General features: G+C 47.3%; 87 protein-coding genes across 87 annotated transcripts; 51 read left to right on the top strand and 36 right to left on the bottom strand.

Annotated features, from left to right (window-relative positions):
* Window positions 1–1,195: 1,195 nt before the first annotated feature.
* On the top strand, window positions 1,196–5,763 carry I302_103220 (uncharacterized protein; the record flags this gene model as incomplete). Its single annotated transcript, XM_019188592.1, has 3 exons — window positions 1,196–3,076; window positions 3,131–3,827; window positions 3,899–5,763. The coding sequence occupies 3 exons, from the start codon at window positions 1,196–1,198 to the stop codon at window positions 5,761–5,763; spliced, it is 4,443 nt and encodes a 1,480-aa protein (XP_019048154.1).
* A 326-nt stretch (window positions 5,764–6,089) lies between these two features.
* Window positions 6,090–7,691, bottom strand: I302_103219 (uncharacterized protein; the record flags this gene model as incomplete). Its single annotated transcript, XM_019188591.1, has 6 exons — window positions 6,090–6,280; window positions 6,397–6,495; window positions 6,596–6,681; window positions 6,762–6,808; window positions 6,891–7,267; window positions 7,349–7,691. The coding sequence occupies 6 exons, from the start codon at window positions 7,689–7,691 to the stop codon at window positions 6,090–6,092; spliced, it is 1,143 nt and encodes a 380-aa protein (XP_019048153.1).
* Window positions 7,692–8,241: 550 nt separating this feature from the next.
* Window positions 8,242–12,254, top strand: I302_103218 (uncharacterized protein; the record flags this gene model as incomplete). Its single annotated transcript, XM_065869634.1, has 19 exons — window positions 8,242–8,418; window positions 8,478–8,765; window positions 8,820–9,009; window positions 9,067–9,375; window positions 9,441–9,492; window positions 9,573–9,882; window positions 9,947–9,963; window positions 10,018–10,124; window positions 10,187–10,278; window positions 10,361–10,381; window positions 10,438–10,572; window positions 10,634–10,852; window positions 10,910–11,085; window positions 11,160–11,286; window positions 11,385–11,441; window positions 11,499–11,518; window positions 11,576–11,648; window positions 11,715–11,832; window positions 11,908–12,254. The coding sequence occupies 19 exons, from the start codon at window positions 8,242–8,244 to the stop codon at window positions 12,252–12,254; spliced, it is 2,835 nt and encodes a 944-aa protein (XP_065725706.1).
* Window positions 12,255–13,071: 817 nt separating this feature from the next.
* On the top strand, window positions 13,072–14,779 carry I302_103217 (uncharacterized protein; the record flags this gene model as incomplete). Its single annotated transcript, XM_019188589.2, has 7 exons — window positions 13,072–13,243; window positions 13,305–13,436; window positions 13,573–13,836; window positions 13,941–14,008; window positions 14,093–14,190; window positions 14,310–14,553; window positions 14,645–14,779. 7 exons carry the CDS (start codon window positions 13,072–13,074, stop codon window positions 14,777–14,779), a joined length of 1,113 nt encoding a protein of 370 aa, XP_019048151.2.
* A 337-nt stretch (window positions 14,780–15,116) lies between these two features.
* On the bottom strand, window positions 15,117–15,464 carry I302_103216 (uncharacterized protein; the record flags this gene model as incomplete). Its single annotated transcript, XM_019188588.1, has 1 exon — window positions 15,117–15,464. The coding sequence occupies one exon, from the start codon at window positions 15,462–15,464 to the stop codon at window positions 15,117–15,119; it is 348 nt and encodes a 115-aa protein (XP_019048150.1).
* Window positions 15,465–16,638: 1,174 nt separating this feature from the next.
* On the top strand, window positions 16,639–17,041 carry I302_103215 (uncharacterized protein; the record flags this gene model as incomplete). Its single annotated transcript, XM_019188587.1, has 2 exons — window positions 16,639–16,836; window positions 16,907–17,041. 2 exons carry the CDS (start codon window positions 16,639–16,641, stop codon window positions 17,039–17,041), a joined length of 333 nt encoding a protein of 110 aa, XP_019048149.1.
* Window positions 17,042–18,034: 993 nt separating this feature from the next.
* Window positions 18,035–18,757, top strand: I302_103214 (uncharacterized protein; the record flags this gene model as incomplete). Its single annotated transcript, XM_019188586.1, has 1 exon — window positions 18,035–18,757. The coding sequence occupies one exon, from the start codon at window positions 18,035–18,037 to the stop codon at window positions 18,755–18,757; it is 723 nt and encodes a 240-aa protein (XP_019048148.1).
* A 1,973-nt stretch (window positions 18,758–20,730) lies between these two features.
* On the top strand, window positions 20,731–21,821 carry I302_103213 (uncharacterized protein; the record flags this gene model as incomplete). The annotated part of the gene is made up of 2 exons (XM_019188585.1): window positions 20,731–20,966; window positions 21,068–21,821. 2 exons carry the CDS (start codon window positions 20,731–20,733, stop codon window positions 21,819–21,821), a joined length of 990 nt encoding a protein of 329 aa, XP_019048147.1.
* A 1,177-nt stretch (window positions 21,822–22,998) lies between these two features.
* On the top strand, window positions 22,999–23,591 carry I302_103212 (uncharacterized protein; the record flags this gene model as incomplete). Its single annotated transcript, XM_019188584.1, has 2 exons — window positions 22,999–23,421; window positions 23,508–23,591. The coding sequence occupies 2 exons, from the start codon at window positions 22,999–23,001 to the stop codon at window positions 23,589–23,591; spliced, it is 507 nt and encodes a 168-aa protein (XP_019048146.1).
* A 364-nt stretch (window positions 23,592–23,955) lies between these two features.
* Window positions 23,956–25,541, bottom strand: I302_103211 (uncharacterized protein; the record flags this gene model as incomplete). The annotated part of the gene is made up of 6 exons (XM_019188583.1): window positions 23,956–24,114; window positions 24,181–24,266; window positions 24,341–24,809; window positions 24,901–25,023; window positions 25,102–25,227; window positions 25,296–25,541. The coding sequence occupies 6 exons, from the start codon at window positions 25,539–25,541 to the stop codon at window positions 23,956–23,958; spliced, it is 1,209 nt and encodes a 402-aa protein (XP_019048145.1).
* Window positions 25,542–26,253: 712 nt separating this feature from the next.
* Window positions 26,254–26,753, top strand: I302_103210 (uncharacterized protein; the record flags this gene model as incomplete). The annotated part of the gene is made up of 3 exons (XM_019188582.1): window positions 26,254–26,382; window positions 26,459–26,587; window positions 26,652–26,753. 3 exons carry the CDS (start codon window positions 26,254–26,256, stop codon window positions 26,751–26,753), a joined length of 360 nt encoding a protein of 119 aa, XP_019048144.1.
* Window positions 26,754–27,614: 861 nt separating this feature from the next.
* On the top strand, window positions 27,615–30,067 carry I302_103209 (uncharacterized protein; the record flags this gene model as incomplete). Its single annotated transcript, XM_065869633.1, has 7 exons — window positions 27,615–27,764; window positions 27,840–28,296; window positions 28,361–28,842; window positions 28,912–29,018; window positions 29,091–29,439; window positions 29,494–29,672; window positions 29,740–30,067. The coding sequence occupies 7 exons, from the start codon at window positions 27,615–27,617 to the stop codon at window positions 30,065–30,067; spliced, it is 2,052 nt and encodes a 683-aa protein (XP_065725705.1).
* Window positions 30,068–30,294: 227 nt separating this feature from the next.
* Window positions 30,295–31,843, bottom strand: I302_103208 (uncharacterized protein; the record flags this gene model as incomplete). The annotated part of the gene is made up of 2 exons (XM_019188580.1): window positions 30,295–30,480; window positions 30,560–31,843. The coding sequence occupies 2 exons, from the start codon at window positions 31,841–31,843 to the stop codon at window positions 30,295–30,297; spliced, it is 1,470 nt and encodes a 489-aa protein (XP_019048142.1).
* Window positions 31,844–32,653: 810 nt separating this feature from the next.
* Window positions 32,654–33,663, bottom strand: I302_103207 (uncharacterized protein; the record flags this gene model as incomplete). The annotated part of the gene is made up of 4 exons (XM_019188579.1): window positions 32,654–33,063; window positions 33,187–33,328; window positions 33,429–33,526; window positions 33,594–33,663. The coding sequence occupies 4 exons, from the start codon at window positions 33,661–33,663 to the stop codon at window positions 32,654–32,656; spliced, it is 720 nt and encodes a 239-aa protein (XP_019048141.1).
* A 1,078-nt stretch (window positions 33,664–34,741) lies between these two features.
* On the top strand, window positions 34,742–35,881 carry I302_103206 (uncharacterized protein; the record flags this gene model as incomplete). The annotated part of the gene is made up of 4 exons (XM_019188578.1): window positions 34,742–34,979; window positions 35,042–35,149; window positions 35,257–35,396; window positions 35,507–35,881. 4 exons carry the CDS (start codon window positions 34,742–34,744, stop codon window positions 35,879–35,881), a joined length of 861 nt encoding a protein of 286 aa, XP_019048140.1.
* Window positions 35,882–36,157: 276 nt separating this feature from the next.
* On the bottom strand, window positions 36,158–37,259 carry I302_103205 (uncharacterized protein; the record flags this gene model as incomplete). The annotated part of the gene is made up of 6 exons (XM_019188577.1): window positions 36,158–36,238; window positions 36,363–36,413; window positions 36,550–36,626; window positions 36,733–36,796; window positions 37,005–37,102; window positions 37,247–37,259. 6 exons carry the CDS (start codon window positions 37,257–37,259, stop codon window positions 36,158–36,160), a joined length of 384 nt encoding a protein of 127 aa, XP_019048139.1.
* Window positions 37,260–37,830: 571 nt separating this feature from the next.
* Window positions 37,831–38,889, bottom strand: I302_103204 (vacuolar transporter chaperone 1; the record flags this gene model as incomplete). Its single annotated transcript, XM_019188576.1, has 7 exons — window positions 37,831–37,874; window positions 37,939–37,963; window positions 38,027–38,124; window positions 38,226–38,262; window positions 38,373–38,451; window positions 38,584–38,633; window positions 38,851–38,889. 7 exons carry the CDS (start codon window positions 38,887–38,889, stop codon window positions 37,831–37,833), a joined length of 372 nt encoding a protein of 123 aa, XP_019048138.1.
* A 1,790-nt stretch (window positions 38,890–40,679) lies between these two features.
* Window positions 40,680–43,175, top strand: I302_103203 (uncharacterized protein; the record flags this gene model as incomplete). Its single annotated transcript, XM_019188575.1, has 2 exons — window positions 40,680–42,029; window positions 42,129–43,175. 2 exons carry the CDS (start codon window positions 40,680–40,682, stop codon window positions 43,173–43,175), a joined length of 2,397 nt encoding a protein of 798 aa, XP_019048137.1.
* A 901-nt stretch (window positions 43,176–44,076) lies between these two features.
* I302_103202 (malate synthase A) lies at window positions 44,077–46,796 on the top strand (the record flags this gene model as incomplete). The annotated part of the gene is made up of 11 exons (XM_019188574.1): window positions 44,077–44,247; window positions 44,456–44,550; window positions 44,644–44,729; window positions 44,868–44,931; window positions 44,998–45,069; window positions 45,215–45,565; window positions 45,704–45,817; window positions 45,914–46,118; window positions 46,188–46,291; window positions 46,360–46,423; window positions 46,494–46,796. 11 exons carry the CDS (start codon window positions 44,077–44,079, stop codon window positions 46,794–46,796), a joined length of 1,629 nt encoding a protein of 542 aa, XP_019048136.1.
* Window positions 46,797–47,248: 452 nt separating this feature from the next.
* I302_103201 (uncharacterized protein) lies at window positions 47,249–48,177 on the bottom strand (the record flags this gene model as incomplete). Its single annotated transcript, XM_019188573.1, has 3 exons — window positions 47,249–47,336; window positions 47,536–47,683; window positions 47,838–48,177. The coding sequence occupies 3 exons, from the start codon at window positions 48,175–48,177 to the stop codon at window positions 47,249–47,251; spliced, it is 576 nt and encodes a 191-aa protein (XP_019048135.1).
* A 491-nt stretch (window positions 48,178–48,668) lies between these two features.
* I302_103200 (uncharacterized protein) lies at window positions 48,669–50,325 on the top strand (the record flags this gene model as incomplete). Its single annotated transcript, XM_019188572.1, has 2 exons — window positions 48,669–49,145; window positions 49,318–50,325. 2 exons carry the CDS (start codon window positions 48,669–48,671, stop codon window positions 50,323–50,325), a joined length of 1,485 nt encoding a protein of 494 aa, XP_019048134.1.
* A 1,066-nt stretch (window positions 50,326–51,391) lies between these two features.
* On the bottom strand, window positions 51,392–55,983 carry I302_103199 (uncharacterized protein; the record flags this gene model as incomplete). The annotated part of the gene is made up of 6 exons (XM_019188571.1): window positions 51,392–52,266; window positions 52,333–52,699; window positions 52,759–54,578; window positions 54,636–55,028; window positions 55,090–55,131; window positions 55,194–55,983. 6 exons carry the CDS (start codon window positions 55,981–55,983, stop codon window positions 51,392–51,394), a joined length of 4,287 nt encoding a protein of 1,428 aa, XP_019048133.1.
* A 2,166-nt stretch (window positions 55,984–58,149) lies between these two features.
* On the bottom strand, window positions 58,150–60,724 carry I302_103198 (uncharacterized protein; the record flags this gene model as incomplete). The annotated part of the gene is made up of 7 exons (XM_019188569.1): window positions 58,150–58,328; window positions 58,499–58,976; window positions 59,057–59,277; window positions 59,390–59,630; window positions 59,833–60,064; window positions 60,136–60,198; window positions 60,297–60,724. 7 exons carry the CDS (start codon window positions 60,722–60,724, stop codon window positions 58,150–58,152), a joined length of 1,842 nt encoding a protein of 613 aa, XP_019048131.1.
* A 1,859-nt stretch (window positions 60,725–62,583) lies between these two features.
* On the top strand, window positions 62,584–67,690 carry I302_103197 (uncharacterized protein; the record flags this gene model as incomplete). The annotated part of the gene is made up of 14 exons (XM_065869632.1): window positions 62,584–63,363; window positions 63,596–63,948; window positions 64,116–64,456; window positions 64,518–64,872; window positions 64,977–65,196; window positions 65,265–65,387; window positions 65,441–65,890; window positions 65,955–65,978; window positions 66,039–66,128; window positions 66,183–66,247; window positions 66,308–66,382; window positions 66,450–66,541; window positions 66,610–67,402; window positions 67,579–67,690. 14 exons carry the CDS (start codon window positions 62,584–62,586, stop codon window positions 67,688–67,690), a joined length of 3,873 nt encoding a protein of 1,290 aa, XP_065725704.1.
* A 795-nt stretch (window positions 67,691–68,485) lies between these two features.
* I302_103196 (uncharacterized protein) lies at window positions 68,486–69,083 on the bottom strand (the record flags this gene model as incomplete). Its single annotated transcript, XM_019188567.1, has 3 exons — window positions 68,486–68,665; window positions 68,751–68,866; window positions 68,972–69,083. The coding sequence occupies 3 exons, from the start codon at window positions 69,081–69,083 to the stop codon at window positions 68,486–68,488; spliced, it is 408 nt and encodes a 135-aa protein (XP_019048129.1).
* Window positions 69,084–70,279: 1,196 nt separating this feature from the next.
* On the top strand, window positions 70,280–70,820 carry I302_103195 (uncharacterized protein; the record flags this gene model as incomplete). The annotated part of the gene is made up of 4 exons (XM_019188566.1): window positions 70,280–70,407; window positions 70,480–70,568; window positions 70,645–70,664; window positions 70,740–70,820. 4 exons carry the CDS (start codon window positions 70,280–70,282, stop codon window positions 70,818–70,820), a joined length of 318 nt encoding a protein of 105 aa, XP_019048128.1.
* A 693-nt stretch (window positions 70,821–71,513) lies between these two features.
* On the top strand, window positions 71,514–71,960 carry I302_103194 (uncharacterized protein; the record flags this gene model as incomplete). Its single annotated transcript, XM_019188565.1, has 4 exons — window positions 71,514–71,533; window positions 71,597–71,706; window positions 71,783–71,802; window positions 71,874–71,960. 4 exons carry the CDS (start codon window positions 71,514–71,516, stop codon window positions 71,958–71,960), a joined length of 237 nt encoding a protein of 78 aa, XP_019048127.1.
* Window positions 71,961–72,544: 584 nt separating this feature from the next.
* On the top strand, window positions 72,545–73,184 carry I302_103193 (uncharacterized protein; the record flags this gene model as incomplete). The annotated part of the gene is made up of 4 exons (XM_019188564.1): window positions 72,545–72,684; window positions 72,835–72,944; window positions 73,007–73,026; window positions 73,098–73,184. 4 exons carry the CDS (start codon window positions 72,545–72,547, stop codon window positions 73,182–73,184), a joined length of 357 nt encoding a protein of 118 aa, XP_019048126.1.
* Window positions 73,185–73,982: 798 nt separating this feature from the next.
* On the top strand, window positions 73,983–74,628 carry I302_103192 (uncharacterized protein; the record flags this gene model as incomplete). Its single annotated transcript, XM_019188563.1, has 4 exons — window positions 73,983–74,119; window positions 74,238–74,347; window positions 74,431–74,450; window positions 74,512–74,628. 4 exons carry the CDS (start codon window positions 73,983–73,985, stop codon window positions 74,626–74,628), a joined length of 384 nt encoding a protein of 127 aa, XP_019048125.1.
* Window positions 74,629–75,446: 818 nt separating this feature from the next.
* Window positions 75,447–76,098, top strand: I302_103191 (uncharacterized protein; the record flags this gene model as incomplete). The annotated part of the gene is made up of 4 exons (XM_019188562.1): window positions 75,447–75,595; window positions 75,693–75,802; window positions 75,882–75,901; window positions 75,964–76,098. 4 exons carry the CDS (start codon window positions 75,447–75,449, stop codon window positions 76,096–76,098), a joined length of 414 nt encoding a protein of 137 aa, XP_019048124.1.
* Window positions 76,099–76,925: 827 nt separating this feature from the next.
* I302_103190 (uncharacterized protein) lies at window positions 76,926–77,667 on the top strand (the record flags this gene model as incomplete). The annotated part of the gene is made up of 4 exons (XM_019188561.1): window positions 76,926–77,095; window positions 77,211–77,320; window positions 77,384–77,403; window positions 77,488–77,667. 4 exons carry the CDS (start codon window positions 76,926–76,928, stop codon window positions 77,665–77,667), a joined length of 480 nt encoding a protein of 159 aa, XP_019048123.1.
* A 330-nt stretch (window positions 77,668–77,997) lies between these two features.
* Window positions 77,998–78,907, top strand: I302_103189 (uncharacterized protein; the record flags this gene model as incomplete). The annotated part of the gene is made up of 4 exons (XM_019188560.1): window positions 77,998–78,117; window positions 78,172–78,227; window positions 78,302–78,617; window positions 78,767–78,907. The coding sequence occupies 4 exons, from the start codon at window positions 77,998–78,000 to the stop codon at window positions 78,905–78,907; spliced, it is 633 nt and encodes a 210-aa protein (XP_019048122.1).
* A 959-nt stretch (window positions 78,908–79,866) lies between these two features.
* On the top strand, window positions 79,867–80,589 carry I302_103188 (uncharacterized protein; the record flags this gene model as incomplete). The annotated part of the gene is made up of 3 exons (XM_019188559.1): window positions 79,867–80,006; window positions 80,156–80,336; window positions 80,446–80,589. 3 exons carry the CDS (start codon window positions 79,867–79,869, stop codon window positions 80,587–80,589), a joined length of 465 nt encoding a protein of 154 aa, XP_019048121.1.
* Window positions 80,590–81,173: 584 nt separating this feature from the next.
* I302_103187 (uncharacterized protein) lies at window positions 81,174–82,081 on the top strand (the record flags this gene model as incomplete). The annotated part of the gene is made up of 4 exons (XM_019188558.1): window positions 81,174–81,293; window positions 81,365–81,420; window positions 81,493–81,826; window positions 81,926–82,081. The coding sequence occupies 4 exons, from the start codon at window positions 81,174–81,176 to the stop codon at window positions 82,079–82,081; spliced, it is 666 nt and encodes a 221-aa protein (XP_019048120.1).
* A 210-nt stretch (window positions 82,082–82,291) lies between these two features.
* Window positions 82,292–84,209, bottom strand: I302_103186 (uncharacterized protein; the record flags this gene model as incomplete). The annotated part of the gene is made up of 4 exons (XM_019188557.1): window positions 82,292–82,891; window positions 82,998–83,084; window positions 83,165–83,243; window positions 83,311–84,209. 4 exons carry the CDS (start codon window positions 84,207–84,209, stop codon window positions 82,292–82,294), a joined length of 1,665 nt encoding a protein of 554 aa, XP_019048119.1.
* A 371-nt stretch (window positions 84,210–84,580) lies between these two features.
* I302_103185 (uncharacterized protein) lies at window positions 84,581–85,728 on the top strand (the record flags this gene model as incomplete). Its single annotated transcript, XM_065869631.1, has 4 exons — window positions 84,581–84,762; window positions 84,831–84,934; window positions 85,032–85,347; window positions 85,434–85,728. The coding sequence occupies 4 exons, from the start codon at window positions 84,581–84,583 to the stop codon at window positions 85,726–85,728; spliced, it is 897 nt and encodes a 298-aa protein (XP_065725703.1).
* Window positions 85,729–86,010: 282 nt separating this feature from the next.
* Window positions 86,011–87,743, bottom strand: I302_103184 (uncharacterized protein; the record flags this gene model as incomplete). The annotated part of the gene is made up of 7 exons (XM_019188555.1): window positions 86,011–86,130; window positions 86,230–86,426; window positions 86,505–86,629; window positions 86,703–86,835; window positions 86,899–87,126; window positions 87,236–87,323; window positions 87,408–87,743. 7 exons carry the CDS (start codon window positions 87,741–87,743, stop codon window positions 86,011–86,013), a joined length of 1,227 nt encoding a protein of 408 aa, XP_019048117.1.
* Window positions 87,744–88,828: 1,085 nt separating this feature from the next.
* On the top strand, window positions 88,829–91,441 carry I302_103183 (uncharacterized protein; the record flags this gene model as incomplete). Its single annotated transcript, XM_019188554.1, has 15 exons — window positions 88,829–89,008; window positions 89,091–89,098; window positions 89,274–89,310; window positions 89,373–89,519; window positions 89,584–89,678; window positions 89,738–89,914; window positions 89,974–90,085; window positions 90,145–90,256; window positions 90,341–90,354; window positions 90,428–90,539; window positions 90,607–90,722; window positions 90,782–90,904; window positions 90,966–91,046; window positions 91,100–91,184; window positions 91,245–91,441. The coding sequence occupies 15 exons, from the start codon at window positions 88,829–88,831 to the stop codon at window positions 91,439–91,441; spliced, it is 1,596 nt and encodes a 531-aa protein (XP_019048116.1).
* An 864-nt stretch (window positions 91,442–92,305) lies between these two features.
* On the top strand, window positions 92,306–94,823 carry I302_103182 (uncharacterized protein; the record flags this gene model as incomplete). Its single annotated transcript, XM_019188553.1, has 12 exons — window positions 92,306–92,488; window positions 92,783–92,818; window positions 92,891–93,037; window positions 93,101–93,195; window positions 93,251–93,427; window positions 93,494–93,605; window positions 93,683–93,794; window positions 93,855–93,983; window positions 94,045–94,160; window positions 94,219–94,422; window positions 94,486–94,570; window positions 94,630–94,823. The coding sequence occupies 12 exons, from the start codon at window positions 92,306–92,308 to the stop codon at window positions 94,821–94,823; spliced, it is 1,590 nt and encodes a 529-aa protein (XP_019048115.1).
* Window positions 94,824–95,271: 448 nt separating this feature from the next.
* I302_103181 (uncharacterized protein) lies at window positions 95,272–97,141 on the bottom strand (the record flags this gene model as incomplete). The annotated part of the gene is made up of 5 exons (XM_019188552.1): window positions 95,272–95,908; window positions 95,962–96,248; window positions 96,303–96,449; window positions 96,505–96,726; window positions 96,779–97,141. The coding sequence occupies 5 exons, from the start codon at window positions 97,139–97,141 to the stop codon at window positions 95,272–95,274; spliced, it is 1,656 nt and encodes a 551-aa protein (XP_019048114.1).
* Window positions 97,142–97,750: 609 nt separating this feature from the next.
* On the top strand, window positions 97,751–99,516 carry I302_103180 (uncharacterized protein; the record flags this gene model as incomplete). The annotated part of the gene is made up of 8 exons (XM_019188551.1): window positions 97,751–97,906; window positions 97,957–98,113; window positions 98,179–98,384; window positions 98,431–98,703; window positions 98,777–98,909; window positions 98,976–99,130; window positions 99,188–99,325; window positions 99,391–99,516. The coding sequence occupies 8 exons, from the start codon at window positions 97,751–97,753 to the stop codon at window positions 99,514–99,516; spliced, it is 1,344 nt and encodes a 447-aa protein (XP_019048113.1).
* A 206-nt stretch (window positions 99,517–99,722) lies between these two features.
* Window positions 99,723–101,648, bottom strand: I302_103179 (uncharacterized protein; the record flags this gene model as incomplete). Its single annotated transcript, XM_019188550.1, has 7 exons — window positions 99,723–99,948; window positions 100,034–100,388; window positions 100,456–100,488; window positions 100,564–100,793; window positions 100,898–101,070; window positions 101,145–101,280; window positions 101,350–101,648. The coding sequence occupies 7 exons, from the start codon at window positions 101,646–101,648 to the stop codon at window positions 99,723–99,725; spliced, it is 1,452 nt and encodes a 483-aa protein (XP_019048112.1).
* A 490-nt stretch (window positions 101,649–102,138) lies between these two features.
* I302_103178 (uncharacterized protein) lies at window positions 102,139–102,933 on the bottom strand (the record flags this gene model as incomplete). Its single annotated transcript, XM_065869630.1, has 3 exons — window positions 102,139–102,450; window positions 102,516–102,695; window positions 102,772–102,933. The coding sequence occupies 3 exons, from the start codon at window positions 102,931–102,933 to the stop codon at window positions 102,139–102,141; spliced, it is 654 nt and encodes a 217-aa protein (XP_065725702.1).
* Window positions 102,934–103,401: 468 nt separating this feature from the next.
* On the top strand, window positions 103,402–104,368 carry I302_103177 (uncharacterized protein; the record flags this gene model as incomplete). Its single annotated transcript, XM_019188548.1, has 3 exons — window positions 103,402–103,560; window positions 103,684–103,830; window positions 103,913–104,368. The coding sequence occupies 3 exons, from the start codon at window positions 103,402–103,404 to the stop codon at window positions 104,366–104,368; spliced, it is 762 nt and encodes a 253-aa protein (XP_019048110.1).
* A 669-nt stretch (window positions 104,369–105,037) lies between these two features.
* On the top strand, window positions 105,038–107,562 carry I302_103176 (FACT complex subunit POB3; the record flags this gene model as incomplete). The annotated part of the gene is made up of 10 exons (XM_019188547.1): window positions 105,038–105,062; window positions 105,157–105,186; window positions 105,273–105,375; window positions 105,439–105,520; window positions 105,588–105,693; window positions 105,755–106,136; window positions 106,269–106,508; window positions 106,580–106,843; window positions 106,925–107,238; window positions 107,354–107,562. 10 exons carry the CDS (start codon window positions 105,038–105,040, stop codon window positions 107,560–107,562), a joined length of 1,755 nt encoding a protein of 584 aa, XP_019048109.1.
* A 331-nt stretch (window positions 107,563–107,893) lies between these two features.
* Window positions 107,894–110,359, bottom strand: I302_103175 (uncharacterized protein; the record flags this gene model as incomplete). Its single annotated transcript, XM_019188546.1, has 5 exons — window positions 107,894–108,543; window positions 108,634–108,800; window positions 108,913–109,266; window positions 109,406–109,553; window positions 109,798–110,359. The coding sequence occupies 5 exons, from the start codon at window positions 110,357–110,359 to the stop codon at window positions 107,894–107,896; spliced, it is 1,881 nt and encodes a 626-aa protein (XP_019048108.1).
* Window positions 110,360–111,469: 1,110 nt separating this feature from the next.
* Window positions 111,470–112,205, top strand: I302_103174 (uncharacterized protein; the record flags this gene model as incomplete). Its single annotated transcript, XM_019188545.1, has 2 exons — window positions 111,470–111,588; window positions 111,779–112,205. 2 exons carry the CDS (start codon window positions 111,470–111,472, stop codon window positions 112,203–112,205), a joined length of 546 nt encoding a protein of 181 aa, XP_019048107.1.
* A 657-nt stretch (window positions 112,206–112,862) lies between these two features.
* On the top strand, window positions 112,863–113,447 carry I302_103173 (uncharacterized protein; the record flags this gene model as incomplete). Its single annotated transcript, XM_019188544.1, has 1 exon — window positions 112,863–113,447. One exon carries the CDS (start codon window positions 112,863–112,865, stop codon window positions 113,445–113,447), a length of 585 nt encoding a protein of 194 aa, XP_019048106.1.
* A 378-nt stretch (window positions 113,448–113,825) lies between these two features.
* Window positions 113,826–114,497, top strand: I302_103172 (uncharacterized protein; the record flags this gene model as incomplete). The annotated part of the gene is made up of 1 exon (XM_019188543.1): window positions 113,826–114,497. The coding sequence occupies one exon, from the start codon at window positions 113,826–113,828 to the stop codon at window positions 114,495–114,497; it is 672 nt and encodes a 223-aa protein (XP_019048105.1).
* A 976-nt stretch (window positions 114,498–115,473) lies between these two features.
* On the top strand, window positions 115,474–116,907 carry I302_103171 (uncharacterized protein; the record flags this gene model as incomplete). The annotated part of the gene is made up of 3 exons (XM_019188542.1): window positions 115,474–116,125; window positions 116,186–116,453; window positions 116,517–116,907. The coding sequence occupies 3 exons, from the start codon at window positions 115,474–115,476 to the stop codon at window positions 116,905–116,907; spliced, it is 1,311 nt and encodes a 436-aa protein (XP_019048104.1).
* A 293-nt stretch (window positions 116,908–117,200) lies between these two features.
* On the bottom strand, window positions 117,201–118,061 carry I302_103170 (uncharacterized protein; the record flags this gene model as incomplete). Its single annotated transcript, XM_019188541.1, has 1 exon — window positions 117,201–118,061. The coding sequence occupies one exon, from the start codon at window positions 118,059–118,061 to the stop codon at window positions 117,201–117,203; it is 861 nt and encodes a 286-aa protein (XP_019048103.1).
* Window positions 118,062–118,881: 820 nt separating this feature from the next.
* Window positions 118,882–120,298, top strand: I302_103169 (uncharacterized protein; the record flags this gene model as incomplete). The annotated part of the gene is made up of 2 exons (XM_019188540.1): window positions 118,882–119,728; window positions 119,868–120,298. 2 exons carry the CDS (start codon window positions 118,882–118,884, stop codon window positions 120,296–120,298), a joined length of 1,278 nt encoding a protein of 425 aa, XP_019048102.1.
* A 339-nt stretch (window positions 120,299–120,637) lies between these two features.
* Window positions 120,638–121,670, bottom strand: I302_103168 (uncharacterized protein; the record flags this gene model as incomplete). The annotated part of the gene is made up of 5 exons (XM_019188539.1): window positions 120,638–120,908; window positions 120,997–121,101; window positions 121,225–121,310; window positions 121,427–121,556; window positions 121,630–121,670. 5 exons carry the CDS (start codon window positions 121,668–121,670, stop codon window positions 120,638–120,640), a joined length of 633 nt encoding a protein of 210 aa, XP_019048101.1.
* Window positions 121,671–122,089: 419 nt separating this feature from the next.
* I302_103167 (uncharacterized protein) lies at window positions 122,090–123,005 on the top strand (the record flags this gene model as incomplete). The annotated part of the gene is made up of 5 exons (XM_019188538.1): window positions 122,090–122,180; window positions 122,240–122,273; window positions 122,411–122,533; window positions 122,765–122,814; window positions 122,896–123,005. 5 exons carry the CDS (start codon window positions 122,090–122,092, stop codon window positions 123,003–123,005), a joined length of 408 nt encoding a protein of 135 aa, XP_019048100.1.
* Window positions 123,006–123,219: 214 nt separating this feature from the next.
* Window positions 123,220–128,293, bottom strand: I302_103166 (uncharacterized protein; the record flags this gene model as incomplete). Its single annotated transcript, XM_065869629.1, has 24 exons — window positions 123,220–123,631; window positions 123,700–123,795; window positions 123,874–123,975; window positions 124,041–124,137; window positions 124,200–124,296; window positions 124,360–124,397; window positions 124,464–124,542; window positions 124,611–124,661; window positions 124,721–124,898; window positions 124,979–125,075; window positions 125,144–125,231; window positions 125,295–125,444; window positions 125,487–125,503; window positions 125,574–125,664; window positions 125,723–125,779; window positions 125,827–125,904; window positions 125,955–126,202; window positions 126,275–126,351; window positions 126,408–126,443; window positions 126,509–126,624; window positions 126,706–126,986; window positions 127,086–127,166; window positions 127,234–127,360; window positions 127,487–128,293. 24 exons carry the CDS (start codon window positions 128,291–128,293, stop codon window positions 123,220–123,222), a joined length of 3,501 nt encoding a protein of 1,166 aa, XP_065725701.1.
* A 692-nt stretch (window positions 128,294–128,985) lies between these two features.
* I302_103165 (uncharacterized protein) lies at window positions 128,986–132,935 on the bottom strand (the record flags this gene model as incomplete). The annotated part of the gene is made up of 15 exons (XM_019188536.2): window positions 128,986–129,316; window positions 129,401–129,468; window positions 129,546–129,621; window positions 129,778–129,901; window positions 130,174–130,451; window positions 130,565–130,706; window positions 130,792–130,912; window positions 130,997–131,075; window positions 131,140–131,278; window positions 131,337–131,426; window positions 131,693–131,858; window positions 131,992–132,121; window positions 132,318–132,446; window positions 132,572–132,632; window positions 132,842–132,935. 15 exons carry the CDS (start codon window positions 132,933–132,935, stop codon window positions 128,986–128,988), a joined length of 2,028 nt encoding a protein of 675 aa, XP_019048098.2.
* Window positions 132,936–133,646: 711 nt separating this feature from the next.
* I302_103164 (uncharacterized protein) lies at window positions 133,647–136,323 on the bottom strand (the record flags this gene model as incomplete). The annotated part of the gene is made up of 13 exons (XM_065869628.1): window positions 133,647–133,685; window positions 133,792–133,946; window positions 134,023–134,426; window positions 134,553–134,650; window positions 134,722–134,788; window positions 134,852–134,956; window positions 135,090–135,193; window positions 135,262–135,391; window positions 135,483–135,583; window positions 135,665–135,863; window positions 135,972–136,032; window positions 136,109–136,145; window positions 136,210–136,323. The coding sequence occupies 13 exons, from the start codon at window positions 136,321–136,323 to the stop codon at window positions 133,647–133,649; spliced, it is 1,614 nt and encodes a 537-aa protein (XP_065725700.1).
* A 1,197-nt stretch (window positions 136,324–137,520) lies between these two features.
* On the top strand, window positions 137,521–138,432 carry I302_103163 (uncharacterized protein; the record flags this gene model as incomplete). The annotated part of the gene is made up of 7 exons (XM_019188534.1): window positions 137,521–137,602; window positions 137,680–137,696; window positions 137,753–137,781; window positions 137,854–137,944; window positions 138,026–138,145; window positions 138,222–138,315; window positions 138,395–138,432. 7 exons carry the CDS (start codon window positions 137,521–137,523, stop codon window positions 138,430–138,432), a joined length of 471 nt encoding a protein of 156 aa, XP_019048096.1.
* Window positions 138,433–138,637: 205 nt separating this feature from the next.
* I302_103162 (uncharacterized protein) lies at window positions 138,638–139,138 on the bottom strand (the record flags this gene model as incomplete). Its single annotated transcript, XM_019188533.1, has 1 exon — window positions 138,638–139,138. The coding sequence occupies one exon, from the start codon at window positions 139,136–139,138 to the stop codon at window positions 138,638–138,640; it is 501 nt and encodes a 166-aa protein (XP_019048095.1).
* Window positions 139,139–139,582: 444 nt separating this feature from the next.
* Window positions 139,583–140,970, bottom strand: I302_103161 (uncharacterized protein; the record flags this gene model as incomplete). Its single annotated transcript, XM_019188532.1, has 4 exons — window positions 139,583–140,109; window positions 140,343–140,677; window positions 140,765–140,860; window positions 140,930–140,970. 4 exons carry the CDS (start codon window positions 140,968–140,970, stop codon window positions 139,583–139,585), a joined length of 999 nt encoding a protein of 332 aa, XP_019048094.1.
* Window positions 140,971–142,766: 1,796 nt separating this feature from the next.
* Window positions 142,767–146,033, top strand: I302_103160 (uncharacterized protein; the record flags this gene model as incomplete). Its single annotated transcript, XM_065869627.1, has 13 exons — window positions 142,767–142,836; window positions 142,927–143,309; window positions 143,433–143,577; window positions 143,666–143,720; window positions 143,781–144,156; window positions 144,260–144,362; window positions 144,464–144,598; window positions 144,673–144,692; window positions 144,759–144,821; window positions 144,932–145,513; window positions 145,577–145,643; window positions 145,716–145,729; window positions 145,797–146,033. 13 exons carry the CDS (start codon window positions 142,767–142,769, stop codon window positions 146,031–146,033), a joined length of 2,250 nt encoding a protein of 749 aa, XP_065725699.1.
* Window positions 146,034–146,370: 337 nt separating this feature from the next.
* I302_103159 (uncharacterized protein) lies at window positions 146,371–149,186 on the bottom strand (the record flags this gene model as incomplete). The annotated part of the gene is made up of 15 exons (XM_019188530.2): window positions 146,371–146,395; window positions 146,472–146,602; window positions 146,691–146,811; window positions 146,881–146,952; window positions 147,047–147,452; window positions 147,532–147,648; window positions 147,718–147,746; window positions 147,813–147,888; window positions 147,955–148,040; window positions 148,103–148,129; window positions 148,200–148,310; window positions 148,382–148,452; window positions 148,510–148,617; window positions 148,694–148,855; window positions 148,923–149,186. 15 exons carry the CDS (start codon window positions 149,184–149,186, stop codon window positions 146,371–146,373), a joined length of 1,806 nt encoding a protein of 601 aa, XP_019048092.2.
* Window positions 149,187–150,182: 996 nt separating this feature from the next.
* On the top strand, window positions 150,183–151,577 carry I302_103158 (uncharacterized protein; the record flags this gene model as incomplete). The annotated part of the gene is made up of 5 exons (XM_019188529.1): window positions 150,183–150,529; window positions 150,604–150,944; window positions 151,006–151,267; window positions 151,336–151,409; window positions 151,474–151,577. 5 exons carry the CDS (start codon window positions 150,183–150,185, stop codon window positions 151,575–151,577), a joined length of 1,128 nt encoding a protein of 375 aa, XP_019048091.1.
* An 800-nt stretch (window positions 151,578–152,377) lies between these two features.
* On the top strand, window positions 152,378–154,666 carry I302_103157 (uncharacterized protein; the record flags this gene model as incomplete). Its single annotated transcript, XM_019188528.1, has 8 exons — window positions 152,378–152,651; window positions 152,747–152,986; window positions 153,045–153,140; window positions 153,230–153,586; window positions 153,654–153,825; window positions 153,905–154,041; window positions 154,110–154,362; window positions 154,459–154,666. The coding sequence occupies 8 exons, from the start codon at window positions 152,378–152,380 to the stop codon at window positions 154,664–154,666; spliced, it is 1,737 nt and encodes a 578-aa protein (XP_019048090.1).
* Window positions 154,667–154,893: 227 nt separating this feature from the next.
* I302_103156 (uncharacterized protein) lies at window positions 154,894–156,266 on the bottom strand (the record flags this gene model as incomplete). Its single annotated transcript, XM_065869626.1, has 2 exons — window positions 154,894–155,396; window positions 155,477–156,266. The coding sequence occupies 2 exons, from the start codon at window positions 156,264–156,266 to the stop codon at window positions 154,894–154,896; spliced, it is 1,293 nt and encodes a 430-aa protein (XP_065725698.1).
* Window positions 156,267–156,696: 430 nt separating this feature from the next.
* Window positions 156,697–157,679, bottom strand: I302_103155 (5-formyltetrahydrofolate cyclo-ligase; the record flags this gene model as incomplete). The annotated part of the gene is made up of 6 exons (XM_019188526.1): window positions 156,697–156,824; window positions 156,881–156,953; window positions 157,013–157,086; window positions 157,147–157,344; window positions 157,396–157,524; window positions 157,583–157,679. 6 exons carry the CDS (start codon window positions 157,677–157,679, stop codon window positions 156,697–156,699), a joined length of 699 nt encoding a protein of 232 aa, XP_019048088.1.
* Window positions 157,680–158,008: 329 nt separating this feature from the next.
* On the top strand, window positions 158,009–161,227 carry I302_103154 (uncharacterized protein; the record flags this gene model as incomplete). Its single annotated transcript, XM_065869625.1, has 13 exons — window positions 158,009–158,060; window positions 158,121–158,214; window positions 158,309–158,390; window positions 158,452–158,550; window positions 158,611–158,767; window positions 158,827–158,945; window positions 158,999–159,373; window positions 159,429–160,347; window positions 160,414–160,484; window positions 160,584–160,758; window positions 160,837–160,920; window positions 160,977–161,054; window positions 161,115–161,227. The coding sequence occupies 13 exons, from the start codon at window positions 158,009–158,011 to the stop codon at window positions 161,225–161,227; spliced, it is 2,418 nt and encodes an 805-aa protein (XP_065725697.1).
* A 462-nt stretch (window positions 161,228–161,689) lies between these two features.
* I302_103153 (uncharacterized protein) lies at window positions 161,690–163,675 on the top strand (the record flags this gene model as incomplete). The annotated part of the gene is made up of 7 exons (XM_019188524.1): window positions 161,690–161,927; window positions 162,021–162,822; window positions 162,883–163,050; window positions 163,204–163,267; window positions 163,379–163,409; window positions 163,514–163,577; window positions 163,633–163,675. The coding sequence occupies 7 exons, from the start codon at window positions 161,690–161,692 to the stop codon at window positions 163,673–163,675; spliced, it is 1,410 nt and encodes a 469-aa protein (XP_019048086.1).
* A 435-nt stretch (window positions 163,676–164,110) lies between these two features.
* Window positions 164,111–165,613, top strand: I302_103152 (uncharacterized protein; the record flags this gene model as incomplete). Its single annotated transcript, XM_019188523.1, has 8 exons — window positions 164,111–164,210; window positions 164,283–164,389; window positions 164,453–164,487; window positions 164,552–164,664; window positions 164,737–164,931; window positions 164,996–165,065; window positions 165,163–165,392; window positions 165,483–165,613. 8 exons carry the CDS (start codon window positions 164,111–164,113, stop codon window positions 165,611–165,613), a joined length of 981 nt encoding a protein of 326 aa, XP_019048085.1.
* Window positions 165,614–166,137: 524 nt separating this feature from the next.
* Window positions 166,138–167,538, top strand: I302_103151 (uncharacterized protein; the record flags this gene model as incomplete). Its single annotated transcript, XM_019188522.1, has 7 exons — window positions 166,138–166,434; window positions 166,517–166,551; window positions 166,619–166,731; window positions 166,786–166,893; window positions 166,954–167,023; window positions 167,080–167,303; window positions 167,372–167,538. 7 exons carry the CDS (start codon window positions 166,138–166,140, stop codon window positions 167,536–167,538), a joined length of 1,014 nt encoding a protein of 337 aa, XP_019048084.1.
* A 1,525-nt stretch (window positions 167,539–169,063) lies between these two features.
* On the top strand, window positions 169,064–170,347 carry I302_103150 (uncharacterized protein; the record flags this gene model as incomplete). Its single annotated transcript, XM_019188521.1, has 5 exons — window positions 169,064–169,357; window positions 169,421–169,574; window positions 169,631–169,798; window positions 169,856–170,152; window positions 170,220–170,347. The coding sequence occupies 5 exons, from the start codon at window positions 169,064–169,066 to the stop codon at window positions 170,345–170,347; spliced, it is 1,041 nt and encodes a 346-aa protein (XP_019048083.1).
* A 913-nt stretch (window positions 170,348–171,260) lies between these two features.
* Window positions 171,261–172,505, top strand: I302_103149 (uncharacterized protein; the record flags this gene model as incomplete). The annotated part of the gene is made up of 1 exon (XM_019188520.1): window positions 171,261–172,505. The coding sequence occupies one exon, from the start codon at window positions 171,261–171,263 to the stop codon at window positions 172,503–172,505; it is 1,245 nt and encodes a 414-aa protein (XP_019048082.1).
* Window positions 172,506–172,668: 163 nt separating this feature from the next.
* I302_103148 (uncharacterized protein) lies at window positions 172,669–174,618 on the bottom strand (the record flags this gene model as incomplete). The annotated part of the gene is made up of 12 exons (XM_065869624.1): window positions 172,669–172,896; window positions 172,962–173,114; window positions 173,199–173,212; window positions 173,274–173,295; window positions 173,372–173,414; window positions 173,476–173,511; window positions 173,607–173,728; window positions 173,794–173,820; window positions 173,899–173,980; window positions 174,040–174,113; window positions 174,174–174,332; window positions 174,403–174,618. The coding sequence occupies 12 exons, from the start codon at window positions 174,616–174,618 to the stop codon at window positions 172,669–172,671; spliced, it is 1,176 nt and encodes a 391-aa protein (XP_065725696.1).
* Window positions 174,619–175,281: 663 nt separating this feature from the next.
* Window positions 175,282–176,034, bottom strand: I302_103147 (uncharacterized protein; the record flags this gene model as incomplete). The annotated part of the gene is made up of 4 exons (XM_065869623.1): window positions 175,282–175,356; window positions 175,483–175,714; window positions 175,816–175,893; window positions 175,982–176,034. 4 exons carry the CDS (start codon window positions 176,032–176,034, stop codon window positions 175,282–175,284), a joined length of 438 nt encoding a protein of 145 aa, XP_065725695.1.
* Window positions 176,035–176,119: 85 nt separating this feature from the next.
* On the bottom strand, window positions 176,120–176,430 carry I302_103146 (uncharacterized protein; the record flags this gene model as incomplete). The annotated part of the gene is made up of 2 exons (XM_065869622.1): window positions 176,120–176,167; window positions 176,254–176,430. The coding sequence occupies 2 exons, from the start codon at window positions 176,428–176,430 to the stop codon at window positions 176,120–176,122; spliced, it is 225 nt and encodes a 74-aa protein (XP_065725694.1).
* Window positions 176,431–177,060: 630 nt separating this feature from the next.
* I302_103145 (uncharacterized protein) lies at window positions 177,061–177,972 on the bottom strand (the record flags this gene model as incomplete). The annotated part of the gene is made up of 3 exons (XM_019188517.1): window positions 177,061–177,399; window positions 177,500–177,682; window positions 177,793–177,972. The coding sequence occupies 3 exons, from the start codon at window positions 177,970–177,972 to the stop codon at window positions 177,061–177,063; spliced, it is 702 nt and encodes a 233-aa protein (XP_019048079.1).
* A 556-nt stretch (window positions 177,973–178,528) lies between these two features.
* On the bottom strand, window positions 178,529–180,427 carry I302_103144 (uncharacterized protein; the record flags this gene model as incomplete). The annotated part of the gene is made up of 7 exons (XM_019188516.1): window positions 178,529–178,757; window positions 178,894–179,098; window positions 179,225–179,347; window positions 179,502–179,759; window positions 179,847–179,901; window positions 179,975–180,067; window positions 180,164–180,427. The coding sequence occupies 7 exons, from the start codon at window positions 180,425–180,427 to the stop codon at window positions 178,529–178,531; spliced, it is 1,227 nt and encodes a 408-aa protein (XP_019048078.1).
* A 1,951-nt stretch (window positions 180,428–182,378) lies between these two features.
* Window positions 182,379–185,684, top strand: I302_103143 (uncharacterized protein; the record flags this gene model as incomplete). Its single annotated transcript, XM_019188515.1, has 4 exons — window positions 182,379–183,185; window positions 183,254–184,438; window positions 184,612–184,827; window positions 184,938–185,684. 4 exons carry the CDS (start codon window positions 182,379–182,381, stop codon window positions 185,682–185,684), a joined length of 2,955 nt encoding a protein of 984 aa, XP_019048077.1.
* Window positions 185,685–186,672: 988 nt separating this feature from the next.
* I302_103142 (uncharacterized protein) lies at window positions 186,673–187,943 on the top strand (the record flags this gene model as incomplete). Its single annotated transcript, XM_019188514.1, has 6 exons — window positions 186,673–186,822; window positions 186,918–187,202; window positions 187,341–187,418; window positions 187,486–187,629; window positions 187,685–187,770; window positions 187,829–187,943. The coding sequence occupies 6 exons, from the start codon at window positions 186,673–186,675 to the stop codon at window positions 187,941–187,943; spliced, it is 858 nt and encodes a 285-aa protein (XP_019048076.1).
* Window positions 187,944–188,127: 184 nt separating this feature from the next.
* Window positions 188,128–190,116, bottom strand: I302_103141 (uncharacterized protein; the record flags this gene model as incomplete). The annotated part of the gene is made up of 8 exons (XM_065869621.1): window positions 188,128–188,257; window positions 188,320–188,662; window positions 188,725–188,778; window positions 188,855–189,143; window positions 189,198–189,674; window positions 189,738–189,808; window positions 189,861–190,028; window positions 190,080–190,116. The coding sequence occupies 8 exons, from the start codon at window positions 190,114–190,116 to the stop codon at window positions 188,128–188,130; spliced, it is 1,569 nt and encodes a 522-aa protein (XP_065725693.1).
* A 2,154-nt stretch (window positions 190,117–192,270) lies between these two features.
* Window positions 192,271–193,985, top strand: I302_103140 (uncharacterized protein; the record flags this gene model as incomplete). Its single annotated transcript, XM_019188512.1, has 3 exons — window positions 192,271–192,609; window positions 192,659–192,883; window positions 192,945–193,985. 3 exons carry the CDS (start codon window positions 192,271–192,273, stop codon window positions 193,983–193,985), a joined length of 1,605 nt encoding a protein of 534 aa, XP_019048074.1.
* A 1,244-nt stretch (window positions 193,986–195,229) lies between these two features.
* On the top strand, window positions 195,230–197,230 carry I302_103139 (uncharacterized protein; the record flags this gene model as incomplete). Its single annotated transcript, XM_019188511.1, has 4 exons — window positions 195,230–195,528; window positions 195,583–195,853; window positions 195,906–196,248; window positions 196,299–197,230. 4 exons carry the CDS (start codon window positions 195,230–195,232, stop codon window positions 197,228–197,230), a joined length of 1,845 nt encoding a protein of 614 aa, XP_019048073.1.
* Window positions 197,231–197,494: 264 nt separating this feature from the next.
* I302_103138 (uncharacterized protein) lies at window positions 197,495–198,312 on the bottom strand (the record flags this gene model as incomplete). Its single annotated transcript, XM_019188510.1, has 3 exons — window positions 197,495–197,849; window positions 197,911–198,096; window positions 198,158–198,312. 3 exons carry the CDS (start codon window positions 198,310–198,312, stop codon window positions 197,495–197,497), a joined length of 696 nt encoding a protein of 231 aa, XP_019048072.1.
* Window positions 198,313–198,646: 334 nt separating this feature from the next.
* On the top strand, window positions 198,647–200,738 carry I302_103137 (uncharacterized protein; the record flags this gene model as incomplete). The annotated part of the gene is made up of 9 exons (XM_019188509.2): window positions 198,647–198,816; window positions 198,876–199,078; window positions 199,138–199,322; window positions 199,379–199,425; window positions 199,480–199,630; window positions 199,687–200,030; window positions 200,096–200,253; window positions 200,310–200,488; window positions 200,547–200,738. The coding sequence occupies 9 exons, from the start codon at window positions 198,647–198,649 to the stop codon at window positions 200,736–200,738; spliced, it is 1,629 nt and encodes a 542-aa protein (XP_019048071.2).
* A 113-nt stretch (window positions 200,739–200,851) lies between these two features.
* On the bottom strand, window positions 200,852–202,237 carry I302_103136 (uncharacterized protein; the record flags this gene model as incomplete). Its single annotated transcript, XM_019188508.1, has 3 exons — window positions 200,852–201,153; window positions 202,102–202,128; window positions 202,195–202,237. 3 exons carry the CDS (start codon window positions 202,235–202,237, stop codon window positions 200,852–200,854), a joined length of 372 nt encoding a protein of 123 aa, XP_019048070.1.
* Window positions 202,238–203,642: 1,405 nt separating this feature from the next.
* On the bottom strand, window positions 203,643–207,190 carry I302_103135 (uncharacterized protein; the record flags this gene model as incomplete). The annotated part of the gene is made up of 13 exons (XM_019188507.1): window positions 203,643–203,900; window positions 203,954–204,122; window positions 204,180–204,750; window positions 204,813–205,270; window positions 205,324–205,394; window positions 205,446–205,535; window positions 205,595–205,762; window positions 205,822–206,093; window positions 206,151–206,178; window positions 206,232–206,442; window positions 206,495–206,600; window positions 206,656–206,668; window positions 206,732–207,190. 13 exons carry the CDS (start codon window positions 207,188–207,190, stop codon window positions 203,643–203,645), a joined length of 2,874 nt encoding a protein of 957 aa, XP_019048069.1.
* Window positions 207,191–207,624: 434 nt separating this feature from the next.
* I302_103134 (uncharacterized protein) lies at window positions 207,625–209,625 on the top strand (the record flags this gene model as incomplete). Its single annotated transcript, XM_019188506.1, has 9 exons — window positions 207,625–207,744; window positions 207,804–207,901; window positions 207,959–208,073; window positions 208,130–208,209; window positions 208,263–208,462; window positions 208,525–208,541; window positions 208,599–208,894; window positions 208,959–209,399; window positions 209,463–209,625. The coding sequence occupies 9 exons, from the start codon at window positions 207,625–207,627 to the stop codon at window positions 209,623–209,625; spliced, it is 1,530 nt and encodes a 509-aa protein (XP_019048068.1).
* Window positions 209,626–218,797: the final 9,172 nt, after the last annotated feature.

Below are 218,797 nucleotides of genomic sequence, written 5' to 3'. Positions count from 1 at the left end.
TCGATCGGGATATCAAAGTTGAAGAGAAGGGAAGGAAAAGGAGAAGCTTAACGGAAAACGGGAAAGGCGTTTGTTATTTGTTGCTTGTGCTTGTGCTTTTGCTTTGTGCGCTTGTGCTCAACCTGAGGGTGAACGTGAGTGATACATAAACGTTGTTTGGTGTACTTTGCATCCCTTCTCCCAACCTGACAATCATCCAGGTGTGCTATCGTATCCTGTCGATCCTATCCTATCCAATCCTTTCCTATCCTCCCATCGCAATCGGTGCGATCCTGATGGTACAAGCAGATCAATCTTTCCACGGATAGTTTTAGCTTCTTCCTCAATCAAACACACACACACACGCACACATTGCATTCCTTTCTCCTATCTGTCTCGTTGGGCCTTGGCTATCGGTTCTGTTCCAAATGCAAGCTAACTCAAGTGTGATATTAGTGTGATCATACCAGAATATTAGCGGATACCAATCGGGGTCATGAGTGTATCAGTATCGGGTGGGGATCAATGATGAATCGGTGAGTATCATCTCAATCATCGTCATAACCATCAGATGGGCCATCTGCAGCGTTTCATGTCAATCCATCGCGTCCATTGTCGTTTAATGCTCACAATGCCATTCAATACCTCATTGCAGATAAAGTGTATACCTCAGAAACATCGCGCCTACTGGTACCATCCATTGTAAATCACTCGCCATCTCAAAAACATCTTTTTTTGGGTCAAGGCATCTCCGTCCATATCTGGGTAAGTTCATTGTACTTTCATTCCCTCTACAATAGTATCACATCACTGACGCTGGTCGTACATCTCTCACTCCCCTTCTATCCGGTTCCGCATCCCTCGTATGTGCTGGTCATACCCATACATCCTTTCATAAACGCTCCACCCTCGCCATTTCATCCCCTACTTCTTTCTTCCTCCGACACGGCTGTTTTCAACCCGCGATTTTCCATCTCCTTTGTTCTACTTCTTACCATCTTGCGGATCTGGGAACGAAAACATCACTCCAATCCTTTCATCCCGTAAAATCAACTTGGACCTTCTCTCATCATCATCCTCGAGATCCCTCATCAATTCTCGTTCTTCGCAATCATTGGACCCTTGTATCACTTCGATAAGTTCTTTTAGAGTGACAGGAACTGTCAAGCTAGCGGGAGGGCGGACGTCAAAAGATCAGCTAAGATAGGTTATCAAGATGGATCCATTGATTATCGTCCACCCATCGACGTTGGCTATACTTACACTCGAACCCATCCCACAATCTGAAGCTCCAACTCCCTCTCAACGAGAATCACCGCCCAACGAAGCTGGACCTTCTGGTTCAGCCCCGACGCTCGATCAAGAGCAACCCCTCCCTTCACCAAGCGATTTTGCAGGATCCAGTCGGCGATCGTCCGTATCGTCCTATTATCCTATACCCGGCTCCTACTTTCCTGCCGCTGGCACCTCTCGCCGCACCTATGCGACTTCTTCGGGCACCAACACCCCATCCGAACGCCCACGACCTTCACCTATAAACATTCCAGCAGCGACTCCCGATGAGCCTCTCTTCTCCGCTTACCCAGATACGGGCTCTTCCAAACCTGATATCAAGGGTAAAGGAAGAGCCTTAAATCTCCCCCTAGGACCCGCTCTTGACCTTAGCAGTGGTACTATATCCAGGAGACGCAGAAATGAGGAAGCGGAAGAGAGTTCAGCAGACGAATGGAAAATGCCTGTTGCGTCTTCTACGAGACATCCTCAACCGCATCATCATCTTCGTCAAACCCATCATCACCACCATTCTCAGCAGCATTCGCACTCCTATCGCAATTCTCCTGCTCGTCCGAGATCACCTGCAAGAGACAGGCATACTCGCAAACGTGCTGCCACGATTTCAAGCAGCACAGAGATGGAAGGTATAGGACATGTAAAGTCGGCATCACCTTCGGCTGCAGAAGACCAACGACAAACCCAAGCATCTAGTAAATCGGCCTTACGGCTATCTTCCGTGCCCGGGCCAAAATCCCTAGGTGGATTTAGGAGGAGAAGGGCATCTGTGGGCACCGTATCGGCTCCCATAGAAGTGGAGTTTGAGCCGGCCGGATCGACCAATCAATGGAAAAATATGCCTGAAGAAGTGGCTCAAAAATTCGATTCTCCACCTATACCATTCTCGTATCAGCAGCCTACACGGTCGGACTACACCTTACAGTCCATATCGACTGCCGCTACTGTCAGGCCGATTGGTTCCCCGTCTGGTGGAGAAACAGGAGCAGACATGATTCCGGTCATTGCACCTAGGAGGTCGAGTTTATCAGGCTTGGACCCACCTATATTGCTCGGTCTTACCAACATCTCTCGACCTCTCCCTGAAGGAAATATCGAGCTCATCATACCGGAGGATATGGTCATGCCTCACAACCCACCGCCACGTCGAAGCTCTTTGGAATACGATGAAGCAGTCGTGGTAGAGATAAAATCCAAGGTTGATCCAGAGATCTCAGCTTCTGCTTCAGCAATCATCGTGGACGATCACGAACAATCTGTACTATCCGCTTCTCTCACCAATACGGATACTTCGACTTCTGCATCTGCAGCGGCCTTCTCACCATCAACGTCCTCGAAAGAACACCCCTTATCATCTGCTACTACGTCTTTATCTCGAAGCGCTAAGAGCGGTAAAGAAGGTGAACAAGAGGATAAGAAGGAAGCTTCACTTTCCGCAGTGAGGTTGCAAAGGTCGTTAGAATGGGAAGCTAAGCAGAACCGATTGAAGAGAAAGTTGGAGAAGAGGATCATGATTATACTGGAACTGGCTGAGACTGAGGTAGCGTACACCGAGGATCTAAGGACTTTATGCCATGTCTACCTGCCCCAACTCGCAGCCCTCCCGTCGGTAAATGAGAGGAACGCCAAGATGATCGCTAGGAATACGGAAGAGCTCTTGGTGTTTCATGCGGCCTTTGCTGGCAAGATGGTGGAAACGCTCAAAGAAGAAGGACTGGGATACCATTCCCCAAGAGAACTCGAAGTTGGCTCTGCGGGACAGGTTGACAGAGTGTCAAGGAAGTTGGCGGCGTTATTCGTTGATGATGTGAGTGTAATCCTGAGCACGGATGAAATCGGTATGCTGACCTTTCTCAAAAAGATCACACAATTTAGCCTGTATAAGGACTTCTGTGCAGAATCTATCATCGCTACTACCCTTGTCAAGCACATATCCGAAAGGGTAGATTACGAAGGCTTTGAAAAACGTTGTCAGATCATCGGCGCCGCTCAACCTTTCTTTACTCTACGGGATCTGCTTGACGACTCTAATCCGTCAAAAACCGCTCATCGATCGAGACTCCATTTCAAAGATTACCTCATCACGCCTATTCAACGTATCTGTCGATATCCTCTTCTCCTTGGTCAACTGCTTGACGCAGCCGGAACGACCAGTCCAGACTCTAGATCCGAACATTCTGATGAAGGGTTTGACGTCGGTGTAGATCTGGAAAGGGCATTAGGAGCCATGAGGGGAGTAGCTGAAGAGGCCGATGAGGCTAGGAGGTTGAAAGATGCAGAAGTCAAGTCCGCCACTGTGTTGGATCGACTGGAACCCCATCCCAACCTTACGCCAACATTCATTAAATCGCTAGGTACATGTCGACTAATAGGCTCATTGGACGTACTTCACCATCATCCTACCTTAGCGCCTCTCGTCCCGCCCGTCAAGGTCAAATATCTGGCTGCCTTTCTGTATCGGGGGTATCTGATATTGGCTAAAGTGAAGAAAGGGAAAGCCTACGAGGCAAAACATTTCTTGCCGTTAGAGGTTTTCGAGTTGATCGATATCACTGAGGGTAAGTCTTGAATTATCTGAACTAATTCTATTAATCCAGTCTGGTGAAAATGCTAATAGTGCGCGTCTTAGGCTTCCTTCCTCACTCGATCAGACTCACTCTTCGAGAACACAATTTCGACCTAGCGGCCTCCTGCGAAGCAGAAAAGGAAGTGTGGTCAGCCGCGATTTGCCAAGCTCGAGATGAGAGTGTTATCCCTCCATTCGAACTACCGGCCAGTGTCTCGCCTTTCCCTGTGCGAGCTAGACGATCTTCTACAGCTTTCAGTGGGGATTTCGACGTTTACGCTACCCCTCACACAGTACCGAAACGACATACACTGGTAGGAGCTCCGGCGGAATTGGACGAGTTCTCGTCTCGAGCGGCGACACCAAGTACTAAGCCAGTTAACACAGCTGGCTCGAAACCATCTACGCCCTTGATCTCTCCCATCAAGTCGACATTTGGCTTTACCCCTGAACGAAAATCCAGCCATAATGCAACGATCCTCTTAAGACGAGCATCGAACAGCCAGAGGATGTTGGTTGAAAGAGGATTGAACGATCTGTTTTCGGATATATGTTCGACAATCAGATCGAAGGCCCAATTACAGCATCATACGTTGTTCTTGCCTGACGTACCTTCATTCCCTCATTCCGAAAATGGTCATGGCGATGGAATGTCGACGAAAGAATCTACAATGCTTAGAAGGAGAAAGAGTTTCTTGGATCATCGAGCGAGAAGGGAATCTATCGATATTGCCATCACTGGGGAGATCAAGGGGTCGGTCATCGAATTGAGACCTTCAAGATCTCATGGTGGGAGATTCCGGACGCTACCTTCTTCCACCTCGAGGCGAAGGGCAGGATCGATCAGTTCGACAACGAGAGGGAATAACGACAATGAGGAGGGAGACGACGAATCTGCTTCAGTCACTGCTACGGCTATATCTGATTTCGGTACACTGGGTAGAACTGCTGGGAATATCGCGTACTCAAGGAATAACTCCGTCTCTTCTCTTCAATCTTACGGATCACCTATGATCACTCCCAGAAGATCGCTATCTTCCCTCAGGGGTCTAAGCAGTGTATCCCAACCCGGAGGCATCGAGGAAGAAACTCTGATGATCAAGTCGAAAGACCGACAGAGACATCACTCTCAACCGCCCCAAGCTCCGCGAAGTAAGTCGTACAAGATGGAGACCCCCAATCGAAAGAACAAGCAGAACCTCTCTTTGAGCTCTATGCCCTATTCCTTCAGAGCGAGAAGTACGCCGGTATCACCTATCTTATCGCCAACTCATGAGATCCCACCGGTGCCGAAAATGCCACCTTTGATCCAGAAGTCTAAATCTGACGAATCTCCCAGAAAGTTCTCTCAATTACCTCAATCTTCTACTAAAGCTCGAGGATCAAATGATTCGGAATCAACATCACAATCAGGTTCAGCGTCGGCTTCAGCTTCTGCTTTGGGAACGGGAGTGATGGAATACTTCATTCCGCCCCCTCATGGTTTGGCATTAGACTCTATCGGCTCGAGCGGGGCTTTCCCCACCTCAAGTTCTGGTACGGGAGGATTTGGATCGACGAGTAAAGTGGGTACTGTCGATCCTGATAAGCCGCTAGCGACTACCTGGGGAACATTGAGGAGATCGATGTCTTTCTTACCCCTCCGAAGGGGGAACAGCATCACTTCGATGGCTGATGAGTTTGGCGGTGGAGGAGGGATGGAACATTCAAACTCGAATTCGAATTCGAATTCTAGTGGGACGACTAGTGCAGAGGGGTCTGAAGAGTCTCATGGGTACTTATCTAACGAGAAGACCTCAACAACCAACGAGGACCCTGCTGGCGAGGAGAGGGAGATGGGCACTAGGGGATGGAGGTCTGCACCTAATACGCCGAAGAGGAAGAAGAGCTTGAGGTTATTTGGGCTGAAAGGATTTACTCCTATGTAGGCAGTCGAGGAGGGGTGGATGAGCGGGAAGAGGGATGCCCAGGATATGGACGGTTTGTTGAACGGACTGGGTTTCGTTTCTAGGATTAGGTTATTCGTCATCTACTGGTACTGGTATCATTTATCATAACACACGCATTCATCATTTCATTAGTATCATCTCTCAACAGTATCCTACTTATAATCCTTGTATGCTTATTGCTTATCATAGCGTTTTGTATATCCTTCTCATGCCATTAATATGATGTATTGTAGTGTATTCTAAGGTTACAACAACAACACTTGAATGGATCCTTGTATCATCACAGACAGCCGTCCTGGGCCATTCTACGAGTCCTTCTCGCTTGGTTCTCTCCAGATCACCTCCCATACCTGACAGAAACTACCTAACAAGAACGCCCAACTTCCCCAGAAAGTCGATAAGCCAGATTGATATTCCGCTTTGGAACTTGATGAGGCGTAGCCTAAAGCTCCACAGAGCGTGAATCCGATGGCACCGATCAGGTTCCATACGCCGACTATGGTACGATGGGGAGTATGGATTAGCGATTATCCCGGGTTGTACACCTGCCAAAGCATTGCAGGGCGAGCGGAGGGATGAAGGGGAGATACGACGAAGACGAGAGCAGCTCACCCCACCATCCTATTTCCATTACATTTGGTTGCCACCATTTCTTCTGAACTTCTATCATGATTATCAACGAGGAAATTATGAACCCTGTGCCTCCGACGACTAGGAGGGAGATGTGGGGACTTGTCAGCGGTCTTCTCACTCGGCCAGATAGCTGCACAGCCCCTGTGGGGGATTTTCATGATAGCTCAAGGGGACTTACCTTGCGGTGTCCAAAAGAAAATGTCTATTATAGCTTGAGAGCCTCCGCCATCTGCAAAGCCCGGTATCACTCCTGGTAGACCGGTCCTGCGTATGTGATGTTAGCAAGGGATATCTCAACATGGCTGAGCAAGGAGACAGAGCTTGTGTCAGATTCAACCACTTACAACGTCGATACCCAGAATATCGTAGCAGCAAAGAACTGAACGATCGCCTAGATCACGATACATCCCATCAATCAGCTCAAACTATTCACTGAAGAAGGAGACATTGGTATTCCGCGACGTTCAACTTACAGCTAAGTAACCCAAATCATGCCACATAGGTTTCCCCCACCATACGAACCCCTTCTTATCGCTTAACCAATCTTGTCCATCATCTCCTGCCCCTCCTTCATCACTGGTCGAAGTGGATGTAGATATCGTTCCGATATGGGATTTGATTTCGTCCAATTTCAAGCCCGTCTTTCTCGGTACGGATCTTCGATGATTCAGCAATTTGCCCAAGGCAGTCCCAAAGTTTATCTCCCTCCCTCTATCTAGGACCTCTACTACACCGAGATACGCTCCAATTTCGAAAATGGATCCCCCCATGAAGGCTGTAGCTGCTGCTGTTTTGGAGTATGGTTCGGTATCTAAGGCTGGTCGGATGATGGGGAACCAAACTAGGTAGCCTGGATTCAAATCGACCTGTTAGTACAGAGTTCACATCCCTCACCTGACAACACCAAGGGCAGAAGAGAAAGATCACTAACCATTCACAACCCAAACCATCGATCCCAGCGTAAAACTGATTGCTAACCAGAATGAGATATCCGCCTTCAAATGAGGCTTCAATTTACTTTCTTCCCTCTTGACCCTGCCAACCGTAACATTCTCTATCCTCTGTACCTCCTTGTCTTTCTCTGATGGACCAGCGTAATGGATAGTATGCGACTTAGGCGCATACCTACCCTTCCTTGCTCTTCTAGAGGACCAACTTCCCTTTCTCTCGCCCGTGTGGGGATCGACGAACGTCAGATGAGTAGGAGTAAAGAAGGGGTGCGGGGATCGATGTTTGTGCAGGACGAGGGTATCGTGGTTCTTGATAGGCGCCATCTCGGGTGGGATGTGGTCGGTGAGGTAGCCCTAAAACAGATCGTAATCTATAGCAACGAACATAATTCAACAAGATTGTTTTCTACCTGTACATCCTCAAGTAGGAGGATGATGAGGATCTCTCGTCAATTTTTTGAGGATGACGCGCAGGTTCGATCCGGAATAGGTAGCTTGAGCTATAAATAGACTTTATATGCTGATTTTCCGTTATATCAGAGCGTTGCTCAATGCAGTAGGGTTGTTATACAGCATCATAAGATGAAGTACCAAATTGACACTCATATATACAACTTGTGAGTCCTGCCAACCTTTCATCTATCATTCCATTGACGCCACATCAACATCTTTTGAGCTACACCAACATGTTGTTTGAGCAGATATAAATTATCTGCATGGTATGAGAGCTGAACTGTTTATGCTGGTTTCACAGTCCATCTCTGTTTGCCCATCTTGAAAAGTAATGATAGCTTGGGGATTGTGAAACAAAAAAAAATGATTACAAAGCCCAGCTATTAACCTCAAAACACTACACAAGAGCAAAAATAGTACCATGTTCTTACCAAGACAGCTACCTTCCACCACATCAGCAAGATCATCAAACCCTACCACCTCAGAAGCTAGTATAGGTGGAGTGTCAGCAGCAGACCTGATCCAACAAGCAGAGAACCATTGGGATGTCTCAGCCACTAGTATATTAGCAGCATGGGTAGCAACTATGATTGGGATTGTGAGTGACTACACCATTCTCTGCTTCTCCTGTTTTTTCTTACTGATTGTTCATCTTAGCTCTTGATCCTTCTTTTATACTCCACTGTGAGGCTGAAGTGGTGCAGGATCTACCTTCCAAGATGGAAGTTAAGGAAACCCTCTCAAACCAAGGAAGAAAAACAGCAAGATAAGCTCAAACTAGCTCAACTGAGTAAGAAAGGGCAGAAGGAATACCTATTGAAGAAGTTCAAGGAGGAACCTGATTATTATCCTGGTTTTGACAAGATCAAAGATCCAGATGATGAGAAGGGATATAAGTGGGTCGAAGCAGAAGATGATGGTATATGGTATGGGAAAGTGCCCAAAGTGAGCTCATGTGACTGCTAGTGTTATGAGCCTAAACTAATCTGAGATGTATAGGCATCTATTACTTTCTTTGGGTGGATGAGAGCTAGTTGGGAAGACACAAAGGTTGAGCTCATGGCTGTGATACCCAAATGGTTCTGTTGCTGCTGGAGTGTACTGGGGTTGAGGTTCTGTGTCAGGAAAAGAGGACAGAGAAAGAGGAAAACCATTTTGGAACAGGATATTCAAGGATTGAAAATGCTTGGTGAGTCTGCCTCAACTTTCCACTCTTTCAGCTTTGCCATGCTGAGTGCAGCTGTAGGGCTAGATGCAGTGATCTACTTGATGTTCCTGCGCCTGCTCAAATACCTCTTTGCTACCATATCCATCCTGGCAGTCTTCCTGGCATTTGCCAATTACTACATCAACACTGAAACCACCTATGGAAGTACAAATTCTATATCAAGTTTGAAAACAAACAACTCAACTGATGAGAATATAAAGCTCAAAGGCAATATGACTAATATCATTGATAATCCCAATCTTCTCACCGCAGCCAATATCACAAGTAATGGGCTGTTGGTTCATGTGAGCTTTGAGATCATTGTGACTATGCTGGTCATCATATATGGTAAGTGCAGACATGAATCCTTTGACAAGGAATGTATTAGCTGATAGATAGAGCTTCATGTATAGTATTGAAAGCTTGTACCCATCATGCAAGGTTGGTCAAAGAGTGGGCCAAAATGTGAGTGCTGCTCCTTCCAGAACTGACCAGTCAGTATTGCTGAGTGCCTCAATGCTAATGTGATTGTTTATGATATACAGGAATAGGAATGAGATATCTTTCAAGTCACTATTCATTACCAACCTCTCTATCTTGAACACCAGCACAGCAGGAGCTAAAAAGCAGATCAAAGATATAGTTCTTGGGGAGAACTTGAAGAACATACATTGTGAGATATGGTTTGCTGTGCATAAGCTGAACCCTCTGGAAAAGAGGATAGAGAAGTTCAAGAAAGAGGCATTCTCAAAAGCCATTGAAGCTGTTGCTATGGAGACTTTTTATGAGGGTCAAGAAGGGCAGAGGAATCATATGTATGATACTTGCTGGGATAGAGTGATGGGTAGGACCAAGGTGAGCAGAGGTTTCCAGTCTAGGAGCTCTTGCCATTGCTGATGTATAAATTCATAATACCAAGAATGCTAAAACAAAAGTGTGAGTACTTTACATGATCTTGTGCAGATCTGGTTGATTGACCTCTTCAAATAGAGATGAAGCTTTGAAAGAGAAATATGAGATTGAAGAGGTGCAGGAGTTGATAAGGTATGAACAGAATGGATCAAATTGGAAGGACCTCAATGGGACTGTAACAGCAGGTATGTCCAGCAATAAAAATCCCTTTGCAGAAGTTGTTACTGATTTGGACATAATGAGTTAGCATTTGTGACATTACCCACTGCCAGTCAGGCAAGAACAATCTTATTTGAGAGAAGGACAGAACTGGCCAAAGCTGGGTATGAACTACAAAAAGTGAGTGAACATGACCTTTGGGCAATTATCATATCAATTCCCAGTTGGCTGATGTGACTGATGTGAATATGTCGTGTGGTAGGCTCCAAGAACACATAATGTGGTAAGTAGAGCAGAATCTCAAGACATCCTTCGCCAAATGAACTGAATTTTGCGTAGCTATGGAAAAACCTGGAGAAAGATGCAAAAGCCAAACACTCTTCAGCAGTATTTGGAAAACTAGCCTTGCTTTTTGTCTGTTTCCTCAACACCTTCCCAGTGATGGGTATTGTGTTCTTGACAAACATTGGAATCGTGAGTCTGTGTCCATAATCACACATGCAAAAGCAGCTGACAAACAACCAATACCAATCAGGCCATTGATAGGTACCCCAAATTGGCACAAATGCAGGAAGAATCCCAATTCTGGAAGATAGTGTTTATGATACTTGAGGGTGTCCTACCTGCAACAGTAGCTGCAATTTTTGCTTACTTTTTGCCTTACATCATGAGAGAGCTGAACAGGTGGTCTGGGTCAATCACCAGGGGTCAGCTGGATAAAGATCAGATAAGACAGGTATTCATCTTTTTGCTGGTGAGTTCTTTTCTGGCAACATCCTTGGTGGGGGTATGCTGAAATTGTCATATCTAGGTATCCAACTTTGTGGTTTTTGGTCTTATTGGAGTGTTATATGAGACCATATCAGGAATATACTCCAAGATAGGTGAAGAGTCCATTGAGGATATATATAAGAGCATTGGGGATCTGCCTGCAAAGATCACCGGAGCTTATATCTCTCAAAGCTTGTACTGGTTCTCTTGGTACCCGTAAGTGCTTGACTGACCTTACTCTGAATGATGACCCTCTTTCTATTCCGCTGATATGTTACTACCTGTAACAGGATCAGGTCCATTGTTATGTGGTTACAACTTCTCCAAGTACCAAGACTGATACTGAAGACACCACAACTATTGAAATTTAAGACTCCTCAAGATTTGGCTGAAGTGACATTGGCAATTCACTTTGAGGTGAGTATGGCCAGGTTCTTCAAAGAACAAGCTGAATTGCTGAAGTATTTTTTTACTGCAGCTTGGTAGGTCTAATGATGACCCTTGTATGTGTTCAGCTGATGGAACTCTTATTCCTTGCATTGATATTGATAGCTTTGGAGTACTCCTTCATTGTGAGTCTGTTCTTATTTTTGGAAATGTTCAGAGGCTGAGACTTCTTTGTTATTCAGATCTTTGCCATGTGTGTAGGGTAAGTCTGACATCGTGATCCTAACAACACTATCATCAAAGCTAATAGGCCTCATAGCCTGATATATGCTCCTTTGGCTCCAGTGGTAGTCATAGGTGCAACAATACATTTCTGGTCTGCTCACATTGTAGTGAGTTTCTCTTTTTCCACTGGCTGTTTGGGATCACTGATAAGGTCTCATGCCATTTGTGATCAGCATTCACAATCCCTCAAATTTGTCAATGATACCAAAGAAACAGATGGAGAGTGTTGGTGGGTAATCATCAACAGGTTACTAGTTGGCACTGTATTTATGCAGTGTTTGATGGTTCTGAGTGAGTTCAGTCACCCTCTTTTCTTTTTCTTACTCTGGTGATGAATCAGGGGTAGCTGACTGATGGGATGAATAGCTGTCACACTCAAAACCCAGTCACCTCCCATGGCAGTAGCTGCTGCTCTCCCCATCTTCCTCATTGTGCTATTCAAGCTGTACCTCAACAAACATTACAAGGATGATAATTTGAATATCCTCTACAATGGAGAAGATTTCAAAGAGGGCAAGGTACTGGAAAAATATGTTCCAGATGTGTTGAGGTATGACTGGATGCCTAAAGGGAAGACTGTCAAGAATAGGAAATTGATGGATAGGGCTAAGCAGAGAATACCTGCTTTAGAGCAGTTGATGAAGATTGATAGGAAATCTGGAGACGATAAGCCACCGCAGAATAGGCAAAAAGTGCGTAGAAAAAAGAGTTGAGGTCTTGAATCATGAGACAGATATACCATGGTTGTATGATAGATGATTGTACAAGAGATAACATATATGCATTTTGAATTTATCTAGGGTCCGGCTGTACTTTTACAGAGTAGTTTGGTAAATAAACGCACTGATCGTCGTTGTCAGGGAAACAAGCGAAGAATTACGGCTTGGCACGGAGGATCAACGCGTTTGTTTTCGTTGTTCTCGTTGTTTTGGTTGTCGTTTCGACTTTGTGTTGTGATCTTTGTTCTTGTCTCTTTGTGTTTCTTTGCATGTGCATCTTTCTCCCCATTCGCATTCTCATCTTCGATTTTGTTCATCCAGCTTACCTTCTCTTCGCTTTCGCTACACACCATCCATCATACCGATCCTGGCGATCAAAGCTCATTCCACCAACACAATCTTTCAAACATCACGTTCGATCTGCGACGCTACAACACGTCTCTTGCACGCTTCTTAAACGCTCAACACGCTTCTTGGCTATCCTCTCTTGGTGATTCCGCTCGGACACTCACCTTGAACACGAGGTACGTGCTCATACTTGGAATCCATCAACGATGACACACTGCGTATATAACGGAGAACATGCCCTCCTCTTTTCATCTACATTCCAACTTTCCTTTCTACTGACTTCATCGTTTCGTGTTCAGATATTATAATCACTCATCCTTCCACGGTGATCTTTCCGACTGCAGGTTACTGTCCGCTCACCTTGACGCTCTCTTCATCCGACGACCCAATTGTACAACAATTATATTACTTGCCTGATCTTTTGCTCATTCACTCAACGAAATACAGTACGAATATATATACAATGACCAGATCAACTCTTTTCCTTCTCGCTACGACGCTCTTCTCACTCCTACCCCTGATCAGCGCGCAGGGGTGTAATTCGACTGTCTCATGTCCATCTACTGCCCCATGTTGCTCAGAATATGGATTCTGCGGTACCGGCTCGTACTGCTTGGGTGGATGTGAACCATTATGTGAGTTGTATTTCATCTACCATCCACCCGACGATGGCTGACACAGCTCGAACCGAAACAGATTCATTCAAGTCTACTTCTTGTCGACCTAATCCCATTTGCGAGTCTCAAGAGACCAATTTCACAGATTTGAGTAAAGTGCAGATGAATGGAACGAAGTATGATGGGAATGCTACGGCGTATGATTGGGTTGGTGAGTGCATTGGCTTGTTTCTTCCGTCGTCAGCCCTTGTCTTCGCTATACTGCCTATCTTTGATCCCAAGGTACATGCTCTCACGCTCCCCCACGAGGACCAATAATATGCTGACCGTCCTGTATCACCTCGCAGTCAACACAGGAACTCTCGTCCCCACACCCTCAGGCGACGGTGTCCGACTCACACTCCGAGAATCCGACCAGGGTACCAAGATCTCATCTACCAGATACGTCCATTATGGTACCATCGACTTTGTCCTCCAGTCCTCCAAGTGGAACGGCGTGGTCACCGCTGCTATCACCATGTCAGATGTGAAGGATGAGATTGATTGGGAGTTCCCTGGTGCGGTGACTGATAAGGTTCAGACCAATTACTGGTTCCTGGGTGTCGCGAATTGTGAGTTCGATTGCTCCCATACTATGGTACCCTTCTTGAGCATCTCTGCAAGATACGGATATTTACTGCAAGGATCGCCGTGCTGACTTTCTTTGTTTATGCAGACTCCGCTACTCAAGGAGCTTCCTCAGATATCTCCTCTGACGCATCTTCCAACTTCCACACTTACACTGTGAGTGGTCGTGTATCCTCTTGTCAAAAGCTGCCAGTCTCAGGCCGTCCAAAAAACACAGCTGAATAATAATGAATTTCTCAGTTCGACTGGCAGGAAGACTACATGAACTGGTCAATCGATGGACAAGTCGTTAGAACGGTATTGAAGACCGATACGTTGAGCGACGATGGTAGTCAATAGTAAGTCTTATTCGCTCGTACGCCATAAGGAAGGAATCACCTCGCATACCCTCACCTATCACCCTCCTAATACATAACCATAACCAGAGGGATTATGTTGATATGTCTCTCTTAAATAGCAAATACCCCTCAACCCCTTCTCGTATCCAACTATCAATCTGGCCAGCAGGCATCTCATCTTCCGCTCAAGGTACCATCGACTGGGCTGGGGGAATGATCGACTGGTCAGATCCCGACTACGTCTCCAATGGCTACTTCTGGAACACCCTCCAAAGCGTTAAGATTTCATGTGCCAATGAAGATCAACAATCGCAATCTACTACTGGTTGGGCTTATCAGGGGAATGATACGCAAGGAATTCCTGTGAGTGCATCTTTCACTGGTTGTTGCTCTTAAATGCCCCTCCGCATCTGCCATTCAGTATGCTAATAATCATTCGTATTCTCCCGTGCAGATCGTCGACGTTACCAACGCCTCGACCCTTCTATCCAAAAGTGAACTTACCAGCGTCCCAGTACAGAATCACAGAGTGGTAGCTTTAGTAGGTATCTTATCGGTTCTTGTGTTATCGGGTATAACACTTTTCTAAACTTAAGCTGCTATCGCTTTCTGTCTTCGCCATTTTATTTACTTATTCGTTCGTTTTCCTTTTTTGACCTGTGTAGCGTGACAACCTTTAACTTCTCTACGTGACCCTCTTGAAGCTTTACTTTCAAATTCTTCGCCAACAAGTTCGTTGTCTAGAATGACCGTTTCTTGCAGCCATTTTTCAATTTGAACAACCCAGAAGGCGTATACTTGCCTTCCTGACGGTCATATACAAATTCATGACTACATTCTTATTCCCATTGTACAACCAGATGCATAATGATAATCACCGGAGACTCGACGCATCCTGCTATATCAGGAGGTTTGGGACCCGTTGATCAAGTCTCACCTAGACCGAACGACGTTGCTTTATACTGTCCAAATCGCAGACAACTCTGGAAGATATCCCACCTTTCCTGCAGATCCTCTTGTATACCCCCTCCAATTTCTCTCAAGACATTCCTCGTCTCCTCCCCATCCTCGTGATTTACAAAATGAAAGATGACCTTCCGCCCACTTTGACTATCCCCATTCTCAGCCAAACCAAATTCCTCCAACCTGCTGTCCGACAATGTACCAATCCTATCCCATATCCTTTCGATATCCCTTCTCAGTCCCTCGCTTCCCTCATCTTGGGAAGATACCAAGCCTAAAGTGATCTTAGGATGGGTATCCCTCAAGATCATCTTCCCCAACAGGATCTCCACCGTCCCTATCGGCACGTTCGGGAGGACGAAATCCTCTGGGGACTTGCAGCTGACAGTCTGAGGGAAGCTCCCAATATTGTACGTATGAGATCATACTCCGTCGTTTCATTGGGGTTCTTACGAGGAGGGTATTCCAGTATTATCCTTTCGACCGAGGTGAGTCTGAGGAAATGGCAGGGGACGGAGATTTTGGCATTTCGATATGCCCTCCGTGAACCCTGTCTGATTCGAGAGCCGGGATGAGCGGGGAGACAAGATGAGAGGACGTGCTGGCTTAGATGGATGGTACGTAGGTTTGGAAATGGGAGAGGTGCAGGTCCGTTGTCGTCGCCGTTGTGGTCATCTGTGGTCTGGATCTGGAAGTGCTGAATCGCCGCGGTCTGATTGTCCACGTAGTTATCGATATCATCCACCCGAAGGGTGGTGATATACCTTGATGTATCGATATGATGTACTCGTCCCGTTAATCTTGCGGACTTTCTTCCCCGACCATCTAATAATTGGACTAGTTGGGCACTGTTAACTCGTATATCTTGCAATCGGAACGACTTCGCTGTATAGTTTCTTATTGAGTTTGAGAGCGATAAAGGGATGATCGATTTTGAGATGATGTAGAATAAGTGGGAATACAGGTTCAAGCTTCTTCATGGAGGTCAGTTCAGTCTGATCATATAGATGCTCGTGAGGTGGGACTGGGTGGTCTGGCGGTGTAGACAAGATGGCATTGCGGAGGAGTTTAAACCTCTTGTTGAAGAAGTTACGAATGTTGCCGGACACCATGATTCTCGTTTATCGTCCTGCTGTCGGCTTGTCGTATCTGTCGCTGATCTGTCCTTCGATCCTTCAACCTTGTTGATGTTTGGTTCGAATATGAACGAATGAATGGATGGATGAACAAGGAGGATGAGTGAGATCAAAACGAGCGAGATCCGTTGAGTTGAGCGGTCATGAGGCTAGGCGATGCACTTTGACCGAGGTCCGAGCAGTGATGTGATCTCAAGTGCTTTGACCAATGAGTGCAATGGTACTATACGCATGGACCGTTTTACGCCCTACGCCCTGTGTCTGGTCATTCAATAATAATCAGACATACATTACATGCAGGAGTCATCCCCTCTCTGGATTCTGGAAGAAGGTCCAAAGAATCCGCAGAATGGGTGTACACGCCGCTCCCGCCCAATTCCTCGAAGCCTTGATCCAGTCAATGAGGTTTAGCGCCATACGTATCAACATCAACAACATTAGAGATATCATTGGTATTCCCATGGACTTCACAGCGAATTCAAGAGCCGAATCCTCACGGTCCAAAAAGAAGATTGAACGTTTCATACCTCCTACCCAAGACGAGAGGGTTAATGGATGAATTTGAAAGTAGGATGACTGTGAGAGGGAATAATCAAGATTATTCAGTCAAGGTACAGGGTAAAACGGTCTCTCTCTATGCCAATGTCATTGACCATGCAGAGAATGCCGAGGACGAGGAGGATGAAGATTGGGAGACGGAAGACGATCAAGGATCGGATTCGGTAGGGGATGAAGCTGGGGATAGCGATTAGAATTTGGTGGGCTGGCAAAGCAGAGTCCTCTCGCTGGAGACTCGGGTAAGAATGAAATGTAGAGTAGTATAATTTTCATAGGTCATCCTTTGTACAATGCATATACATGAAGACGATATCGACCATCAGCTCGAGCGTATATGTACGCAGTGATCGCGGCCTAGAAGACTTGGTACACCCATCATACCATCACTGACACCGTCGGACACTTCAGGAAAGGCTTGATCCTTATGACGATAGAGGGACGAAAAGTGCACGTGAAGGCAATCGAGGCAAGAAGAAGCTTTATAATCTGACCATTTTCTGAAATTGGAGTGCGATCCTTCCATGAAAACAGTACCAACAGAAATGAGGCACCTGAGTTCAGTGGCGATCGAAGGTTTCTCCACCCGTTTCTCTACCTTGAAGATACCAGTATTATGCATTGTATATTGATATGAACAGATATATACCGTCGTCTTTAATGAGTGAATAGCAGTCCTCTCCAGATAATTCCTTGCTAGATTCTCTGAATGATATCTACTTCGTTCCTTCTAACGCCCCTATCTAGACTCCCTATCCCACTCCAGCTGTATTGACTGTTTCTTTCGCCTCATCTTATAAGTCTTCATCAGATTCCTCAAGCCGACAAATTGGGATTCGGTCGTTCGACTTAGAGCCCTTCCCAGAGAGAGACCGTTTGACCCAAGATCTTGATTGATAGCTCCCTGGGATCGTCCGTCCCATCGCTCTCCATCCTCCTCTTAAAGTCCTCTACCAGTCCTTTGGTCCTGGGTAAGGAGTAGGAGACTGACAAACCGGGGATGTGACTCCATTTGCCGATGTGTCCCTCTATGGTTTTGAAGTAATTCGACACATCATCATTTCTGTCGCTGAAATGGTAAACTGACACACGAAAAACGATCACCTTCTCCACCTACTCCATGGTCACTGACCGATATTCATGCCCTATCGCATACCAAATATCTCACCTTCTCCGACCATACATCTGCCATGCGCTTTGTCAAGGATACGAGCGCTTGCGAGTGGTGCAAAGACTGTCCAGTCGAAGACTTTTTGAAGAAGGACATATTTCCAAACGTTACGGATATCCACCTTCGAGCGCGCTTGGTATCCCAAATGGCTGTGATGGACACCAAATGGTCGTGCTCCTTTGACCCTCCCAAGAAGACCCATAGATTAGGTGACTTTGTGGAAAGTCTATGGTGTCACTCACAGCCTATTCGTATCTCACTAGAATGGCCCGGATTTTGGAAACCGGACCGATGGATGATCAACAGTTTTCAAGATTCATATTTCTACCTAAACGAGGGCCTGAGTTTCGTACTTCTCACCTTGGTCGAACAAGCTCACTTGAAGAAGATCGAGCTGCAAGTCGAAGTGAACGATCTCACAAACGTCTATATAGACCCCAGCAGACCCTTCGAGGCAGCAGAACATGCCGAATTCTCCTATCACGTCCATCCTGGTACGGAGATCGATACAACCGCTTGTTTGAGAAAAGTGTGGCTTCACTATGCCAAGAATTATTATTGGAAACAATATTCCAAAGTTCCGTCTAAATACTGTTTACCACCCTTACGCGACTATGAAGAAGGGATAGAACAGCTTTGTATGGAAGTTGAAGCTGACGATATGGAGCGTTTCGAAAGTTTTAAGAAGAAATTGGGGATCAACAATAAGACCGAGGAAGACACTCAAACGAGTAGGGTATGATAAGAGGGTGGTGGTAATCCTCGGATTTGCAAGCATTTGTTAGTAGGTTTCTCGATACAGTTTTGGGATCTCGACGTAATTGTCCCTACGAAGTAAGATGTATCATTGTACATAGCTAGCACGATGCACTACTTTGAACGACTGTAGATACCTGTCTTTGTGGATTCCCAAAATCAAACAGTCCCTTCGTACATCCTTTCTTCGAGATATGTAGATATGAGTATGCATGAATCTCATGTACATATAGGAAACAGGTACGAGTCATCGATAGCATGCACTTCTATGCATAATACTATATACATGCTTTACTTCTAATCCTGCGGAGATGACGCGTCGAAAGGTAAGGAGGATCCAAGCGTTGAGGTGACAAGATCACAGTGTATGTGTACCGTACTGGCTGACAGTATATACTGTACCTATTCACTTACCCATCAATCAATTCAGTTCTTTCTTCTTGACCTCTTCCCTATTGACATTCAATCCACTTAAGCCTTTCCTTCCCTCTCACAAGTCAAATCACGATCGTCATCGACACTACTGTATAATAAGTTATTCACTCCCACAACATCCTGTACTCAAATCCACAGGCCATTCGGACACACCCCGGACTCAGACAAAATGGCATTTTTCTGCCTTTCTGCCCATTTTGTCATGCATTCACCTTGATGTGATGCTTTACAACCTCATCAAGGGTGTGCAGAGTCTCGATGAGAATTGAGCTATACAACTTTCATCTCTCACAATGCATACACACACATATAGATGGCAATCCCCTTACAGTGCCTTCCTTCCAATTTTGACCGCTTTCTGGAGCGTATTATGTAAGATCAGGGCTGATGCTCGGCTACCAAGGGGTAAATAGCATACTGATAAGTCCATGGCTACCATCTCATGTCTTTGGATGAGCTCTAAAAGGGTTTGAGTGAGATTGGGGCCTAAAATCGCTTAAAATCACCCTAAAATCGCCCCTCATCTCCAGATACAGCATAAACCAGTCATAAAATGCCTGCTCCAAAACCTGGATGACGTAGCGAGATCAATGAAAACCTACTTCATGGAAAGAAGGGGCAAGATACTTGTGAGACTGGGGCTGTGAAGGCTGTGATTGACAGGAATCCTGAAAACCGTCTACTTATCTGGTTCATTCAGTCATGAATATTGCAAAACACTCCCAAAGGCCATCAAACTTCTGGTAGTATGCGTCAAGATAGTGATCAAGCTGATCACAAGCCAGAGCTGAGCTCGGCGCAGTGAAGATGGAACAACAAGCGATCATATTGACAGACCAAACTCTTGGAAATAGAGGCAGCAGTACACACGGTCCTGAAGCAACATCATGATCATCTTTCATCGATATGAGAGGCTGAGATGTCTTGTAGGGGGGTATTCGTCTAATGACAGCTACCACAGCCCAATCATTTACATCAATTGTGTGTGATCAAGACAATTCAAGTGGGCAGGGTCAAATTGAGAGCGCCCAGAAGGAATGGTGGGGGGCGGTGCCATCTTGCCTTCTTCTCCCCTGGAATTGAGCGTGCATGCATATCACAGTATGATCGACAACCTCACCAGTTGGATTGGATGTAGCATGCATGTTACCTGAGATATTAGTGATAATACATGCTCAAACATGACAAGGAAGCATGTCCGAGCGCCCCGTGTGTCCGAGTGCCACATTCATCTGAGTACTGTTTCCGCCAATCTGAGCTGACGAGATACCGACAATTCTTCTCCTCGGTGCACCGAGGGTTATAAAGTGAGCAAGAAATCAATTTTCTCAATATCAACGAGATGCTTAGGCATCATCTACATGCATGGCTGATATCCCGCTTTGCCCCATCTAATGGTACATAGTGGCTGCCCTACATCGACCGAGGAAGTTCTTTCCCATCGACCCCGCCGTACCTTTCTGACGATCTTCCTTATCCATCATACCAGAAACCTACCATCCTCACCACCCCACACACATCGACATGTCGTCCGACACAGCCTCCCACAACTTCGATATCATCCCAGCAGACTTCCAAAAGCTCCATCCAGTCCATTACCACATCTTCGATATTCTCAAGAAAGAAGTTCCTATCACACTCATTCAAACTTGTCGTGAAGTATATGACGAACTTATCCCCAAGATATACGAAAGGCTCACTATTACCGGAAACAACTACGATTCAATCACTGGGGGAGTCAACATAGAACTCGAAGATTGGTATCTAATAGAGCAAGAGGAGGAAGCCGAAACAAGGAATATTGGGATGAGGATCTACCTGATCTGAAGGATACCGCTTTGACACATACTCGTTTCCTCAGCTTCACCAATCCATCCGGTGCTGTCCAATTCATCTGCGATACCCATTTCTGCGATGGAGGATGCTGCGACGACAACCCATATTTGCTTAAAAGAAATATTTTCCCCAATATCCAACAGCTCCATCTAGGCAAGAAGATCGTGCATCTTCTAGCCGAGGTATTTGTATATGAAAGGGAAGGATGGGATCCATCCGATATATCATATCATAGAATCGACGAATTACTGGACATTATCTTCGCTGGAAGGGAGCCTCATACCATCTGTATCGACTGGCCGGACGATTGGTCGAAGGACGGTTGGGGAGAAGATGATGAAACTGATGATGGGGATAGCGAAGATTGGGCTTTGGAGCGAGGTATGAAGAATTTGCTTCTGGAATTCGCAAATTTCGATTGCGTCAAACATATCATTGTGCATCTCCAATCATCCAAGCTTCAACACGTACAATCGAAGCTCAATCGAATCACCAATAATGCAGATCTCATCTTGTATGTTGAGGACTCAACGATCACCAACAAGGACTCAAGCAAATCGGCTATGATTGAAGAAGTGTGGGATCACTTCGAGTCACTTTGCGAACAGTACGATATCGATTATATACCTGTACGATACTCTATTCCACATTCACCGTGGCTACCATCTTCGATCGAAAGTCTGCACGAAGGTCTTGGAGAGGAGGACGTTGAGCTGTTCCACACTCTTAAGGAAAGGTTGGAGATTAGGGATAGAGACTGTGGCTGTAAGTTGAAGTGAGCTAGGTAGGATGATACTGGGGATATATGAACTAGAATGTACAGCGTTAGATGTCTATGTCTGATTTCCCTCGATTGAGAACCTGTATTGTAAGTGGTAAGATGATAGTCGGTGGAATATGTTTGAGGTGATTTCTATGATATGTGACTTGTGATGACTTGTCCATTTGTGCCGACGGAACAATGGGTACAGTAGCTTGGCACATCCTTGACTGCCCGTGTTGTATATTGTACATCCCATTCTTGGAGAGCAGTGCCAAGTCAACTAAAAGGGAAGAAACCTCGATCATAATATACTGGTACAGTCAGTTAGTCACCGCACAGGTCCTCAAAAAGGATGTCTCACTCGACTCGCTTTCAATGATCGATAGCTTGTCGAGGCTGCGCACATTCCAGCTGAGAATGACATCATCCGCTCGCGTCGCCTCTTCTACGATACAGTACGAGTGCACAAGAAAGCATTAGTTGTTGTAAATCTGAAACAGCCACGTCATGTCGATCAATCAGCTGTCAGGCACCAACCTACGGTACGACCAAGAACAAATTAATGTTGGTGACTAAACTTTTGATCTTTTTGAGAAAGGTATATAAAGGGTGGAATGTTATCCCGTATCCTGAATTTGAATTTATTCAACAAATATCAACTAAAACATATACCTCCAGTCCCAGTATCGATCGTCTGCTATCAAAACTAACGATCCAACGATATCCGATACGAAACACTCCCGACTCGATCCATGCTAACATCATTGACAAAACATCACTACCTTCTACTAACTCAACACCACAACTTCTAACCGCTCGACTTCGAGATCTCGACCGAAGAGAACATAACTGATTATAATACAGGTTAGTCCCGCTCTTTTCTCTTCTCTCGTCATGATCTACTGTAGGTGTCACATGCGCTAAAACCGTTATTAGTTTCTCTTCAACCCCTAAGACCAAGATGGTTGTTCACCATTGATACCCCACCAAGGCAAGCTCACCTCCACATTCACGTGAATCGGAGTCTGAGTTTGTCAAACCGGTTCGAATACGCTTGCGAATCAACCACCGATCCTGGAAGTCCACCAAGCGAGATCACCTGTCCGAACCTTCAGATCAAGCTATAAATACGGCCTGTGCAATTGAAAGAAAACAAGTATGTATAATTCTATATATGTCGTACTTCGACAGTAATGCTCACAGACTTTATCTCTCTCCAGTCTACCACGACTACCCCACCCAGACAATCAAAGAGAACATCCGCTATCGAGACGAAGCCCACAGCCTCTCCACCGGCATCGACCGAAGTCTTCGAAAAGAACACCTCCAAAAGAACGTCCTCACAACTGCAGGCCGAACTTCTCCGAAAAGAGAAAGCTTACACCCATCTTGAACGAACCAATCGGATCTTGAGAAGAGCGAATTACGAGCAGCAATGCGAGATAGAAAAACTCAAGGTCAAAACTGTCGAGCTAAAAAACAGGGATATTGAGATGAAGTACTACGATGCTGAGTATGGCGAGGAAGGTAAGACGGTCCATGCGGTCCCTCATCATCGTTCCGGGAACGACCTGAGGGGAGCTGCAAATGGTGTTTGTGTCACGGCGAATCGTAACGTAAGTTTGTCACCGTATGAAATACACAAGAGATGGTTTTGTTGATGCTATGGGTTCTGTTTTCATCTAAACCCTTCCTCCTGCAGAGGACCCTATCATCTCGATCAATGATGAAACCTTCAGTGAAAGGGACTTTGCAGATATCGATCGCGGTACTGCTCCTCGGTTGAGCAGGAAGTAGAAGGGGTAAGAAGATGATACTTTAGGTTGCAGGAAGGAGTAGATACAGTAAACCGATCAAATCATCTTTCGAAATCACTATGACCACGTAGTTTGCGTTGAGTTGTATCTACACTTCATTAGTTCGTATTTGTTAGTACCCGTTGTAGAGTAAATTGTACCATGCATTTCATGCCATGTAGCGCTGTCGTGTGCAGTCTAAAAGTCTGCCAAGCAATTGCCACATGCTGCACGTCGAACAGAATACACAATGACTGCATAAGACCAAAGGACAAAACATCTCTTGGACAACTCATTACCTAGAATACCTACAACCTTCCCTCAGAGGGGATCAAGCACGACCTGAGAATACACTTATACAGGAAGAACAGTCCTAACACCATGGAATTCTCTGACCTGGTAGACTTTCCCATTGATGATCTCGAAATCTTTTCCAACCTTGTTTCGCTCCGTATCGGTCGGATCGACGGTCTGGGAGATCTGGATCTCTCGCCATTGACCGTTGGTGGGGATCTACAAGTGTGCATTTCTATCAGCTTCCGCTCTCTTCTGGAAAAGTCGCAACGAGGTGTAACTCACGGGAAGACCGGCATCGACGAGTCTCTTGAACTCGTGGTATACACCTTGATAGTCTAATGTACCTTCTCGTTGGATCAAGCCAGATTCTGCGTACAGCAAGGTTCACCATCAGCACATACTCTCCAGTATACGTGAGATGGATGGAGCCTAGAGGACTCACCTTTGATAGGCTGTAATCTCAAATCCCCAATACCAGAATTAAACTGTACAATCGACAGCCTCTCAAAAGTCATCTGATCGGCTGGAGGTCGATTGACCTTATGCAATGTAGCCTTGAAATGACCCCCCGAAAGGATCTCAAGCAACTCTCCGATATTAATCACCAACGCACCGGGCTGGTACGGTACATAATGCCATTCCTCGTCTTTACCGTAGATTTGAAGACAGGAGATGGGGACCGAGAAGAGTAAAGTGGTGGTACCGTAATCTGTGTGACCTTGCATCCTCACTCCCCTGGAGGATTTATCAGTATTTTCATCGACTGGTCTGAAGATGGCGTGTCGGAAGTATCCTTCACCCGAAGGAGAACCTTTGGATTGGACGTTATCGAATAACCAGTCGTCGTAGGGGAGCTCGAGGACTCGCGAGAAGAGGGTGAGGAGTCGTTTGTTGACTGAGTAACTTAGGTACTGTTCATATCCATCGAATCAGTGATCATCCCTCGTAATACGTTGAGACCCTCGACCAGGAATAGGGTAAGGTAAACGGAGGTCGACTCACGTTGGAGAAAGCCTCGATCTCATCCATGAATGGTAGCACACATTTAGGTACGAGGTCCCAGTTCTCCCATTGTTTCTTGTACCAATTGAACTGCTCAATACCGTCCCATGCTCCTCTGTGTCTCTATTGGGATGAAAGGATATATACACAGTCAGCTTATAGGATCCCTGTATATAACAGAAGAAGTGGCAAAATACTCACGCTGAAGCCGTATGGGTGTTTGTACCCGGCCCAAAGACCCGTATCGGGATGGAACAAGAGTCGTTCCTTATCCTCATCAGATAAGTGAGTGTGCAAGTGATTGGCGATGGAGAATTGTCTTTGCAGCTTTTATTTCATATTACAATCGTTAGATCCGACAATTCTTCCATAATGAATATAGAAGCTTCGCTCACCTGTTCAAGTGATACACCGTAGTTCTCCAAGAACAAGAACCCATCTTCCCTTATCGCCCTCTTAACTTGCTCGATCAAGTCCTGTACCACAGCAGGATCATCAGAGTCAAGCAAGGACAAATCGAGGGAAGTGAGCTTCGCAAAGTTGTGTGTCTCCTTCGTGGCTGGTGGGGGGACCCAATCTGCGATTTGGGGTTTACCGGGAGCGTTGGCTGAAGGAGGGTTGAAAGGTTCTGATTTGACCATTGTGTAGATCTAGTTCTGTTGTGTTGGGCGATATAGCTTATCGGGATGTGGGAAGAGGTGTAATGCGGAGTTTACGACATTCCTTCGTATTTCTTATATACCATGCACGTCGACATCGCCAAGAGACATATCACATGAGCACCGTGGTATACTGTACTGGTGGACTTGATAGATACGAATAGCCGTGAGAATGATGGCTTGCGTTGTCGATGTACTTCCATGTGGAGCTCTAGGTATCTCGGGACTCCATCTATCATGCATGTTTATCTATATGTCGGTGTGATGAATGCCACTTCGTGTTCGCGGATGACCGATAAAGTCACTTGGCCCATGACTGGTGGAGGGTATAAAGGCTTGACAACCTATGCGTCACTAACTAAAGTAGACAAACACGCGAGGTCTCGATAACATAACCGGACTCGGGCCAAAATCCCAAAGGTTACAGTCGGTCTCTTATCGTCTCGTGACGCCTTACGTTATTTCCCCTATTGTCCTCATTTAGGGAGGAGCTCCTCGATTGTCCTCCCAACATCCGAAGGTGCTCTCCCGAATACCCATTTTATCGGTAGGTCCACATAATCTTCTTCAAGGTATATATATCATGCATTACCACAAGATGTAGAACGTTCTTGTTCTTTCATCAACAAAGTTCTCAACGTCTACTTGTCTCTTGTCTTTATCAATCAGCCCAAGCAAAAACCACTTAAACAAAATGTCCATCGAACGATTACAAAACGACGAGTTCCCCCCTAAGCCATGGAACGTCCCTGCCATCAAGGCTTCCGGACCTATCATCTTCCTTGCTGGTCAGACCGCTAAGGGTGACATCAAGACTGCTACTGTGAGTTAATCCCGCCATTCATATTTGTCACTCTAGGGCTCGTTATACTGATACGAGTACATGTTTCGCTCTATAGCAAACCTCTTTGACCAACTTGGCCAAGGTTGCCGCCATCGGTGGATCCGGTCCCGAGAAGTTCGTCAAGGTCAACGTATGGCTTAAGGACATGAACGACTTCAACGCCATGAACGAAGTCTACATCAAAGTGAGTACTGCACCATAGCATCTACTATTGCCTGAGACGTCCAACTGACAACCAACCAATCCAGTTCTTCGGTGACAAACCCCCTCCCAGATCATGCATGCAAGTCGGCAAACTCCCAGGTGGTGATGAAGTTGTCATTGAGATCGAAGCTATCGCTCAAGCTTAATTAGTCTGAGTAGGGGTAGTTGAGAAGTCTTGTACATACATTCCACATGCATAAAACTGAAATCACACGTATTCATATCTCGGCAGTCCATTTCGTTCGACTGCTTATTGACTGAGACCCCTTGTGACGCTCAGGTACCCATTGAGAGAACTGATAGCACCTATACATCATCGTTTTCAGCATCTCTGGCCCATGATCAAAATGTTGAAAGTCAGATAGAGCCCAGCACTCCCTATGTTTGAGTGAGGTTATGTCGAAATACGTCTTGCCTATACAGTAAGACCTCTCATATTGCGTGCCCTTCAGGAATTTGATATGTACATGCACCAAAGTCTGTTGATATTGTCGCAATATTATCGGTTATATCGTTTGAGAGGTACGCAACATCAGACTGTATTTCCACCCTTCCCACCCCTAAATCTACAGTTCAAATCACGAGTGTTACCTCAGAAGTCCTGCAAATGCTCGCAATCCATCGGCAGGCAGCAATGCGATAAGCACACCGTCATGGACAGAAGGATTCAGGGTATTCAGGGCGAATGAGATAAGAGGTAACTCGGACCGAGCTACACCGGGAGGAGTTTTTTAGAGTTAAATCATCTGACTTATGGGAACTCGGGAGGACAACATAAGGGTCCATAACCCAATTGGGTCTAGTTATTCGGATTTACCAAGATACCAAGATAGCGGCGTTGGGTGAAATGCAAAGTGGACAACATGATAGGACACACCTCGATAGATCAGGATAAGTCCACACCCAGTATGTATGTATTTGCAGCTCCTCCCATCGTTATTATCGTGATCCTATCGCATCGTACAGGTACAGAACACCGCTGCAACACTCGATAGGTCCTTTGCACCATGGCTGAAGCAAGCTCAAGCCTGTCACCCATCCAACAACAACAGCAGCAGGTATCACCCATAGCTGCTCAGGCTCAGATATCACCTCAACCACCCACACCGCTACATCCCTTTCAGTGTACAGTCTGTTTGAGGAGGTTCACCAGACATGTGAGTATGCATCCAACTGCAGCTGAAGTCATACGGGCGCAGAGGTTCCGAGGCTGATTCGAAGAACGCATTTAGGAGAACCTCAAACGACATGCACATCGACATCGTAAACCCGACGAGGAGGTCAAGTACGCCTGTACCCATTGTAACAAGGTCTTCGCACGGAGTGACCTGCGCAGAAGACACATAAGGAAACAGCATCCCGAATTCGCTCCTAGTCCCCTACCGTCCAAGAAGTCCAGTAGTAATGTCAATATAGAAATCACCCCGACACCCATAACCCACAGCAACGTACCTCTACCATCGGCCAGTAGCGATGACTTCAACGGGGGATTTCATCATCCCGCGCAGCCGTTCAGCTTTGACTTCAACACACTAGAATCTGGCTTCAGCGCGAGCACTTCAGGGCACGTTGAGAAGCCAAACTCGGAAAAGGCGTATCAAGTTCCGCCCTCTTTCGATATAGAGTCGCTCTTGACTTCCAGGTTATCAGAAGCGACGGCAAATGCAGCCAACAGTGGTATCAATCTAAGTAAGCTATCTGTCATCATGCTGTCCTCTGTGATAACCGATCTGACCATAAAGAACAATTCTAGGTGGTCTATCCCCAGACTTCACATACGATCGTCGACCAAGTACCGTCGGCCCCCGCCCATCCCCTCCCACATCATTCAACACCGAGATATTACTATCGCAATCTACGATCGAAAGGGGTATATCCCTCTACTTCGAGAAGATAGCTGGATTCTTCCCCTTCATCCATCAGCCGACCTTCCAGATAGCAACCACACCAGAGTACCTGTTGATGGCGATGTTATGCGTCAGCTTGCAGTTCATCCAGCCCACCCCTTCTTCACCTACCGAGGCGGTTGAGGAAAGCGGACATAAATTGGCGAAATACTGCTTCTATAGGAGTCTAAGGTTGCTGGATGCGGTGGAGCAGAACGAGGATGATAGTAGGGGTGGATTGAAGCTGTTCATGATTCAGGCGTATCTGATGTTGGAGGTTCACGCGCTGTGCTTCGCGAGGGGCTCGGAGAGTTCCTGGGGATTGAGATTTCATCATAGGTTGACTGAGGTGAGTGACGTTTTGATCGATCACCCCGTTGCCATCCTGGACGAGCTAACTCAGGGTGGAATCTGATAGCTGGCTCGAGTCGGTGGATTGGGCGATCCATATCCCCCTCAACAGGTGGATAAGGGAGATCTCAACGCGTTATGGAGACAGTTTATCAAGGCTGAGAGCCATAAGCGGTAAGCTCAAATCCTCTATCATACATCATCAGCAACCACAGATATTAACGCCATAGCGTACAACTATCGTAGTACCCTCTACGCAGCATACCATCTCGACACATTATGGTATCACACTCTATCCGTCCCACGGGGTATATCCCATCTCGAGATCAAGTTGGACTTGCCGTGTCCCGAAGCAGCTTGGACTGTCGACTCAGCCGCGGAATGGGCATTCTACGGATTGGTAAACGATCAGATGCAGAATCCTACTAGATATCTGAACGCCATAAGGATCTGCCTTAGTCCAGACGCGGCGGAGAAGGTGTCATGTCTGGATACGTATGGGTGTTTGGCCCTGATACTATATATGCTTAGTGGTGTAAGGGAGATGTCGGGTTGGTCAACTGTTACGGGTAAAGTGCCAATCGAAAGGTTCGAGGTGAGTGAAAGCCTATATAGGCATGATAGTATGCTGATAAGACCGAGAATATAGACGCTGTACGCATCACTGGTCGCCTTCGAATCGATCATTCAGAAAGAAGATGATACTTCACCGTTGTTCATTCTGATGAAAGCTACCTGGCATATAGCCATGATAGATCTACTGCTATGGTCGCCATCTCATACGAACGGAGTGGTCGAGATCAACCTGGAAGCCGCTCTAGCTGCAGTGTAAGTGTCCACATACACCATCCCTCGTTCACGATATCATACTGACTTGCATCACCGGTCAATACAGTGCACGTCTCAGTAATTCAGCCATAACATTCTCCTCATCCAGCGTAGCAGCCACGGTAGACCATCACTTACGGTGGTTCCTGCTCTACCTTGACAAAACCCAAGACGTCACGATGGAAGCGCCGTGGATTGCGATATACTCTTTCAAAGCTGTTCTGATAGCTTATCAACAGGTTTTATCGGGGAACAACGATCCGCTGGATACGCTGGGGCTGTCAGACTCGGATCAGATGTTAGATTGGATTAAAGGGATCTTCGAGAAGAGGTCTTATTGGTCTGTTGGAAAGATCGTGCTGGATAGTCTGGGTGAGCTGGACCATGATACCTAGGCGGAGAATGATGAAGGAGTGGGGAAGCCAAGTGTAATCTGATTTGTGAAGATCATCAGGATTATGGGTTCGGGTGTAGCAATTAGGATGATTTAACGCAACAGGTTGTAAAACTATGTATACAATTGATGTGCGGTACAGCACGATTTCAGTCAAGTCACACACAATAGCATAAAAAGTCCAGCGATGTTGATGTTGATCTACAACACCTCTAGCCCTCAAACTGCTTAAAATCGAAATCTCAGCTCATCGTTAATATCACTGGTGTAAGAATGACCATCCAAATCATCCTCGTCACTTGAACCCTCAAACTCTTCCGCCCCATCCCACCCTCCCATCTCATGAGCCCATCCTTCCAAATCCGATCCGGAATCGGAATCCGAATCATGTAAATCATTCACCTGTTCTGGCACCTAACGAGAGTTCCACATCAGTATATATTAACCAATACAATTTACTGGTAAAAGTGCAACATGTGAGACAAGTACTTACCGTGAAACTTGGTCTAGCCCATTTAGGCTTCTTCCACCTCCAGTGATTGTCCGCAGCTTCTCTGTGAAACATCCCTTCACCACATCCACACGAAAGATCATCCTCACCACGACCCGCATCAGAGGCAGAAGGGAACTTCCAACACTTCCTAAAGTCTTCAAACCTCTTTACCCTCCTTTCCGTATATTCAGCGACCCTCCCAAAGTCCGTGAGGAGATTCCTGTACGGGATTTGATCCTGCATCTTCTCAGCCTTCTTCAGATTCCTCATGATCGTTTCCCTTGTGAAATGCTTCATCATAAAACTAAATTGTTGTCTTTTGGTGTTGAACATCCACAAATCATCGTACAACCTCCAAACATCGTACATCTTCCATTTCAAGACGTTACGACCTGCTTCATCCTTCTCTTCAAACTCTATCAATTGGAATTGTACCTTTATGCTGTTACGCAGGTCTTCGGGTAAATTGAAGAAATCTAATTTACAGTACTCGTGTATATCCTTCGTATCCGCATGCACGACGATCGTCTTGAGATGAGGTGATTTCTTGATAAGGGAACGTAAGAGATGAGAACTGATTTTCGCAACCTCGCCACCGAGGGGGGTATGCTCCCAATCATATCCGTATCCATAGTCTATACAGAAAGTCTTGATGTTCCCAACATACTTGATTATGGTATTGACAAAAGGACCATTGGGGATCGAATCATCTTTATCATCTTCAAACGCTGCAAAGGCAGGACCAGACCGTTCTGAATAGTATGAATCGAAATCTTCCGATCCCATCCCCAGCTGAGCGATCATATATCCTTTGAGAACGCTCTGATCGATCCGAAGATGAATGACATTCTCAAAGGGGGAGACACCTTTCAAGGGAGATCTCGCTCTACCGAACTTCTTACATTCTTCTAAGAAGACCAACGCAGATTTGGTATCGAATATTTGTAAGATCTTGATTTGCTTAATTGCATGTAGTTTCCCTTCACCCCTTGTGAAGCGGTCGCTTTTGGTGTCCAGCATCCCATAGAAGAATTTGTCTACCATGCGCGAGTCAAGCAGGACCTTCCGGTAGACGAGTGGAATGAGTGCGTTGTAGTGTTTTCTCGATACGCGAAGGAGAGTGATTGGGTCGACATATTGGTAGTGGTGGAGGATGAGGGTATGGACGGGTCCGAGCTGATCAAGATCGTCAATCTCGAAGCAGGGAGGGGTGTAAGGATGAATAGGTGCGCGGACATCGTTGTGAAGTGCGATGTGCGGTGAAGCGGAGTGTGGGTTCGGCATCTTGAAATTCTAGTTGAAAATGGTTCTACTGTGACAAATGATATTGCCTTGATTTACATTCATGGAACATCGAGTAACGATCATCTTTGCATTCATCGTACAATCAGACCAATCCAAATTAGAAATGCAAAAAAAAGAGGTTCGTGTTCTTCCCACGAACAATGCGTTCCAGACTTATGCGCATTCGCCGACTGGTGGCAGTATGATCAGTGCACAGAGCCAATGCATCTTGTGAAATGGCCTCGGGTGGGTCTTACATGAACGATGCTCAGTGCAAGGTGTCCCCCTGACTGCAAAAGTTGATGAGTGAAATGAGAAGAGAGAATAATCTGGATTGAGGTTTTGATCCTCAGTGGTTAGTGGATTTACGATAAGGTGAAAGGGAAGGTAAATCAACAAGGACGATGTTGATCGTTCGTTGTACTTCATCGTTGACTTGACTACGAGCAGCCAACCGATCCGTTGCGTAAGCACAGCAGTTTCTCTCTCTCAGCGTTGTGGAATTACCCCTTGTCCGAGGCCATCTAAATATGGCCATTTAAGATAAAAGCGCTCCGTCAATATGGCTGTATAGGATATGGGTTAAAATCTGGGTATGGGAGAAAATGATTTTTCACGCGGATAAGGCATGCTTCCGAAAGTGAGATGGCCTACTCTGTCATTCCGGATAAAAGATCCATCTCGGTTTATCTGGTATACACCAACATGGACTGTTAATCGCTACATGTGTCTGACGTGTATCTATGACTATGAACTATAGACAATAGGTTCGATTATATGGGCATCAAGCCACCGTCCAATCTCAGACCTCTAATACCTCTTCCTCTGCCAGAAATGTCTCTTAGGCGCCGCGGTATACCCCCCATTCTGAGCCATCATCGGAGCTTGGTTCCCTACATACCCGCCATTACCAGCGTACGGCTCGCTATAACCCCTGTCCTTGGATCGTCGTCGTCGCTGTGTACAGGTTTCGAAGCAGACTACGAAAGTCGAGAAGAATAAGATGATGGTAGCAGCGAGGGTGAGCCAGATAGCATTATCGAAAGAGGCGGTTGAGGATGTGTTGTCGTTGATTTCGTGGCGGATTATACCGAACATTACGAAATCTATGACCATCGCTGCGAGTGATACGAGGAAGGCCAGAAAGGCTATGAGAGCGGCGAAGAGGAAGCCTAGGTGGTCTGAGAAGAAGGCTACGATGAATGCTATGAATGTGAGACCTGGGTGTGGAACGGAGCGTCAGCTTAAACGCAATTGACGGGCAGGTTGGAGGATGGGTGATGGTTGAACATGGAATGAAAGTTTGGGGGTAGGAAGGGGTACAGAGGTGCGACTTGACTCACCTGCAGCGATAGGATGGAGGACCAGAGCTTTCGTGACGTGTTCAAGATTCTCGTTGACATAGGTGAAGTCGCTAACTGAGCCAGAGACAGAGGCGATATCATAGCCTAGCTGTCGAGATGAACAGCCGTGGTTACCATTTCCCTATAAACGTGATCCGATGGCATTAGCATTTCGGGACAGACTAGGAAGCTGAGGCCGTCTATGATCATGTAGAAGTTGAAGCAGAAGAAGAAGCACTCACATTGACATTCGTGCAATACCCGAATACACCAAATGCCAGATGTTGACTTCCAGTTCGTACATCGAGGAAAGATAGTTGCCTAAACACTGGAGCTGAGACTGAATCCATATCGAAAGATGGTTAGCCAAGTATATAACCGGAGGTTGAGATTGAAGGGTAACTCACGTGTAGCTACCAACAGCAGAGCGAACGCGGCGAAAAGGAAGAACGAACCGCACTGGATTCCAGCTGCCATCTCGAGTTATATGAGTTATGTGTAATGTGTCGTACAGATGATGTCGGTGTGATATACAAGAGAAAAGAGGATGTTCAATTACGATGAGGAGTGATGCTCTTATATATTCTGGAGGGCGGCAAATATCAGTTCTACTAGCAACTCCGAAACAAGAAGCGGTGCACTGCGACTTACAGCTTATCCTATACTTCTTGTAAGACTGAATAAAGGAAGGAAAAGTACTTCTCGCTCTTCTCCATGCATCCTCCTCCTTATATATGCAGCTTGTGGGACATTCTCTTGGCCACCCACTTGAACATGTCAATTACACCGCATCTCACCTCATCCCGTAGTTCTCGCAACTAATCGTAGACTACGAGCGGTGCAAACAATACGTCATACCTTTAAACCGAGATATTCAGGCACCGTTCTGCTTTTCTGGTGATTCTTGCGAGATATTTCCCGAAAGCAGCGACAAGTGATATCCTTCCACTCTTTGATGCAAAGAGCAGGTGATCAAGTTGATTGGTGCTGTGGCTTTTGCAGTCATGATGGAGCAAGAGGATGATGTTTGTATCGAAGACGTCATTACAATCAGGTTGAAGTCTTTGACAGACTAGATTATGCTCCCGGTTCAGACAAATCAATAAAAAAAAAAAAAACAGTTTCAGCCGTCACGGAGCTGGTATACCTCGCCATACACTCTACACGCAGTTTACAATGCCGCAGCAGCTCATCTCACTCAGATATATTGGGAGTCGATATGCTCAAACTCGAATGGCAGACTTCAATGCGATGCATCTGCTGCTCATATGGATATGCCCAGTCCCTTCCTTTTTAGGCTGTTCTTGGCAATATTCTAGGTAAAAAGGGAAGGCGGCCATCACCGCTTCTGTACATGGGTATTGCGTTACGTACTGATCGATTTTTGATGTTTTATCTGAAATTTCAAGATTGAAGTGGTACGGTGAACCTACCTACGTCTAGTTGAACAGCCAACAGCATACATCGCATCAACAGATACTCAAACCTACTGCATCCTCAAGCTCGATCGAACGATAGTCTCTCAAATTCAAAAACACGTTGATACCATCTGACAATGCCATTATACAAGCTCACCGAGAGACGTATGAAGAAGAAAGCGAGGGAGGACGAAGATGGGATCACGCGGATCAAGGAGGCTATGAGGGAGATGGGGGAGGATGTGGATAGTGCCAGTGGGAGTGGGAGTGAGAGTGAGGGGTGGAGCGAGAGTGAGAGTGATAGTGATGATGACGAGGAAGACGAGGAGGAGGAGGAGGATGATGAAGATGTGGAGGAGGACGAGGAAGATGGAGGTGAGTATACTATATTTCCTCTCGTAGATATATAGTGCTTATCTGCTTATTGATGAATGTAGATCTCGAGGTAGATATGGAAGGTCTTGAATCCGGATCAGGCTCAGGGTCGGACGGAGAAGATGAGGAGGAAGAAGAGAATGATGATGATGCAAGCTCATCTTCGTCAGGTAAGTCCAGTTTCTCATCGACGCCTCTTGTCGATAAGCTTCACCAGTCATATCGCTCTGCTCGAAAAAGAATGACGGTGGATTAACTCTCGATATGATGCACGCAGTATTCCCCATATCTCTCGAATCAGCACTCACCCAACCAATCTACCCATCCCCTCATAACCCCCATGAACAACTCTGCGTCCTATGTCCAGACAAATTACTGAAGAATCAGCAGATGATCAATGTGCATTTGGATAGTAAAGTGAGTGAACCGTGTCCCTCTCTCTCACACACAAACACACTCGAACAGGATGAAGGTATATGTCTATGTCTGAGCGTAGTTTTCTGAGTATACTAATCTTGACAACGCAGTTACACAAACGATCACTTAAGCGATACTCCCTTCGACTAACTACCAACCCTCCCGACGCAGGTGCAGATCCACGAGAGGTGGTCGATGAGATCCTAGCGGAGATGGATTCGGGCGAACAAGTCGACAGTACGAAGATAACGACGAAAAGGGCCGAAGAGAACAATGAGGAATCAAGGAAGCGGAAAAGATCAAATAAGAAGGAGAGGAAGGAGGCGAAAGCCCAACAGCTTATATCGGAACAGAAGCAGGATAGCTCAAGCGGGAAGGTGCAGAGCGAAAAGACAGAAGAGGGAGAGGTCAAGTTGAATAGGAAGGCGAGGAGGTTATTGGCTTTGCAGAAGGGCGAGATTGAGAAGAAGGATAGGCAGAAGTAGAAATGATGTTGGATAATAACATGATTCGAGTGAGAGGTATGTACGTTGTACGATGTAGATGATGCCTTACTCAGGCCCAATGGTGGGATTGCTGCTCGTGTTCCCTTCTGTTACATGTGATCTCCTTTCGAGCGTCCTGAATTTTTGTCTTTAAACTGTATCAGAGCGTGAACTCTTCAAACGCCAGAAAGATGAAAAATCTCATTAAATACATCTCATCCATCCCGTATTATTCATTATCTACTCCAAATTCAAAACTCCTCGATCAAGTACGCATTAATAGTTGACAGACTTCAGGTAATCGGCAAGTTTGGCAACTACCACGTTGGCCTCTCCTGCTGAGGTAGGTGCGTCGTACTGCGACGATTGCAAAGATTAGTATGTGTTCAGCATTCGGCTGCGAGTGGATTGGTTAATTGATGGTTTGGTGATGTATGGCACGGGACGTCATGTTTCTAAATGCAGCAGGAAGATAACTCACCTCAGCAACGAGGATAGCTTGGTTGGTGGGGATGATGAAGACTCCTCGGTCCTGCAAATATACATGGTCAGTCACCATCCCACTTAAACAGAAGGACAGTGGTCACTCCGAAGAGATAGGATGATGGTCCCAGCATCTAACACTTCGTGTCCACAGACCCGTTCCAGAAGATGGAAAATCCACTCACCCCCTTTCGTCCAATCACCTCATCAGCATCCGCTCGGAGAGTCATGAATTTGAATCCGTTGAGGGTGATTCCGTTGGCTGAAAGTACGTGAATAGTGAGTGACAGTCCAAATGAGACGATGGGCGAGTGATTGGTAATGCAGGATAGCAGGGGCACTTCGCTGTATGTAGGGGAGACACTCACCTCTCACTTGATCGGGTTGCGTGAAAGCTGTTCTGACGATGGCATCTTGTTCGTTTTGGGCGAGCTATAATACGTAGTGGTCAGTTGAATTTGCTTTCGGGGTAGATCTATGTGTAATGTGCGATGTAGGATGGGATTGAACATGTTCGATGAAAGACGAATAGACCGACAGAACTGTGAAGCCTGTTCAACCTATGAATCAAGGTAGAATCCATTGGCCTAATGAGGGATAGGGGGAGAGGCAGACATAGAATGATAAAGTCTCAACTCACATTATATCCACTCGACGCAGCCCATACACCACCCTGTTTACCCATGATAGCAGCTTTCGTCACTTTACCAGTGGCGACGAGGTGATCATCTACGTAAGCTATAGATTTAGGAAGATGGTATGTCAGCGAGGTGTCTGGACTGAGACGAGAGGTGAGAGAGAAGAAAGGGATATTTCAGTCCACTGCTGGGGATATCTTTCGATCAATGATGATGGGACTTGGTGTAGTATGGATCAACTTACATTGCCAGGACATGTTGCGAGAGTGAGGCTATGTGAGGATGAGATAGAAGTGGGACAAGTGGAAGATGATACGGAGTCGAATGGAAGAAAGATGTCTATGCTGAATTTGAGATTATTCACACATTCACATTCACATTCACATTCCTGCAATTCACCTCACACTCACGTCACTACTACTCACTTTCACGCTCTGATCCACGTTGTGGCACCACTATGGGATAAGCGGACATTGCGCACTACTCCACCATTACGATTTCATATAGTACTACTGACTGAGGAGTATCACCAACCTTGCTATCACTCTACCACCACTGAAGTGCATGGCAAGAAGCTCACAGCGAGAGACTATCAATGCATACAGATCTATGGAGATGAGATATTACTAAAGGGAACAAAGAAAGAAGTGCAGCAGTATCAGATATACTGTACTGTATTGGTATATAGCATGTCACCTTCCTCCTCTTGCACGACACGAGAGATATCTGTCATCACCCCTTAGCATCCATTCTGCGTCACAGCGAATACACTCCAAATCATCTCAGCACCCTATCCGTACCACACACCGGCCAAATCAAAAGGTACATCTACTCGTATACCGCCTTGAGGATGAAGTTGGTGACGATAGCGGCTATCACATCACGCATCAGTACGATAGTCCTTCCCCACCGTAGCGTATCATGTCAATGACTCACCAAGTAAACAAACACATAGAACGGTCTAATCAAAAAGAGAGATCAGCTAATACGTTCTCAATTTGAATGAGAAATGAGATAAGCTCACAGGACCGAGTCTATCATCGTACGGAGCACCCGTTCGAAGCCTAATTGATCGGGCTCGCATTTGATATATCACCAAAGCGTAGAGCATGACTGCCATGGCTATTACACGGAAACGGAAAGATCAGAGTTAGTATTGTCGCAAGTAGGAGAATTATGTGAAATGTGAGAACGACTGAGGGGGAGAAGGGGAATCGACTTACCGATTACTGTGTACATTGCAGCCGAGATCTTTCCGACCTATACATCGTTGCATTAGTTGTCAGCATGGTTGATGAGCATACAGCACTCGCATAGATGTCATAAATGTGATTTTGTATGTATAGTACAGAAAATTGCGATTGACCCACCTTATCACCAAAGTTCAAGAGACCGACTGCCAATCCACCCAACACCACTGCGAAATGGAGCCATGATAGGAATGTTCGTCTGATGTGACCACGATCAGTTGGTCAGCAATTCGAATCTCGATCTCCCCTAAGGTCAGAGAGAGAGAAATGGTACTCGGAGTATATATGTGAGGGAGGGTGTGAGACTGAATGGGGGAAACATATCACTCACTCATTCGCGAAGAATACTTTGGGTTCTACTCGGACAGGCAGGGCAATTCGCTATGATCGATACGATTGATACAGAGAGGGGATCGAAGGATATTCCGGACGTGATATCGTTAGTTGACCAGTGTATTCGGTTTGCAAGTTGTGTGTGATATTGACAAATCGATCGATAGCCAAGATAAGCGATAGAGTTGAGGTACAGGCAAATATCCTTGAATCAGCTACACAACCCATACTCTTTCCTGCTGCTTTGAGCTGAACAGTGACATACCTTCTTAGCGGTCCGTTGGAGTAATGGCTGAGTAGACATTTTGACGAAAACTAATCACACGAGCAGAGATGGGTAAGGGGAGAGTTTGACGAGTCGTTGGAGATGGAAGAATGATATGATATGTATGTCCTTAGTCGATCTGTTGTTGATGATTATCTGGCACCTGCTATGAGGATATATGTCATTCAAGGTAAGTAGAGTGATGAGGAGAAGAAATACTTCTACTACATTTTGATACAAGATTGTATAGTAGTACTACTCTACTCTATGTTACCATGACGCAGTGGGAATCAACAAATCTGAATACAAGATTATCGCACGTGCGCTCGGCCCTTCTTAGACTTGACCACGTTTTAAGGGAAACAATGAGTAATGAGTAATGGGATGTGGCACTTTCGGTTACCCGATTCAGCGTACAACTACAACGGTGTAATGAGGACTTGGTAGTACTTGTACTCGTAGGCGGTGATTGCCGAAAGAAGCATTATGCATTATACTGTACTCAGGTTACCAGTAGTAGCGCATTGACTGTCATCGTCACCATCACTGTCACCTCACTACCAAATACATCAATTGATTCTCGCCCTGCATTCCAATCTCCCATCCATCTCCCATCCATCCCCTTGTTCTTCTCTCTCCTGGTCAAAAGATCCAGCACAATCAACACAACTTATAGCGATACTATCCATCGTCACACCCAACTTCATCCTCATCCGGCAATCCCCGACCGGACAAAAGACAACGTTTATCCCATTTAACCTTTCTGTTGTCACTCCAAATCCACCATCGATACACAGCATTAACTACATATATACCCAAATAGCATTGCATTGGAATCTACAATCACCGACAGCAGGACAGCTCCTCAAGCATCGACAGAACCAAAAGGCAAGCTACCAAGCAAATCGTAAAAACACCCTCACTTGGCATGAATCATACTTTCTAATCCCCATTCAGTCAGATCCATCGTAGGGAAGAAAAGTGGTACGGGCATAGTATTGCATCACATTCATTTGAATAACTACATGCCTTCTATCATTGGCATCATCGACAGAGAAGAAACCCGTGGAAGATCTTTCAGATAGAGTTGATCATACATACTGTGATCGAGGTGAATCTGGACTTGGAATAGTTGCGGACAAAACGGACAATCCACCATCGTTCAAAGTGAGTACTTCTGATCTGATCTGCTTCCTCCTACACGTACTTGATGGTGTGCATATCCATACATGTACAATACCTTTCAAATTGCTTCTTCCCCTTATGATGTGTAAATCACATTGAAATATTAACTATCAACTGCCCCCATCTCTACTTGACCTCCTTTAATCTCGTTTGATCATTCACCTCTCTTTGCTGTGTGACGCATGTTACGTTTACGACATCATCCACCCTACTATACATATCAGATCATCACACCCATACCTTCCTTCTCTCTTGATTCGTATAAGCTGTGTGTCTCTGTTTTATTCGGCTCATCGGTCTTCGGATCTCTTTCTTACTTTCCTCCCATCGTCGATCTTTCTTTCATCGTTGTCATACTGTAGTGTTGGCTGTCTCGCTTAGAGTGAACCCTTCCTTTGGGTGACATTGCTATATATATATATACATTGTTACATCCTCGTGATCATACGCTGATTCATCTCTCCTCTTTCTTCTCTCCTCTTCCCATCATAGACCATCTTCTATCATCGGAACATCTCGCTATATCAACACCAACATCAACTCATGCTCACATCAAAGTAGATCAACCTCAAAGCATCACCACCACACTCGTTTCACCTTTCCCCCTCATTCTTCTTCCATCGCCTTCTTCCAACCACCACGCAATGTCTCAACCCCGTCGAGCACCAGGCAATATGAACCGACCACCCATCCCTCGTTACACACCTCCACCATCTCCCTTCCTATCCCATCAAACCATCACGTTCCTCGCATCATGGCGCGGTCAATTACTGGTCTGTACGGTAGTCCTCATCCTCGGAGCGATCTACTTCTTTGTCAGACCACCGATCGATCAGTGGCACCGAAGACGGAGAGAAGCATTATCGAGGAAAAGGGAATTGGAATTGATGAAGATGGCTGAGAAAGATGAGAAGGAAAAGTCCACGGATGAGAAAGAGGAATCGACTTTGAAAGGTGGTAATAACGGGTCGGTGAAGGAAAGAGGCAGGGAGAAGAACAAGAAGGACAATAACAGTAATAGGAAAAGAGTGAATTCACACCTAAAACCACCGACCGATACTGGTGGGAGTTCCATCGAGTCTTCTCCTGCTCCACCATCTTCAACCACTTCTAAAATCCTCACTTCTCCTACACCGACTAAGTCCAAAAGATCACTTTCCAACGCCAATACCACTCCTACTATAAACTCGTCAAACAAGCTACAACAAGCCACCAAATCCGCTTTAGCTACTCCCACTAGACATCGCCCACCACCCCCTATCATGGTACCTAAAGCATGTACCAACGTGAACGCCTCAAACCCCTGGGAGATTCCTTTACCCTCTTCACCTATTGCTGGACCGTCCAGACTCAACGGGGTTAACGGACTGGGATTTGAAGAGGTATCGGACGATAATGGTAGTACCAACGATCAACCCGAGGAAGGAGAGCAGGTGGCACCACCCATCCAAAAGAAGTTCGAAGGATTCTCGATATACCCCGATGAAGGGTATCTCCCACCCGCCCAAACTCCATCCAACAAGAGGAAGAAAAGGAAGAACAAGACTTCCAATGGTCTGGGTGTCGCTGCACCCTCATCAGCTGCAATGGAAGAAACTTCTTCTTCAGATAGGAACCAGCCTGAGATCATCGAAAATCACATTAATGGGAATTCCCTGGTTACTACCACGACAAGTATGACGACTGGGGGCAGACGAGTGAAACATCGACATACCCGCACATCATCTATTACCCTTCTGCCCAACCTTGATATCACGCAATTGCGGGAGATAGTGGAGAGTCGGGACGAGACGATCGACCAGCTCAGAGCGGAAATTGGAATGGCGAAAGCGGAGGAGTCGAAAGCTAAGGAAGAGGCTGTGAGGGCCAGGATGGGCGAGGAGAAGATTAGAGGAGAGCTCGAGAGGTCTAGGAGGGTTAGTTATGCGAGGAGCGAGAGTCAGGGGTCTGTACAAGGGATGACTGGTGGACAGGAGCGAAGAAGGGAAGCTGAGGTGAGTGTTGGGTTTTGGGCGGAGCAGATGATCCTACGATCATCACGCTACACTGATGGCTGGGAATCTTGCTAATTTGTTTTGCGCCACTACGCTCAGCTCCAAAACCGTCTCGCTCAAATGCAACAACTGTACACCACCGCGCTAACCCGCTTATCAACCTGCGAGACCGCCCTTCGAGACTCAGGTATAATGCTTCCACCCCTCCCCTCGCCTATACCAATGCATATCCCCCAATCGCCCCTTCCTCCTATACCGAATTCGCCCTACGCCCCCAGTCCAGGAAGGAACACGCCCATAATGGGTGGTTTCTTCCCATACCCTTCTCCGGGGATGTATCCATCCCCAATGTTACATCCACATTCCCACTCGTATCACTCGCCTAGTCCGTATAGACGACAGAGCAGTTATGCCGAGGAGCAGGGATATCCCATGGATATTGGATCGTCCACTATGCCTATTGGGCTGGGTCATCCGAATGGGAACGGTGAGGGTGAGCGGGATAGGGAGAGGAGAAGGCAGAGTATCGAGTCGAGCGTATTGAAGAGGAAGGTCCAGCAATTGTCTTCTACGGTGGATAGTGGCAATGGGGAGGTGATAGAGGAGGAGTCGGATAAGCAAAATTCGAATAGTAATTCGAGTAATAGTAATCAAGATGAGGGGTCTGTGATCAATGGGAGTGAGAGTGGAAGTGGAAGCATGCCTTCTGAGCTTGGTTCTGGGTCTAGAAATGGGAATGGGAGTACGGTGATTAAAGTGATGTTGGATTCTGAACGGGGCAACGTGTATTATCATGATGGTGTGATCTCGAGTACTGGGAGTGTTCAAGGGGACACTGTTACTGGAGATTCCAAGATCAATAGGGAGCTTGAAGGTGGTACCGAAGAAGAGAATGGAGAAGAAGATGAAGAAGAACATTCAAAGTCGGACTTCCAACCCATCTTTGCGTCCCTCGCACATACGCCTGAACAAGTAGAGGAGATGAGAAGGGTCAGTAGGAGACAACAGAGAGATAGAGGTACGAGCGTCAGCTCCAGCCTGAGTTCGACCGTTGGAGTGGGAGTCAGTGGGAAAGGTGCGGGGTTGGGCAATGGGGGATTGTTGACGCCTAGTCCTAGCAAGAGTCCTGTACCTCTGAGGGGGTAGATTCAGAACAAGTGGGATTAGTACTGGAGTTATTGCGATCGTGCGATGGAGGGGCATGCTGGACAATCAGGTTGAGAGGCAAGGAGAAGGGGTCAGTCCAGCAGGGAGGATGGAGAGGTAAACGGACATTGACAGAGATGGATCATGATACCCTGTATATGGACATTTGATCGTATTTTCTTTGGTCTGGTTTGGACAGTGCATAGTACGGTATGAGTATATTGGACATTATCGTTATATAGCATTACATACATGATTGAACTACCTTATGTGCTGAACTGAACATTCCTATGGTCGACCACATCTGAGCGCAGGGAGCAGGATATGCATGAAAGATGTAGATACATTCTCATACTTCATACTGATATTCTTTCCCTCATCACTCATCAGTTCGGGTGGCATGAGGTATGAACATAAGACAGGACTGGACTGAGGATGATCATTCAACTTTCTCAATATACCTCCAACATGCGGTCCAAGCGGCATCGTACTCGTATCCGACTAAATCCGTCCTCTGCATGTGATTGGTCGGCTATAACGTTATGTGATTTAACCGAGTATAGCTCCTATCTCACCGGGTATATCTTAGCCCCATTCTCATTCACACCGCATAGGCTACAAGGAGATAACAATTTCCAACAATCATTGACTCTTTCAACTGATATTTTCCAACATCCTTCTCTGGCATCGAGTCATCAGACGGGTCTATCGGATCTCCGTAAGTGTCTTCTCTACCTCACCAGAAGAAAGGTATATAAGAAGTAAGAAGACTCTCAACGGGTCTCATCAACAGCTTATCGTAATCATCCAATTTCCACTCCCAGTAGCTAACTACTGTAACATCTTCATCAGCATATCAAAAGACACATTCATCAACATCGCAACATCCCATACATTCAACATGACATCATTCCCAAAAGAGATCCACCTCACCGCTCCCATCCCCTCCGAGGCTCAGCACATCTTATCGAAAGAGGCTGTGGAGTTCTTGGCGATCCTTCATAGAACGTTCGATGGGAGACGGTTGGAGTTGTTGGAGAATAGGAAGAAGGTCCAGGCGGAGTTGGACAAGGTGAGTTGTTGTCTTCTGCTCTAGGAAATACCAAAACGAGAAGGATGGGGATCGCATATTTATTCTTGGGATATCGCAGAATGGGTGTATCGTTGTGCTGGATTGTAGAGACAATCTCTTTGTAGCAATACACTTCGAAATGGTCCAGCATGTTATACTCACTGTCTCGCCTAATGTCCAGGCAGCTGATATATCTTCTTCGACTCAGGGCAAACCCCTCACCTTCCTGCCCGAGACTCAACATATAAGAGATTCACCTTCATGGTCATGTGCTCCCCCTGCTCCAGGGTTGGAAGATCGAAGGTTAGTTATCACTCAGAATTATCCTTCCTCTTAACCATCAACATGTATACATCAATACAATAGCCAGATGCTAAATGTCCATTCTTCATTTAGAGTCGAGATCACCGGTCCCACCGATAGAAAGATGGTAATCAACGCTTTGAACTCTGGCTCCAAGACTTTCATGGCTGATTTCGAAGGTGAGTCGATCGAACCTCTTCTCGTTCCATGTCTAGACTCTCTGGGCTATATTTCATACTGCCTGTTTGAGATTCGCATATCCTACTCATTGTATGAGGTTCGGCATGGCTAATGCCCCGTTTCTTCTGGCACATCAGACTCAAACTCTCCTACCTGGTCAAACATGGTTTTGGGCCAAGTCAACTTGTACGATGCTATCAGGTAAGTGCATGGCAGTCGGTCAATCCTTCTCAACTTCTTGTCGACTGCTGACTACTGTGTCTATAGGCGTCAAATCGACTGTGAGATTGGTGGGAAACAATACAAACTCTCCGAAAATCCCGCCGTACTGCTAGTTAGGTGAGTGGCCCTGTCTTTACCTCTCTTTCGTCAATCATATCATCTCCTGTTCCCATTTATCATTTCACTTGATCACCTCGAGGACACGTCATACTTTACGCCCTGGTGTACAAGGGTTTCCCACTAACGAAGAAAAGTCATGCAGACCTCGAGGATGGCATCTCCCTGAACCCCGTCTCCTAATCGACGGTAAACCCATCTCCGGCTCCCTCTTCGACTTCGGTCTCTACTTCTTCAACAACGCCGCTGAACTTCTCAAACGAGGCTCGGGACCATACTTCTACTTGCCCAAGATGGAACATCACCTCGAAGCTAGATTATGGAACGATGTTTTCGCCTTGTCTACCTCTCACTTGGGATTGAAGCAGGGATGTATTCGAGGTACTGTGCTTATCGAGACTTTACCCGCTGCTTTCCAGATGGAGGAGATACTGTATGAGTTGAGGGAACATAGTTCGGGATTGAATTGTGGGAGATGGGATTATATCTTTAGTTTGTGAGTGCGAGCTCTGACATTGTCGAGATTAGATGAGGTCGTCCGATTCTGTGAGACGTGTTCGTACACAAAGATGGGCCGTGAGAGATGGAGGAGCTAAAGGGATTGAGCTGAACTACATATACTTTTTACCCGTAGCATTAAGAAACAAAGAGCTCACAAGGAATGTGTCTTTCCTGATCGATCGGAGGTATCTATGACTGTACCATTCATGGATGCCTATGTCAGGTTATTGATTCAAACCTGTCACAAGTAAGTCGTAGTGTCTATATTCCTGTACAGCTATACTACTTTTAGAGCAATTGAGAAAGCGCAATATGCTGATATCAGTCATGTTCATTCCCACAGACGGAAGGTAGCAGCAATGGGAGGAATGTCAGCTCAGATCCCCATCAAGAACGATGCCGATGCGAACGAACGAGCTATGGCAAAAGTCCGTGCGGACAAGTTGAGGGAAGTCACTGCTGGTCATGATGGTACTTGGGTGGCTCATCCTGCTTTGGTCAAGATCGCTATGGATATCTTCAATGAAAATATGAAGGGGCCTAATCAGGTGAGCGGGCATCATCGCCGGGAATTCAGGTCTTTTGGTTTAAATAGCTAATTCTTGTGGGATATGTAGTACCATATCAGAAGAGAAGATGTTACCGTTACGGATAAGCAAATTGCTGATCCGTCTGTTCCTGGTAAGATTACTGAGAAAGGTGTGAGGGATAATGTATCTGCGTGAGTGCCCCCTCCTCATCAGGACTATAGTGGGGCACGAGTGCTGACAGCTATGGTGATGGTTCCAGTGCCCTCTCCTACTGCGCAGCTTGGATCTCAGGAAACGGATGTGTTCCAATCAATTACCTGATGGTAAGTCATCTTTCACCCGCCGTGTCTCCTCTGTTCGAGACAGATGCTAACCTATCATACCCCCCAACAGGAAGACGCCGCCACCGCCGAGATAGCCCGAGTCCAACTCTGGCAATGGGTGAAATACTCCTCCAAGACCGACTCCGGCAAAACCATCACTCCAAGTTACCTCCAAACCATCTTCTCAGAGGAATCATCAAAGGTATCCAAGTTACCTGGGATCGACCCTTCGCACGTCAAAATCGCCTCAGAGTACATGAGCGGGCAAGTCAAGGCTGAGTGGCCTAGTGATTTCTTGACTTCGGATTTGTTGGTTCATTTGGAGGGGGTGGGAACTGTTGGTGGAGGGGGAAGTAAGAAGAGTAATTTGTAATCAGACCTAGGTAGAAGAGGTGGGAGTGGTGGTTAGGTTATCCTTAGTCTAGTAATTTAGTACGTAGTACATGTTGAGATAGGTGATCAGTCTGATTGAGTTGAGGAAAGAAGAAACAAGTAAAGTAATTTGTATAAGTATCATTATGTCTATGCAATAGTCTTTCAAGCTCGAAGCACCCTCAGGAGCTGTCAGTGTTAGAGGATTTGGTATTCGCCGTATGACTGATATCCACCGACGGTATAGTTAAATCCAAAATTAGGGAAGAATACATACAGAATCGTGTCGAATCGTTATACTCCTATCGCTCCAGCTGAATCGAGGTGATCTGTCTACTACGCTCCCCGCTGTCGAGCGGCAATACCATTCTCCTCCACCTGCCTGACCACTCAGATATCCTAATCACTCCCATGCCCAAACGCGCTGCTAGAACCAAACTCGTATTCAACCCACTACTCCCCGTCCAACATTATAGCCAGGAACTCATCAAGGTTGATCTCCCCGTCCTGATCCAGGTCAAACTCATCTATCATCGCTTGTCTGGTGGTATAGGTATAGATATTGACCAGATCGATGATGAGTTGTAGGAGGTTGAAGAGAGGGTTTGTTGGCATACGGTATATATTGCGGAGAGAAAGAGGATGAACAGACCATGGACAAAGACAAGAGTCAAGAGATATCAGCTAATCAGCAGTACATTGGGATTGCCCATTGGATAGATAGAATGAACAAAACATACAGTTCCTCCTCACCCAGATTCTCACCCAATTCCCTAGCTACCCTCTTCAAGTTTTTCAGGCTGATTCGGCCCGTGCGATCATCGTCGAATAGCTCGAATGCACGTCGAAGTTCTGTTTCGGGATTACGCGAGAGGATTTTGTCTGTCACTGTGGTGTGAGTATGTTAGCTTTCTGTCATTTGGAAGTGAGGAGATGGGATATCGGACTCAGGTTGAGAGAGAGTGGAGTGTATGTTCTGAAGGTAGACGAAATCGGTATGATGATATCTCTTGCTTCATTCGAAGACGAACACGAAACCCACTGATCCTCTCAAAAGCCCCAAAATCCATCAACCCATCCTCCCCTCCAAAATCCTTAAGCAACTTCATAACCTCCGATTTCTTCATATCGAACCCCAACGCCCGCATCGATACCTTCAGTTCATGATAATCTATCGCCCCGTCTTTATCTACGTCGAAAAGTTCGAAGGCCTCTTTGATCTCTCCTCTCTGGTCTTCTGTTAATCCTCCGCGATGGTGGTTGGCTGTTGACGACGAGGAGGAGGGATGTATCTGGTTGGGATTATTCTGAGCTGGGGATGGGGCGGAACTTGTGCCGGGGAGGGGGTTGCGGCGCGGTTTGGGTTTGGTGTAGTGTGACATCTGGTGTTGACTATGTATGTGGGGATTGATCCTGTAGAGGTTGAGGTGGGGACAATGACGAGATGAATCATATACTTCAATCACGTCGATTCATGTCCACTCGCAATGTTCATATCCATGTTCCCCCATCCTTCTCACCTTCACGCGTAGAATCAACAAACTGCGTTCAACGCGTCAGACGCGTGTCTACCACATGGCCAACTGACCCCTGCGTTTCAGATTCAGATCCAGCGAACCTAATTGAACTTGGTTACGTAAATACACATGGGATTAGATCTCCCGCTTAAACCTACCAATTGACCGCGCATGACTTTGACTTTTTCTACTTTTGCTTGTTTCGGTTCTTTTTCGAGTGACAACCTGTAACACCCACCCTCGGACCTGACATAAACTCACTCATACTGCAGACTCATAGCTAGTCCAGCTCAAGAAATAGTACATCTTCCTATCTGCCACCTCATTTGATCCAACAACCATCGCATCCACCCACCATGGCCCCTCCAACAGACTTCTTCGCCTCCCTCCGACCTAGATCCCGGCGCAAGCCCTCCGAACAGCTCAGACCAAGTGAGACAGGTTACACGTCGAATAATTGGGTAGAGCTCGATCACAGAGGCAATGGGAGTCATATCAACGTTAATGCGCCTGATCAACCGGACTCGTCAAAGAACTACCCTCAAAGTACTTTAGATAGAATATCGAACGACCGGTATAGGACCACTTCGAACGAGATGTATAGGAGCCGAATGACAAGGTTGAATGACAATGAGGAGAATATCGATCCGCAGAGAAAGATCAGTGGTGGGGGTAAGCTCAAGAGACGGAGTATGCAATTACTCAGGATGGTGGAGAGGAAGACTTCCAGTACCACCAAGAAGGAGAAGGACGAGTTGAAGATGTCTATTAGGCATCCTGCGTTTGACGAGGGGAGAGGGTCTTATGAATGTAGTATGGCTGGACCTTCCAAGGTGAGCGGTGGAGTTTTTGACAATTGCGCTATATCTACTACCTACTACACTACGACTTTCTGAACCGTCATATGCCCATATATCCTTCCTTATAATTATATCATCTTATCGTAGCTCTGATACTCCCAGCCCAGTTCTGTAATGGTAAAGCTAACCCCTTCATCTCACATAGTCAAACCTCACCCCAACCCCACCCCACACACCGCTCACCACTCCTTACCTCCCCTCCATCCCAAACCACCCCTCACCTCAGATCCACAACCCCCAATTCAACCACTCGTCTAAACACCTCACCCCGATCCCAGCGAACTATTCCCCCTCCACACCAGAATACGAATACCCCTCATGGATAGGCGACTCCGACTCATCAGGTCGACGCACTACGCTCAAACCACTTCGATCAAAGGTACCGTTCAATACGCCCAATGATAGTCCGCTGGGTATGTCTGATGTTAGTCGTGATTGTAATATCTCACCTAGACGTGAAGGGAGGAGAAGATCGACGTTCGAGGAATTGATCAATCTGCCGTTGCCTTGTCCTAACGGGGAGCCTAGTAGGTATAACATACCTCGTCTGAAAGATCATACTGGGCCCGATGTAGAGAATTCGAGATTTTCAAAATATCATACGACTAATGATCAAGTAAATTACCATCTCCGCTCAAGTCTAGATAAGATGAACTTCCAAGATGAAACATCCCCCATCCAAGATCAACCAATCTTCGAATCTTCCTCTGCCCTGGAGGCATTGTGGGAGTACGGTTCCACCTCGTCCTCCTCTTCGGCTCTTGCCTCTCAAGTTGGACGCACAACATTACGAGTGGAGGAGGAAACGCTAGACCTGGACATAGATATAGATGCAGAGGAATACCCTCTCCCACCAGGATTCGAGGGATTATCCAACTTGCCCACTCAAACTTCCCTATCCAATTTACCTACCCAAACTTCGCTATCAAGGTTACACAATAGCACTCAACCGAATCATTTTCCCTTACCTGATGATAGAGTACCCAATGATCGGGCATACTATCAATCATGTGGGAATCTGAATTTGGAAGTATCTTCACCACTTAGCGATACTTTCTCACTTGACGAGGAGGAGGAAGAGGAAGTACCAGAGATTAAAGCTGCTATCAAGTATAGGATACCGTTGAAGTATGAAGGTGGGATAACGAAGTGAGGATGGGACCATTATATTGAGGGAAGTGTAAGTGTATCAAGTCATTATGATCGAACATTCGCTCAACGGAATACCCCATGAAGGATGACTTGAGCTGACAGTTTCCCTTTTGTCGCCAGATTATACGTAGTTCCCCTCGATATTCATCATGTCTCTCAAGGGAACAGACATACTCGCATCGATCGGATTCAACGGTTGTATTATCATTCTCAGTACCACACCATAAGCTACCTACAACACCCCATTCTCACCATCAGTCGTCCTTACCCATTCAACATCCGTCATCTGTCATCGTGACATCAATGTACCCAAACATGCCGTATCATCTTGAAAACCATTAAGCCCCAACCGCATACATCCTATACTGTAGTTTGTTCATTCGCATCGTAATGTTCCATATATGAAACATACCAACCTATCATTGATCATTCATGTTTCCTGTATGTCAATGCATTGATTCATCAAGTATACATTTAGTTTGAAAACTTGTATCCGAACATAACACGAGTCTCATCCCGATCCTCGCCGCCCAAAAACCAATCAGAACAGGACAAGAATATCCCATTGGGCAACTATGAATTGACAGAAATATCAGAGTGAGAGATGTGGTCTATCCAGCGCGCAGATAGCTTACCTATACAACTCAATGAGACATGATGATTTGGACATGATACGACATACATGATGACATGGACATAAATATACTTTTACCTCTCGCGCTCTCCGGATCATACAAGTACTTTACTATACACATCAATAATAAAGAAGGGGAAATCGTAAAACCCGAATAACCTAATTAACTATACCGCCGCTATCTTTTCATTTCATTGGCTTTTCGAATTGTATGATCGTAGAGACGTAATGACATGATACTGTATCAACATTATAATCGTTATTTTGGGAATCATCGTTATTTTCTTGAATCGGGGATATCATTTCTTTTGGTCTTTTGGACGAGGATTGTGTGGGAGTACGATTCTCTACATCATTTGCAGGGGAACGTTAGCTTTGCCAGAAGTGTAACCCATACTTTCTCGATAAGACATGATCCGTACTCACGGATTACTTAGTGGAACGCCCTCTTCACCCTCCTCCACAATCTCTTATACCACTTCGTCTCCTTCGGCGCCACCTGTAAGACTCCGGAACTCTGAGAAATGTGGGCAGGAACCTCCGATGGCTCCTCTGGATTCGTTCCCGCCAAATCATCACCTGCAATTCCATTAGCCCTCCTTCTATACACCACCTCTTCTTCACTGTCGGTTATATATTCACTTCCACCTTGCACAGGTGAAGGTACCGCTTGTGGATGTGATTCAATCTCTGAAATTCCAGTCCCGGTGATATGGCTTTCGTCTCGCGGGGGAACATCAGGTGACTGTTGTCCAGATTCCGACTTGATATCGGATAAGTCTCGTATATCCTCAGGTTGAGGTTCGACGGTATATCCCTGTGGTGCATGGGTGACTGGTCCGATATCTTGTTCTTCGGTAAAGCTAGCTCGCTCATCGAATTGAGGATCTCTGGTAACGGGTGTAGGTGGTGTTGGTTCGATCTCTGCTGCTTGTCGTACTCTCGGCTCGTCTTCTTGTGGACGTTCGGTAGTGGGCATCGCTTCGGCAGCTTGCACAGCCTGACCCAAAGATCCCATAGGTTCAGCCACATGAGATGATTCGGCCGATACCGTCCCACTAGATTCCAATGAGGGTAAACCTTCTCCCGATCCCTCGGTGATATCTGAAAGACCACTTCCAGAAGGATACCCCCCAGGAGGAGTTTGAGGGTCGAAGACTGATCTCGACTCGGTCGAGGGTGGCTGTGGAGGTACTTCAAGTGGATGTGCAAGTTGAGTAGAAGTGAAGAGTGCGATGGGCGAAGTTCCGCCGGAAGATAGGGGTGAACCGCCTGGAGGACTGATCTCGCCTGGAGTGATGTTGCGTACTATCGGTGAGAAACGATCAGCTCACGTGTCTCTGTCTGTCTGCCTGAGATTATACTTAGACATACCATGTTCTGCGATCCATCTTCGTTGAGCTTCGTTTCTCGATAATTCGTCCAGCTGAGCTTGCGTGTAAGGTAAATGACTTCCCGGGGGATCATCCCGACTTGCAGTTAACAGGGATTTAGGGCTTTCAAGACCTGAAGGATGACCAATACCCAATGATGAGGGCGGGAGCGGAGTCGATGAGCCGATATCCGCTGTGGTAGCACCGAAGACGGTATGAGTGGGCTGTTGTGTCAGATATGATGGTGAAGGGGGGTTCAAAGCATGATTGTTGCCACTTTCGTCAATAATCGGTCGTAGTATCCCTTCATCTGACCTTTCCCGATCGGGTACTGGTGGTACTTCCTCACGAGTACCAGTCCCAGGAGTCTGGGCGTTTCTACCGAAAGTCTTGCCACTGGTACCGGACCCAGATTTGACCATCTCACCGGATGGAAGTCCAGGATGTGGGAGGAGAGGTTCATCTTCAGTGTCGGGTCTGAGAACAGTGTCCGGGGGAGTGGTCGTGGGGTCTGGTCGACCAGAGCTTGATGTAGGTCTGGATCTCGCACAGGTGGTTTGAGTGATTTGGTTGTTGTGAGTTCCGTTCCGCCTGTAGATGTTGAGATTGTGAAAGGTTTAGGCTCAGGTGAAGGACCAATCAATGGATCAATTTCGTTTGATAGTGTGTCGGAAGGATCTTGAGGTTTGGTACTTGTTGTAGTTGTATCTTGGCGAGGTCGAGGGGAACCGCCAGGAGAAGAAGGAGCATCGCTTGATCCACCATTACCACCTGCACCTCCAGGATCATCACCATTCTTGTCATCTGAAGAGCCTTCATGATTTCCACCTTGACCAGCATCACCCTCACCACCAGCTCCCGATCCTCCACCACTTGGACCAGCACTTCCACTTCCATCTCCACCTTCTCCACCACTCGGCCCACCAGCCCCAGATCCTTCCACTTCCTCGCCAAATCTTTTCTGTTTACCCTTCCCTTTTCCCTTTCCTTTACTCTTTCCCTTGCCCTTCCCTTTACCCTTACTACCATTACCATGTTGACTTCCTCCTTCTCCCGTGACAGTCTCCTCTACAGTCCTTTTAGCATTCTCAGCTCTAGGTCGGAGGCAAGGAAACAAGTAATCCGCCACAGCTATCAACCTATGATCCCGAACTCCTATCTCTGCAGTAGGACCTTGCCCAGCCGATCTTTCCATCGGCACGAATGGGACCTGTCGAACCCTCCTCACCCATGGGCAGCATTCTCCATCACCATCTTCTTGCCGAGACGCTTGAGTGCCTGCTCCAGACGAGGGACCAGCTGCAGCTGCAGGTGGAGAAGGAATAGTAGGAACGGGTTGAACTGATTTAGTGTTCCTTTTACCACGGTGATTTGTAGGCAGCTTCTTCTTTCCCTTATTTTCAGCTGAAGTCTCTTGAGTGAACGTGACATTGACGTGTTCACCTGGTGACCTCGTCGAGGATGTGTCGATCTCGGAGCGATTTCGAGGAAGTCTCAATATGCTTTTCAGCTTATCACGCCATTCATGATCGCTCGAAGATTTGACCAAATTTACAGATTGCGGTACAGGCAGCTCAGTGGTATGTGTCTGAGGCTGGGGAGTAGGTGGCGCAGGTGGTGCAGGTGTTGCTGTTGGAGCTGGGTCCGAAGGCCCTGGGGAAGGTGTATCACCTGATCCTTCGGTATCTACATTAAAGGGGTTACCGCCTGGACCGGGATCCGTCATAGCTGAAAAAAAGGGATTAGACAATGATCTTCGGGGAGCTTTTTGCCCAGTGGAAGGTGATGTGGCGGTTTCCCAAAAGCTCTCGACGGTATAGCCAGACGGTGTAGTGATGATCGTTTCTTGGAGTGAGCTGGGCGAAGCTGTGGGAGAGGTAACTTCTTCCTGAGGTGTTGGTGTAGGTGTAAGATGAGGATCATCGCCTCGGTCACTTTCGGTTCCAAACCTTCTATGTCTGTCAGGCGATTTAGGTTGTCTGGATAAGGCAGCGTCGGAGTCATTCCTGAGATGAGAAGGTATCAGGAGATGGACAGCTTGTTGACATGCTCGTTTGATTGCTGAAAGCGACTTCATATACCATTTGACCGGACTTCCCGTGTTTTGAACTTCCTTTGGAGCATCGCCAGAAGAAGTGGGATGTATGGGTCGTTGTAAATGGAGCAAGGTATCGTTTGGATAATGATGAGAGAGAGTTGGTACAGTCGCTTTGGTACCTCTGAAAGTCGTAGACGTTTCTTCCGGACCTATCACCAGCACGATATCAGTCAATGCTTCTTACATATGAGTAATGTAATACATACCATGTGTTGACAAAGGTCCAAACAATGCCCTAAATCGTTGAGGGGAAACTTCTCTGCTGTTGGGCGAACCCGAAGAACCAGATTCAGAACAATCGAGATGACCACCACCTCTCAATCTGAGTTCTTCTTCCGATTTAGATTTCGTTTTCCCCTCTTCCGAGTTGACTGAGATAGGTGGATCCAGCGAGTATGGCTTAATATCGGGATCTTCTGTTGTTTCGGCAGGATTTTTACGTCCTGGTGCTGGCTCCTCTGCCGGTGTATTACCATTCTCATGTTTTGCTTTTGCTTGTTCTTCAGCAATAGCTTTTTGAGCAGCGAGGTGTTCGGCTCGTTTTTGAGCAAAGTTGGGAAATACGATAGGCGGATCGTTAGGAAGCATATCAGGAGGAACTACAGGTTGACATGCCGTCAGCGTAGATACCGACGCCATGAGTTAGGAATACTGACTCACCTCGATTCATGTTTTCTTCGTGTAATTCCGCTCCTCGCCAGTCTGTGGATAAGATTGTGAACATCAGTCAAGTAGTCTCGTAGTAACAATAAAAATAGACATACTGTAGGGTTCAGGGTATGAGTACCATCTGTCAAAAGCACTTATGGCCGGACCACCACCTCTTAGTCTCATCTGGTCTTTGGGTTCTTCTTCAGTTTCGTCGTGATTCGGTCGATCATCGAGATGAGTATGATCTTCGTCTCGAAATCGAGGTGAGGTGGGTCCACTGGGAACTGATCGATGTTCATGTTCAGGTTGGGGTCGGGACTCGAAGTGGAAAGTGGGCGATGACATCTGTTCTTGATCAGTCTGAGTAGGTGGCGAGAACTCTCGAGAGATGGGTGTACGAGGTACATCAGGTGATGATCTACCTTCCCTATCGGGAGGGAGGGAAGTATGTGTAGGTTGGGGAGTTTGATCCACATCCACATCCATATCGGTATGACCTTCACGTTCTGGGTGGTGATTGGAATTACCTTCACCTTCTTCAGGTATTCTCGTAATGTACCTCTCCTGATTAGCGGATTCACCAAGGGGTACAGAAGATCTCCTCGATCCGGCATCTCCATGAATTTCGTGTTGCACACCTGACGGTCCAGCTGAGGGAGGTCCGCTGTGGATATCTTGATTCTCGAATGGACGGAGTAGCTCATCGACTTGTGTTTCTGGTATATCTCGTGAGAATTGGGATTGGCTCGAGGAGGTGATGGGTGTAGGGTCTGGTGCTCTGCCTCCTGGAAGTGGGTCGGGGGCGGTCGATCGTCCAGTGGAGATTCGGAGAGATGGGTGTGGATGACGAGGTCGGGGAGGGAGGTTGTCGGGTGGTTCAGGGGTGGTGAGAGGGGATGGCATGGTGGGTGATGAGTGGTTTGGTTGGGTGTTGGGTGATGAGTGAAGGAAAGAAAGGAGTCCAAAGATGGGGTAGAAACAAGGTGAAAAGAATGACTGGAGGATGTCAAGAGGCCTGAGTGGGATGTATATACCCTTGTGTGAGTAATGTCCTTGTATCGAATTTAGAGAAGAGGGCAGTGTGAGAAGAGGTTGAAAGGGTTGAAAAGGAAATCAAGAGGATGGGAAAGATGAAAGATGAATGATGAAAGAAAAGTCAAAGTGAACAGAAGTATAATCGAATTGAAGAAAAGTTGTAAAGAGTGAACAGTTGAATAGTCACAATCATCGTGTAAACCATCACTCAACATCTCACGTCAGCTCACATCAGCTCACATCAGTTGATCATCATCTTGGATAAGCTGCTCCACCATGACACGTCCACATTTACTGCCCATGCATGCTCTTTCACAAGCATCTACTTGTCATCAACACCGCTCCCAAAGATTTTCCAATGCCCACTGTTGTCCGGTATGTCAATCGTTGAATCAAGGGGAAATCGGAACGGGACAGAAAAGGTTTTTCAGTATTCCCATCCATCAATCGATCAATCAATCGAGTAAATCATAACAATGTCAAATGTCCTCTCCATTTGAACCTGCACGAGGCTAGAATAGAGACATGCTTCTCACCGTACTCACCTACATACCATTAACACCATGATCCCATGCATATATAATCTCTTTCATGATCCCTCCTGTCCTTGCTGAATATCCATCCATCTGCAACTCGCACTTCCTGGATACTCGTAGAGATGAGATGAATGACTGACCGCTTAAATGGTTCACTCAACTAAACTTCATTCGATGGTTGGTTATTTTGACTTTTCATCTTCCTTGCTTTCGCTCTCTCTCTCATGGCAACTGTACATACAATTACCAAATCCTGTTCTTCCGATTCGCAAAGAAATACAATCCAAACCATACAGTATCACTGTTGTACACTACTTCACTCCCCCATATCATCCTCAAAATGCCATCAGGAAATTTCAGATTCAAAGTCCGACCAAGGAAGGGTGAGTGATACTACCCCTTCTTCCTCTTTTGAAATATCAAGACCTCGAACATAAGTGCTAAACCTGACATTCAACTCATCTCATCTCCAAACCCCACTCTCTCCTCTCTCCTCGAATCGCACTCATCTCCTCCAATCATCACACCTTATCGATATCTCACACCAATGTCCCCCTAAACCAAACCCGACAGACCAAATAATCGTCCCCTGCGCTACCGAACTCACCTCCCTCCTAGCATGTTTCGCAACCACCGGCGACCTTCGACATACAACGGCATGTGCTGATTCCGCAAAAGCATTGCAGAATTGTATGAGTAATAGGCATGTGGCTGGTGGGAAGGGGAAGAGCTCGGTGAGTTTAGGTTTTGTTGTGTTGTGTTTTGGAATTTGGGATTGGAGGGAGCATCGCGACGATTTTTTTTTGGGATTGGAAACTGAAGGAGAGAAGGTATCATCATCGAACAGATGACAGACATGTTCCTCGGAGTCAGAGGAGGTGTGAAGCGCACTTCGCTCGGCTGGATATTACGAGTCGGCTTCAGAAGGGGGGAGATATGAATCTTCGTTCTCTTTGCTAAGGGACGAAGGGGGATTGACACTAGGGGAAGGGAAGAGTCCAGGTCTTAGTCTGGGAGTGAGAACCCGAGAAATGAAGAGGAACCGCCTGAAAGAGTTCAGTGCTAACCTTACCTGTATTACCAGATCAATCACCTCCTAGGCAAGATCAGACGATAACCCATAATCCTCGCACCCGTTACATCACTATTCCGTCTTCCACACCTCGACAATCCTCAACTATCAATATCAGATGATATGAGTGTATCCTCTCGTCCGATCGACAAGTAGATATAGATATAATTGTAATACGGTATCATACCCATCATGCACCAATACCACCGCACATCAAGCAACGTTTTGCCTAAATCATGCTATTCCCCAAACTCGACTCGGATGTGTACGAGCACGAGTATCATTGAGCAAATCATAGATGTACTTTGAGACATGAAGTGCATATATATTTCTATCATACAAAACCTCTATTCCGTATCTCCTGCTTTTCTCCCTCCCGCTATCCAAACAACTTCTCATTTACCTCCAATCCAGCTTTGAGAGTAATCACAATTTCCCGCCTTTCTCAGATTGACCCTTCGCCCTCTCCATCATCCCTCTGACCTCCTCCGCCGCATCACATAATGCCTTACCGAACTGCTCGGCATTATTGTTTTTGGTGGTAATGCACCATGTGATCTTATCGTCCAGGATCGAGTAGGAGAGACCATATCCATCTGAGACGACTGTGAATATGTGAGATCAGCATCGGATCTATCCCTCATCGTTCCGAGCGATCAAGCATCAAGTAGAACAATGGAATCACAGTGATAGGAGCAATCTACTCTCTCAAATTCTAAAGCAAATCCACCAACTGGATAAAACAGAAGTTAAGAAAAGAGAAAACCCCACTCACCCTCACCATACCCCCATCCATCCAAAAGCTTACTACTCAACTGACTCGTACTCAACTCCCAATGCCCGCTCCTCAACCCCGCCTCATCGGTAAACACCTCCGGTACACTCTCTCCCTTGGTCGTATCCACCAACTTCTTCAATCCAAACATATGTCGATCCACACCCTGCGCATCAGCCGCCCAAGCCGAATACTGAATATGTCTCTCAATGGCCTTTCGCAATTTGCCTTCCCTCTCTTTATCCGACGCATTTCCATCCAACATCGCTAGACAAAATTCCTTGGATTGATTGGAAGCTGATCTGATTACCTCCGTTCGGCCCAGGAGGTATTTCCGAGTTTGACACGATTCGTATGTCACTCCTGGCCTGCCGAATAACCTATAAAAGGCTAATTGCTTTACCATTTGGACCCAGCCGTCCGGGGAGACTTTGTGGGTTTTGATGAGGTTTTTACCGTATTCTTCGAAGTTGACCATCTGCAAAAAACACATCCAATTTGGAATCAGCTTGGCTTCCCTCAATGGGATATTTAGGCGAACCAGATCAGTCGGCTTACCTTCAGATCCTGCAGGGCCATCTCCTCGCCGAAACCTTTCTTTGATTTCTCGACGATACCTCTCAACTTATCATCCAGCTCAAATAACAATTCCTCGGGTTTGGGCATAGGTGATTTTGATTTCTCGTTTTCGGGTAATTCCAAGGGTATCTTACCTGCTTGTAAGGATGCCAAGGTGAATTCGTTGAGACGGAGAGTGGGGGTACCGTCCAACATTGAGTCTGCATAGGAGTGATACGATGAGCAATGGTCCTCCGATTAGGTTGCAATTATTCTTGAAAGCACAATGTATAACCGTCTTTGTGTTATTTGTAAAAGATAAATCCGACTCACGTTCACCATTGAACCCCGTCTCACCATCCGCATCAACGATAATCTGATGTTTATCGAACCACCTGTTAAACCCCTTGCCACTAGCCGATCTATCATGTCCCCCAGCCCAGAGGGACCATGCTCTCGCATCTTCGGTTTTGGGCGCGGGACCATCATCCAGACAGACAAGGAGGATCGCAGAATCTATAGCGGCTATGGAGGATTTGTTGGTTTGCGAGAGGGAGAAGAGGTGGTCTCGGGCCTGAGTCGTGTCGAAAGATTAGTGTCAGCTTCGGGAAATACCAGTAGATAAGTGGGGTCATGAGAAGAACCGGGATGGTTTGAGATTGATTTGGTCAAGTAGACGATGTTCCAAAATACACAGGACAAGTAGAAGCATTCGCTTCCCCGATACAAAATTATTCCATTCTTTGGCTCAGAATGATCAACCGGACTTAACTCACATCAGTCCATAAATCCCTATTATCACTCGTCAAAACCCCCACTCCACTCCCCCCCTGTCCATCCGCAACCTTCTTGATCTCCTTGAACGCCTCGACCAGATCCTGTTTACCTCTCCCCTCTGTATCAACTTTGAAATACCTGTTATTCCTCAATACCACTATATGGTGGTGGTCCGTTCCATGGTTCACAGGTAGATCAGCGGGTTTGGTAGGTGTTCGTACGGCGTTGAATCTGTTCACTACTGTCAGATATCGTTTGCCCAAAACACGATTATCTGTAGTATGGTGCAAAGTAGCGCTCACAAGTATTGATAAGAGTTCATACATAGTGGTTGACCTTTGACTTTTTCAGGTTCGAGGATTTCGCTATACCATCAAACATTGTATCAGCATAACATTCTCGACCCAGAAGGGTACAGGAATATAATAAAGATACACCATCCAGTAAGAAAGATAATACTAACCTATCAACCAACTTCTTAAACTCCACCGTAGCTCTAACAAGCTCCGCAGCCCTCTCCTCTTGGCCCACCCCCTTGCCCAACCCCCGCTTATGGATATAGAAATAACTAACATCCGGTATGATCCTACCCCTATACCCCATATAGGCAGTATCATTCCACCATTCGCTCAACCATGATTCCCTGCTCTTCGAACGGTCTTCTAATCGTTTTTGCAACGTCCTGGAGAAATCGCTTTTGAGGAAGCTCGAGACAAGGGACTCGTTGCGTTTGTATTCCTCTTTGGTGAGGAGGGGTTGGAGGGTCTCGAGGTATTTGTGGAATGTCGAATTGAGAGTGGGTACGGGGAGATGAGGGAGGGTGGGTTGTGAGGCGTACAGTGGTTTAACAGAAGAAATGGAAGAAGATCGTTTGGGGTTGGATATTGACATTGCTGAGTGCTGTTGAGTTACGATACATCAGTCAGCTAGAGGTATATGGGAAGGAGTACCACGAAGTCCAGACAGATGAAATATCTTTGATGAGCTACACTCACTTTGACACTCGGTGATATACTAATAGACCGAGAGATGCGAGGGATAGATGCAGGAGAAGGACGAAGGAGCATTGGTAGGTTATTTAATGATGATGGGTTACTGAGTGGTTCGTAGCTGTCGGGTAGGGTATGTGAGTGATATGGATGTATGAGTGTGAAGTGGCTGATGGTATCTATCTCTAAGCTGTCAACATGATGTCACTTGCTACCTTGGCAATGATGATGAGTATATATATATAAATGAATACAAAAGATGATACCAATGTTGATGCTAGGCTGTCCATTCATCCCCCGTACCGGTGCCCGGTTTCACTTTTCACTATTACACGTCCTCATACTCTGTTTATCCGGGTACTGTATAACCGATTTGATCCCGACCAAGACCGATGGGTGGCAGCCTTGTTGGGTTGTCAATCGCCGGTTGGAAATTTAAGCGAGAGAGTGAATGACCTATCCCCAGCGATGCATTGCATTAGATACCGTACGTTAGATTGTAGTGTCGACTGGAGGATCATATCGATGTACGATGTATTGGTGCGAGTGATGATGACCGATGAAGAGTGAGATTAGATTAGGGGACAGAATGTCACAGTGAGCTAACAAGTGGGAGTCATCTGGTGGTACCAATTCTATCGGTCTGGATTCGCTATTCAGGCTGATCAGGGGTCGTGTTTCGTCTTTTCCCACTCGAGATTCAAGCAAGTATCCAAGGTGGATGTGATACAATCTCAATTTGCTGGTACATTGTATATGAGCGGGTATCTCATTGGAAACCAATATAGCGAAATCCATACTGAGCGAGGTCATCTGCCATCTGTCAACTGCCGCTTCCCTTTCCTTTCCTTGAGCAGCAGAGCAGAGCGGTGCTAGTTTAGCGTACTGTATCGAATCTTCTTGGTACCGTAAAAAAAGTGTACGCCACTTATTCGTACTACCACTTTTGACCACGTTGTTGCCGTGACGCGGGGTAAGGTGCGAATAAGAGTGCGGGGTTGATTTCTTTTTTTCTCTTTCTCATTCTTTTTTTTTGTATTGTGTTGTGTATGTAAGATGACACAGCCTCGAAACAATTAAACCTAGAGTGTTTCACATGTAGCATATAGAGGGATAGTAGTACTGACATGTATGGTCGTATGAGATCATCCATCTCAGAGCCAAGCAATGTCACTCACTCCTAATTCCATTGAGCGTACGATAAACAGTCGTTCTTACAATAGCACTCGCTAATCTCAACAGTACACCCTACCACACGACGCACGGGCCATCACCACTACCACCACACCACCACTCATCGACCACGTATCAAAGGGTGTTTAAGGGAGAAAGGAGTGGGAGGACACGATAATCACACAGCATAGCAGCATAAATACATTCATATCATACCATACATTCATTCATTTCATTCGCATCGTGAGTCAATCATCGACCACATCATCACCATCGATCTCGACTCATCGTCATTGTCGTATCATACCATACCTTGCCAAGCTGACTCAAGGTCAGTATAACATTTCATTCTCAACCAGCATCGACTCGCCGCTCTCCGCACTCGCACTTGCACTCTTTGTATCACGCATTGACCGATTCATCACCACCACCATAAATCAATAACGATCAAATACAATCTAACGACCATTCATAATCACACACTTTCCTTCATCCTCCTTCTCATAATATACATACGGACAGTCTCTCCCCTCGTTCCTTCCAATTACACTCCCTTCCCCTGGGTGAAAATCCACCCACCGTCCCAAAATGTCTCACCGACCCACTGAATCAGGTGAATATCGAACTTCACCCCCAAACCATCGATACTCGCATCTAGATGAGACCCAAGGTTCCCAAGCACCAGTGACAGCAAGATACGATGTAGAGATGGACGATGAGACTTCCCAACCACTACGTCATGGTACTTCGCCCCTACATTCTCCAGCACCATACCAAGATCGTCATTATCCCAATCAAAATCAACCTTATCCCAACCAAAATCCAAACTATCCCAATTACCCTCATCAACCGTACCCTCCCCCACCAGGCCATAATGTAGGCTACGAAGACTCCCCCGACCCCAACGCCTCAACCGTGTGGTCAGCGTACGACAAAGTGGATCCAGACACGTACGCCACCGAGTCCAAATCCAAACTCTACGAATCCAACGGTACCGATGCCGACGTGGAGGCAGACGGGATGATAGTAAAACAGAAGAAGAAGAAGGTCCACGCAACAGAAGTGATCGCCACCACCCGAGCAAGGAGATGGTGGATCAGGATAACGTGGCTTTTGACCTGGTGGGTACCCAGCTTCCTACTTACACATGTGGGTAAGATGAAGAGACCAGATGTGAGGATGGCATGGAGGGAGAAGTTGGCGATTTTCGAGATGATCATTCTCAGTTGTGGGATTGTGTTGTTCTATATTATCGTGTTTGGGAAGTTGCTGTGCCCTAATAGCGATAAGGCTTGGAATACCTCGGAATTGGCGACGCATCAGGGGGAGGATGATTATATGGCTGCTATTGCTGGAAAGGTATATGATGTGAGTGTTCTACATATCTGCAAATTCATCCTTCAGACTCTCGATGGATCACTATCCCTCTTCCTGTTCCCTTTGGTTGTTCTTATAAACCTGCTCATGTTCATTCTGCAACTCGTTCCTTCACCCGATCTGCTTTCCTATCTATCATCTTCTAATCCTTTTTTGGCGATCGTTTCTCTTCTCCTTGATGATTCTCCCTTCGCTCCAGCTAACAACCTACCCTACACCACAGTTCACAAAATTCTACAAAGGCCAGCACTCCGATCTCTCAAGCTACACCACCTCCGCCGACGTAATGCTCCAATTCGCAGGTCAAGACCTGACAAATTACTTCCCACCTCCCATGACTGTCGCATGTCCAGGTCTCGTCACCAACGAGGATCTCTCACTCAGTAGAGCCAACTTTACCCCGATCGTCTCGTATGCGGTACATACAAGTGGTAAACAGCAGACTATAACCGGTACGAAGCTGGACGCGGACGACTGGTACACCAATCGATTGATGCCTGATTTGAAGAAGTATTATAAGGGGAGTTTGGTGTTTGATAAAGGGACGGTGGAGAGTGGGGCGAATAGTGACTCCAAGTGGGTGAAGTCTTTCTCTTCATGCGATTTACCATTCTCCATGTCGAGCTCTTGCTTCCTATGTGACAGTCCTATACTTTAGTGTCTCTCTACCTCAGAATCTTTCCGCACAATCGAATTCCCAAACAATGACGCAATATAGCTGACATTATGCTTCACCACGCTAGACAATGGGCAATCTACAAGAAGAAAGTATACGACCTCTCCGACTACCTCTACACCCTTCAGTACTACTCTTCATCGAGCGGAACCGATCTTCCGAACTACAAATTCCTCAACGAAGATATATCGGGTCTGTTCCAAACCTCCGCAGGACAGGATATAACCAAGTCGATGAACGAGGTACTGGCGGGTCTGTCCCAGGAGGAACAGGACAATAATCTGAACTGTTTAAACAATGCGTTCTATCTTGGTGAAATGGATTTCAGGAAGGAGTCGAAATGTTTGGTACAGAATTACCTGCTGTTGGCTTTTAGTATTATCATTATGGCTACTATTGGAGCCAAGTGTGAGTATCCATATCCCCATTACGAAGTGGGATGAGACTGATAAATTTGCGACTCGTCTAGTCTTGGCTGCCTTACAGCTCGGATCAAAGAGACAACCAGAACTTCTCGATAAATTCGTCATCTGCCAAGTCCCCTGTTATACCGAAGGTGAAGAGTCCCTCAAAAAGACGATCGACTCGTTAGCAGCGCTGAAATACGACGATAAGAGGAAATTGATCTTTATCATCTGTGATGGTAATATCATTGGATCAGGGAACAATAGACCTACACCTAGAATCGTATTGGATTTGTTGGGTGTAGATCCGAAATTAGATCCTGAACCGTTGTTGTTCAAGTCTATTGGAGAGGGGTCGAAGCAGTTGAATTATGGGAAGATATATAGTGGGTTGTACGAGTTTGAGGGACATGTCGTACCGTGAGTAACTGTCTTCCATTCCTGATACTCTACCATCATTTCCCCTCACATGCGTCTGTATATGGTATTTTGTGAGAGTTGTGGAGCTGACGGACTTCCCACAGATACGTCGTCGTTGTCAAGGTCGGTAAACCATCTGAAACCTCTAAACCCGGTAACAGAGGTAAACGAGATTCGCAAGTACTTCTCATGCAATATCTCAACAGGGTACATTTCGAAGCTCCCATGTCACCACTGGAACTGGAGATATACCATCAGATGAGGAATGTCATTGGGATAGACCCAGCATTCTACGAGTATATCTTCCAGGTTGATGCTGATACTGTGCGTGGTCTGCTTTCCTGGTTGATCCTGATATGTTTAATGCTGATCATGTCTAACGGTGACAACAGACGGTCACACCTGACTCGCTTAATCGACTCATCTCTTGTACTTCGGACGATTCAAAGATCATCGGTATCTGTGGAGAAACGAAAGTAGCCAACGAGAAGGAATCTTTGACTACCATGATCCAAGTAAGTGCAGCTATTCTCTTATTCATGACGACTCAAGCTGACCTCATAATTAGGTATACGAGTACTACATCTCCCACCACTTGACTAAAGCATTCGAGTCCCTGTTCGGTTCCGTCACCTGTCTACCAGGTTGTTTCTCCGTCTATCGAATACGTACCGCCGATAAAGGTCGACCAGTGATCATCTCCTCGATCGTTATCGACGAATACGCCGAACCCAATGTCGATACACTGCACAAGAAGAACCTGTTCTCCTTGGGAGAAGATCGATACTTGACAACATTGATGATGAAGCATTTCCCAACGTTTAAAATGAAATTCACACCGGATGCTGTAGCGCACACTGTGGCGCCATCAAGATGGAATGTGTTATTATCTCAGAGGAGAAGATGGATCAACTCTACTATTCATAATCTTGCGGAATTGCTGTTCTTACCTGAGATGTGTGGGTTTTGTCTGTTCAGTATGAGGTGGATTGTATTTTTGGATCTTCTGGGTACTATTGTGAGCTCAACCGTCGCTCCCCATCCGTCGAATCAAAAGCTAATCAGTCGTGATTGTATCGTAGATCCTCCCCGCCACTTGTGTATATGTGAGTCTCCTCCCACTCACTTTCAATCAGGCGAGATACTGACGGATGTTTTGCCTGTAGCTGATCTACCTGATCATTGTGGTATCTACCAAACAAGCTGCTGTACCTGTCATCTCGCTGGCGATGATCGGTGCAGTGTATGGTTTGCAGGTGAGCAGAGATGCGACTCAGCAGAAACCCACACGACTGACGTTCAAATTGTAGGCACTGATCTTCATCATAAAACGGGAGTTCATGTTGGTTGGATGGATGGTCGTTTACATCCTTGCGTGAGTCAGGATCGCTGTATATTAGTTTGAAGTGTATGCTGAAGTATGAGCCGTCCGCAGCTTCCCCGTGTACTCAATCTTCCTACCTCTTTATTCGTTCTGGTCGATGGATGATTTCAGTTGGGGTAATACTCGGTGAGCTGCTTGTTTATAGCTTGTCGTCGAGTGCAGCTTACCTACCTATCTATCTAAACGTTATCAGTAAGGTCGTCGGTGAAGGTAATCAGAAGACTGTTGTTTATGAAGATGATGAACCTTTCAACGAGGGTATGATTCCGTATAGGACTTTCAAGGGTGAGTTTTAGCTGCACCATTGCGGACTGTCGGTTGTAATAGCTGAATCTCTGCGGCTGTTATTGCAGAGTACGAAGCCAACGCCTGGGAGACTGCATCTCTCCATTCCGAGAAATCACGAGGAACCACTCAAACGTCCGTCTCACGAAACCTACATCCTTACCCCATATCCAATCGAGCTCCATCATTCCATTCCTCCGTATCTGAGCTACCTCCAGGAGCAGATTACTGGCGGGACTCCTCCCCCCTCGGTCCCCAACATTCCTCAAGAAACCTCCGTCATGCAGAATCCAACCCATCGTTAAGAGCTGGATTCAACCCCCGAGATAGGGTACAAAGCATGGCGGGAATGTCAATGTGGGGCAATGGCTCGAACTACGATATGAACAATGGACAGGGATTGAACCCTATGTTCACGGGAGGAAGTTTCATGGATAATGGATCAATGCGTGGAAGTACCTTTTACCCACCTCCATCTCAACAATTCGGCTCCCCAATGATGAACCCTTTGATGATGGGCATGAACATGGGCATGAACCCTATGGGTATGCCAGGTCACATGTCACCAATGAACGGTATGATATCTCCCGTACCCACTGGCCCCCAACAGGGTATGGGTATGATGGGCATGGGAGCTCCGAGGAATACAGTCATGTCTGGACTGGGAGGAATGGGAGGGAATAACCAATCGAGAATGTCATCCTATTCTTTGGCTACTACTGCCAATCTGCTAGGAGCTGGGGGAGAACGGGATAAGTTGGCGGGACTGAGTATTGATGAGAGGTCTGAAGGGGAGGTGGCGGATGAGGAGGTATTGGAGAAGTTGAGGGGGTGGTTGGGGAAACAGGATTTGATGAATGTGTGAGTTGAGTATATCTCCGATTTCAATCCTCATCGTCATAATTCCATAATCTCCACATAATCTTGGCTTGGTTTTGGCTGTGATCATATCGGATTATCACTTTTATATCGCTCTGCAGCTATCACTATACATCAGTCAAAATCGTGATGCTGACGTCTGATATCGCCGGACACAGCACAAAGCGTCAAACGAGGGAAACGATCTACACCCTCTTCCCCAACGCTAACCTCCAATCGAGAGCTGCATGGCTGAATGAAAATATAGATAAGATCCTGAGCGAATCCTAGATCCCCCCTACCTCCTCTATTGTACGTCTCACATGAACGCAAATCACATCACATTCTCTTCTGTTTCCTTCGCGATGATTTCCGCTTTTGACACTCTCTTAGCATATTCCATCTTGTCTACATTGCTTGTTCATTTGTGTTATAGTATTTTTTTCATAGCGTCGTAACGTTTTCACGAGTTTAATGGACGATTACAATGCATCTTCTGGAAGCTGTTTGCGTGTCATGCTATTATTCAATGATTGATTCTGCACAGCCTGCTTGGGTCCAGTCTTACCCCATCTTGATCAACGAGCTGGATCAGGGGGTGACAGAGGCCAATGATGGATCGATCATCTCCGAACTCCACAAGTTTGACATTGGGATCATCTGACCTGTCGGAGCCAATGTACAGCTCTCGCTGAAAGCCATTCCTCGATCAATCAGCACACGCCAACGGTCTCTGATACACTATAATGTGGGCGTGGAATGCTTTCCTTCGTCTGATCAATTGCCGTTTGGTCCGAGCACGCCCGGACATGTCGGAGCTCTTCCCTCATCACCCTAGCCATTTTTGGCGTCTCGACGGTCCATGCCTACAACCCTCGTGTAGAAGTCATCCATCCTGTATTCCCGACATGGCCACGTACAAGGGAGCGAAAGTCGTAAACCCGCGGTGTGCTCCTCTTTCATGTTCTGCATCGCCTTTGGTTGATCAACGTGTTGATAAGGCTGCATCACAGTACGCAAAAATCCGAATGATACTGCACACAATGATAGACTTGATCGACGCATTTTCCATTCTTTTCACCAGGCTTACCTGGGATCGTGAGCTACAACATCAATCTCTACCCTCATGTCATCTTCACCAAGTCTGGCGACGCCGATGCAGTTCCAAAGAGGTTTGTGATTAGGGCACCATTTGCGAAACCCCGCGGAGACCGCCTCGATGGCCTCGTCGTTACAGGGAACATGGTAAGTAACAACTTTGAAAACCTTTCACAATCCCAAGATGGTCAGCAACAGCAAAAGGCCTAGAATCGGGCCCCCCGGTAAGAAGCTTACTGGCGTGTACACTTACCTGTTCCCATCCTTTTCCTCCCGCGTCTCTCAGGTTGAGGTCGACATTCTTGAACGCCTGTTCGATCTGCGCATTGATGTCCCTGTTGAATTCACCGGTCTTTGGGTCCCCGCCACCTGTCCTCCCGAGCGAAACACACTTGACACGTCAGCACCCAACAACTGGGAGGGGGCTACGGTGTGTGTGTGTGTGTGCGGATTGTCGACTGGAATTCACCTCACCTTGACCGGAACATTCGATTCTATCTCCTACTCTGACAGCCTGAGAATAGGCGTTCCTTTCCAGGTTTCGCTTGCCCACGCCTTCATACGCGTACCATTGGAGGTGAGACATTGTTGAGGTGTGATGTTATCTTCGGGCGTGATTTGATCTTATAGGATCGGAGGATTTGTTCGAATGCAGATGCTGGGATGCCGCTATTGATCAGATGATGAGCCAGAGTACGAGAAATACAATTTATCAGCATGGCATGAGTACGAAGTGCTTATTAAGCCGCGGAAATAGTTATTCCGCTTACACTCGTTTAATTCGAGCGGATTTAAGATCACAACTGGCGAAATTACATCATCGCTCATAGCTCGTGTTAACCTCGGTCTTTCTTCTACTTCCAATTTTCTGATAGCAGACGGTTCAGTCGATGTTTCACTGCGCGAGCAATCAATAAGATGAGTGGTTTGTGGTGTCCCGGTCAAGATGATCAATGAGACCCATAGCGCTCCTGTTGTGTGCTGTGTACTGCTTCCAATTAAAGGTACCTCTCGCGGAGTTGAATGCTTCGCCGCTGATCTACGTCGACAACCTAAATGATACAAGCACGAGATCCCTTCGAGTGAATTCGATGGTCCAGGTGAGATTGACGGCAAGCATCATAGCGCTCGCATTGGATACACCGATTCCCACATCAAGGAGCACGATTTGGCACTTCGAACGACCTTCATGATAGTTATCGTGAACCAAGAGGCCAGTATCATTTCCGTCCAAAGGTGATGTACTAATGACTCGGCTCTCTAGGGATAGCATACAGCGTTTCTACAATGATTGAACTCTTCCCAGCTTGCTTTGATCCAGTCCTACCCTGTCTCTCGAACATTGTGTGGAGCGGGGGACGGGCGATCAATCGGATGGAACCGAGACCCAGGCGAATGATCGATCAGCTCCGAGCCCCACAAAGTTCGACATCGAATCATCTGACCTGCCGGAGCGAATGTACAGCTTTCAGTGATGCTCACCCCTTTGTGAAGCCACACTATTATCATCCTTTGTTAGGTAATGCTGTGTCAGTGTGCTTGCATGAAAGAAATGGTGTTTTACTTATAGGGTAGAATGAGGGGGGATCCTTTCCTTTGTTTCTTTTGATTGTTTCCATCTTACCCGACTGCATAGTACCATAGGATAGGCCGGAGCTCTTCACTGACAGACAAAAGGTATATAAACCGCTCCGGTATTCATTAAATCAGCTGTACCGCTATTCATCCCCATAATCCCCAACACAGTACTTGCACTCATAATCCACTGTATATACCTCAACTATGCTGATCAACGCCCTCACCCTCACTTCCCTAGTCGTCTTGGGCCCATCGATGGCTAAAGCTTATAGCCACCGTGCAGAAATTACCAAACCATCCTGTATCCCCGATATGACAACGTACGAGCGAGTGTGAGTCCTTCATCTTCGCCTTGTGTACATCATGGCTGATCGACATGTTGGGATGTTGGCACGAACCTACAGGTTCAAAGCCTACTGCTCGGTGTACAAATCTGAAGACCTTAATTATCAGTTCAAGTCTGCCTATTTCCATGTGCCCCAGAATGAAACTGGTAGGTCCAATTTCTCCCCGCTCTCGCTCTACCCTTGCCGTGAGATGACGGACTGACTGATAAATTTCATTCGCAGAGAAAGCTTCAGCCTATTGTGTGAGTGCATCATGTGTTTGATGCTTGTGTCGCGGTACGGGGGAGACATCCTGCTAATCGCATTGATCTGGCCAGAGCTACACCTACCTTCCCACCAATACGACTCAGCTGTTCACCGAGGGTATCGCCAAAGATCTTGGAGGAGGCAAGGCTTAGAGTGCTGTACAGCTTAGCATACGGTACAGTACCATTGATGGTCATGCAACGAGGAATTGTCGTATATGTTCCGCCGTGTGTGGCGATCCCATACAGTAACGATGCATCTGAGCTTTGTCTTGAAAGATAAAATACGAATTTAGCAGATGGTTCCAAAAGATATGCAATACGTTGTACAGTACGAGTGCAAGTGCCACCTGATATTGAGCTGTACTCTCCCCAAGTGGTATTACCCCTCTAGGTGTCTTGCACGTCATACTGTACATCAGGATCCAATCCATCTCTGACTGATGTGATGCCAAGACTAAGACGGATGATCGTCAGATCTGATGCATGATCAAGGATGTCACCTGATCATGGGGTGCTGTTCTGTACTCCTACGACCCACATCCATCAGATCGCCCTGTTGATCGACCGTATGACCGTCTCCCCGATCATGGAGTTGATCAGACTTTGAGATGCTGTATTGCCAGATACTGTACCATATAAAAGGCTTCGCTCCCCGTATTCATCGATATAACTCCATAGCAGTGTTCTTCCAAATACCAGATACCATAGTCATACACCTTACGAATGATGCAGCTTTCCCGTGCCCTCATCTTCGCCTTATCCTCAGTGCTCGCTCAAGCAAAGCAGCACAGCGACTCAGGCAATCACGATACGATCCTGGTAGTCAAGCCGCACTGTCAAACGATGGATCAATTCCAAGTCAAGTGAGTGCTACATCCCCCTTAGCTCCCACACTAGGAATTTATGAGACTAAATTTCGGGGGCAGCTTCGATAAGCTTTGTCCGGTCTGGATTCCTCCTCCAAACGGTACTGATGGGTTTATCTACCATTCCACCACTTTCAACCGAAGAGATTGGGATGGTAGTTTCCAAAGATGTGAGTGATATTTCCCTTTCCTTTAGACAAATCCCAGTCAAAGATGCACTGATCCAAGAAAAAATCGTCACTGCAGACCTCGCCACCGTCAATTGTGTGAGTAACCACATCCTCTCAGATCACGAGTACATAGTACGCAATAGTGACATGACGGATTTGCCACTCAGCTCTACGTCACCCTCGGATCTACCAGGAATGTCGGAGGGGAGATTGCTGAGGCTCTTGGTGGAGCGGTGATTGATGAGGGGTGGTGATTCGAGGATGATGATGTGCATGTACCGTCTGTATAGTGTTTTTACACATCGATCTGAGAGTTTGGGAACGAAGTGGGCTGGACAATGAAGGAACACAGTGTTGCCACAGCAGCTTGAACTTTATTACACAAGTGGCGATTGAACATCGGTCAAACGGGGACATCAGAATCAAGCAAGACTCTGATGCTGTCCACCTTGGAGTACGTTTGCTTAAGATACTCGTTTGTTACATCAAATCTCGTTGCACTCATCAACAATGCTTATCATGTGCTCCCAATGATCATTGAATACCGGTTGACCGTGCATGTCATGAATCGATCGAAGATCAGGTGATCAGATTGCAGCGGAAGGCCGAGATCTGAGCTAGTGCTGCTTGGTCTCGCTAAGACGCTCAGAGTCCTTTGTACTAGGTCGACACCGCATTTTCCGGTGATATGTCAGCAATGACTAGATTTCCATGTACTGTCTATCTTTCGGAAAGACATATATATTTATATATTCAATGCTTTTGGAAAGTCACCATACATTCCCACTTTCCATCGACCACTTCAAACTCACATCGAGCATATAATCACGCAGACAACATGAAATTCACTCTTACCACCTTCGTCTCTCTCATCTCACTTGTGGTCCCCCTCATGGCGCAAGGTCAAGAAGATAGCTACTCCAACCCCATCTTGGTCGCTAAGCCAGATTGTCAAACAATGGATCAATTTGAATCTACGTGAGCTCTACACTACTTCCCCCATCCTCATCTACCTACACCCAACCCATCCTGCCAAATCCTGCCGAGTCGGGCAGCTTGGATGATCACCTACAGTACCCCTTCCTTTGTTCAGATGGACAACTTTACACTAATGGCTGCTCTGAAAAGCTTCGAGAAGCTCTGTCCTGTTTGGATCCCTCCTCCCACAGCGATAGATGGGTGGTACTACGATTCCACCACTTTCACAAGGGGCGGTACAGATGGTAATTCACCTGATTGTAAGTTGTATTTGCCTCTGCTCTGTACAGTCGGAGCTGATACTTGTTATGGTGGGATGTAGATCTCGCTACTGTCAATTGTGTGAGTCCAACTGAGAACCATTGAGTTTGGGCTTTCAGCTGACTTAAGGACCTTGCTCCTATATGATACAGCTCTACACTACCAGAGGCGGACAGAAGAACGTCGCATTCGAGATTGTTCAATCTCTCGATGGGGCAATAGCCAATGAAGGTATCTAACCGAGATGGATCGGTCAGTGCGGGATCTTTAGCTTCGGACAGGGGTATGGGTGCATCTCCGGGGATGTCGGTTTGGAGGAGGTTTGAGGGGTAGTATCGATATGCATACTGTGTACTCTATATTCTGCTACGTCGAGCGCCCAGTGACAGGCTTGGAATGAAATAATGACCGAGCTCCCCACATGTCCTCTATGTGAGGTTGGATGAACGTTCCTTCCAGTCCCTGACGCTAGCGTTGAAGTTGATCTATCTAGATCCTTTGTACACGTCGTCAAAGCGTCTCCTTCACGCTTCGTCTTCCCCACCCCCACCATCACATGATCGTTTCGTATTATACATCATGCATCATGCCTCATCATGATTGGATCAGCAGGACCATTCTGACCAATCATAGCTTATCGGTATACCTCCAACTTCCGTGGGTTATCTCCAAGAAGGTGTCTCCGAGCGTACAACCAAACTACATCACCCATCCTTTGATCTACTGAATCTTCAAAAATCACAAATCGACCAAGCTAAATAACTGAATTAGACTCCCCCATGACCTCTTGATTCACCTCCTTTGTGCAGTCTGACACCGATTATCCAGTTGACCGAGGGGTATGGTCCAACGTGATCCCCTAGGATCGTATGTGATGCCGCTAGACCATTTCCCTCCGTAATCCCACATCACATCACACAATTAGAAAGCGTGATCAGACCACCTGTAAATCAATGTATAAATAATCGTACAGGCAGAAATCCTTTGTTCATAACCACCTACCTCAAACATTTCCATTCAACGCTCGACTTACAAATATGTTCTCCGCCAAAATCGCTTTCACCGCCCTCGCCTCGCTGGCTCTCACCTCTGCAAGTCCATTCAAGAGACAATTCCCACCTCCTGTGGAGGTCATCCGACCTGAGAATGTGACTACCGAGCAATTCAAGCAAGAGTGAGCACTGATGCTGATGCATCTTCTCGACAAATATCATCCTGTAACATATCGTGAATCCAGAACACGGGGCTTACGTCCGCTGACATTTCCCCCATGTCTACTCTCCATATTGCAGATTCCTCGAGCTCTGCCCCAGGTATTACGGCGAGAGCGAGATTACCGATCGACCAATCTACATCTTTGAGGCTTTCCAAGAGAGTTTCGACGAGGATCAATGGAAGGGAAGTGAGTGGTGTTGCTTTTTACTTTGATGAATACCGTTTGCCACTCAGTCATAGTACTGATGTGAAAGCGTTTTGGTGATGTAGGAAAAGCCGATGTTAGCTGCGTAAGTCCATACAATCCTTTCTCACTGTTGAGGTTGATACTGATGTACGATGTGCCGCTAGATCTACCAATACCCCACTGCCGAATTCCAAAATATCGGTGTGGACGTTGCGATGGCTCTCGGAGGAGATGGGATTGTCACTATTGATCCCATCGAGACTGGCGGTGGACCACAATAAGTGGATTGAACCAACAAGTTTTCGTCCCGTCGACTACTGGGACACCATGTACCTGGTTGGCTTGGGTGATCAATCGGAGGTTCTGTACTGTAATTCCAGATAGGAAATAGGAGATGATATGACGTGTTGTGTCATGTACATTATACATTGATTGGCTATGTACGTTGCGATACCTACATAACCCTGCGTAAGCAATACACAAATCAATGCGAGATTTGTCAGACATCCTCAGTAGAATGATTTGCGGTGCACTGCAAGATCCTTCGTGAATGTCTCTTCTGTGGAGATCAGCATCGTCCGCTTCGGCTGATTGATCAGGATACGTCAATCGCTTAAGACCCCAACTTCACATACGACTTCCCCTCTGATGAGGACCCAGATCTGGACATCAACCCATATGGCCCTAACTTGTGTGCAACGAAACACATCATTCACCCTCCTTAGATGACCAGTCCATTGCTAATTTAGCTCCACGCCGACATTTATGCCTTTGCCAAGCACCCCGTGATAGCTCTAGACCGAATTTCCAGTTGACCGAGCATGGTGTTCGTGAACATCATCTGACCCATGAGGAATAAACCTTGTGCTCTGCGGGGGATCGTCATTGTTCGTCGATCAAAGCCGCTAGACCGTGACACTGCCTTTGGGACTGGTCATCAGGTCATTAGGTATTCGAGGGACGAGCGATACGATTAAGTTATCGTACCATTGAAAAAGGTATATAAAGGGTTGATTTGTCGAGTGAACCCTTGCTTCTTTGTAACATCAACGCATCAATCAGTCAACTTACCTTGCACAAACTCCATAAACAATCCTCGATGCTCGCTACCAAAGCCATCTTCACGCTCTTAGTCTCCCTCGCAGCTATGACTAGCATGGCCAAACCCGTCGACCCCAAGCCTGAATACCCTGAGCCGGAGTTTGTTTTGAGATCTGATAATGTGACTATGGATGAGTTTGAGGTACAGTGAGTAACTGCTCAATACTATGTCCACATGTATGATGGCCTACATCATATGAGTATGATGTTGAATAGAAGGAACATGACTGAACTGTCGTACTAGATTCCTCGACCTCTGTCCCAGATACTACGGCGAATCCGAAGCTACCGACCAACCAATCTTCATCTTCCAGACTTTCCAGGAGAGGTTCGAGAAAGATATCTGGCACGGGAGTGAGTCGTCCCTGCTTACTTAGTTGTCATGGTCGAAGGAAGGATAGCACTGCTGACCAGATGGGGTATGTCGACATAGAGAAAGCTGCCGTACAATGTGTAAGCGTCACTCCTGCTTCTACCCTCCATGAGTACAGTTCACAGCTGATAAGCCCCAACAGATCTACCAATACCCCACAGCGGAGTATCGTAACATCGGAGTAGACGTTGCGATCGCCTTGGGAGGTAGTGGATTGGTCTTCCCTGACGTACCTCCTGTTGACCTTCCTACCCCTATCGAGGAGGATGATCCATAAGTGATCAGTATCTAATTCCCACCATCAAGCTCTTGAGGGCTGGGAATGAATGATGGCTCGTTTTCTGATATTTGTGGAGTCATCAGTCGATATATATTTTACAAATCTTCAAGATCTTGCCCTGTATATCGATGGATCACAAGCAACTACAAGACCTCTCCCGCTTTGACCCACGGGGTGTTATACTACTGCAGATCATATTCAGGGTACTAGTAACGGTTAGTGTGATGAACGGTCAGTGCGTGTCCAACTTACACCGTCAAAACACGATGTAAACAGAACAATGAATATAACAGACAGGAGGTCCAAGCGTGTTCACTGTTAAGTGTATGTCAATCCCCCTTTTATACGCACGGTGTCTTGTTTTGATGGTTCCTTCCCCTTCTCCCTTGTCTCTTCGTCGTCACCCCACTCTTCAACGCCTCATTTTGTTCGGTACCGATTGGATCCTCGGTAGGATCACTCCGAGAGCATCGAGCACCGTCGTTCCTGTTGTTCAGAAAGGGAGCAATCACCGCCGAAAGGTTGATTGGAGGGAAACCCCTGCGGAATGATAAAGGATTTTTGAGTTACTGACGATGAATTGCTGTTAATGGTATTAATCGGTTCCACCTCCTCTGATTACGCGGTGTGTGTCCCCCTTCCCTTTGTTGACTCTGTTATCATCAGACACGCTTGTACTCACTGTAACTTACTCACCGTATATAAAATACCTCGTGTGTACACTTGATGCGATTTATCCATTCTTTGATTCCTCTTTTCCCTTCTGTCACATTAGATCAGTCATCACCACTAGACCACCACCACCACCAATACCTGAACCAATCATGACATCCTTATCCCTCTTCTGGGTTATCTCACTCATCATCCCCACACTCACACTCGCCAGACCAACCAACACCAACACCAACGCCAATCAAAAACCATTATCCCACCCTGCACCTGTATTGATCCTCCTTCCTTCTAATCGAGCTGACATTTGGGATTTCGGGAGCGAGTGAGTGATCGCGATGCACCCCTCACAGTGGCTTCCTACTGTACTTTGCTGTCAGGGTATGGTGTAAATTGTACAAATACTGTGAGCTGACGAGATGTACTTTTCATATTCCCAGATTCTCCAACACCTGTTCTCACTTGTACCCTGATATCGATGATCCCCTTGAACCCAGGTTCGTTGATGCAAAGGTCGAGAGAACACTGTTGAATGATGATTATCATCCAGGTGAGTACAGTGTTGCACACCATATAGATGTTGAGCTGATGGTATATTTCATTGATGGATCAGACGAAGCGTTAGTAAGCTGCGTAAGTAATACCTCTCTACCATCTCCCATGGTTTCCATAATCTACCGACGACGAGTCCAGCTGATCCCTGAAACCATACCGCAGATCTACCAATACCCCTCAGGCGAATACATCCAACTCGCCCCCTTCGTCGCCGAGGAATTACATTGTTTCCCCCTTTCACCATCCAACATCAACAAAGCGAGAGACGAGGTGGCAACCAAGGAGAGAAGTAGGGATCAAGGAGGTAAGAGGAAGTTCAAGATGGGTAGGGACATGTATTGAGCGAGAGAAATGAACCTGGTATTGCTAGGTAGGATCGCGTTTTATATTTTCATGCATTATTTTGGGTTTGGGTGGTAAGTCGGATAAGACCGAGGTAGATTCAGGAAGCACCGACGGGGACCATATGGGTCGTTGAGAATGTGTATCTGTATTATACGAGTAGCTCCGTTGATGATGATATCAATGGATGAATGGTAGTCGACTCGATAGTATGATATACCATAATTCCCAAACCTGCTAATCGACTGGATCCACTGCCTGTAATTTGTATTACTCACGAAACAGTGCTGTACTTTCCTTCAACCTTTCAACTGACGCGAGTCCGCAAGAATGTCCGACCGCCCTTCCTCATCTACTCCGGTCCAACAAGGACCTGATGGGCCGTACATGCAAATACCAGGATACGATCTAAGGTTGACAACGTGGAAGGAGAGTGACGTGGATGATGCAGTAAGTGTGGTATGAATGATTTACAGAGAGGTACATACGCTGATATCTCACCAGGTAGAGCTGTTCAACCATCCCGACGTAGGTAAATGGGCATGTCTCCGACCATTCCCGTACGTACAGCTTTCTTCTCCTTTCCTACTGATCAAAGCTGATTCTAGCTCCAATACTAATCCCACTTTCAAAGGTATAACCCCTCACATTACGACTTCATCCAATCCCTCCTCCCCCAACATCAATCCCTCGCACTATCCTTCCTCGACCCCACCCCTCCACCCTTGAGTGTGCTAGAAGGATGCCCCATGTACCCCCTCTCCGCTCTTAGAGATGAAACCGGCAGGGTAGTGGGATCATGTAATATTGGGCCATCTCAGAAGGAGACGGGATCATGGGAAATAGCTTATGATCTGCATCCTTCCTTGCAAGGTAGAGGAATTGCGAGAGCGATGGTGGGAGTTGTACTGGGATTTGCGAGGTGGATGGGTGTGAGGAGGGTCGTGGCTGTATGTATCTTTCCTCTCTTGTCTATAAGTCTATCATATACACCAGCTACCTCCTCGAACCCTTGTATCGATTTGGACGAGTACAATCCTATTGCTTAGCCAACTAGGTGATAAATAATGCTTACTGATATTCTGTTGCGACCAATTAGTTCTGCGAAACCACCAACATCCCCTCGGCATCGCTGCTCAAGAAATTGGGATTCATATATATAGGTGACAGGACGCAGCAGTACCCTGAGGATAAGGGAGGTGACATAAGGGTTATACATGGGTACGAGCTGGTTTTGTAGACCGAGTATACGATCATAGAGCCTGGACAATGATATCTTCGAAGCTATGATACCATGCTACTTGCACAAGCGTTCAGAAACAACTTACGTTGCGTTCAGAAAGGATTCGGCGTTGCCTGCCAGGAATCGATCATGAACATTACCCGAGACATCATCTCCTATACCAACAACCTGATTCCAGGTTCAGCATTCTTCTGTTATTCCGAAACGAGGCGTCACAGACGTCGGTGGCTTACGGGTAAGGTAATGTTCATGGTCTTGCTCACGTGAGCCCATAAATATTGTACGAACGAAGTACACAGGCATGAGCAGACGTACGCATCGCTTAAATGCTTAAATCGTTGAAAAAACCTGAAGCACAGGTGAAACCGGTGACTTCCTTGTTCTGCCTTCCCGCTTCCTCAAAAAAACCTAGTCTAATTTACATCCCGTCAGAATTTAGTCGTCATCTGCCGCAGTACGAGTACCTGCATCGTCACACTGCACTGACTAACTACGGTGCCGTGTACTACAGTACGGCTTGGAAGGGGTTTGGCATGTTCTATTTTAGTACGTTTCGGACGTGCGTACAGTTACACTCACGTATAGGTACAGCTATAGCTAGCTACCTTGGTAGTACAGGATTAGATATGCGTATTTCATTTTTCGGGGTGTACGACGACCCTTCTTTCCCTTGTTCCCGCTTGTATACGAAGTTTTCAGAGGAGGGTGAGATCTTACTATGCGGTACTAGTTGTCGTAGTGCGATGCGAAGTGGTACTACGAACGGTAGTATCGAATGTGAGAATGTGAATGTGAATAGTCGCATGCATATACTAATCTATTGATCCTTTTTTTCTTGTGGTTTGATGGTTTCTTTACATCTACCTCTAACAGTTGAAGAGTACAAGCAGGCTAGAATCCATCGACATACTGAAGCTCATTCGATCCGTTAATCTCGACTCAGCACAGCCATAATCATGTTTACCAGACTCCCCTCACTCGTACTCGCCTTGATCCTCCTTTTTGTGGTAGTAGATGCCAAGAGGATACGCGACACACCCAAATACATTGCAGTTAGTATACCTGATTATCTGGATAAATGGGATTTCACGACCGAGTGAGTGGTTCTGATTCTGATTCCTCATCTGTATAGTGAGACCATGTAGTACATGTCCCATGCGTGATCAACCATACCAAAGTCTCATGATTCTCGCAATACCCACTTCATCAATAGAGCAAATGTTGATCAATGTTTCAATATCACAGATTCAACAGCCTCTGCACAGGGATATTCCCAGACGACGGCGAATCCTCCTCTCCCATCCTCAAAGAAACAATGGCAGAAGCAGCCAAGATGAACAGGTTTCAAGCGCAATTGCAATCACGAGCGAGTATACCAGGTTCTAAGAAAATGAAATTGACCGGAACGTTATTCACCGTCAGCTGTGTGAGTGTGCCATCTGTCTTTCTACCTAGCAACGTCCAAGTAGTGCAATTCCTCGAATGATACATTCAGTGTACCTTGACACCAGGGCTGACTCCCAAACCCTTCGTAGCTATACCGATACCCAGATGGGGAGAATCACCAATTAGGTTCCTACATTGCCGAACAACTTGGAGGGAAGACCTTGGATCTTGAGAATGAGCTGGCCCATTTGGGGAGGAAGAAGCAGAATGGAGGTGGGAAAGCGAGGCGATAATTGGCGAAAAGGCAGACGGAGGACACCATATCAAGCTGGTCTCGAAGGTTCTCTCTCCTATTCTTTTTATCGTACCATCATCATACATCCAACAATCACCGGTACCCCCCATCGTGGGGTTCACTTTCAAGCTCGATAGGATTTCGTTTCATCTTTGAGCTGGACAATTTGACTGTTAATTTGTTGCTTCTTATACTGTATTTCTAGAATAGATCTTCACATCAAACTGTATTTGTTTCGATTCTTCGCTTCACCATGATTATTGAGGACATTCCAATCATCATGCATGACAATCCCAACAGAACCAATCTAAACACAATCGTTCTTCGCGTGCAGTGCAGGCTGGATTGACTTGTGATGCCTTAAATATAATTTCGGCTGAACCCGAGGATGACCTCATGGTGCAACTCCCCCTTTGAAGATAAGCAAAGCATTCCACCCCTCATCCACTTCGGGTCGATCATTATCCCCTCCAAAGCCAGAATGGATTGAAGATTAAAGCATCATGCATTGTGATTTCAAAGCCCACTCACACTCGCAAAACGAGATCATCAGCCGGCTAATCCGTGTAGGATTTCGAAAACATGTCATGTCCAGTCAAAAAATCAGACAAAGGAGAACCGTACATCCCTTTGATCCTTCCTTCTCACCCCGACGACGATATCCGATTAACACCATGGAAGGAAGACGATCTGGATGATATCGTGTGTTCACCTCTCATCATCCCACCCTCAGACTCACTAACGAATAGCTGATAGTATATTTTGGGATGCAGATAGAGCTGTTCAACCTCCCAAACGTCGAGAAATGGGGTCGAAGCAGGCCCTCGCCGTGGGTTGTCCCCTTCACCTCGTTAATCTCACTAATGAAAGAGCAATATAAACTAACCCAGCCCTTACGTAGATTCACCCAATCGCATGCAGCAGAACTGATCCCAGAGATCCAATCCCACCTCCCCTTCCTCCTCTCCCTCGTATCCTCTCACCCCAACCCCCCAGACTTATCTACCTACCCCAAACAACGGGTTAGATTGTCCCCCTTAGGAGCTCTGAGAGATACCCACGGTAAGATCATAGGTACCTTGGGGTTCAAGACCCCCTCGGAACCGGGATCGGGGGGAGAATGGGAGGTGACGTATAATTTGCATGATGGCTATGCTGGACGGGGGATTGGAGGAGCGATGGTACGGGTAGCGGTTCAGTGGGGGAGGTGGTTGAGGATCAGACGGTTGATAGCTGTTCGTTATTTCTTTCCTCACTATCTGCCATACCATATCGAATGGGATGTTCTGTGGTAGAGTGATAGTATTGCGCTGATATTCATAATTGGATGACAGCACACCGAAGCTGATAATTTCGCTTCGAATCGGGTGTTGAGTAAGAACGGATTCTTCATACGGTCAGAGAGAGCGGTCGAGTGGCCTGAACATCGAGGCGGAGGGAGGAGAGATACGTATGAGTGGTATAGAGCTTTAGACAATCCGGATCCATAGACACAAATAACGAATCATTCACTTCGACCGGGAGATAGCATTTACTGCATTTCAGTTGGGTACGCACCCATACAACACAATCACAACTAGAATACAAGATATGATATATGTATACGTACATGTGTATTCATGAATCGCTACAACATCAAAAACAAGGAGCCGTACCATCCAAGCTACATGTTTTACCTATTCATTCTGCCTGAGCCTACCCTACTGATCAATCTCCAACACCTCGACCCTCCTCCTCTCACCCCTCTGCTCCTGTTTCGCCATCCCCACAGCCCTCGCCAACCCCTCGACGACCTCATTCAAAACCCTCACTTCCTCCTCTGGACCTAGTCCCACCTCCTCCCCTGAACCAAGATGAAAGCCCATCATCGACGCACTGAACATACCTACCTGATCTCTATACACCTTAACCTTCGTACGTGTCTCTTCTAAATTCCTACTCAATCTACGTATATCGCCTATAGTCTTGGTAGTGATCTTCAAATCTCTCTCTATCAATTCCACCTTGGACGGTTCGCCGCCTACCAGGAAATGAGAGGACTTGTCATATAGGATCTTCCAGCCAGGCGAGCGGTCTTTCTCGTATCTGAGACCTGTGGCTCTCTGGGATAGTTCAGAGTCAAGGGATTGACCGTGGACTGAGGCGTGCGAGGCATGTTGGGATGCTGTGGATGTGAGAGCGTAGATCGAGTCTAGTTCTGTTGAGAGGCGGAGGAGGAGGGAATGCAGTTTGCGGGAGAGGACGGATGAGGTAGGTCGAGTGGAAGGTGGAAGCGAGAGGAGGTTCACTAGGTCACGGAACTGGTATGATCATGTTAGCAACAAACATCTGTCTAGTAACTCTCGTTCTTGAGCCATATCGTAGAAGACAGAGCACGGGGACGGCATATGCAATGGCGCTACTCACCTCCCATTGCAACCAGCTAAACGCATTGACAGTCTTTGAGTCTATGTGAACAATCTCATCCGACAAATCACGAGTCATGTCGCCGAGCTATCCACAGATCGTCACAGTCAGCATACGTTATCTCTCTAATCCTTTACTACACCTTGTCAACGAAAAAGCGAACTCACCTCTTTTATCTGTTCCGCAAAGATACCCTTCCCCTCCAACGTAGATCCCGTATTAACCGTGACAGCCAATTCCCATATCCTATTTCAGATATCGTCAACACTCACTACACCGCACTGAGAGCACCAAGGTCAAAGATAGAGCTCACTTGACATAGTTCAATCCACCAGCTACACCCCCCTGCCCCAGCATTCTCACACTATCGAAGATATCCCTCGCACCCCTCGCCTCCTGCGCCAACGCACGGGCATATTGACCTACATCCACCGGATCCTCCTCTTCCTCATCGTTTGCCCTGAAGCTAGACCAAAATGGTCTGGCAGGAACGGTAGTACCGTTGATATGATGAGATCGTAACGAGGTCTGGCAGAATAGACCTGTAAGTAGACACGCTGGGGTGGCGAGTGTTTTGGCGGGGAGTAATAAGACTTCTTTGCCTAGGGAGATATCTGAGTCTTGGGAGATAGAGAATCCGAGACTTCGGCTGAGAAAGTCGCTTGAGATGTATCGTACAGCCTTGCCTAGTAATTTGAGGATAATAGAGGGTATCAATGGCAGGATAAAGTAAGCGCCTAGACCTCCAATGGTGAGCAGTAAGAAAGCATTGGCGAGATGCGCTAGAAAGGGGCTTAGGAGGATATGTAAGGGTGCTAAGAGGAGTCGGAAGGGAAGTAAGAGGATATTAAGGGTATCGAGGACTGGAATAGGCTGACGAGCAGGTATCGCAGGTTGAGGATGAGTTCGTGGTGGCTGGGGATGAGAGCGACTGGATGTGGATCTTCGAGGTGTCGTACTGGTCCTGCTTTTGGAAGTACGCGGCAAAAGGGCTACACGCCGAGATGGCGAAGAAGCTACTGACCCCGCTGGGGAGTCTCTTCCTGATCTGGCTGATATCTTTTCAGGAGTCTTTGGTGGATGTGTTGAGGTATCTACGTCTTCCCAATTATCCTCATCGCGAGATTCGGGTGGACGACGAGATGGTCCAGGTTCAGATGAGAATTCCCGTTTCTTGATTCTCGGTGCATTTGAGAAAGTGGGTGAGGCCATGGTCAGGGGGGTCGGGGAGTTATCGCCAAGAAAAGTAGTGATATGTACAAGGGTTGTTTGGCACTGGCACTGTTTATCTCGTAGACATCTCATCTTGAATATTTCAACTTTGGAGACGACGGTGCCGACCAAGAGCAAGAGGTGTTGGATGGTTATGACGTAACATCCCAATACAAGTCACGTGATAGCCAGAGAGACGGAACCAAATAATGCGGTATATAAGCGCTCTGTGCGGTGATAGACGCCGGCACGCCATCAATAATCAATAGCATATCAGATAAAGCGCAATCAATCTTTTACAGTATTCATCCATCATTCACTCATAGTATTCTCACTCTTACCACTCACTCCACATCCTCTTCAAGATCACAATGTCCCTCTCTGGCACACTCACAGTCCTTGATATCGGGCTATACAAATACCCCATATTCACTTCCGGTGATCTCACCTCGAATAGAGCGTTGGTGTTTATCGGTGGTCTGACCAATGGGTTGGGAGCAGTACCGTTTACGTATCCCTTATCTGAAGCATTAGGAAAGGCTGGATGGAAGTTGTAAGTATAGTAGTCACCTTGCTGTAGAGGTTGAGCGAAATCTCGTATGGTTAATACTCCTCGCACAGTGTACAGTTTCACTGGAGCTCAGCTTATGGAGGATACGGTACAGGTAGCTTGAAGAGGGATAGAGAGGAGATGGAGGCTTTGGTCAAGCACTTGCGTGGGACTGGTGAGTCATGTCATTCCCATTGACAACCATCTTGCTCGTGAATCTCTACCTTGAATTGCAAGATACTTCAGATTGTGGAGCTAACAGCCATGACCAGGTATCAAAACCCTCATCATCGCCGGCCACTCAACAGGCTCTCAGAACGTCATACATTACCTTTCCCACCCCTCTATCTCCGAACACCCAGAACTAAAGGTCGAGGGAGGTATAATGCAAGCTCCAGCATCGGATCGAGAATACTTGGACCTGCTAGGTGCGAAAGAATGGTTCACGATGCTACCGTTGGCTGAGAAGATGATAAAGGAGGGGAGGGGTGACGAGTTGTTGCCAAAGGAGTTCTGCGATAAAGCCAATTTCGGTGGTAATCCTCTGCCTATTACTGCTGATAGGTTGTTCAGTCTGATAGGAACTGGGTGAGTCCCTTCGCTTCGCTCTGCCCCTCTTACCGCCGGTTCATCGAGCAACAACGCTGATACCGTCTCTTTTCATTCGTGCTTAGTGGAGACGACGATTACTTCTCGGACGATATCCCCTCCACACCCACAGAACCATTCACCCACTCCCTGTCGTCATCATTCGGTAAATTATCTGCGCCAGCGTTGATACTGTACTCAGACGCAGATATCCAATACCAAGTGGGTAATGTACCTGTAAAGCTCAAACGGTGGGAAGAAGCTTCGAATGGCAAGTTGGAATGGAAGGTGCTGGAGAACGCTTCACATGATGTCGAGCAGCCCGAGGCACAACAAATATTGTGTGGGCATGTGCTAGAGTGGTTGAAGAGATTTGAATGAGATGGGAAAGCTCTTATAGAAGGTGAAATGCAATAGAATACTGAGAAGTCAATGTATAGATGGGAAAAGTAGGATACCCAAGTACCATGCATTGTAATGTATCACCCTTTGCTCCATTTCTTTTTCTGGTGTCCGCCTTCTTATGAGAGAAGCTCACGACGAGAATCAAGAATTGCTTCTTCACAGCGCATTTCATCACAATCATTTCAATACAAACAATATTAACTCTCAATTCACAATTCTTCATACAAACGAGTGAGTGATGTCAACTCAAGGTGCAAACTAGTATCGAGCAGGCACATCAGGAGTATTAACCCAACCCTTGAGCTGTAGATCCTCTGCTCTAGATTTGGAGTTGGGATCGTAATAAGGTTTCTCCGCAAGAGACGAAACTCGAGTACCCTATCATCACAACATCAGCATAAACCGTCAGCTCAAGACTGCGTTACAACACCAAATATCCCTGAGCACCCCACAGACAGGCAGAAGCGGGACACTCACATGTCTCTCCCCATCATAGTCGTAAGAGACCGTATGGATAGTCGTCCTATTATCCCAGATCGCAGATGTACCAGGGGTCCAATGCCATCTCACTTGAATATCGGTAGATCGCTCGTACACGTTGTACAGGTAATTCAGGATCGCATCTGATTCAGGTTTGTCGAACCCTTCAATTCGGGCTGTCATAGCTTGGTTGACTAAAGATATATGCAATGATCAGTTTCCTTTTTCATGCAAGTCATGAAACAGGACATAGAAGATGTCATAGTACTCACTCCATAATGCCTTCCAACCTGTGACTGGATGAGTCCTAACCAAGGGATGAGTTCGCTCTACAAACTTTTTGTTACCCTCGGGATCATTCTCGTCTTTGTAGCTATGAGCGGATCGGTATACCCCACTGTTCAAAGGAAGAAAACCAAATACATCAACTCAATTCTTACCACCCATTCGAGACGCTGATGTGAACTCACTTCAGCCCGTCCACGATCTTCTTGAATGCGGGTGAAAGCTTATCGTAAGCTGCATAGCCCGAAGCCCAGAGTGTATCACCCCCTACTTCGGGCACGGTATCTTGATGCAAGTGAGTATATCCAGGTGGATATGCTATGATGTCGAACAATCAGCTCAGGACTTTTTCAAACACAACTACGATGCAGTCCCACTCACCCTCATGAACAAGATCAGTGTGCCATCCGAACTGTCCCCCACCGTAGGGTACCCTGTGAGATCGTCCATTGAAGATTTTATCTTTCCTACCTTGTTCCCAGATTAGGGTGATTCCACCTCCCACACCGGGGACCTGGGCAGCCTGAGGGTGACGCTCGATCTCGCCGTCCCCGAGGTATATGCCTAGTTCTTGTTGTCCTTGTGGGGAGATATCTTGGTCTCTGAAGACTGCGGCGTATAGTGATACATTAACCTGTGCTCGTACATCACTTCCAAGCAGACTCCTGTTCGTGATGTCGAGGCCGTCATGATGTGAGATGATATGAGGTGAACGTACAAACGATGGATCGCTCCGAAACAAGCAAAGCAAGTTCATCCTTTTGTTGATCACTCAGATCTTTAAGTTGTAATCCGACAATCTCAGTCTATCCCATCCCAACGCATCACATCAGCTCTCTCCTCAATATCAATCACGTGCGATAAGTTAGGGGGGAGGGGGAAGCACTCACACCAATCCACTTCGTCAAATCCCTAACCTCCTTTGCAGCCCCAAACAACGCCTTCTTCTCTTTATCAGCCCTCAACCCCGGATCCTTGTATTCCCTCAAATCCTCTCGGATCTTCCCCACCTCCTGGACGTACTCTGGTTTGGGAGGGAAATAAGGGTATCCCCCTGATAGGTCTATTCCGGCTTTCTGGTATCGTCGTAATGTATTATCGGGGGGAAGGACGATGTCAGCCCCTTGGGCGGATTTGAGGGCTGCTTTCAGGGCGGTGATGTCCTCTAGGGAGGATTTGGCTGGGGCAGTAGTAGTGGAAGGTGTATCGATTGCGATGGGGGCCATTCTGGGCAAATTTCGCTCTGCGGAATTGGGTTGGGGGAATAGTACTTCTACCAGATGCTCGTTGGGATTAGAGAATATATATCGCTCTCTCACATATTCAGATCAAATCGTCTAGATTGTAGGATATCGGCCATACCCGAGGATGCTTATTCATCTGCCCACATCCACATGATCACGTCGACTTTGAAAGGAATGGCGTTACTTTGTGTCATGTCATCACCAATGTTCCTATTGGATATAGCATAAATGGTCTAGTGGAGGATGAGGGAAAGAGATTTGATTTGAGCCCAACGAGCTGATGGCGTGACCTTGAACAACTTGCCCAAGACCAAGATAAAGTTCAATCGCGTCATATCAGCTAAGATTCAGTTGTTATCGGTAACTATATTCCCCGACGGGCCGAACTGCGAAGATGGCTCTGCTTCAAATATACGAGTATCCAATGGTACAGTCGATTATACGATGCTTTCTTAGCACGAGATTTCTCAGGAAAAGGGGCATGAACAGAAAGCGGCTTATCAGTTGTGAAGTGGCTTACCTGAAATATGGAGGAATGATTCCGCCGTCCAGATAATCCATCATAGAGTAGAGCAGGGGATCACGCCATCTGACGTATCTGCTCGAAGCTAAAAGCCAAGAGTTCACAAGCTTAAATGATGACGAGATATAATGTGGAGGTTGGTCTTATCGCTTCGATCATTGCTCACTAGCAGGTAAGGGGATGAATGAAGTTTCACACTTTCCTACTTGATGCCAAGACCTGCAGGTCACAGGAGGCTCTGGCTTCTTAGCACTTCCTAGCACGATCAAGCTTTCTGGTGGATTATGCAGAGCCAAGAAAGTAGCAACTATGGCGAGATGTAAGGTTGTTTCAAATCCTGTGGACAGCTCCGGACATTTGAAATCGTTTGTTCCCCCTCCAATGGTCTGCACAGAGTTCGCAAAGCTAGCTCGAATAAGGCTGCACTGAAATGTATAAGACCTAGCTGCATTGATTTACGGGGATCGAAAGGGACCACGAAGCCTTCAACTCGAAATTACAGTAGATAGCTAATGAGGCATTCGAGCTAGTTTCATCCGCCACAATGTCCTCAGTACCCTACGTAGAAGAGCCCGTGGGCAATATCAACGACAAGAAAGCTCCGCGAGAGATCGTGGAGATTACACCCACTTGGAAGGGGAGGTTATGGGACACGCTTGACTTGCCTTCTGATCAACGCAAGTTGCTTTTTAAAGTGGACGCTGTGATGCTCACGTTCGCATCTGTGAGTTGATTTGTGAAAATCCCCGTTATCCCCTTGAGAACCCGATGGTAGAAGCTAACATGGTGATATCGGTATTCATCAGCTCGGATAGTAAGTCATGTAGACCTGGTGACTCGAAGAGGGCTCGTACATGTGCTAATTTACATATCACTGTTTGACCTTTTCACGGATTCAGCTTGTAAGTCACCTTTCGAGTCGAGATCACTCCCAATTTATTCATTCAAAGATATGCACGTTGAGATGACACTTTCTTGTATATTGGCAGCTTGAAAAATCTGGATCAACAGAACATCAACAATGCTGTGAGCTATGCCAGTCTACTATTTCATCGTTTCTCAAGCCCGTGCTGACACCACTTTTACAGTTTCTGTCGGGTATGAAAGAGGATCTAGACATGCACGGAAACGAGCTCGTCACAGCCGTAACAATCTGGACAGTGGGATATGTCATCGGACAGATCCCTTCCAACCTACTTCTAACAAGACTTGAACCTCGATATGTCATCCCCTCTGTGAGTATCACTAAGTCTCTTATCAGAGAAGGGATAATGCTTAACTTTTTCACCGTGTTGGTAGTTGGAGCTTTTCTGGGGGATAGCCACGCTGGGATCATACGCTGTCAAATCTTATAAGTCCCTTTATGCACTGCGATTTCTTGTGGGTCTATTCGAGTAAGTTTCGTACCTTTCACCTAGAAGAAAGCACGTGTACTAACGTGAATGTCTTGCAGATCTGGGTTCTACCCAGGTATCCATTACATCCTAGGATGCTGGTACACCCCCCGAGAGATCGGTAAGAGAGCGATGATTTTCTGGCTCGCCGGCTCGATCGGATCGATGTTCAGCGGTTTCCTCCAGGCTGCGGCGTACACCAATCTCAACGGTGTTCATGGTCTGGCAGGATGGCGGTGAGTGGTCCCTCGTCCACGGTGCAGTCCTACCTGGACGCTTACAAGGTGCCTAACAGGTGGTTGTTCATCATTGATGCTATCATAACCCTTCCAATTGCATTGCTGGGATACGCATTCTTCCCATCGGCTCCTCTACAGGATAAGAAAGCCTGGTGGTTGACCCAAGAGGTATGCGAACTGTCTCTACAACAGAGCTCACTCGTGACGAAAGCTGACAGGGCTGTCAGGAACATGAGCTCGCGCAATGGCGTTTGACTAGTATCGGACGAGCAGGAAGATCGAAATGGTCTAAAGCCAAACTTAAGAAATTGTTCAGAAGCTGGCATACCTATATCCTTCGTGAGTCTTTTTCCTATTCAAACGAAACACGGAATTTTAGATGGTCGAAGGGACTGGACGCTCATTCACTGGACCATATTATAGCTTTCCTTTACGTTGTAAGTTTCCCGGAGAACCTTCGAGCCCCACTTGATTTCACCTGGATTGATCGATTGTTCTGAACTGTGGTAGATCTGGAACAATGGTGGTGGTCAGCAAGCCATGGGATACTGGTTGAAATCCTTCAACGCTACTCCGGCGCCCGTTCCGGGAGTTCGTTTCTCAGTACCGGAAATCAACCAACGTATGTCCCTTCGTATATCCTTCATGTTCGGACTATACTGATTCATCATCATGTTTCAATATCGCAGTACCGCTAATCACAAGAGGCGTCTTCATTGGGAGTGCCATAGCCTACGCATGGCTATCTGACGGACCGCTGAAGGGTCGAAGATGGCCATTCATCTACTTCAATGCGGCTTGTTCTGTAAGTGAAGCTGGAGCATAATCCGAGAGCGAAGCTGAACGGACATCTTTCTGTAATAGATCATCTTTGCGGTAGCCTTGTTGAAGATCGATCTGTACGCCAACATAACAGGAACGAAGGTGTTGTATTGGTTCCAGGACTTTGGAAGTGGTGCTGGGCCTCTGATCTTAACCTGGATCAACGTGAGTACTTTGGAGCGCTGTTTCGCAGATCGCAGATCTTGACTGATAGACGAGATTTTAGGAAATTTGTTCTGATGACACGGAGAAACGAGCCTTGCTAGTCGCTGCGGGCAATGACTTGGCATATGTTTTCCAAAGTATCGTATGTATATTCCCACTCCTCTAGCACTGCTTATGCTGATCGAGATCTTTCAGATGCCGAACTTCGTATGGAAGACAGTTGATTTCCCAGAAGCAAGGAAAGGATGGACCTACTCTCTGTGTCTCGCCGTGCTACTCAGTAAGTACAGATCAAGCGGGAATTCAACGGCATCGATACCTACTGACATTGAAAATGTAGTACTTTGGACCGCCTTAATTCAAGTCTTACTACGACAAGACGAAAAACGGGCACTCAAATCACAGTCGATCACGTCTGTTGATGCCATTGCAACCCCAAGTAGTCCCGAGGGAAGCGCGAGTCGAGATGAGAAGGACATCTATACGCCTCAAACGGAAGAATATGGGAGGAACGAAGTGGTTCTCAATAAAGTTTGATGTGATGAGGTGACGTGAGGTGAGGTGAAAAAGCCACCAGAAGACGTGCGTGAGAAGATCTGCGGAAAAGGAACAGGCGAGAAAATGTGATTTGACAGTTCCTAGGGAAAAGGGATTTGTAAGATCAGCACTGAATCTCGTATATTTGACATGTCAGGATGTACTCGTGCTTGCCACTGCGATGAGTATGGATCACGTCAGATTACGCATTTCGTTCGAGCGGGCACTGCCGCCCACTCAAAGAGTGATAGATTAAACATCTCACGTTGTCATCAAATCTACCCAAATCAGATTGATCTGAGGGCTATGAACATTGCAGAGGGATGGCTCAGTCATAAGGCTGAAGTCCGATCCTATTGATGATTCCGTTTCGTCGATGCCATCTCTCCCGTACGAGAATACTTGAGCTTTGAAGGATCCGACATCTCTGTGCCCGGCTATCTTATCAGTCGGGTATTTCGGACGATTGGATTTTTGTGTTTTTGTGAAAAAGGCATTCCTTCGGTGCCTGAACCGATGATTGGCGGTTGCGTGATTTGAGGCGAAAGGTTCATCCGAGTAAGGTGCTAAAGCACGTCATCCTTCCATCATAGTCTCATAGCTCCGCTATGCCTTGGACAATGAGACGGTGGTGACCTGTACATACCTTGAAAGCTCGCTTGCGAACAGAAGCTCTTGGATAATCTAAAGATAGCTATCATATCAAATTTGATTCTGCCGTCTGGGCTTTGAGAAGATTAACGTAACGTAGCCACTCAAAGAGAGAAGTGAAAAGGTATATATACAATGTCGAAGTCAAAAGGAAAACATCGTTCTCCAGAAGAAACGCCTCTTTTAGATCCATCTTTGGAAACCACTATAGAAATGTCTCAACCTGCTTATCCTTTCCCGGAGGAACCGGTTGGGGACCTCGAAGCTCATGATAAGTCTCGACATGTGGAACAGAAGTCAACTTGGAAAGGTAGAATATGGGATACCTTTGATAGACCTCCGCTTGAAAGGAAGTTGCTTTTCAAGGTTGACGCTGTCATTCTGACGTTTGCATCTGTAAGTGGTATTAGTGATGGGCTTCAGGTGTTGCAAACGCTAATAACCCTTTTCCGCAGCTTGGATAGTGAGTGCTATGTGGTTGATTCTCAGTAAGGAAATACGATTGACCGAAGTATCATTGCCTTTTTTCTCTTTCACCTTCAGCTGTAAGTGCATTGGTGTTGCGGTCAGTCATTGTTCTTGAATAACGCTGATGAGTAATATTTGCTCCTTAGTCGTGAGTACAATAATGCAATGGGCGAGATCAATCTCCCTTCGATAGCACCACTCACCAATGATCATGTGCTGTAGATCAAGAATCTCGATCAGACCAACACGAACACTGCTGTACGTGTTGCTCATCGACGTGTTTGTGTGTGTTCAAATATGGCAGATGCTGATAGAATTTTCCTCTCACAGTTCCTGTCCGGTATGAAGGAAGACCTCAACATGTACGGCAATGAGCTCGTGACCTCGACCTCTATCTGGACTGTCGGTTATGTCATCGGTCAAATCCCATCCAATCTGCTTTTGACAAGAGTTGAACCACGATGGGTGATCCCAGCTGTAAGTGCCTACGAGAAGCCTTTATATATGGCTCAGTTAACACGAAGATGCCCATACACATAGCTTGAGCTTGGATGGGGTGTTGCCACTCTCGGATCCTATGCTGTCAAATCATACAAATCTTTATACGCCTTACGTTTCCTTGTCGGTCTTTTCGAGTGAGTGCCTCACATCATACGTACAAAGGGCGAAGGTGCTGACTTAGCTTTGTAGATCTGGTTTCTACCCTGGTATTCACTATCTTCTTGGTTCATGGTATACTCCTGCCGAAATCGGTAAAAGAGCGATGATCTTCTGGCTCGCCGGTTCCTTGGGACAGATGTTCTCTGGTTTCTTGCAGGCTGCAGCGTATAAGAACTTGTCAGGTGTACACGGTTTGGCTGGTTGGCGGTAAGTCAAAAGCCATGTATTTCTCTCGCCTCCCGGGAAATACGTGCTGATACAGTGGATGCGCAGATGGCTCTTCATCATTGACGCCATTATCACTCTTCCTATCGCTGTCTTTGGTTTCTTCTTCTTCCCACCCCTTCCACTACAAGGGAAAAATACCTGGTGGTTGACCGAAGACGTGAGTCATTGACAATCAGCCATTGGAGCGGATATAGGTCTGGCGTTGTGCTGATCCTTCATGTTTTTTTGGTGCAGGAGTTTACCCTGGCTCGAACTAGATTGCAGAAAATCGGACGAGCTGGAAAGAAACCCTGGACCTGGGTCAAAGTGAAAAGTCTCTTCTTCAGCTGGCACACCTACTTCCTACGTGAGCTTGTTCCCAGCCTTCTCATCGGTCTTGTATCTTTGAGCTGATCAAGATAAACAGCTATGTTATATGTCATCTGGAACAATCAATGGCCTCAACAAGCAATTGGGTACTGGCTAAAATCATTCAACGTCAAGAAGAATCCCCCGGTTCCGGGAAAGACATATTCCGTGGAGCAAATCAACGTGTGTAAGTTGAACTTTCAAGCTCAGGTATATTGAAGATGTATAACTGATTCAAGCATTTACAGTACCTCTGCCTCAAACTGCCATATTCATCGTCTGTGCACTGTCCTTCGCTTGGTTGTCCGATGGTGTGTTCCGTGGACGACGGTGGCCCTTCGTATACATTGGTGCCGTCTATTCGGTGAGTCTTTCCTGCTTGTCTCGTGCACTTTAGGGGACCATTGCTAATGTCATAATAGCTTGTTATTGCCGCTATCATGAGAACTTTCCCTCTCTACAAAAACATCAACACTACCTTTGCTATGTACTATATCAGTCAGATCGGTCAGGGGGCCGGACCATTGATCTTGACGTTCATCAACGAGCTTTGTTCCGATGATACTGAAAAACGAGCATTGTTAGTGGCAGCTGCCAATGATTTGGCATACGTTGTTCAGGCAGTCGTGAGTTTTCGTCTTTTATACTTGTGCCTGCATGGCACTTGTACTAACACTTTCTCTTTCTAGGCGCCGAACTTTGTATGGAAGACCACCGAATTCCCTCGAGCCAAGAAAGGATGGACATGGTCCTTAATCTTGAACATTCTTCTGAGTGAGTCAAATGATCTTCAGCCAAGCTCACTCGCGCTCATGTGACGATATCTATCCCAGTCGTCTGGATGACCGCTATCCTGCTGCTCATCCGTCGCGATCAAAAGAAACGACGACAAGAAGAGGCTGATGGAAGCTCTCAAGGAGATGTCAGCGAAACCTATGATAGTAAGGCGTATGACAGCGGAAATGACAGTCAACCTGAAACTCCTGGTCCTGCCATCGGTGATAATAGAGCCGCAGTCTTACATTGAGATGAACATTTGGACGATTAAGGATATATACATAATGGTAATTTAAGTGATGTGACGGGCAGCTGGGCACGGTGTTAGTACAGTAGTTCTGTAATGGTTATGACAGTAATTTGAAGAATGTGTGATACATTCGGATGTTGAGGCCTTCTAAGACTTCCCAAATGCTTGAGGACAACCCAGCCTGTCGAACAGAGGGAACGTTCTGCGGCTGCGACCTGGTTGTCTTTGATTGTGAGAGAGGAAGTGACACGAACGGAGGCTTTATGCAATATACCTCAATATTGATTGGACTACGCTGGAGCCACCTTATCACAGCGCAACGAGGGCAGGAGGGTTGAACTGATATTTGATCGAGATGAAACTAACATGCATCAATGATTCAAGACCTCGAACTTATCCCGTACACACATACGATCTCATCTATCTATGATAATCTACTCAAAACTATTCATGCTTTTACAACTGCCGTCCTTCTCACAAGCCCCTCAGTGGCTCTAGCATTTGTCTCTTCAGCGGCTGTGTCAAAGACTTTCGGTTTAACATCCTGGTTCTGCCCGTCACCGGCGTTTATCTCTTCGCTGATCTGTTGAAGTTGCTCAGGCGTGATTCCATACTTAACCGCCAACAGCTCTTGCATCTTATCACTTTCCGCCATCCATTCGGGACTATGACCCTCGACAAGTTCTGCTCCCGACGATTGGGCATCCCTATTCAGCCATTCGACGGTGTCTTTGACGTAACTTCTTTCTCCATCTCTATTGAGAAGATGACTGAATTTCCCCTCGCCTTTCTCCTTGACCAGCTGAGCGTAATTTGCCCATCTTGTCGGTTCATCTGGCAATTTCGCTTTTCCGGAGAGAACTCGAGCGATGGAAATGGACTGATACTCGAAGAAAGAGAACGCAGAAGTGTTCACGCTTAGTCCGATGAAGGTAAGGGTCGGATCTGGGATGTAGAAGACATCTCGCCACAGATTGAGTACGCCAGTACCGTCTGTGACTAGAGGATGATCTTTTGCGCTCTTCGAGCGGGCTCCTTGATAATCTTGATGGTAGCTCGGTAAGAAGGGGAAGGAGTATTGGTATCTATGTATTACAATTTCAGTCATCGTCGTCACATAAGCTGCTACTTTGCTTACCCAGTGGCGAAGATGACATCGCTGATACCTTTTAATATCCTTCCATCAGTGAGTTCGACTTCTGCTTCTTCGATAGGCTGACCAGGCCTTGGAGGGATAAATCGGTGTATTTCAGATACTGCTTCGGCGTTATTTGGCACCATGAACCTCTGCAATTTGCGCTGTCGCTGATACGCCGGTGGTCCCCTAAGCTTGTTCCTGCCCACCATGTATGTCCTTGCGATGTATGGATCGAGATCTCGAGCGATGTCGGTCCCACTAGTACCGATGCCGACTAGCAAAACCGTCTAAAGGGAGTATCAGCTAAAGAAGTGTGCCCGAAAGTGTCAGATATCACTGACTTTGCCCTTGTATGGTTCTGGTACTCGGTAGCCTTGCGAATGTATCACATGCTCAGGCCAGGTGGCTGCCCAAGCATCTACTCCTGAAAAGGGTGGAATGTATGGAGCATTGTAATGACCGGTAGCCACAACGACAGCATCGAATTCCTGTAACCTCGTCAGTTCTCAGAACCGCGAAGTGCGTTATAGGTAAGGGACTTACTTCGGACCACTGTTCCTCACGAGCTTTCTCATCTCCTTCATCCACGACCTTTCGCAAGTCTAACCTCCACTTATGGTCCACCTTTTCCGCTCTTTCCACTCTGGTATTATACGAAGCCACCTTATCCAGACCGAAATGCTTGGCGTAATCATGTACATAATCCGCCAGGAATTCATGGGACACATTTCGTGCTGTTCCGTCGGGATATGGAAAGTCTTTGAACTGATATGAGGTCAGCTAGAATGTCCTGACAATGTCAAAGGATGCCACTTACAGCCATAGTCGTTGTGGGTACGTTGTTCGTCAAATTCCAATAACAAGGATTTGGCGGATTGAAGTGTTCTCGCTCTTTACGATCTGGATCTTCGTATACCCCGCTTTCCCTTAGGACCGGAGTGAATGCACCTACTGAAGGGGGTGGAGTAGGTACAGATAGCGGCAACGATGCGGCAGGTCTCCAATTCCATATGCCACCGGATTGAGACTGTCTTTCGAACAATCGCACCTTCAAACCGGCATCTTGTAGGTGCCTTGCCGCGGGAGTACCAGTAGGACCGGAACCTATGACAGCGACCGTCCGTATCGATCGGTCGAATTCGTGTGTCTGGGAATGTGCTGATTCAAGCTTCACCGTCATTTTGTGGATCGTACGCATGCAATGGCGGGACTTTCTATGATTGATAGCAGGAGAGATATGATGCCCCCCATTGTAGGCTACTTCTTCAGATTCTTGGGATATTAATAAAAATACTGTGAAAGTGCATCACCTAATCAGTTCGGTTAACAATCAGTTCGCAACATGTGTAGCTGTATACAACAAGCATCACGCCATATACAGTGCCAGTGAATATCCGAGTCCAAGATCTTAGTTCACTTTGAATCCAGGAACGAGAGAGACCAAAGATTTGCAAATCGATAGATAACACGGTCAAATCCGATCGTGTGTGAGATGACGCCAGAACTCATCATCCAAGGTCGGCTGTAAGACAACCATTCCTCGACGACTACACGATACTCAACAACAAAGCGCCTGTAAACCTGTGCTTCCAAAAGGACCCATGAATGTGTAAGCATGACCGGGGAATCTCGGAGTGGACACAGGTACGCTATCACACCATATTGCACTTGGCATCGCGGATTCTGGATATCATTCACGTAAAAAGGTTGCGGTCTATTTTTTCCTTATGTTGGCATTTTGAGCAGGAAACACTCTTTGGAAAGAGACATAAGACTATTGTACTAAACAATGACCATTAAGCCTCAACCTCAAGCGGACAATCTCAAAGTCGCCGTCATCGGTACTGGACCAGGTGGTCTTGCAGCCATCATCAATCTCCTCAGATTACCTTTCGTAGAGCTCAGCGCGTATGATCAAGCGTCCGAGCTGAGGGAAGTTGGTGCTGTAAGTGAATCCACGATCCTCAGAATTAGCTTCCTAACGACCGTGAGCAGGGTATCAGTATCAATGAGAATACCTGGAGACATCTCAAACTCCTGGGAGCTGCCGAGGCGATCGAGCAGTATACCGTCAGAGGAGATGGCTCGAAGATCGATACGGAACAACGTAATGGATCGACCGGAGAATTGATATCTCGACGTTATCAGAAAGGTAAGCTTGTCTATGAAGACCGGATTGACCAGTGCTGCATCGCTCACTACTTTACCTCTGTATAGTGGACCCCGAGGCGGCTCCTCGATCGCGTATAGAACGATACAAGCTCCAAAAAGCCCTGTTAGGGCAAGTCCCAACCGGCTTTATTCAGCTATCGAAGAAACTTGCGAAAATCGTAGAATCACCTAAAGGGATCGAACTGAATTTCCAGGACGGTACCGCTGCTGGTCCCTTTGATCTTCTAGTAGGGGCAGACGGTATTCGATCAGTAAGTCCCCGTGTGGATGCATTCGATCAAGCTGACTCTTGAGCAGGTGGTTCGTCAACATGCTTTTCCAGAACACAAGTTGAGCTATACCGGCAAAGTCGCCTACAGGACTTTGATTCCGCAATCTGCTGTCGCCCACATCTCCAACATCCCCCAATCGGCATGTTTCTGGCATACTAGGAATACGCATGTATACACTGATCCACTGGATAATGGGTTGTTCGAAATTGCCACGAGGGCTGATGAGCCAGAGGAGGATATCAAGAAAGTCAGCTGGGGTCAGAAGGTCGGAAGAGAGCAGGTCATACGCCACTATGATGTGAGTCCCCCGTTCATCAAGTAAAAATCAATATCCTGAAAGGGTAGCTAAAGCAGAGGGTGGGCGATGGTAGAACTACTGCGAGACCATTCGTCAGATTTTAGCTGCGCCGGACGAATGGCTTGAATTTGCGATGTTTGGAGGCCCAAGACTTGAGTCGGTCATTTCCAACGGCCGTATAGCGTTATTGGGTGATGCTTCACATCGTAAGCCATACTCTCCTCCAGTAATACTTTAAGTACACCTTCTAACGCACGCTTCACCCTGTTCAGCTCTGTCCGGGGCGTTTGGCTCCGGCGCAGCATTCGCATTCGAAGATGCCTATGTTCTAGCTCAGGCACTTCTGTACACCCACGAGAGGAAGAAACCCGTCTCGGGGGCTTTGAAGCTGTATGACGATGTCAGATCTCCCCATTACAAAGGCTTGGTAAGTCATACTGTACACTCGGACTGTGGTCAGACCGTGGCTGAGCATTTTTTGTAGTATAAAATTTTAAATGACTTCGGGTCGAATGCCAAAGAGCTCGAGGCTATATCACCTCCACTGGAGGAGAACGACTATATAAATGAGAGGACAAGGAGGAATTGGTCCGCTGAGAATCAATGGATATACAAATACGATGTGAGTTGTCGCATTATGGGTTAAAGGCTTGACGTACACAGTGAAGATGCTGATGAAAACTACAGATGACAAAAGTCTGGAAGGAGTATGTTCATCTTGCGGATGCAGAGGGAGATCTTGCAGCTCTCACGTTGCAAAGGAACAAGGAGGCTGATCAGAAGAGGGTACCTGTCATCGAAGTTGAGGCGTGATGTCACCTAGACCACGGCCTTGTAAACATCGTTTGACCATTATAGATGTTCCACCTTATATTTTTGGGTTTCCTGCTATCTGTAACTCATGCACGCCATAACGCAGCTAGCTCAATAAACCCTATTCATGTCTGGAGAAAACCCTCAGACGATTATATACTCGATAAAATCTTTCATCCATATTTTGCTCCTATGAGAGGTATGAACTAAGTGATATAACGGAAACTCGGGTTTTTATCCCCCAAATCATCTAGTGAGTCGATCGAATCCTCCAGATTCTCCTGTACGACCGGTACCGTCCCTCGATTCTTGTTTTGAATGCCCAAGAAAAGCGAGTTCATGATTGCCAGAACGACGATTGAGATGCTCAGACCTAGAGCTGTCCATGTGGCCTTTTTGTATCGTGGTGCGTCGGTTGTAGGGAATAACCATCTAGGGCATATAAGGGAAATCGTCAGCTTCCCATTGAATGGGACTGTTCTGTTTTCTTTCTGAGACGCCAAGGAGGACAACTCACGTTGAGAGTATACCACCCGAATTGGTGGATATGAACCCAAAGGCAATACCGGTTACTCTCGTGTAGTATGGTGCAAGATTGTTAGGCATCCAGGTAGACAACAGCGGAGCCATCGTATACGCCCCGATGACTTGGAGGAACAATGATCCATAGAGAGTATGGTGATCCGTAGAGCCTAGGAACATCGCATATCCGATGATGGAGATGATACTGGCTCCCACAATGAATGTCCCTCTATGTCGGAGACGGTCGCTTAGGTAACACGCTACTACAGCTACAAAAGCCGAGCAGGCATAGGGGGGAACAGAGTGGAGTTGGATGGATATGCCTTTGTAGCCTAATCCTTGAACAATGGCTGCGAGTAATGTCAGCAAAGTCACATCCCGCTGGCCGTTGGAAAGAGACGGTCAGGAATGACTCACTCGGTGCAAAGTATGCTAAGGAGTATAGGGTAACTGGGAAAAGGGCAGAAGTATTAGCATAAGTCGTAACATGGTTATCTGAGGATAACTTGGATAGACAGAGCTCACCTCCATTACCAAAAAACATGGCAAATACCATCCACAACTGAGGTGACTTCATAGCTCGTACCATATGTCTGAACGAGAATTTCTCATGGATAGCGGTAGCTCCTCCATCAATCTCATGGGCCAACATCAAAGCATTACGTTCTTCAATTGTGAGGTATCGAGCAGTTGAGAGGTCACGAGGAAGAATGAAGAATGTGATGGCTCCGCATACGACGGTCAACAAACCTTCCCTGTGATATACAATCTGTCAGTTCTGGACGACGCCCGTATCGCTATACCGCGAGTGACAGGTGACATGTTGAGATGGAATGTAGAACAAAGACAATTCACGTACAAGATGAAAATCCACTGCCAGCCTCTTTTCCCCGATACGCCCTCCATGTTCAAGATTGCTGATGCTAGTAATCCTGAGAAAGCCCCTGCTAGGGAAGTAGCAGAGAAGAAGAATGCCAATCGTTTACCTAAGACTTGTCGGTGATAGAAGGATGACAAATAGGTGACCAAGCCCTGTAGGTATTCACGCGTAAGTCATATTCGACTGTATGCTTGAAGGGTAGTGAAGAATGTAGAGTAGTACTCACAGGTAGGATAGCACCTTCTGTCAAACCCAAGAAGAATCTAGCTGCTATCAACCCTCCGTAACTATGCACGAATCCTTGAAAGAGCGTAACCAATCCCCAGGAGACGACTAAAGTAGGGATAAGGATATGTGGACCACTACGACGCCATACCCTGTGTCAGCAAACACCTTGCATAGATGTTGAATTGATAGTGGAAGGGACGTACACTTTCTTCATAGCCAGCGTAAGAGGCAATTCCGCGACGATATAGGGAACATACGTGACCGTCAACGCGATCGAGTATTGACGGTTGGTCAATTTCAGGTCCGTCTGTAGACCAGCAGCTTTGGCATTTCCAATATTACTTCTATCGAGGAAATTGAGGAAGTACGCGATAGTAGCTATAGGCAAAAGGAAGAGATCCAATTTGCGCAGTGCTGAACTCAGAGCCTTGGGGCTGACTTGTCGATCTACTTGGACGTCTTGGGCTTTGTTGTCCGGCGGGACATCTACAGGGACGTCCATTTTGAGGGCTCACAATGAGAGTAGACTGTAAGAGGGAACGATCAAAGGAGAAGAAAGAGGAAACCTATCGTTCTTCAACTTGTACAGTCAAATCACGACAACTCTGTCGGTCCGTCCAACCCCAACACGACTCGGTCTAATATTGTTTTTTGGTTGAGCGCTGCTCTTTTGGTTTTTTGGTTTTTTTCTCGCTGAGCAGCATTCCGGTTAAGCTTAATATTCGTTTTCTTGTGGATGGGGCTCTTCGGGATTACCTGTCCGGTCCGATCTTCGCCAAAAGGTAAAATGGCGCTAAAGGGGTCCTTTGGTCGCATGAGGGCCACATGGCAGGAGTCGACCCAGTCGATGTATTTGAGCAGAAAGCTTAGTTGGATTGTTTGGCATAATGCATGAAGATAGTATAATGTCCAGATAGATCATACCGTATCATATCATTTTCAAATCATATTCAGAACGGTTCAATCCATCATCAGACGATTGGGATCCATTCTTAGACCGATTGTTGTCTCCTCTTATAAGCTCTCGCAGAGGGTTGTACGGCCCTGTCATTCCTATAAATCTGATAGTTGGACGAGGTGCCATCACATACGGTTTCCTGGGTGATATCGTAGAACACAAATGGTGAGCAGATACATCGGACCTGCGAAAGCGTTTCCTCGTGGGTGATAGCTATCCATCGATGTGTCGAGCAAGCTTCGATACATTCCGGGTAGGTATTGACGAGTTGGTCGTATACTACCAAATCGGGATTGAGGGACGAATAACATCCTTGGAAAGTGACAGGGGTGTCGATGAGGGTTGCCTGAGATGTCAAATCAGCAATGTCCGGCACCGGCATGTGTTACAACACTTTTATTGACTCAAGGCATAATCGTTATCATTCTCGCAATCCTCGGTAGTACTTGGACCGTCATACTCGTTATTATCTGGTACGTTGTTAGTACATAAACAATGGGTGGATATCTCCGCCCCGATCTCGATGACAGGGGAGAAGTAGGAATAGGTGGTTGGGGAGAATCCGAAGTCTGGGAGGGTTCTGCATTCGCCCTGTCGTCGTTGGCAAACCAAATCAGCTCGACTGGCTTTGGCCAAGAGTGATCTTGGGAAAGTGATTATCACATACCGCACATCCTGCTGCGGTCCATGTGTTGGAGCTTGAAATGGAGATACCAGATATGGGTTCGGGGGGGATGGCATAACATCCTATCCAAGCGGTATTTTGGGCTAGGGAGGGTGTGGCAATGGCGAAGAGAGACAGAAGGGAAATGCCGGATGATTTGAGCATTCTGAGAGATGTGTTGGGAAGTCTGAGATAATAGGGACCACAAGGGAATCGACTGAGACTAATTCTAGTGATTGTTCTATATACCTACTGGGAAGATCTATGATTAGCATTCACACGGGCGGAGAAGAGGATCTTACTGTTGAGCCTCGAGGCATCAAGGCGGTGCGATACTGGAATTCATGGTGGGTAGATCTTTGATGATTGATACGAGACCCCAGAGTGATCTGCCTGATTCATCTTGCTGATCTGGAGGCTATGCTGGAACAAGGGAGCTGGAAGATCATTCCACTCCTAGTAGTCATATGATGTATTATTCCATCCTCATGCTCATGCTCTCGGGCAGGCGAATCACCATGCCGGATTTTCCACAACCTTATATGGCTATAATACAGCTTGAATGATGAGCCGATATGCATTTCACTTTCTGTTTTGTTCTCATCCAATCTCTCGAAGCTCTGCAAGGACATCATGTATTTCCTGGTCGCGCTTGCTTGCCTCCTCTGTGGACCGATCCAGCTCATTGCAGCTCAAAGTCCCGTCAACCTCGGTTGTTTCACGCTCCCATCATCTGGTCCGCCTCCGGGTGATCTCCTGCCCACCCCCGCAAGAGATGATATCGACTGCGCAGTGAGTGTATGATCAGTCCATCAATATCACAGTCATCTTACTCAGCACGCATATCATAACTTGTGAAAGTGTATGCGATTCCAAGGACGCTGATGAGAGTACCTACTGTGCTATTCGAAAAAGAGACAATGCGATACCCCTACACCAAACCATGATAAATGGTATGGCTTCTTCCTGCCCAACTCGATGATATCCATCAACTGTTATTGCTCGGCCATCCCACCTCCCAATAAGGATTATACGGCGTGCGAGGATGGTAATGTATACGAAGTAAGTTCCGCTTAGCGCCTATCTTTAAACAGACAGCGAACCCGAGTGAAGGTGATTGATGACTTGTTGATATGGTTATTAGGCCTGGCAAGCCGAATCAGTATTCACCTTCGTCAACTGCTTCTCCTCCGTCTGCGCAGCAAACTTCCAAGAGTTCTACGTAGACACGTTCGACCAATGCATCGGCGAGTGTTTCTCGAACAACTGGATCATCACCGATATCGCCTCCAACGGTCGGATCCACTGTAGATGTGGTGGATCATATGAGATCCCACCGTACAACCCTGATAATACTGTGACATGTGACAACACACCGAACAATTGGAGGGTGTATAGGTACTTTGGTATTGGACCGAGTGCACTTGCCAAAAGGAGGCCCAGGTCATTGGGGAGAAGACAAAATGCTGGGATTTGTCCGCAGGGATTGACGGCTTGTAAGACGCCCAACGGGGAGGGAGACGGTTACGAGGTGGGTCCATCGTCTAGAAGATCTCTGTACCTTGGGATTGGAAAGTTTGAGCTACAGGGGAGATCATAGTGCATCGATACTGATGTGGATGTCGACTCGTGTGGTGGGTGTATCCATGGACAATACGTCCAAGATGGATGTGCGCCAACCAATAACACGTTCGCATCTGGTCAAGAGTGAGTGCATCCATCTATCGAAGGAGGATATTGCCTCGAGGCTGATCAACTGGAAACCGAATTGAATCAGCTGTAATGCTCTTCCTGGGGTCCTTCCTCCCGCGACTGATTGTGTTGGTGGTCGTTGTATAGCATACAAGTGTGATCCCGCTGGGTATGAGCTGCGGAATGATACTTGCGTATGGGTTGGGGCTGAGAATGAGTGAATGAGTGAATCACTGTGATAAAAGTACGAAATCATAGTTGACGCACCCACTATGCAACATGTCATGTCATGTTACGATTTGTAATTGAGGACCAGGTTTTTAATAGGATCTAATTTGATGCCGCTAATGAATATTACACAAACTACAAACCATGATATCCCACGGTTGCATTTAACGCGTTTTCTCAGTAGTAAGCCACGCGTAGGAGCGTGTTCAACATTAACCATCAACCATCATTCATGCAACTTGAGACTTTTTCAACCTTCTTCATTTCTCAGTCTCTCTCTCTTCTTCATCTTATACGTCAAATAGTCCTCTCCCTCAGCCTAGCCTCGCCAAGAAAACTCAGAGGAAAGATGTCTACCGTCACTTTCGAGAACAGTGAGTTACTGATTCAGCAACCCGGTCTGAGCGAGAGGAAATCGTCACGATGAAGACAGCTTACAGCTGACCCATCCTTATCCCACTTTTGCAGTCTTCCATGGGGACGGTCCCGATATAGGAAGTGAGTACAGCTTAGTTCTTAGACTCATACATATGGAAAACGCTAGTCTGAAGCTGATGGCTTGTAATACTCTCTTTTCACCACAGAGCTACGATTCAACGCCGCTGGTTTCGGTTGGAAGACCTATACAAGCGAAGATACACCTACGACTTATAATGGTCATGATGTCAGACATGCTACCTGGCTCAGGTCAGTTGAGGTGATCACTCGTACTGTACGAGAGTCTGAGCTGACCAGATGACCCATCTACAGAGTCGCTCGTAATTTTCAGCTCAGATTGGCTATGCGTCAAGCGGAGAAGCCTAGAATCACCTTCGATGGATTCAAGAGAGATGTGAGTGGCGACGATGTCCCTTAAAAGGAGAGAGGAGGAACCTTTTTCTGATAGCATCATACGTTAGGATCACGATAAAGTCAAGAGAACACTGGATGAATACTTCAACATCAAGATGGAAACTAGGGACACGAGCTTGAAAGGTTGGAATTGGGGTAAAGCCCAGGTGCAAGGTCGGTTGAAAGACTTCAGATATCGAGATATAGAGCTGATCGTAGCTGCTAATCGTCATAGGCAACGACATCACCTTCCAGATCCAAGGCAAAACGACATTCGAGATCCCTCTATCTACCGTTGGCAACTCCAACATCGCAGGAAAAAACGAAGTAGCTTTAGAATTCAACCCTCCCCCTCCGTTCCCCCATGATCCCAAAGATCTATCCAAGAGAGTCCCAGATGAATTGGTAGAGATGAGATTTTACATTCCTGGAAAGAGTATGAAATCAAAGGGGAGTGATGCGGGTTCAGATGGGGAGGAAACGGATTTGGACGAGGATGGAAATGAAGTCTCAGCAGCGGATGCTTTCCACAATATGATCAAGGAGAAGGCGGACATAGGTGCTGTGGTAGGGGATAGTATCGTTGTGTTTGAGGACATCCTGGTTCTTACTCCAAGGTGAGTGAAAGCTTCTGGTTCAAATCGCCTATTATCATATCCCCACCTTCTCTTGTACTTTCTGTGCCCAAGACACCTCTGATATGTGGTTGTTTCGTATCTGGTTTAACTGATCATTCACCCCACCCACAGAGGTCGATTCTCCCTCGAATTCTACCCCGACTCCCTCCGATTACTAGGTAAATCGACAGATTACCGAGTCCCATTCACCTCTATCCACCGTATATTCCTTCTTCCCAAACTCGACGATCTCCATGTCCAGCTTGTACTCGGTCTCGATCCACCCATCAGACAAGGTGCAACCAGATATCCCTTCTTAGTAGCTCAATGGCCAAAGGATGAGGAGGTAGATGCAGAACTCAACTTATCTGAGTGAGTACCCTCGTTCCTCACGTTCCTCAATATACACGAGAGTTCTGCTAACCATGACTCTTCGTCCATAGCGAGGAACTAGCCAAATATCCCGATTTACAACGTAAATACGAAGCACCCACTTTCCAAGTGATCTCCCGAGTACTCAAAGCTCTGACTGGCAAGAAGGTTACTCCACCGGGAACATTCAGGACAGCTCAAGGGTTGAATGGGTTAAAAGCAAATGTAAAAGCTGTCCAAGGAGAGTTGTACTTCTTAGAAAAAGGTTTGATCTTCATTGCCAAACAACCTATTTTGATCGATTTCTCAAAGACCGAAAGTATCTCTTTCTCACGGTGAGTCATCTTCACTCGCAATTCGGTTACATGAATTGTAAAGCAAGGACGGACTCTGACGGACCAATGTCTTCCTTTCAGTGTTGGAGGAGGTATCGCATCAGCCAAAACATTCGATATGCGAGTTGTGTCCAAGACTGAAGTGGCCGATCACGTCTTTACGGCGATAAGTAAAGAAGAAGTTCAACCTATCAGCGCGTTCTTGAAACAGAAGAACATCAAATTGCTGAATGAGATGGAAGAGACCGTGATGGATATCGATGAGCCTTTGAGTGATGAAGATGAGGAGATGGAGTCGATCGCTTCGGAGGATGAAGATTCAGGAAAGAAGGGGAAGAAGAACGATAAGGGGAAGAAGGCCAAGCCTGCGGTGCAGGATGATGATGATGAGTCCGGTGAGTCTTCACTTCACTTTCCTCCTGTGTCACTCGACGGCAACAGTCATTTTGGGCTCAGTTCATACGATCGAAGCATTTCGAACCATTTGCTGATATACTCTCAATCACGTAGATGACGAGGACTTCCAATCTGAATCATCAGATGGCGGATCACCCTCAGAGTCTGATTCTGATGACGAAGATAGTGGTATGGCATCCGATGCTAGTGATCCAATGATGGAGGAGTTGCAAAGGAAACAAGCCAAGAGAGCTAAGAAGGAGAGTGGAAACAGCAGTGATGCGGAGAAACCCAAAGCTAAGAAGGCTAAGAAGGGTGATTAGGGAGTGGCTTTCGATCGAGAAGGCAAACGTGATATTGTAGTTGAAGCCGGCGCAGGGCCTTAGTCTTAGGGAGAAGAGACCATACCATAGTCATTTGGAGAGGATATATAGCCGAGATCATGTATTCCTGTATTATTATCATCATTATCATCGGGTATCTGTTCATGAAGCGATGGTTGCATGATAGTTCATACACGGCGTGTGTGATATGATGCCACTATTATAGAAAGTATTGTAGAAGAGCTCAAATGGACCAAGGTGCTCTGAAAAATCCATGTGTTTATCGTAAAGTATATAAATCACTATAATAATACTTTGTACTATCTACTATCTAAATCGCCGCCCTCTTCGATCTCGCCCTGATACCAGCCCCGTACTTTGCAAAAGCGAATGGAATCAGCGCCATGATGATAGCCGCTGCACCGAGTATACTGGCAGCAGGACCATTCCCGATCTTCCTAAACATGATAGAGATGAACAGTGGCATGGCAGCACCAGCGGCAGATCGTACAACCGTCTTGGCAGCAAGGGCGGAAGCGACGTAGTCAGGGAACGCTTCGATAAGGTACGCGTTGGCAGAGAAATAGACCAGGACCATCCCGAAACCGAATGGAATCCCGGCAGAACAGGGTCCAACCCATGATCCACCACCCGGCGCGACATAGGGAGGGGCTGTCCATCCGAAGATGAATAGCGAGAGCGGCACGAACGGACCACCGATCAACATCCCCGGTAGACGATCTTCGGGGGTGACTGCGTCTCCTTTGGCGGCGTACTTCTTCTCCAACCAGGGAGTTACGAAGAGTGCGAGACCGACGCCGAAGAAGACGGGGATAAAGGTCAGACCGGTCTTGGCGTCGTCCCAGCCGTAATCTTCGCCGAAGACTACGGGGAAAGCGAAGAAGAAGGCGTAGAGGAGACCGTACACTAGAGAGATGTATAGTGACATTAGGAGTAGGATGGGTTCGGTAGCGAGCATTTCTAGTAGCAGAACAACAGAACAGTCAGTATGGATGAGCACAATCTGGTCTTGAAGGGAGTTTTATGGAGGTGATGTGTACGCGAACTCACCAAATGGCCGGATCAGAGTCTCAATGACGATTTCACCCAAGGGCTTTCTGAACAGCTCTTGCTCGGTGACATAGGAATCGTCGCAGAAATCTTGTCTGTATTTCTTGGCTCGTTTCTTCAATAAGGCAGGAGCGAACGTCTCAGGTATAGTAAGGGAAGCAGCCCATCTATAAGCAAATAATCAAAACCTCAATCAGTATGCTTGTTTCTTTGTTGCTCGTACATACATTTCTACGTGATAGGAAAGGAGTAGGGCAAGAAGGCAAAAGTGTCACTCACACAACACCAGCAGAGATCATATTGACCCAATACAACCATCTCCAACCCGCATATTTCCCAATATATCCACCAATCAGGGGACCGATGACGGGCCCGGTATAGGGCGCAGCAGCGAAGATGGCGATGGCGAAACCTCGTTCCTCGGGACCCCAGATATCAGCGATGGTCCCTCCTGCGAGGGTGAGGGGCGCAGAACCGAAGAAACCACAGATGAATCGCGAGGCGAGGAGACAGCCGATGTTGGGTGCGAGGGCACAGGGGATGTTGAAGATGATGTAGACGAAGGTGGGGACGGCCCATAGGAGTCTACGACCTAGGAGCTCGGATAGGGGGGACCATAGTAGTGGACCGGTACTGATTCACCCATGGCTTGTCAGTAGATGAGCTAGATGTAGCACGAAGTGAGGAGAGTGGGCATGGGGAAGATAGTAAGGTGGGAAGGACATGAGATGTAGATGGGAGAAAATCAAATTCAGATTCGGATCGGACTTACCCGAAACCACAGACAGTCAATGTAACAGTCAAAGCGATAACTTCACTCGATACACCGAAATATTCCTCTTGATCCTTGAAATCACCAGTCACAATAGCAGAGGACAAAGCTACCTGGATGACTCCACAGGATACGATGGCGGTAATCACTGAGAAGGAGAACAAGGTCAGCACAAGTCGGAAAGATACGTCGACACGGAGATGAGATTAGTGGATATTGAGGCTAGTCAGATGATCACGCGCCATGGTGAAACTAGCGGTGGAGGTGGTCGGATGGATCCCATCCCATTCACAACAAATGAACCAGAGGAAGACTTTCTCTTGCTCGGTTTCAGTTGGACTGTGGGAATATTGATTCTCATGGACCAAGAGCAAGTGTGAAAGAGTACTCACGCCATCGCTTGAACGTAGACCAATTCCTTGGATTCTCAGGATCATTCTCCAACCAAGTGACCAATTTCTTATTCTTCAAACTGTCCGCTCCCTTCTCCGTATCATGCAGTACGAATCTATCGCCGTGTAAAGTGGATAGTCTAGATTGCACAGGACGCAGACCATTATCGGGATCATCCATGGGTATGAAACCCTCTCTCGTCTCCGTACGATACTCATCGGTTATACCACCCCGACTGATATCGGTGGTCAAGTATGGGAAAGAGAGATCAGGGGCATGACGTCGGGAAGCGGTGGTGCCGCTGGTGACTGTTCTACCTAGGGGTGCGCCCTCGGTAATTTCATTTCGGGAGTGTCGAGAGTTACCAGTGGGTATACGACCGAGAGGGTGGTGCACAGTGTTGTGGTCGTGGTAGTGTGGTGCTGAGATTGAGATGGCTCGGTTGACTCGTGGTGATTTGGGTGATGATGGGGTGTGTTGTTCGGGTTGTTGAGATGTTGATGGGACAGGTTCACCTGCTGCTAAGGTAGCAGTAGATGAGGGATTGGATGAGGAGGACATGATAGTCGTTGTTTCCTATTGTTCTATCACGATCTAAATTGGGTTTGTTTGTTATTTGTGGTGTTTTCACGTTGGTCAATGATTTGATATGAGTATATCAACAGTGTCTAATCAAATAATATCGAACAAAGGGGAAATGCATACTCTCTCACTCTCAGACCTCACACTTATATACACAGTCGATCCATCGGTTGGATGATGAGAACAAACGAAAATGAACAAATCTAGTACCAAACTTAGCAAACTTAGTGAGATATACCGTCTTTCATCGCGGCCGATCCCAACAATCCTACCTCTAGTACAAGCCAAGTAGAATAACCTTTCAAAGCCACTTTCGACTTTTGTTGAATATCAGATCTACATTCCTTCTGGATGATGGCATTTCCGATTGCGGCCGATGAGATACCACGTGGCAATTCAGGGTCTAAATCAAGATTCCGCGGAAACTAACGGACTGTGGTTGTTTCTCTTCCTACGCCGTCATTGAGCCAGTGATATGCATGTATGAGATGATCTATGACACAGAAGCTTTCGACTGGGGTCCAACGCTTGGGAACTTGCTTGCAGCAGACCGATCATCAGATGATCATAAGTTACAAGTATTCCCGACTATCTTCCTCTTCTCTACAGCGCAGTTTACCATCAGCTTGAAATCTGTTGCTGAGGGTGAAGTAGGAACACTAGTAAAATAAGCTTACCTCCTTGTTACATCCGCGATGTCGTAAGAGATCGAAAGGAAAGCCCTTTTATGGTTCATGCGGCTTACGCTGGTTCTTGCAAACGAGGATTGGAGCCCGAATATAGTAACGAACAGATATCGCATCATGACACAGATCGCTCATGGCATCGCTGGCATGAGTGATTGAGCGGGAGGACCTGATCTTTTCATGATTTCGTTCCTTTGTCATCAGACTTCACAAAGGATGGGGCAGAGTTATATGGCTGACTCGCTGGCTGGACCTTTCCTTTGAGCCTCTTGCGTTGTGCTTCACACTCAGACACTTCATTTCGTCTGTCTTTGAGGCCCTATGCAAATTATAAACTGTGGTGCGATAGATCTTACTTAGACAATTGACTAGGTATAGTCTGAGCTCTAACGTAACAATCAGAATGAGCTCTAGTGGAACAGGGACCACGCTGAGCGAGGTGAACTTACAAGCCTTCTTGACTGGTAAGGTTGAGAAATTGCAAGCGCCAAGGACGATCTACTACATGAGCCAAGGCACTTTGTAAGCGGCTTCCTATGAAGCCAGGGACATGTCCTACTTGTCAAGCGACAACGCCCGCGAGAAAATGCACCAATATCGGTTTCAAGGCATCGAGCCAGCATGGGGGCCATCAGAATGGCTCACCACGGCCGATGTGAAGAGAGACGGCACGGACGGGGAGATATCTAGAGCTCATGATATGCTCATGAAGATCGGTAGCAAAGACGGCCTTCGATGCATCCGGCACGATACCCTGGGTCTGGGAGGGCAAGAAGAATGGATCGATTTCGTGGAAGTTGATCGCGAAGACCGACAATTTACCCGATCTTGATACTGCCGAAGCTGGCAGTGTCATCGTCTCGTGGAAGTCATCTTCGAACTCTCATGCCAGTTCCCCAAAGGGGTTACTCACATGCGGGGACCTCGAGATGTTGTCCGATAACCCACCAGAAGAAAGCGTGTGTCGGCTCTCCAACCCAATGTGGACGGAGATCCTCTCAGATGTCAGAACAAAATCCTCCAAGCTTTCTGATGAAAATGCCACTCCTCAAAGCTCCTGTTCTCAGAGAACTTTGAGGCCAGCCTTCAAGCAAGCACGCGCAGGTGGATCGGCATCGAAATCCAAAGTCGTCTCTTGACCCGAAGGCTTGAGGGACCCGGAGCCCAGGGCGGGAAAAGGAGGTGCACGTCGTTCCAAGCCATCTCTGGAAGATTTTGGAAAGACCTCGAAAGACGATACTTTGTCTAATTGTTACTCTATGCTTGGGATAGATAACCCCACCGTGGAATAGCTTGATTGATTCCTGCGGGTCCGTACATCATCACGTCTCGAGGGCTTTGTGTTGTTGCCACTTTGACCTGACTGCGCCTGTACCTTCGAGCAAATTCGAGTCTTCTCATTTGACCTCCGATGAAAGGATGGTTTGACAGATGGAATCTGTGCAGTATGTCCCTAGTCCCCGCCGAGTGCTTTGCACCGCTCTCTTACGAACATATAGATAGGTATTCTATTTGACTCGATGTATTCATTTCTGCAACCCCCTTGACCACCATCAGACAATTATTTGACGCTTCTATTGAAATTGATATCGCTTCGAAGACCTCGATCGTTCTTGATGACCAGCGCCAGCTCATCGAAGGGCACACCCACCAGCTCAGAGGGGGCAACATCTACTCGTAAGAAGCATGGACCGAGAGTGCGACTACGAAAGATATACAATCAAGCTCGTAAAGAGTTAAATCGGTCGTACCGATCTGGAATGATCAGTACGGCGACCGACGAAGGTTACAACAGCATGCTATCTTCAATCACCTCGCTGAGAAACGAGAGGCGACGGACCTGTGAGCTAGGTAAGACGCGAAAAGCACTTTTCGAAACCCTGGCCCATCTTGAGGGGACCGACCTGAAATCAACACAGAAAAGTTATTACGACGTCAGGAGGGAAGATGGGATGTTACGTCCCGAGGAGGCAACCCAGAATTCAGAGTTGCTGAAAGCTTGGAGGGATAGTACAGCCGATGATAGAATGAACAGATGGACCAAAAACGATTGGGATCGACAGACGACAGATCTGAACAGGGAGTGTAATAAATCGAAAAGGAAAAATGCTATTCTGATGGACGACATCACAAGGCTGCGAAGCCTCATGTCTGACCGAGGAGAGAACACAAGTACCGGTAACACTACTGACGCAGGACTGTCGAGTCTGGAGGCATCCTCGGCCGATACTTTGAAACGAATACGAGCTAAGCAAGCTGGGTGGAAACCGCCTAAGAACCCAAATGAGGTGGAGCTAACCGACAGCTCTTTGTCCATAGAGCTTTCTTTACAGAAGTCGGAAACTGACTCTTTGAATCAAAGTGGATCTGCAAAGGGATGAATGGGCAGCTTGAGGCTGGATCATTTATCTGAGAATTATTGGAGACTTTGCGGGCTTTGGACTCATTTTTGTAGCTTGTCAAGCAGGTCTAATGTATGACTCAAATGGCACATCCGTTATATTTGTATTCCGAAAAACATTTTGAAAGGGAGAGATCGTATGCAGAGATAGAATAGCAACTTGCGCTCCTTTGATGTGAAGTCGAAATGATGATTTTTGGATGAAGGCTCTTCCTTTGTCGGACAGGACGAAGTCAACTCTCATCACAGTCGATGTCTAAATGTCTAAATAGCCCATCATGATTTTCCATTTGACCGGATACAGTGCACGCCAACCAATGCTACGCAGATGGCCTATTCAGACAGTTCATCAGATATAATGGAATTCCGCCGATGTGTCCCCAACTCCCGCCCTAGACTCAAGAAAGTTATCGGACAACTGTCGCTGGCGGGTACAGAGGAAGTAGACCGTGACAATTTCAAGCGAATATGCGCGAAGTTACTCCACGAGAGACAAGAGCAAAACCGACTGGGGAAGGATAGGGCAGCTACTATGAGGGAATTGGCATTGCAAGAAGATTACGATATTAGATTACTCAGGATCGACTTTCTGGATCATAGAAAACGACAAGGGCGGAAGTCTCCATTCCGGTCTTATGGAGATGACAGATTACTCGTTGATGTCCCCAGCGGCCAAAATCATAAGAGGAACAGGTGGAACGATCGCATCTGGTGTGTCCAGAAAGAAGTGGACAATCTCGTTAGAGGTAATCAGAATCTAATGGAAGACATCAATATCTTAAGTAGTATGCTGAAGGCGAGGTGCGGAAGATCTGCAAATCATCAGGTCAACAGGGAACGGTCACCTCCCAGCGACAGTTGGGCATGGCTGCAAAGAATTCGAAAGTTGAGGAGCAAGCGCTTGAAAGTGCGTGAAGCTGAGAGGAATGTGGAATATCGCTGGACCTCTTGGGACCAGGGGGACGAGATGGGGGAGCAGGGAAGTGATTGTGACACTACGGCAGGGCCCATCACAATCGGCTTCAAATAACGGGATGATTGTCGAATAACACGGCGGGGGTTGGGAGTCTTCAACTCACTGGAGATACTTCAAGGACGTGCTATTGATTTGGCTCAGAAGTTTCTCGTGATGCTCGTAGTCCTGGAAGACATCCGTAAGTGTACGACAAGCTGCATGCGACGATCCGAAATCTATCAAGTGGCCGGCCGAACACACTTCGGTTTTCGATTAAAGCAAGAACACGCCCAAAAGTCAAGACAATCCGAAATAAGAGACACCATGCCAGAAACGCGCTTACGTGAGGTCAAGCACGCGTTTTGCGGTAACTGGAATGAACATGAATCATTTTAACCTTTCTGGGCATGAACGCGCCTCTTGCCCTTCGGGTGAACATTTCTTCTTTCTTCGCGCCACTCTATTCAACCCTGACCCAGAAACCTCTCCCTTCCTCTCGTCGTTGATAATCCGGTCGATCCTGAAAACCCTTGTCACGCATATTGACATACCTCAATCCATGATATCCGTAGCGAAGGTTGATTTTCATGTCTAGCAGAGTTCCTGGGGAGATATGCGGTCGATCAGAGGAAGCCTGAATTCTCTGCACTTGACTTCGCGTCAATGGCGTAGGCTCGGTGTTATCCGTATGCTCTGCCTACAGCCTATACTTCCAAGAAGTCGGAACCTTGGGCTGAGCAACCGCGTCGAAAGCCAAAAAAAATGAGAAAAAATGATGAAGCCAGTCGCGTCAAACATGGTGATATATATGAGCAACAAGTGAATTTATCTTTCACTATCTTATTATCATCATACTCATCATTCTTCTTATCATTCAAGTTCAGTTCGACAACCCCTCAATCCTTTGACAGGAAATCCGACAAATTATCGTTGACCGATATTCAGCTTTGACAGCCAAACGACCTCACATCACCCATCGACATCAACGTAAATAGAAAGAGAAACGACCTATTCCTCAAGAAACGAATTCCGGCTCATTACCTACATCAAGATGCCATCCCCTATTCACAGCTACCTGTTCTCACCTCCACCTTCACCCCCTCGACGTGCCGTAGACTCAGACCCCAACACAGGCTTCACGAGCATAAAGTCTCTGCTTGTACCAACGGATTTTATCCCTCGATCACCGCACCTGGATGGGGGTCTGAAGACTCGATCACCTCGAACCCCTCAACAAAGCAGATTTACTCTTGATAACGTTTATCCTTCTTCTTTCCCTTCGCGATCCAAGGTCCTAGACCCCGAAGCTACCCCGATCGCGACGTACTCAACACCTACCACCCCTCGACGAAGATCATACGAGAAGACCGTGTCTTCTCCTACGTATGTTCCAACGAATGTTCCCTCGACACCTCTGCCAATCCCCTCAAGTCTCCCAAAACCTCTCATCCGGCTTTTGTTCCTCGTCTCACTCTTGCTATCCTCAATACTGCTTCTGATTTTCGTTCCTGCCGCCCGTCTCCCAAGTCTCAGAGCAGCCGGTATGTCTCGAAGACTTGCGCTCGACCCCAACGGAAAAGCTTTCATCGATGTAGAAGGGATCACCAGCTGGTCTGATGCTAGAGATAAAGACTACAAACCTCCACAAATCAAAGCCCCTCATATGATGAGACGGGCATTCGAGGAGAAATCTGCTCCAGCTCGTGAGTGTCGTGAACAATGGTTCATACCCGACATCGAGCTGATATCATGTTTTCAAATAGCTCATCCTCGTGCATCCCGACCTGCTTTAGTCCCTCGACCGCTTCCTCCTTCTCACGAACTCCTTGCCCTTCAATCATATCTCCTATCTTCGGCTTACAATGTAATCCCCAACCACGTCGACCCATCTGAACCTATAGATGCCAATGCCGTGCTGGGAGTAGGCGTGCACAAGCTTGGTCCTTCAGGCGGTGATCTCGAGCAAGCTTGGTTAGATGAGCTCAAGGGGGAAAGGGAGGACGAGGTGATTGTCTGGTATGGTGGCAACGGGTAAGTCTAACTATCCAGCTCCAATCATTCTCCTTCATATGCTAATATCCTCACTTCATGTAGCCGACCAAATCTTCCTCATGAAGTACTCGACTTCCTCGCATCCACGCACGGCTCATCCCGAAAACCCACATTGATCCCATGCCACGCTCGACCTGATCGATCCACTTTACTCTCTATCCTCGATCGATTATCCCTTCCCCTCCGAGACCACCCAATCATCATGATCGGCAACAAACCTGTTGTTGGTGACTTGAGGAACCTCGAGGAACTCCGTTTGTCCGGTGAACTCGAATCCTTGCTAACTCAAATCGGTTGGAAGAAAGAGGAAAAGTCCGCTTGGAAACCCAAGTACGCCAAAGTCACAAAACGAACTCTCACGGAAGTCGAAGAAGCGCTGAAAGCTCAGGCTCAAGCTGCTTTTGAGGAAGAACTTGACGATGAGATACTGTAATCCTCCATGATGCACGCCGATTATATATAAGTCCGGTGATATGAAATGCTGTGCGTTTTATACTCAACTTTGTGGGAAATTGTCTTTTTTAGACAGACATTTAGTCGTATATAGTATATATGATGCATAACTGAACATGCGATAGTTCCTACCTACGACCTGTTCAAGGGACTATTCTTCATGCATCAGGTCAGACCTTGATCACTTCTCCATCTTAGCTAACTAGTAGAGATAGACTGTCATCAGCTTGATGTTCGGGACGCTTCGCGGTCGACATACCTAACTTACCGACTTTACGCGTATAGCCTCTTAGCCCACTCCGCGATAGTTTCTGGTTTTTTACCCAACAGCTCTTCCAAGAGCGGATCAACCTTGTTGAAGCCACCTTGTCTACTAGCCTTGTAAATACCCAAAATAGCGTTGGCTACGAATTCTGGAACACCATACTTGACTGTATTTTCGACGAACTGCTCATCCGATATAACCACCCTATTGATATCTTTGCCGCTGATTTCCGAGAGGACTTTTGCGATACCTTTGAATTCTATCGCGTTGGAAGCGGTAAGAGGGATCAAATGACTGTTTCGAGGTAGTCTGGAATCATCGGTCAGGAGAATAGCCGTAGCTTCGGCGAGGTCTGAGTGGGCGGTCCAACAGGTGGGTCCGTCTTCCGGAGCGTAGATCGCACCTGATTCAAGGGGATTATGAAGCATCATCGGGAGACCCTCGGAGTAGAACCCGTTTCTGAGGGAGTACCATTCTAATCCCGATTGTGCTAGATATTCCTCGGTTTCAGCGTGATGTTGACAAGCCAAGAAAGGTGAGTTGATATCCGCTCCAATGTGGCTGGTGTAAAAGACGGTTTTGATCCCTACCTCTTTCGCAATGTCGATAGCAGTTTTGTGTTGTTTAACGGCGTTTTCGAAGTTGTCGACGGACACTAGGAGTAATTTGTCGCCGCCTTTGAAAGCTTCTCTAAGGGTGGAAGGATCATCGAATGTAGCTTGAGTGACTTTGATCTCTTGAGCTGATAGATGAGATGCTTTGGAAGAGTCCCTTACACTGACGGCAAGTTGGGAAGGTTGAATGCGGGTGAGAAGGTTTTGGATTACCAGTTTACCTAGTTTACCGGTTGCTCCCGTGACTACGATCATGGTGTATGGTGGATGGTGGATGGTGGATGATTGCTTGTATAGGTTTCGGCTGTCAGATTTAGGGGATGATGTGAACGGGTCTGTTTCTATGCACTCTAAGGAAAGAGTAATCAGGTTTCATCGTCCACAGCATAGCTTTTATAGGTTGATGGTAAAATAAGGCAGGATGGAAAACATCCTCGGTGATCGGTGACTACCCGGATCATATCTTATCATCATGACCGACGGTCATCTTCCAACTACGTGCAGTATTATCGCTCGATCGTCCACCTGAACTGACGTTTGCCCATCTCATCGAGCAACTTTGCTGCTTACCACTAAACACGATGTTCCTTTTACACTAGGTGTAGCGAATCGACAGCATTTGAACAGACTCGGATGAAAGGTTGGCCGGCGATGATGCAGACCACTTGTGCATCAAACTGGTTTTCACTCTTGTTACGTATATCCTTTGAGGTGACCTTCCATTGGACTTACTGAAGTGAAAAGGGCTGCTTTTTGAATAGGTCAGATCCCCTATACGACTATATCTCGTTGTGTTGTTGCATAATTGCCATTCACCTCACCATTCACCACAATAATATATCTCTAAACATCACTTTCCACAGTCAATTCACCTTCCACAACCCTCCAAACCATCTTTCTCCGACATCTTCAACTTATCCTTGCAAACGCACTCAAAGAGCCACTCGCCATGTTATTGCCATACCAGTAAACCTGAATCACCACACGCAAGAGACTCTGAGTTACAATGCCTTTGTCACATTTCGCAACTTCGGAATTTGGATATAGCGGCGGAACAGGTTATGGCTACAGTCATATGCCACCTCAAATGGGTGAACCACAATGGTACGGTAGCAATGACGCTTATAACCCTAGTCAATATTACAGCAACCAGCCGCCACCACCACCAACATGGAACCCATACCAATCGTATCCACAATCTTGGTATCCCCACCCCGCTTACTGCGATCAATGTCCCGCATCTCCTTCGTGGGCGGGGTATGGGTGTGAGTACCAGTACGGATACCCAAGACCTCCCGAGGACGATTTTGACTGGTACAGCCACGAAGAGCAGTCACCAGACATCCACTCCGACAGATCTACTTCTCCCGCCAATGATAGATCTACTTCTCCCGTCAAAGACCCCACCGCTCAGCGCGTTACCCCCACATTGACGAAAAATACTACTTGGTATCCTGAATCGCCATGGGTCGGAAGTTCAACAGTTCAGGGATCAATTCAGGAGTACTGTAAGAACGCTTACGATTCAATACTTTCCAAGCGAACAGCAGCGACCGAGGAGCGAGTTAAGAGGGAAACTGAAATGGATTCAATCAACGAAGGGAATAGAAGGACTTATGATAATCTCAGTGCGACTTTCCGTAGATTGGGCTCAAAGTTTTCGACTGGAACCATACGACAATACGATGTCGACGATTTCGAGGAACAGCTGAACAATCTAGACCGGGGTCTGCAAACATCCGTCCGGGCCGCTAAAGAGATGAATAAGGCTTTTAAAGAAGAAATGGACTGTTCCGAAAAACTGACCAATCTGAACGAGTTGATGGGCAGATGGCGAGATAGTGATACGAAGGGATGTGATGTCCAAACCGCGAGAGAGATGTTGGCGACTTATGGTCCCCAATTCAGAAACGACGCGAGTAGTGAGTTGATACCCCATCTACTATCAAAGCGGTCCACATCTTGATGCTTTCGATAATCTTGCTCCCTATGGGAGTGCGGCCTTACATTTCAGCATCGGATGGTACCAGAGCTGATCATGCTTATGTATGTCTTCCATAGGCAACCCTATAAAATCACATGCTGAGGTGTTCATAAACTCGCACTATGGTAACGCACCGAATGAGGCGCAAATTCCTTTCTGGAGCACCGAAGCCACGAACGACCCCCGCGACACAGCCATTCCTCAGAATACCCCCAAGGGAAGTACCAACGCCGATATCTTTGCTGAGATGGACTCGGCTAATGCATTCACAAATTGGCCCAATAACTCTTACGACAACCCGTTCGCCCACAATCCATATGCCAGCACATTCAACAGTAATCCATTCGCCTACAACACTCAATACCAGAATGTCAATACGGCATTTACGGGAGCAGATTACTGGGGAAACCCCTATAATGGAAGCCCGAACGCACACCTGGGTACGCCTTATGGTACCGGAGTTTCGTACGGCCCTTCACTTTGGGTCAACCTCAGGGATGGGTCCTAATGCGTGGAGGCGTTCGTGAACAATTTGGCTTCATAGATATCTAAGTTTTACGAGCCTCGACGAATGGCATTTGGCAAAGACAGTGTGTAAGAGGATGTTGCAGGAGCTGTATTAGTGTTCAGGCGCTCGAGCTGTTCAGTGTGATCATGACGTTCGTTGTGATTGTTGCCCTACTTGTCGATTCCTCCATTTCAGATACCCATCTTGCATGCATATATATGTTGTGCACAAATGAGCGGGACCACGAGTTTCCGGTGCCAGAAACGATACCGAAACATCCAAATGGATGTAATTGTGAACGACCAAAGGTTGATTGCTCTATCCGACCTATCCCTCGTCCTACCTCCGCTTCCAAACAGCTATGCTCTCACCACCTTTCGCGCCTGTAGTCCGCATCTCCTCCTTCGGAACTTCCCTATCCCAAACCAGTTTCCAGTGCTTGTCCAATAATTCATGGTACTGATCTACGGTCAATGGCCAAGGAGGTGGATCGTTGTTGACTGGCGGAAGGGGATACATGAGCGTTATAAGGCGGGCGTTGGGGTTGGAGAGATGATACAGTTGGGAAGCCCAAGAGCTGTGTAGAGAAGGTGGTATGGCGCAGAGGAAGCTGTGTTTGTGATAATCGTTTTGTCAAAGGTCGAGTCTGAACATATATGTATACATCCATACAAAGTGAGATTGACCGGAGTACTCACGTATAATCATATATCAGATCGAACTTCCCCTGTGGCGTGTATTCGAAGAAGTCCGTACATATAACTTCGGTAGTCCCAGTAGTTGCAGGTTGCTTGCTCAGCCAACTGTAGGCAATGCTCACATTAGCTCGTATCATCGGCTGAACCATACGAGTGTAAACGGCCAATCGCTGAGACCGGCAGGACAGAACGACAGAGTTCAGTGAAGAATGGTAGGGATGCACTCACTCTCTAGCCTTTTCAACACCTGTAGGAGCCAGATCCAGTCCTACAGCATCTAGTCCTACCGTCGCGAAAGTATGCACGTCATAGCCCTGAAAACATTCATGTCATCAGCAACCATACCTTGCCTCAGCATGCGATCTTGCAATATCAAGAAACCGCGGTCGCGAGGCTAGAAAGGTATAGCTAGGTGTAAGGAACGACTCACAGTCCCACAACCAGGTATCAGCGCTTTCCCCTTCCTTGGTATCCCCAGCTCAGCTAGCAGCTCTGATCGTAAGAGCGATACAAGCGAAAGATGCGATCGTGATTGGTCCCATCCTGTTCTACCCTCTTTCCTATGAGTTCACAGAGTATAAGCAATTCGACGTGGATCGCAAGGACTCGCAAGGACTGTATACGTTTGCTTACCATCGGTCTTCCCATGCGTTATCTACTATTTTGTTAGCCATCGCGATGCCTTGTAAGGAATGGAGGTATACTCAGGTCACATCAAGCCAGTATGCGTATACGAACAAACTCAACCTATGAGTCTACCGACTCAGGCTAAGGCGGCATGGATTTCCGGATCTCATAATGGGTTGTTCGCGACCGGAATTGCGCCCCGCAATTCTCGGGTGGGGTAGTGAGTTAGTCACCCCTGACTCGATGTGGAGAAGAGTTCCGATTCAGAATGACGTTACGATTTGCGAGTAGTAGGTAGCAGACACCGAAGATGGCTATTGAATAGAATGCGTATCGATACTCAAGGCTTATATAGTTATACCATCCTGTAATTCACCTCACCTCTCCTTCAATCACTTTAATATTCAACACCCAACTTTTCCTCATTAGGTCCCACTTCGGATTTCACCAATAGAAACAGTCCATCATGTCAGAAACAACTACGTCCATCACCGGATCATGCAACTGCGGGTCCATAAGCATTACTATCCCCAAGCCTAACTCCATGGTACTATGCCGTGAGTCCATCAGCTCCCACGGATTCACAACCAGTCACTGATAGTATGCTCGATATCAGACTGTACCAGCTGTCGCAAATCCGGTGGATCAGTGTGAGTTCATAATCCCCCATCTGACCAGACTATGAAACAATCCCCCTACTTGACACCTACAGCCTTCACGGGGTGTCTCTACGAAATATCTGATATCTGATCATACCTTTGCTGATGGAGTGAAATATGCTGTACAGGGCATCATCGAACTTCCCTCTGGCCACTAAAGACCTATCCGTGCAGGGCTCACCGAAACAGTACAAGAGCAAAGGATCGTCCGGAGGAGAGGTGACTCGGAACTTCTGTGGTGATTGCGGATGGTAGGTCTTGCTCTTCCTACCCATCAATCCTCGATGGGAGAGGGAGCAGCGAGAAGTGACGTTGATTATGATGATGGTGTAGTTGATGAATGATATTGTATTTGAGCGTGAGATTGCGGAGTGAAGACGACGGACGATTTGATTCCCGGATTACGAGCTGGGCAGTGATGGGGTGAGAGGGGTTCAGGGGTGTTTCGAACCAATTGTTGACCTTTTCATCCACTCGTACAGCCCACTATGGACGGCAGTAGCAGACCCATCGAAAGTGTTTGTCAAAGGTGGTAAGTGAGATCTTTCCTCTTACCTTCAGGACCACCCTCTTACCTGTTCAACTGAAGCTGATGACGGACCGATTTCGACAGGCCTGTTCGACCCACATACCATTCCCGAACCCAGCGCTCATCTCTTCGCTAAGAATATGGAAGATTGGGAGGTTGTGCAAGAAGGCGCAGAGAGACTTGAGACGCAATAGATATCGCAATACGGTAAGCAGCATGTCAAGGTGACAAGTGACCTGTGAGTGGATGTTGTAAGTTATAGCTGTAGGCTATGAGATTATATCTATTTACATGGAACGATGCATAGTAGATGACAGGCTAACACAATGTACGCGACGATGGTGAATTGTTACATACAATAATTACTCCTCAACGATAAACCCACACATCCTCCTTCACCACGGTACACTAATCCGTCTCATCACTATACGCAACCTCATTATCGCTGTCCAACTCATCCACTTCCGCATCCGCAGCCGTATCCACCTCCATACCTCCTACCTGTCCCCCATGTCCACCTTGACCGTAATTGCCAAACCCAGATTCCTCATCACGACGAGCAAAGCGCGTATCCCCAGCCCACTCGTTCATACCATCCCCCTCTGTCTGCTCACTACCGTACCTCCTCTCCTTGATCATGTCAACATCAGTATCCTCCAACATCTCCTCCACCTTATCTCTGACATTCTGAATTTCCCCATCAATCTGCCATGAGAGGAACAATCTCGCCAATTCCTCATTCGCTTTCAGCTCGGCTTCCTGAGTGGGAGTGAGGGTGGCATTGTGGATTTTGTGGATTTCGAACTTGGATATACATTCGCTATATCGATCATGCGGAAAATATCAATCAGCTTGAAATCCTCGCCAGCAAATGCCACAAGAACTGACGTTACAAATTCCGCTCTGTCGACTATATCTTTGGGAATATTATGTTGTAATGCACACTGAGCAGCGTAGGAAGTACGACTAGATCCAGGTGCTAACCTATGAACACAGCCCATCTTGTCAGCTGACAATGTCTTTCTGACCTGTAGCCCGATTGCGCATGAGACAACCACTCACTTGAATAGGAAGAGCAACTCATTGTTCGTACCCATGAAAGTTCGCATATGAGCGAAGATCACTCCAGAGTCTTCTCTCAAGAATCTTTGGGTGATCAACTCGCTGCACGCAATATATCAGAATCAACTTGATACTACAACCTTGGTCCAGTAGACAGCTTGACATACTGGAAATGCGTAAGCACAACCGTCTTGGGACAAGGTCCAGCTTGAAGGTAATCGATAACTCCGGCTAAAAGCCCAGCACCATCCCAAGTGATCGTACCTAAGTACATCAATGATAAGTAATTTACATCAAGATAGATCTCAGATAGATCGAGAACACACCTTTACCGAACTCATCAAGGATGACGAGCGATTTCTCGGTGGCGCCTCTGAGGGCTTGTGATACTTGTCCAAGATCAATCATGAATGCAGAAGCATGCTGAGGACAGCAGAAAGAGCCATCAGCTACCGGCCCCGTTTTCAAGTTGAATTCGTGACTCACCTTGGACGACGATTCCTTGGTCTGCAATCGTGTAAAGACTGAAGAGCAGGATCAGTTGTAATGATCAGCTGAAGAGCCGTTCCGCCATTTCACATCAGACTCACTTTTATCACAGATTCCTATCACAGCTTGTTCGGCAGGGACGAAACTTCCCATCTGAGCCATGAACACGATGAGAGCGACCTGAATACCAGGCAGGTCCAGTAATGTCAGCTTCAATATACTTTACAAGCAGAATTGGTCTAGCTCACTTGTTTCCCATATGCTGATTTTCCAGACCCGTTCGCACCAGTGACAATCATCTACATCATATATTTCACATCAGTATTAAAGCATAACAAACACACAATGTTTCACTGACCATGTTATGATTATCATGACCCTTCCCGCCTTCCAACAGTATATCATTCGGTACATACGTATGACAAACCTGATCATACAGGATATGACGTCCATTCTTGATCTTCAGGGAGTTATCGTTAGTCATTCGTGGTCTACGAAGGTCGAACCGATTGACCGCTTTCGACAAGGCCAACAAGCTAATACGAGATGCAATATCCAATATTGGATGATCAGCTTCAACATAAACTCATTTGGTTGGCACTGTGAGCTGACTTACCAATCCAATTCAGATATAACGTCAATGGCAGCCAGGATGACAGGTTCTAACTTTTGGATCTGTTCCGTAAGATCTTGTACAAGCTCTATCTCCAGACCTGCACCATCATCGTTAAGAGCTATCATCATGGTGTGCAAGACTGGTATTGACCAAAGTGGTGCTAACCTGTCATAGTCACGTAGATATCTCCATAATGACTATCAAGCTCCGTCATATTCTGGTTCTTGAAGTAGTGCTTGTCACCCGTGCTGAACTATAAGTTGTGATCCGGGGTCAGCTTATAATTTGCACAACCAAGAAATGCAACAACACTCACTCTAATGGTCCACTCTGGTATGACAGGAGGTTCAGTCTGATTCTCAGTAGTGACCACCGCGTGAAAGCCAATCTGAGGAAAGTAGATGACGTTGAAGTCTCTAGCTATACCAGGAGGTATCTCGCCCTGAATCATATACGAAACTTCGTTCTGCAGAATCAGTCAGAACTAGCTCCAGCGCAAGTGACTTACAAGAAGTCCATCCAACTCTGTGAATCACATGTCAGCATGTAGTCGAATGAATACGCTATCATCGTGAACGACTTAGTCAGAACTTACTAGCATAGACTTGCTTCAGATCGTCGTACTCGCCATTTACTCCGGTATTGATGGTCAGTCGACCTTCCGCCTTCGATTCGTTCCAGTTGATCTGAGGGGGACAGTAGTCTTAGTCAGTTGCCGAGGTCTGAGAGATTTCGCCAACTCACATAATCATCGATGGTACCTCTGAGAGTCTCGATGTTCAAGGAGATGCCGGTACGCGCCTATAGACAACATCAGTTTGATACCACCACCCATGAGAGATATCCACTCTATCTAGGATCTCCAAAGGTCTAGGCCAAGTCAGACCAATCAATATACCCCTAACCTCGATTATCGCTGCCAAGGACTACGATAAAGGACATCAAGATCAGCTAGAGTAGGTTGGTAAGAACTTACTTCGATTAGCTTCCTCCAATCATAAAATTTGGCCGTACCAGCCCTCATCTTATGCAAGATGTAAGGAACGTTCTTGATCCTCTTCAAGACCTTGATCAGTGAATCAAAGACAGAAAAGGTTTGCGAGGCGGTGAACATTGATATGGCTTCGTGCCGAGCTTCGATATGGCTCAAAGTCGCTAGGGGTCGAAGATGCCACGTATGGAATAACTTTCTTCCGAGGGGTGTGACACATGTGTCGAGTAGACCTGAGAGTGATAGTAGAGTTGGATCAGCTAGTATCTTCAAAAATCTCGCCAGCATCGCCAGGGTAAACTTACCAAAAACCGAAAGTGCCTGTTTCTTTGTCTTTGTGAACATGGAAGCATGTGCCTCGACATCGAAGATGGCGAGTGAGCTACAATCCGAATATATCAACTAAGGCATACACTGTCAAAGAAAGGAAATACTCACGTTAAAGCATCCTTATTGATCTGCATGTGCTGTTCGCTGCGGTGCAAAAGGGGAATTTAGCCCGGAGTGGATGATATCAAACAAAACCACTGCAGGCTTACAGCTCCATACTGTCCAAACCGTTGATTTCGAAGTACTGTGACCCGATACCTGGAGTAGCAGCATCTTCGAGTGAGAGCAATCGCACTTGTGAAATAAGCACGCCTGTAGCGATGACCTAGAAAGACCAGAGTGTAAGTCAGTATTCTGTATCAACAGCGACACGAAAGGGAATTGTAAAAGGCAAAACTCAACTCACGGCTGATGGCGCATATACATTAACCCAACAACCAAGCTTAACCAAGCTCAATCTATATTCCTGTCCATCGTTATTCTCCCAACCCCCATCTGCCACGGGAGGTTGCACAGTGGTGTTGGTGTTATCTGACGCGGAGGAAGGTAAGGGATGACCAGAATGCGATTGGATGATGGAGCATTGGTTTGGTAATCGTACGGAAGCTAGAGCAGCGATTGCTGCGTGATTTCCACAATGCTTCCATGACATGGTGACTAGTCGAGTGGGGACGGTACTGTTGGTGTCTTCGGAAGTAGCCCCCTCGAGAGGATTAACTTCCTCTTATGGATCAGGTCAGCAAAAACAAGATATATCAAATGTGTGAGATAGACAAGATGACATACCCCATGCTGTGATTTTGTCGACTAGGCTTTGAGCAGTCCTAGTGCTGACCACGATCTGATCGGGTTGTACTTGTTCTAAGACTGTATGTCATTGTAGGATCATCAGCGATTGTGTCCCGCTGTGATAGCAGCTCATACACCAACTCACCGAGCATAGCCAGATCCCAACTTGATGTATCTTTGGTATCTTCCAGCACCTCGATCTTCCTTTTCACAGGATCATACCATGCCGCAGCGAGTTCATTGAAGTTGTTGGGCGCGTGGAAGACGAGGACCTGTGGTGTTCATCGAAAGGGTAAGGATGCAGGAAAATGAGGTATTATACAAGTGATCAGGGGAAGAGTAAGCGAAATCTCACGTCAGCTCGCCCAACACTTACCTTCAAAGAAAGAGAAACTCACTCTAGGCAATTTCTTTCCCTCACCCACAACCTGAGTACTTCCCCCTACTTCATGATCGTCTCCTTCCACCTCCTCTCCCAGATCCGCTCGAGCACTACCAACACCATTCCACCTATCCAGCATCCCCGATATACTCCCATGGGCACTGACTCCTCCCTCTTGGTTAAGGTATTTCTCAGGATCTTCCACGGACATGTCGATATCGGCGATGGGGTATCTCTTAGCTCTTCGTTGTGGTAATGGGAGGGTCATGGGGCGGTGGAAGTCAGAGGGGGATGTGGATGGAGGAGGGTCGAATGATCGCTGGGAGTGAGGTTGACTGAATGGAATGGGTTGATGGTCGTTTTGAGGATGTTGATATTGATATTGATATTGATATTGATATTGGTTATCATCAGACATGAATTCCCCTTGTTGAGCGTAGCCTTCACATTGAACATTCCCATCATATACCTCATCTTGCTGATGATTATACGAATCTTGATGATGATAACCTTGATCTCGACTATAAGCAGGTTGAGATAAAGTGGTATCATCATAATCTCCATAACCTTGTTGAACATGAACGTGATCTCCATCATCCACCCCATCGTATCCACCTTGTTCCACTTCCACAGGATATGTATTGTCGTAATCGTCGTCATCAGGATCAACCCCATCATCATACCTAAACTTGACTCTTCGGGAAGTATCACTTTCCTCTTGAAAGCTTGTTCTACTAAATGCAGGGGAGGGCGAGGTGATGTAGGTGTAGTTGGGCAGATACGCGGAGGAAGAGGTAGTTGGTCTTTTGAGTGGATGTTGCATTGTGCTGCTGTTGAGTATGACAATAAAGGAAATCTGGTGTAGAGAAGAGGAGTGAAGAGAGAGAAGACAAGGAAGAGGAAGAAGGAAGGAGAGGAAGGAATACATACAGTCGTCTTTGATGGACATCCTCCACTTTAACATGACAGCATCAACTTTCCCACGGTATAATGGTACAGGAGAACGCCATAGATTATTACCCAAAATCAGTCCACCTTCCCTCCCTATGCGGTGCTCGACTCACCCTTTCTCACCAAGATAGAACACCATAGTGCTTTGGGTAATTCGCAGATTAGCATAAGGCTATGGTGTTCTTTTGTGGTCTGGTCAGTACATATGATAGTGAGTAATCGATCGCATGCATAGACAGATGCATGTTATATAGCGTCTACATCTATATTATATCATATCGATGGATTGATCAGATCAGACTTTCATGTGATTTACCTTCTCTCTGCGGTGATGATGATGATGATGATGATGATTAAGGAACGAAGCAAGGAAGGAAAGAAGAAAAGATGATACAGTTTACTTGTTTTATTTAATAAGTTTTACCAAAATACTATACTTTTATACCCTGTCAACGAAACGAGAAAGAGGAAAAGGGGAAACCCAAGAAAGAAGTAAATGTAAGTATATTATCATATCTAAACCATACTTGTATGATGCCAGTGGCTGTCCGAGGTAGTGTCGTTTCACTGAGCAGCAGCCTGAGCTCCATTCGAGGTCGTGGTCGGATTCAATACCACCAAGCCATCAGTATTCCTATCCCCACTATTCACAACGCCATTAGCAGCGGTCGCGAAACCGCTCAACGACGTTGACGATAGTGGTGGCAGATTTTCTATTCCAGGCGGGGGAGGGGGTAGACCACCGTTGGTAAGGTTCGACGTCGTTGTTGGAGGAGGTATAGGATCAGCACCGTTGGGTAGAGGTACACCGTTGGTCAAGGGGGAGGAGATCATTTTGGGAGTTTCATTCGAGGTTGTAAGTGAGATTTGTGAGAGTTCTTCTGATGGTGTGGCTCTAACCGAGGAAGAAGAGAAAGAATTTAGCTCTATCATCAGCATGAATTCTTTCTTAAATTGAGAAAAGAGCCATATAACCCACTTGCTGCGCTTTGCAGGTCCCTGACTAGACTCTTCACCCGCATCGCCCATTCCGACATCGGCAGAGCCCTGAGGGTATCCCGATCGTTAGCCCAACTCTCCAGCGAATCAACATCTGTTTTATGCGAAGTATGCCTACGACTCACATTCTGTTGACCTCGCTTAGTCTTCTTCTTCGATTTTGGCTGTCCATCAGGAAAACAATAAGGGGGGAGGTCGGATCTGTGGGAGGGGATTTGGGTAGATGAGTGAATGATGATGTGTGAAAACAATTAAGTAGTGATAACAGTTGTGCGGCGAGATGAGAAAGTAGAAATGGAGGAAGTCGTACGTCAGTCTCCTGTGCTTGCTCAAGTATAGATCAACAACTAGACCCACCTTTTAGCCGGCCTCAGAATCACACTCATCTCCATCTCATTGTACTTGTCCCAGCCCTGACAAGCCGAGCAGAATCGCTTGGAAGGATAGAACAGATTAAGCACTCTCGACCCCTGACCGTCTTCTGGGTGAGGTTTACAGAGTCAGCAAGCTCTATGGGGCACCCGATAGGACCCTGTTCGCTCCACGACTCAGACAATCCTATCTCCTCTCAATCGCATCTTCATCCACGATCAACTCAGAATATCATACTCTTCGCACCCGTTCTCCATACGCACCATTCCTGCACTCGATCTAACCCATCTCCCTGACACATTTCTCAACTACTCCCACCAAGAAGAGCAACTCATACTCCCATCAAGAACACCAACTCCTACTCCCATGAAAAAAACTCACTAGGTTTCTTCTCAATCTCCAACCCGATAAAGAAGTTCTTCGTCCAAATCTTCCTCGCGCCCTCTCCACCTTCTGCTATCTTATCTTTTATATCTTCTTCCTTCCTATTCATAAGTTCTGAAGAGACCTCCCCCTGAGAAGCAGCAGCCTGTTCTTCCTCCGTCAAACAATAAAAGACGTTGGATATCCCTCCGACCTGAGGATGGGCGGTCAGGATATTGTCTGTGTTTTCCAGGTCTTGCACTAATGTTCGAATTCGGGATTCTACCATTCCGCTCCTACAGTGTCATGACATACTATTAGTCCTCTGCTCATATCAAGGATGAAGCGATAGAAGGTATCGCGAATATGAAGTGAAGTGATATGGTAGAGAGGCAAGAGAAGAACTTACCAATCCTTGATCCCCTCCGACGTAGACGCAGAAGCGACCACATGAACATAAGTCTTATACATGCTGAAGAAATCTGCCCTTTCAAATAATCCCATCCACGAAGATCCAGGGTTCTTCAAGATTTCATCGGTAATTTGCATGGCTAAAGGGCACAGATGACATTGAAAATATCAAATATCAGCTTACCAGCTAAATCCCATCCTACGAGAAGAAGGGATATCACTCACCCCTCAACATCTCCTTCTTGATGATACTCATCGTACTAGCCGTGATATTATGCGTAGAGCACATAGAGGGATAAGCAGGAGTGATAACCGGCATCCGGTGAGCCATGTCTCTTCTGTCGAGCTGTGCTCCACCATTCACACATTTAGCACTCTGATCTCCTGATGATACAAAACGGGTCACGTCGTCGAAAGCGAGAAAACATACCTTTGGATTCCACACGGAATGCTGCATGTTAGGAGGTCCAGTCTCGATCTTCTTCAGAATAACAGGTTGAGGCCAGCCCCTATCACACATAGCGATCAGCTCAATCTTGTAGTTCGACACCAAAGTTTCGAAGGCTGACATACCACTGATAGTATATGGGAAAGAACTTTCCAACAATAGTAGCAGGAGCAGCAGTGGGATACAGCTGACATATCCTAGCGGTCAACAACGCCCAAGCTACACCACCTGGAAAACCGAGAACGTTGGAGTAAATCCCACGGCCTAGAACACCAATTCGATAAGATCAGCTCACATCTATACTACCTGCAGGTCAACTCACGCTTGGCCCATAATCTGATTGTACGCAAAGCTGTACGGAAGGTAGCTACGTCCGGTACGAGGTTGAGTATCATATCTGTCACACGGGGACCTATAGCATGGGAGAAGAGAAGAGGATTAGTCGAATCCGATCGATCCGAGATGAGTTTCCCTCATGCAATCGGTCCAAATTGCCCATATCGCCATCGAATCATGCTCCATGACATCGTTCCCAGCGATATTCTACGAGTCCACATCCACGTCTTCCACCACCCAACGCCAGGAACAAGTCCACCCGGCATACCCAGCCTACTCTGCCTCGTGCATTGTATACATTTCCAAGCACAAATCGCGAGAATGCAAGCAGACCCAACTCACCATTCAAACTCCTCTGCGAAGCATCATCCACTCCTCTCAGAATCTCATCCTTCTCAATATCCAACTTATCTCCCGCCTCTGCCAAATTCACTCGGGCAAATAACAGATCCACCTCCACACCTGATATTACAGTTTTCATGACCGGGACGAAAGCCGAAGGGACTGCCTATTACACGTTGAAAACAGACGAAACAAAAATCGGGATCAGCACGGTCTTATTCGGAACCCACATTTGTATGTGTGAGAGTAGAGAGGATGATATAGGGTGTTGCACGCAAACGTAGGGAACGTTCACTCACAGAGATCTCCGTGACTGCCGGCCAAGCTCTCAACATATCTTGAAATTCACCAAAGAAATGTTCCTTGTATATATGTCTGGGACATACACAGATGGTATCTATATCCGATCCTGGTCCATGTACACCTAGTCTGTGGGTCAAGCGAAAAGAGGATCAGCACAAGTACATCTAAGCTAGAGATCCATCTTGATCCCTTGCCAGTCGATATATAACACTTTCTCTTCTCATTCAGTACTAACAGCCATATCCACCTGCAGACGCTCCCAGTATATGCCCTAGCATGACTGCTCCTCACAAGCAGAACGCAAACTCAAACTCAAACCCACCGATAAGAACCAGAAGTATATATCCTCCCCCCAGCCTCCGAAGCTACTTTCTCCGACATGCCAGATTTGATAGATACATCATGGACGAACTTGGTCACTAGTTGTGCTATATTCGACAATAGTCGTTCTCTAAACCAATGGATCGTAACGTGATATCAGCTTATGCACATCCACATGGCCCAGATACAAGAAACATGTGAGTGTATATTCGAAGGTACCTCTCTCAAGAGAGCGAGAGAGAAAAAACTACTCACCGTACTTTACGTTCCTGCTCCGACTCAAATTGATTGAGCGCTACCAGATCGCCCATGAGAGCTGAGGACGAGGGCGCAAATAAGAAAGACAGGAATAAGCAGCTTGACCATGATCATGGCGAGACTTCCGTATTCGTTCTTTCTCGACATAAGCCATTCTCGGAGATGTCTCCAGAGCACGATCAAAGGATGTGTGTTTGAATGACCATGCTCCAAGAACCCGATACCCAGTGCATATGCTCGTACAACTAGAAGAAACACCAGACTCACCCTCACTAGACCTCACATCGCTCTCCCTAGGCTGATCAGTCGATATGGGCGGAGTGACACCTAAGTACTTGATCTCCTGTTGTAGGCTGCGCATTCATGATTATTATAATCATCATAATAATAAGAAGAAATTACATATTCAGGTCAGTTCATCGTCTGGGGTTTATTATGGGATGTCTTGCCTGAGAATGAGATGGGCACAAACCTTGACATCGTGTTCACAGCCAGACTATCTCTTCTCTCTCCTATATATTCCTATTCACCCAAGTTGCTTTCTACTAGTGAGCCTTCCTTCCTGATTTCTTCAATGTTAAACCTCGGCTGTAGAATGGATATACCGATGATTTTACCCGTCTTGATGATTATCGGAATGAGAATGCTTGTACATGTGTTGGCTGTGATTCCTGCTGACTCCTATGGATAGAATAGCCATATATGGTTGATGATGTTTACCTATAGTATTGATATGATACGAATCTAGTTTAAAGACACAAAGAGATAGACACTCAGAGAGATGTGTAACCGGTTCAATCAACCATACAAGATCACGATTCAACCGTGGGAAAGTGAATCTGCCAGGCGGTGTTGGCCGGTATATGCATGTTTGTGGCACCGACTGTGGTATCAGATAGATCAATATGCATCCGGTGCAGCTGTATGTATATGTATATGTATATGTATAAGTAGCTATGTACAAGGGTATATCGGAAGGGTAACGAGGGGAAGATGAACAGCAGTAGACGATGGAAAAGGAAATAGTTATAACGCATCTGTATGTTCGAGGTTGATTCACAGGGAAAGGCGTTTAAGAGGAAGAAGCGACCTTCAAGCAATCTTGGACCTGCTAACCCGACGCAATTCAGACATATCAGCTTTATTCCAATTAACACCGATTACTCTACGATGCTACAAGCTCAAGATGGTGATACTGTAAACAGAGATAAACCCACCTGACCATTACAGTTCCCAACAGTCAAATCACCTTTATTCCCCGTCTTATTTGCCTCGTTCTGACAAGTGTTCATCTGAGCATAACAGGATGAGTTGAGTGCGTCGATCAGGAAGTTGTATGTCTGGCCATTGGTGGTGTACCTATTACCGGATTCTATAATCATACAAACATAAAAGCAGTAAGCGCAACACTCTGAATTACTTATTTGACTTGTGGACGATGAACTCACGGGTAACAGGCGGAGCGGCGAAACCACCCAATGCACCGGTGAATTTCTGGAGGTTCGATCCGGCGGAAGAAGTGGTAGATGGTGAAGCGGAGGAGGTAGAAGTGGGAGCTTTCGAAGTGAGGACTACCGATGAGCTGGGAATTGGAGCGCTGGAAGATGAAGGTGTAGCTGATTTCGAAATCACGACAGCAGAGGAAGCAGCTCTCGAAGTTGACGTAACGACCGCGGAAGAGACCGCTTTGCTGGTGGTGCTGATAGGTGCTCTGCTGGTACTAGACACGACTTTACTGGTGGACGATGGAACAGGAACCGAGCTGGCTGCTTTCGAAGTCGATGCGATAGTTGAACTAGCTGCTTTCGAAGATGACGGGACCGCAGACGAAGATGCGGTGCCACCTGATCCACTGTATGTATAGAAATGGATTGTTTACATGTCAGTCGAGGTGTATATACAATACTTATCTCGTATATATACTGATGTATATAGTCTTGTCGAGGTACTGATATATACCACGAGGATGTACACTTACCCTGGGAGATAAGGTTGAATAGCCTTGACGAAGAGATCGTTATCCTGTCCATTGACGGGCGTAATGGACAGAGCATAAGACGAGTCGAATGACCCGGCCTGGGGTGACCAAGTCAGCTATATCCCTTGCAGCAAATTCTGCGAAAAGGGTCAGGGAGACTCCCACGTACAGACCAAACGGTGAATCCAATAAAGGCATCGGTATTTTCAGAGATATACTTCAAAGCTTGCCCAACGCTACGGGGAAGTATACTTGTCAATAAACACATGAATGTGTACGAAAGACGAGATCCAACCTACTTAGTCTGACATGAAGCGGTGTTACCTCCACCAGTCTCGGAGATGATAGCTTTTTTGTTATGGGCTTTGAGCCATGTTCGGAAGGCGGTGTAAACATCGACAGCGCTGGAGAAGGGGAGGAAATTACAAGTCAGTGTTTACCGCTCCTTTCACTCAGACAAGCAGAGTCTCGACAGGAGAAGGAAGATATCACACGACAAGAAGGAGGAAGGATAGAAGAATGCCGGTAAACACTCACTTGGTCACACATTCAGTGCTTTGACCACTGCCATCACCATCATAGTACTTATGAGCATCGATGATGAGCAATGACCCAGAGGAATCAGCGGGATCGGTGATTGACTGAGTGAATATCGATAAGACACATCAGCCCAGGTACAACAGATCATCAAGTCAGATAGTCAACGCACAAGCAAAGGATCGTTGGTACCAGAGGTCCAACCTTCGGGATGAGTCCACTGATTACCAGGTAACGCGATTGATTGGGTGGTCGCCCCCGCAGCTCGGATAGCATTGACGGCAGCTTGCACGGTGGTGGCCCTGTTATACATAACTCCAGTATCAGCTAAACACCAATATAACCCGAGTGATAGACTGTGTATATAAGGCATATTCAGAGGATATAACTCACCACTTGCTAATATCAATATCATGAGGTTCATTCATGATACCAAAGATAACCTTGCTCTCGGACTTGTACTTGGCAGCGAGGAGACTCCAAAGACTTGCGAACTGAAACGTATCACGCCAGCCACGTAGTCAGCGTCGTATCAATTGCAAGCCTCATGATCTTCCGTCAAAGACTCAACTCACATTCGCATCAGTCGGACCACCTTGTCCAACCACCCCGCCATTCCATCTAGCATAATTATGAATATCAATCATAACGTATGAACCGGTTGCTAAGGCGGTTTTAACGAGATTATCGTAAGTTGCAAAGAAGGTCGCATCGAGAGAGGTGGAAGCTTGATTATTGCCCACGAGGTATTGCCATCCCACAGGGAGGCGGAAGCTGGACGTGTGTCAAACAGTAATGAGCATATTGAGGGTATGATACACACATTACTGAAGGTACAAGACAATATGACAGGGAGAAAACGTAGTTTAGAACATGACTTACAGGTTCGATCCCTTGGATGCGAAATGGGAGATTTGATCGGTACCGGGACAGTAGACCGTACCTTGATATATGAAAACATTCAAAGTCAGCTTTACATTCCTAACCATCTTATTATACAGTGGGAAGCGAAAGCTTGCCAGATCCACCATTAGTATCCATCCCGAAATCGCAACCCTATACACCCAATCATCATCAACAGCTATCCTCCGCTATAGGTAGAAAGGAACACCAGACTGACAGCCAGATTGACACCTCCCAATCGGGGTAAAGCGCGCTTATCAATCGTATGAACGGGGAAGGCTAACACCCCTGCGAGGAGGGTAAGGAGAGAGAAGTATCTGACAGGTAACATGTTGTTTTATATCTCTAGAAGGTAAGTATAAGGTGTCGACGTCGAAGTATGAGGAAGAGGGGTATAGTATATAGTCGATGTATACTATAACGGATGTAGGGTAGGATGGTAAGGAGCGTAAGTAGTCGAATATATAAAGGAAGATGAGATGGATGAAGAAAAGAGAGAAGGGAAGAGACTTGAACTAGAGTAAGAGGGGGTTATATATACCTTGTGTATCCGTCAGTCATAGCATACTATCCTATTCCATTGTTCGATCTTCCATCCTCGATCCTCATCACCCTACCCTCAATATATTCAACAACACACCACACAATCAATTCTTCAGAACGAACCCCTTTATCCGCTCACAAGGTACCTACCTACGAGTACCTCCGTATGCATGTGCACGGTCCATCCGAGTCATGTACCTTGTTTCATCTTTTTATAATCCATAAATAACTCACATAGTACAGTATACATAGAGTTTAAGCTTTGACCCGTTCACTCACTGATGACATCCTTCGATTCGTTCATTCCAACATCGAGGTAACGTTCCATCATCCAATTCCCATACCGTGGAGTGACATCGGAGTGACGCCATGATCTTCTACGTCCAGACTGTGGGTCAAATCAATCCTCATGCCTTGCTTCGGGGGTTCAAGGTACGGAGAGTGGTGTCATCAGGTACGAACACGGATGAGGATAAGGGGATGTCATTGACCAGTGGGCGTTTCATCTTTCTTCAAACGCGTTTGCTCATGCTCGCATGCAATGGGGATAGGATCGCGGCTTTGATCATAACTATTGAGGTATATCTCATCTCTCGTTGAGCCATTTCTGCTCTTGCGTGTAAACATGTACAGTACTCGTAGTATGCATGTCGTTCACACATCTAAGCCAAGAGTCAAGAGTGCCAGTATCACACTGTCTAAGGTCATATCAATACATGGATTTGCGGTCATCACCGATACTAGCCGCCGTACTGTATCTCGACTCGAGTCTTAGTTATCTAATCTACTCGAACAGAGTCAGAGTGAAATGACGGCACACTTCATCAAGGTAGCTCACAATGCATCTGTCATACCAGCCTTGCATCCAATAAGCTTCATACCTACACGTCCACACGAATCCTTAAGCTGATCGTCCACGCAGAGTCATCGGAACGTCTTTACAACTCAAACATCGAAGCAGACTACAGACTACAAACCACAGGCAATGCGAGAGATCCCAGCACATTCCATACGTATAGCCGAGACCCCAGAGGATGTCGCGAGATGTATGCAGATACGCAAGGAAGGTGAGCGGGTGATATCGTCGGTGATCAGCGCAGGTATCGGTGTCATGTGAGATGCTGAGTAATGTCGAAATCGTTAGTTTTCATCGATGAGCAAGTGAGTTTCCAAGTCTACCAAGAAGTACTACAGCTCTCAGACTGAAATTGCGGTAGGGCTATGATATCAAAGTGGAGACCAACGAGTGAGTTTCATCCTGTCCTATCATCTCACATCTTAGACGACGAACATAGTCTAAAGCTTGATATCCTCACAGTGACGACCATCGAAGTACGCATTTCCTACTGGTCTTATCCGACAATGAGGAGCCGGTGGGTACGATCAGGTTGATCAATGAGAACAACCAGGTATGTTGTGCCATACTGTTTTATATTTGTTTGGCCAATGCCTACAGGATGAGAGAGCTGACGCGCTCAAGATGACCGTAGCTAGGTAGATTCGCCATTCTCAAGCAATATCGCGGGATGGGTTTGGGGATACCTCTGATTCAGGCGTTACACGATTATGTGAGGGGAAAGGGCGGGAAGGAAGTATGGTGTCAGAGTCAGGTGAGTCAAAATCTACCAAAGCGAAGGTGATTGATCTGGAACTTTCCTCGATAACCTGTTTGATTCTGGTTCACAGGCAGGAGATCCAACTAAGGGCGGAGCGGACGCTACGGGCTTTTACAAGAGGCTGGGGTACGTGGATAGAGGTGAGAGGTATATGAAAGAGGGCAGTGAGTATTACAATAATCATCTCTTACCCCCGGTAAAAACGCACCACACTCTGCTGATATGTTGGATTGGGTAATTCAGCTGTACATCAAGATATGGTGTATACCCTGCAGACGTGAAGCTCTCGATGTGATGTCCAGGGGATTCAGAGAAGAGCAAGGTGATTGATGAGATCAGATAAAATCTTGATCGAGGCCGTAGCATACTTGCATGGACCAGATCGGTCACTCACTGCACCTTGTCCTGAATGCATGAACAGATGATACTGAGTCATCGTTCCATCCCAAATCTGCCATATGATACTGTGTTCCGCAACATTTCAAATCAACAAACACTTTGAGCGAATGACGACCCATCCCTTGATCTCTTGAGATCATTCTCCAAACTCCCTTCCCCACTAATCACACTAACCTCATCATCCCCCTCCAAAGCTCTGAAAATGGTGGTGCTGACCCTCCCATCATCGAGCGTACGTCTGACTATCAACTCCGCTCCATTCGTGCCTCCCTCATCCTCATCGTCGGACCCCTCCTTCTTCTCTCCGGTGGAACTGGCAGAGTCAAATGCACTTTTCCATCTGTACAAACCCTCTTTCAACTCTTCCTCCTTACTCTTCTTTCCATCGTGGGTGGTACTCGCAGTGGAAAGGTCGTGTGAGTCGGAGATGACGATCTCCTCGAAAGGGAGTTTCAGCCTTTCCACTTCACCCGAGTCTTGCTGGCTGCCTCGTCGGAGGAGGGCTTCCTCGAAACAATCCAGTGGGACTTGTCTTCCAAACATCTCCTCGGGTTCTTGGAGCTCGCCATCGACGTCAAGTAGGGACATGGCAGCTAGCTTATACGTATTTCGGTTGGTCAGGGTGAGATGGCGTAGGGTTTGGTTGGCGGTTATGTCCTCAAAATGTGAGGATGGGTGAGAATGTAATCTCGTTGAGGGAGGGTTAGTATTGGAAGTGTGTATGGTTCAGTCAGTACATAGAGGAGTGGCGAGGAAGCCCGATCAGTCTGGGTAGCTTACTTCTTTGCGTAGGGATACGCGACTCAGATGTAGTGATCATACGTCAGTCACGCTCGTCAGTCACGCTGCGTCCGGGTGTGAAAGGATCACCGCATCATAGTCCCTGTTTATCCAGATTCTTCAACGACCGACGCCATGAAAGGAGAGGTATATCAAAATACACACAATACATGAACATGGACGCCACTCAAATCGTCCCAGATCAAATACCAAGCTCAACCAACAAATACTCCCTACTCCTCCACTACACACCTACTTTCTCTTCCCCCCCTTCTTCCCACCCGCCCCTCCTCCCGCAACTCTATCGACCTTACCCTGGAACCTGACCGCCTTCCTAACATTCAATCCACCTTCATCCCCTTCCCCACCTTTCTTGCTCTTCTTAACCTTGCCCACACCAGTTTCAAGCCTATGCAACACATCCAGGGCATTCTCCTTCTCGCTCTTCCCACTGGTGGGAGTGACGTTCGCTTCGAATTTTCGTTTCACACCTTTAACTTTCGGTTCGTTCTCTATGGCTTTATCGTATTTACCCAGAGACGCTGTGGCAGTTTTGGACAGGAGCATAGATCGATGAAGCTCCTCTTTACGTCTTTCTCTTAAGTTCTTCTTTTGTTCTTGGCTTAATGTGGATACACCCCTTGAAGATGCCGAAGCAGATGTAGAAGTGGAAGATTGATTGGCAGCCGCGGCGATGTTGGCGGCTTGTTGTTTTTGGTTTTTGGCGATTCGGGCTTTACGGTCTGATCGGGCGGTTGAGGCGGGGTCGAGATCTGCGTCTGTAATGAGAAATATAATATGATCAGCACATGAGAAGATGATAAAACGATGTAGTATCTGAAGGTAGAGCGAGAAACAATAAAAGTAGAAAATCACGCGGGAGTAAGTGACAAAAAGAAACATGATAGGAAAGATCAAGATGAGAAAAGGTCGTTATTATAATTCAAGGAAGGAAGCAGATTGTTGCAAGAGCAGAGAAACTCATCCTCATAAAGATAGAACAGCTACTCACCCTCACCAGCTTTGACCTCATGCAACCACTGCCCCTCCTTCTCCCTATTCTTCCCATCCTTACCCCATCTAGCGACCCACTCCTGCTTCTCCTCGTCCCATACATGCTTCTCCTTCTTCTTATGCGAGATACCCTTTTCTTTGGCGAATCTCTCCCATTTGGTCAAGGGTTTGGGCTTGGGGAGGGGTTTCTCTCTCGGTAATAATGTAGCGGGGGTGGGGAGGAGGGTGATAGGTCCGGAAGAGGTGGATTTGGTAGGGAGGGCGAAGAGGGATGAGATGAGGGCTTGGGTTGAGGTGAGTGTTAAGGCGAGGAGGTGGGGGTTGAGGTTGGATCTGGAGAGTACCCATTAAAGGACTGTTAGTAAGGTAATTCTCCTGGATGATTTTGCGATCATAGGAAGTGAAGCGAGAAACACCCACCCATACTCGTCAGCATCTACTGGGGTGTTATCAAACGCAGCGAGCAGACCTGCATCGGTAATGATAGGGTTAGGTCGGTCGAGGACAGCGGTTGTGCTATGAATTGAGAATAATAATAAATCTCCTGACCTGAACCCAGTTCAGTTACAAGATAGAAGGACTCACGTTGCCGCTGCGTAGTCTGCGAGCTGTTGAGTCACGTCCATAATTGAGAATGCCTTCATGTATGGGCTGGAGAGTCAGAGAGTAGGACACAAATATGGGATGGATGTATCAAAACGTATCCTCAACAAAGTGGACACAAGATTTCATGCAAATCCAAAATAAATCTTCATACGTATGTGTATTACGTAAGTAGAGAGGGGGATGGGATAAATTACGATAAAATAATTTATATGATATATTCTATGGTGGGATGTATATGGTCGGAGCAGAACGGTGGGAGTCAAAGTGAAATAACGTTACTCCAATCATATTTAACAACATTCATATATATCATCTTATACTCTCTATACGATATACTCACCACTCACCACTCATACATCACAGTCAAAATGGAAGGTATCCTCAACAGTATGTCCACTGCACCTCTACAGCACTTGGGTTGCCAGCTCACATAGCTCTTTACAGGACCAAACAGAATCAGGGAGAAGCAAATCGCTTATCAAGTGAGTGGATGGACAGCGACGTCAAAAGGAATGATTGGGGAGATGCCTGGTAGTATACATGGGGCAGAGAGCTCGTGTCGAAAGTGGATCGTTGTGGAAGGACGATATAGAGGGAATAGCAAATGGAAGGGGTCGAAATTCTTGTCGAGTGGGGAGCAAGACTCGAGGTCAACGTGCTAATCCACCATACCATCAAATAGGCCGAGAAAGTCCCAGTATACCTCAGAGGTAACGGAAAGATCTGGTACCGTGAGTTGAAGCATTTGCTTTCACTTTGGATCGTCTTCAAGCTTCGATGAGAGGCTGATGAATATGATCCTTACTTCTACTCCTTCTGTCAAATCTCGACCGATCACGCGTATTGTCAAAACGCAATATATGATACCTCGAAACCGACCGTTGTCAACACCTAAATCTTACTGCTACCAATACCTACAACCTATCATCAACTTGGACTGCCCTTGAATGTTACAATCATGGTACTATATAAAAACACAAACAGGAGCCTACCTCGCCCTCTTCACCGTTTCTTTGGCCGGGTCATCCTTCCAATTGATCCAATACATCCGAGTGGGTTATATTCGTTTTCCAAGTGGATCATCTTGTTCACTGTATCATTGAGCTGACACATGTTATCCTTTCTTGCGTTTTTCTTTCTCTCTTTTTCTCCACCGACTGTCCTGAACTCTCTCCCAACCGACATCATGTACTCTACATACCAATCCCGACATGTCGCCAACAGGGAAAGGCCAAGAAGATTGGAGAGTAGATGTATTCTCGAGTATATATGTCATGAGCATGAATACAGGATGTGAATAGGTTGAACATGAGTATATACCCTTTGTGTCAGTGGTGCATCTGTGGAGAATGAGATGATCGTCGATGGTCACCAGTCCTTGTCTTCTTATGCTCGTTTTGCCTGTAATCCTCTCGCCTGATTGCATTGCATACCTGTCTTGTTGACATGTTTCGGATCCGCTTGCATCGTTGGGAGTGGTCTAGATGCATGATGCATACTGTGGATATATTGTCAGAGTGACATGTCCATGCGCTATATATAGTATTCAACAGTGACGTAAATAGCTCTTCCACCAGACGAATATGAACATCTGACATCTTATTCACAATTCACAGTCCACCATACAGTATAACATACTTTCTCTCGACCTTCATCAGTTGGTATCCCTCTCCCTCCTCTCATCCTCGCTGCCTACGCACACATGCTCATCCTTGGTCAACCTCTTGTTCCTGCCTGCAAACTACTAGTATCGACCTCTCTTCCTCAATTAACGAAAAATTCACCAAGCTTCATACGAAACTTTACCAGACTTACAATGACATCCCCTCACTCGCACACTCACGCTGTACCTATACCTCGGCCTGCTATCGTTACCACAAGCTCAGGCAAGTATCCTATATCCACTTGACAACCTCAGAACTCAAACCCAAGATTACCCATCATACCAAGCTAACCCACTTCATCACCGTTTACAGGAAGTTTCCGCACCCGCTCACTAGCAGTCTCATCCCTCAACCGACTAGGTGCCTCACCCAGATCCATCTCCTCAGAAACATCCACAATCCACGGTGATACCTCGTACAGCCCCCAAGCCCAACACGACATAGAAGCGAATGTGATCTCCCCTCACTCATCTAATGAACCTCTCTCCCCGCTCAGCGGGAGGAGCGGACAGTCCGCGGGAGTAAGGCAGAGACGATCGAACAAGAACAAACACCACAAGAAGAAAAGGGAGGAGTACAGGTGGATGAGCACTACTGCCGCTGGGGGTGGGACGGGTGACGAACCAGGTGTGGATGTAAAGTCCAGGAGGGATGAGGAGGCTTATGGGCATTTGAAGAATAAGACGAAGATTACTGTGGGTATTAGTTTCGCTTCTTTCCTCTGTCTACAAGTCTAACTACAATCTACCCTGCCATGATCGCGATTTGTTCTGAATCAATCAGCCCATCTACTTATTGACCCGATCGTAACGTAACAGGTCGTGGACTATTCCTCTAACCCCGATGAGGACAACACCAACCTTCGATGCGAGTTTCCAGGTGAAAGGCTAAGAGAATGGCTGGATAGTGAACATGGCGAGAGGAGAACTGGGGATGATGGTAAACCGACTGGAGTCAGATGGAGTGAGTGATGAAATCTGTCTCATCATCATTCTTTCCCTAGCAAGACTGGTGATCATGACAAGACCGACTGATCATCTTGATCCTGCAGTCCACATAGACGGCCTCAATTGGGAGGTCATCAAGACTCTTGTACTTCACTTCGGGTGAGCATTTCTGTCGTGTATTCTCGCAAGACTCCATACTGATTCTCTTCATATGTGCAGTCTCCACCCGCTCGCAGTAGAAGACGCTCTACGAGCCACCAACACCCCTCGATCGAAATTAGATTTCTACCGAAACCACCTCTACCTCCAGATACTCATTCACCACACCACCCCATCCGATGAAATTCGCTTATCAATGGCAGCAGAGGAAATGGCCAACGAGAGAGAATCAGGCCTGATCACAGATGACGATGCGAGCGTGCTCAACGAAAGTACCCGATCGACCACCAAGAGAGGTATACGAGGTAGACTGAGTGGGTTGTTTGGGTCGTCAGCAGACGATGAGGCTAGGACAGCTTCTGTACCGAAGTTGCCAGAGGGGGTTGAAGGGGTGTTCGAACCTAGTTTGGTTCATCCCAGACACGGTGGACATCATGTGAGTGGATAAATTCTTTACCCGCTGAACTCTGTACTTTGGCTATGACAATCGATCCTAATGTGGTCAGCTGACTCATTTATTGCTGATTTGCCGGGACTAGACATTCGAAAAACAAGCCCATACTCTTACCGTCAATGAGCTCAGTGCGAAATACATGGTACCAATCCGAAGAGGTATCCTGAGCTTATTTATGCTTCGTGATGGTGAGTGATCTAGCACCCGTGAACACAATTCATCGGGTTGAAAAGTATTCTGGTTTTGTGTTGACTTGTATTTGCTGACTCCACTGGTGCGTATGCCGTAGGCACACTGATCACGATGGACGCGAAACCCACTCGAGAGGTTCTTGCTCCCATATATCATCGACTGGAAGATGAATCTAGTTTATTGAGAAGATCAGGGGATGTCAGTATGCTGGCTCAAGCAATTTTGGATGTCGGTGAGTAATGACGTCTATCATCAACTGAACAGCCCCCCTGAATCAATTTCAGCTGACCGATGACCTGCATTCAGCTGCGGACTTGGCTATCGAGGTGAGCCATGCTACACTTGACACATGTTGGTGAATTTAGCTAATTCTGGATTGCAATGGCCCGCAGATATCTCAAACTTTCGAATCTGAATTGCTCAAGCTTGAAGCTTCTGTCCTCGTCAACCCTCAGGTAAGCCAATTCTCTCCTCTTCTTCCTACAGACAATATTGCACCGTTTTCCACTCCGTTATTGTTTGGTCAGAGCACCGAAGCTGATCTTATCGATGTTAATCAACGCAGATGGAAACCGTTCGACATCTTCATATCCTCTCATCTCAGCTTATCCGACTTCGAAGATCGCTCACACCACTCCTACATCTCTGTTACATCGTCCGCGATCAAGATGCTCAGCGTTCAGTGGCGGCCAGTGCAATGGTTCCGACCGGAACTCGAGGTGCAGGTACCGGTGCCGCTACGCCTGGAATCGGTATGAACGGGAACGGCAATCATCATACCATGGGAGGAGGAATGTCACATACTCATCTAGGCTTGAACTTGACCCCTCAACAATCGACTCACTCCCAATTTCAAGGAGGTCATGGATATATGGGTCCACCTCCCATCTCCCCTACTCCGTCTAGAGCAGCCACGCCTTTACCCGGTGGAGGATTTAACAAGTCGAGGGAAAGATCGACCGATGGAGATGATACGGCCAGTGTGTTGAGCATGTTCGGTGTGAACCCTACTCAAGCGTCGCACGTCGGGTTCTTCAGTCCAATGACGAAAGTTTATATCGGCGACGTGATTGATCATTTGGAGATCACTGTGGGGAGCTTGGAGCAGTTTGTTAATACTTGTGATCACTTGACGGACTATGTGTTTGTGAGTGGCTATTTGGAGCTCGACTTAGAAAGCTCATGCTGATCCTTCGAATGGTTTGAACAGAACGTCTTGAGTTTCCAAACCAACGAATCAATGGAGAGATTGAGTATTGTCACTGTCGTGTTCTTGCGTGAGTCATGGTATTGATACTTGAGGGATTCATTACTATGAATAAAGCTGATCTCTATGTTCGGTATCATAGCATTAACCTTCATTGTAAGTCTCCACACCGGGTCAGCCTCCACGACGTGAAGAAAGCTGATCAAATGGACTTTGTCCTTAGGCATCATACTTCGGAATGAACTTTGAGGATTTCCCAGAGATTCAACAATCCGTTTCGTACTTTTGGAAAGTCGCTCTACCATGTACGATAGCCTTCTTCGTCATCTTCTCCTTTGGGTATCTCAGAGCCTTTGCGGAGACTTTGTACAGGAAGGTAAGGAGGTGGAGGTGGATGTTGTTGTTAGGTGGGAAAAAGGCGGTTAGATCTAGGATGGGCAGTGGGATCAAGAGGAGCTGAGCGAGGAGTTGGCTGATCTGATCCTGTGACACGAATCAAGTATATTTCTAGTAGCTTAAGTTTCGATTCGGGCCGAAGAGACCAATGTAGCAAATAGTATTAAACTATCAATATCAATACATGCATATCATCTAGTCTCAACTATCGTACTGGTATTGTAGCTCGTCAAAACATGACATCCACAACGTCGCATGATCAAGTTCGGAATTGCGTAGATATCATCATTTTGCTAGCATCTAGAACCATCACTAGTTTTTCACCGTCAACATTTAGATATTAATTCCTGCATGTCTAAAGTTTTGCCCTTGAAATCATTGGACCGTATGGCACTGCAAACCTAAGCAGCAAATCTGAAATCAAGCCTATGTGTCGAACCGGACCATCAGCTCTTGCCCTCTCCAAGCAGATCAGACTAAGGCTACATAGGACTTGACTCACCTCTTATTACCGACATCCGTAGTAGTCTTCAAATAATGTTGTCTCTCCTCTTCGGACATCGCGCCCCAGATTCTCTCTCGTGTCCTATTTCGCCATTTATAATACGCCCAAGTACCGGGATAAAGGATGATCTGTCGACCAACAAATAGACAATAAGTGTGCTGCTCCAGCGTCATACGAGTACCGCTGGACGAGAAGATGGAGATTTGGATAACTCACGACGTTGAAACACAACAACGCGATCAGACCTTTGTTGGCCTTTTTGTATCGTGGCTTATCACTTGCTTGATAGACATTTGCTCCTATCATGGCTGATGCTTGGACGAACATGTTATAGAGGCTGTGGAGTCGCGTACAATCAGGATCGAGATCACATACGGGGTGTTGACACACCACGAGAGCAACTCACGAAGCAGATACTGATCGGTTTTGGACTGTTCCCGCGTTTCTACTTGTCCAAGCTACCTGTATTGCGTGGGTGCTGATTATACCAACCAAACAACCAATCAGTCGAGTCCTTCTATTGTCAATCATATTGATGATAGTCGCAATCAAAAAGAAGTCCTAACACTCACTAAGGATAAGACAACAGCACAGTCTCAATAGCAAAGTACGTCCAAGGGTTAATCGGATCAGGCAGCGCCACAAGCGGTATAAAGCAAGGGAGCAACCACCAATCTTCGGCGGAAGCAACGAACGATCGATTGTTGGCCAACTCCGAGATGGCCGTAATACCGAATTGCGTGAATATGCTGATCACCTCGTATGGGATAGAAAGAAGGTTGGTCTGGACAGTCGAGAAGCCGAGCTCCTTGAATGATAGGGTGAGGTAATTGCCCACTGGGTATTTTGGGATACCGAACAAGAGACCAAGGGCGTAGAGAGGGTACATGTCGTAATCTAGGATACAGTCCCATATCATTCGGGGTGTTAGGGCTTGACGGTTGTGCATTCCTCCTTTGTTGGGGTCGTCTCGGATTACTTGGAGATGATAAGGCGCAATCAGCATTGAGCAGCTTCGGTCATATTGCGAATTGCGCAAACAAATCGTAATACTCACCTCCGTTGACGATAATCTTGACTTCTCGATCGTTGAAATACCCCTTGGGTAGCCATTTCGACTTTGTCTTGGCTGGTGAAGTGGGCATCAAGAAGAACGAAGCGATACCGATGGCCACTATCATACGAAAAGCATATCAGCCCAATTCATGTGCTCTAGCAGAACGGAAGACGTTACTAAACTTACGGGTGATGATACCTTCGAAGAGGAATAACCTGGTGGCAAAGGAAGGTCAGCCTCTCCGTGTGGTTTCGTGAGATGGGGTCAACATCTTTACGTACCATCTCCACCCTTCGTATCCATGGAAGCCTCGGAGTTTGAGGAACCCAACAGCCAAGAAATCGGTGATGATACCACCTGAATGCGGCATTGCGAATCAGTAATGAGCTTTCCCTCACGGAAAATAGCGAGAAAGCCACATACAGATATTTGAGGACATCCAGAACCATGCCAATCGGATAGGAAGATGTTTACCGTCATACCAGTAACTAAGATACAGGATGAGGTCGCTACAGATTATTGTCAGCTTGCGAAGCAAGATTCGATATCAGTGGTGGACGGAGTGACTTACGGAATGAAACCACCTTGAAACAGGGCACTGGCATCAGCAACACCAAGTCAACAATGATACGACCTAGGAAGATACACATTGTGAGAGAAAGACTTACATCAAACATCTAGTAGCGAGGAACGAAGCTCGGCCTTTGAGGAAGAATTGAGCAGCTGAGATGATACTGAATATACAGACTTGGATGGGGATCCACCTATCCGGGCCGACTCTGTTGGACAAGCAAACAGCTGTGTGAGCGAACACGCCGCGGATCAAGGACCGGCGGAAAACGAAATGTACCTTTTCGAGATCAGCTGGGAAGGTAATTCAGCGATTAAGAAGAATAGCTTGGACAGTGTGTTTCCGAGGTTCTGCAATATAGTCCTTCTATCAGCATGGTCCTCCTGACTCCACAGGGTGGCACCCACATAATCAGCTTGAGTCAGGTGAATATCCTTCAACAGACCATCGGAGTTGGCATTACTGATGTTCCCTCTGTCGATGTTCAGTGCCGAGAACATGACACAGGCCCAAAGCTGACAGACCAATTAAGAGCACGAGTCAGTTTGGTTGTTCGACCCTCGGATCTGCTCATGATGAGATGCCACTAACCATGATCTTCCAATCGATCTTTCGTCGGACTTGCTGTTCCTCCCGGACTGTCCATCTGAAATTCGGATCGAACGCTTCAACATTCTCCCAATCGTCTCGGATATACTTTGCTTTCAGCTCTTCGATATTATCACCATCCCAGATACTCGGTTGAGTGGCGATCTACCGGTGATACACAATCTCAACGTCAGCCACAAGCCCTGCCTGCTCGAGCGAAGATATCACTCACGGCATCAGGAGCATCTTTGGGAAGCGGGGGACGAAGCTTGAGGGCTCTTAACACAGCTGACCCAAGGGCTGATTCAGCTTTATCGACCTCAGCCGAAGAGACTCCAGCGGCCAAGGGAGCAGGGCCGACAGTGACGTCCGCGCCCTTTCGATCGTTTCCGATGTGGTATTCCTCGGGTAGAGCCACACCATCGAGGCCGGACTTGAGACTGTTATCGTCTCGGGGAGAACTAGAACCAGTGCCACTGGACTTTTTGGTGCTCATTTTTTCGGTATATTAAAAGACTGATCGGCTTAGTGTCCATACAAGGAGAGGCTAAGTGCTGACTTTGGGATTGCATCCCTTATGTACGCCCAAAGGACTACATGACAAAAGTGCACTTCGTCGTGCATGCTCAAAATCTAATCAAAGAGGATGATATGATATGGCGAATTGCTATTGAAAATTGGATATCGCTTATCTCCTTACTGAACCGGTCTTGGCATCTCTCAAGAGACAGCCCGTCAAATACATCACAGCTCGGCATTCGTCCGCCGCGCTCCACCTTATGGTCCACAACGATACGAGTTGACGCCATTACAGCTCATCATTGCGATATGCTTCGGGACAAGGATCACCCGACCGGAGCAGCCGTATACTGCGATAAAGCTGTTTCAAGGCCTATTATGTGTCACATCGTGAACGAAATCATATGATCTTCCACAAAAATTCAAATCCTGCTAACATCACCGAAAAGATTATTCGGAATTCTTTTGTGGATCATGTGGTACCGATCTCCTGTGATTGGCAAACCTGGTGTATCTATGAGGTTGCTTCCAGTCAAATAATCGAACTCACATCCTTGTCGTGACAATACGCAATGCAGAGATTGGTCAACAGTGCCATCCCCCGAAACCAAAAGGCACAGATGAGCAATGAGAACGTGATGAGAGATAACGGCGACCGCCGCTGCGTCTAAGCTTACTCCGATCACGACAACAGCAGACGTCATCTCCTATCGACGTCAGGTCGCATGCAGAGATGCCCTATATCCCTGCCAAGATCAGCGGCTTGTTGGGAGCTAGAACGACGGCGAGCCCCACCGAACACATCGTTTGGCGTGATTGTACGTGATCTGTCGTTCCTGTACCAATCGCAGATAACCGATTGCAATCTGGTCTTCTCCTTACCCTTTAAAGAAGGCAGAAACGAGCTTCTATCCAGAATGAGCCCCATACTTCCTAAGTCCACCCACCAAGCCCTTCGCCACTCTTAGTCAAGATGACAACTACCCTAGTAGAAAGAATCCCAAGCCTTCAACAAGCTACAGCGACTCTTCGTCTGAGTGGCGGTGAAGAGCCCAATACCAATCAAGATGCTTCACAGGCAAAAGTCAATAAAGTCCCTCCACCTGATTACAAGTACAAGCGATTCTTACCCACTTTCGATCGCGAGACGAAGTATGAACCCCTCACTCCTTTTGAGCATCATGATCCGGGTTTGGATGCTTTGAAGCACGAGAACCCTAGAGAATTTCTGCAAGGTGCCACTGTCAATGCCCTATCACCGAATTTCGGTTCCGAAGTCGAAGGTATTCAACTTAGTAAACTAGATGCCAGAGGTAAGAGGTGAGTCTAGGATATAGAACTGGCACATAACCTCTCAGATACGTCGTCAGCAGCTGACCCTTCACCTCGATCAGCCAACTCGCCCTCTTCGTTGCGCAACGAGGTGTCGTAGCCTTCCGAGACCAAGATTTCATCGACCAATCTCCGGAGTGGCAACTGAATGAATGGGGCAAGACCTTTGGTAGATTACACATACATCCCACATCGGGTGCGCCAGAGGGCTATCCCGAGTTTCACCTTGTCTATCGAGATGGCGCACCCAAAAAGGGTCTTCCATCTTATAATCCCAACAAGCTGTCTAGCACAGGCTGGCACTCCGATGTGACTTATGAAGAGCAGCCTCCGGGATTGACCACACTTTTCTTGTATGATTCGCCCTCCTCAGGTGGGGATACGGGTTATGTGTCTCAGGTTGGTGAGTTGACAATGTTATACTCATTTCACATGGTATTGTAGCTTACGCAGAGCTTTCTCAGAGGCATACAAAAGACTTTCACCTCCATTCCAGCAATTCCTGGAAACTCTTTCGGTTGTTCACTCAGGAGTAGCTCAAGCAGATTTCAGCCGAGCAGGTAATCGAGGAGGCGTCGTAAGACGAGAGCCTGTAGAGAACGTTCATCCGCTTGTGCGCAGACATCCCGTTACCGGAGAGAAAGCCCTTTTTGTCAACAAGCAATTTTCAAGGTACATTGTCGGCCTCAAAAGCGAAGAGTCCGATGCGATACTGGATCTTTTGTAGTGAGTGCAGGCGAAACGGTGTAAGCTACACTGAAGTATCCGCTGATTTTGGTATACTCGCTTTATAGCACTCACATCGCGCAAGGCCACGATTTCCAGATCAGGGCCAAGTGGAAGCCCAAAACGGTCGTTCTTTGGGATAGTAAGTTCTCTTCAATACCGCCTCTGTATATACTCAAGATGTTAACCATTCACACCTCTCATAGACCGAATCACCGCTCATACTGCCATCGGCGACTACTCACCTGAACGAGATGGCTTCAGGCATGGTTCCAGGATTACACCTCAAGCGGAACGCCCTTTCCTCTGATAAATTGGCAGACGTGGGGGGAGTGGACGATGTTGTACCTGATTATTCTAGTCCGACATAGTATGTAGATCTGTTCTTATGATGCAAACGAGCTGTTCAGTCGTGCCAGTGTGAGGTCTAAGTGCACAAGAGTTCGAAATTTCATGGGGAATCGACCACCTCATCGTGTTGTGGAAAAAGAGAACATCACTCGGTCATAACCGAAAGTTGCGCCATCAATGCTAAGAGCTGCGAAAGATCAGCTTAAGCGAGATCAAGCTACATCTAACGGGACGGCCGACTTTGATCTCAAGCTGGGGGAAGGGAGCTGATGGCATCTCGAAGCATACACATGTCCAGAGCCTTATGATCACACGAGATCTGGCACATGTCAATTCGAAAATCACGAATGATACGTGATTGATAACGATTTCATCATGACTTATTTTTCCGAAAGCCTCCCTCAAGTGAGATAATTAGCTTGCTTTACAAATGATCTTTGATCACGTTCCTGCGTATACGAGGTCCTACACAATAGTCAGTAGTCTAAATTAGACTAGCCAAGAGCTTAGATGTGAAGGAACTTGAGATATGAGGTTAGAGGTGCTCATCATTGCGCCATCGATTGGCAGCGGCTCTTTCTTCGTATCTGTTGGGCTTTTCGGTGCGATACAGTTCAGCTTGACAAAAAGATCAAAATTTATATATAAGAAAGCTGACTTCGCTATTCAATGTGAAAACAAAACTACAGAAAATCAGCTATTACCTGCACCCTTTCGGCTATCTTTGACTGACCTTGACACCGGTGAAGAGCCTTGGAAATGTCCAGTCCATCAATTCAAGAGAAAAGCATTGAATCCCCATCAACGGGTCTTGAACCTGGTGCGGACAAGGATTTAAACGTACCGGAGTTCTACATCGATGGAAAAGTCAACTTTGTCGGAGAACAAGGTGGAAATGGTGCTCAAGCCACTATCCAGGATGTCTCGGGTGCTCCTGTGGAAAGCGAGAATCCTTTGGGTTATTCGGTCGGATGGTGGTCAGCTTTGTTCCTCAATATTACCATGTTAATCGGTACTGGTATCTTCTCTTTCCGTAAGTGACCTTAATTTGCACATGTCTACACCATCAATTCCGTTCCTTATTGTCGCATCGTATTGCAGAAGCTGACCTGTTGGCTTTTGGTTCAGCTTCAAGTCTCCTGAAATCCCTTGGATCAGTCGGTCTAGCCTTGATATACTGGCCGATCGGTCTGCTCATCTCTTTAGCTGGTATCTCGGTGTATCTAGAGTTTGCTTCATATTTCCCTTCGCGATCAGGAGGGGAAGTGGTATATCTTGAACAAGCATTCAGGAAGCCAAAGTACTTCTTCCCTGTGGCATTCGCCGTACAGACTGTCATCCTGTCTTTCGTTAGTTCCAATGTCATCGGTGAGCTGTTCCATACTCACTCATTAAGGAGAGCATGGACTGAATCCTCCTCATTCAGTGGTTGCCGAATACATCTTCAAGATGACCGATCATACACCTTCGGATTGGGAGTCCAAAGGAGTAGGCATCGCAGCCTTGACCATCATCAGTCTTCGTAAGTCATCTGAGCGTAGAATCACACGAGAATCTCCTATTGAAAGTGCGTAGATTTGACCTAACTGATATTGATTTTTGCACGCCCAGCTATTTGGATTAGTACCAACTTCTCCCTCCGTTTGTCCAACTTCTGCGGTATCGCCAAGATCATCACCATGCTTTTGATCATCATCCCAGGTTTCGTGGCATTGGGTGGTCATCTAAAATCCGTCCCAAATCCCAAAGCCAATTTCCGAAATGCGTTTGAGGGAACGACAAGTAACGGATATAGCCTATCTAACGCTTTGGTCAGCATCATCTTCTCCTATGGAGGCTACACAAACTCTTTCAACGTGGCAAACGAGATCAAGAATCCGATCAAAACGATAAGGAGAACAGCCAACACCGCGGTGATCTTCGTTGCTGTTTTGTACGTTTTGGCCAATATCGCTTATTTTGCTGTCTGTGAGTACCGGACCTTACCTCGATTGTAACATATGCACCAAGCTAAGCTGGCCATTCGTACGCGCAGTGACCAAAGAAGAGATCAAAGGTTCAACTCAGGTGACAGCCAGCATCTTTTGGGCAAAGCTATTTGGAGACAAGGCTGCCAAAGGTCTTACGATCCTTCCGGTGTTGAGTGCCGCCAGTAATATCCTAACGACTATGGTTGGGCATACGCGAATGATTCGGGAGATTGGTCGGTGAGTTTTGAACTCTCATGTCTCCGCTCTACCTAGGTTCTCGCTCCGAACAGTAGCTGATGCCAGATCCGATTTGTAGACAAGGGGTCCTACCGTTTCCAAGATTCTGGGTGACCACTTGGCCATTCGGTACACCGACTGGAGCGATAATTGCGATATGGGTAGTCTCGTTTGTTATCATTGTAGCCCCTCCCGCAGGAAGTGCTTTCAACTTCAGTGAGCCTCACTCTTGCCAATGTCTACACACAAGTGTCCTTGACTGATGGCCATATATTCAATCTCAGTCGTGGCGATCCAGAATTACCCCTCGTCATTCTTCTTGGCCCTCATGACACTGGGTCTCTTCATCGTTCGAAGAGATAGGAAGAGGCTCAACCTTCCCCGACCCGAATATCGAAGTTGGACTGTCGTTGTTCTCTTCTTTTTGGCTGCCAACTTGTTCCTGATTATCATGCCTTGGGTACCACCGACTGGCGGTATCAACAACAGTTCTTTTGGGTTCTTTTATGGTGCTTCGTCTCTGACCGGTTTGGGAATGTGAGTGAAATCGAATCCTCATGATCATGATTCTCACCCATCTTGTCTTGTTTGTGCCCAAATAAGCTGATTAAATGGCTGATAAATCATCTGTAGTGTGTTCCTATGTGCACTGTACTTCGTACTTTGGTCAAAGCTCTTGCCTAAATTGGGCGGATATCAACTACGTCAAGTCATATTCACCTTACCTGACGGATCGGTGTCACACAAACTCATGAAAATCAGAAACGACGAGGTGGATGAGTGGGATGCGAAACACGACCTAAGTGGAAGGTCTCTGAGAGATCATGAGGTGCATGCTTGAGGGGGGAATTTACCTTTGAGCATAGTGCCCTTGGCCGCCCTCCTCAACGCACTGAGTAGTTGGATGTTGTGCGTATGTAGTGAATATCATTTACGGAGGAAGAGATAGTTTCAATGCCTGTGATGCAGTAGAACGTCATACATTAGGATCAAAGCATCGACTACAGATCGATACATCCAGTGCGGGATACGACGCCAAATGACCACAAATGGAACCCCGATTCACCATCACCGAGCAGTATGCCATCCAGTCCCTGTTGATCGCCAAGGTCTCGATTGATTATATCCGCTGTTGGCATTGGACCCGTATCTGAATCTGCTATTCCAGGTTGAGCCGGGATGTGAGGGGTACGGTGTATATGGTGGTGGCGGTCCGTAGCCGGAGGGAGGTCCTGGCCAATGGTTGGCACGACTGGGCCGATAAGTACTCGAATAGCCACCTAACATGGGCGGGCACGGTGGTCTATAGCCCCATGGACCAGATGGCGGCCCATCGCAGCCACTGAAAATATCGCGGCTCGTGGAACCCCCATTTGTGGGACCGTTCGTTGAGCTCTGGTTGTCGGTCGCACCCTGATCATCAGTTGTCGGAATGTCGAAGTAATCTTCTTCGCACTCGGAAAATGTGATTATATGATCGTCCGTCAGGTTGAGGTCCTGATCGAGTTTGAAAAGGAACTTAGACCAAGGTGATTCGTATTCCCTTTCTGTAAGAGATCCGTCTTCCGTTTCTGAAATGTTGGCGAGATATATGTCAATCACTTGTCGGTGAGAAAGAGATATAGGTATGAACGGGTTAGACTTCACTCACTGTCTTTTACAACCTTGCTGATCGGTCCGAAGTCGTTATGAAATCTCCTCAACTCTCCAAGTCTGCCTTGCTTAAATTTCCCTATATCCAGCTTATGCATTGTATCCAATAACTCAGCCTTTTCTCTTTGACACATTGCATAATTATAGCTAGACTTCACTGACTGTTCAGTGGCATCGAAAATGTCTTGCTTACTGGCTGTCTCGGACTGTTTCTTGGTGCCCATAAAACCGTCGAAATCCAAATTCATTTTGTCGAAGGCCGTTGTTGATTGGCCCGCCCGAACACTTAGATGTTCACTGATGTGTTCCCGCAACATATCTCGAATGCTTTTACCAGCTCCTGTCCATGGGTTGTCTGATGTTTGGCTAGATCCGGTATGTCTGGTGAACTCAGACGTGGGGTGACGACCTCGTGATGCTGATGCTGCCTGACTGTAACGAGTAGGATGCCTAGGGTAATGGGAGGGGAATTGCCCAGAAGGAGGCCCTCCATAGTATGGTCGAGAGTAGTTGGAATGGTAGTTTGACCCAGGCCCAAAGGGAGGAGGAGGTGGTCCATAGTAGTGCGGATGTGGGTATGGATAACCCCCGGTGGGAGGTGGATATTGGGGAGGTCGTGACCACCTAAGATTGCTGAAGAACGAGCCGGTATTTGACTGAGGTTGTGCATTGAACGATGGTTGATTGTAATTCGTGTAGGTCCAATTATGGGAAGTGTATTGAGAAGGCCATGGAGCCTGATGTTGTGGGGGCATCCAAGGCGGCGGTGGTGGATAATGGAATGACATTTTCGGCAATACGTAGAGAGTGAATGGTGTTGTGTTTCTGGTGCTGTGGGTGATGATGTGGTTGATGGCGATGGTAGTGTACAGTGGTGAAGAACGAGAGAAAGTGATGAATTGATGAGTAGATTGAACCACGATCCGAGTGAGAAATGGGAGAGCTGCCTTGTTTATATTGGTATGAGACAGTGCGAACATTATCGAGGAATCGAAGGGGTCGAGACCGAACATGAAAGGATATCAGGTGTGAGACGGTCAGGAGTAAGATATCCTTTTATGTACAGTGCGTCAGGAGTGATGTACAAATCAAGCAGGAGCTCAGAGTGAATGTAATGCCGTCTGACAGGGTTTGTAACTCACAATACGATGAGCACATAACGCAAAGAGATCATCGTCCTTTGATGTTGAATGCTATAATCGACATATTGCAACCCTTTCAGTCGCTTTTGCTGTTTCGCCAAACGATCCCTTCAGGTGACACGACTCCGTCTAACCTGAAATCATGTTCCGTAGTGGGTACCTTTTCACCTCTTTCAAGTATCTGGGGAGATAGTGCCAGTGCGACTATGCCACGAATCAGCGTCTGAACATGAAGTCGAGGGATCGGACGGTAAACCTACCCAGCAATGGAGAAGGTCGGTTGGAGGTGTATGAAAGGAGAAATCGATCATAGTATGCCTTCCCTCGGCCGAGCTGAAATTCAGGTGTCAGTCATGTCGAGACATCCTCCTTGTAAGCCAATGATTACCTACTCGATTACACTCCTCATCGAACGCTACACCAGGTATGAGGATCAGGTCAAGCGGTGGGGAAGAGCGGTTCATTGCTATCCCAACATCAATATTTTCATTCTAAATCATGTACAAGTGTACAAAATCAAGCTCACCATCTTCTCGCATCTCCCGTTCCATGTCGTTTCTCGTTTCTCCCGGATCCAGAATACCCCATTTATCCAGAGGGCACTTGTCCAGATCGGAGGAAGAATACAGCCTGAGCATCTTCATATCTTGTGAGGACGATGAAGGCTGAGCTTCTGGACTGCGGGATGGAGGTGGTGGGATGAAGGGTGTGTAGAGCGTTGATCCTGCCGTATGAGTCAGTGAGGATACTGGTTTTGATTCATGTCCATACATACCTCTCTTCAAGACGTGATCGACAATCCCATTCGTCCTCAATTCACCATGCTTCATGCTGAGATAACACCCTATCGATTTCGCTTCCTTGAAGAAAGGCTGATCGAGCAGTATACGGAATACAGCTTGTGCTAACATCCCATAAGACATCAGAACCCCCATGCTCCTTGTCAACAGTAACTGACTCACATTGCTTCTCGACTTCTCCGTCAGACATCCCCTTCAAAGTCTTTAGCATCGATTTTCTCAACGAGGCCTTGAGTGCGAAAGCTGCTTGGGTCGACATTTCGGATGGGAATGGTTTGCTGAGCTGTCCTCCTTGCTCTACAGGTATGGAGGTCATCCCTCTGAGTATGTATACGTATGTATATATGATATATATGTATATTATCAATATTTCATCCTCATCGTTTCCATCATCGTCCTCATCTTTCGTTATCATCATCGTTCAGTGATCCTAGTGATCCTCTGTATTACGTAATATAATTCATATATATGCGATCCGAGATCTTCTGCTTTTTTCTGAAATTTCTTTGCCTTTTTCCTTGTCATTCATCACATATCATAAGCATCTTGTTTTGATATAATCCTCGCAAGAGGTCTCGCTAGCCCATGATGCAGCCACCTATACTGCCCAGGACACTGATCTTGGATTACTACGACTCCTGTGAGCGAGAATTATCTTAATGCTGATTGCTGGATCGACTAACTAATGGGTCTTGATCAGATACCAACAATCTCCTCTGTCTGTTTACCCACCTATACAGCGATGCAGAGGTGCTCCAAAAGGTGGTAGTGATCAAAGCAGACAAGTATACCTGGTGAGTGATCATCCCTCAGTCCTACGCAGCTCTCTTCTCAACAATCCAAGGAGCTCAGTGCGTCAAGCTGATTAATCGATCCGTGATTTTGTAGGACCGAGTTCCAAGAGCAGGTGCTACCTAACATAGACTGCGTGATACTGTCTCCCGGTCCAGGTAGACCAGACAATCCTTCTGTGAGTACCTTCTAGACTTCTCTATCCGACCAGCAATATCACCTGCTGACTTGTATCGCAGGACATCGGTTTCGGTCTCGACCTACTCAGATCTCACCCCATACCGATTCTAGGTGTCTGTCTAGGACATCAAGCGATTGGAGTAGCATTTGCAGCCAAGGTATGTCCCACCCTGACAAGGCCACAGTGGTTCTTGCTGAGATTCCCCCTTATACTATAGATCATCAATACACCAAGGATCACCCACGGCCATGTAGTCTCTGTCTCTCCGGTAATCCCGTTCAAGGGTCTGTTCGATTCGCCGCTATGGCAGACGTCTGGCACTCAAGATGAGTTTGAGGTGGTCGTCTATAATAGCTTGACGGTAGATCCACAAAGTGAGCTGGCCATTATCACGACCTGACATCTTCATCCATTGACGAACCTCTTGGTTCAGCGATACCCGATGAGCTCGAAGTCACCGCTTGGTCCATTGCTACTGCCGATCGACCATCCACGGTACAGGGGCTGAGGCACAAACAGTATCCGATATGGGGAGTACAATATCATCCAGAGGTATTTCTTGCCCAATACAACTTTTGATTACTTTCGCTAATCATCACATATAGTCAATCTCGTCGACTCGCGGTTCAGCTTTACTTCAATCCTTCCTAGCCAACGTCAATGAATATCACTCGTCGCCATCCTCATTCCCCCCTTTACCACCTCAGATCATATCGTCGTGTGCGTACAGGGTATCAGCAGCATCAAAGTCACGTCCATCTTCGGCTCTCCCTACACCACCCGTCACTCCATCGCCTTCTCGTGCTCCCTCTCGACGCGGATTCAGGAGGGGGGCCCTCAGGATATCCGAGAAGAAGTTGGGTGATTTAGGCAAAGAACTGAGAACTCAGGATGTATTCGAATCCCTGGTGAAACAGAACAGAGGGTCTAGGAAAGGAAAGGAGAGAGCTATTGGAGAGGTGTGGTTGGATGGTCAGACGGTATGTAGCTATCTTCCTAACCTATTTATCATGTTTGGCTCAATCGCTGGAATAGCCAACACGATCTACAACAACCTCTCTCGCTGCGCCCTCCTTTCTACTGTCATACTCCCTAGCTACTCGGACAGTCACTCTTCACCAACCATCTCTTCCACCTACTCAACTCACCCTATCTGAATCAACCACTTTCTGGGACTGGTTCTCTTCAGGTGCACATGCCCTCACGACTGCGCTATCAACAACACCCTCGGAGGGTTTAAGAGGAGGCTGGACAGGATATTTTGGGTATGAGATGAAAGTTGAGTCTCTGCAGGGATATAAGAGGCCCCCTCGTGTGGAATCAAGCGAGGCTCAGATACAAGAGGTTGATGCGTGTTGGGGATGGGTAGATTGTCTGACGGAAAGGACAAGTACGGGGGAATGGATAGCTCAGGGTATCATACAAGATGGCATCCATCTTGTGCATGACGCCACCGAAAGTGATGAGGAAGATATATCGATGGTAGATTGGTTGAGGTCGCACGACGTGGCAATTGGAATAAGTCAAGAACAATGGGAAGACTACATCGCATCGGTCAAAGACGTTTTGAGCAGTCCTCAACCAAACGGTACTACACCTGCAAATGGCTTCCCAACATTCCGGCCCAGTGCTACTGGATCAGATTATCGAGGACGCATAGACGCATGTCGAGAAGCCATACGCCAAGGTGAATCGTACGAATTAACGCTCACCACTCGATTTTCCTCTTCATGTCCTGCTTCTACCGATCCATACTCGTTATACCTCCGACTTCGAACGTTTAATCCAGCTTACTATTCGACATATATGCATTTCCCTACGCTGTCTACTCCAAGAGGTCATGGTCTATCCATCCTGTCGTCGAGCCCCGAAAGATTCTTAAAGATAGACAAGAGCAGGCGGGTGGAGATGATGCCTATCAAGGGTACTAGAGCGAGAGTCAAGCCAGGTCAATGTGTTTGCACCTCAGATACGGGATGCCATGGGCAGGATAAGGGAAGTGAAGCCTGTGTGGAAGAAGGTAGACGTGTAGATACGAAGATAGGAGACGAGTTGAGGTCAGATCTCAAAGAGAGGGCTGAGAATCTCATGGTGAGTATTTGATCCCCTTGCATGGTCTTCGTACTATCCTAGACTATTATACTAGACCCGACGCCTTGGGTCCTCTGCTGAATGCTACTTATCTCTCAGATTGTCGATCTCATCCGCTCCGATCTTCTCTCATGTTGTACCCCTTCAACCGTGTCTGTACCTAAACTCATCGCATTGGAATCTTACGGAGTGCACAATCTGGTAACGACCGTTCAAGGTACTTTGGCAGGAAACGTCGGAAGTGTGGAATGTGTCAGACGGTGCTTCCCTCCTGGTAAGTCTTCGTCTGTGTCATTTGACAGGATGTCATATCATGCGGTGTAATCAGAAAGAGTCGCTGATGGCTTTATAGGCTCAATGACCGGTGCACCCAAGTTACGATCGGTACAGATACTGGATGACTTGGAGGGAGAGAAGAGAAGAGGTATCTACTCCGGTAAGTCTGCTCCTGATCGTATGCAGTGCACAGTATCTGATGACGGTCGTTCTCAGGCTGCCTCGGTTATTTCTCGATTGACGGAGTCTCGGATCTTAGTGTAGTGATACGGACGATAGTGGCTGAAGGTGAACGTGAGTCGCATTGTCGGGTCACAGATTCGTGCCATAATGCTGATATCTTCGATTCATCAGATCTGAGCATAGGAGCAGGAGGAGCTATAACTTGGTTGTCAAATCGGGATAGCGAATGGGAAGAGGTTCTGACAAAAGTGGGAAGTGTCGTCGGAAAGCTGGACGATGTATAATAAGGCAGTCTGTATGCGATTGACCGGTTTGTATATCAACAGCACAATACTCTAATCTCACAAAATCGCACGTTATCTGTAACTTCACTTCATTGCGTTACAGGTCAGCTTGCTAGGCACAGGTCAAACAACCGAACGTATAAAGGACGTATGTTCTGTAAGAGATACGTCGCAGATCGTCATCTCAAAGGTGGCCAGTAGGGGTGACGGACAACCTTTGTGATGGGCTCAACCTTGACGACCGAAATCACATTCGACCTGAATTGTCACTGATGCATATATAACCTCTTTCTACTTGCAACTTTACTTGACCTGACTGATTGCAAAAGTAAACATCGATATAGATCAGACGAAGCAGACTGATCAATCCTCTATTCTCCACTCATAAAATAAACTTGAATTCCCTGACAAAGCGTTGGGGCCCAAGTCAAAACACTATAATCATACAGCGAACGAACGGATATGTCAAGCTTCAGCTCCACCTCTTTCCTCCCATCTTCCAACTCAGCGTCCAAATCATTCTTTCCCTCCAAATCGCAAAGCACAAGTCCTTCGAGCGCCTGGAGGCCATGCAGACGGTCCTCGCCATGGCCGACTTCCACTGCGAGGTCTGCCAGTCGACCATCGTCGTCCTGGTGGTCCTCTGCAGCTTCTTCCATCTCGCACGCAATCAACAGAGCTAGGGGAAGCGTAGCACGAAGTGAGTAACATCACGTTTTCTCATCTTCTTCCGCCCATTAAGGCGCGTGTAGATCCAAACGCTTACATGTGTAAAACGTAAACGCTTCTTCAGGAATCGCGCCCTCCGGCCCCGATCGTGATTCACACGAGTCATCATCGGACTCAAGCTCATATGATGAATCGAGGCAATACTCCATAATTATTCCGCTTTCAGTCGAACTCCATTATCACGATTACCCCCACGGATCGTCCCCACCCCCAGACAGATCAAGTGATTCGTCCGATGGGACCCCTATAGGAAACAGAAGCGTAAATAACACTAGTCCAATATACACAGTGGACTCACGTTCGGCTCTCACACGTACACCACCACCAAGTCCAAACAGAAACAACTATTTCTCAAACTGGTTTCCACCCAAGCTAAGGGCTGCGTCCGCTCCGCCGCCTCCTTCCACCGCAGCCCGGCCTCGCTCGAACTTTGATGGTCCTGGACGCAGGCTTGGGTCCTGGGGCCAAGGATTCGGTCGCAAGCTCACCTACTGGAATGCCAACCCACCTTGGAAATCAACGCAGAGAAGCCTGTCTTACACGCCCCAGTCTGCTATCGTATCGAGGTCCGGGTACTCCGATTCCTCAAATACCATTCACAAAGCCAACAACTTCCCATGGAGATCACGAGGCTTTTCATACACTGGACCTACCTCGGGGTATAATCGATCAAACTCCTTCAATCAATTATTGAGGCCAAAAGGAATTCTGGGCAATAACAGCACTCAGAGCACTGGAGGGTTGCCCAGGTCCGTGGCCTTTGCGAACAGCGGTACAGGAACTGGTAGCAGCGCAAGCGAATTGAGCGAGTTTGCATCGAGACTTGGTGAAATGATATCCGAAACAGTAGCCAGCTCGATCATGGGGTAAGTCGCATGGTTGTTTCTGTGAACAGTGCTGATCATCTCAGATCGGAATTGTCATAGGAGCTTGAATCGACACTATGACTCAGTTACTAGCGACACAAGAGTCTCCTCCGAAGGATCGAACGTATTTATCGAGATGAATAATCACTTTGGTGGACCTGCTATAACAGGTAACCCAGAGTCGGAAGTCCAGGAACATTTCCTTCCTAGGGGACGTACTAGATTTCGGTAAGCGGCTTAGTGCTACGCCAACATAATAACAGGTAAAGTATGAGATGCATACCGAACGAGATAACACGCTGCCGTATTAGTCGATCCTAACCATCTCTAAGGCCTCTGCCCATTTGTTGCCTCGCTTAAGACAATGCCAATCGCATTTAGGACCCTTTTTCGCCAGTTGGGATCCGCAATCAATGAGCACCTCAGAACATTCGAAGGAAGACGGGTGATTTTTACGCGTGTACAAGTCAAGCAGAACTGGATCACGCACCGATCCATAGCGATCGAACCTGTATCTACACATGTCCATTGAATTGATCATGTTACCCTTGTAAAGGTTTCCGGGTTGTCATTTGACGATACTGCAGGTGCGGTACCCCAGGTCAGGAACAGATCACTCAGATCTCCGTTGATGTGTCACTGTTCTGTCGTTGGATCCTGGTTGAATTGAGATGAATGAGTCGCTGAATAGTCATGCCCCTACTTGATGAAGCGATCTTCATCCAAGCTCTCGATACCGCCGCTACTAAGTCAAAGTAAGTTCAGCACAATCATCTGTAGACAATAATACACTGACGCAACCTCGCTCAGACTCCTTCAGGTACCATACATCGATCGTTCCAACGCCTCTTGACTCGTGTCAGATCGAAAGCTTATCTAATCAGCTTCCGTTTTCATTGAGAATGGCGTTCTTCGCTCTTCATCAAGTGTCAAGTACATCTCTCTCAGGACTAAATCCAGTTTGCTATATGGTATCGCCCAATTACACTATGTCATCATCTGATGCGGATCGTCTCGACTGGATCAGAGACAGGTCCATGTCTAGCGGAGGAAGATGAGTTACTTGCACAGGTCTCTCAGCTGATCCAGAGGCGAAGTGAACATCATAGCTCCATATGACCTCCAAGCGATAACCGTAGACCTAGTCCAAGGGCCCGTTGGAGATATAAAGCCTCCAGGCTGAAGGGATGTAGTCCTTCGTTCCTATCATTTGGTCACTGGACATCAATTTCATTAAGAGTAATCGCCCTTTATCGAACAATCGACTCCTTTTATCCAAACATTCAGCATGTATTTCCTCGCCCTTCTCCCTTTGCTGGCTTTGATCTCAGCCTCGCCAATCAAGCGATACTCAGGCGTCAAGATCCAGTCTTACAGAGATCATAAATGTCTTTCACCCGTCGGGCCAGCATACGTCTTCGGCGATGGGACCCTCGTGACCACTGTCGACTGTGCTTAAGCCCAAACATGGGATATCAATCCTGGAAGCGGAAGTGTCGTGCTTCACAGTGACCCTAAATTTGCATTGGATGCGGGGACTGGCAGGGATAACAACGAGATTGTCAAGGTGAGCGCCCCGCTAAAATATGGGGCATGGCTCGTGATGAGATTCAATTGATCTTCGCTGCAGCTTTGGACGTCTTATCCTACTTTGTTCCAACAGACGTGAGAACACCAGTGCCTCTAGAAACATGGAGGAAGAACAATGCTGATACATAGCCTGGACCAGCTGGTACCTCACAGGTGATAATCGAATCGCCATCACTGGCGGAGACCAGTGTCTCGATGAGGGCGACAATGGGTCGCAAACTTGGAAGTGCACCACTGGCAACACCAACCAAAGTAAGGCGGCACATACTTCCTTGTCTAGCAAGGCAAAATAAGAGGTTTACTGATATTCCGATTCATCCTCAGTCTGGTTTATCATCCAAGGTAATAATTCACCACCTCCTGTCAGCAGTACCGGTTCCTCCACATCGGTACAACCTAGTCAAACTTCTTCTGCCGCTCAGCCCTCTCAAAGCAGTAACAACAACGGTAATGGGAATGGTAATGGTAATGCTGGAGCCGTATTCAAAGATCCATCCAATACTTCTCGAAGAATTCATCGTAGGTGGAGCATACTGAAGACTGAGCATCAGGTCTCTGAAGACTGACTTATCTCTTGGCATAGCAAACAACCAGAACACTCTCTGTGTGACAGCGGGTAACGGAAACCTTGAACTCACCTACCCGGTCAACATGTGAGTGATCCTGCAATCAGTACCAACCCCTCTCGCACGATCCTATCTCAACGCGTCGACCACAGCAGGGCTGATTTTTCCAATTCGATGCTCCCAGCGGAGCATGTTGTGACAATAACAACACCATCTCAGTCGCACAACTGTGGAACCTCGCAGCAGGATCCAAATCGGACTATGTCAGATCAGCTTTCAAACCCAATCGATGCTTGGACGTCGGTTCCAACCCAGGTTCGGGATCAAGGGTGTTCGTCTCTGATTGTTCGACACCTGGTAATAAGGTGACCAAGTGGAACTACATGGCTGATAAACTTCGAGTCGACGGCAGGAGTGAGTTACCTGCTCCTTATGAACCTCACAACTGCGACGAAGGATTGGACCGATGGGCTGACTGAATGGACTGGTTGATGTACTTGACAGACCTCTGTCTTGATGTCGAGCTGAATTCAGGTAGAACACCTGGTAAACCAATCGACACTGAAGCCAATCTGCAAGTATGGGAATGTTATCCTGGTAACACTCAACAGATCTTCACTCTCTATCCGCTTTGAGAGCGTAACGAGATAAACCATGGTGATCATCCTCTCGACAAGGCTGTTAGGTGGTCGACGATTGACTGTTAGTATTGAATGGACAATAAGAATCGTTTCCTTCTCGTACGGACAATCGGTTTGAATGATTAATTATTGCCCACGGACAATCACAGAGTATTAAAAATAAGAACAACAAGTATGTATAAGTATATACAACAAGTATAATAAGCTATGTATTGAATGTTTATCAAGTGGATGCAAAGGGAAAGGGGAATGATCTGCATCTCATTGTGTTATATATTACCGTCGCCATCGTCACTCCAGTCATCACCATCGTCACTCCAGTCATCACCATCATACAGTACCTCGTGTTTACATGCAATCATCACCTTTCAGTCTATCATCACTTCGTCATGGCCGATATCAATAGCTTCTTATCCTTTGTCATCTGATTCTCACAGCCCCTACCTCGAGTGCTTATCGACAAGAACTTTCGACAACGGTCATTCAATAACACTTGATAACAACACCTCGTTCCCATCATGTTCATCGACATTCCCATCATGCTGATTCTACTCCCTACTCTTCTCCCACGCACTCTCGCCGCTTCACTTACCAAGCGTTATTCATCTGTCAAAATCCAATCCTACCGATCCCTCAAATGCCTCTCACCCGTAGCCCCACCAGCAGAATGGCAAGATGGGACACGAGTGACCACTGTCAACTGTAGCTCAGCGGTTGAATGGGACATCAATCCTGGATCAGATAGTATACTCATCAGCGGAACTCAGTGGGCTCTGGATGCGGGTACAGGTGATGAAGATAACGCTATCATCAAGGTAGGTGGATCTTCCGCCTGGACATTGTCTTTTAGGATACTGCAATCGTATTCTTGCGCTGACGAGAGGTTATTACAATCAGGTATGGACCTCGTACCCTGGTCTGTTCCGACAAATGTGAGTTACACTCATGATTGATGCGACATGACATGTCGATCAACTGACTGAAGGCCCTCACGGTTAGCTGGTATCTTACCGATGATGATAGGATCGCAATTACCAATGGGTCTCAATGTCTGGATGAAGGGTTAAATGGGCCTCAAACCTACACTTGTACCACCGGTAACGCCAATCAAGGTGAGCTGATGCGAGTACTAATCTTGAACTCTGGTAATCGGTGCTCATAATTAGTCTGGACAATCATCGCTACAACACCCACGACTCCGGGCGTACAACCATCTATCCCTTCGGGCCCTGTGTACGTGGATCATCCAATTAGTGATGGCAGACGTATTCACCGTGAGTCAGTCCTTCTTGCTGATTGACAGAGAAAATCCGATCTGTTGACCCGTGTCACAGCATACGGAAGACCGGACTTGTGTGTCATGGTTGGTAATGGTGTTGCTTCAGTGAATCAGCTTGTGGACATGTGAGTACGACTCATATCCTTCATCTGGGAGCTCATGGGCTGACTTAGTATCCCAGCTCCTATTGTCTTCCTGATACCTCCCCGTATGCTCACTTGCAACTCTGGAATATCTCGCTCAACATCCCTAGCCGTGTATCCCTCCAAGCACATCCGTCACTTTGTCTTGACGCCGGACAACACCCGATAAATGGCGCCCGACTTACCACTTATGGCTGTGGAAGCTCAAGCACTAGGCAAAATTGGTTATGGGATGGGACCACGCTGGCGCTGAACTCGAACAGTGGGTATTGTTCACATGACCTATAGCAGTTTACTCGCCTTGCGTGCTAATTTGCTAATTGCACGCAGATCGGTCTGAGGCGTACACTCTCTGCCTTGACGTCGAGTTGAATTCACCTAGAACACCTCAGCAACCTTATGACAGGCTAGAGAGATTACAGACTTGGACCTGTTATGAGGGTAATCGTCAACAGATTTTTACTGTTTTCGGTGATGATGATGCGGACGATTGTTAACACAGTTATCCTATATTGCTATTGCTTGTCAATATACTATACTATGCTTATGAATGGTATGTGACTGAACCTCCTGAGACTGCCTCGCCGCGCTAGTGTCTTGACTACTTTGGGTCGTGGCACAATTGAATCCACTCGCTTCGACATCTCGGAGACGGCTATCTAGTTGAGTTCGAGTCATCCCTAGTGGATGTCTTAGCCCAACACGTCATGACACTTATTGTGAGACCTGTTCATAGACGAGACCATATTCCGTGCCCACATTGGGTCAGTCCCAGGCATTTCCGTGCGATGCTTTCAGACGCGGCCAGCCATCTTTGTCGAAACAGGTCAAGTGATCAACCGCTCCAAATTGACGAGATGTGTTTGAGCAGGGTGAGGTGAGACATCCTACAGGTCACTCGGCAGGTACACAGCATGCTCGGTACATCTGGTAGCATGGTTCCGATCTTTTCCGGTTTGCCAGTAACGGCAGTGGGTCCGTCATCCAATTTTCGGAGGACCAGGTTCAGATCAAGGGCTATCGAGCATTGTTTGTTGCGCTTGGTAGGGGTCCACGATCGGAAGCGACAAATGTGACCTATATCCATACTGCAACTCCATCAATCACGCTATGTGTGCTGATCAGAAAAGCCTTCCGGTCGACGGAGATGAGATGCTATTGGTATGTTGCCAAGCAATGCCCATCTCTAGGAACAAGGACCGAAAGAGAGCAACGGTATGCTTAAACTCTATTGGCTTTGTTTACTTGTTTTTCACTTATGGAATCCCATGTGGATACCCCATAAATCTTTTGGGGAAATTTCCTATCCGTAGTTTTACGCCGAGATCGGACCTGAGTTACAACTGACAAAACAGAACAGAATAGATGTAAACAAAGAATGAATGATGATCGACGGACAAGGTTAGTTCGAAAGTTTATCGTGTTATATGTTTCATCCGATGGTCTTGCTTACCGATGTTCTTTCCGTTGTGTGGCCCAACACCAACCTCACAGCCCCGCACTTTTCCGCTCTCTTGTCACCTACGTCATGAGGACCACGTCGGTCAGAGATCTTCGGCTCCGCCTGATTTCTTCTTTGTTTGTTGACATTCCTACCCAACGTGGTATAGACCAATGTTGACATCCCTGGATAAGCATGTTCCGACCCCCCGGATAGGCAATGTAGAAACAAGCAATACACAAACGTTCCATGACCCACATACCTCAAGAGGCAAGTCTATGTTTGTCGGATGGTGGAACGTCATTGTCAAGCGAAAGGTCATCTGACAATACGGAATCTACGATGTTGTGTACATGATGATCTCTTGCTCTGGTGTCACACCTTCACCTTCGGACCGGCCGAAGAAGAGCTTCTCCACCTCCATATTTGAGCATTTGCAAGGTATATAAAGGACGCTTTGGAAGACTTGACAGATCAGTCTCCTTCTTCAAACAACAACTAACTAATTGTTTTCCCTCGTAGCTCTATAATTTACCGCTAGGTCTCCCATACGCCTCTTTGATCAACGAATCTCAAACAACATGCAACTCTTATCCCTTGTAGCTCTCCTTCCGTTCTTGGCTATTGCCTCCGCATCACCTGTTGACCGCTCCCTTGGTAAACGATACAACGGTGTCAGAATCAAGTCAAACAGAAATGGACAATGTCTTTCCGTCCCAGGTGATGCCTTCGGTGATGGAGTTAGAGTCCAAACGGTTGACTGTGCCCAAGCGCAAAAGTGGAACATCAATCCTGGTTCCGGAAGCGTGATCCATGTCCCATCTGGGCTGGCCCTCGACGCTGGTACCGGACGAGATAACAACGAGATCGTCAAGGTGAGTTGCCCCTTTTTCACCTCCATCAATGTATATGAATCAGTGGTCTGATAGGAACACTAGCTCTGGACATCGTACCCAACCCTCTTCCAACAAACCTGGTACTTGACCGGTGACAACAGAATTGCTATCACTGGAGGCGACCAATGTCTGGACCAAGGTAGCGAATGGGAAGGTACCCAAACTTGGAAGTGTACCACTGGTAACACCAATCAGAGTGAGCCATACTCTCGTCTTTTTCAATAAAGTTCATCGCTCATCTGTCTGTCATAGTCTGGTACCCCATCGATGACAATGGGAACAACTTGGACCCCAACGGTGGCGGTAACAGCGGTGGCGACAATGGTGGTAACAATGGAAACACCCCTAAGCCTCCTGTACCTTCTGTCCCAGTGAAGGATGTCTATCCTGATCCAGCCGATGGATCTCACAGACTTCATCGTATGTAACCTGGCTTTACATGAATTCGGCGACATGCTGACATTGCTCTCATCTCAGCCAACGGCCGAGACGATCTCTGTGTCACTGTTGACTCTGCCAAGGTCGATTCCGGCACTCAAGTGAACATCGCTTACTGTGCTCCCAACGACTCGGACACATCTAAATACCAGCTGTTCTGGGTCACCGGCGGTCAAAAGGGCGAGATCAAACTGAGAGAATGGCCAGACAAATGCCTCAACTCCAACGTTGCTGGCGGTAACGGTCAAGCCGTTTGGATCGATGATTGCAACAAAGCTTCCGAGACTCAAAGATGGGATTACACTGGAGATAAATTGAGAGTTGATAACGGCGGTAGTGAGTGCTGGCACATTCCTCTTTTTTGCACATGATAATTTGCTGACACTGAAATGTGCTCTTTCAGACACCTGTCTTGATGTCGTCGAGGACTCAGGAAAGACAGCACAATCTCCTTACGACATCGAGAAGAGACTCCAAACGTGGGAATGTTTCGAGGATAACACTAACCAAATCTTCACCATCAAATACTAGGCGGTGACAGAGGGCGACAAGCCTTCATGGACAATTGGATTACGGACAATCAAAATAACCGCTCTCTCATTTTCTTTCTGGGTTTTCTTTTTGAGCGAGCATGTACATATCGTTATAATAACATTAGGGGAGATGATCGACATTAAATGTATAGTATATTTGAAAAAGGCATCGCGGCACAGCCACGCTTAAATTTGCTTGTAGCCATACAAGACATCTCTATTGATGACAATCTACGGGTAGTTTATGAGGTCATAGCGCTAATGAATTTACAGTAGCGACGTCGATCCATTCAATACCTCAGACGACTCGGTCCCTCAGGAGCGAAATCGAAATGTTTGGACTAAAGCCGTCCTTTGAGCCCATAAATTCTGAAAGGAACGTCCAAAATGTTCAGATCTAGGTCAGGCTTAGAAAAGACCATATATGCCGGATTTTTGGAAGTGGACGGCAAAGTCTCAGTAGTGAGCCATCCTTAAGACACCACAAATTCCAACCTACCTTCACAACTCACGGAATTCCAATCCGGATTACCCTCACCACTCATATTGCACACTATACACCTTTCGCAAATCCCCTCACATTCACGTTTTACGCCATGACTCCGTCCCAGAATACCATGAGAAGACTCACTTCATCCTTGTCGGCGTCCTCATCATCCCGCCTTACACATGATCCGCCTATGTGGAATGGCAGACCAAGTTGTCACGATCTGAAGAAGTGTATCTCTGCACCCTTTATCAAACCCTCCCATCATAAGAACGAGAACTTATACAGCAATTGGCGAGTCTCGGGCTTTGCAATTCCTCCACCTTCGTTGATTACAAAGTCCAACATCGGAACAGCGCAGTACTCAAACAATCAAACATTGCTACGCCAGTGGTACAGTGACGAATGTAGGCTCATCAATGCCATGGACAAAAACGCTCCATCGGGGAGATCTCTGGCGCAAAGGAAAGAGGAGGCGGTAACCAAAATTTTCGTCATGAAGTCTGCGCGGCGAAAGTGCGACGAAAGCCAAGCGAGCGGATCCGCCGAAGCTAACAGAACACCCTACCGACAAGCCCTCTTGGGCGAACCAGACGCCCTGAGCGAACTGAAGGACATACTGCTCCTTGAAGCCAAGAGAAAAAGGCTTGACAACGATTATCAGGATTTGTCATCAGGTGCTCGGCCGCAGAGAAGAGATTACGATGAAACATGTGCCAGAATGTATAAGGACCATGAGCTGTACTTGTTACGCTTAGACCGAATGGCTTCCCAGTTGGGAGTTAGTGGTGGTAAATCCAAAGAGCCAGCGGGTAGCGACCGGTCTTTATGTCCATCTGTGAGACCTTCTCGGTCCAGCGCTGCGTGGTCCAACGCGTCCTGCAACACTGTCTCAACCAACACTTCAAGTCTTTCCAGATCTAATGCCGTTAAGGTTGAGAGCCGAAATGGAAGACCACAAATCAGTGAGCAGATCGCTCAAGGTCGATTCTCCATTCCGCCTTGGCCTACCAACAACACCTTATCCCGACCACCTAGCCTTCCCTCACTTGATACCAAAACCCTTTTCAAAGGTAAACCGTTGGTAATGGATTATCCACCTAATCTCCAGACGGCATGTTCGTCAAACACAGCTATCAATGATTCCAACAGCTCAGACGACCAACCTGTACTTTCAAGCTCTACTGCAAATTCCGCCAATGACCCCCCTACCGCCAGCTCTCCTACCACTCCTTTCGTCACGGGTCCCACCACTCAATTACTGCTAACAGCGGCTCCTACCGACGAAGAAGAGTTCGAAGAAATTGACTATTTCCCCCGTCAACCGACACTATACTCGACCTCGGCGACCCCTTGGAATTCCCAAGGGTTTATATACACGCCCCTGAGCGAATCGGCCTCTGAAGCAGGCTCTAGTCGGGCTAAGGCACCTGCAAGCAACGTAGGAGACACCTCAACTAAAACATGGGAGGATATCGACTTGTCATCAGTATCACACTGGTTCGACGAAGATCAGATGGACCGATCGACGAGGCCAAGCATCAGTAACTCATTGAAGTCAGCTTTTGATTCGGCCTCAAGATTTGCCAGGGACACAAAAAACGAGTTCGTTAGATACGCCGATAGTCATTGGCAAGGCTTCTTGTCGAAAGCAGGAAGTGGTATGTAGATCAATCTGAGAAGTTTGACTAGTTTCGTAAGGATAACCAGTAGATACCGCCTGTCCGTCGACTGTATGTTCGGAGCTTGTAGAGGTCCAAGATGGGAGCTTGAGTGGAGATACATATGCATGCCATCCTTCCTATACTCCTAGGATACTGAAAGACAAAGCGTTAGCTGTAGTCCGGACCATTGAATAGAGTGAACCCACAAGATTTTGACCTTGCCCTCGGTATACGATCCGTTCTATCGATTGTCTCCACCTGATCATGCAATAGAATGTCTCCAAGCTCTTCTACTGGCGTTTGCCCCAAAGATACAACTTCCGCATCGGAGAATGATTCGTGCGACCGGCCACGATTGACAGATTTCGCAACAGGATAAGGCTGAAGATGATAAGTCTGGATCAGATGGCCATGAGAAGTTAGCCGTAGCTCGGACAAGATTATTACGTATGTTTGTTCACCTCTTGAATAGTCTCAGTCTCCACGCGTATTTCCGTCTGAGTCGCATTGGCGGCACGATATCGGTCTGAACCAGGTTGCGGAGAATTGGGATAATGTATTTTGACAGTGAAGGCTGATTTGTATGATGAGAGTCGCGGGAATTTAGGTCGATTCTGATAAGAAGGGGTATATATATCTGTCAACGGAGTGTCCTTTTCTGATCGGAACATCGAAAAGACACTACACTGATAACCTACAATCTGAAATACACCTTGAGGTGCCAAGTCTCTCTTGAGGAAATATCTGGCATTTAGTATTCCCAAAAGTGAGACTGCATAGACTTTCGGTGTACATCTATAGGCAGTGAAGTGGCGAAGGGGTTCCAAGAGGTCAGCTGGACTCCAACCATCAACATACGACAGGAACTCACAGGAAGAAGGCTGAGAGATTCCACTGAGGTTTCGCCGCAAACGCTATGAGGAAGCCGCAGGAACTACCAGGAATGAGCGGTGTCATTGCGAGAATAGAGCTTACAATATAGTGGGTGCAGCTTGAGCTTCTAAAAAGACGCTGAACAGTGGAAAGCATGGTCAGCATAGGATTGTTTCTATTTTGCAAGCGGGCGCCGAGTACAGCCATCAAAGAGGTATCAGGTAGAAACTCACATAACCAATTTCTTCATCCAGCCATCCGTTTCCTCGAATGCCTTCACCAATGACTTCTTGCACAGCAAAGACCAACATATTGCTCCTGAAACGACCAGATCTTGGAAGACGGTGAGAGTGAGCTATTGCAATGTGATTGACTTCAGCAGATGCAATCCAGCTTGGTACACTCGCAGTCAAGACTCACCCAGGAGAGCGACAGGGAGGTGGTGAGCTATAACACTTCAAGTTAGTATCGCAAGCGAGCATTCGATATCACCAATGGGTTGAAGAAGAGAGTGTCACTACTCACCCGACTACGTTCTGACAGCCGATCTATAGCTATACGGGGAGCTTTGATCTTGAGTGCGAAACAGGTGGAGAATGTGAGGAGCCTGGAATTGGTCAGCTCTGAGCTCGCGAGGAGTCGAACTTGGGTACGTGTAATACTGACAGCAATGGAACCATAATCATAGTGAACCATCTCGGTCTACCCAGTAATATATGGGCGCGATGTGCGAAAAATGCCTGGAACAATGCCTTAGCCTGGTGAGCGTCTGAACCAGACAAGCAAGCGAGATCACTCACGGTAATGGGCGTTTGTATCACTGCGTCCAGCAGGAAGAACGTGGTGACCCATGAAAGGTTGAAGAAATTGCGATATACGTCAAAGCCAAACGCGAAGAGGTTGAGCATGTATCTGGCAGTCAGGATGGTGTACGCTGTGCTGACGCAGAATGTCCACCACTAGGGTCGAGTGTCAGTAGGATACTTTGCATGGGTCAAGGGGCTCTGATAGAGAATGTGGACAACTCACCACAAGTATCCTAATCATCCTCCTTTCCGTAGCGTAAGACATGGTATACCATTGTAATACTTGTAATCCCAGTAATCCGAACGCGAAGCCGTCGGCAGCATATCCGAAGACATAAGGACCAAATGCCAATCCCTGATGAGATTGATAGAGACTTCGAGCTTCGGTCTCTAGATGTTCTAGAAATGCGGTTTCGTTGTAGGGCGGTTGCATCGCCATGACAAGAGATGATGGTGAGAGGTGAGAAGGACGGAGGTTGGGAGGAAGAGAGGGCTTGAAAGGGATGTTCGGGAGAGTGTTTTATGTTATGTGCTAGTCCTGATCATGGTCTCCAGATCGTTCCCAACATATATAATGCAGAGACAACAAGGATGTTGTGCACTGGATTGATCACGAAGAGTGACTGAACAAGCATTGCAATTGTCGATTGCTTGGGGGAATATTTCCAAAATCGGAATTGTTTGTTTACATGAACCCAAAGTCAAGGATCAACCATGCGACGATCCTTAGATGCCGTGATCGAAAGCTAAAAGATGAACTTTCCTGGATGATGTGCCTGTACTGAGGGGAGATGACTAACCGTACCAACACATGTCCACTTTGCATGCATGATCAAGAGTCCATAGGTCCTGTACCTTTGATTCAACGTATATACAACCGATCCCACCATCCAACGACTCGCTGGAAGACAGGTGCACCATCATCATCGAAGTCTTTGCAGCATGCATGACCCATCGACTAGGGAATAACCCTTCTCACAACCTGTCACTTGACATGTACCTTGGGAGCACAGGACCGATCCAGCTGACACTCCAGGGAGGGAAGTACAACTATGACTGGGTTAGCCAGACACGAGCACCGGCTAGACCAGTTCGTGTCAACTCAATCTACCCCGTTTGAACTCTCCTCAAAGTCGCAACCACCGCACGACTCCAGTTCAAGGGTGGTATCGATGCACTGCATCAACGACCTTTTGTTAGCATAATGCATTTCAAAAGTATCACCACGCGAAGTCAGGACTGTACATTTTGCCCATGTGCTCACAATCACGTAACATATCATTCGGCGAGTAACCCCACTTACCTCATAATCACTTTGTGCACCATCTCTCGAGACTGGACAAGCCTCCAATCCTTCTGGGCAAAGACTACCCTGCTCCTCTATCTGCAGGATCTTCTGTTGCTTCTGTCTCTTCCTGACAGCTTGACTGGGTGAGACGATGGGATCGTACCGATAGATGAAGTACGATCCAACATCACAATCGACCAGAACGGTTTGAGGGAACGGTAAGATGTATGATTCGTCGGTGATACATCTACAACCCCATTGCCTGTCAGAGTCGATGTCGATAGCATAATATTTCAAGTTTGACCTGATGGTTGGACAGATGGACAAGCATTCTTCAGGTCCACTGACGGGGAAGGAAGAGGGTGAGTGGGAATCGATGAGATCGTAGCAACCCGTGAATCGGTATGTCGGTCGGGTAAGGTAGGACTGTCAGGAGACTCATTAGATCAGCGTACTGCTATCCGACTATTCGACGCCACCATCGAAGACTGAGGAGATGCAACACACCACTCACACCATAACTATCCCGCACAGCGTCGACAATACAGTCTCCGACGGCATCGCCATGCTTCCAAGTATCTACAGGTGGAGCCGGATAGGAGCATCTGCAATTGCCAATGGCGAGTTCACTGTTGTTTGGATCAATGGTGTATCAGAAGAAAGCGTGGGGTGCCAAGATCTCGGATTGGAAAAATGTCGCCTGAACCGCGTTTATATTACATCAGTCAATGCTGTTCGAGCACGGTTACTCCAGGCAGACAATCGAGAGTTCCTTCACAAACTCACAATACATTGGTTCCTATTATCATGCGGGAGGTTGAATTCGGCAGGGTTCAGACCAGTAGGTGGACTACTTGGATCGATGGTGTAGCATCCCGTATAACCAGCTGGAAAGTCTTGAGCGAGGACGACGGAGGAGAGTGTAAACACTAGAGACAAAATGGCTGTTGAAAGAAATGGCATCTTGTGAGTTTTCTTACTGTTCGATACGATGTTTGGCAGCGCCGGGAAGAAAGAGGTTGTAAGGAGAAGGTGAGAACCTGCTTGATATGTACCAGGGAATACAATGATGCTTATCTGTCAAATGTCATGATCGTGATGTGCAGCGTCCAGATCGGACTGATGGAGAAGCTGGTGGGTATTGATTGATTGATTGTGTGCTGAGTTCACAGCACACAAGCTCATCCCTCATGGCCGAAGCGATCAGATCGAATCTGACCGACGTTGTCCTGCCTACAGTACTGATGGGAAGGCGATAAGACTTGATCAATGATTGCGGATCATTGTTGCACAGCTTCATGAGAAATCGTCAATGACAATCTTCAAGCGACTTCTTGCACATCCTTTGGCTATCGATTTCGTCCGCAGCCCCGTCAGATGGGCACTTGGCTTGCTGATCTTGAACGACGTCATTTATCTGCGGGATATACAGGAGTCAAGTGCATATGAAACGATCACGACATAGTAGATATGGATATATACACATACAGTCTCACACTGATCCACACAAGAGAAGATGCGAGAGATTACGCTCATTATTCTGATGCTCCACTACCATCAATCACAATCAAGATGGATCCCACCCATCCCACCTCACCTCCTTGAGGTACCTCGTGTCTTCCTCTTCCTGGCAGCCTGACTCGGACCCACACTCTGAGGCCACTTGTAGATATAGAACCTCCTCTCCTCACAGTTCGCCATAACGCTCCGAGGATAAGGTAAGAAATCTGACTCGCTGTTGGAACATCGGCAGTACCATTGACCGATCGGATCTGATTGTACTACAGCGTATTTGAGTGTCTTGGCCGTAACTCGTTGCTGGCAGATCCCCAGGCATTGGAGGAAGGAATAGACGGTGAATGGTTGAGGAGCTGTGGGACTGAGGGCGGACCAGCAGCCTGTGAAGATGTATTTGGGTTGGGTGGCGAGTTCCTAGATTGGGCAGATGAGAGTCAGTCTGATGTCACTTGATCTGGTGGATGTGAGATGCAGCATCAAAGTTTAATCTGAGTGGATGATGAAATTTACTTACCGCATAGCTATGTCCAACTCCTTGAAGGTCGCATCCCCCAATCGGATCACCAGATACATAAGCGTCCGAAGCAGGGTATCTCCAACATCTACAATGGGGGATCGTCTTGCTGGAATCGTGCGGGTCGAGGGTATTCCAAAAGAAAGCATATTGATAGTCTGGGTCAGTTTGAAGGCAGTTCGCCTGGTTCAAGAACAAGTGTCAGCTCGTAGTGTTACAAGCCCCGTCGCTGACCGAGCTATTATTCTAGAGATCGTAAGAGGGATATTGTCGATTGATGACTTCTCACTGACAATACATTGATCTCTCGTGGCTGAAGGAAGGTTCTCGTTGGACGGTAAAGAATAAACGGGCAGACCATCAGATTGTAAAGTATGCCAACCGAGGAAACCTCTGGGGATGTTCTGAGCCCACGCGATGGGTGACACACTGATGATGGCGGCGGTTAAAAAGACAAGGGAGAGTGGTCGCATCGTGCTTGATGATACTCGTTTAGGTCTGTGCTGAGTTCAGTAGTTGATGATTACTGTCTTTCGCATGTTGACAAGCACTGGTTTCTTTGAGAGTATCAAAGCTTTTTGTACTTTATCAAACAGAATGTGAGAGATCGATCGAACCCACTGTCCATGATCAGGTGGCATGTTCTCGAAAGAAGGCCAGAAAGCTTCTGCGAAGTATCACCTATTCGACAGTGATTAGGTAGCCTAATAATAGATCATTGTCGATGCGCATGTTCCGCGAATCATCAAGGCCAACAGATCGTCTCAAGGTAAAGATCAGGCGGAGACAAGGAGCTGTTTATGTATCAGCATCATTGACCATCAAACCATCAATCCATCGATTCAGAAATCCACGAGTTCCTCTAACATAACACTTGGCAGCCGAATGTTGTTTGAATGATGTTAACATACAGTCAGTCTAAATGCATTTAACGTACCGTATATCCTATATAACAAATCTACGAAACCACCACATCTATTTCTGTCCAATCAATCAACGAGTGTGTATGTAATTTTGCAGATCAGTGATCTACGCAGCAGTGACATGCTCCTCCTCCTCGCCATCTTTCCCCTGAGGATTCCACTCAGGTACCTTGAAGCTCCACGATCGACCCTCGTCGATCTTCCCCCTCTGGATACCCGTCATGGTATCTCGGAGTACCTTGATGATGGGGTTGGAAGGGATCTTGTAAGTCTGTGATTGGTATTGGATCTCGCCGACTGTCACGACTACTACGCCGGTACCGCAGCCGAACATTCTGTAAGTGAAGATGATCAAGTTAGCGTAAGCATTTGTTACGTGGGGTATATGAAGATGAATGGTCGAGAGAACAATCCTTTGTGAGCTTGGTCGAACACATGACCATTGGGGGATTGGGTTAAATGATGACTCACCCCTTCATCGTGCCATCTTCTAATCCCTTGATGATCTCAGGCATACTCAAATCCCTCTCAACCACTCTGATCTTCTGAGGTACACCTTCCAACGGGAAAGCCTGTTTGCCCGAAGCGTGATCTTGGAGAAGTTCAATAATAGATTCTCGTGTTATACCGGGGAGGACGATTCCGTTAGAGAGGGGCATGGTGATGAACTCGAGGTCTAGTAAGGTTGAAGGCAGTCAGTTTGACCCGGTCACCTTTTGTCTGTATGCCATAGGCAGCAGAATAAGAATGAAAAGCGATAGTACGACGGTTGGACTGGATAGATGAACGACAGCAAACTCACATCCATCAGGCGCTTCTTTGATGATAAACACGTTCATGGCTCCAGCTTCAGAAATGAAATCTTCTTTACCGTGAAGCCAGAGCGACATTGCGTAACCTGGTTTCTTGGAGATGTTGACGGTACCTATCGCAATTGACGCGAATTAGCATAATGTCTGCGAGCAGCATAGCCTATATAACAGCGATGGTAATCCTGCACTCGTCCATCCAAACGATCGTCTTCGTCTGATCCACCGCTCATTCCCCAATATTCTTCCTGGATGATACAAACAACTCACCATAATTGGCTCCCAGCTTGTAGCTTCCCGTACCTCCAGGCCAAGCCCTGATATATTCCTTGCAAGCATCTAATTTTATACCTTTATCGCCCTCTGAGGAAGGGTATAACCCCAATCCCAAGTTGAGCGTGGTGACAACGTATAACAAGGCTTCAGCCGCAAAGGCATCTTCCTTTATACCGAAACCTTCGGAAGTTTCGAGTAAAGTAGGTCGGATGTAGAGGTTGGATCCGTCGGTGGAGGGGACGAGGGGTTGCTCTGTGTCGAAGATTGATTTATCAGCATTGTTAGGGGTATGCGATGAACAGGGTTAAGATGAGTATTGAAGAGATGATATATACTCACCCAAAGCCATGAGTTTAGCGAATAGTTCGAGAAGTTCGTCGTTATCCCATTCATTCTGATCATCGAGAAAAGGATATCAGCTATTACAGGTGATGCACGGGCATGATTGTGCAAGGACCAACACTCACGGGTAAACCAAGTCTTCCAGCCGATCTCTTTAATCTATCGAAATTCTTCTTGGGTCTGAACAGTCTCAAATCACCTTGATCTGATTTGTAGCACTGTCACAGACATTTTATAAAGTCAACAAGTGATCTTCAATGTTGTTGGTAAATCACGTCACGGATAACGAGTACAGATCAATGACCCCGACCCACCTTCATACCCTCGAAACAAGTCACTGCGTACTGCAAGACGCCAGCCAATGGATCAAAAGTCAAATCCTGCCTCGGACCAATCTTTGGTTGACCCCAGCCCGACACTCTGTTCCAAGGGATGGTCAACATGTATCGACCATGAGACTCCTTTCCCGGTGGTACGACGTGTGTGGGTGGTAATGGGGTGAAGAAGAGGTTGGACGCTTGGATGGGTGAGCGTGTGTGCCCGTTTGTATATGTACCGTTTGGTTTGGTTGCTGTCATGGTGGATGTATGACGATGTGAGAGAGATATGAACAAGAGAGGGACGTATTATTTTAGTCTTTTATATATATATGTGTATGGGATGTTGTCTATGCTACTACAGTATATCTCTTATCGACTCAATCTTCAACTTATAACTTTTTTAGAGTTTACAGTGACACTGATCGCCGTCCTTTGGTTTAGTTACACCGCGGCCGAATATTCAAATACAACCATTAGCGGACATCGCCGAGACCATTACAATTTAACCCGTAAATCTGTAATGGGAAATAGCACTCATTACATTTGGATGCCTACTGTATCATCGTATATTCCACCTAACAGACCATGAAAGCATATATATATATGATCAGTCGAGAGGAACACCATTCTCATCTCGTCCTTTCTTGAATACGACAGGATGAAAGCGGAAGACTGTGAACAAACTGACAGCGTGTCATGCTCCGGCATCAGGTGAGTGAGCCAACGCCAGTCCTCACATTTATCCTCTCTTCCTGTTCAATGTTAACCTGTGAAGACTGACATTCTCTCACATAGCGACAGCAGTGCGGGTAAAGCTCAATAGACGATGAAGGATGCTAAAGATATTGCGCAATGATAGGGAGAGTATTAGAGAGTGAGGAGCGATCAAGGTGTGTATACTCTAGCACTCGATCTCGCCTGCACTTGTACCGTCTGGCTGTACTGTCACTCTTCCTTCTGTGATCATCGTTGCTTGTTTCCCTTCTTCCCTTCTTCCCTTCCTCGTCATACTCATATCATCAAGATGTCATCCAATGTCGTTCTCAACTTTTTCAACCTCACCTGACCTTGTGGAGTCTCCACATCACCGGGTATAATGATACCGTACGCCACAATGATGCAAACACCGCTTATATCCGGGTTGATATATGGTATATGTATCACGTTGATTTAGTTACCACATTAGGAATTCAGGGTTAATGAACAGGAAAACAGGGGGGGGGGGGGGTTCGCGAGGTGGGGTCAGTGCGCGTGGTACAGTCAATCGGTATTCCTCTGCTCTTTCCCCCCTTTGTGTACAAATTTGTAATACCTTGTACACATGGTATTACAAAACAAGTTGTAATCCTAGTCCTAATCCGCCACTTGTTTGTAATTGACTGTATTTGTTATTAATTATTAATTATTACGGTGTAAACAAATAAACACATAACCACATTAACAACACATCATAGCAACATTCCATTCCATATCCCATATCCCATATCATATCCCAATTCACTCATTCATTCACTCATCCATTCCAATCCATCGCATCCATTCCATCCATAGATTCATACAAACCACACACCTCATACACCTCAAGACGACAAGGTCAAGGCTGGATGGTATCGAGGCAAGGAGAGAGAGACAGGTAGAATCAAGGACCATCAGGTAGACAACACTGGAATTCCAATCCCAATCACATACCTCGATAAACAAAGAGTGAGTGTCGTATATCATATCATATACTACACGTACATCATCACTACCAGTCTCAACCTTGTTCATTCCATCTCATCCATCTTATCATCTATGCTGACTGAGATCATGACTGTTCGATATCCTAGCATACTCTTCTCATACATATTGCAACAATCATCATCAACGTATTAAACACCGCGACAGTCCGCTCTTTGAGGGAGGTGTAGGTTTAGAAGGTGGTGGAGAGTAGAAAGAGACATCTCATCCATCCACACTCACTCGGACTATACTAGATAAGACTAGTTGGTCATCATCATCAACCTTCAGTGTAGAGGTAGAGACTGAGATATTGGACAAAACAAGAGATACCTTCGGCCGACTACTATCAATCATCAACAATATTATCACCTCGCACTATATCGCATACCTGTTCGTGAACAGTCCTTATAGACGACATCCAGCATCAGATCATATATCCTCGTAGACGGCTTGAAGCATCTTATAAGATACAGACCGACCTACCACCATGGTATCACCCCCATCATCATTACCTTCACCCACCCCTTCCTCATCATCTCACTCGCATTTCCAATCAATGTCCACCATGCAACCACCTAATCCACCTCGAGTACCCTCAGCAGCTTCGGGTCATTCATCACATTCAATCTCAGGTAGAGAAGGGAAGGTTCAGAATCCACATCCATATGTTAATGGGATCAACCATTACGATCAGCACTCATCACCCTCAGGATACGGTGAATACTCTCAACAGTCAGGTCAACAGCCGTATAACCCAAACATACCTGCTTCATTCTTACCACCCGTGACATCATCCCCACCGCCTCATCCGCCTCCATACGTGCCCCCACCACAACACGCCATGGCACCTGATCCTATCCATTCCATAGCAACCGGTGGACCAGGAATGATGGGGATAGGGATGGGGATGGGACCAATCTCGCCGACAGGGATGATGGGAGGTGCATGGCCCAACCACAACGGTCCAATACCAGGTCCAGGTCCAAATGGATGGAGAGGTCATGCTCAAGGAGGGTACCCTGGTCAACCTCAATCTCAACCTTTGTATGGTAGATCGTCCATCTCCAACGGTGCTCACCATCTGCCTTCGAATCCTGCAGAGATGTATGGTGGAGTAGGAAGATCATCCATCTCAGGATCATCAATAGGTGGATCAGGTCCTAGACCTACGTCTGGGCCAGGTGAAAACAGAGAGCGTCGGCGGGACAGAGAAAGGAGGGAGAAAGAAGACGACGGGGATGACCAAGAAGTGATATGCACTATCTTTGTAGTGGGTTTCCCGGACGACATGTCGGTGAGTAATCAAACTATGATCTATCAACTCTAACCCCCAACCACCACTGATCTTTGATCTTCCTACAGGAACGAGAATTTCAAAATATCTTCACATTCGCACCCGGTTTCGAAGCTGCTACACTCAAATTCCCGTCCGGTTCAAGCCGCCGAGAACCTGCTGCTGCACTGCTAGCTGAACTTACCCAGATAGCTGCTGCTCAAGCTCAGGCTCAGGCTGCCGGTGAACCTTTCGACTATCCCCTCACTCAACCTGCTCTCGAGGAAGCCATGGCGTCGTTGACAATGGCTGCTACCGCTTCTACATCCTCCTCAACCACTCCTTCCGCTGCCATGTCGCTCACTCCTTCAGCCCCTTCCGGACCTATGCTTGGCAATCCACCTTTACCCACTCGTCGTCAGACCATCGGATTCGCAAGATTCAGGTCTCGGCCTGATGCATTAGCTGCACGAGAAGTATTACAAGGGAAGAAGATTGACGCTCTTACCGGGGCTACTTTGAAAGCAGAAATGGCTAAGAAGAATCTACACACCAAGAAGCAGACCTCGGGTGAGGAGCTGGTGGGGTTGTTACTTAGATCCGGTAGATTAGCCAGTATCGTCAATCCGACTGGCACGCAGATAGGGCCAGGAAACCCTTCAGTAATCATCCCCGGCAGTTCATCTTCACAACCTCAACCACCTTCAGCTTCGGCAAGGGAAGCATGGGACTCTTGGCCCAACCCCAGTGAACGTGAACGATCAAGCACGGATGACAGCATAAATATGCCACCACCACCTCAACCTTACTCCAATGAAATCAACAATTCGATGCCCCCTCCTCCGCCCCCTCAATCCTTCATACCTTCCAATAACTACTCACAATCAAATGCCTCCGCATCACCCTCACTGTCCGTCAAATCGCCCAGCCAAAGACCAACGGACTCGAAAGCATTGTTAGCTCTAGCAGAAGAAGCGGATGAGCTGGAAGGATGGAGTGTCAACGGTGCTGTTGGGATAGGAATAATGGATGGATATCAGAACACCAACCGCTCAATCCCTTACTCGTCCTCAGCGAGGGGTCAAGCTCAAGCTCAAGATGGTACCGGTATACCACCTTCCATACCCACTTATGGAGGTAACGGTTACGCAACGGGAAAGAATGGACAGAACGATGCGTTGTATGGGACTAGTCCACCAGGGGGAAGTGATCGATTGTCGGAGAACGGGAGAGCTTTACTGAGTGGGAACAATCCTGCGGATCAAAATCCACCCGTGAGTTCTTGCTCATCCATCTAGTGACTTGGCTTCTGCCTGTCTGATTACACTCGTGCTCTAATCATGTCTGCTTCCCCTCCGGTGTATCGCAACCCGCACCTGCTATGTCACAACGGTGTGAACATGATGATGATAAGAGCGGAGCAGCTGACACTGTCGATTAATCACAGATCAACACCTTGTATGTCGGCAATCTCCCTGCGATCTCACCCCCCACCCATCCACCCAACTTCCTTGAGGAATCCCTCAGAAACCTCTTTTCTCGCTCACCGGGGTTCAAACGGATGTCATTCAGACAAAAGATCAATGGACCAATGTGCTTTGTTGAGTTCGAAGAAGTGGTTTTCGCTAGTCAAGCTATCAAGGATTTGTACGGGCATAATTTGGTGAGTTGATTTTTTTGACCCTCAATCTGACAATCTGTTCCCGTCCATACCAAGACCTCTTCGCTCTGCGTCATCACATTGGCTGTACTGATTATGACGTATGCTCGCAGGGTGGATTGGTCAAGGGTGGTATCCGTTTATCCTATTCCAAAAACTCCCTGGGTCAACGTGGTAACGCATATCCCTCCTCTCTGAACACTTCCATGTTTGGGGGGATAGCCCACACCGTCGCTCTGGCGGGAATGTCAATGTCATCTCCTACCAGCACTCCTGCTCATCCTATCCCCATCAACAACGGTCAAACCAGCCAAGCCCCCCTCTCAGCTGGACCCAACACTGGATATGGGTTACAACTCCAACACGGGCAACAGCAGCCACCTGCTACAGCACCGATCCCTGATCTTCGACGAGAGAGTGATGGAAATACTAGTCAGGCACAATCGACTAGCTTGTCACCTACTGCACAACCCTTTAACATATCGCTACCCAACCCTACTTCACCTCGATCACGTTATTTCACACCCGGTTCCTCGAACAAGGTACCCTCGCCATCCGACGTTCCTTCGTCGTCTTTCACCGGCGGCTCATCAGCTGTCCCCATTCCATCCGCAAACTCAACCTTCCAGCCATTCTCTTCGTCAAACCCGTCATCAGGTTTCAGTCCAATGTCATCGCCCATTAGGACTCCCGCAAGTTTCAGTTGGAAGTCGAGTGGCGCGCCTCCCGGAGCGGGAACTAGTGCAGGTGGATTCGGCGGATTTGACTTTGCCAGTACGGGCACTGCCTTGAGCAGTCTCAATGGTGCTGCAAGTGCATGGGGAGCGGGTAATGCGGCGGGTGGTGAAAGAAGGGAGTGAATGGGGTAGACTCTCAAGCTCCCCTTGTCTCGATTATACGGTCATACCGTCAAATTCAGATTCCAACACAGGCACGCGATCATCGACCTACTGCTTGCTTCGTTCTATCTCTGCTCTATCTATCTATATCTTAGGTTTGTTTCGCTTTTCCCTTTTGTTGGGTACTCTTCTGTCTTTCAATCAACTCGCATAAACTCAATCTCTCACTCACCTCATTCCCGTTCGGATCAACCATAATTTGCACTTTGTTCATAAATGGCTTTCCATACAACTATACACTGTCTCATCCTCACAATTCCATACATCAGTCCGTTGCCCTTTCACCACACATTCGGTTTCGTTATAAATTGTTTTTTTGATTCCACTACACCACACATCGATCATTTTTCATCTCCTTGAACACAGCGTTTAGATATCTTGTCAATGCATAACATACCTATCTCCAAAATTTTTGAGCTAAAATAACTAAAATAAACAATCTCTTTCAGGTCAATGCTAGTGAGCGATATCCTTAAATCCTTAATACGTTATCGCGGTGAAGGGATCGGCGGTGATTATTACGGCAGGATCACTTTTAACATCACATTGTCAGGATTTTGGCGGCTCGGGGGAGTGATTACTGAGACAGCAGGTTCCGGGAATCGCGTAGGATCCTTGGAAAGACCAGCCCACTTGCCGAGACAAAATCTCAAACGCGACGGATACGGTATGAGACGATATGCGACTGATCCTGAAGGTCACCATGCATCTTGTTTCCGATGGTGCAAGGCGTAAAAATAGAATTATGGCAGACGGGGGTGATGTGGACGAGTCGTAACATAAGATGATGCAAGAGATTGCTCGTCGGATCGACCTGCATCGTGATGTGACTTACGGTTAAATTTATCAACCTGAACTCAAAGTACAAAAGGATCAAGAGGCAACGCAGATTTCACGCTCGTTCTTCTTTGCACACTCAATCTCGACCTCACACCCCACCTCACTCATCATGATCAGACTTGTCAACGCTGCGGTACTGCTGATAACCTGCTTGGGAGTGGTGGTGAGAGCTGATAATGCTTTTGCTGGTTGTTTCTCGATATTACCTTCCGCGACTACGCAGGTGACGGGCACGTTCAGCTCAGCCACGGCTTGTGATGTGAGTCTTCGACTCTCCCTTTCCTTGAATCTCTGGATGTAACATCAACCTCTATTTGTTATCGTGTTCGATGCTAAGTTATGATGATACCACAGGCAGCATGCCAGAATAATAAACACTCGTTCTACCAACAATCCACTCAATCATGCTTCTGTACCGACAAATACCCATCCGAGGGATATTTTCAGAGTGGAACAGCCGATGCATGTACCAATCCAGCCAACTACGATGCCCGAATCACACATACGTCTTTCACTTGGAGCCCAGCCTGCTATGCGGCTTCTCCGGGCGGGTTGACGTATAGTGTGTTGACTGGACCGGATACTTGCTTGAAGAATTGCGCGACTAGTCTGGGAGCAGTGTTCTACGTTAGCAGTACCGTGAGTGTGGCCCTTCTCTTCCAGCGCTTCATGCACATTTCTCCCCTTCATTTGGTCTTTCTGGGGTGTGCTTCAGTGTCCCAGCAAGCTTTCTAAACACGGATCCTCAAGTGCTGACTTGGAAACGCCATGAGCTAGAACGGCAACTACCAATGTGCATGCGGTCAACCGACAAGTTTTGGCGCTACCACACAGTGTGGACCGGGAACATACTTTGTGAGTTCGGTATGGCGAATGATCAACCGACTTGTGCGCACAATAAAGCTCACGTATTTCCCCACAGTACTATTACCACACAGCAGCTGCTGCATCTCAAGGCTTGAGTAGAAAAAGGCGTTTAGCAGAAGAACGGAAGCGATCTATTCCTGCTTACTGCCCGAAAGGATTAACAGCATGTCAGGTGGGAGGCGCTAATGGGGCTTACGAGGTGAGCTAGACAGCCTTCTAGGAAGCAGTGGGCAAACGGCTGAAGTTTCTCAAAGTGCATTGATACCAATTCCGAGCTTGAGGCGTGCGGAGGATGTTTGTATGGTACACTGGGTTCAACAAACACCACAGTGGGACAAGAGTGAGTGGCCCGCCAATAAACACTCGATGAGCGGAGCTGACGGTTCAGCGTGTTACAGCTGTACGACCATACCAGCTGTACTGGGAGGGGTCACCTGCGAGAATGGCCAGTGTAGAGCATACAAATGTAAACCAGGTTATAAGCTGGTGAATCAGCAGTGTGTGACCAGTTGATCCACAAGAACAACGAACAGTGCTGAAAGGTATCAACGAATGGGCTGAAGATGATTCGCTACGATGATGTGTATAGTACTTCATGAATTTTGGGTTATCACTGTGCTTCACACATCAACAAGACCTCGCTCAACTTGAAGATACAGCTTCGGAACGACTCTTTATCAACTAGATACTAACTTATTCACTTGGGCTGCAGTGGACCTTTGGCAGGACCATTGACGACCTCACCTTTACAGGTGAACCTCGATCCGTGTACTGGGCAATCGAAGGACTTCTCGGCAGTATTCCAAGCTACGATACCTTTCAGGTGACTGTGCGGTGTTTGTATCAGTATCATGGACCAAGTCTTCCGATATGACAGTGATTCACTTACGGACAGATGGCAGTCATCTTGTGGATACCACCCGATTCGTCCTTATACACGGCGATCGGGCTCAAACCTTCCCTCACCACATCTCCCTCCCCCGGAACGAGATCTTCGATGTCTTTGACGGTCTTTGTACAAGCCACAGCCCATTTGGTATAGTAGATCTGATCGGACAAGTTCTCCTTGATCAGGTTAGGTAGAGTATGAAGAGCCTGTTTCAAGTGTGATCCACTGTGTTGTCGAGAAGGCGAGAACGTATGTGCCCATGGGTTCTCTTTGCCAAGGATGAGATCGGTGATCAAAAGACCGCCGATGGCGGCGTAGGTGAGACCATCACCGTTGTCACCGGCTGCGATGAGGTATACATCAGTATGACTATGCTCAGATGACGAAAGCATGTGTTCAACCCACTATGGACATATACGTTGTTGGTACCAGGGTTTCGACCGATGTAAGTGGCCGATCCTGCAAGCTCATCAGCACAGCTCAGGGACTGAGGAAACATTGACTAACCCATCCTGAGAATCCAAGACTTGGCCACTCCATTTGTATTCCACGTCTTCAGCTGCAGTCCACCTCTCTCTAGTCCACGATTCCAAACGTTTGAAGCGTTCTTCATAATCGTCATGCTGACCAACCTTTTCATCTTCACCTCCGACTACCAATAAGCTGTATCCGTCTTGTTTGTGAGGCGTGACCCTGACATAGTGGTACGGATCACCCAGATCCCACCACAAAGCCTCTTCTCCGTTTGACGAGACGGAAGAGGTAGGAATTTTTAGGGCTACGGCGTAAGTCCTGAATGCTTCTACTCTTTCAATCATGATGAGCTATATCAGAAGCAATATAAGCTAGAATCCTGGGTAAACAAAACTGTTGCTCACTTTCTGCAAGGGCACGTTTGTCGCCATCACCAACGCTTCCGCGTGGACCTTCTTGTCGTTGTCCAGCATCGCAGTCACACCGCCATTCTCTTCTTGGTAGTTCATGTATCGAGTCTTTTCGTAAATCTCACCACCCATATCTGACACAATCTTGGCTAACGCCTGGAGATATTTGGTAGGATGGAAGGTAGCTTGATTACCGAATCGCACAGCCGGGCCACTCTTGAATCCCTTGATGAAGGCATCGTTGACAATCGTCACATCCAGTTTACCGGTCTGCTCTGCTGCATCATATAGCTCTTCCAAGGTGTCCAGTCGGAACTCTTTGGAACTAGTAGGCAGGCCATGGAACATGTATCCAGGCGCACGGACGAAGTCACAGTCGATGTTGTGTTTATTGACAATAGTAGCGATTCGATCGATCGCTGCCTGTTGGGCCGCGGCGATTTGGGCGGTACCTTCTGCGCCGTGTAATTTCTAAGAGGTAGTATGTCAGTACTATCTTTCTGGCTGTTGTAAGAGGAATGGTCTGGTACCCACCAAGAAGTCATTGTATTCATTATCAGCAGACAAATGACCAGTCGTTCTTCCTGTTTCTCCGGACCCGATCTCTGCGATACTATTCAGCGAGACCTCTACATGTAACAGGCCGGAAACACTCACTACCATCCTCGACCAGCACGACCTTCTTCATACCGGAGCTCAACAGCTCATACGCTATGTGCAAGCCAGCAATACCCCCTCCTACAACTACGACGTCCGTCTTGGTATCATGGGTGAGTTGAGGGTACGCAGGTACTTTGGACAAGAGATTGTCTCGCTCCAGCCATACTGCTTGTAAATCAGCCTGTAGCCTTGCCTCTGCGATCCAATATTACTCACCTGTCTTGGTAGCGCCTGATGAGTCTGATCCAGACATACTTCTAAGACCGATTTGTGGACTGATGTGTTGTGAGCGTGTGTTTATATTCCAAACGACTCTAGCTGGTCTGACTGATGCAGATTTGTGTCTTATGAGATTTGCGCAAGATCGTCTTAGCAAGAGCATCACGCGTATGGTGGATGGGGGAAAAGAAGGACCAGAGGCATCTTAGCTGTGCTATTTCAATGGACCAATCATGCAGCTCACGATGCACACCGGTGGTCGATTTAGAGAAATAATCAGGTTACAGAATAGGTCACAAGATTCCAGTGAACAGCGTCATAACGTGATGAGGTTTAGGCACTGCGGGGTAAGTAACCATATCTCGATCAGGCTATGACGACAGGGGCAAGACAAGCCAATCAACTTTGAACGATTTGGCCTGTTTTGCACTGAGCCGTCACGCATCGGCGATCGTGCTTTGCGGACTGACGCGTTTCACGTTAAGCTGGCTCAATTTCGGTGCACCACTGCGATGGGATGTAACGAAAGCCTCGCAGCCTTGCACTAAGTGTAAAGAGACCTTGGATCGATCGAATACAGACTCAAAAGGAGATCCCGATTGCGATTCTGCCAGGTGAGCATCTTTAAGATCATATGATTTTATCACGACTGAAGTATTTGTCACCCGCAAAGTGTGAACATTGACATTTTAAAAGATCCTGCCTTCTCAAATAGACCTCGTCCGAAGTAAACATAATTCAACACCGTGGCTGTTGGTAAGCACAATATGCTGTGTGCTGTTTGGCAACAGACTAACACTCCTCACGTCTACTTGCGATGTTGCAACACCCCTACACATGAAGCTGATTCCCTTCAGCTAGACTAGAGAGGACCATTCATTCGAATCGCTTACAAGGGCGAGCAGAGGTGATCCTTGCAAATCAAGTACTTCAATTTCGCTCAATGACATGTTCAGGTTTGCGGATCTTATTGAGAAGCGAATATGACTGCCCGATTCTTGAGAGTTGCTTCCGATTGTTTGTACACTGATCAGGGATTTTGGCTGGACTTGACACCAGGTACGTGTACAAAGATCGGTAGCAGTTGTCCAAGTCGTGCACTGGTGGGCTGATCCACAGGGTACATCTGGGTAAAGTGATTTTTCAGGATCGTCAAAGAACGGATTCGAGTCACACATCTTCTAGGCAGTGGACAGAGCGCAAAAATAGACTCGGAGTCTTTCCATGAGGTATGAGGTCAAAGGCAGACGAGTATAAAGTAAAGGCCCAGCGGAAATCAAGCTGCCCTTATAGCGCCGAACCGCCCACACAGAATTCGGTCATCCGAAGCAAAGGCGTCATCTCAGCCATGATACGATTGCACATCATCGGTGTGCGGTGATGGGTGGTCGAAACGTAACAAGTACTATGAACCGAAGAATAGCATGCAAATGGATTCTGACACCCTTTCTTGACCGGAGCTTCTACATCGTCATGATGTGACAAGGACCATGTGAAGCGCAAGTAGTAGATTCACTGGTCAAAACCTTGACCGCTAGGTAGCTAATCGACACTGCAGTCTAACTCGATTGTCCCACGAGAAAATGAAGCCTGCTTCGACTGTCATGCTCAAGTGAGATGCCTGCGCTACTCCAAACGGGAATCGTCGTTGTTGAACTTACTTTCGGTGGCTGATGATCCGGGGAGTATCAACATCGTAGCAAAATAAAGCTGCCCCTGCTTGCAGCTAAGCTACGCACCCTTGCTCTCATTTCCTTTCGTGCGCAACCGCCTGATGTCTCGTGTCACGCTCCAGCGGCGGGTTGCTTATCGGAGATGCAAGCCTACAAGCTCTCCCAAATCATCTAAGGAAAGGGATCAGATGCGTTGCTCTCCGAAACAATACCAATAAAGCTGATGGTCTGGCGAGGCATACCAATAAACATCACCACTCGCATTTAGCCGAAAATTGCGCAATCTGACGTTAGAGTCTCAATCGCCACGGCCAAGCCTTGTTCATTGGCAATATACATTATAACATTGATTGTAATGCATATGAAGACGAAAATTTCTCGGAGAACCGTTGAGATTGTATATATAGGCAAACACTACACGGGATTCCTGAAGTGCAATGCATCTTATTTCGAAACCAAATCCGACCTATTGCACTTCCAGCGCGTCTCAAGTACTCTTAAAGCAAACCGACACCATGCCCGAGTTCTACCAGTTCAAGCGGCCCATAAAGCGTGTAGCTATCATTGGTAGTGGACCATCTGGAGTGCCTGCAGCACGACAATTACGTGATGCCGGTCTAGATGTTACCGTGTTTGAGCGACAGGATGATGTGGGTGGAATTTGGAATTGGAAGGAGTCTACTGCAGGTCCACTGTCGGTGCCAACACCCCCTCCTTCAACCGGTGCATTCACGCCGACGTGGGGTGAAGATGGTGTTTACGAGGATTCGAAGCGAATACGCCGTAATCTGTTCAATCCACCCAACCCTTGCTACTGGAACCTGACAAACAATGTACCGACAAAGACGTTAGCTGTAAGTACATCTAAACTTCGACTGGTCATATCGCTAATCCTGCGACCAGTTCAAGGACTTCCCTTATCCCCCAGACACTCCTGACTGCGTGCCTCATTGGGAGCTGGCGGATTATGTCAGGCGATATTGGAAACACTTCAACTTACAGCCGATAACTAGGCTGAATACTCGCGTGGAGAATGCCTCGAAGAATTCTGATGGATTATGGGAACTGAATTTGAGGAAACTGGAGGAGTTGGAAGGGGAAAAAGTGAAAGAGACATCGTATAGCGAAGTAAGTTGTGATAATTCGACAAATCACGGGGTGTAGAAGCTGACGAAGCCGGGTGAAATAGCTGTTCGACGCAGTACTCGTCGCTACAGGTCACTACAACGCCCCTCTGATACCTGAGATACCTGGTGCTGGACAATGGTACCAGCGATGGCCAGATGCCTTCTTGCATTCCCAAGGATATCGTCGACCTGAAGCGTATGCTGGAAAGACGGTTTTGATTATCGGAGCAGGAACTAGTGGGATGGACATCGCTCGAGATTTGACGCCGCATGCTTCCAAAATTCTGGTATCTGCTCGAGTCAGCACCAGCGCTCCAAGTGGCTACCAGGCCTTCCGAGCAGCTCAGCGATCTAGACAGACGGAGAAAACAGAGGATATAGGGGAAATTAGTGCTTTCCAACCGATTGCGGAGTGTCAGCGGATACAAGATGCGGAGATAGATCTGTTCAGCGGGAAAGTTGTCAGTGGTATCGACCATGTCATCTTCTGCACTGGTTACCAGTACTCATACCCCTTCCTCCCACAATTCCACCACGAACCAAACTCACCAATCAGGCCAGATGCTCCGGAACCACTTGTGGAATGCGGTGATCAAGTGCTCAACCTATATCGCGATGTTTTCTATATCCCTGACCCAACACTCACATTCATCGGTATCAGTGTCAACACTTCTGCCTTTTCCTTCTTCGAGTACCAGTCTATCTCCATCTCTCGAGTGTTCGCGGGCACAGCCAGACTACCTGATCAAGACACGCAACGCACTGCTCTGGACCAAGTGATCGTCAAGAAAGGGAAAGGCAAATTCCGACATTTCATGGGGCAAGATGGAGAGCGAGAGTATGTGAGGGACACTGTGTCGTGGCTGAACGAGGACGCGAAGTGGTCTGGTGCGGCTGAGATCGAGGGTCATTCGAAGGAGTGGTTGCATGAGAGTGATCAGATAGAGATAAAAATTGCTGCCAAGTATGGTGTGATGCCGGGAGGTCTGGCAGATTTGGGGGGAAACGCAGATCCTGTGGCTGTACCGGAGAGCGTGAACAAGGCTGAGCCCGCTGAGTGTGGGATAAGGATTACTGGAAAGGCTATAGCTACTCCTGCATAGAGAACAAGTATTGGTAGAAATTGATCCATCTGTATGCATTATTGTTTGAGTTGATTGCGACGTGTTGGGCTTGCACCAGGCTTAACAAGGGTTTCCCACGCGTTTACGTCAATGTCACAAACTCCTGAACCTCTTGGGTGATGGGAGCGCGTCACATTTGCTCTTAATGGGAGTTGTGTACGTCTGATTTGTTGCGACTCATGTACCTAGCACTCCCAAACCCTTGCACTATCCAGTAGACGACACCCAGCATCATGATCTGCAATGATACTGTGTGACCATCGATTCACGTCCATGATATAAAGTATGGGAGGTACGGGGAGCGAAAACAATATTTTGCGGATTAGCACAAAGATTCGGCAGATGGAATCAAGGTCAGATGTACTGCGAGATGCGTCGCATCGTTAGAGGACGGGCTCGCTTGAACTCAGCTCGTAAGAAACATTGGCAGGTAGATGGAGTCGGGGAGTTGAGAAGTAATTCATGCCCGGGATCAGTCCTTGTAAGTCTACATGTCCAACCGTATTCATCCCTCCCCAGCTTCTACGTCTCATCGCAGCCGCTTTCTGGTAGGATAAGCCGCGCCTGCGCATCACCACCCGGATTTCTCCATTGTCCACAGCATGTCCAAGAACAAGCGAGCATAGCGGCTACCTCTTCCATTTGCCCTCATATTGCCATCTCCACATCTCACACGGCCAACGCGAAATCATCCCGGACGGAACACCCTTCACTTCTTGAGATAGCTTGCACCAACACCCAAAATGTCAGCTCTCGGCCGCAGGTGATTATTCCACTGAATTGGGCAACCCCGATGTAGCCGCTGGCAGCGGCGATGGTGTATCAGATATCGGATGTTCAACTTTGAACCTGCGCAAATTTTCTTTACCGCCCAGTCCCTGATCGGAGGATCTTCCTTAAACGAAATGGCTGCCTGGCCTGTGGAGCAAGAGGAGGATAACGTTACCTTGGCGTGGTATATTTTTGGCTTGTTCCTTGAGTGCTTGACTTCCTCTGAAAGATCCTTGTCAGATAAGCCAAACGACATGCTCCTGTTTGACGAGATCGGCCGAATAAGGGTGTGTGAAAATTTTTTATCAGATAGACGTCTGTGTTCTACATGCCATCGGATCTACCTATATATACTTGGAGCTCGATGATATATCTGTCCAATAGGTCTCAGCTCGGCCCATTCATCAGCACGTACCAATCCATCGCCGTCCCCCAGTTCAGTGTTCATCACCATGTCACTACCGACTCCAGCGGAACAGGCTGCAGCTCAAATGGAGCGAAGCTACTTGTCCAACGACGTCGAAGCACCTCAACCACCGACTAGGAGTGCAGAAGACGCGGATAAGGAGAAATCTCTCGACAACGAAACCCCAGCAGTTCCCCATCTATCGCACCAATCCCACACAGACGGATATTACAACGAATACAAGCACGCTGATCAACCGGATGAGGATATCCAGGAGGGAGTGCGGGAAATCGAAGCGCTTACGCTTACGTGGACAAGGAAGTCTCTGGTGATTGCTTATATCTTGTGAGTTCATGCGTCGTCAGCATTGCCTTGAAACCGATCACTAAATCCTCTCAGCATGTTCCTCATGTACCTCGTTCGAGCATTCGAGGGCTCCATCACTTCCAATCTCGGTCCTTACATTGTCTCCGGCTTCTCGGCACACTCCCTCATTCCCATCATCTCCGTCGTCGCTAGCATCATGGGTGCAGTGACCTACCTCACGGTCGCTCGAGCTGTCAATGTATGGGGACGATTGAAAGGATTGGTTGTGCTTGTCGGTTTGGCTACGATAGGTATGATTCTCAGTGCTACCTGTAACAACATTGCGACCTACTGCGCTGCTCAAGTGAGTGTTGCCAGCTCTATGAACGTGGTCTTGCCAGCTGATCTCTTTGCAGATCTTCTACTCCATCGGATTTGCCGGAATGATCTTCTGTATCGACATCATCACCGCAGATACCTCTTCGCTCAAGGACCGAGGTCTCGCTTACGCTTTCACATCGTCACCATATGTCATCACCGCCTTTGCCGGATCGAAAGCATCCGAAGGATTCTACGAGTCCAACTGGAGATGGGCGTACGGAGCTTTCTCCATCATTCTACCTGCCGTCGCAGCCCCGCTGGTTATCATCTTGTTCATCAACAAGCTCCAGGCCAAGAAGAACGGTTTGCTTCCTCCTAGAAAGGCTTCTGGTCGAACTGCGCTCCAGTCGGTGTGGTATTATGCGGTGCAATTCGACAGTGAGTGTTACGACCAAACCCTCCGCTACCTGTATTGACCTAGATCACAGTTTTCGGTATCTTCCTTATCGCCGGTGGACTTGCCTTGTTCCTGTTGCCTTTCTCCATCGTGGAGACTTTCGCCGATTCATGGAAGAGTCCCGGTATCATCGCTATGATCATCATCGGTGGCCTCATGCTCATTTCTTTCGCCTTTTACGAACGATACCTCGCTCCTGAACCTTTCGTCCCTTGGAACCTTTTGGTCTCTAAGACCGTTCTCGGTACCTGTCTCCTCGATTTCTTCTTCATCATCGCCGCCGGTTGTTGGCAAAGCTATTACACTTCATATCTCCAAGTGGTATACGACGTATCGATATCCGTTGCTGGTTATATCGACAGTGCCTCCAGTGTCGTCAACGGTGTATGGCTGATTGGAGTGGGGATCCTCATCAGAAAGACTGGCTACTACAAATGGCTCATGTGGCCCAGTATCCTCATCTATATTCTGTTCACCGGCTTACTCATCTACTTCCGAAATCCCAACCAATCTGTCGGATTCAACGTCATGTGCCAGATATTCCTCGCTCTCGCCGGTGGAGCACTCGTCATCTGCATGCAAGTATCAGTATTAGCGGCTGGTAACCACAACGACTCGGCCGCTCTTCTCGCCATCCTCAGTACTTTCGGTAACGTCGGCTCAGCTGTCGGTGGCTCTATCTCTGGTGCTATCTGGACTCACACCTTGCCCGATGCTCTCGCATCTCGACTACCTGCTGAGACAATTGATCTCCTCGATGACATCTACGAGAGTCTCGACATTCAGCTTTCGTATCCTATTGGGGACCCCACCAGAACTGCTATCATTGACGCTTATGGAGTTGGCCAGAAGCGAATGTTGATTGCCGGTACGACAATCATGGTTATCACTCTCGCTTGTGTCGCGGTGATCAAGAATATCAAGGTCTCCGAAGTCAAGCAAGTAAAGGGTATGCTCTTTTAGTTGGGTTTCTGCAGTGGCTCTCTTCCATCCTTATACCAAGGATATCTATAATATGCATCTTGATCGACTTGCAGATTAGTGTACATCGATACGGTCGACCAACCAGTGAAGTGAACTGACCCTAGCGGCACGATGACCGCATGGACTGACACCAGAATTGATTGTATGAGGTTCTGTCACAGGGAACGAACCCGTCCTGAAGAGAAGCACAGCATGATAGTTAACATAACAACATCATTGGTGTAGTCCGATCGACCCCATCCATCACACAGCCGATCTCTTCTTCTTCCACTCCAGGTATTCCGCGTATTTCATAGTGTACTTCTTCGTCGAGTATTTTTTGACCATCAACTGCTTCCTTAGATCCTCATCCACGACACCGCGATATCCTGACTTCCAACACGCAGAATCGACAGCTTCTACTTTCGTCCAACCGTGCTCTACTGCAATTTCTGGCAAGTAGGTGGCTGAGAGCGGAGTGGTGGGCGGTATCGTTGCCGGTTCTGGATGATCTGGATCCGGTTTATATGATTCTGGTAAGAAGATCCGGATTCCATCTGTGCCAATTTCCCAATCAAGGTAATCTACACAGTCTTGGAATGGGCTTAGAAAGGAGACTCTGAGATCGGCACAAAGATCAGCGTTGCACTTTCACAGGTAATGTGAACTCATCAGCTCACGTGCACTCGATATTGGGCAGCTCCGCAACATTTATAGGCTTCCACCTTGGATCGCCAGACCCACTGATCACGGCCCATCTGGCTAACCCATGTTCCAATTCATGTGGCTCGAAAGTTCCCATACAACCTCTCAATGACCAGTCTACTCCGTTTGCATCGAAAAGCTTGTACTTGACAAAAAGTGGACTACTCAGACAACGGAAGGAAAGAGGTCAGCGCGAACCAAATGCTACAGTTGATGACGTACCTTTTGTGTCCAGCGGACGGTACAGTGCCATTATAAGAGATACTAGTGTCGGATTGCCATCCGGCATTCACATTGGCAGTCAGAATATCGAAAACAAAACACACTTCCGCAACGGAAGGCGCAGGGGAATGTTCTGCACTGAGAGGAATGGTCATGTCAACGAGAGAATCTGAAGGACGTTGGACACAGATTCATGGTACAGATAGCAGGGTCATCTCCCTATATACGCATAACATGGAACAGGACCGATCGAGTCATGCAGAACCCTTATCTCCCTCATCTTGCCTGTGGCTGAAGACCATCGGATTTAGGCGACTGTCGGAATTCTCATTCCCGGGTGAACTGGTTTATGAGAAGAACCAACACACATACTGGCTGTCCTTATGATCTTGAAGTCTTTATCGTATCCCATGTTCAAATGATCATCGATCAATTGGAACCCCTGGCACATACTAGCTACACGATCATTCCTCTACAAGCTCTCACATCATGACTGGCTACAATCGCATCGGCGACGCGACTTCTCAGGCTTCGGCATCTGCGAATCGGGATGTAGAGACTGCCCCTCTCTTATTTAAACCAGACGATCAAGCAGGCAATGTAAAACAAACGCCTCCGTTTCGGTCAATTGCATTTTTGTGTTTCGGTTTATGGATGAGGTGAGTTGAATCACAGGCAAGGGGCTTCCTGCCAGCTGATATATCACAAAATACCTTAGCATGTTTGTCTCGGCAGTGTCGGCAACTGTCGTGACCAATCTTCAGTTGACCATTGGATCGCACTTCGCAGCCGGCGATCTTGTATCATGGCTCGGCTCAGGCTATCTACTTGGATTGGCAGGGTTGACACCTCTTTATGGCAAGATTGCAGACATAATGGGTAGACGACAAGCTATGATCGTTGCTTTTGTACTTTTTGCAGGTAAGAGCGTAGAAAAAGGACATCCGGACACCGAGCTGATTCTTTTCCATATGTCTCAGCGGGTACATGTCTTGGCGCTATGGCTCCCAGCATGTATTTTCTGATTGGCGCCAGAATCGTCTCGGGATGTGGAGGGGGCGGATTGCTCACTTTGACGGCAGTGGTCATATCCGACACCGTTTCAATAGAAGACAGGGGAATCTATCAAGGATATGTCAACTTGGTCTGGGCTTCTGGCAGTGCTGTAGGTGACCAATTGTGCTGTCGTATCTCGTTAGCAGGCTAATTTGCAGTGAGCAGCTGGGAGCTCTGGTGGGAGGATGGGTAGCAGATGAGTGGAGTTGGAGGTAAGTCCACCTGTATTGGATGCCCCAAATGCGGTCTAACGTCACGCCTGACAGATACGCTTTCTGGATGCAAGTTCCGCCTCTGCTCATTGCCTTTGGTCTTATACTATGGAAGGTTCACCCGCCAATCCGTGAACACGAGACATCACTTCAAGAGAGGCTTGGAAGGATCGATTGGTTGGGATTTCTGATACTCTTATTCTCAGTGAGCAATATCATCGATTCGCGCTGGAGGAATTGATACAATCGCAAAGTTAACAGATAACAACCCTCATGATCTCTTGCTCCCTTTACACTTATACCCTTCCGGAGAGACATAGGCTCACCATTCCTATGTTTGTCGCTTTCATCACAAGTCTGCCTGTACTTTATGCGGTTGAGAAATACGTGGCAAAAGAGCCTATTGTGCCTGTTGACCTTGTTGAGCAATCAACACCAGCCTTGATCTTGCTATCAACCATGCTGTTATCGATGAACGTATTTGCCAGATTCTTCATGTGTCCGATCTATATTCACGTCGTGAAAGGGCTCGGTGGGAAGGATACGGGATTGTTATTGCTACCGTCGTCGTTGACACTAGCGATGGGAGCGGTCTTCGGCGGATAGTGAGTCCTATCTTTGTAGATCTGTAAAAGAGCCTCGGTTCGATGCTAATACCTGTCCAAAACAGCTACATGCGAAGGACGGGAGGATACAAGTCATTCACGGTCTGGACATCACTGGTTCCCGTGGCATGCTCCCTGTCGTTCCTGCTCTGGAGCCTGGACACCAGTGTTCATAGAGTATGGGTTGAATTAGCAGTGGCAGCCTTTGCAGGGGGGATCATCGGTAGGTTCTAGCCTTGTTTGCTATCATGCAATAACTGACATGGTCCCGAATCGCAGTGACGAACGTTCTCACTGCTCTTGAGGCTTCCGTCCCCCACTCCGAAATGGCTAGCGCTACATCAGTTCTTTATCTCAGTCGAGCCATTGGTCAGGTTCTTGGAGCGAGCCTTTCGGCTGGTCTTCAGCAGCTGGTCCTCAGTACACAGATCAGAACTCGTTTTAGCGATTTCCCGGAAGTAAGTGTAGCCCATCCATTGTCCCTTGCCCGTGCTCATCCATATGACCTCGCTGCAGGTCGCGGCAGCCGTGATCAAAACTCCGGAGCAGACGATCCCTTCCTTGTCAGAAGCTCAAAAGATGGAAGCTTTGTCAGGATACCTCGCGTCCTTGAAGTCGGTGTTCTGTGCATTGATTGTCACGGGTTTGATGATCACAATTTCCTTTTCTTTCATCAGATCGTACAGGTTAGATAGTGCTAAGCGATAACGGTTGAGCAAAGATTGCTAATAGCAATACGGTGCAGCGAAGACCATGCATTGCTTTTTTCCCGAACGGCGTCCCATGTCCTTGTAGTCGTTTGAAACAACCGAACAGACAGATTACCTATTCCGAGGGGACTGCACCCGTTTCTGGGCTTGACTGTATGTCGCGTAAGCGTCTTGAACGGCTGCTCGAACGATGCACGAGTATTCGAGATCACTCACTGAGAATAGCCATTGTTCTCTCAACGCCCTCAGAGTGTTGGCATTCCATGCCGCGAGAGTCGGTATTCGCATACCTTCCAGAGCACCTATACACTTCTCCAGATCTCTCAAGATCTCAGCGGAGGAAGCAGAACTTTGTTCCAATGCTGACGCCGCTTTCATCAGGAAGATGGAGCCTGCATGAAAGACTGCGTGCGCTGCTCAAGACAAGCAGATTAGCTACTGAACTCCCCGAAAGCTTGAAAAGTTCATACCCGTAATTAACAAAGAGTGCTCTAAACCGTACGTGGTGTCGCACAGCGTGATCAGCTCGACTACCGTGCCGGCAGCCTGATCGCATCGGCAACATGATTGTGAGCTACCCATCATAGCGCCATTCGAACGGTAGAAAGGTCGATTGAGGAGAATAACGTTGAACTGGATGGGTTGGGCATGACACCATCAGCAAGCCATTGCGCGTATAATTTCATGAGACGGTAGTTACCCAATGCGCAATGTGTAACGCGATAACTACTTTGGGATATGGACCTTCTATTCGTGAAGACGGAATTTGCAGATTATGGGGCAGGGCAGACAGAAAGTTGTCCAGTCTTTGGTTCAGTCTGTTCAGAACAATTTCGGCTTGTGAGGAAAGCCTATCAAACCTGGGGGAATAGCTAATTCATGAAGTGAGTATGGATTCTCCCAGTATCTGACACAATGTAGGAAGGGCAAACCGTCGACATACCATCTTTCCAAGATGTCCCCAGCTAAGAATGAAAGACGACACATTGCGGCACGTACGTTGTGATGAAGATTTATGGCATCTGCGTGCTGTGTGCCCTGCTGGAGATCGATACCTCCAGATGCAACATGCCAGTACGGCGGGAATGGGATATTCATACCGCTTAAAGGAATTCCCGGAGATCGGCCTAAAGTAACGCTTTGCAACCTGTTTTCATTTGCTCAGTTCACGCTTCAGTACCAGACTGTGTGTACCCACTTGTCCTGAATAAACAGAATCCATTGAATGTTGTTGCAATCTTCTTGCATTTTGACACCGATTTGGCCGGGTTTCATAAGATGAGCGCGAGCGACCCCCAGACCAACTGCATCAATACAGTCAGACACGATTGTGATCCAAGCCAATCAAAGGGGACACTCACGAGAGTCCGCCATGCGAATAGCCATGCCTATCGACCATACAATCAGTATAATCCTTTTCAGAAAGAAGAGGGAGGATCATTGTTATGACTCACCAAAGTAACAGAAAGCGGAGTTCAGCATGCCTCGTTGACCCATGACGATCTGCACTATTATCAAACCCCGAACCGTGCTTAAGTACGGTCGCTCCGTTTCCTGTCCCAGACATTGTAGGGCGCGTGATAATAAGGCGTTGACATCAGCTTCGTAAGCTGTTCTCCTTGCCACCGATATGGATTTGCTATTCAAGCATATTTCTGACAGGCCGAGGGCTAGAACTGCGTTGTGTAGAAGAGGCGAGTAGTGATCTGTCCTGTCACAGCGAGGATGCGAGGTACTGGCCGTCATATGTTCGACAAATCGGTTGATGTCTACCAGCTGGACGAAAAGATTAGATCACATCAGTTTCCGCTAGTAGAATCTTGGCTCACTCCGCTGAATACCAGACTACCTTCCAGACTATCTTCATAACATCGCAGTAGGTTGTCGTGCCACGCTTTGCTCATTTCTATTTTGGTGTCAGGAAGATGCAGCTTCCAATAGGCATCCCCAAGGGCCTGCTCCGAAGACGGCAATTGCCACGACTCTTCCTGAGGGCTCGGTCTTGTGGTAAACATAGGCGGAACGGGATGTTCTGAGGTTGGTATGAGAATTGAAGAGCCAAATGCCGACTCGGACAGATGCATGAGACATGAAGGGGGGCCAAAATGTAGAATCTCCCCTGATGCATTGTTGACTATCTGTACATGGGCGTGGTTCAATTCCACGACATGATATAAATGTCGTAAGAGACTCACTTTAAGCCGTTCTACTGACGGCAGCTCTCCTTCACGTACATATGCCCTCTCAGTGCCATCATAACTCAACGGATCCTCTCCTTCGTGCCCGTGACAGAAACCCGGCGTACGTCCCAATTCAGCTCGCAACTTGGCTATCTCCTCCTCCATCAATTTGACTTTCCGATACATTGGAGCTCTTGTTATGGTCTATTCGTCAGCCGCAGCTGTCACAAGGGTCTATGATGATTGGCACTCACTGTCTCTGATCCATCACATACTCACACTTCCAATTGTTATCCTTACACAAGTTGCAAGCCGGTATACCGCCCGTGCAGCGAGTTTTTCTTTTGTATACGCACTCAGCCGGAACTTTTAGCTTGTTAAAAGGCGTGACTCACTTTCTCCGGCACGCAAGGCAAGCCTTACTGGCATGTGTGATCCTTCTCATACTCATGACATGTAGTGATTGCTGGTTCCTGTGATTTGATCGTGTGGAAACATATAAATGTTATAAGTGGAGTAAAGATAAGGGTGCAGCGAGTGTATATCCCAACTGCAATCTCCTCTTCGGACAAGTCCGACCAGTTCATCCGCCTGTGTAAACAGAGCATACCCACAATGTGTGAAGCGATCGATCGCATGGACAAGCTCAACCCTTCATGTATAGTCCTACAAGATGTACAATTCCTTATCTCGCTATCCAGTGCATGACACAAGCTCGTTGATTATAAAATCGCCACTGCCCCATCTCCTCGACCGACAGCTACTGCCTTGCTCTGCCCGATCTCCAACAAGCCACCATATTCTGTTGCGACCCACGTATCGGCAGATGGCACTCCGAGAATTTTTTCGAGATTGGTAGTAGCCAAAGCTAACGCGTCCACTTTCCCAAGTTTCCCAACGTCATCCGTCATGCTGTAGGCGAGATAGAATCTCAAGTTCGAAGTCGACGCTCGCGAGCCTGTCATTCCTATCGCCACCGTCTGCCATCACGGTATCAGCTAGGTCATCCTACGATATGATCACTCGAACTCACGACTCCCGCCTTTCGTAGTGTGCTAATATTGGTATCTTCGGAAAGTGGAGCACCTGGCAAAGCGCGATAATCATCCCAGGTCACGGGATTACCTCGTACTCTGGTGATCACCGCAACGTCGGCGGCTGCTATCTCATCGGCGATCAGATGGGCTTCTAAAGCGTTGTCACTGCGAAGAACAGACAGTTAGCAGTGTGTCACCCAGGTGAGCAACCGATAGCCTTACAACACCATCTTCATCTTCGAATCGTTGATCGCTTCCACATCTTTCTTCATATCTATCAGAGTCGCCATTTGATCGGCAGACGAAACGAAGACAACCAACACAATCTCTCCCCGAGCTATCTTCTGGAATGTCTTCTCTAATGGAGTCAACCCTTCGGCTTCCTCTTTCGTCAACAAAGTGAAAAGCGCTTGAATCTGAGCTGAGATTTGTAGGCCAGTAGGTGAAACAGGATACACCGGAGCGTGTCCGATGGACACATGATAGGCTACCTCCTTTTCGATCATCGCTGCTGGGTGAAGTCGGTGCGGTGACGACGGAGTGATATACATAGAATAGCCTTTAAAGATGTTTGAGCTCAGCGGGGGAGTGATTGCGTTGGTGATGCCTGCTCTCAGAGAAATGAACGTTTCTTTGCCATTGAAAACAGCCCCATCGGCTGCTCGAGTGACAGCACCGCTTGGAGGTACAAGTGATAACGGGCTTTGATCATGATCTGTCGTCGAAGGCTCTTCGTTGATCTCAATAAGACCCAGAGATGTACCATAAAGGGTGAGACCAGGGGATATAGAGCCTGATAGGTATAAGATTTCAGACGACCTCAAGACATGCAAAATGAGATACACCCATACTCACCTCCCATCAGATTCATCCTCTTCTCACCACCATACCCTCTGCATACCCCAGCGCATACGATGACACCATCTTGGACTACGACTTCTCCCTCTGTGTAGGTCTCCTCCTTCAAAAGTCCGTCAACACGCGAAATGTAACTTGATACATTTGTAAAGGTTATATCCTGTTCCAGCGATATGGGAGTCAAGTCGACATCCCCATGGTGAGACTTTCTGGCCACTTCCAGTTGTTGAGAGTAGTTCGCCGAAGGAGGAACGTGTTGATCTTGAGGACCACGTACAACCAATGCAGGGTCGTCTAGCTGAGGAATACCGTCCACGTATACCTGCGCCGGGGTTGCGCCTATTGCAAGTGGGTGAGATTGCCAGATGACGACATCAGCGTCATAACCTGGTAGGAGATATCCAATCCTATGGTCGAGACCGATAGCTTTGGCTGGAGCCGACGTCACCGACATCCTGCACACATAATCAACAGTGCTCTGCGACGTGACGAGGCGTGAATCGCTCACAAGGCGAGATTTGCTTCCAGACCATAATAATGCCCCAGGCATGCCTCGGCTAATAGGTATCGAGAATCCACCTTTGCGCCATTCGTCAGTAGTTGTGTTAATACTCAGCAAACTCGACTCACTGCAGGTGGATGATCGCTTTTGAAGATCACCGGTATACCCTGCTCCGCCAGGATGATCGGAGCGAATAGCGAATGCCTGTACGCCTCATGCTAGAAATGACCTCGAACACTTAGCTGACTTCTAGATCCTACCGCACACCTTTACTGACCTTGTAAATAGAGCTTGTAGCAAACATGGCGATAGCTGGGGCGCCCCCGTGGAACTTCTTCAAGGTTTCTGTCGAGAACCAAGCTTCATGAGCGTGTTGGATGGAAGCAATAGGAAAACCGAATTCGTTCGTTATCCTCATGAGCGCATCAAAGTCCGTACTCTCATACTGTAGCAGCCGACAGTGGTCAATACGGCAACCAGGCATACGTTTTTACTGACACTCACGGCATGAACATGAATCCTGACCTTTCCTCTCAGAACGTCAACCAACAGTTCCTCTTCGAGAGTCGAGTCGGGATATGCCCCGAGATCCCGGATATCATGGCTGGAGGGACGTGAACCAAAAGGCCAACGAAGTATTCGGGATTGCCTTTTTGCATAAGTCGAGGCGGTGCGACACCACTCGTCTTGCCGAAACCGTTTCTTAGCGGCGGAGGCATAGGCAGCGCGGATGTAGTAGATGGTATCTTCTCGCGTGCCGCCTTTGTCCTTCCATGCTACGAAAAGGCTCAATCAGTCTCTACGGTGTCCATTCTCGAATGCAAGTGACTCACTTTTGCTCACGTTCTCTCCAAGAGCGTGCTGCGACCGTTGCGGGTTAGATTAAAGCTAACAGGCGAGATAAACAGGCTGACCTTTGCATTCCTCCAACCCTTAGTCCTTCCATACGAGCCACGTTCGTTAACTGCGAAAGGAGGGTCCACTAACATACTTGTTGGGGAATTAGCCGTCGTGTTTCGAAACTTCATGGGCCAAGCTTCTCCGCCCATTGCTGAGCTTGATCCTGGCAATATCATTGAGGTTGTGGTTCCTCCAGCAGTGACAAGGCGGAGGGCGAGATCGTGTCTAAAGGTTCATAAGTTATGTCATTCACAACCCTGCGGGAGGTAGCACTTACGTGTTGAAACTGTCTATCGCTTGCGAGAAGGGCATAATGATGTTGTTGCGACTAACCAAGGAGTTTGTGCCAGCAAAGATAGGGAACGTGACTTGACCGGCATGACCTGAGAACACAGGACTTTAGCACTGGCATCGTAACAAAGAGATGTAATCTCGTACTGTGCATATCGACCTGCGGAAGTTTGCTCAGCTTGGAAGGTCGTCATGATACGATCTCCATTTATAGGATACTCACTATTCCAGGTGTCACCCACGATCCCTTGGCATTAAACATCTCTACCTCAGCATCTAACGGGTGCTGCGCTGGATTTATCTTCTTCACCAGTCCATTTTGCAATAAGATGGACGAGTTGTACAGTATCTCCGTTCCGTTGTCTGCGCCCGTCCATATGGTGGCATTGTAGATGTACACCGGTCGAGTGCTCTCTTCATATCTGTCTGAAACAGTCCTCCCATCGAGATGTGATCCTGGCGAAGGCAGTTCATGGTGTTGACGACACTGATTCAAGCCCGCCTTGAAAATTTCCGTACTGCCGTCTGGGGCGTTTCCAATGAGAAGACCGAGTCCCAGCAGAGCTAAGACACCGCACAGCTGTTTACTGATGGATCCAGTTCTCCGATTCGCACCCGACCACCCTTGTTGCGACATGACTGGGAGTTGCGTACCCGTCTCGGCTTTACTGGACGAGAACATGTTGGAGACGGAGTTGATTCGGTTGGTAAACAAGGTTTTGTGTGGGAGCAATCTTCGAAGTCAATGATGAAGTCCTCCCAAGATCACTTATCTTGGTCTCTTGTAGTCTTACTCCGCTTGGGCAGATGCTACTGCATAGCAAGCTTATCAAGACCCCCGGCCATATCCGTGTCGACGCCATGGGTAGACAACTCTGTGGCGTTTGTTCCTCTCGGACTTCACAAACCCGCTCGGAATTGACAAACCCGACTGGGGCAATCCAGATAGCTTATCTACAGGCTTTCGCTTTGCAAGATATGGTAGATGAACCCGCCATACCTTATATAAGGATTATAAGCATGTATCCTGGTTCCTTTCCGCCTTGTTCGTCCCATATTTTCCTTTCCCACCTGACCTCCAATTTGCATTAAACACATCAGTAATATTCATCGATCATGGGCTTTTGGACTCCCATGAGGAAACGACAAAGGTCGGCACTCGAGGAAGCCGAAGCCAATTATGTCAAAAGTGACGCCGAGAAGAGACTAGTCTGGAAACTGGACCTTTTCTTAATGGTGAGCTAACAATATTAACATCATGAGATATCGTATTGAAGTATTTTCGATGGATATAGACTTTCGGATTCATCAGTCAAGTCATTAAATTTTTAGACCAAACTGCTATCAGTACTGCGTACGTCAGTGGGATGAAGGAAGATCTGGGCCTTCTGGGGTGAGTAACATTGTCCGTCGATACGTGAAACAGTTAATGACATCTGCTATCAAACAGCAACGAGTTGAACTTTTTTACCACCTACTTCAACATCGGATACGCCATCTTTCTTATCCCCAGTCAATACTTTATCACATGGTTTCGCCCTTCGTTGTACCTACCCACGTTGGAAGTGAGTTCGCCCACTCTAGCGAAATGAGCTTTTAACCTGACCACGCCCGTCTTTAGCTCGCTTGGGGTGTGATCACCTGTTTGATGGCGACTGTCAAAGATGCCAAGGGAATTTACGCATTACGAGCGTTCCTAGGGTGAGCCCTGCGTCGAACTAACAGGATGGATGTCACTGACATGTCTTTCACAGAGCCTTCGAGTCAAGTGCGTATCCGGGAATGACCATTCTTCTGACGACTTGGTACACGCCGATGGAGCTGGCTCGGCGTATGTGCATCTATCAAGCGGCCCAACCGTGTGGTAGTATGCTGTCTTCCGCATTTCAGAATGCGGTGTATGGAACTCTAAATGGGAAAGCTGGACTTGCGGGATGGAAATGGCTTTTCGTTGGTGAGTTCTCGGACGATCAAGCCTGCTTTGAGCGTTACTGACAAGACTTCGAACTCGCATAGTGGACGGCCTGATCACTGTGAGAAAATTCTCGTAATCAGCATATCGATCCAGACTGACTGACCATGTCGTATAGATCGTATGGGCCATCGCTGGGATCTTCTTCTTGCCCGATTATCCAAACAAGCGGAACCCTCGAGCGTTCTGGTACAACAACACCGATGCTGAACTTGCGCTTGAGCGTAACCGAAGATGGAAGAAGGCCCCCTCCAAAGCAGCCGGTTTCGCCGCTCTCAGGAGAACCTTTCTTTCTCCGGTTCTATACATCTTTGCAGCAATCTATATCTCGATGAACATGTCGACAGCCGGTGGAAATTACTTCAATCTCTGGGTCAAATCACTCGACGTATACTCAGTCCAGAAAATCAACGCGTACGAAGTTTCGATAACTGTTGTTTCAGGAGTGAGATGGAAGCTGATGGTTGATATCTGTCAGGATCACTTTATCAGCATATGCCGTCAACGCTGTGACGCTAATCACCTGGGGCTTCATCGCCGATTGGTTCCCGTCTCTACCGTTCCTCCTCATCCTGGAAGTATCCCTCCAATTGATTCCCAATATCATCATGTCGATCTGGAACGTACCTCAAGGCGCGAAGTGGTTCAGTTACTACTTCCTGTACATCCCAAGCTCCTATTCACCCGTATCCTTTGCGTGGATTGCTAAAATGATGACTCACGATGCGGAGTCTCGATCACTCCTCTATGGAGCGACCATCGCGCTCAACTACGCGATTCAAAGCTGGAGCGGTGTGTTGATATGGCCAGCGAAACAAGCTCCGCACTACTCACACGCCTGGCAAACTAGTTGCGGTCTAATCCCTTTCTGCATCGCCATGATCTTCCTTCTCGTTTGGGTTGACAAGAGATACATCAAGTAGGTCGACTCCGTTCAATCCACTCAGAACGGTCTTCTGCAGCTAATCGTTGACACAATTAGACCGAAAAGAGACGCGTACACCTTGGCCGTGGAGGAAGCGCCAGAAACTGTTATCGACGAGACTATGGCCGAGCCCACCGGTATCGATGAGAAAGACCTACGAGTCAACCCGGGAGCGAAGCACCCGACCGTCGTTCCAAAGGTGACATATCTTGCGGCGTGAAGACGATCGATAAAGGGCTCACGCTTGTGCTTCCTGCGTCAAGTGCTGAGTTGCGTTGTGCGGTTCGAGAACAGAATACGTTATGGGGGTTGATGCCGGATGGTAGGATAGTTCGTGCCAGCTGAAGGTAGACATTTGCTGTCGTAGAATGGGTATTCGTTTGTATGTTTTGTACGGGAATGTGTAGATGACATGTCACATAGTATGTCGAGTGCTGGTTTTGCACTAACCCAAGCTCCCTCAGAGTGAAGCCTGACCACCGAGGCCCGGTATCAAAGGGTTAGGGGGCCTGGGGGTTACACGCCCGTTATCGGGAGAGGGGGGGGGGGGGGGGGGGGGGCACCTCGGCAGACTGGGACCGTTGGGGGTGAAAATGGGTTAGGGGTTACACGCCCGTTATCGGGAGGGGGGGGGGGGGGGGGGGCACCTCGGACCGGACCTGGGGGGGGACCGTCGGGGTGAAATTTTCATGCATGCATCTGAGAGGCCTATCTGGCAGAGCCGAGGGCGCCGATCCCGAATCTGAAGTCGAAATGGAGCTGGGTGGGATGTGGGATGGATGAAAAAAGATTTTCACCTTGACCGGTTGGACGGACCCCTTAACCCGGGATCAAATCTGGGTGGATGAAAATCCGTCAGATTACCGACCATGCAAGCATGTATGTGATAGGAGTTATGTCATCTGGTAGAGAAGGACTCGGTCAGCGCCAGGATAAAATAGTTCCATATGCATGGGAGTGATGTGTGATGAATGAGAATTTATTTTCACTCACCCGGTGGTCCGACCCCTTAACTTGACCCCTTAGGGGTCGATGACCAAGTCTGCTCCCGTTGACCTCCATCGACGCATTCAAGCAACCAAATGGATATCACCTGGTAGAGAGAGACTCGGTCAGCCAGGATAAAATAGTCTGCCATGCATGGGAGTGATGTGTGATGAGTGAGAATTTATTTCCACTCACTCGGTGGTCTGACCCCTTAGCCCGGGATCAAATCTGACCCCTTAGACCGGCAGCCTGAAAATCCTCCAGAGTGTCGACCAGGTATGTATGAGTGGGACAGAATGTATGCTACCTGGTAGGGAGCGACTCGGTCAGTCAGAATAAAATAGTCTCACATGCATGGGAGTGATGTGTGATGAGTGAGAATTTATTTTCACTCACCCGGTGGTCCGACCCTTAACTTGACCCCTTAGGGGTCGATGACCAAGTCTGCTCCCGTTGACCTCCATCGACGCATTCAAGCAACCAAATGGATATCACCTGGTAGAGAGAGACTCGGTCAGGCAGGATAAAATAGTCTGCCATGCATGGGAGTGATGTGTGATGAGTGAGAATTTATTTCCACTCACTCGGTGGTCTGACCCCTTAGCCCGGGATCAAATCTGACCCCTTAGACCGGCAGCCTGAAAATCCTCCAGAGTGTCGACCAGGTATGTATGAGTGGGACAGAATGTATGCTACCTGGTAGGGAGCGACTCGGTCAGTCAGAATAAAATAGTCTCACATGCATGGGAGTGATGTGTGATGAGTGAGAATTTATTTTCACTCACCCGGTGGTCCGACCCCTTAACTTGACCCCTTAGGGGTCGATGACCAAGTCTGCTCCCGTTGACCTCCATCGACGCATTCAAGCAACCAAATGGATATCACCTGGTAGAGAGAGACTCGGTCAGGCAGGATAAAATAGTCTGCCATGCATGGGAGTGATGTGTGATGAGTGAGAATTTATTTCCACTCACTCGGTGGTCTGACCCCTTAGCCCGGGATCAAATCTGACCCCTTAGACCGGCAGCCTGAAAATCCTCCAGAGTGTCGACCAGGTATGTATGAGTGGGACAGAATGTATGCTACCTGGTAGGGAGCGACTCGGTCAGTCAGAATAAAATAGTCTCACATGCATGGGAGTGATGTGTGATGAGTGAGAATTTATTTTCACTCACTCGGACCTCTGACCCCTTAGCCTGACCCCTTAGCCGGTGGTGACCCAGTAGCCTCCCGATGACCTCCACGCATGCATTCAAGCAACCAAACCTATATCATCTGGTAGAGGGAAAGCTACTCTGTCAGCATAAAATCCTTGTACATGCGTAGGACTTGAGATGTATGCATGGAAATTAATTTTCACCCACTCGGTACACTGGTGGGGTGGGTGACGGGATCAAATTTCAGCATGGGCTGTACCGGTCAGCACCCGATCATCTCACAGTCAGCGTTCACCGTACAGTCTGTAACACAGTGTCGCAGGGGATCGCAGAGCTTGCACATCTGGGAGGTCACCTGCGACAGGATGCGACAGTCTATGGTGAGAGCTGCAACAGTGTGCGCTGGAGGGGGAGGGATGGGCGACAGTGTGCGCCAGGTGGTGGAGAGGGATGCGACAGAATGCGACACTCACCTTACTCAGTCCCCTTCCAGCTCCAAATCTGGGACGTCTATCAACCCAGCGGTGACCAGCTCTGCTATCCACCTCAGAATCCCCTCCCGAGCCAGCCTGTGGTTACAACCAGGAGCCGCACACCTGATCCTGAATGGTGAAGGGTTGTTCCGCTGGTAGTGGTGACGATGTCCATCGGGTTCCTTCTTGCAGGGAAGCATACCATTGGCCATGGAGTTCCGAGCCAGATCATAGACCCTGCTGATCTGTTGATCAGAGTGATACTTGGCTGAGAGAGCAGGGAAGCAGGTAGGATCCACCTAGTTCCGGTCCACCAGGCTGTTTGGGACATAGACTTGCTGGGTTTGCGGAAGCCTGCATTCCATCCCAGACCATTGAGGATGTCGGTGAGAGCTTGAATCTGAGCTTTGCTTGGCTTGTCACCATCCCGACCGCTGAAGATCCGGTTGGTCTCGGCCTGATCATACACCCAGTGGGCATTCTGCAGGAAGGCCTCCCTGCTGACCAGCTTGGCATCCAGCGGGTGACGGAAGTGGGGTCCATCACCCCGGCCCAGCCAGTAGGAAGGATCAAAGAATCGGGTGGCACCCACTATCCTTGTAGCCTCCTTCAGGCTGGGTGCTCTGACGGTGACCTCTATCCTGAACCCACCCAATCCCTTGTCATCCTTGCTTGTCAGACTGTGGATCATCCTCAAAGCCGAGTTGACCTGGTACCGTATGCCCCGGAGTGTCTTGGGGATACCCCTTGGAGATGACTGTTGAATGACTTGATCACATGGACGATCCTCGGGTAGATCTTCACAGAGAACTGACGACGGTTGTCATCCATGGCTTGCAGGTTGACGGTCCCAAAGTCAAGCGAGCCTGGCACCATCATGGGATAATGACGGACGCCATGGTGGACACCGGTGGCCGAGTGGAACAACCAGATGTAGTCAGACCCAAAGCTGGTACCTATGTCCCACTCGTTGTGCTCTGCCCACTTGTGATCCACTTGGGCAGGCTCGGTGGTGAGGAACCTATTCAGGATGGGCATCTTCTGACCGTAGGCTTTGAGTCGGATGGCATCACAACCAGCCGAGATGAGACAGTGGACAAAGACGGAGGTGGGGACATGGACATTGCCGAGGGTAGCTTGGTGAACCATCCGACCGGGCTGGGCCACTTGATACCTGTTGAGTTCTTCAAAGAACCCATCCTTGTACTGAGTTCCCACCCAGAGCTGATGGGTAGCTTCGGCCAGGAGGAGGTATCGGTCAAAGGCAGGACCTCGGTGGTAGGTGGTGTGGAGCTTCCTGGTGGGAGCCCTGCTGATGAGTTGGACATCGGCCAGGGAACTCTCAAACCTGCAAAGGTACTCCTCGGGTGACAGTACCAGCTCCCATCTATCCACATCCATAGGCTTCCTCCTCAGCTGAGCCATCCTGCCCTCCACCACATCGGGAAGCATCTGAAATCCTTCCATGAACGGGAGATCTCTGATATCAAACTGTGGTTCGGGTGGTGGTGCAGGAGGTGGTGACCACCCACCAGATGGGACGGTGTCGGAAGTGATGGACCGGAGGGGAGGAGACTGTGAGAGAGGTGGTGATTGCCGAGGGGGAGAAAGCTGAGGTTGGGACGGAGGAGGTGATGGTCGAGGGGGAGACAGAGTAAGGGCTGGAGTGAAGGGGTTTGGAGTCCATCAGGAGCAGGTGGTGGTGGTGACGGAAGGAAAGGTGCGGGAGACTGAATGGGAGACTGGATGATAGGGGGGGTGGACGACATTGAGGAAGGGGATAATACCATTCTTGGCCCCACCGTCTCGTCCTCATCATCTTCAGAGTCCGATCTATTGTTTGACCAGGAAGAACCATTGTCAGATAGTGCTATCATTTCTATCTCTTCCGGCTCCTCCTCCCCCTCCAGCTGATCCACCTCCATATCATCATCTGTAAAAGGTTCATAGACATAAGACACCGGAGCTATCAGCCTTGAGGAGGAACGGATGGGAGAGGGGAGTTGAGCTGTAACCCAGTGACGGGCAAGCTGCTGGGCAAGCTGCTGGGTGATAAGGATTGAGCCGCATCTCTTGATGGAGTCGCTGGTGTTGAAGGAGTTCGAAGAGGTGGTGTGGTCAATGGAGAGCTGAGGGGTGAGGTCAAGGGGAGTACAATGGTGAAGGTCGGATAAGAGAGGAGGATGCTGGAGGAGGTGTCAAGGGAGAACTTGACAGTGGTCTGGCACGGGATGAGGATGGACCAGGTGAGCTCAAGGGAGAACTGATAGATGAGTGACGGAGGAGAGATGCTATTGAGGGAGCCGGTGTTAGAGATGAGCTGGGTGACCGCTTGGGACGATGGATGGGTGAATAATCGGGACAGTGGAACCGAGTCTTGTGCTTGCAAAGTCCTGCTTGATTGAGCACCACTCGACCACAGGTGCAGATGATTACCTCAGTGTTGGAGATCTCACCTGCGGTGAACTTGTGACCCTTGTGCTTCTTCTTGATATGATCCAACAAGTCCGCATAGTCTTTCTCACATAGGTTGCACTTTCCTGAGCGGTCGGCGTGGTTTTCACTGGGCATGGTGGTGGAAGAGCAATGGTATCACAATATGAGAATACGATATGACCGTTCAGTAGGTACTCTCAGGAAAGTTTAACATCCTCAATGACGGCATCAAGATCACCTTCCATGTCTTGTGTGTCTCTCGTTGATGTACTGCACTTGTGTACAACCAATTGATTTTTACTCCCTGGCCCATGCATACTATCTTCTTATACTCGACCTCAGCTATCATATGAGCTATCAACTGAAGCTCTGTCACCTCTGTGAGTCTACCAATCAGCCATCCCTTCCGACTCTCCTCCCCACCATAGTCCAGTCACCTCTGATGCCCTATATAAATTCCAGCTGGTTTTTACTCCTTGGCCCATGCATACCAGTGGATCATACTTCATCCCAGCTATCATATGAGCTAACAACTGATCCTCCATCACCTCTGGTTCCTCCCCTTCCGATGTCCCTGTCCACTGATGAGGTTCCCAACAAATCCCTTCCACCGACCTATATCTTTCACCTCGTCATCACAACTCCCCTGCGACAGATTGCGACCCATCCCTCTGCGACAGGATGCGACTGCATGTATGCTAGCTGCGACAGGTTGCGACAAAGCCTGGTGGGACTTGCGATAGGTTGCGCCAGAAGATGGATGGGTTGCGATCCATTGCGACTTGCTATGGTGAGCACTCTAGATTCCTGCGATCATCTGCGCCATATCTCTATGCATACCTATCCTACTTGGTCATCACCTCGAGCTCCTCTCCCTCCTGTTCTGCATCACCAGCCAACACCCCTTGAACCTCTCGGCTGGCCATCTCATGCTCTTGAGTCCATGCTAGAAACCAAGTCTGTAGTTGATCCTTGCCAGCTTGACCAGCTTGTAAAGTGTCGGCCAGCATGTTGGCAGGAACTCTGCTGAACAGTGTCATCATTGCAGCTGGCACCTTGGCTCGATGAGCAGCCAGCATCCGAGTCTTGACTGGTCGACCATGTCCTGCTGAGGTGTCGGCATGTCTCCTGAGAGGTGCACTGCTCTCAATCCTCAGCATGGTCTGAGTGTCAAAGAAGCTGGCCCATCCTATCGACGGCTCTGCCTTGTCCAGCAATAGCTCTTGAGACCGATAGCCAGGTGAGAACCGAGGGATGACCTCCCACTTGACCTTTTCCGGAGGTGGATGAGGGAAGTTGTCGATGACTGTGTAGTAGTACCTGCCGGACTTGCCCTTGATGTGTCTGACACAGTGAAGAGGGAGGGACATACGCAGAGTTGGAGTTCGGGCTTGTCTGTTGACCCGGGTTGGGGAGATGGGAATAGGTTTGACCTGGCCTCGGTCAATCATTGCTTGAGCCAGTTCGATTGGGACATAAGTGTTGCCAGTTGGTCCTGTCTTGCGGTAGACTCGGGTGATCTTCTTCCTGTACTGTGTCGGACCCATCGGATGATGAAACCCATTACCCATCCTACCTGCCCGTTCCGCTGTGAGTATGACATTATTGGTGTAAGCTGTGGAGCTGAAGATTGACTTGAACAGTCGTTCCACATAGCGGGTGTCATCTGGATTGAAGACTATGTTGGTGGGTGTGAGGGGATGGATGGCGGCATAGAAGAGGAGCTCGTTGATCATACAACCACCGAACCCATTGAATAGATCCTGGCTACATATCACTGTCAGCAGCTGGCATACTGACCCAAGTCCCAAGTCCGATGACTTACTTTGAATAGATATAATGGGCAATAGGAGAAAAGTTCCGTTTGATATAACCTCGGAGGGAATGGATCGTACCAGTTGCTCAAACGGCTCGGACTCCTTGACAGGACAAGGACCTCTACCTTGTGTCCTACAAGTCTCAAAGAGTTCACCATCCTTGAGTTGAACAAAAGCCAGTCGGCACAGCTTGTTCCTATCGATGACTGCAATTGAGTTGTGATCACCGAGAGCTCGGAAGATGAGTGGTGTGAAAGGTGGGAGTCCTGCCTCTCGACAGACATCGGCCATCTTGAGTTGCTGTGGTGACAGGGTGACCGCATGACCATGAAGAGCAAAGTGACAGATGAGAACCCGGGTGGGACTGATCCGGATGACCAGCTCTTTACCATAGGAAGAGATGTCTGACTTGGTCAGAGCCACTTGAATCGGAGTACCCATCGCAGCTTCGGCATCGGCTTTGTTGATGATCGCATCTTTACCACAGTGCTTCGGATAGGTGACGATCGTAAAGTGTTGAGGTGTATCGGTGAGAGATGCCTTGAGGAGAGCGGCAAATGCTTTGATCTCGAATAGCTCCGGCATGGTGGATGAGAATATAGCAAATATATTGTTGAGTTGAGAACAGAGACACGATCACGGGCATCAGCTGGGATATATATATCTATCAGTTGACATTGAGTATCCATGACTTTGCGTGCATGCAACCACCTTGATATCCAATTTCAAGACCAAACGACCAATCCTGATCCAAAGTTGGTCATGGCCCATATCACTCCGACATATCTCTGACATGGTGCGACACATCCTCAACAGATATATCTCATCGTATACCAATCATGGGGACAGCCAGCGCAGCCCATCGCAATTGCCTTGACGGAGAATCGCAATCTGTCGCAATGTCTACATACCCAGCGCAACTTATCGCAACGCAACTCAACTCAGCGCGCAACTGGTCGCATATTATATCACGGAGAATCGCAACCTGTCGCACCACCTTCATTTGTGGCGCAGATGGTCGCACCATAGTACAGCGCAACTCATCGCATATGATGGGTCGTAGAATCGCAACCTGTCGCACCAGCACCACTACCCAGCGCAACCCATCGCATGTTGACTTGACGGAGAATCGCAGCCTGTCGCATTGCCTATCCTTAAGCTGGTCACACCTTACCCTACAGCGCGACTAGTCGCAACTTGTATGGAGAATAATGGGCGCAAACTATCGCAAAGTTGTATGAATCCCCCTCTGTCAAGAGCGCAATAATCTTGAAGGCCCCATACTAATCAAGCCAGTTTTGTATGGAGTGACTCTGACGAGAGCGCAGAGAAATGCAGCACTGTGCGTAGCATCCCTCTGTGAGTCATCCGATTGACACTCAGATTTTGGGGAAAAAATCACCTGAAAAATGAAATCAAAAATAGCTGGTCATGGCCCAAAAAATTTTTCAAAAAGCGGCTGGTCAAAAAGTTTTTCAAAAAGCGGCTGGTCAGAAAATTATTTCAAAAGATGGCTTGCAAAAGATGGCTTGCAAAAGTGGCTTGCAAAAGATGGCTTGCAAAAGATGGCTTGCAAAAGTGGCTTGCAAAAGATGGCTTGCAAAAGTGGCTTGCAAAAGATGGCTTAAAAGAGATGGCTTGCAAAAGATGGCTTGCAGCTTACTAAGCAAGTGAAAAAAAATTCACTTTGCAACATATATAAACAACACCTATTCCCACTTTTTTCTTTTTTTTTTCCCCCAACTATCTCTTTTACTTTATACTTTTACATCACCACCATACAATCAACATGTCTTCCTCATCAACTGATCTTCCACCAGATTACCTCACTGATGCCAACTCAACTGCACCACCACCAGACTATCAACCTTCACCAGCCTGGTCCCAAACCAAGATTGACAGACATAGAAGACACAATGAAACTCTGGAGGAAGGGTAGTCCAAGCTATTGGCTGTGCCAAGTGTATCAAGGATGGACTTCTCTGTGTAGCTAAGCCTACTGGTAGATGTGCTCCCTGTCATCTAGCTGGTAAGCCTTGTGTCAGGTCTGAACAACCACACACTACCAACCAAGCCCTTAGAGCTAAGATGTTGGAGATGAGAAGACAAGCTAGAAGACTTGAGGAGCTTATAAGAAGTCTTAACAGGACTCTGACTGTCTATGAGATTGGCAATGATCAAACAGCCAGAAGGATCCAAGAAATTGATGAAGTAATCCAAAGAATCACTGGCTAAACATCAATTTGATCAGAGGAGGGAAGAGAGAGGTGGAGGGAGGGTTAGGAGGGAGGGTTAGGGGAGGGGTTAGGGTTAGAGGAGGTGGAGGGTTAGGGTTAGGGAGGAGGGGTTAGGGGGTTAGGGGTTAGGGTTAGGGGTTAGGGTTAGGGGTTAGGGGTTAGGGGTTAGGGGGTTAGGGGGTTAGGGGGTTAGGGGTTAGGGGTTAGGGGTTAGGGGTTAGGGGGGTTAGGGGGTTAGGGGGGTTAGGGGTTAGGGTTAGGGTTAGGGGCTAGGGGTTAGGGGTT

This window comes from Kwoniella bestiolae, chromosome 2 (assembly GCF_000512585.2).
Source record: "Kwoniella bestiolae CBS 10118 chromosome 2, complete sequence".
Taxonomy (NCBI): domain Eukaryota; kingdom Fungi; phylum Basidiomycota; class Tremellomycetes; order Tremellales; family Cryptococcaceae; genus Kwoniella; species Kwoniella bestiolae.
This window is presented reverse-complemented; position numbering and strand designations above follow the sequence as displayed.